Here is a 243,793-nt window from a genome sequence, read left to right as displayed (position 1 = left end):
TGCCCAATCTATATATATATATTGCAATCTAGAGAAATGTTTAACTGCGGATTTAAATAAGAATGCTTGGTCACTGCCCGGCAATAATTGTTTACAGGAGCCGGTCATTTGACCATCTCTGGCTTGATATTACAATATTATGTGGCTGTTTGAATATTCGTTTTGAAATAGTTTCCCTGCGCTTTAGTCAGAATGGGTTATCAATGTGAAATGAGGCGAAGCGTCTGTTGGATGAAACCTGTCAGCGATAGGAACGAATCGGTTAGTTCACCGTTAGTAGATAACTGCTTCAATGTTACACGGCTGAGGTGTTAAAGACCATACAATACTTAGATCAAATTAGCCCAGAAGGCTGAAGAAAATCCATCTACATTATTTAAAGGAGCCCGCCGAATTATGGAATACCAGCCACTTACAGCAATCTCTGGGATTCTCCAAACTTGGTTTTTGTCCAGTCTCAATTTAAACTCCCAATGCTAGATTTTGTTTCATTCTCTTTTAGTTTCATTCTCGTGCCAATGATCTACTCGCACCCGAGTCCAATTCTTCCTTCTCCCTCCTCGGTGATTAGCAGATTGACAGCAAACTTCCCTAACCTGCGCCTCAGCTCATTCTAATACTGCTAATATTAAATAGAGATGTTCGACCTCCTGGGACACTCTGTACCATCTTACCTTTTCCCAGTCCCAGCTCCAGGTAAACGGCTCCTTCCTGCCAGGGTCTGTGTTCCTAATGTGCGGGAGGGCTGGAGTTGGGTGGTTATTTGCATTTGGGCACATTCACATCACGCACTGTAGTCACTATTAGCAACTTGGCTGTAAACATCAACCCTGCTGTAGACATCACCTGGACACATGAACCTCATTCAGGCTCATTGGTGCTTTGATACATCCTCATAGCAGTAGACGGGACAATGGGCCAAATTATACGGTAGGAAAACGACTTTAATATACGTAGTTTCTAAATGAATTGTACTACAATACCCAATGTTATTCTGTCTTTGTTCCCTTGTATGTTTATACTCCTGTTTTACAATTGCCGAATGCCAAGATTGTCCAATTCCTCAGTCGGTAAACTCCCTCTTTTAGTTTCATTCTCGTGCTAATGATATACTCGCACCCTAGTCCAATACTTCCTTCTCCCTCCCCGGTGATTCGCAGATTGACAGCAAACTTCCCTCCCAATCGACTCGCAGTCTCTCCCTTCACCGGCTCATTCCCATTCTGCTCAAGGAGAGCAATATCCGTGCTTGGTTGCACCAGTTCCCCCATATCTATTCACTCACATCATTAATTCAACCAAAGGAACAGCACAATGTGATTCGGTCTGCACAGTGATTTGGGATAATACGCACAGACACTTTGCTAAATGACAGTCTCCAAGGAGTGAGATACTTGGCAAAAGTCGAGCGAAACCAACACGCAAGAGTTGCTAAAGTGAGAGGAGGTGGGAGCTTAAAACCGAATCAATTTGACAATGAAATCAGCTCCCAGCTCCAGCCCATTCCCAGCAAGAGTTTAGTTTCATTTATTGGAATCTCTATTTGAAGACAAACTCGCGTTCCATGCGCAATTTATATCCTCCAATCCCGTTTTGTTTATGACTGAATTGTTACTACTAATAAAATGTGAAAGGATTTTACTCTTAATTCCCAACAATTGCCCCGTTAATGTGCAAAGAATTGTCCCTCGCTCTGGGGCGGAGTCAGTTATTATCAGCTGTTAACAATATCTACAGAATATACAGCCCTTATTTTGCATTGTGCAGACTCAGGCAATACAATAGGAACATAGGAACAGGAGTAGCCCATTCAGCCCCTCGTGCCTGCTCCGCCATTTGATAACATCATGGCTGATCTGTGATCTAGCTCCATATACCTGCCCTTGGCCCATATCCCTTAATACCTTTGGTTGCCAAAAAGCTATCCATCTCACATTTAAATTTAGCAATTGAGCTAATATCAATTGCCGTTTGCGGAAGAGAGTTCCAAACTTCTACCACCCTTTGTGTGTAGAAATGTTTACACACAATCTCACTCCTGAAAGGTCTGGCTCTAATTTTTAGATTGTGCCCCCTACTCCTAAAATCCCCAACCAGTGGAAATAGTTTCTCTCTATCCACCCTATCTGTTCCCCCTAATATCTTATAAACTTTGATCTGATCACCCCTTAACCTTCGAAACTCTAGAGAATACAACCCCAATTTGTGTAATCTCTCCTCGTATCTTAACCCTTGAAGTCCGAGTATCATTCTAGTAAACCTACGCTGCACTCCCTCCAAGGCCAATATGTCCTTCCGAAGGTGCGGTGCCCAGAACTGCTCACAGTACTCCAGGTGCAGTCGAACCAGCGTTTTGTATAACTTCTGCCCCCTTGTACTCTAGTCCTGTAGATATAAAGGCCAGCATTCCATTAGCCTTATTGATTATTTTCTGCACCTGTTCATGACACTTCAATGATCGATGTACCTGAAACCCTAAGTCCCTTTGGACATCCACTGTTTTTAACTTTTTACCATTTAGAAAGTACCCTGTTCTATCCTTTTTTGATCCAAAGTGGATGACCTCACATTTGTCTACATTGAATTCCATTTGCCACAGTTTTGCCCATTCACCTAATCTATCAATATCCCTTTGTAATTTTATGTTTTCATCTACACTGCTTACAATGCCACCAATCTTTGTGTCATCGGCAAACTTAGATATGAGACTTTCTATGCCTTCATCTAAGTCGTTAATAAATATTGTGAATAATTGAGGCCCCAAGACAGATCCCTGCGGGACTCCACTAGTCACATCCTGCCAATATGAGTACTTACCCATCATCCCTACTCTCTGTCGCCTTTCGCTCAGCCAATTTCCCAACCAAGCCCGTACTTTTCCCTCGATACCATGGGCTTCTATCTTAGCTAACAGTCTCTTATGTGGGACCTTATCAAATGCCTTCTGGAAGTCCATATAAATAACATCCATTGACATTCCCCTGACCACTACTTTAGTCACCTCTTCAAAAAATTCAATCAGGTTTGTCAGGCACGACTTACCTTTCACAAATCCATGCTGGCTCTCTCTGATTAACTATAAATTCTCGAGGTGTTCAGTCACCCTATCCTTAATTATAGACTCCAGCAATTTCCCCACAACAGATGTTAGGCTAACTGGCCTATAATTCCCCGGTTTCCCTCTCTCTCCTCTCTTAAAAAGCGGAGTGACATGTGCAATTTTCCAATCTAGAGGGATAGTTCCTGAATCTAGAGAACTTTGAAAGATTATAGTTAGGGCATCTACAATCTGCTCACCTACTTCCTTTAAAACCCTGGGATGGAAACCATCTGGTCCTGGGGATTTGTCACTCTTTAGTGCTATTATTTTCTTCATTACTGTTGCTTTACTTATGTCAATTTTATCGAGCCCTTGTCCCCGATTCAATATTAGTTTTCTTGGGAATTCCAGCATGCTATCCTCTTTTTCTACTGTAAATACTGACGCAAAATAATTATTCAACATGTCCGCCATTTCCCCATTGTCAATGACAATATCCCCACTTTCAGTTTTTAAGGGGCCAACACTGCTCCTCACCACCTTCTTTTTCCCATATAACTATAAAAGTTCTTTGTATTGGTTTTGATATCCCTTGCAAGTTTCTTTTCATACTCTCTTTTTGTAGCTCTTACTATCTGTTTTGTGACCCTTTGTTGATCTTTGTATCTTTCCCATTTGCCAGGATCTGTGCCATTTTTTGCCTTTTTGTATGCCCTTTCCTTATGTCTTATACTGTCCCTTACCTCTTTAGTTGTCCATGGCTGGTTTTTTTGGCAAGTAGAGTTCTCAGGAGTATAAACCGGTTCTGTATCACGTTAAATGTTTCTTTAAACATTTCCCACCGATCATCAGTCGTTTTACCCATTAACAGATTTGCCCAGTTTACTGTGGACAGTCTCTGTTTCATCCCATTGAAGTCGGCCTTACCCAAGTCTAGAATCTTAGCAGCTGATTCACTTTTTTCCCTTTCAAACACCACATTAGTTACATTACATCGTTAACTAAATCTGGTTCATTATTCATTACTAAATCTAGTATGGCTTGCCCCCTTGTTGCCTCTAGGACATAATGCTGTAAAAAACTATCCCGGACACACTCAAGAAATTCACTACCTTTCTGACAGTTGCTAGTCTGCTTTTCCCAATCTATGTGAAGGTTAAAGTCCCCCATTAAGACCACTATGCCTTTGTTACACGCTTGTCTAATCTCTGCATTTATACAACTAGCACTTCAGAGCTGCTGCCGGGGGTCCTATACACAACTCCCACTATAGCCTTAGATCCTTTCCTATTTCTCATTTCAACCCATAAGATCTCTGTTGGCTGCTTACCTCTCATTATATCCTCCTTTACCACTGAAGTGATTTCATCTCTAATCACTAAGGCTACTCCTCCCCCTCTTCCATTTTCTCTATCTCTCCTGTAGACCTTATAACCTGGTAGATATACAATGGCGGTGCTAATATCTGGTTAGCCATTAGAAATAATGCCGCCGATTATTTCGAGCAGTATTATTTGTGACTTGCTGTCCTGTTTAGTCGGTGGTGCTCATGGTAATCTGTTCTGGATGGAAGCAGTGTCGAGGGGAGGGAGTCATACTGCGCACGTGGGTAGCACAGAGAGCAGGACACACCAGCTGTATGCCGATTGTTATCGTTCCACAATAAATGAGGCAGCTAGCATGATAAACTGACACCAAGGATCCCCACAAGCTCCTTTCTCCTGAAGCATTCTTGAATTTGGCTAGAAATTACCCTGAACCGGCGGTTAGTGGGTGACTGTGGAACATGTCTGGGAGTTTGGGAGCCTTTTACTTCCAAACAAAATAGTTCTCATTTTTGGGTCTTTAAGGAGGGTTGCAATTGATGGAATGATACAGGGGCTAAAAGGATTAAATTATGAGGACAGATCGCATAAACTAGGCTTGTACTTCCTTGAGTAAAGAATCACAAGCTTTCGGAGGCTTTCTCCTTCGTCAGGTGAGTGTCGAGATTCATTGAAAATTACCGCATATATAGCCATAGAACAATGCCCGGTGATTACAGATAATCTTTCCAACTGCCCGTTATCAAGAGGCAGTTGGAAAGATTATCTGTAATCACCAGGCATTGTTCTATGACTATATATGCGGTAATTTTCAATGAATCTCGACACTCACCTGACGAAGGAGAAAGCCTCCGAAAGCTTGTGATTTTCAAATAAAACTGTTGGACTATAACCTGGTGTTGTAAGATTCCTTATATTTGTACACCCCAGTCCATCACCGGCATCTCCACATCTTGAGTAAAGAATGTTAAGGGATGATCTAATTGAAATGTTTCAGATGATTAAAGGAGTTGATAGGGTAAATAGAAACTCTTTTCTCTGGTGAGGGAATCCAGAACAAGGGGGCTTGACCTTAAAATTAGAGCTGGGCCGTTCAGGGGTGATATCAGGAAGCGCTTCTTCACACAAAGGGGAGTGGAAATCTGGAACTCTCTCCCCCAAAAGGCTGTGGATAAACTGAAATTTTCAAGTCGGATGGATTTTTATTGGGTAAGGGTATCAAGGGATATGGAGCAAAGGCTCCAAATGGAGTTAAGAAAGAGATCAGCCATGATCTAACTGAATGGCAGAACAGGCTCAAGAGGCTGAATGGCCTCCTCCTGTTTCTATGTTCCTATAATTGGAATGGCTTCACAATTTATGATTTAGAAAGAATAGTCTAACATCCTCTCTCTCCCCACAGGCAGTGCTTTGCTTTAATGATTAAACCTCTGGTTATACAACAACTAAACACATTGGCAGGTCAAAGATAGTAATATTGATAAATCTAGAAAATTACTAGGTTTATTTTTTTCCTTGCTGGAGAATATTCATGTTCCATAATACTAAATTCACACTTAATATATAGGCTTCAGATAGTTTTTTTGCCCATTGTTAATCACATTTTGCACTATAGTTGTTTTCCTGATTGTTGGAGAAAGTTGCATTAAGTTGAAGTAACAGGGTGCAGTTATAGCTGAATTCAGCTGCAGCCTTCAGTAAATTAATAACGAGTGAATCGTTTCCTCCTGGAGTTGGTTCATAGTTGATCTATTTTAAGCACATTTTGTGAACCTTTTACCTATTCATCTCTAGGTTGCACATTATATTCAGATATTATAAATACACTTAAATCATCACCAGAACATGGTAAACTTCACAGCCTATTTCATAGTATCATACAGCACAGAAGGAGGCCATTCAGCCCATTGGGCCTATGCTGGCTCTTTGAAAGAGCTATCCAATTAGTCCCACTCCCCTGCTCTTTTCCCATAACCCTGCAAGTTTCTCCTTTTCAAGTAGATAGCCAATTGTCTTTTTAAAGTTAGTATTTGAGACTGCAATTTAATGTATTTTTAGACGGTTTCAATTCTTTAGATATATTTAAGTAATATATTAATCATTTGTGTGACATTATCAGCATTTAGAGTCATAGAGTCATAGAGTCATAGAGTTATACAGCACGGATAGAGGCCCTTCGGCCCATCGTGTCCGCGCCGGCCATCAGCCCTGTCTACTCTAATCCCATATTCCAGCATTTGGTCCGTAGCCTTGTATGCTATGGCATTTGAAGTGCTCATCCAAATGCTTCTTGAATGTTGTGAGGGTTCCTGCCTCCACAACCCTTTCAGGCAGTGAGTTCCAGACTCCAACCACCCTCTGGGTGAAAAAGTTCTTTCTCAAATCCCCTCTAAACCTCCCGCCTTTTACCTTGAATCTATGTCCCCTTGTTATAGTACCCTCAACGAAGGGAAAAAGCTCCTTAGTATCCATCCTATCTGTGCCCCTCATAATTTTGTACACCTCAATCATGTCCCCCCTCAGCCTCCTCTGCTCCAAGGAAAACAAACCCAATCTTCCCAGTCTCTCTTCATAGCTGAAGCGCTCCAGCCCTGGTAACATCCTGGTGAATCTCCTCTGCACCCTCTCCAAAGCGATCACATCCTTCCTGTAGTGTGGCGACCAGAACTGCACACAGTACTCCAGCTGTGGCCTAACCAGTGTTTTATACAGCTCCATCATAACCTCCTTGCTCTTATATTCTATGCCTCGGCTAATAAAGGCAGGTATCCCATATGCCTTCTTTACCACCTTATCTACCTGTTCCGCCGCCTTCAGGGATCTGTGAACTTGCACACCAAGATCCCTCTGACCCTCTGTCAGACACAGATGTGAAAAATATTAATATTCTGTGATTGTTTCTGGAAAAAAGTGCTTTTTTAAAAGCCAACGCAGTGTGACACACAGCAGAACCCATTAGAGCCATTTCAGTGCTGTGGCAGGGGCAAAATCCTGATTGGAGAGGTTCAAACATGGAGTTGCTAAAAATAAAAACTGGTAAATCAAAATAAAAAGACAACAGGATTCTAATGAACTTTTCCAATTAAGACTGGAAGAGGAAGAATCTACAGCTGGTAACAGGGGAAAGAAGAGAGGGCAACTCCAAAAGTACATGCCCTATACAGCACAGCAAGGGAGAGTCCATTTGGGTCATGTACTTTTATGTATTAAAACCATTTTCCCAATTACTTGCCCTGTTGGAAGCCTGGCTTACTCCAAATGTTCTTTGGACAATTCTGGGATGAGGAAGAATGGTAATTTTTTTTAGGGTACTACTTTTTTTTGAGGTGAAGTGTAGATTTTCTGCTCATCAAGGTTGAGAAATAGGACATATTTTCCACTTTGTATCATGTGCTTGGAGATCAGGTACAGCATGGGTAAAATGTAGTGAAAACTTCTTCTGTAATGGCCCAACAAAGTGCCTTTACCCCTGTACTATAAGAGCTCCCTTATTGTACTTGAGTGATATTTCCATTTCCAACACTAACCTTTCCAGGTGTCAGCCGTTGTTCAGCGGCAGCACTCTCTCCTAAGTCAGAAAGTTATGGGTTCAAGTCTCAGAAAGTTATGGATTCAAGTCCCACTCCAGGGATTCGAGCACATAATCTAGGCTAATACTTCAATACAGTACTGAAGGAGCGCTGTCAGAGGTACCATCTTTCGGATGAGACGTTAAACCTCTCGGGTGGACATAAAAGACCCCAGGGAACTGTTCAAAGAAGAGCGCAGGGAGTTCTCCCCAGTCTCATGGCCAACGTTTATCCCTGAATTATCACATTGCTGTTTGTGGGACCTTAGTGTGTGCAAATTGACTGCTGCGTTTCCTACATTACAACATTGGTTACACTTCAAAATTACTTAACTGGCTGTAAAGTGCTTTGCGACATCCTAAGGCCATGAAAGGCACTATATACAAGCAAGTTATATCTTTCCCTATGAAACAGAATGCAAATTTAGTGCCAAATTATGGGTAAATGAGTTTACTGAATTCCTGCCACTCACAGTTTGGCTCAGACTATCCAAACCAATGTTATGCAGATACATTACAACCTTCAGGAGAGCTTTTAATCAAACAATTCTGGGCTGAAATCACACTGAGGACCCAGAAGGGATTGGGTAGGATTGCAACACACTGCTCTGCCAAATCTCTGCTCATCGGGTTACGGAATTAAGTTGGCAACTAATTTACTTTTGGATGACTAGTACAGACATGTTGGGTCACTAGGGAAATCCGAAACTTTGGAAAATAGATCCAGGAAGACAGCTGCACATTACGGTAATCTTCGCCACTTAAAATATTAGACAATAGGTAACATGTTTAGACGTGTTCCTTTTCCTCATTTCTGATAAGATGTAGATGTCAGTGTCTACAATTATTAATTTATCATAGACTGTTTAAGCAGTTTGATTATAGAGAAGCACCAAATAGAAAGCTGAACAACAGAGCTATCCATCCCTTTCTAAAGAGCCCTGGTCCTTGAAAACATGACTGAAATGTTCCACTTCCCTATTTTTAATAGAGTCATACACTGATGAGTGAAAATGACTTGCTGTCAAATGGATCAGCAAACTGCTGAGAGGTGAACTTGTGGGGGATCTCAAAATAAATTAGAAAGAATTGCTCTGTCGTAGAAACTGCAGCACCTGGGTGAATCTTTATCCCCCTCTCTCCTTACGGGAGCAGTATAACCTTTCAAGGTTCCTCTTTATCACGTCCTAGGATTTACTTTCAGCACCTAGTTTTATTTTCTGACATATTTTACTCCACAGTTCGATGTGTTTTTATATTTTTCATTTAAGCCCTCGTTGCAGGTCTAACACTGCAGAGGTGAATTTCCGTGCCGTTTTCAGTGCATTAATGGTAATATAAACAGCGCGGGGAATTTTTTTTAAAGGCATAAGACAATTCCAATTGATTTCCGCCATCAAAACACTTTTCCTGAGTTCCCTCGGGCTCTTTGAGTCTTCCTGCAATCTGCTCACCGAGTCCCAACTGACCTCATTTGCACGTCAAAGTGAGGGCTAATGGTGCTACAGCTCTAGTTTCCTGGGTTTACATTCCCAATGCAATTTAGACTGAGATTAAGAGGAGCAGTCGTTCCCGGGGTCAGCTGATCAAGGCGGAGGTGAGGCGGTTTCTGAGCCCCAAGAGTATGGGATTTTGAATACAGATCCGCAGCTGGGATACGATTGCTTTCATGATTTGTTTTCTTTGCCATTCCACCTATAGACACTTGGACTTGCTGTTTCTCACGGGGTCAGACCGTCGGCAGATTTCTGCCCCCCACCAAGAGCAGCGAGGGCTTCCCAGGAGCAGGTATGGCACTCCCTATGGGTATATCTTTGGATGCCATTATCAAGGGGAGTAGCAGCTGCAGCAAAGGACAGGATGGACAAAGAAGATTAATGCTGTGTTTAAAGGGGATACTACCCACCAGATAGTACTCTTCCCCCAAAGAATATTCAGGCATCACAGGACCTATTGAGGAGTTGGGCATAAGAAGAGAGCTCTTTACCACAGAGGCAATAGGGCAGTTCAGTCACTCACTGTAGGAAGACCTGCAGACATGGTCATTTGCCTGCACTGTTCTCTCTTTAGTTCTGAAGGTGAACACCACACTCAACTTTTATGGCACAGAGTCATTTCAGGTAGCCACGAGCAATCCGTGCAATATCAGCCAGACATGCATTTGTCAAGTCACTGACACCCTTTGCAGGTGAGCTGAAGAATTCATCACCTGTAGCATTAACAGCAAGGTTGCAATGAAATAGGGCTGTATTCACTTTTACAGGATTGCTGGCTTCCCCAAGGTCCAGGATGCAATCGACAGCGCCCACATTGATTCGTCGAGTTCCCACAGAAAACCCCCTCAATGGGAAGGGCTTCCACTCCCTCAGTGTGCAGGTTGTCTATGACAACAAGCAGAGGATCCAAAATGTCAAACCCCGACATGCTGGCTGTTTTGACGATGCCTTCACGTTGCACAATTTGGCCCTCCCCGACCTCTTCAGGAAAGAAAATCACATCAACGGTGGCATCTAGATGCTAAAGCCCACCCCTCTGATCACGTGGATGATGACTCCCCCCATGCACTGCTCCTTCTTTACCAGTTCTAATGAAAGGTCATTGGCCTGAAACGTTAACTCTGTTTCTCTCTCCACCGATGCTGCCCGACCTGCTGAGCGTTTCCAGCATTTTCTGTTTTTATTTCCTTCCTTACCTTATTGATCCCCAGTCTGCTGCTGAAATGTGCAGGCTGAACTGTCATTTTAAAGGCTGCACTCCAGTTTCCATACACTGCAGCTAATTGCAGCCGGTTTTACATGGGATTTACTGATACAGGAATCTCTTGTGTAACTACCTCTTCAGACCACCAGCAGACCAAAATATTTTTTCAATTCTGCATCAGCAGCATAACTCACAGCGAGAGTGTTCTAGACCTACACGTTTAGTTGAATTACATTAGTGCTGCATCTCTCTTAAAATATGCTTTGGGCTTATTATTGTTACTTTATGTACACAAATTATTTTAGATGTGTATTTGATTTGGGAATATGTTTGTCAGGTGGGAAAAAGATTAATAAACTTTGAAACACAACATTTGATTTTGTACAATCTCTCGTAAATGTTCTAACTTTAAATTTTGCCCAAGAGTAGTTATTCAAGAGCAATGGGAGATGTTCAGAGTATTCACTGATGTATAGTATTCCTTTTGCTTGACAGCTAATTCTGAGGTCATATAATTACAGGCAAGACATCCAACCAGTTTGGAAACGGCACCCAAACTAATTATTTGTGTTTTAATTCTAGCATCAGTATGTTAAATAAATGTGTCTGTATGACTGCAGAAATATAAAACAACAGATAATTATAGCATCCCTTCAAACAATCAGATTCCAAAAGCAAAGACAACTGTGCAGAACTCTTAGAGGTAGTGTAGTGTAAGAGTTATGGCACTGGTCTAGCAACCCAGAGCTTATGAGTTTAAATCGCACTACATGTGCTCGACTTCAATAACTACTCCAAAAACAATCACATCAGAGGCCCACCACCTTACTAGGGATGGGCAAAAAAAGTGTGGCTGATCCCGAGAACAAATTTAAAAATACATCAGATTCCAGTCTCCTCAACCAGGGAACAACCAGCTCCCAGGACCATGTCATTTCTGGTTGATTCAGTCTTAAAATCACATTCTATAGGGTATATTGGCCTCAAGGCGGGGGAACACATTCACCAGATGATACCGGGGCTTAACGGGTTAAATTATGAGGACAGGTCGCATAGACTTGGGTTGCATTCCCTAGAGTTCAGAAGGTTGATAAGTGATCTAATTGAGGTCTGTAAAATGATTAAGGGATTTGAAAGAGTCGACCCAGAGAGCTCCCCCTCTGGTGGGGGGATCCAGAACGAGGGGAGATAATCTTAAAATTAGAACCAGGGCATTCAGGAGTGAAATCAGGAAGTAGTTTTTCACAAAGACTAGTGGAAATCTGGAACTCTCCCCCACAGGGCTGTGGATGCTGGGTCAATTGAAGCTTTCAAGACTGAGATTGATAGATTTTTATTAGGTATTGGTATCATGAGACAAGGAGCAAAGGAGGATAAATGGAGTTGAGGTACATATCAGCCATGATCTGATTGAATGGCTGAATGGGCTCGAGGGGCTGAATGGCTTACTCCTCTTTCTATAATGGGAATTCATGGCATAGAGGTCAGCACACCTGGCAGGATTTTCTGCTGGGAACACAAATTCACAAAATCCAGCCTTATATCTCTATTATATATGATTGGCATTCTGAAAAAGCGGTTTAAAAATCAATCCAGAAATCACAACTCAATCAATCATAAGATCATCGCCGGGCAGGTCACGTGACAGCCTGAGCCACAAGGTATCACGACGAAATACGTGACTGCGTTAAAACTGGAAATACTGACACGGTGGCTTTTTCAAATCAAGTTATTGGCTAACTCGATAAACAACGGTTTGACCATGAGGAAAGCTAGGGAGTGAATTTTGAAACAAGATCCTTTGGCCAACGAAAGTGAGAAAAGTCTGCATTGAACTGATGGGAGCTGTTCCACTCACAGGAAGGAAATAGCCCTGTAATAGGGTGAAGGAGATGAATAAATCAACGTCAGAAACAACAAATCAACATCAAAACTACATCAACACTTGTGAAGATCTGTGAGGAAATGTTGAGAGCTCTGTGTCGCAGCAAACAGTGCTTTTATCACTCAGAGTCATTGTTTTTATCAGACAATCTGTGCAGAACAGATTTTATTCCCACTGTGCTGAATATATAAGGAATTCAAGAACAACAAATCTACTCTGTAGATGAAAAAAGTCTCTGTTTGTTCAGACATTGAATTGAAGAATTTGGAATTACTGTCAAAATGAATTGGTAAGTAAAGAACAGGAATAATCCATTACTGGTTTGCAAGAGAAGTTGAGGAATTAAATCAATAAGAAGCGTGAAAGAGCCTGTGACCCCTGAGCAGACTGTTAATTGTAAACAAACACATTTTGTACCAGTAGTAAGAGAGAAAAGTCTGTTCAAAAACAGCATGGTGTTGTGGTTATGTTACTGGACTAGTAATGTAGAGAATCCCACCATAGCAGTTTGAGACATTGAATTCAGTTTTAAAAAACTGATAGAGCAAATAAGGAGAAACTGTTTCCACTGGCTGGTGTGTTGGTAACCAGAAGACACTGATTTAAGATAATTGGCAAAAGAACCAGGGGGGAGATGAGGAATTTTTTTTTTATGCAGCAAGTTGTGATCTGGAATGCATGGCCTGAAAGGATGGTGCAAGCAAATATAATAGTAACTTTCAAAAGGGAATTCGATATATATTTAAAAAGGAAAAATCTGCAGAGCTATGGGGAAAGAGTAGGGGAGTGGGACAAATTGGATAGCTCTTTCAAACAGCCGGAACAGACACGATGGGCCGAATGGCCTTCTTCTGTGAACATAGGACATAGGAACAGGATTAGGCCATTTAGCCCCTTGAGCCTGTTCTGCCATTCAATGAGATCATGACTGATCTGTGACCTAACTCCATATATCTGCATTAACCCCATATCGCTTAATACCTTTGGTTAACAAAAATCTATCAATCTCTGATTTAAAATTAACAATTGAGCTAGCATCAACTGCCATTTGCGGAAGAGCGTTCCAAACTTCTACCACCTTTTACGTGTACAAGTGTTTCCTAACTTCACTCCTGAAAGTCCTGGCTCTAATTTTTAGGCTATGTCCCCTAGTCCTAGACTCCATAACCAGCGGAAATAGTTTCTCTCTATCTACCCTCTCAGTTCCCTTTAATATCTTGAAAACTTTGATCAAATCACCCCTTAATCTTTTAAATTTCAGGGAACACAACCCTAGTTTGTGTGATCGCTCCTCGTAATTTAACCCTTGGAGCCCAGATATCATTCTAGTAAATCTACGCTGCACTCCCTCCAAGGTCACTATATCCTTCCTAAGGTCCAGTGCTCAGAACTGAACACAGTACTCCAGGTGTGGTCTAACCAGGGCTTTGTATAGCTGTAGTGTAACTTCTACCCCCTTGGGGATAATGGGTAGGTACTCACATTGGCAGGATGTGACTAGTGGAGTCCCGCAGGGATCTGTCTTGGGGCCTCAATTATTCACAATATTTATTAACGACTTAGATGAAGGCATAGAAAGTCTCACATCTAAGTTTGCCGATGACACAAAGATTGGTGGCATTGTAAGCAGTGTAGATGAAAACATAAAATTACAAAGGGATATTGATAGATTAGGTGAATGGGCAAAACTGTGGCAAATGGAATTCAATGTAGACAAATGTGAGGTCATCCACTTTGGATCAAAAAAGGATAGAATAGGGTACTTTCTAAATGGTAAAAAGTTAAAAACAGTGGATGTCCAAAGGGACTTAGGGGTTCAGGTACATCGATCATTGAAGTGTCAGGAACAGGTGCAGAAAATAATCAAGAAGGCTAATGGAATGCTGGCCTTTATATCGAGAGGTCTGGAGTACAAGGGGGCAGAAGTTATGCTGCAGCTATACAAAACCCTGGTTAGACCGCACCTGGAGTACTGTGAGCAGTTCTGGGCACCGCACCTTCGGAAGGACATATTGGCTTTGGAGGGAGTGCAGCGTAGGTTTATTAGAATGGTACCCAGACTTCAAGGGTTAAGTTACGAGGAGATTACACAAATTGGGGTTGTATTCTCTGGAGTTTCGAAGGTTAAGGGGTGATCTGATTGATGTTTATAAGATATTAAGGGGAACAGATAGGGTGGATAGACAGAAACTATTTCCGCTGGTTGGGGATTTTAGGAGTAGGGGGCACAGTCTAAAAATTAGAGCCAGACCTTTCAGGAGCGAGATTAGAAAACATTTCTACACACAAAGGGTTGTAGAAGTTTAGAACTCTCTTCTGCAAACGGCAATTGATACTAGCTCAATTGCTAAATTTAAATCTGAGATAGATAGCTTTTTGGCAACCAAAGGTATTAAGGGATATGGGCCAAAGGCAGGTATATGGAGTTAGATCACAGATCAGCCATGATCTTATCAAATGGCGGAGCAGGCACGAGGGGCTGAATGGCCTACTCCTGTTCCTATGTTCCTATGTTGTATTGTAGTCCTCTAGATATAAAGGCCAGCGTTCCATTAGTCTTTTTGATTATTTTCTGTACCTGTCCACGACATTTTAATAACTTATGTACATGGTCCACTAAGTCTCTTTGGACCTCCACTGTTTCAAGCTTTTCACCATCTAGAAAGTACTCTGATCTATCCTTTTTAGGTCCAAAGTGGATGATCTCACACTTGCATGCACTGAAATCCATTTGCCACCGTTTTGCCCATTCACTTAAATCTAGTAATAGCTCTAATTTTATGCTTCCATCTACACTGCTTACAATGTTGCCTATCTTTGTGTCATCGGCAAATTTGGATATGTGGATATCCCATCATCTAAGTCGTTAATAAATAGTGAATAGTTGAGGCCCCAACACAGATCCCTGTGGGACACCACTAGTCACATCCTGCCAATTTGAGTACCTGCCCATTATCCCTGCAATTCATTCAATTTGTTCCTTATACTCTGTGCGTTTGTATAAAGAACGTTTATTTGTCTCACGAATTTGATTGAGTTTTTTGAAGGGGTAACCAAGAAGATAGATGAGGGCTGTGCAGTAGACGTGGTCTACATGGACTTCAGCAAAGCCTTTGACAAGGTACCGCATGGTAGGTTGTTACATAAGGTTAAATCTCACGGGATCCAAGGTGAGGTAGCCAATTGGATACAAAATTGGCTTCACGACAGAAGACAGAGGGTGGTTGTAGAGGGTTGTTTTTCAAACTGGAGGCCTGTGTCCAGCGGTGTGCCTCAGGGATCGGTGCTGGGTCCGCTGTTATTTGTTATTTATATTAATGATTTGGATGAGAATTTAGGTGGCATGGTTAGTAAGTTTGCAGATGACACCAAGATTGGTGGCATTGTGGACAGTGAAGAAGGTTATCTAGGATTGCAACGGGATCTTGATAAATTGGGCCAGTGGGCCGATGGAGTTTAATTTAGATAAATGTGAGGTGACCTACTCCGTTAATGGTAGGGCGTTGGGGAGAATTATAGAACAAAGAGATCTAGGAGTACAGGTTCATAGCTCCTTGAAAGTGGAGTCACAGGTGGATAGGGTGGTGAAGAAGGCATTCGGCATGCTTGGTTTCATTGGTCAGAACATTGAATACAGGAGTTGGGATGTCTTGTTGAAGTTGTACAAGACATTAGTTAGGCCACACTTGGAATACTGTGTACAGTTCTGGTCACCCTATTATAGAAAGGATATTATTAAACTAGAAAGAGTGCAGAAAAGATTTACTAGGATGCTACCGGGACTTGATGGTTAGACTTATAGGGAGAGGTTAGATAGACTGGGACTTTTTTCCCTGGAGAGTAGGAGGTTAAGGGGTGATCTTATAGAAGTCTATAAAATAATGAGGGGCATAGATAAGGTAGATAGTCAAAATCTTTTCCCAAAGGTAGGGGAGTCTATAACGAGGGGACATAGATTTAAGGTGAGAGGGGAGAGATACAAAAGGGTCCAGAGGGGCAATTTTTTCACTCAAAGGGTGGTGAGTGTCTGGAACGAGCTGCCAGAGGCAGTAGTAGAGGCGGGTACAATATTGCCTTTTAAAAAGCATTTGGACAGTTACATGGGTAAGATGGGTATAGAGGGATATGGGCCAAGTGCAGGCAACTGGGACTAGCTTAGTGGTATAAACTGGGCGACATGGACATGTTGGGCCGAAGGGCCTGTTTCCATGTTGTAACTTCTATGATTCTATGATTCCCTAACCTGTCTTTCTGCTCTAATGTTGTTTCTCACATTTTTTAATTTCTCTTGATTTAATTACTTTACATCTTTTAGTTTTCCCTTTTATCTGTAGTGCCTAAAGCATAATTTCTGACAATTACTCTACTCTCTTCCTTTTCGTTTGATTTAGAATGATTATTTATACTATTTTTTCCACCCAAGCCCTCCCCATTTACTAGTTTAAAGTCCTTGTGACCGCCCTATTTATCCTTTCTGCTAGGACGCTCGGTTCAGGTGGAACCCGTCCCAATGGTACAGTTCCTTCCTGTCCCAGTACTGGTGCTGTATGATTGTATGAACAAAATCTGGAAATAAAAGCTGGTTATCAGTAAAAGTGACCATGAAGCTGTTGGCTTGCCTTAAAAACCCAACTGGTTCACTAATATCCTTTAGGGAAGGAAATCTGCCATCCTTACCCAGTCTGGCCTATATGTAACTCCAGTCCCTCATCAACATGGTTGAATTTAACTTCCCTTTATATTGGCCCAGCAAGCCCCTCAGTTGTATCAAATTGCTACAAAAAATATGAACTACAGTAGTTCAAGAAGGCCGACCATCACCTTCTCAGAGCAATTAAGGATGGACAATAAATCCTGGCTTCGCCAGCGATGCCCACATCCTGAAAATGAATTTTAAAAAAAGGAATTCAACAACAGGAAAGAAGGAAATCAACTAAACAGCTGTAGAAATCCACGGCTTAAACTATATATCTAATGGGCTTTAAAATCCAGGGACCATTAACCTGGCAGTTACGCTGGGATATGGCTGCTCGTGCTCTCTCGCGCTAATCCTGCTGCAGTATGTGGAGTCAGTGGGAGGGCACTATTTACACGGGGCTAGCAGCACTCTCACCACCACAGGTGCATCTCACACGCCTGGCTGCCCTTCACTGCCTACGTGGGCCTGGAGGTGCCTGGGCCCTGCCCCGAAGAAACAATTTTTCAACCTCCTGTCTCGGTTAATTATCTTACTTTCTTTTTTTTTGTTTTGAAGCAGAAAACAGTGACCACATAGGACTACTTGTACTTCCAAAACTAAAATACATCCACAAAGAGCTGATACCCCATCTCAGTAGGTATCCAACATACATGCTAGATACACCCTTTGAGATTTCTGCATTTGTTAGCTATTATAGTGCAAAATAACCTTTCAACAATATTCTTCTTTGAACTCAAGCTAGATAAAATTATCTTAAAACTCCAGTGTGTATTTTATAGCCCTGAAATTGGGAGATTTTTCTCCCTGCACAGCGCCTCGCTCGGTAACAATGCAGATTGTAGAGTCGCTATTGTGGTCATTGGAAAATGGGGATCTCTACAAATTTAGCACAGTCATTGATGGCCAGAGAATTAGGAGTGCCTTGAATCAGGTTCCCGATTTTCTAATTTGTCCTGGGAGTAAAGTTTTGCATTTTTAGTACTTAGATATAGTTTTTTTAAAATTTAGTGTCAACATGTTTACACAAGTTTCACACTATTTGGTTTATATGGTCATATGAACCCATTGATGGTCATTATCTCAAGTTTCTCCTCATAACTATAGATTCCCATCACTATCATCTTGATGAATCGCTCTCTATAGCTTTAATATCCTTTCTACAATGGTTTGTCCAGAACTTCACACAGTATACCAACTGTGGCCTAACCAATGTTTTGTACAGATTTATTACTCTTGTACAGTTCCACAGATCAAGGTTAATTCACCAAAACTGTTTAATTGAAGAGAAAAAATGTACACTACAATTTTGACCAAGTATCAGCATTCCAGGTGTGTGCAGAATCCAAGACAAACTATTGACAGAGGCTCAACCAGAGTTTTGTGGTTATTTATTATTCATATATTAAATGAGCTGCCCAGTTTCTTTTCAGGCAAAAACACTCTAGGATACAGCACTAGTGCACTATTCAAGGCATGTAGAATTAATTTTTCAAACACCATCTTCAGAGATATCCTCAGGGCCCAGCAAGCTTCAAATACCATCCATTACACCTAAATGTAAGCAAAAAAGCCACTGCAATATCTTGAAGCACAGCAGGGAGCCCATGAAGGAACTATTCATGTATTTCTGACAGCAAGACTCTTGAATGTATCAGCTCATTAGAATACCTGGAAAGTGCTCCAAATTCAAACTTCCACTACTTCTTAAAAAGTTCTAGATTATAATACTTACATACTTTTCCACATTTTAAATCAGGATTGCAGCCCCTAGTTTAGAGAAAATCCACATAATGTTGTTTCTATCTCTCCTCCATTTAAATGTTTGCACAGATTGTAGCTATTAGACAGCTATTACAGAAAGGGATTTAAGAAAACCTGTAGGAAAGCTTTTTTCTCAAATTTCACAACTTTTAAAAATGGATTATTAAACAGGAAAGTTTCCCCAGTGTCAAGTTCCCCCCAGATTTCATGCAGTTTCTGGCAACAGATTCCAATCAGATGCCAAAAGGTTAACAATCTCTCCACAGAAATAAGAAAGAACTTGCATTTATATAGCACCTTTCATGACCTCCGGGCATCCCAAAGCACTTCACAACCAATGAATTACTTTTGAAGTGTAATCACTATTGTAATGTAGGAAACGTGGCAGCCAATTTGGAAACAGCAAGGTCTAACAGCAATGAGATAAATGACCAGTTAACCTGTTTGGTGATGTTGGTTGAGTGATAAATATTGGCCAGGATACCAGAATTCCCCTTCTCTTCTTCGAATGAAGCCATGGCATCTTTTACATCCACGAGAGCAGACAGGTCTCATCTAAAAAAATGACACCTCTGACAATACAGCACTCACTCAGCACTGCATTAACCTGCTCAAATCCTAGAATGGGGCTTCTGACTCAAGAGGTGAGAGTGCTGATCATTCAGCCAAACTGATAGCTCAGTGGCTGTTCTTCCCAAAACAAGAATGGATGTAACAAATTCACGGACAACTTGAGGCAAAAAGGCACTCTCCACACACAGGCTTAAAGAAATGTAAACTGGACTGTCAGACAGTAGCAGCTTGACAACTAAAAATTTCCATTCTAATTTTCTAAACTGTTCAGAACACTGATAACTACATGTACAAGATTATACTTCTGATCTTTTGAACAAAAATGACCCAGGATCATTTCACAAGACAATAATCATTTCAAAATAATTTTATTGAAACAAAGATTTCTTAACATACCATGGAAAAGACAGAAGGAGTGAGCAGAAAAGCTGCTTGTGAATCACGTTTAGGAACATAAAAAATAAGACAATAAACGTATCAAAAAAATTGTCACAAAAGCTTGTCACAAAAATAAAACTATGTGCAGCTTCAACTGGGCACAGGTGCCACTCTGACGATTGACTTAATCCATGTTCTGAAACAGCAAAGAAATGGCAATGTAATTTGGTCCTCCCAAACTCAAAGACTGGCATGCTGAGAAAGAAAGGTCCTTATCCTCTGCAAAAGCTCCTTCTTCACACTGTCTGGCACTAGGGCTGAAAGAAAGAAAGACACCAAGAACAGATTCAACGGGATCTTAACACAACCACAAAATGCTGGAAGCATGCAACATATCCGGCAGCATCTGTGGGGAGAACAAATATCGATGTTTCGGGTATAGACCCGTCCTCGGGACTGGAAGATATTACAGATGAACATTTAAAAGAGGAACAGCATAAGCAAAAGGGGGAAGGAGAGGTAAAAATACCGAGCGCACACGCAGGTGTACTGGGCCATCTGTATGGGATTCAAATTGCATTTGCATGAAGACCAGATGCAGGAATAAAAAGCCTCTAAAGCAGCTATGGAAAAAAGTTATACATAAACAGATATGGGAAACTTTGATATATTTCTTTCCTACTCCCCAATATATCAATATTAAACAAATTGAGCATAATGCACTGCAGTCAAAATTCCACCCCAGAATCATTAGTCTGTATTAGAAAAGTACATAAATTTCAAACATCTACATTAAAGATATATGTTGTGACATTTAAATAAAGCAGCAATTCAGATTGCCAGTGCATTACATTTTTCTCAGAGAGACAAACTACACTACTTGAGTGCAAGGCAATTTCCTATAAAATACATTTACTATAAAGCTTATCCCATTTTAAAACTGCAAGCATTTACACATCAGATCAAGGGAACACAAAAAGGGAATGAAAGGAGGTTATAGGGTTTTTTTATACAGACCAGTAGGGAATGGAGCACATGGAGAGGTGAGCAGAGCAGTCATGTGGGGAATGCAGCATATGGCCAAGGAGCAGAGTGAGTGGCTGAAGTATCTGGAGTGTAAATGGAGAGGGCTGTAAGGGCCGAGTTGAAGCAGGGGCTGGAATAGGACCAGCTTCTTCTTACCCGGCAACTGGGAGCAGCCAGTCTGAGGTCTGGGGTGGAGGAGAGCGAGAGCAAGGGCTCTCTTGGAGCTGAGGACCATACCGGAATGGAGGCTTGGGGCTGAGGTTGGGATGGAAGCCGATGAGTGAGGCAGGGTTAATCCACATAATATCTAGGTGTGTAGTATTACTTAAGGAAAGGAGATCCAAAAATAAAACCACCATACTCTGCTTCCACTGCCACTTGTAAATTTACCCCCCGCCCCCCTACCCATTGAGCCTGGCAGACAGAGTTATACCACGGTCATTATTCTCCCTCCCTTCCTCAAATCTATCTGGGAATGGCTAAAATGTTTGGAAATTACAACAGGAGTGCTGGATGGTGAGGTGGGGAAAAATAAAATAAAATCAACAGGAGTTGCCAAAGGTAGAAAGAATCAGACAAGAGTGTAGGCTGAATGAAGACCAACAGTGATTGAAAGAACTTAGGAAAGTATTTTTCTCTAACAGTTGTGCTCAGAGAAAGTGAAGTGTTTGTTTTTTTGCCTATCAGATCTCGCACTGAATCTTAGTACAGCTGTGATTGACATTTTGCTGTCTTGACTAAAAACTATTTATTACATCTTATTCTTGATCAGTTTGTAACATCGAAAGGAAACTTTATCTCTTCTAACCCTCGTAGGCCCACTGTTATAGATGCTAAATGTATTTTGTTTTGTTGAAAAGCATCAACTGCTATCTTCCTACTCTTTTAGTTGTCCTTTGTTCTAGTTCCTTGTCAAAACTGTCTCAAAGTTCTGTGATTACTCCTTTCCACATCTCTGTCCTGATGGTTCAGCTGCTGGCTTTCGGAGGAGAAAGCTCATCATTTGGCACACTTTTCTTCCCGAATTCTAATCTTGACTATCGCTGCAGAGGGCCTTCCCCTTTCAGATTGTTCTGTTCAATCACTATGATCAAAATCATGTTTGTCATCTTCACGTCAGTCAGATCCTTTGCTCTTTTGGACTCCAGTAAGACTTTTGGCTCCCATACCAAACCTTACATTGTCCTTAAGATATGTGCTTCCATATTTGCCTGCCCTCTGACATCTCTTTAGTCTCCTAATCCTACTCCACCATTTTATGCCTTTGGAAATTTGCTTGTGTTCACCCTACTCAAGGAATATGTTCCTCTTACCCTTCTTACTACTGCTTTATTTATATAGTTATATCAAAGTTTATAGTTAACTCTAAAATTATCTTAAAAGCTCTGAACCAATCCTGATCACCTGTATGGTTTCCAGTGCGACTCTGTTGAGCACTGATGGAACTCAGCTCGTGGAACATTATGGCACATAAAAGACATGGTATTAAAGGGCCTGTAGCTGCACAGATAAAGGGATGGCCAAGATAGAAAGCAGAGTAAGGATAAATGAATGTTTTGCAGATTAGCATAGCAATGGTATTCCCCAGGGATTTATTGGGACCTCTATTGTTTCCATTTATATAAATAATTTAGACATAGGCACAAGAGCAATGATGTTGAACTTTACTAGTTTCTACCAAATATGGGGTCATGGCAAACTAAGGAGGATTGTAGGAGGTCACAGGCAGGTTAACAGAGTTGGCAGATAGGTGACAGATGCGGTTCAATCCAGTGAAATATGAAGTTGTACATAGAGGAAAAAAGTGCAATGAAGCATATTCTAAATGGCAGATTCTGAGCAGTCAGCATCAGGCCACAGGCACAAGTTTACGAACTCTAAGGTAGGTGAGGCTATGGACATCATCCATTTTGCAGCTGGAGCTGGGAGGTCTCAGCAATAAGTGTCCAGCAGCATCATTCAACTTGAAGACCAAGACCGTGAGCACAAGGTACTCAAAGATAAATAAAAATAAGCAAGTTTCAGAACAGAAAATGACACACAAAATCATAGAATGGTTACAGCACAGAAGGCGGCCATTCGGTCCATTGAGTCCGTGCCGGCTCTCTGCAAGAGCAATCCAGCTAGTCCCACACCCTCGCCCTATCCCCGTAGACCTGCAAATTTTTTCTTTCAAGCCTTTATCCAATTCCCTTTGGAAAGCCACGATGAAATCTGCCTCCACCACCCTTTCAGGCAGTGCATTCCAGATCATAACAACTCACTGCATAAAAAAAGTTTCTCCTCTTGTCGCCTTTGGTTCTTTTGCCAATCACCCTAAATCAGTGTCCTCTGGTTCTCGACCCTTCCGCCAATGGGAACAGTTTCTCTCTCTCTACTGTGTCTGGACCCCTCATGATTTTGAGCACCTCTATTAAATCTCCTCTCAACCTTCTCTGCTCTAAGAACAACCCCAGCTTCTTCAGTTTATTCACATAACTGAAGTCCCTCAACCCTGGAACCATTCTGGTAAATCTTTTCTGCACCCTCTCCAAGGCCTTCACATCCTTCCTAAAGTGTGGTGCTCATAATTGGACACAATACTCCAGTTGTGGCTGAACCAGTGTTTTATAATAACTGATATATAACCAATATGCAACATTTTGTTTTGATTAGGGTTGTAGAACAAGAATGTATGATTGCACTAGTTTATTTTGTTATTGTAGAGGCTGACTAAAATAATATCCTGCTCGCCCATCACCCCATCCTTGCTGACTTATAGGTTCTCGGGGTCTCAATGCCTCCAATTTAAAATTCTTATCCTCATGTTTAAATCCCTTCATGGCATCACCCGCCCTCTCTTTATTCTCCTCCAACCCTACAACCCCTGCCAGAATGCTGCCTTCCTCGAACTTTGGTCTCTTGTGCATCCTCCGTCCCCCTCAACCCTCCATTGGCAGCTGATCCTTCAGCCATCCCAGCCCTACGCACCGGAACTCTCTCCCTAAACCTCTCCTCCTAAAAACCCACCTCTTTGATGGAGCTTTTGGTCACCCCATCTAATACCTTGTTCTTTGGCTCGGTGTCCATTAAAAAGGTGCTACATAAATGCAAGTTGTTGTTACTGATATATTCCATTCTTTATTCCAAATTGAATTTGCAAAGCTGATGAAAACAATTACATTTGACGCAGAGGGATAACATAGCGAGGAGTGTGAAGTATTAGCCCACCCAATACACGTTACACCCTAGATTTCGCTAGCCTTATAGGAAATGCAGCTGTGCTCATTTTTGCCTCTCATGGAGACCTGCCACTTCAAGTCTCTTCTTACATGTAGGAACTGCACCAGTGATCTAGTTTATGAGTGAATCCCAGAGCAGCTCCACAGACTAAACTAAAAATTGGTGCTGGAGATTGGCACACAAGGTTGATAAATTTACCATCCTCCCGCTGTATACCCCACATGAATTAACACATATACATACCTCTCCCTTTTGGAGTAATTTCTGCCACCAAATCGTCAACTGTAACATGTTCCAATCCTTTTTCCCTGATTACATCTACAAGAAATGTGGAAAGCAAATTCAAAACCAGGACAGAAAACAACCTTCAAACATTTACATCAAAATTAAGATGTAACAAGCTCTCTAAATATTCATTTCAAAACTTCAAATTATGATATTTGAGATTCATTGAGTTAATGGGAATTACTTTACATGATGGACGACATTACATTTTTACTCTATTGTTTTCAGTTTTTAAAACCATCTGAGATTATCCCTTTCTGTATTTTCTTTAAATCACAGAAATTTCAGCATTATTGATTATATACATTAAATGGATACAAAACATCAGAACTTAATACCACAAGCAAACTATAAATTCGTACCCCAATGAATACCTACAATTGGTTCAACAAACATGTCTCCAGAACTTCAACCATAAATGTCCATGCCCACACACATCAGAGAACAATGTGCAGGGGTGGTACTCCAGGGCACTGGATAGCACAGAATTGGAACATCTGGGATTTGGGTTTAAATCTAGCCTAGTCGGATGGAATCATAATCCTGCTCTGCCAACTACAGGGATCTTAACTGAAATGAGTTTGGGCAGTCTCAATCCTGCCCTTAATAGAGATATTCACGGGACAAAATTAGTTAGCACCAAATTAGCGAGTGCTCTCGGAAACCAGAAAGATGGCTTGGTGCAAGAAATTGAAAGCTTCACTCTTCATCTGGCCTATTCAACATTTCATGCCGACTTTGAATACAAATGGTGTTGCATTCTTTAGCAACAATGCCTCTCGCCTGGATAAGCAAAAAGATTATTTGAAAATGGCTAGTGACTAGGTATGAATAACACCGCAAGGTTGAAATCCAATGGCCAGCTTTCTGTCTTCTACAAATTTCTACACCATAACGTTGCAGCATCTTGGGGTTTACTGGTTTTGCCTGAGCCTAATTTTGTAAATTTATTATATTTCTCACATTTAATGCAGCACTTTTTTGACTTAACATTTAAAACCAAGCAATCACGAAATCGAGACTACTGCCACAGCCATTTAGAATGAATGGTCTGTTTGCTTCCCCACCAGGGACCCAGCTATCAGACTATTTACTTCAACGTGTTACATTAGTCAGTGTGCTAGACTAGTTTTCATTCATTGTGCCCAGTAGGGGGCTTGGCTGAACAAGATGCACAGGTGCTGAAAACTCCCACGTCAAGAGGGTGCATTTCATTCAAGGTGATAACATTGATTAACAGCTTGGTGGCCCAGTCCTTGGAACAGAGAGTTTGGGGGTGGGGGGTGGGGGGTGGGTCACAAAACTGTCTTTATTTCTCATGCTCTCCATGGGCAAGTCTGAGAAAGTCTGACACACACATCAGGCTGACATATGAATGGGCACTGCCTGCAGCAGAGGAAGATATGCCCAGTTATTTTAGGGGCAGTTATCTTGAAAGTGAGAGTTTTTCTTGAACAGTGGCACAGTTGCATATTATATGTTCATGCTATGATGAACTTGTTGAATCTGAAAACTATATTCCATACATTCATCTATTTGAAGTAAAATCAGTCAGTTTGCTGGTTCACAATTGTGCCTCATTTCATTACAGTGCTTTTCAGCCTGACTTCTGTAAAGACAGGAGAGTGTACGAAGCAGCACGTGAGAAACTACAGTTTCCAGTACACATGAAAAGGGGTCTTTGTTACAATCCCCAAGGTCACTCCATCGTTTAACACCGTATGCAAGCCGAATCATGAGGGACATGGGTCGCTTACGGGAGTGACCAGTGATTCTGAACCCAAAAGAATATCTAGCACAAACCTGTGAAATTTGCAACAATCGCTTTACATCACACTTTAACGATACCAAAATTGGCAAATTCAAACTGGTTTATATTGAAGGCTTGCTGGAAGAGGCTGCTTCTGCATGTGTATATACATTGTCCTCAGCAGCTATTGAACTCTGCTAACCAAGTTAGAGATCCTCTATAAAGTAACAGATATTTTACTTTGAGATCCTATCAGACAGGTGTCAAACAGCGTGAACTTTCAGATGCAGTTGTTATTCCTGGAAGCAGGTATGAAATAAAACTCCTAGTTAAAAAAACACAGACCCGGGGGGGGGGAAAGGAAAAAAAAAATTCATACTCTGTCTGCCTGGAAGAAACTGATTAAAAACTTGCTCACCTGCCCAGACCAGCTATATCTGAACAGCAGCCCTCAGTTCAGTTCACTCAGATCAACCCCATTTCCCAGTCACTGCAGTGAGCGCAAAGATGTGTGCTTATGTAAGTGCTTGACAGCTATGGCTCCATTTTGTTGGGGTTGTCCTTAGACAGCTTAATTAGGCTAGCTCAATGCCAATGGGACTAAATATCTCCAAGTGTTGCTGCAGGGAGGAGGGCGCCGAGACAACACAGGTAGCCCAATCAACTGAAAATGCATTGAAATATTATATAGTAATTTCATCCTCTGTGTTGATAAACAATGTCCTGTGATGCTCACCGGTTGAAAAAGGCTTCAAATGAGCCAGAGGACACCGCACAATCTCACTCCAAGGTCACCTGGGCGTGCACTAGAGCTCAGAAAAAGGGCAACTAGCCGAAGCAATGGTTCCTGGTGATCCAAGGCATCCTGGTCCTGTGCTCCATCCCTTCCCCAACAATTCTTAAACCCCCTTCAGAGAGACTGCAAGTTAAGAGTTGAAATGTGGGCAGATTTGTGATGTGAAGTGAACCTACACCCACTAGGGAAGGAGTTGAAGCTACCCAAGCTTATTTTACAGAAGTCGAACCCACGTTAGTGGTAAAATGCCAATATTATGGCCCAGGCCATCCTTTTCTTTCAGAAAGAACCTGTTTCTCCATTTCCTCGGTTACCTCATTATTCCACCTAATGTAGATGGATTTTGCATCCATCACTGGCCAATTAAAGTTTATTATCTTTAGCTTCCCAGTATTCCCTTTTCTAAAAAAAACTAGTTAAGTTTAAGGATAATCACTTGGGCTGCACCCAAATTACACGGAAGCTGAACTTTTTTTTTTATTATTCAGACTATCAGAACCCTCTCCCGCACAAAATGATGTGAAACCAGTGAAAGATCCCAATGCTCATCCTTAGTCAGTCAATCAGCCTATAGTTACTTTTGCCCCAGTTGCAGGTGACAATTTGGAACATTTCTCTCCAGTTCATATCTTCCAAGTTGCAATTGAATGGTCTCCATCAACACGTGATCAGCCCTCTTTCCCCAACGAAAGTTTACCTTTACAATGTGCTTTCAACTGATCTTTCCATCCACATTCAGTAAGTTTTGCGCGAAGCAACTCCTTCAGACTGTGAAATAAAGACAAGACCAGAATGAAATAGAATTAGAAATTCCAGTACATTTTTGGTAAAAAGATGGAAACCACCTTACCGTTCTCGCTCGCCGGTTTCTATCAACTTCTGGTTTATAGTTGCTCGTAGTTGTGCGTCTTTATTCATTTCAGAAACCTAGTAACTGAAACAGCATGTAGGTATGAGCATTTATAAATATGAAAAGAGGCCTTTTATTGATAAAACTAGCATTTCCCCCAACACATGTTAAAACAACTCATCAGCTGACCTTTTAGCACATTTGAATGTTTCACATTTGGTTCGCATTTAGGGTGGGAAGGCAGAAACTGATAAACGTGGGAAACCCCAAGTGCACAAAACAAAGGACTTCTGTGAAATGAATAAAGCACAGAACTCTTTGATGTGAAGCCATTTTTCACAAGCGCTTTGGAGATCACCAGCACATTCAGATTTTATACACTACAGTTTCTTGTTTAAACAAAATGAGTATCTTGAATGGGCAGATTGGTACATGGGATAGGAGATAAACATTGATCTAGCAGTGAGTCAATATCAATATATTTTCTCAGTTTGGAAAAATCCCCATTTCCAATCTGTTTCTAGGTCTCAAAGTAATTGTTGGCCTCTCGTTGTCCTTTCAATGTCCTTCTTTCATTATTACTTCATGGCAGCATACTACATCAGGCATGGTGTATCCAGGATACAGTATCTAGCAGAGGGGGAATTTAGAGAGAAGAGAGAGGTTGTGACTGATGGCTGTGCTGCTTTGAAATATTTTGATATAAAATGGAAAGCAATCAAAGAATATAAAAGCTTTTAGCCCCTGACTCCACACCCCCCACCACCCTGGGCTGCTTGCTTAGGCTGGACCAGATGCAATGCAATCGCCGTGCTTGGTCCCACCCAGAGCTGAATTTCAAGTCCCTTATCTCATCAGTCGCCAAGATTGCTTACTTCCACTTCCGTAACATTACTCACCCCAGCTGCCACTGAAAACCTTATCCATGCTTGTTACATCCAGATTCGACTTCTCCAATGTCATCCTCCTGAGTTCCACCTTACACAAACTACAACATGCATCTCTAATAAAAATTACTCTTCAAATAATTGCGTCAATAACTTGATTAGCTGTCTCTAATCTTCCCTATTACATATACATACTGTAGTTAGAAAGACAATTATGTAATGAAAAGGAGCTCCATTTACAGCTACAAGATTTTAAGCAAGGCACTTTCAATTCACTGGATACTGCTGGACACTGTTGTATAAGTGACCCCTAGTGACTATAAGGATATTTTGCAGTAACTTGTACCTAATTAACATTACAGTGAGTGAGATTTAATATCACACTCCCTCACTTGTAAATAAGAACTCACTGAACAGGGCTCCACTTTTATCAAAAGCCTAGAAGGAACTGTACTTCATTCTTTCTCCATACTCTAAACCATTCAGGCAACAACCCTGTAATCAACTTTCATTGCTCCTCCATCACTGCTAAAATCAAATTCTTCTGTTAAATAGTTCTGAAAATCTCAGTGCAGAGGCAGTATTACAATCAAAGCTACCACTGAGAAATTTTGCAGTTACATTAACTGTAGTGTTCTTCCACGTTTGAATGGCACCCCACGACTCTGCCTTGCATCTTGACACTAGGATTTAAACAGCACTCAACGAAAGTGCATCACTGGCTAATCACGACCAGCTAGGGCATCTCTCTACCATACATTTCCTTTGCTAAAAGGAATCAATAGCAGAACAAAGACAGGGAAAAGCCAAAAAGAGACAATTGCTCAAACCAAAAGCAAAATACTGCAGATGCAGGAAATCTGAAATAAACACAGAAAATGCTGGAGAAGTTCAGCAAGTCAGGCAGCATCTGTGAAGAAATAGAGTTAACATTTCAGGTCGAAGACCTTTCGTCAGAACTGGAAGATCCCTCCTTCCTCCTACCCAGGCCGGCCCCTCCCGCCCTCCCTCCTTCCTTCCTCCTACCCAGGCCGGCCGGCCCTTCCTTCCTCCTACCCAGGCCGGCCGGCCCTCCCTCCCTCCTACCCAGGCCGGCCGGCCCTCCCAGGCCCCTCCCCTCCTCCTACCCAGGCCGGCCGGCCCTCCCTCCCTCCTCTCCTCCTACCCAGGCCGGCCGGCCCTCCCTCCCTCCTCTCCTCCTACCCAGGCCGGCCGGCCCTCCCTCCCTCCCTCCTCTCACCCAGGCCGGCCGGCCGGCCGGCCCTCCCTCCCTCCCTCCTCTCCTCTCCCTCCCTCCCTCCCTCCCTCCTCTCCTCCTACCCAGGCCGGCCGGCCCTCCCTCCTCTCCTCCTACCCAGGCCGGCCGGCCGGCCCTCCCTCCCTCCCTCCCTCCTCTCCTCCTACCCAGGCCGGCCGGCCCTCCCTCCCTCCTCTCCTCCTACCCTGGCCGGCCGGCCCTCCCTCCCTCCTCTCCTCCTACCCTGGCCGGCCGGCCCTCCCTCCCTCCTCTCCTCCTACCCAGGCAGGCCGGCCGGCCCTCCCTCCCTCCCTCCTCTCCTCCTACCCAGGCCGGCCGGCACTCCCTCCCTCCCTCCCTCCTCTCCTCTCCTCCTACCCAGGCAGGCCGGCCGGCCCTCCCTCCCTCCCTCCTCTCCTCTCCTCCCCTCCTACCCAGGCCGGCCGGCCCTCCCTCCCTCCCTCCCTCCCTCCTCTCCTCTCCTCTCCTCTCCTCTCCTCTCCTCTCCCCTCCTACCCAGGCCGGCCGCCGGCCCTCCCCTCCTCTCCTCTCCTCTCCTCTCCTCTCCCCTCCTACCAGGCCGGCCGGCCCTCCCTCCCTCCTCTCCTCCTACCCAGGCCGGCCGGGCCTCCCTCCCTCCCTCCTCTCCTCCCCTCCTACCCAGGCCGGCCGGCCCTCCCTCCCTCCTCTCCTCTCCTCTCCTCTCCTCTCCTCTCCTCTCCTCCCCTCCTACCCAGGCCGGCCGGCCCTCCCTCCTCTCCTCTCCTCTCCTCTCCTCCCCTCCTACCCAGGCCGGCCGGCCCTCCCTCCCTCCTCTCCTCTCCTCTCCTCCCCTCCCCTCCTACCCAGGCCGGCCGGCCCTCCCTCCCTCCCTCCTCTCCTCTCCTCTCACCCAGGCCGGCCGGCCCTCCCTCCTCCCTCCTCTCCTCCTCCTCACCCAGGCCGGCCGGCCCTCCCTCCCTCCTCTCCTCTCCTCTCCTCTCCTCTCCTCTCACCAGGCCGGCCGGCCCTCCCTCCCTCCCTTCCCTCCTCCTACCCAGGCCGGCCGGCCCTCCCTCCTCTCCCCCTACCCAGGCCGGCCCTCCTCTCCTCCTACCCAGGCCGGCCCTCCTCTCCTCCTACCCAGGCCGGCCCTCCTCTCCTCCTACCCAGGCCGGCCCTCCTCTCCTCCTACCCAGGCCGGCCCTCCTCTCCTCCTACCCAGGCCGGCCCTCCCTCCTCTCCTCATACCAGTACGGCCCTCCCTCCCTCCCTCCTCTCCTCATACCCAGGCCGGCCCTCCCTCCTCTCCTCCTCTCCTCATACCCAGGCCGGCCCTCCCTCCTCTCCTCCTACCCAGGCAGGCAGGCAGGCCGGCCGGCCGGCCCTCCCTCCCTCCTCTCCTACTACCCAGGCCGGCCGCCCTCCCTCCTCTCCTACTACCCAGGCCGGCCGGCCCTCCCTCCTCTCCTACTACCCAGGCCGGCTGGCCCTCCCTCCTCTCCTACTACCCAGGCCGGCTGGCCCTCCTCTCCAGGCCTGCCCCCCCCCCCCCCCCCCCCTCATACCCAGGCTGGCCGGCCCTCCCTCCCTCCCTCCTTCCTCATACCCAGGCCGGCCCGTCCTCCCTCCCTCCTTCCTCATACCCAGGCGGCCGTCCTCCCTCCCTCCCCATACCCAGGCCGGCCCGCCCTCCTCCCCATACCCAGCCGGCCCGCCCTCCCTCCCCATACCCAGGCCGGCCCGCCCTCCCTCCCCATACCCAGGCCGGCCCGCCCTCCCTCCCTCCTCATACCCAGGCCCTCCCTCCCTCCTCATACCCAGGCCCTCCCTCCCTCCTCATACCCAGGCCCTCCCTCCCTCCTCATACCCAGGCCCTCCCTCCCTCCTCATACCCAGGCCTCCCTCCCTCCTCATACCCAGGCCCTCCCTCCCTCCTCATACCCAGGCCGGCCCGCCCTCCCTCCTCATACCCAGGCCGCCCGCCCTCCCTCCCTCCCTCTTCTCATACCCAGGCCGGCCCGCCCTCCCTCCCTCTTCTCATACCCAGGCCGGCCCGCCCTCCCTCCCTCCCTCTTCTCATACCCAGGCCGGCCCGCCCTCCCTCCCTCCCTCTTCTCATACCCAGGCCGGCCCGCCCTCCCTCCCTCTTCTCATACCCAGGCCGGCCCGCCCTCCCTCTTCTCATACCCAGGCCGGCCCGCCCTCCCTCTTCTCATACCCAGGCCGGCCCGCCCTCCCTCCCTCCCTCCCTCCCTCTTCTCATACCCAGGCCGGCCCGCCCTCCCTCCCTCCCCTCCCTCCCTCCCTCCCTCCCCTCCCTCCCTCCCTCCCTCCCCTCCCTCTTCTCATACCCAGGCCGGCCCGCCCTCCCTCCCTCCCCTCCCCTCCCTCTTCTCATACCCAGGCCGGCCCGCCTCCCTCCCTCCCCTCCCTCTTCTCATACCCAGCCGGCCCGCCCTCCCTCCCCTCCCTCTTCTCATACCCAGGCGGCCCGCCCTCCCTCCCTCCCTCTTCTCATACCCAGGCCGGCCCGCCCTCCCTCTTCTCATACCCAGGCCGGCCCACCCTCCCTCCCTCCCTCCCCTCCCTCTTCTCATACCCAGGCCGGCCCGCCCTCCCTCCCTCCCCTCCCTCTTCTCATACCCAGGCCGGCCCGCCCTCCCTCCCTCCCCTCCCTCTTCTCATACCCAGGCCGGCCCGCCCTCCCCTCCCTCTTCTCATACCCAGGCCGGCCCGCCCTCCCTCTTCTCATACCCAGGCCGGCCCGCCCTCCCTCCCTCCCCTCCCTCTTCTCATACCCAGGCCGGCCCGCCCTCCCTCCTCTCATACCCAGGCCGGCCCGCCCTCCCTCCTCTCATACCCAGGCCGGCCCGCCCTCCCTCCTCTCATACCCAGGCCGGCCCTCTTCCCTTCCCTCCCCTCCCTCTTCTCATACCCAGGCCGGCCCTCTTCCCTCCCCTCCCTCTTCCCTCCCCTCCCTCTTCTCATACCCAGGCCGGCCCTCTTCCCTCCCCTCCCTCTTCTCATACCCAGGCCGGCCCTCTTCCCTCCCCTCCCTCTTCTCATACCCAGGCCGGCCCTCTTCCCTCCCCTCCCTCTCCTCTCTCATACCCAGGCCGGCCCTCTTCCCTCCCCTCCCTCATACCCAGGCCGGCCCTCTTCCCTCCCCTCCCTCATACCCAGGCCGGCCCTCTTCCCTCCCCTCCCTCATACCCAGGCCGGCCCTCTTCCCTTCCCTCCCTCTTCTCATACCCAGGCCGGCCCTCTTCCCTCCCCTCCCTCATACCCAGGCCGGCCCTCTTCCCTCCCCTCCCTCATACCCAGGCCGGCCCTCTTCCCTCCCCTCCCCTCCCTCTTCTCATACCCAGGCCGGCCCTCTTCCCTCCCCTCCCCTCCCTCCCTCATACCCAGGCCGGCCCTCTTCCCTTCCCTTCCCTCCCTCTTCTCATACCCAGGCCGGCCCTCTTCCCTTCCCTCCCCTCCCCTCCCTCTTCTCATACCCAGGCCGGCCCGCCCTCCCTCCCTCCCTCCCCTCCTCCCTCTTCTCATACCCAGGCCGCCCGCCCTCCCTCCCCTCCCTCTTCTCATACCCAGGCCGGCCCGCCCTCCCTCCCTCCCTCTTCTCATACCAGGCCGGCCCGCCCTCCCTCCCTCCCTCTTCTCATACCCAGGCCGGCCCGCCCTCCTCCCTCCCCTCCCTCTTCTCATACCCAGGCCGGCCCGCCCTCCCTCTTCTCATACCCAGGCCGGCCCGCCTCCCCTCCCTCCCCTCCCTCTTCTCATACCCAGGCCGGCCCGCCCTCCCTCTTCTCATACCCAGGCCGGCCCGCCTCCCTTCCTCCCCTCCCTCTTCTCATACCCAGGCCGGCCCGCCCTCCCCTCCTCTTCTCATACCCAGGCCGGCCCGCCCTCCCTCTTCTCATACCCAGGCCGGCCCGCCCTCCCCTCCCTCTTCTCATACCCAGGCGGCCCGCCCTCCCTCTTCTCATACCCAGGCCGGCCCGCCCTCCCTCCCTCCCCTCCCTCTTCTCATACCCAGGCCGGCCCGCCCTCCCTCCTCTCATACCCAGGCCGGCCCGCCCTCCCTCCTCTCATACCCAGGCCGGCCCGCCCTCCCTCCTCTCATACCCAGGCCGGCCCGCCCTCCCTCCTCTCATACCCAGGCCGGCCCGCCCTCCCTCCTCTCATACCCAGGCCGGCCCGCCCTCCCTCCTCTCATACCCAGGCCGGCCCGCCCTCCCTCTTCTCATACCCAGGCCGGCCCGCCCTCCCTCCCTCCCCTCCCTCTTCTCATACCCAGGCCGGCCCTCTTCCCTTCCCTCCCCTCCCTCTTCTCATACCCAGGCCGGCCCTCTTCCCTCCCCTCCCTCCCCTCCCTCTTCTCATACCCAGGCCGGCCCTCTTCCCTCCCCTCCCTCTTCTCATACCCAGGCCGGCCCTCTTCCCTCCCTCCCTCTTCTCATACCCAGGCCGGCTCTCTTCCCTCCCCTCCCTCTTCTCATACCCAGGCCGGCCCTCTTCCCTCCCCTCCCTCTTCTCATACCCAGGCCGGCCCTCTTCCCTCCCCTCCCTCTTCTCATACCCAGGCCGGCCCTCTTCCCTCCCCTCCCTCTTCTCATACCCAGGCCGGCCCTCTTCCCTCCCCTCCCTCTTCTCATACCCAGGCCGGCCCTCTTCCCTCCCCTCCCTCTTCTCATACCCAGGCCGGCCCTCTTCCCTCCCCTCCCTCATACCCAGGCCGGCCCTCTTCCCTCCCCTCCCTCATACCCAGGCCGGCCCTCTTCCCTCCCCTCCTCATACCCAGGCCGGCCCTCTTCCCTTCCCTCCCTCTCTCATACCCAGGCCGGCCCTCTTCCCTCCCCTCCCTCATACCCAGGCCGGCCCTCTTCCCTCCCCTCCCTCATACCCAGGCCGGCCCTCTTCCCTCCCCTCCCCTCCCTCTTCTCATACCCAGGCCGGCCCTCTTCCCTCCCCTCCCCTCCCTCTTCTCATACCCAGGCCGGCCCTCTTCCCTTCCCTTCCCTCCCTCCCTCTCTCATACCCAGGCCGGCCCTCTTCCCTTCCCTCCCCTCCCCTCCCTCTTCTCATACCCAGGCCGGCCCTCTCTTCCCCCCCCGCCCCCCACCAACGACTCCCCGGCGGCTCAGTCCGGGAGCTGGCCTCACGGCCGCCGACCCTCCTCACCTGGGCCTCGCCCCGAACTCTCCTCACAACAAACGGAGCGCTTCAGGCCGGATCCAAGGAGACGGCGCACAGCAACACCCGTCCCCCGACCAGCCGCAGCTCCACAAACTAATCCCCCGGCCCAAACAACCGTTATTTAACCTATTACTGGACTAAAAAAACACATTTAAAACGAGAAAGTGAAAATAAAAAAAAACGGAATTCTTTAAACTTTTGATCAAAAAGTGTCGTGAATTATAAGGGGATTAAAACATGTGCGCTCATCTTAATCTTCCCGGATCACAAACCCAAACTACAACAAATCCATAACTTAAAAACAAAATTAAACCGATGTTAATATCCCAGAAATTATTTTTAAATCAGCACTAATTAGGTGAAATAAACCGTTCGGTTGACCTGCAGCCAATAAATAAACAAATAGGATCCGACCTGATCCAGCCGCCGAACTACAACTCCCGGCAGGCTGTGCCCGCGCCTGCGCGGTAAGTGGCGGCGCGGCGTGGCGGTTGGAGTGACCGGAAGTGCGGCGCCCGTGTTGTGGAACGGAGATGATGGCGGCCGCCAACTGCTCGCTGAGGGTCGACCGGCTCCTCATCGACCCGAAGTTTGACAGCTACAAGCTGTCCCTGGAGACGCTGCCCACTTACAACGTGGAGTTAGATGGCGGTGAGTTAACGGAGCAACTGCTTCCCCCTCCCTCCACAAACATGTCTAAATTCGCCCCTCACTCCCCCCCCCCCCCCCCCCAGTGATGCAAAGAAAGGATTTGCATTTATATAGCGCCTTTCACCACCCCAGGACGTTCCAATGCTCTTTACAGCCAAATAAGTATTTTGAAGTGTAGTCATTGTTGTAATGTATGAAAGTTGGCAAACAATTTGCACACAGCTTGATCCCCCAGACAGCAATGTGATAAATGATCAGATAATCTGTTGGTTGATGGATCAATATTGGCCAGGACACTGGGAAGAACGCCCCTGTTCTTCTTTGGAATAATGCTATGGGATCTTTTATGTTTGCCTAAGAGGGCAGTCAGGGCCTAGGTTTAACTTCTCATCCAAAAGACAGCACCTCTGACATTGCAGCATTGGGAGTGTCAGCCTGGATTATGTGCTCAAGTCTCTGGAGTGGAACTTGAACCTACAACCCTCTGACTCAGAGAGTGCTACCACTGAGCTATGGCTAACACCTGGCATAGCCCAACTTTTCAGCATTTTCTATTTGATTTACCCAGGGCTAAGCTTTGCTGTTTTTTCCACAATAACTTCTAACACACTTTCAAAAATAAATTATCCCAAAACACATGATACACTAAGGTTCAATATACAGCGTTGCCATTTTCAAAATGCATTCAATAAGGTGCCACACAAGAGGTTGTTACACAAGATTATGGGATTGGGGGTAATATATTAGCATGGATTGAGGATTGGTTAGTGAACAGAAAACAGAGTAGGAATAAACGGGTCATTTTCAGGTTGGCAAGTTGTAACTAGTGGGGTGCCGCAAGGATCAGTGTTGAGACCTCAGCTGTTTACTATATATCAGTGACTTAGAAGAAGGGACAGAGTGTAATGTATCCAAGTTTGCTGATAATACAAAGCTAGGTGGGAAAGTAAACTTTGAGGAGGAGGACAGAGGCTGCAAAGGGATAGAGATAGGTTAAGCGAGTGGGCGAGAAGTTGGCAGATGGAATATAATGTGGGGAAATTTGAAATGATCCACTTTTTGGTAGGAAGACTAGAAAAGCAGAATATTTTTTAAAAGATGAGTGACTAAAATGTTGGTATTCAGAGGGATTTTGGTGTCCTTGTACATGAATCACAAAGTTAACATGCAGGTACAGCAAGCAATTAGGAAGACAAATGATATCTTAGCCTTTATTGCAAGGGGGTTGGAGTATAAGAGTAAGGAGGTCATGCTGCAATTAGATAGGGCTCTGATGAGACCATACCTGGAGTACTGTGTGCAGTTTTGGTCTCCTTACCTAAGGAAGGATATACTTGCCTTAGAGGGGGTGCAACTAGATTGATTCCTGGGATGAGAAGGTTGTCCTAATAGGAGAGATTGAGTAGAATGGGCCTATATCTCTGGAGTTTAGAATAATGAGAGGTGATCTCATTGAAGCATATAAAATTCTTAGAGGGTTTGACAGGGTAGATACTGAGAGGCTGTTTCCCCTGGCTGGAGAGTCGAGAACTAGGAGTCATAGTCTCCGGATAAGGGGTTGGCCATTTAGGTCTGAGATGAGGAAAAATTTCTTCACTCGGAGGGTTGTGAATCTTTGGAATTCTACCCCAGAGGGTGGTGGATGTTCAGTCATTATTCAGGTTTGAAATCGCTAGATTTTTGGACACAAGGGAATCAAGGGATGTGGGGATAGGGCGGGAAAGTGGAGTTGAGATAGAAGATCAGACATGATCTTATTGAAGGGCAGAGCAGGCTCGAGGGGCCGTATGGCCTGCTCCTGTTTTGTATGTTCTTAAATGTAATGCCCAATTATTATTGGTAATGCTACAAAGATGGAAATGTCAGTTTGGCTCAGTTAGTAGCACTGTCACCTGAGTCAGAAGGTTGTGGGTTCAAGGATCGTTGTGCAATTTCACAAATAATCCAGGATGACACCTCAGTGCCTTACTGAAGGGCTGCATTGTGAGAGGTGCAGTGTTAAACTGAGGCCCTGTCTACCTGTTCAGGTGGACTTAAAATATCTCGGGGCACCATTTGACAAAGAGGAGTGGATCTCTCTTGGTGTCCTGCCCAACATTAATTCCTTGACCAATGTCACCAAAACAGATTAACTGGCAATTCTAATACTGTTTGTGGGATCTTGCTATGCTGAAATTGGTGGCAGTGTTTGCCTACTTGACAACGACTGCATTTCAAAAGTATTTGACTGGGAAGTGCTTTGGGATGTGATAAGTTGCCTTGTAAATGCAAGGTCATAATGCTGCTTTAAGAATTATTTATTTTTCTTATTTATTCATGTTATTCCTCAGTTGATAAATTCATTGTCCAGTGAGAAACTGAGCCATACAGACCAGGAAAGTACCAGATTCAATCCCTGGTCTATGCTGAGCTAGCTGATTTTACCATGAAAGTTTATAACACTGAAGGGGGCCATTCGGCCTGTCATGTTTGTGCTTACTCTTTGCTGCAGAAATCAAAAACTAATCCCACTGGCCTGCTCTCTCTCCATACCCCTGTGCCTTTTTTTGCTTCAAATTTTTATCTGTCCTTCCCATTAATGATGGAATGTTCTTTGCCTCAACCAATGGTAAAACATTCCAAGCTCTAACAACTCTATAAACAAATTTATCCTAACCCCTCTCCTTCCTCTGACCATTTTAAATTGACCCCTTGTCAATGGTGGATGAATTGAACAGATATTTTGCGTCCGTCTTCACTGTAGAGGATACAAATAACATGCCAGAAATAATTGTGAATCAAGAGGTGAAAGGGAGGGAGGAACTTAAAACATTTACAATCACCAGGGAAAGGGTTTTGAAAAAATTATTAGAACTAAAAGCTGACAAGTCTCCAGGTGCTGACAGACTTCATCCTAGGGTCTTAAAAGAAGTGGCTGCATAGATAGTAAATGCATTGGATTAATTTTCCAAAATTCCCTAGATTCTGGAATTCCCATCAGATTGGAAAATAGTGAATGTAACTCCTCTATTCAAGAAAGGAGGGAGGTGGAAAGCAGGAAACTGCAGGCCAGTTAGCTTAACATCTGTCATAGGGAAAATGGCAGAATCTATTATTAAGGAGGTTATAGCAGGGCACTTAGAAAATCTCAATGCAATCAGGAAGAGTCAACACAGCTTTGTGAAAGGGAAATCATGTTTGACTAATTTACTAGAGTTCTTTGAGGAAGTAAGAAGCAGTGTGGATAAAGGGGATCCTGTGGATGTGGTGTACTTGGATGTCCAGAAGGCTTTTGACAAGGTGCCACATCAAAGACTACGACTCAAAATAAGAACTCATGGTGTAGAGGGTAACATATTAGCATGGATAAAGGATTGGTTAGCTAACAGGAAACAGAGTAGGCATAAATGAGTCATTTTTAGGTTGGCAAGATGTAATGAGTGGAGTGCCACAGGCATCAGTGCTGGGGCCTCAACTATTTTTTTATTCATTCATGGGATGTGGGCATTGCTGGCGAGGCCGGCATTTATTGCCCATCCCTAATTGCCCTTGAGAAGATGGTGGTGAGCCGTCTTCTTGAACCGCTGCAGTCCGTGTGGTAAAGGTTCTCCCACGGTGCTGTTAGGAAGGGAGTTCCAGGATTTTGACCCAGCGACGAAGAAGGAACGGTGATATATTTCCAAGTCGGGATGGTGTGTGACTTGGAGGGGAACGTGCAGGTGGTGGTGTTCCCATGTACCTGCTGCTCTTGTCCTTCTAGGTGGTAGAGGTCGTGGGCTTTGGAGGTACTGTCGAAGAAACCTTGGCGAGTTGCTGCAGTGCATCCTGTGGATGGTACACACTGCAGCCACTGTGTGCTGGTGGTGAAGGGAGTGAATGGTTAGGGTGGTGGATGGGGTGTCAATCAAGTGGGCTGCTTTGTCCTGGATGGTGTCGAGCTTCTTGAGTGTTGTTGGAGCTGCACTCATCCAGGCAAGTGGAGAGTAATCCATCACACTCCTGACTTGTGCCTTGTAGATGGTGGAAAGGCTTTGGGGAGTCAGGAGGTGAGTCACTCGCCGCAGAATACCCAGCCTCTGACCTCCTCTCGTAGCCACAGTATTTATGTGGCTGGTCCAGTTAAGTTTCTGGTCAATGGTGACCCCCAGGATGTTGATGGTGGGGGATTCGGCGATGGTAATGCTGTTGAATGTCATGGGGAGGTGGTTAGATTCTTTTTTTGTTGGAGATGGTCATTGCCTGGCACTTGTCTGGCACGAATGTTACTTGCCACTTATGAGCCCAAGCCTGGATGTTGTCCAGGTCTTGCTGCATGCGGGCTCGGACTGCTTCATTATTTGAGGGGTTGCGAATGGAACTGAACACTGTGCAATCATCAGCAAACATCCCCATTTCTGGCCTTATGATGGAGGGAAGGTCATTGATGAAGCAGCTGAAGGTGGTTGGGCCTAGGACACTGCCCTGAGGAACTCCTGCAGCAATGTCCTGGGGCTGAGATGATTGGCCTCCAACAACCACTACCATCTTCCTTTACAATCTATATCTATGACTTGGATGAAGGGACCAAATGTATGGTTGCTAAATTTGCTGATGACAAAGGTAGGTAGGAAATTAGTTGTGACGAGGACAAAAGGAGTCTGCAAAGGGATATAGATAGGTTAAGTGAGTGGGCAAAAGTTTGGCAGATGGACTATAATGTGGGAAAATGTGAACATGTCCACTTTGGCAGGAGGAATAGAAAAGCAGTATATTAAAGGGAGAGAGATTGCAGAACTCTGAGGTACAGAGGGATCTGGATGTCCTAATACGTGAATTACAAAAAGTTAGTATGCAGGTACAGCAAGTGATTAGGAAGGCAAATGGAATGTTGTCATTTATTGCAAAGGGAATGGAATATAAAAGTAGAGATGTTTTGCTACAGTTATATAGGGCATTGGTGAGATCACATCTAGAATACTGTGTGCAGTTTTGGTCTCCTTATTTAAGAAAGGACATAATTGCTTTAGAGGCGGTTCACTCGACTGATTCCTGGGATGAGGAGGTTATCTTATGAAGAAAGGTTGGACAAGTTGGGCCTATATACATTGGAGTTTAGAAGAATGAGAGGTGATCTTTTTGAAACATAAGATCTTGAGGGGACTAGAAGGGGTAGATGCTGAGGGGATGTTTCCCCTTGTGGAAGAGACTAGAACTAGGGGCCATAGTTTAAAAATAAGGGTTCTCCCATTTAAGACTGAGATGAGGAGAATTTTTTTCTCTCAGGAGGGTCGTGAGTCTGTGGAACTCCCTTCCCAGAGAGCGGTGGAGGCAGGGTCATTGAATATTTTTAAGGCTGAGTTAGGTAGATTTCTGATTAACAAGGGAGTCAAAGGTTATAGTAGATAGACGGCAAAGTAGGGTTGAGGTCACAATCAGATCAGCCATGATCTTATCAAATGGCAGAGCAGGCTCAAGGGGCCGAATGGCCTACTCCTGCTCTTAGTTCATATGTTGTCACTGACTCACAACTAGAAAAATAATTTTTTCCTATTTGCTTTATCAAAACTTATCAGAATTTTAATGATAAATCTCCTCTCAGCTTTCTCTGTGGTATTAGTTGCAGTATCTCAAGTCTAGTGCTGTATTTCGTTGATATTAGAATGCTTACATTTTCTAATTTCAAGGTAGCTGTGAGAAAGACAGTGGCACAGATGCCCGAGAACCAATCATAAAACACTGAATTCAATGTTGGTAGTGATCTTTTAGAAACTCAAAACCGGTGCTGCCGGACCTGAGAGCTGTTCCTCCCCACTCTCCCCTCACCGCCCCCCAGTGATACCCTCTTCCTTCTCCCTGACTCCCTCCCTTTCAGTATCCCTGGAAGGAATTTGAAAGAATTAACCCTATGGTTAGGTTGCAGTTAGTGTACTGTGTCCATTTTTGGACACTTTAAATAGGATTCAAAATCATGCCAAGGATACGGATTCATAGACCAGGGATGAGAGGCGTTAGTTATTTGGAGAGACTTATGAAAAGAGCTCCAATTTCCTTAGAGTAAAGACGTTTAAGAGGAAATCTGATGAGTTCAAAATTGAGGGATTTTGATGAGTTAGATCGGGGAAAACTTATTTCTGCAGGTTAAGGAGCCAGTAACTAAGGGCCATAAATTCATTACCAAAATAAAAGGAGAGATTGGGAGATTTTTTTTAAACTTGGAGGTTTATCGAGACATGGAATGCCCTATGAGAAACAGTGGTTGAAGCAGAATCCATTATAGCTTTTGAAAGGGAAGTGGATAAAAGTTTAAAAAAGAAAAAAAAAATTAAGAAGGATGAGGGAATGGGGAATCTCAGAGCCAGCACAATAGCATCCTATGCTGCCAAAAGTGTGTTTCTATAATTTGAGTACATTCTACAGCTACCACCTTTCCTGTTGTGTGTTATGCTGTATTGTAGGACGTTCACTGTACTTTCTTCTTACTAACCAGGTTATGTGATCTGGAATGCCCTGCCTAAAAGAATGGTGGAAGCAGATTCAGTAGTAACTTTCAAAAAGGAATTGGACAAATACCCAAAAAGGAGAAAGTTTCAGGGCTATGGAGAAAGTCCCACTCCCCTGCTCTAATTGGATAGCTCTCTCAAAGAGTCGTCACAACACGATGGGCCGAATGGCCGTCTTCTGTGCTGTATCATTCTATGAATCCACTGGCCTTGTATGAGAAATGGGAGGACAGCTCTTGTGTTCATGGCACATGCTGGCCCATAGTAGGATAATAGTCTCATGAATTTTATCAGTCATTGCTGCATGTCCTCTTATTGGTATTATAGGACTTTGACCATGTTACTGTTATTTTCTGCCATGAAAAATATGAAGCGCCTTGTAGATGTTTTTGGCAAATAACTTTTTTTGATCCAAATTAGCTTTTAACATTTTGTCCTGCTGTGTAATTAGTACAAGTGTAATCTTAAGCACGGTTGGAATGAATAATGCAGTGATATTTTACAAAAAGAATTTTAGGTTAATTATGTAATTGGGTAGACAAAAAAGTTAATAAGGACAAATGGAAGGTGTCACATTGGGAGAAAGAATGAGAAGGGACTTGGGAGTGGCAATAGACTGATCACTTCTCAATTTTGAGAATTAAAAAGAAAAAGCGTCTGGATACTTAGCTAGAAGAGTGGAGTAGAAGTCTGCAAAGCAATGAACTGGTCAGGCTGCACATGTAGTCCCATCCTCAATTCTGGGAGAGAGTGCTGGGAGGAGCAACAAGAATGATTGCAAGTGTAAAGGGAATGAACTACAAGGAAAGAGTCAAGAAAGAAGTACATGAAGTATTGAATGGCACAGATACAATGATCCCAGAGTATTACTTCAAGGTGGATCAAGCCTATAGAGCAAAGGACATAAATTGAACTTAGTGAAAGGTAAATTTAAAATATATGTTAGAGAAAGTGTCTTTACTCAAAGGGTGTTCAATGTAAACTACTGGGTAAGGTAATGGAATTGAAGTCCATATCTCTGAGGACACAGATTTAAGGTGATTGGCAAAATAACTGAAGGTGACATGAGGAAAACTTTTTTTACGCAGCAAGTAGTTATGATCTGGAATGTGCTGCCTGAAAGGGTGGTGGAAGCAGATTCAGTCGAGGCTTTCAAAAAGGAATTGGATAAATACTTGAAAGGGAAAAAAATTTGCAGGGCTACAGGGAAAGTGCGGGGGAATGGGACTAACTGGATTGCTCTTAAAGAGCCGGCAGTGACTCGATAGGCCGAATGGCCTCCTTCTTTGCTGTAACCATTCTATGATGCTATGATCTCTGTGTAGATTTAAATTTGTCTTTTAAAAGTGTGTATAAGCAATTAACATTTAACTCTAAAAATGATGTATCTGAAAGTATTGCTGGTTTTATGTAGTCTGCATTCCATTCTTATTAAAATCTGGATCAAAGCGCTGCTGAGGTGAATGGAGTGCATGCTGATTTAAGACCTGTTGGCAATTTCCTCCATGCTCAGGCACTTTACATTTGCTGCTGATAAAAATTAAAGTGCTGGTGTGTCTGGGAAAACAATTGCAAATTTAAGGAGGCGAAGTTGTGTTTTGCATAACTGGGCAATTCTTTTTTGCCTGTTTAAGTCTCAGGTGCTGAGAGATATACCATATACATACATTTCCAGTTTTACAGCATGTTAACTATTCCAGATAGTAACAATCCAAATAACTTTTCTTGTCATCCTCTAACAAATGTGACCAAAGTGTGTGATTTTTTTCATTTAAATCAGCCTCACCACTTTTCTTGTGCTGGTTAAAGGACCTTCTCATCAGTCATTCTTGTTTGACTAATTTTCAGCAAATGTCAGTAACACAATTAACACCAATGCCTCCAATTTTACTTCAGTCGTACATTCATGCAGTGCTGTTGACTGAATAACATTTAAGCATTCTATTTCAAATAACTGTTTTGTTCCCGTTACTTCATTTTCTAAAGCCTTCTAAAGTGTCCCATCTCGAGTTTGTGGCAGAATTGATCTTTTTTCCCCTTGGATTTTTGCACATATTTCTCCTGACATAGTGGACCCACAGCCTTAACTCAGAGGCAAGTGTGCTGCCACTGAGCAAAGACTGACGCCATGAAAGGGAGAGGCAGACAGATGGACCGAGAGAGAGATAGCCAGGCAGACAGACAGTGAAATAGGGAGAGGAAGACTAAAATTTACAGCATGGGAGAGAATTTTAAAAAAAAGTTGTAGTGATCCTGTTCTGTTGTCGGGGACTCAGCTTAATTAATTTACAATGTCAGCTGACTACTAAGATTTAAGTAACTAGAACAAATCTGTTTAATTTCTCTACCATACATTAAGTTACTTTCCTTTTTAAAACTTAAAGCTGCTATGTATTGGTGTGAAAGCTGCTTTCCTGATTATGCTTGGAGTCTTACAACACCAGGTTATAGTCCAACAGCTTTATTTGAAATCACAAGCTTTCGGAGCTTTCCTCCTTCGTCAGGTGAGTGATGAAGGAGGAAAGCTCCGAAAGCTTGTGATTTCAAATAAAGCTGTTGGACTATAACCTGGTGTTGTAAGACTCCTTACATTTGTCCACCCCAGTCCATCACCGGCACCTCCACATCACGATTATGCTTGTCAGTAGTGATGTGAGGAAAATGCATATGGTATATTGTCATCAATTGGAACAGTTAACGAGATTATAGAGTGGCATTGCAAAATGTTTTGTATACGTGAACTGAGTTAATTGACTGTATTTCCTATTTTTATAGTTTAGTTGATTGGAAAGTAGTTCTAGTCCTTGTTCTTTAAACAGTTTTATAGATTTACAGTAATGTGTAGCACTGATGTTTCACTCCATAATTTGTTTCTGTGTACTTCATTATAAACTGCTCTTTTTGTAATTGCTGTCAAAATATCTATCGTTTGTTAAATTTGGTACATGTTTCATCAAAAACTTTCATGTGAAGCTCGCTCCTATGGGGAAAAACTCATGACAATGTGTGCATTACCTATTATACAGACAGAAGTATTGAGAAAAAGAATCTTCTACACCAGATATCAGCCATGGCTCAGGGGCAGAAGGTTGTGGGTTCATGTCCCAAGAACACATAATCTAGGCTGACACTATAGTACAGTACTGAGGGAGTGCTGCACTGTCTGAGGTGCTGTCTTTTGAATGAGACGTTAAACCGAGGCCCCATCTGCCCCCTCTGGTGGATGTAAAAGATCCCATGGCACTGCTCAAAGAAGAGCAGGGGAGTTCTCCCCGGTGTCCCTGCCAATATTTATTTCTCAACCAACATCACTAAAAGAGACTATCTGGTCATTATCACTTTGCTATTTGTGGGACCTTGCTGTGTGCAAATTGGCTGCAGCATTTCCTACATCACAACAGTGACTACACTTCAAAAGTACTTAATTGGCAATGATGCACTCTGGGATGTTCTGAGGTCGTTAAAGGCTATATAAATGCAAGTCTTTCGTTTTTCTTTAACATGCCAGTCATTGTCAGGACGTGGAGGTCCAGCCACTTGTGCTTTGTTACCAGATCCTGAGATTACAGTACCATGAATGAACACAATGTGGTGTGCATGATCTTGAAATAAGAGTGCAGCATTTTAGAGGAGCAGTGTGCCTTCACTGGAATTGTTCTTGCTATAGAGTGGCTAATGATGTGATATTGCAACCAGTAATCTTGTTATTTAGAATATAACCAATTTTCTTTTTTAAAAATCGCTGTAGCATTTCTCTAATTCCTTATCAGAGGACACAGATTTAAGGTAATTGGCAAAAGAACCAGAGGGGAGAGGAGGAGAATTTTTTTTTAACGCAGCGAGTTGTTATGATCAGGAATGCATGGCCTGGAAGCAGATTCAGTAATAACTTTCAAAAGGGAATTGGATAAATCCTTGAAATGGGAAACATTTGCAGGGCTATGGGGAAAGGGCAAGGGAGTGGGACTAATTGGATAACTCTTTCAAAGATCAGGCATGATAAGCCGAATGGTCTACTGCTGTGTGTATTATTCCATGATTGTCAAAAAAGTGAGCTGGCTGAGACTGACCTCGTTTCCTGACTGGTGCTCGGTAACTGTAGATATCCTATTGTGACTTGTTGCAACTGAATTTGAGATGCAAATGGATTTAAATGGGGACTGATTCCTTATCTATTTTAATGTGTATTTTCTCATCTGTTCCTTGACAATTTTTCTATGCTATTTTCCTTCCCTTCCCTCCTCCTCCTCTTTTCCTATAAGTGTTGACTCTTTGCTGGTGTACCATTCCATGGGCATTGCCCTCTGATACTTCGCTCAAGTGCCCAATCATTGGGGTGTCATCTTTGGTTGTTTGACTGGGGATATTGTAGCTTCGTTCTCCAAAGCCTCCAGGTCCCAGAATTTTGCTCCCAGCGATCCCAGAACCTGCCCCAGCATTCCAGGGACCCCACCTTAAAGTACTGCTAGACCCAAGATAATGCTACTTTGTAAAATAATCCTGTTATTAAAACACCTCTCATTCTCCATGTGCAATGTCGCAGGAGATCAAGCGTTTTTTTTTACTTTTGTTATATATAAATCTTCCCCCTCATATTTGCTTATCTTAAATTTATGCCTTCCAGTTATTGACTCACTAACTAATGGAATATGTTTTCTTCTCCAAAACTGTTCATAATTGTTTTAATTTTGTGGCCTTAGAGATAGCCTGTTCCCAATGGACACAGACGGCAGAGAAGGTGGAACTGTGTTTAACTAGCCTATCAAGGTATAAACATTTCCCTTGTATAATACATTGTGTGTTACATAGTACAGCACCCTGTGACATCTGACTATTAAGTTTATATAAAACAAGATTTACCTGAAGCTGGTGGATTGTTTTGAGGTGAGGAGTTTTATGCTGGGATTGGGTGTGTTGTAGTACTTGCAGTTAAGTTGACCCTTCTGCTAAATTCCACCCAAAAAAACAAACTTCCTTATATAAGGGTTAATAACACAAGCCTCTATCCACCAAAGTTGTTGCGTTCCTAACTGCTGGGAATTGCTTCAGACTCTTGTATCACAATGAGCAACACCATTTTTACTGACAAATGTTAACCTATCATTAACAAAGCAAGTAGCACATTTTAAGTTAGCAAAATGAGCATAACCTTTTACCTGTGAATGTGAGTTACTGGTATTTAATGTATTTAGATTAGGTTTTACTGGTTTATGGTTTTCATGAAAAAAATGGATGGAATTGCAAAACATGACACCTGAACAGTGCCACCAGTGGCCCTAATTATAAGTGGGCAGTATTGTGGAATGTGATTCCCAAGACACCAGTAAAGAATCTTGGAATTGCAAGTAATAGAAATGGAATTTGACACTCAGTTGCCTACAAAAAAGACAAAACATGTCAGAGTTATACAGCACGGATAGAGGCCCTTCGGCCCATCGTGTCTGCGCCGGCCATCAAGCCCTGTCTAATCTAATCCCATATTCCAGCATTTGGTCCGTAGCCTTGTATGCTATGGCATTTCAAGTGCTCATCCAAATGCTTCTTGAATGTTGTGAGGGTTCCTGCCTTCACAACCCTTTCAGGCAGTGAGTTCCAGACTCCAACCACCCTCTGGGTGAAAAAGTTCTTTCTCAAATCCCCTCTAAACCTCCCGCCTTTTACCTTGAATCTATGTCCCCTTGTTTTCGAAACCTCAACAAAGGGAAAAAGCTCCTTAGTATCCATCCTATCTGTGCCCCTCATAATTTTGTACACCTCAATCATGTCCCCCCTCAGCCTCCTCTGCTCCAAGGAAAACAAACCCAATCTTCCCAGTCTCTCTTCATAGCTGAAGCGCTCCAGCCCTGGTAACATCCTGGTGAATCTCCTCTGCACCCTCTCCAAAGCGATCACATCCTTCCTGTAGTGTGGCGACCAGAACTGCACACAGTACTCCAGCTGTGGCCTAACCAGTGTTTTATACAGCTCCATCATAACCTCCTTGCTCTTATATTCTATGCCTCGGCTAATAAAGGCAAGTATCCCATATGCCTTCTTTACCACCTTATCTACCTGTTCCGCCGCCTTCAGGGATCTGTGAACTTGCACACCAAGATCCCTCTGACCCTCTGTCTTGCCTAGGGTCCTCCCATTCATTGTGTATTCCCTTGCCTTGTTAGTCCCTCCAAAGTGCATCACCTCGCACTTTTCCGGGTTAAATTCCATTTGCCACTGTTCCGCCCATCTGACCAACCCATCTATATCGTCCTGCATGGTTCTCTGACTGGGCTATAACAGCTCCTCACCAAACAGAGTTTTCACCATGGTTCTCTAATGAATTTCCAGTAAGGCAGGAGTGTCCAAACTATGGCCTGTGGCTGTCTATTTTTGCTTAAATTTCTTGCTTGTTAGTTAGTCCTGTTTGTTTTGTGGGCCTGGAAATTTGGAAAGAACCTGTTAGGATTTATCCACCAACAAGGCAACAATACTAATACAGAACACCCAGATCTGTTGGCTTCAGCAGCTTGAGATATCTATACATATTAGTGAGGCTCCATAGTATGCACTTAAGTGACCTGTGAAGACACAGAGCTTCGATACTGCTGCAATAAGGCCTCCCAACATTTCACTGCGACATCAAATAACTCCTAAACATTTGGTATAGCACTTCTAGATGTTGAGAGAAGAAGCACAATAAAAATTCACATTGGAGGAGTAAATTCAACTCCTGCATTCAATTATTACTGCCTAACATATCACAGGATAATGCAAGTTTTAAAAAAATTATTCGTTCATGGGATGTGGGCGCTGCTGGCGAGGCCAGCATTTATTGCCCATCCCTAATTGCCCTTGAGAAGGTGGTGGTGAGCCGTCTTCATGAACCGCTGCAGTCCGTGTGGTTGCCTGCTTATGCCGATTAAGGCACTTTATTAGTCAGCCTTCAGCCCTCCCACTTCAGAATAAAATCTTAATTTTAACCATTTTTTGGAGAGCAGTATTGGCATAACTGAATGTCTTAGGCAAGTAGCAAGCATCTCGAGTCAGAGATCTGAAGTCCTATTACTTAAATAGACCACGCAGCCTTCAAGATCTCTTTCACCCAACAGACCAAGGCCAATCGGCAGCATCTCTGCATCTGATTTAAACTCTGCAGTGGAAGCCTGAGCTGCCAATGGAGGGATTGTTTCCATTTTTAAAAAATCACAGCACTGGAGTCGTAGAATCTTTGAATAATTACAGCACAGAAGGAGACCCATCGAGCCTGTGCCAGCTCTTTATAAGAGTAGTCCAGTTAATCCCATTCCCCTGCTTTTTCCACATAGCCCTGTAAATTTCTTCTCTTCAAATATTTATCCAATTCCTTTTCAAAAGCTATGATTGAATCTTCTTCCACCACCCTTTCAGGCAGTGCATTCCAGTTCATAATTACTTGCTGTGTTTTTTAAAAAAAAGTTTTTCCTCACCTCCTCTCCTCTGGTTCTTTTGCCAATCACCTTATATCTGTGCCCTCTGGTTCTCGACCCTTCCGTCAATGGGAACAGTTTCTCTTTATTTACTTTATCTAAACCAGTCATGGTTTTGAATACTTCTATCAAAGCTCTTCTCAACCGTCTCTGCTCTTAGGAGAACAACCCCAGCTTCTCCAGTTTATCCACGTAACTGAAGTCCCTCATCCCTGGAATCATTCTTTTCTGTACCCTCCTAAGGCCTTCACATCCTTCCTAAAGTGTGGTGCCCAAAATTGGACACACTACTCCCGGTTATGGCCGAACCAGTGTTCTATCAAGGTTCAACATAACTTCCTTGCTTTTGTACTCTATGCCTTTATTTACAAAGCCTAGGATCCCGTATGCTTTTTTAACCACTTTCTCAACCTGTCCTGCCACCTTCAAAGATTTGTGCATATATACCCCTGGTCTTTCTGTTCTTACAATTCTAAAGGGGGTGCATCATTTAATTTATATTGCCTCTCCTTGTTCTTCCTGCCAAAATGTAGCACTTCACACTTCTCTGCACTAAATTTCATCTGCCATGTATCTGCTAATTCCACCAGCCTATATGTCCTCTTGAAGTCCATTACTATCCTCCTCACTGTTTACTACACTTCCAAGTTTTATGTCCTCTGCAAATTTTGAAATTGTGCCCATTTCCCCCTCAAGTCCAAGTCATTAATATATATCAAAAAATGCAGTGATCCTAGTACCAAGCCCTGGGAAACACTACTGTATACTTTCCTCCACTCTGATAAACAACCGTTCATCACCACTCTGTTTCCTGTCACCTAGGAAGGTTGGAGAAGCAGAGCAATAGCTACTGGGTAGGTGCTATGCTCCTTTAGCACTGTGATAATTAAATAGAAACTTTTTCTTTCCTACTGAGCGCAGCCCTACAGGAAAGAGGAAATTTTAGATTAGCAGTTGGAGCAAGGATTCCTCCAGTGCTGTAAATATTTAAATGGCAGTTCTCTCTCCCAACTTCAGTCCTGGCTCCGTTGCTGGTTAAACTCTAGCAGTATCTCTTATGCCTGGCTATTGCCAACCTCTTTGAAATCTCTGCGTTTAGGCTCGTACAAGGAGAGAATGTACATTCTATATCAAGCAAACAAAATCTCTTGTCTGAGTGTATTCCTCGGTATCTTGTTTCGGAGACTGTTCATCATGGTGATGGATTTCTGCTTGTGTCGAGCATCTGGCTGACCAAAAAACATAATTGATCTAAAATTTATGGCCCCGTAGAATAAATCTTATCTGTATATAAAATGACCACGCTTAGGCACAGACATGCATGCACACGTACACACACACTTTTAATCCCAAAGATGGACATCCGTTTCTCATCTTAAGCTCGATCTTTATACGGTGATCCTGGGAAGGTCTGGGTGAGAGTATACTGGCCACGGTTGGAAATGGCAGATCAAGCCCCCTGTGCCAATCAGTAATGTAAGGAATCTTACAACACCAGGTTATAGTCCAACAATTTTATTTTAAAATCACAAGCTTTCAGAGATTATACCCTTCGTCAGGTGAGTGAGTGAACAAGAGGTTCTCAAATCGCATATCTTATATTAGGCTGGGACACCATCACACCAATCAAAAGGTGTCATTGGTGTTCGGACAGGTTAGCCACGGAAAACAGTAGGTCACAGTATGCTGAATACACATTGTGTCAAATTACACAGACAGAGAGAAAGAGACCCAAAAGGCAGAGAGAGAGAATATTAAAAACAGATAACTTTTTTTCCCCCTTGCTGGTGGGGTTACGTGCAGCGTGACATGAACCCAAGATCCCGGTTGTAACCGGTACCACGGTTACAACCACAGGGAAGTCTATCGTCAATTTGTCCGACCACACCCTTCAACCAGACGAAATCGAAGATCTCAGCCGAGGGCTCAATTTCTGCCCCACCACCAAAATGGACCCCATCGGTCTCGCGGCGGACACAGAGGAATTCATCAGGAGAATGAGCCTCCGGGAATTCTTCCACAAATCCCAAGATTTCAGCAGCGAACCCAATGAGACAATCAACAATCCGGAACAGCAGACCGAGGGATCCGCGGTACAGCAACCGAAGAAGAAAGAGTCAAACTGGACTCCTCCGGAGGGTCGCTGCCCTAAGCTTGACATGTATGCTCAAGCTTTCAGGAGATGCGTCAATGCCAGATTCATCAGCCGCATTCACAAGACAGTCCAGAATGTCACCCGAGCACAACGCAACGCCGTCAACGCTCTCAAGACCAACCGCAACATCGTCATCAAACCAGCGGACAAAGGAGGAGCCATTGTCATACAGAACAGACGGACTATTGCAAAGAAGCATACCGACAACTGGACAACCAGGAACACTACAGACAGTTACCCGCAGATCCGACCAAAGAACACACCCACCAGCTCAACAAACTGATCAAGACCTTCGATCCAGACCTTCAAAGCATCCTACGTGCTCTCATCCCACGTACTCCCAGCGTGGGAGACTTCTACTGCCTCCCAAAGATACACAAAGCCAACACACCTGGACGTCCTAGCGTATCAGGCAACGGAACCCTGTGAGAGAACCTCTCTGGATACGTCGAGGGCATCCTGAAACCCATCGTACAGGGAACCCCCAGCTTCTGTCGCGACACTACAGACTTCCTACAAAAACTCAGCACCCACAGACCAGTTGAACCAGGAACACTTCTCACCACGATGGATGTCTCTGCACTCTACACCAGTATCCCCCACGATGACGGCATCGCTGCAACAGCCTCAGTACTCAACACCAACAACAGCCAATCTCCAGACGCCATCCTACAACTCATCCGCTTCATCCTGGATCACAATGTCTTCACCTTCGATAACCAGTTCTTTACCCAAACACACGAAACAGCCGTGGGGACCAAATTCGCACCCCAATACGCCAACATTTTCATGCACAAGTTCGAGCAGGACTTCTTCACTGCACAGGACCTCCAACCAATCAGGTCAGCTATGAATATTTATATACTTTTTGCATTATGGTTTGGGTTTTGTTTCCAGAGGGAGCATAGCAATCTCTTGCAGCTGTTGGGGGTGAAGGGAGAGAAAAATGCATTTACAGCAATGTAGGGTTTGTACAAATCGTCACATTTGCACTTTAAAAAAAAATCTATACACTGAATTCAAACTAATAGTGTGGACGAGCTCTACGTTTTTATTAAAGAAAACATCGTCAAATACCTTGTAGAATTTCCGTGGCGGTTTCCCATATCTACCATCGTAACTAGGGCGGAAGGTCAGTTACATCGAAACTACAGCACAGAAACAGGCCGTTCGGCCCAACTAGTCTGCTGGCATTTGTGCTCCACACAAGCCTCCTGCCTCCTTGCTTCATCTAACCCTGTCAGGATACCCTTCTATTCCTTTTTCCCTCATGTGCTTATCTAGTTTCCCCTTTAATGCATCTATGCTATTTGCCTCAACTACTCCTTGTGGTAGCATGTTCTATATTCTTAACACTCTTTGGGTATAGAAGTTTCTCCTGAATTCCCTATTGGATTTATTAGCGACTATTTTATATTTATGACCTCTAGTTTTGGACTCCCCCATAAGTGGAAACATTTTCTCTTTATCTATCCTATCAAACCCTTTCATTATAAAGACCTCAATCAGGTCATCCCTCAGCCTTCTTTTCTAGAGAGAAGAGCCTCAGCCGGTTCAGCCTTTCCTGATCAGTATATCCTCTCTGTTCTGGTATCATCCTTGTGAATCTTTTTGCACCCTCTCCAATACATTTATATCCTTTCTATAGTGTAGAGACCAGAACTGTGAACAGTACTGCAATTGTGGTCTAACCAAGGTTCTATACAAGTTAAACATAAACCTCGTTTGCATCACTTCATTGCCTGTAAAGAGCTTTGTGACGTCCTGAGGTTGTGAAAGGCATGATACAAATCCAAATTCCTTCTTTCTTTCTCCAAGGTTTTCCGCTGATCTTATGCCAAAGTTAAGGTGGAAACTGCGATAACCCCGGTGGGAATTCTACCCTTCATTAACTGGTTCAAAATTACTTTGGCGGGGGGAAGGATTTCCCCAAAATGGTGATTGCTAGAGGTCATTCAAGATGCAGACCTTAATAGGAAAGTTAAACAATAAAGAGAATAGTATTTTCTCTTGGTTCTGTCATAGAATCATAGAATAATACAGCACAGAAGGAGGCCATTCTACTCATCGTGCCTGTGCAGCTCTATGGAAGAGCTATCCAATTAGTCCCACACCCTGCTCTTTCCCCATAGCCCTGCAAATTCTTCCCCTTCAAGTATTTATCCAGTTAATTCCCTTTTGAAATTTGCTATTGAATCTGCTTCCACCACCCTTTCAGGCAGTGCATTCCAGATCATAACAACTCACAGCGTAAAAATGTTTTTCTTCATGTCGCCTCTGGTTCTTTTGCCAATTACCTTAAATCTGTATCCTCTGGTTACCGATCCTTCTGCCACTGGAAACAGCTTCTCCTTATTTACTCTATCAAAACCCTTCATGATTTTGAACACCTCTATCCAATCTCCTCCTGACCTCTTCTAAGGAGAATAACCCTGGCTTCTCCAGTCTCTCCACGTAACTGAAGTCCCTCATCCCTGGTACCATTCTAATAAATTTCTTGTGTACCACCTCTAAAGCCTTGACATCCTTCCTAAAGTGTGGTGCCCAGAATTGGGCACAATACTCTAGCTTGAGGCCTAACCAGTGTTTTATGAAAATTTAATGTAATTTCTCTGCTTTTCAATTCATCCCTCTAGAAATGAAACCCAGTGCTTGATTTGCTTTTTTTATGGCCTTATTTACCTGCGTCGCTACCTTTAGCGGTTACATTTTCTTACATAGGTATCTTATTTAAGACCCCTAGTTTTGGTCTCCCCCCACAATTGGAAACATTTTTTCTACGTCTACCCTATCAAGTCCTTTCATAATCTTAAGTCCTCTATCAGGTTACCCTTCCGCATTCTCTTTTCTAGAGAAAAGGGGCCCCAGCCTGTTCAGTCTTTCCAGATAGTTAGAACCTCAGTTCTGGTATCATCCCTGTAAATCTTGTTTGCACCTTTTCGAGTGTGCCTCTATCCATTTTATAACATGAAGACCAGAATTGTGTGCAGTCACTCTTTTCACTCTCAGTGACAATTTTAAATCGATGACTCCCTCGACACTGACTCCCAGAGAGGAAATAGTCTTTCCCAATTCGTCCCATCAAAACCCTTCATAATTTTAAATTTTGGTTTACATTCTGTTGCAGGATGTTTATGTTTTACTCTACCTTGCTGACCCTTATTTGGTCCTTTTACTAAAAATCATGCAGTTCAGTTGATACCTTTTTGGTATTTTTAAGTCTTAGCTTTCGAAACTAAGTTGCTTTGCACATAAAATGTCAAACTGCTGCCGATCTACAGAAATGGCGTGACGCAGCATTAATGCCAGGAGCTGGCTCCTGCAGTCTGACTTTTTAAGGATTGCACTGCAATGGGGCCTGTGACAACCATCCCTCGAGGGGTTGCATTTGATAAGTTGCAGATCCACGCGTTTCATTCTTCAGGGGTAATGTGCTTCTCTTCCTTAAACAGCAGTTGATGCTAGCTCAATTGTTAATTTTAAATCTGAGATTGATAGATTTTTGTTCACCAAAGGTATTAAGGGATATGGGGCTAAGGCGGGTATATGGAGTTAGGTCACAGATCAGCCATGATCTCATTGAATGGCGGAACAGGCTCGAGGGGCTAAATGGCCTACTCCTGTTCCTATGTTGAAAGCCAACACACCCGGACGTCCTATCGTATCAGGCAACGGAACCCTGTGTGAGAACCTCTCTGGATACGTCGAGGGCATCCTGAAACCCATCGTACAGGGAACCCCCAGCTTCTGTCGCGACACTACAGACTTCCTACAAAAACTCAGCACCCACGGACCAGTTGAACCAGGAACACTTCTCACCACGATGGACGTCTCGGCACTCTACACCAGTATCCCCCACGATGACGGCATCGCTGCAACAGCCTCAGTACTCAACACCAACAACAGCCAATCTCCAGACGCCATCCTACAACTCATCCGCTTCATCCTGGATCACAATGTCTTCACCTTCGATAACCAGTTCTTTACCCAAACACACGAAACAGCCGTGGGGACCAAATTCGCACCCCAATACGCCAACATTTTCATGCACAAGTTCGAGCAGGACTTCTTCACTGCACAGGACCTCCAACCAACGCTATACACCAGATACATCGACGACATTTTCGTCCTATGGACCCACGGCGAAGAATCACTGAAGAGACTACACGATAACATCAACAAGTTCCATCCCACCATCAAACTCACCATGGACTACTCCTCAGAATCGGTTTCTTTCTTGGACACACAAATCTCCATCAAAGACGGGCACCTCAGCACCTCACTCTACCGCAAGCCCACGGACAACCTCACGATGCTCCACTTTTCCAGCTTCCACCCTAACCACGTCAGAGGCCATCCCCTATGGACAGGCCCTACAAATACACAGGATCTGCTCAGACGAGGAGGAACGCGATGGACACCTACAGACGCTGAAAGACGCCCTCGTAAGAACGGGATATGACGCTCGACTTGTCGATCGACAGTTCCGATGGGCCACAGCGAAGAATCGCATAGACCTCCTCAGAAGACAAACACGGGACGCAACCAACACAGTACCCTTCGTCATCCAGTACTTCCCCGGAGCGGAGAAACTACGCCATGTTCTCCGCAGCCTTCAACATGTCATCGATGACGAACACCTCGCTAAGGCCATCCCCACGCCTCCACTACTTGCCTTCAAACAGCCACCCAACCTCAAACAGACCATCGTTCGCAGCAAATTACCCAGCTTTCAGGAGAACAACGTCCACGACACCACACAACCCTGCCACGGCAACCTCTGCAAGACATGCCAGATCATCGACACGGATACCACCATCACACGAGAGGACACCACCCACCAGGTACATGGTTCATACTCCTGTGACTCGGCCAACGTTGTCTACCTCATACGTTGCAGGAAAGGATGCCCCGGAGCATGGTACATTGGCGAGACCATGCAGACACTGCGACAACGGAAGAACGGACACGGCGCAACAATCGCCAGACAGGAGGGTTCCTTCCCAGCCGGGGAACACTTCAGCAGTCAAGGACATTCAGCCACCGATCTTCGGGTAAGCGTTCTCCAAGGCGGCCTTCGAGACACACGACAACGCGAAATTGATAGCCAAGTTCCGCACCCATGAGGACGGCCTCAACCAGGATCTTGGGTTCATGTCACGCTACACGTAACCCCACCAGCAAGGGGAAAAAAAGTTATCTGTTTTTAATTCTCTCTCTCTCTCTCTCTCTCTCTCTCTTTCTCTCTTTCTCTCTCTGCCTTTTGGGTCTCTTTCTCTCTGTCTGTGTAATTTGACAGTGTATATTCAGCATACTGTGACCTACTGTTTTCTGTGGCTAACCTGTCTGAACACCAACGACACCTTTTGATTGGTGTGATGGTGTCCCAGCCTAATATAAGATATGCGATTTGAGAACCTCTCTTCACTCACTCACCTGACGAAGGGGATAATCTCCGAAAGCTTGTGATTTTAAAATAAAATTGTTGGACTATAACCTGGTGTTGTAAGATTCATTACATTTGTCCACCCCGGTCCATCACCGGCATCTCCACACCAATCAGTAATGGGATTGCTCCTTCTAGCAGACACTGCAGTGTAGTTTGACTCGACATTTTGATTGACGTTTTCTTTCCTGATTCTGATTATTAATAATATAAGCCACTGAATTGAGATGAATAAGTGGGATGTCTGTTTTGGTTTGACAACTTGCTGGGGACTGATTTCCTGCAATATATTTTTTACGGACTGATGCGCTGTTTTAGCAGGATGCTGATTTGCAAACAATCCACTTAGGTTTGATTAGTTGCTTCACCTGTTGTGTTTGTCAGCAAACTGCCTAATCAATCCTATTGGCACGGGTTGTGGGAATTGATAATGAGCTGCAGTACTTACTACTTAATCTTTTCTATTCAGCACACATACTGGTCCTATTCACACTTGCCTGTTTTGTTCAAACCAATAAAATGGCATCAGGTTCCCCCATTGCCACAAAATAACAATCAGTTGCTGATAGTCAACAAGGAAGGCACCACTAAAACAATTGGTTCCCTACTCCTACTGGCAGAGATGTGAAATTAATCACGCAGCAATCTGCCAGGTGGAGTTTGGGTCTCCGTTAACAGCTTGAGTCCTTAGAGACGGGTGAATAGAATGGCAGATTGAAAGACTCAAGATGACTGCACTCCTCTGAGACACCTAGATCTCAGAGCTGATTGAAATGCTGGAAGTTTGAAGTGTTTGAAGATCACAGTCCTTCAAGTTTTGATATTTTTTTCTTTGCAAATAGTTTTTTTTAACCTTTTTTATTTTTCCCTTTACTTCTGTCTCCTCCTTTGTTCAGTTTATTTCATGTTGGTATTTCTTAAAAATTCTTTCCTCCAGCCCTACAACCCTCCGAGATCTATGCACTCCTGTGCACAATTCTGGCCTCTTGAGCATCCTAGATTTTCTTCATCCCACCATTGGTGGCCGTGCCTTCAGCTGCTTCGGTCCTAAGCTCTGGAATTCCCCCCTCCCCCCTCCAACTCCTCTCTCCTTTTTTAAGACACTCCTTAAAACCTACCTCTTCACCTCTCCTAATAAATATCTCCTTATGTGGCTTGGTGTTAAATTTTGTTTGATAACACTCCTGTGAAATGCCTTAGGATGTTTTACCACATTAAAAAGGTGCTATATAAAAGGCAAGTTGATGTCGTTTCCCACACTTATGACTTTTTTCCGCCATTATTCCTGTGTCTTCAGCTTCCGTTCTCCCTCCCCATCTCCCTCCAAGAAAGAGTAGGATAGTTCAGGGTTCAAGGTTGTGATCCTGCCTAGTTATAGAATCCGACAGCACAGAAGGCAGCCATTGGGCCCATCATGCCTGTGCCAGCTCTTTGAAAGAACTATCCAATTAGTCCCACCCCTTGCACTTTCCCCATAGTCCTGCAAATGTTTCCTTTTAAAGTATTTATCCACTTCCCTATTGAAAGCTGCTATCGAATCTGCTTCCACCACCCTTTGAGGCAGCACATTCCAGATCATCATCAACGTGCTGCTTAAAACAAATGTCTCCTTATGTCCCCTCTGGTTCTTTGCCAATTATCTTGTGTCCTTTGGTAGTTGAAGTATTGTTGGCAAGAAACAAACTTGTAATCATTGCCGTAAGGAAGTGAAGAGAAACGAGTGGAGATGAGATCCTCGTATCCAATGTATATAAATGTTTAGCCTCCTTCTATCCTTGTACAAGGGAGGGGAAAATCCATCATGGTTCCCATTGCTGGATTGCTCTCCAGTGACCTTTCTGTAACTTGCATATGTGTGGCTGTCAGGAAAGGACATAATCAGGCTTGATGAGCTTCTACAGTCGAATAGCCTGCCAGTTCTCATGAAGAAAATCCACTTGGGTGAAGTATAGGAGGGCTGTTTGTGTCCATGAAACTGTACGCTAGAAAAGGGGGAAAAAATATACCTTCCTATGCCTCTAGGTTGCTATAGTATCATTGAGTCAAGTCTCACACACTTGGCAGCAGCCTCCCCCGCCGAGTATAAATAATCCAACCTACCTTATTCTGGCCGCAGAAGAGATTGACTCTTTCAAGTGTCCCCACCTGCTGTCAGAACCTGGGCTTGTAAATGTACCGAGCTGGCATCAAAATCAGTAATAGCTGATTGGGAAGCAAGCCATTAAACAAGTTGGGGACATTCATGTAGAAGAGCTGTTTTCTGCATTCAATCAACCTCTAGTGGGCCTGGAGGAGACCAGCAGCAGACCTCAAATCTAAAAATGGGAAAGTGGCACAGGGAAATCATCTGTTTTTCTCTCTCTCTCAGGACCCATAATGTGAAAGGGCCTTCTGATAGATATTTTCATTATACACAGAGGTGCAGTAAAGATTGTAATAGCTTTTCTCCCACCTCCTTTTGAAGCAATATCCAAACCTGTTGCTAGGACAGGTTCTACTGAATTATATTGAAATGTAATGTAGCTACAGTGAATTTTAATTTGTTTCAAAGTGCTTTTTTCATCTTGATATGGGGGTTATTGCAAACCTGATCTGTTTTAAAGCTGCAATGTCGTATTGTCTGTTGTGATCGTGTCAATGTTCCACTTCATTGGTTAAGTTTGTGTTACCTCTGCTTTTCTCTTTTCTAATAGTTTACTTTTATTTTCTCTCTCTCATAAAATCCGTCTGTCTTCCCCCCCGCCCCCCCCCCCCCCAAAAGAAAATCCTCAAAGGTAGATTGCAATAAAATATTCTCCCTAAATCTATTCCAATGCACAAAATATCCGATATACAGCCACTGTGACAGTTCTTCACCCACCTCAATACTCCTTCAAAACATAAGACACAATTGAGAACAAAAATCACATTTACCCATAAATGTAACAGTCCCATCTTTTAATCGTTCCCAACAACTACCTTTTCTCTTTCCATGACTGGCTGTTGACGATTGCACCGAGCCCCACCAATAGCCTCAAGCTTGGGTATACTCCTTAGTTAGCAGAGAGGACCAGGTGTATCTATGCCTCATACTCCATGCTCTGGCCCAGGTGAGGCCCCACATGAGCAGTAAATCAAAGACCCAAGAACTACATTTTCCTGCTCTTTCATTGCCTCAAATCTGGCTCTCTCCTCTCCATCTGCCCAACCTGAGTGCTCCAGTTTTGCTTCGTTCCCTCCCTTCTTTCCATACCTGCTTTGAGTGCTTCCATTCCAGTGCTGCTTTGCTGCACTCTGCTCCCTTCCTCCTAGGTCAATCGGAGATCTCCAGCTCAGGTCTGCTTCCTCCTTCACGGGCATGTCCCGGGTGGTTTGACTCAACTCGACCTCTTCCTATGCAGCTCCACTCTAGGATCTCAGATTTATTCTAGTCCCTCCCTCACAGGTCTATCCTGAGAGCCACAGTTCTGTTCCTGCCCTCCCTTATATGTACATTCTAAGTGCTCTGATCAACTTCACAACTTCACTCCCTCCCTCCTTCCAAAGCCCACTCCATGTCCTCTGTCTTATCATTGAGGGACAAGCCTCTGATGGAAGATGTGTTTAGAGACATTTGGGATGACTTAATTAACCCTGTTCTCCTTGCTATTTATAGGTCATTGGTAATTTTTGATTAGTGGTTTTGGTTTTATTTGGTGATGGATTTTTCTTTACTTCTTGTTCATTGTTACATTTCCTACCCGTTCAGTTCTGATTTGTTGCTGCTGTAGGAATATAAAATTTGAGCCAATGAAGTGCAAATGCGACTGAAATTTGCACGTATAATGTTAGAAGTGTGATGCGCAATCTGTGCTAGATACATATAGGGACATAGATTCTCGACACCCATCCTTGATGTAACGGTCGCTTCTCTTGTCTGTGCTTTTTGGAAGGAAGTAGAATCTCTACAAACTGTAAAGAACAGTGAAGTGTTTTGCATGTTGTACCCAGTAGAATTGCTGTCCCTCTAGTAATTCAATCAGTGTCGGTGAGATTGCAGTAGGCTTTGTTCAGCCAGAAGGGCAAGTGTGACAGATGACAAACTGCTCAGAGCTGGCAGTGTCCAGTATTTCTCCTAAAGACTCACCAAAGCCACTAATAACTCCCAAGCACGAAATTACCTTGAGGCAAACAAGGCATTTAATAGGAAGGACACCCTGATAAACAGTTCACAACAGAACTGCTAAAGCCTAATGACGGAAGCTCTAAAGTAGTGCCCAATAAAATAAAAGTTGCAGTTTGCATTTGAAAAAAATGGTTTCTCTCCTTGTAGGGTTTTAAGTCCACCCAATAAAGATGATTATCTTCAGCAAAAGTTCTTAAATGGGAGGCAGGAGTCGCTTGGTCCATGTGTTATAAAAAATTAAACTTACCAATCAATGCAATTTATGTTTTGCTAATGTTCGACATTAATGAAGAATGCCTTTAAATATCAGTTTCAAGTTTGTGATCTGACTTGAATGTACAAAATGCATGTGACGGCCTATCCTGTATAATGGCAGTTTAGATTATAGAGTCATAGAAATTTATGGCACAGAAGGAGGTCATTCGGCTCATCGTGTCTGTGCCGTCCGAAAAAGAGCCATCCAGCCTTACCCCACTTTCCAGCTCTTAGTCTGTAGCCATGTAGGTTGCGGCACCTTAAGTGCATATCCAGGTACTTTTTAAATGTAATGAGGGTTTCTGCCTCAGGCAGTGAGTTCCAGACCCCCACCATCCTCTGGGTGAAAACATTTCTCCTCAAATCCCCTCTAATCCTTCTACCAATTTTTAAAAATTTATTCATTCATGGGATGTGGGGGTTGCTGGCAAGGCCAGCATTTATTGCCCATCCCGAATTGCCCTTGAGCCACCTTCTTGAACCGCTGCAGTCCGTGTGGTGAAGGTTCTCCCACAGTGCTGTTAGGTAGGGAGTTCCAGGATTTTGACCCAGCGACGATGAAGGAACAGTGATATATTTCCAAGTCGGGATGGTGTGTGACTTGGAGGGGAACGTGCAGGTGGTGTTGTTCCCGTGTGACTGCTGCCCTTGTCCTTCTAGATGGTAGAGGTCACGGGTTTGGGAGGTGCTGTCGAAGAAGCCTTGGCGAGTTGCTGCAGTGCATCCTGTGGATGGTACGCACTGCAGCCACAGTGCGCCGGTGGTGAAGGGAGTGAATGTTTAGGGTGGTGGATGGGGTGCCAATCAAGCGGGCTGCTTTAAATCTATGCCCCCTGGTTTTTGACCTCTCTGCAAAGGGAAATAGGTCCTTCCTATGCATTCTATCTAGGCCCCTCATAATTTTATACACCTCAATTAAATCTCCCCTCAGCCTCCTCTATTCCAAAGAAAGCAACCCCAGCCTATCCGCATCTTATGAATGTTTTATTATTGGATCTCCATGGCATTTCCCGCAGTGATCTCGCAGGCGCTACTGTTTTTAATGTGGGTTACCTTGCCCCGACATCAATCAACCCTTCTCTTCCAGGTAAACCAGGATGGCCAGCCAACAAGAGTTCTTTCCTTTCTTCTTCCCTCCCCACAGTGGTCTTCTGCACTCCGATGAATTTTGTCTCCAACCCAACACGTATGGGCTCGATTTTTAACCCCCCCCCCCCCAGCCCAGTGAGAATGGTGTGTGGGGATGGGGTTAAGATCAAGCCAAGTCCATTTACTGGCCTGAGGTTGCTCTGTTCCCACCTGACGATGACATATCTTCGCCAGCTTTGAAGGTGACCCATACTTCCGCTGCAGGCAAGCAAGGGCCTGATTTAAATTCAAAAGTCAAGGCCCGATGATGTCATTGGTGCCGCAACGTGATCTTAACGACGAGTCAGGGGGTGGCCCGCCTGCCCACATTAAACCCGACAGCCCAACCATGGCAGGAGGTGCTGAGTGGCCAGAGGTGGCCAAGGCAAGTTTTGAAATATAACTTTTGTGCAAAATCCTCGTGGACCAGAAGGAGCAGGAGTGCCACGCCCCCCCCCCCCCGCCCAAGACCTCACAAGGAGTCCTTGAGCCTCCCTAGCCCTGGCCTAGCCTCTCCCTTTCCCTGCTGGCATCGGCTGCTAAAGCCCTTGCCCAGCGCTGAGGTTATGCTGAGGACCGTTCCTTTGGGTCCCTGTCCTGATCTGATTTCCCGCTCCAGCACTGACGTCAGTCCTGCCGGTTTTAGGTGGGAGACAATGCTGGAATATTTAAAATGACCCGGGCCTCACGCTGAGATCCCCGTGGAGCGTTTCCCTCCCGCCTGTCCTGAATGTCAAAGCCTATATTTCACCTTTCCTCACACCTCTAGTCAGTATCTGTTTCCTTTTCTTTCTCTTCACTCTTGCAGTCAGTCAGTCTCTCTCTCTCTCTCTCTCTCTCTCTCTCTCTCTCTCGCTTCCCACCGCTGTTTCACCTTTCATTTTCTTCTTTTTTCCTACTCTGTTTCTCTCCAATGTTTTTTTTCCCTTTCATGCTGCCTGCGAAGGTGATGGGATATGATGAGGAGGCCAGGCAGCTGAAGGAGTTTAAAGTGAAGGAGGGAGTGGGCAGCTGTAGCAGAGAGTGGACGGGGTCAAGTGATATAGCATCAGTCATTGCTGGAAGTGGACCAGTACCTTGGGAGCACTGAGCCGGTGGAAGTGGAACCTGTGCCTCAGGCAGAGACTTTTATATTAAAAGATAAAGTATGTTTCTTTGTGCATACATTGGAGGCCTGTCTGTGATGCTTGTTGGGAATTGAATTCTTTTACATTTGAAATCAGCTTCAATGCAGTGTGCAAGTTACTGAACCATGGGGAGACATCTATACATACATAATAAACACACCAGGTTTTTTACATAACCAGGATACCGTTTTGTTGTGAAACATACTGCCATTTTAGACATAAGCCATCTGTCTTTCAGATGAGATGTTAAATCGAGGCCCCTTCTGCCGTCCCATGGCACTATTTCGAAGAAGAATAGGGGAGTTCTCCTGGTGTCCTGGCCAATATTTATCCCTCAACCAACATCACTGAAACAGATTATCTGGTCATATATTTCATTGCTGTTTGTGGGACCTTGCTGTGTGCAAATTGTCTCCTGCATTTCCTACATTACAACAGTGACCATGCTTCAAAAAGTACTTCATTGGCCGTGAGGTTGTGAAAGGCGCTATATAAATGTGAGTTCTTTCTATATTTAATGTACATATTTCAAAGCATGATATCTCATGAAAGGGATTTGCCACATTAATGGAGATTGCCTCCCCACTTTTAGATTGTCTAGTTTTATTTTTTAAAAGGGTTACTGAGTAAAAATTAGTTGTAAAGGCCTTGATATCTATGCAGTGGACACTTTGTAACATGAAGCTTTAGGCATTTCATTAATATAGCTTTTAAGTTATAGCTTTATGCTGATTAGTGACTTATTGTAGTAGCTATTACTTATCAGCAGATGTATGCAGTAAAGATCAATTGGAAATAGAGCCTGAGGAGTTTTGTCTAAATGTTAATCTGAAATGAATGAAAAGTTCTAAAACTTTTTTTTGGTGGGGGAGGAGGGAGTGGGGAAGAGTGGGCAGATCTTGAAATCTCCTAATATCTTTTGAATTCTCAAGGCTCTCCTTTTCATGTGGCTCAGATGCTGTTTTTTAAACTTGGTGTTACAATCTTGGAAAGTTAATGTGAATTCTACTGAAACAGCAGCTTGAGGGGTTACCTAGTAATACAAAAGGAATCAGTATGTGATTGACTTTATTAAGAGCAAAACCCATTTCAGCTGTGAAGTGTACTTAAAGTTAAGGGGATATTATGAGGTCAGTGTAATCTATTTAGACCTGTTCAATTGAAAACCACAGCCACAGTTCTAACACAGCATGTTGTCTATTAATCATTTAATACTTGTCAGCTGTGGCTCAGTGGTGGCACTCTCGCCTCTGAGTCAGAAGCTTGTAGGTTCAAGTCCCATTCTAGAGGCTTGAGCCCATAATCTAGACTGACACTAGTACAGTAATGAGGGAGTGCTGCATTGTTGGAGGTGCCATTTTTCAAATGAGACATTAAACCGAGGCCACATCTGCCCTCAGGTGGATGCTAAAGATCCCAGGGCCACTATTTTGAAGAAGGACAGGGGTGTTCTCTGCAGTGTTATGGCCAATATTTACCCCTCTACTAACATCACTTTTAAAAAAAAAATTAGGTCATTACCTCATTACTGTTTGAGGGACCTTGCTGTGTACAAATTGGCTGCCGTGTTTCCTACATTACAACGGTAATGTACTTTATTATGCATTTAAAAATAATCAATTAGATAAGACATTATAAAGAACATTAAACATGAATTAAAACTGAGTGAAGTAGTTTTGTTGATTGCTTAGTGAATAAAGGCACCACCCAATCTTATACGTTGCCAAACTATGCAGTCCAGTAGATCCCAGGTTCAATTCCTCGTCTGCGCTGTGTTAACTGCTCAGCAGTGGCAGTAGTTGGGGTTCTACGCTTCCTCCTCAGTCACCCTGGATTGGGGGAGGGAGGGGGTAAAATCTACCAGAATTCTCTAATGATCACCACCCAGTGTCTTATGCAGAAAAGCAATTGCATGACCATTGGGCGAGGGCAGGATCGAACTTGGCTACGCTGTTCTTCACGATCACATAGCCTGGTTTCACTGTCCCTGGTCAGGCATGAGGAATGATCACCTGGGTGAGGTAGCAGAAAATTGGTGGTGTCTATGAAACTGTACTGAAACGTGCATTGACGCCTTCAGGGGAGAGGAAGGGAAGAAAATTGGCACCAAAGAAAAGCCCTGTGGAAGGTAAATTGATCCATTGTCGTTTGGGATCAATCAAATGAAGCTGGCGCTGGAAATGGAATACAGTCTGACCTAGGCTTTAAGGTCAAGGCTAATGCATCTGACTCCACTCTTCTACAAAGGTGGAAGCATGACGCATCTTTTAAATGAAGCTTGAGAGGACTTGAGGTAATGTCTACAAGTGCCTGTGGAAATAAGAGCCTTACTGTTTTTAAAAAAAAATCTCCTGTGGTTGAAATCTTACAAAGTAGTAGATTGTTGCAAAAGATCAATTTAAGATTAACTTTGGGATTCTTGGAAGTCAGTAACTTCATATATAAATAAATAAAACATAGAAGTTTCTTTGCCATGGGCATAATTTTAAATAGTAAATATGCACAGAGAGAGAGAAAATATCAGACCAAAATGTTAAATGTGTTCAAATTGTCTTACTTTCAACACAGTATGCTGGCAATGAGCTTTGCCTTTAGAAGCCAACCTCTAGTTATTTGTCTTAAGAAACCTTGCTGCCTAGGCACAGTGAATACTAATTCAGAAGCAAAGTAATACGGATGCTGGAAACATGAAATAAAAACAGAAATTGCTGGAAATACTCACCAAGTCAGGCAGCATCTGAGGAGAAAGAAACAGTGTTAACGTTTCAAGTTGATGACCCTTCATCAAAACTGGGTGAATACTAATGCCTGCTGTAGGCCACCTCCAATCCTGTGCTGTATTGATTTAAAACCGAATGGTTTGAGAGCTGGCATATGCATTCGGGATTATGGTGTCAACTCTTTGGTTATAGGGCAGCATTTCAAGAGTCCATTAGTGAACTCGAGGTGGCATCCAAAAAAAAGATTCACAGTCCCCAGAAAGGTGTAGGGGAACTGTTTGAGACCTGCGATGGGTAGATGGTTTGCGTTGTATTTTAGTTAGCAGAAGGCAGAGTCTTTGGTAACCATGAATGAACACAAATATTGAAACATCCATGAATTTTTTGTGGGTTAAATTAAATCATGCCTTAAGTTCACACAGTCGTCAGATAGGCCTTTTCTGAATTGGTTTGATGTGAAAGAACTTTATTCTCTGAGCCTCTTTGTTAAAATGTGAACTCCCACAAGTCGGGGTTTCTAAAATCTCTTGAAGAAAGACTGTGGATATAGATGGTATTTTTTGGGGGAAGAATAAGGGGGAATGCTCCTTATCCAATTAGTTTCTACCTGTTAAATTCAAACATGACTAAACATCTACACCATCTATTTTCATACTGGAGTCTCCATACCCTAGACGCTATTAAATAAAATATAGTAAAATAACATTTAAAAAATAGAGATGGTAACACTAGACATTGCACGTAATATAGGGCCTGGTATTGAAATGAGTTAAGATACTTCACACACACAATAGTTGCAGATTCAGGTGGAAGATATCTTATTATAAGATAAGAATAACTGTAGTGATTTTTGTTATGTCTCTCCGACAATGGGGAAGAAATTGCTCAGAGCGTTGAACGTTGTTGAACTGGATGATTCTGATTCAGACTTTGTAGGAATTCAGTTTAGGAGGCAGCTAGAAACAGAGGGGGGAATTTTACCACCGCTGCTTCCCACCCTCAACGACGGTTGGGTGGGGTTTGGGGTTAAATTGGTAAATATGTGAATCCCGACCCCAGCCTTCTGCGAACAGGACTATTTCTGGTTTAACCATGGCGAGTTTGGGGGTGTCTGAGTAACTTGCTCTGGAGAGGCGGGTCCATGATTATAATATTTAAATGAGGCTCCATTCCTTAGATTTTGGGGGCTATTTCAATTTAATGGCTGCAGGCTGGGTTTCGCAGGGCTTGGGAAGCCTGGCAGCTGAAGGAAGGCGAGAGCAGATGGATCCAGCAGCTAAGTGCTGTTTAGAGCGCTGCTCATGGGCCAGGAGGAGCAGGAGTGCTTCCCCCAGCCCCTCAAACAAATCTTCTGCACAATCGTCACGCCCTCTCGCGCAATCGCCATTCCCCCCTTTCTCTTTCCCCCCCCCCCCCCCCCCCCTCCCCCTGGCAATCTGCCAACTGACCAAACAATGGAACAGGAGTGGACCATTTAGCCCCTTGAGCCTGTTCTGCCATTCAGTGAGATCATGGCTGATCTGTGACCTAACTCCATATCCCTGCCTTAGCCTCATATCCCTTAATACCTTTGGTTAACAAAAATCTATCAATTTCAGATTTAAAATTAACAATTGAGTTAGCATCAACAGCTGTTTGTGGAAGAGAGTTCCAAACTTCTACTACCCTTTGCGTGTAGAAGTGTTTCCTAACTTCACTCCTGAAAGTCCTGGTTCTAATTTTTAGGCTATGTCTCCTAATCCTAGACTCCCCAACCAGCGGAAATAGTTTCTCTCTATCTACCCCATCAGTTCCCCTTGCTATCTGGAAAACTTCGATGAAATTGTCCCTTGATCTTCTAAATTCTAGGGAATTGTGTAATCTCTCCTCGTAATTTCAACCTTGGAGTCCAGGTATCATTCAAGTAAATCTACACTGCACCCCCTCCAAGGCCAATATATCCTTCCTAAGGTCTGGGGCCCAGAACTGAACACAATACTCCAGGTGTGATCTAACCAGGGCTTTGTATAGCTGTGGCACAACTTCTACCCCTTTGTATTCTAGTCCTCTAGATATAAAGGCCAGCATTCCATTAGCCTTTTTGATTATATTCTGTAACTGTCCATGGCATTTTAATGATCTATGTATATGGATCTCTAAGTCTCTTTGAACCTCCACTGTTTCGAGCTTTGCACCATTTAGAAAGTACTCTGATCTATCCTTTTTAGGTCCAAAGTGGATGATCTCACACTTGCCTACATTGGGCAAAACTATGGCAAATGGATTTCATTCATTTAATATATTAATATCTCTGTAATTTTATGCTTCGATCTGCACTGCTTACTTTTTTTGTGTCATCGGCAAAGTTGGATATGTGCCTCTCTATCCCCTCATCTAAGTTGTTAACAAATACAGTGAATAGTTGAGGCCCTCCCCGTGTTCTGCCTCCCTCCCACACTCTGAGCCCCCTCATTATGCCCCAATCTTCTCCGGTTACCAGGGCAGATCCCGGCTGTGGCCTCCTACTGCTTGCTTTCCCAACCAGCAGTTGGCCATTCTCTCAATCTGCCGTTAAATTCGGCAGGGCTTCCGTGTTCCCGGCATCTTTGGGTTTCCCAGCCGCAAACACTCGCCTCCGCTCTCGCCCTGCCTTCCTGTAAATAACGGGACCAAAGTCTCTGTTAAGTGCAGGAAGAAATTTGTGTTTGAGTTGTCATTGGTTATTCTGATCATGTCTTATTTATTCTTTAGCTGTAGCTGAGGTGAAACTTCGAGAGGATCAGTACACTCTGGATCATTTGTGTGTCTTTGGCATGTACAATTATCTGCACTGTGATAGGTGGTATCAAGACAGTGTCTATTATATCGATCAGCATGAGAGAATAATGCATCTGGCTATCACTTTGGTAAGTTTGTCTTATTGTATCTGTGTTTAATTCCTTGAAACTACATATACTGTAAGTTTGTGAAGAATTGAGAGATTACACCTTTGTCTTCATAAAGGAAAATGTCAATTCAAATAACTGCTCTTTCTGTGGAAAAAGTAGCCGGAAAGAGATGAGTTTGACTTGATATTGAATCGTTGCAACAGATTTTGGTAACTTTCCATCTTTAAAATCGACTTTTTCTTCATTAAGGAACTGCGAACCTGCAGCACATGTGCACACACTGAAGTAGGTCTTCATTGTTGGTCTAAGGGAAGAATTACTTCGCTAACTTTTTAAATTAAAGTACCACATAATAGGTTCCATTACAGCTGTACTAATTATGCTTGTGACTGGATATTTTCTCCCTTCCATTCTCTGTCGCAGCTAATATGGACAAGTATGACATTCTGGACTTCAGTAATGGATTAGCCTATGGAAAAGTGCGATCAACGCAGAAGTCAGTTAGACGCTTCCCCTCTCACATCCTCTTTTTTCCTTTTGCGGCACAATTTGCATTTTACACAGTCATATGGCTTCTGACCAACAGCTATCAAAAACTCTTGATATTTAATGTCTGAGTGCTGAGCAAAGTGAAGTAAATGAAGTTGAGATGTAGAAATGACATTGGCCAAGTTACCAGGGCATTAACCTGCAGAGATTTTAAAGCAAGTAACATTTGACATTAAGGAACATAAGAAAACAAAAAAGTCTAGAGTTGAGAAAAGACCTATCAAAGTTTATCCCTCAATTACACTAACTGACCTGTCATAATATCCAACTGTATTTTGAACATCCCCAATGTTTTTGCCACTAATTTCCTGCCAGGCAGGTTCAGATCATCTCTCTGAGTAAAGCATTGTTTCCTGATGGGTTTAGGCTTACTTCACTAATTTTTGTTTTATCCTACTTTCCCAGGTTACTTTCAAGCAATGATATGAGTTTGCTTTACCTATAACACTTCATAGAATCATAGAAATTTACAGCACAGAAGGAGGACATTCGGCCCATCGTGTCTGTGCCAGTCAAAAAAGAGCTATCCAGCCTAATCCCGCAATCCAGCTCTTGGTCTGTAGCCTTGTAGGTTACGGCACCTCAAGTGCATATCCAAGTACTCTTTAAATGAGTTGAGGGTTTCTGCCTATATCACCCTTTCAGGCAGTGAGTTGCAGACCCCCACCACCCTCTAGGTGAAAAAATGTCTCCTCTACTCCCCTCTAATCCTTCTGCCAATCACTTTAAACCTATGCCCCCGGGTTATTGACCTCTCTGCTAAGGGAAATAGGTCCTTCCTACCTAAGCCCCTTATAATTTTATATACCGCAATTAAATTTCCCCTCAGCCTCCTCTGTTACAAAGAAAACAACCCCAGCCTATCCAATCTTTCCTCATAGCTAAAATTCTCTAGTCCTGGCAACATCCTTGTAAATCTCCTCTGTACCCTCTCTAGTGCAATCACATCTTTCCTGTAATGTGATGACCTGAATTGTACCCAGGATTCCATCTGTGGCCTAACTAGTGTTTTATACAGTTCCAGCATAACCTCCCTGCTCTTGTATTTTATGCCTTGGCTAATAAAGGAAATTATCCCATATGCCTTCTTATCCACCTTATCTACCTGTCCTGCTACCTTCATGGATCTGTGGACATGCCCTCCAAGGTCCCTCTGTTCCTCTACACTTCTCAGTATCCTACCATTTATTGTGTATACCCTTGCCTTGTTTGCCCTCCCCAAATGCATTACCTCACACTTCTCCGGATTGAATTCCATCTGCCACTTTTCTGCCCACCTGACCAGTCCATTGATATCTTTCTGCAGTCTACAGCTTTCCTCCTCACTATCAACCATAAGGCCAATTTTTGTATCATCTGCAAACTTCTTAATCGTGCCCCCTACATTTAAGTCTAAATCATTCATATATACCACAAAAAGCAAGGGACCTAGTACTAAGCCCTGTGGAACCCCACTGGAAACAGCCTTCTAGTCACCAAAACGCCTGTCGACCATTACCCTTTGCTTCCTGCCACTGAGCCAATTTTGGATCCAACTTGCCACTTTCCCCTTGGATCCCATGTCTGTCATGTAGGACCTTGTCAAAAGCCTTGCTAAAATCTATGTAGACTACATCAAACGTGCTACCCTCATCGACCCTCCTTGTTATCTCCTCAAAAAACTCAGTCAAGTTAGTCAGACACGATCTTCCCGTAACAAATCCATGTTGATTGTCCTTAATTAACCCGTGCCTCTCTAAACACTTGATATTTTATATGCTTTAATTGCCTGCCTTCTCGGCTGTCAGGCTTAAGCATCTCTAATCATAGAGTCATGGAGTTATACAGCACGGATAGAGGCCCTTCGGCCCATCGTGTCCGCGCCGGCCATCAAGCCCTGTCTAATCTAATCCCATATTCCAGCATTTGGTCCGTAGCCTTGTATGCTATGGCATTTCAAGTGCTCATCCAAATGCTTCTTGAATGTTGTGAGGGTTCCTGCCTCCACAACCCTTTCAGGCAGTGAGTTCCAGACTCCAACCACCCTCTGGGTGAAAAAGTTCTTTCTCAAATCCCCTCTAAACCTCCCGCCTTTTACCTTGAATCTATGCCCCCTTGTTATAGAACCCTCAACGAAGGGAAAAAGCTCCTTAGTATCCATCCTATCTATGCCCCTCATAATTTTGTACACCTCAATCATGTCCCCCCTCAGCCTCCTCTGCTCCAAGGAAAACAAACCCAATCTTCCCAGTCTCTCTTCATAGCTGAAGCGCTCCAGCCCTGGTAACATCCTGGTGAATCTCCTCTGCACCCTCTCCAAAGCGATCACATCCTTCCTGTAGTGTGGCGACCAGAACTGCACACAGTACTCCAGCTGTGGCCTAACCAGTGTTTTATACAGCTCCATCATAACCTCCTTGCTCTTATATTCTATGCCTCGGCTAATAAAGGCAAGTATCCCATATACCTTCTTTACCACCTTATCTACCTGTTCCGCCGCCTTCAGGGATCTGTGAACTTGCACACCAAGATCCCTCTGACCCTCTGTCTTGCCTAGGGTCCTCCCATTCATTGTGTATTCCCTTGCCTTGTTAGTCCCTCCAAAGTGCATCACCTCGCACTTTTCCGGGTTAAATTCCATTTGCCACTGTTCCGCCCATCTGACCAACCCATCTATATCGTCCTGCAGACTGAGGCTATCCTCCTCGCTATTTACCACCCTACCAATTTTTGTATCATCAGCGAACTTACTGATCATACCTTTTACATTCATATCCAAGTCGTTAATGTAGACCACAAACAGCAAGGGACCCAGCACCGATCCCTGTGGTACCCCACTGGCCACAGGCTTCCTGTCACAAAAACAACCTTCGACCATCACCCTCTGCCTTCTGCCACTAAGCCAGTTTTGTATCCAAAGTGCCAAGGCACCCTGGATTCCATGGGCTCGTACCTTCTTGACCAGTCTCCTGTGGGGGACTTTATCGAAGGCCTTACTGAAATCCATGTATACCACATCCACTGCGTTACCCTCATCCACACGCCTAGTCACCCCCTCAAAAAATTCAATCAAATTAGTCAGACATGATCTTCCCTTGACAAAGCCATGTTGACTACCCCTGATTAATCCTTGCTTCTCCAAGTGGAGACTAATTTTGTCCTTCAGAATTTTTTCCAATAATTTTCCTACCACTGATGTTAGGCTCACTGGCCTGTAGTTTCCCGGTTTTTCCCTACTCCCCTTCTTGAATAATGGTACTACATTAGCGGTTCTCCAGTCCTCTGGCACATCCCCTGTGGCCAGAGAGGTTCTGAATATATGTGTTAGAGCCCCCGCAATCTCCTCCTTTGCCTCACACAGTAGCCTGGGATACATTTCGTCCGGGCCTGGGGATTTATCCAATTTTAGGCCTGCTAAAACCGCCAATACCTCCTCCCGCTCGATGTTAATATGTTCGAGTATATCACATTCCCCCTGCCGTATTTCTATGTCTACATCGTCCTTCTCCATAGTGAAAACAGATGCAAAAAATTCATTTAGAACCCCTCCTACATCTGCCGGCTCCACACACACATTGCCATTTTTGTCCCTAATGAGCCCTATTTTTTCCCTAGTTATCCTCTTACCCTTAATATACTTATAAAACATCTTAGGATTTTCCTTTATTTTGCTCGCCAGTGTTATTTCATGGCCCCTCCTTGATCTCCTAATTTCTTTTTTAAGTATCCCCCTGCACTTTTTGTACTCCTCTAGGGCTTCCTCCGTCTTTAGCCTTTTGTATCTGCCAAAAGCCCTCCTTTTTTTCCTAATCCATTCTCGTATATCCCCTGACATCCGAGGTTCCCTGGAGTTCTTGGAACCACCCTTGACCTTTACGGGAACATGTTGCCATTGTATGGTCTCAATCTCCCTTCTGAAAGACTCCCATTGCTCCGATGCGGATTTTCCTACAAGCAGCTGATCCCAGTCCATTTTGGCCAGATCCTGCCTTATCCTATTAAAATCGGCCTTCCCCCAATTTAGAACCTTTATTTCCGGCCCCTCCCTGTCCTTTTCCATGACCACCTTAAATCTCACCGAATTATGGTCACTGTCACCAAAGTGCTCACCTACTAGCACTTCTTCCACTTGGCCGGCCACATTCCCTAGAATTAGGTCCAGTAACGCCCCCTCTCTTGTAGGACTTTCTACATGCTGGCTCAAAAAGCTCTCCTGGATGCACGTTAAGAATTTTGTACCCTCTAAGCCTTTTACACTCTGAGTATCCCAGTTAATATTGGGGAAGTTGAAATCCCCCACTATGATTACCCTATTATTTGCACAATTTTCTGAGAATTGTCTACATATCTGTTCCTCTATCTCCCCCTGACTGTTTGGGGGCCTATAGTACACTCCCATCAAAGTGCTTGCCCCCTTTTTGTTTTTAAGCTCCACCCATATGGCCTCATTAGAGGAACCTGCTAATATATCATCCCTCCTTATGGCAGTAATTGATTCTTTAATTAATATTGCGACCCCCCCTCCTCTTATACCTCCCCCTCTGTCTCGCCTGAAGATTCTGTACCCCGGAATATTGAGCTGCCAGTCTTGCCCCTCCCTCAACCATGTCTCTGTGACAGCAACAATATCATACTCCCATGTGTTTATCAACACCTTCAGTTCATCCACCTTATTCGCAAGACTCCTTGCATTAAAATAGATGCCATCCAGCCTTGCCCTTACATATTTGCCCTGTCTTCCAAGCTGACTTGTTTTTTTCTCTATATTTGGCTGCACATCACCCCCTATTGTAGCTCCACTCTGTATCCCATCCCCCTGCCAAGTTAGTTTAAACCCCCCACAACAGTGCTAGCAAACCTCCCCGCAAGGATATTTGTCCTGCTCTGGTTCAGGTGCAACCCGTCCGACTTGTACAAGTCCCACCTTCCCCAGAAGCAGGCCCAGTGATCCAGGAAACTGAAACCCTCCCTCCTGCACCAACTCTTTAGCCACGCATTCATCTGTTCTATCCTCCTATTTCTATACTCACTAGCCCGTGGCACTGGGAGTAATCCAGAGATTACAACCATTGAGGTCCTGCTCTTTAATCTGCTACCTAGCTCCCTAAATTCTTGATGCAGGACCTCATCTCCCTTCCTACCTATGTCGTTGGTCCCAATGTGGACCACGACCTCTGCCTGCTCACCCTCCCCCTTGAGAATGCCCTGTAGCCGCTCAGTGACATCCATGACCCTGGCACCAGGGAGGCAACAAACCATCCTGGAGTCACATTTACGGCCACAGAAACGCCTGTCTGTTCCCCTTGCGATAGAATCCCCTACCACTATAGCTCTTCCACTCTTTTTCCTCCCAGCCTGTGCAGCAGAGCTACCCCTGGTGCCAGGAAGTTGGCTGCTGCTGCCTTCCCCTGATAAGTCATCCCCCTCAACAATATCCAGAGCGGTATATTTGTTTGAGAGGGGGACGGCCACAGGGGACCCCTGCACTGCCTGCCTGCTCCTCTTACTCTGCCTGGTGGTCACCCAATTACTTCCTGCCTGTACAACCTTTACCTGCGGTGTGACCATCTCACTAAATGTGCTATCCACGATGTTCTCAGCATCGCGAATGCTCCATAATGAATCCATCCGCAGCTCCAGTGCCGCAATGCGGCTTGTCAGTAGCTGCAGCTGGATACATTTCCCGCACACATGGTCGTCAGGGACACCGGAAGGGTCCCTGATTTCCCACATAGAGCAGGAAGAGCATAATGCGGGGCTGGGCTGTCCTGACATGACTTACCCTTTAACTAATTAATTCAAATTAAATGAATCCCACCAATTTCACTTCAATTAAAAGGTATACTCAAGGGCCCTTGCTGAACAGCAGTCCCCCACTACACAACAGAGACCCGAGAATCCACAAACTCTAACCTTAGACAAATTCAGCAGGAAAATACTCACCAGCCAATCACTTACCTCTTCCTTGGTGACATCCCACTTGGATTACTTTTTGCTTCTTATTTATCTTAGGTCCAGGAGTTAAGTCCCTGAAAACAAAATATAAAATCGAACCTACCCTTTAAATTCCCTCTACCCCCCAAAAGGTTAGAGGAGGTGGGAGGGTGGGAGTCACTACTAGTGTAGTGTCTCGGGTTTAGCAACCGCTCCACCTATATACGGGTACCAATGAATTGGCCCCGCCCCCTGCCTTTGAAAAAGCCCGCGAAGCTCTTTCCCCGCTGGGGAAAAAGACTCACGCAGTGAGTTTAATTACTCACCTCAGGCCTCCGCTGCTCCTTTTATCGACTCGCCGCCGCTCCAACCAGGTCCGCTCCTCCTTCCCCACTGCCGACCGCTCTGTGGGAGAGAGAAAGAAAGGCTCCTCCTCCGCCGCTGTCGACGCTGGTCTGAGGCCTACTTGAGCCTCGGGGCTCCCTTTATCGACTCGCCGCCGCTCCCGCCGCTCCAACCAGGTCCGCTCCTCCTTCCCCGCTGCCGACCGCTCTGTGGGAGAGAGAAAGAAAGGCTCCTCCTCCGCCGCTGTCGACGCTGGTCTCCTTTCTCATATCTCATCCCCATTACATCTGGGTGAGTCTTGTTGCTCTTCTTTCCACCCTTTGCAATGTACTTATATATTTTTGTGGCATGGTGATCAGAACTGAACACTGCGCTAAGTGTTCTCTGATCGACGTTGAAAGGCTCAACTATAACTTTGGCTCTTGTACTGCCTATATATGCTAGCTTTTTAATTGTTTCAACACATTGGGCTGATGTTGAAAGTGACATGTCTACTCCCCGTCTCTCTTTAAAGTCTCCCTATGCTAATTCAATTGAATTCGATTCATGTACATTTACAACTTTTTTTTTTAACTATACATTACATTACACTGTTAGTTTATTTGTCAGTCCAATTACACGATAGATCTAGAAACACAGGAAATAGGAGCAGGAGTAGGCCATTCGTCCCTTCGAGCCTGCTCCGCCATTCAGTATGATCATGGCTGATCCTCTATCTCAATACTATATTCCCGCTCTCTCCCCATACCCCTTGATGCCTTTTGTGTCTAGAAATCTATCTAGCTCCTTCTTAAATATATTCAATGACTTGGCCTCCACAGCCTTCTGTGGTAGAGAATTCCACAGGTTCACCACCCTCTGAGTGAAGAAATTTCTCCTCATCCCAGTCCTAAATGTCCTATCCCATATCCTGAGACCGTGAACCCTCGTTCTGGACCCCCCCCCCCAGCCAGGGGAAACATCTTCCCTGCATCCAGTCTGTCTAGCCCTGTCAGAATTTTATATGTGTCAACGAGATCCCCTCTCATTCTTCTAAACTCGAGTGAATACAGGCCGAGTCGACCCAATCTCTCCTTGTACGACAGCCCTGGCATCCCAGGGATCAGTCTGGTGAACCTTCGCTGCACTCCCTCTATGGCAAGTATATCCTTTCTTAGGTGAGGAGACCAAAACTGCACACAATACTTCAGGTGTGGTCTCACCAAGGCTCTGTATAACTGCAATAAGACATCCTTGCTCCTATACTCAAATCCTCTTGCAATGAAGGCCAACGTATCATTTGCCTTCCTAACTGCTTGCTGCACCTGCATGTTTGCTTTCAGTGACTGGTGTACAAGGGCACCCAGGTCCCCTTGTACATCAACATTCTCCAATCTATCACCATTTAAATAATACACTGCCTTTCTGTTTTTGCTTCCGGAGTGGATAACTTCACATTTATCCACATTATACTACATCTGCCATGTATTTGCCCACTCACTCAACTTATCTAAATCGCCTTGAAGCCTCTTTGCATCCTCCTCACAACTCACGATCGCACCTGGTTTTGTGTCGTCAGCAAACTTGGAAATATTACATTTGGTTCCCTCATCCAAATCATTGATATATGTTGTGAATCGCTGGGGCCCAAGCACTGATCCCTGTGTTACCCCACTAGTCACTGCCTGCCACCCCAAAAAAGACCCATTTATTCCTACTCTCTGCTTCCTGTCTGTTAACCAATTTTCAATCCATGCCAGAATATTACCACCAATCCCATGTGCTTTAATTTTGCATACTAACCTCTTTTATGTGGGACTTTATCAATGGCCTTCTGAAAATCCAAATAAACCACATCCACTGGTTCTCCCTTATCTATTCTACCAGTTACATCCTCAAAAAACTCCAGTAGGTTTGTCAAACATGATTTCCCTTTCATAAATCCATGTTGACTTTGTCTAATCCCATTGATATTTTCTAAGTATCCTGTTATCACATCTTTTTTAATAGACTAGCATTTTCCCTACTACTGATGTTAGGCTAACTGGTCTGTAGTTCCTTGTTTTATCCCTCCTTTTTTAAATAGTGGGGTTACATTTGCCAACCTCCAAATCTACAGGAACTGTTCCATAATCTATAGAATTTTGGAAGATGATAACTAATGCATCCACTATTTCCATGGCTACCTCTTTTAGTACTCTGGGATACAGATAATCAGGTTCTGGGGATTTATCGGCTTTCAGTCCCATTAATTTCTCTAGCACTTTTTTTACTAATACTAATTTTCCTCAATTCCTCTTTCTCACTAGTCCCTTGGTTCCCTAGCATTTCTGGGAAGTTATTTGTGTTCTCTTCCGTGAAGACAGAACCAAAAGTATTTGTTTAATTGCTCTGCCATTTCCCTGTTCCCCCATTATAAATTCTCCCATTTCTGACTGTAAGGGACCTACATTTGTCTTCACTAATCATTTCTTTTTACATACCTGTAGAAGCTTTTACAGACCACTTATGTTCCTCGCAAGTTTACTCTCATACACTCTTTTTCCCTTCTTAATCAATCTCTTGGTCCTTTTTTGCTGAATTCTAAACTGTTCCCAATCCTCAGGCTTGCTACTTTTTCTGGCAACTTTATATGACTCCTCTTTGGATCTAATACTATCCTTAATTTGTTTTGTTCGCCATGGTCCAAATCCTTTTACAAATTTTTAGCTGCATCCTCTATCTCTGCTGCTTTCCCTGTTTTTATGTTAGAAAATTTGACAAATCATAGTTTGTTTCTGTATCCAGGTGCCTTGCGTGGATTAGAATCAACATGGGTCCAAGCATTTGTCCTTTCATTGCTACATTCAGCACCATCTCTCCCTCAGTCTGACAGTGCAGCCTGATTCATATTCTTTATTTTTTAACTAGTTGCTCATTCAGTCCCATATTCCATCCTGGATTTGTTTGGTTTTTGGCTTAATTAGAAGTCTTTCATGTGCACCTTTTGTGTAACGCATTCACAAAATCCAAATGAACTGTATCATGCGAAGTTTCACCATCCAATTTATCTGTAACATTCTCAAAAAAGGCAGTTATTTGTTGGACAAGATCTTCCCCTTCTAAATCTGTGTAGGCAGTTTCAAGTTCTTGCTATATAGGTGGTACTCCTACCCCTTAAATGTGTCAACCATTTTACTGTGTACAGTTTTGGTTGCTTTGCCTAAGGAAGGATATACTTGCCTTAGAGGGGGTGCAACAAAGGTTCACTAGATTGGTTCCTGGGATGAGAGGGTTGCCCTATGAGGAGAGATTTAGTAGAGTGGGCCTGTATTCTCTGGAGTTTAGAAGAATGAGAGGTGATCTCATTGAAACGTATGAAATTCTTAGAGGGTTTGACATGATGCTGAGAGGCTGTTTCCCTTGGCTGGAAAATCTAGAAGTAGGGGTCACAGGCTCAAGAAAAGGGGTTGGCCATTTAGGACCAAGATGAGAGAAATTTCTTCACTCAGAGGGTTTTGAATCTTTGGAATTCTGTACACCCAGAGGGCTGTGGATGCTCAGTCGTTGAGTATATTCAAGACTGGGATTGATAGATTTTTGGACACTGAGAATCAAGGGATATGGGGATAAGGCAGGAAAGTGGAGTTGAGGTAGAAGATCAGCCATGATCTTATTGAATGACGGAGCAGGCTCATGGATCCATATGGCCTATTCCTGCTCCTATTTCTTATGTTAAGTACACAGAGGAAGATCCTGCAATCGATTCCATCATTTTACTTGTATTGAGATAATGGGCCTGTAGTTGCTTGGGTCAGATTAGTTGCCATTTTTTAAGTATAGGTACTACATTTCCCTGATTCCAGTCCTGTGAAACCTCTCCTGTGCTGATTGAATCCTCATGACAATACCTAGTTACCCCACAAATTTAATCTCCAGTCTCCTTCAGCATTCTAGAATGCTCCAGGAGATTTGTTAAATCTTAAGCTCCTTTTAATTTATCAAGTGCCTCTCTCACACTGACATCAGGATCTTCTAGGATATTGAGTGCAATACAAGACTTGGAAGGCAAGTTAGTGTTTTCCTCTCCTGGTAAGTACTTATAGAAAATATTAATTTAATGCTGTAAATCAGGAAATGTTCACTTTCAAATAAAATTTGTGACATTTGATTACAACCGAATATTGTGAAACTTGGTTGATGAAAATTTCAGATGCCACATTAAGCCAAGACTCATCTGCCTGTTGCAGTTGGTTCAGTTGGATATTAAAAATCCCGTGGCACTTTTAAAAGACGAGCAGGGGGTTCTCCTTGTGGCCTGGCCTGGCCAACATTCCTCCATCAACCAATACAACCTGAAAATGAGCTAGCTGCCCATTCTTCTCCTTGATGTTTTTAGGATCTTGCTGTGCAAAAAATGGTTGCCACATTTACCTTCACAGGTCACTGCACCTTAGAGACAAACGCTGTGGAAACACAAGTCTGTATTTTAGTTACGAGGAAGCTGCAGAAAGTTTTTTTTTCATTCGTTCATGGGATCTGGATGTCGCTGGCAAGGCCAGCAAGATGTTACAAGCATTAAGGATTAATGAGAATATATGAGTGGGTATAAAAGGCATTAAAGTTGAATGGTGCAGCAAATATCAAAGTGTTAATGGTAAAATAATTGGGACACTGCCGTTTGAATAATATACTAAAGACTGTCTGATAGATGCTAGGAAAAAATTAAGTTGGTCATTCTAGATTAACTCTTCTGTATTTGTGAGAAAAGGCTAATTGAATCCCATCTGTCTAGAATTCTTTAAAATTTGTTTCCTTGTTCTTGAATGTACATGGTAAATGCAATTGCAGAATTCTGAGATTAATTTGTATCACTGTCGCTAAACAGCTTGCATCAGGAATCTTAAAACGAAGGATAAAATGCCAAATGCTAGAGTCAAATGACACAAATCATATATAGAGGCAATCTTTAACTGGATTGTGATCCACGCACTTTTCAATGATTGTATAGAATTCCAGTGAAATAAGGCCTTTCACATCTGGCTGATGTGCTGGAACCTCCACTGATGATGTGCTTTACTCCAACCAATTTGTGAGGTCACAATCTTTATCAGTACAAATTGGCAACCGATTTTTCAGTTTTTCTTTCAAAATTGCTAACCATTTTGTGTTGTATACAAGGTCTTGTTTCAGAATCAGCATTAGGAGGTGAAAACTTTGCCAGTACCATAGCTAAATCCTTGATCAGTTCAATCTAAGAAAATGCATATCAAATTTACTGAAAGATGTAAGCAGTTGCTGTAGCTTATCAAAGCATGCAATTGCAAAGCATTTCTGTGCTGTGTACCCTCTTGCTTTTTGGCTTGCTTGTTACAATAATTATTTCTCATCTAATATCTGCTTTGACATTCCCCACATGCTTTAGCATATGTGGAGCACTGAAGCAGAACATTACTGGCTGTTACTGCAATATAGGATTAGATTAAAGGCATGTTGAATACTTTCACTGACTTCTGATGACAGACAATCGCCATTTATTTTGAGGATAAATGTTAAACTGTGGTTCACCACAGAATAAACCTTGGAGTAATGTTGAACTACCATAGACGGTAGAATAATGGCATCTGCCCTTACAAGTTGACTTATTTTGTGGTTAAAAGCTGCTTTTCGTGATTGTATAAAGTAATTTGAATTTTTTTTGTGAAATGTATAAAATCTGAACTTATTTCCTTTGGTTGTACAAAGTATATTGAGAAGGAAGGTGAGAGCAGATTAATTCCAGCCTGAGATCTGGATGTGGTTCTGCATTCAATGTCACTTCTGTTATTGACAGCAGAGGAAAACTGTAGGCTTTAACGAGGGAGAGTAGTGCTTCAATAGCTGAAGATAGGAGACAAGAAATATTGAGAGTAATAGAATGTATTTTGCCTCTTCATGTCGAATTTAACAAAGAAGGATCAAGAGAAAGCTGAGTTTGATAGTATGAAAGGAGATGATGAATTGGAGTAAAAATGAAATGGTGATTTATGAAAAAGAAGACAGACATTGAATGAAAGAATAACTTAGTGAGGAAAAGGCAATTGAGTGGAGGGGCTCAGAGATAATGTATGTGGTTGACTGGACTTTCATCCTCTGGCTCAAACTGGTACCATGGCTCAATACGGTAGATCAATGGAGAAATGGCTTCAGGTATTTACTCCTGTCCTATAAATTACACTAAGCCGACATATATAGCCAACGTAATGTCCATACGGTTGCTGTAATTATTCTTTTGTAAGTTCTTTTGCTCACTGCTTGTTCTTTCATTGGATTCCCTTGGGGGATTTGGCAATGCTGTACTGCCACAATTGATTTTTTTTGAAGAGTAGGGCGCAGCTATTCAATTTGTTTTGCTCAAGATGTTTTGGTGCGTTTCTGTTCTGGGAGCAACAAACCAGTAACTAGAATCTAAATGCAAGCAACACAAAGCCCAAAGCAGCAACTGCTTTACTAGATCTAAGGATGATGCTATCACAATCCATCCATGTTGATAGTTGAATATATCAGCTGAGCTGGGCTTAGAGGTCTTCAGCTAGAACTTTTGCAGTTGCAGTGCCAACACAGTGCTGACACTGTTTGCAGTTTTTTTTTATTCGTTCATGGGATGTGGACGTCGCTGGTGATGCAGGCATTTATTGCCCATCCCTAATTGCCCTTGAGAAGTTGGTGGTGAGCCGCCTTCTTGAACCGCTGCAGTCCGTGTGGTGAAGGTTCTCCCACATTGCTGTTAGGAAGGTAGTTCCAGGATTTTGACCCAGCGACGATGAAGGAACGGCGATACATTTTCAACATGGGATGGTGTGTGACTTGGAGGGGAACGTGCAGGTGGTGGTGTTCCCATGAACCTGCTGCTCTTGTCCTTCTAGGTGGTAGAGGTCGCGGGTTTGGGAGGTGCTGTCGAAGAAACCTTGGCGAGTTGCTGCGGTGCATCCTGCGGATGGTACACACTGCAGCCACTGTGTGCCGGTGGTGAAGGGAGTGAATGTTTAGGGTGGTGGATGGAGTGCCAATCAAGCGGGCTGCTTTGTCCTGGATGGTGTCGAGCTTCTTGAGTGTTGTTGGAGCTGCACTCATATAGGCAAGTGGAGAGTATTCCATCATACTCCTGACTTGTGCCTTGTAGATGGTGGAAAGGCTTTGGGGAGACAGGAGGCGAGTCAATCGCCGCAGAATACCCAGCCTCTGACCTGCTCTCGTAGCCACAGTATTTATATGGCTGGTCCAGTTAAGTTTCTGGTCAATGGTGACTCCCCAGGATGTTGATGGTGGGGGGTTCGGCGATGGTAATGCCGTTGAATGTCAAGGGGAGGTGGTTAGACTCTCTCTTGTTGGAGATGGTCATTGCCTGGCACTTGTCTGACGCGAATGTTACTTGCCACTTATGAGCCCAAGCCTGGATGTTGTCCAGGTCTTGCTGCATGCGGGCTCGGACTGCTTCATTATTTGAGGGGTTGCAAATGGAACTGAACACTGTGCAATCATCAGCGAACATCCCCATTTCTGACCTTATGATGGAGGGAAGGTCATTGATGAAGCAGCTGAAGATGGTTGGGCCTAGGACACTGCCCTGAGGAACTCCTGCAGCAATGTCCTGGGGCTGAGATGATTGGCCTCCAACAACCACTACCATCTTCCTTTGTGCAAGGTATGACTCCAGCCACTGGAAAGTTTTCCCCCTAATTCCCCTTTACTTCAATTTTACTAGGGTTCCTTGGTGCCACACTCGGTCAAATGTTGCCTTGATGTCAAGGGCAGTCACTCTCCCGTCACCTCTGGAATTCAGCTCTTTTGTCCATGTTTGGACCAAGGCTATAATGAGGTCTGGAGCCGAGTGATCCTGGCGGAACCCAAACTGAGCATCGGTGAGCAGGTTATTGGTGAGCAAGTGTCGCTTGATAGCACTGTCGATGACACCTTCCATCACTTTGCTGATGATTGAGAGATGACTGATGGGGCAGTAATTGGCCGGATTGGATTTGTCCTGCTTTTTGTGGACAGGACATACCTGGGCAATTTTCCACATTGTCGGGTAGATGCCAGTGTTGTAGCTGTACTGGAACAGTTTGGCTAGAGGCGCAGCTAGTTCTGGAGCACAAGACTTCAGCACTACAGCCGGGATGTTGTCGGGGCCCATAGCCTTTGCTGTATCCAGTGCACTCAGCCGTTTCTTGATATCACGTAGAGTGAATCGAATTGGCTGAAGACAAGGGGGCAAGCAACCTTGGACCTGGTCCTGTGTAATGAGCCAGGATTAATTAATAATGTCCTAGTTAAGGATCCCCTTGGAATGAGTGACCATAACATGGTTAAATTCCATATCCAATTAGAGGGTGAGAAGATTGGTTCTCAAACAAGCGTACTGAGCTTGAATAAAGGAGACTATGATGGTATGAGAGCGGAATTGATTAAAGTGGACTGGGAAAATAGATTAAAGGGTAAGATGGTACATGAACAGTGGTGTTCATTTAAGGAGTTATTTTACAACTTTCAAAATATATATATTCCACTGAGGAAAAAAGGGTGTAAAAGAAATGACAGCCATCCGTGGCTAAGTAAAGAAATTAAGGACAGTATCCGACTAAAAACAAGGACATATAAGGTAGCCAAACTTAGTGGGAGGATAGAAGATTGGGAAGTCTTCAAAAGACAGCAAAAAGTAACTAAAGGATTGATTAAGAAAGGGAAGATAGATTATGAAAATAAATTAGCAAAAAATATAAAAACAGATAGCAAGAGTTTCTACAGTTATATAAAAAGAAAAAGGGTGGCTAAGGCAAACGTAGGTCCCTTGGAGGATGAGACCGGGAAATTAATGGTGGGAAACATGGAGATGGCAAAAATGCTGAACAGATGTTTTGTTTCAGTCTTTACGGTAGAGGACACTAAGAATATCCCAACACTGGACAAACAGGGGGCTCTAGTGGGGGAGGAGCTAAATACGATTAAAATCACTAAGGAATTGGTACTCAGTAAATTAATGGGACTCAAGGCGGATAAATCCCCTGGACCTGATGGCTTACATCCTAGGGTCTTGAGGGAAGTGGCAGTAGGGATTGTGGATGCATTGGTAATAATTTTCCAAAATTCTCTGGACTCAGCAAAGGTCCCGGCAGATTGGAAAACTGCTAATGTAACACCGTTATTTAAAAAGGGTAGTAGGCAGAAGGCTGGAAATTATAGACCAGTTAGCCTAACATCTGTGGTGGGTAAAATTTTGGAGTCTATTATTAAGGAGACAGTAATGGAACATTTGGATAAACATAATTTAATAGGACAAAGTCAGCATGGCTTTACGAAGGGGAAGTCATGTCTGACAAATTTGCTTGAGTTCTTTGAGGACATAACGTACAGGGTGGATAAAGGGGAACCAGTGGACGTAGTGTATTTAGACTTCCAGAAGGCATTCGACAAGGTGCCACATAAAAGATTATTGCTCAAGATAAAGAATTACTGGATTGGGGGTAATATTCTGGCATGGGTGGAGGATTGGTTATCTAACAGGAAGCAGAGAGTTGGGATAAATGGTTCATTCTCGGACTGGCAACCAGTAGCCAGTGGTGTTCCGCAGGGGTCGGTGCTGGTGATCAAGAAGGCCAATGGAATGTTGGCTTTTATTGCTAGGGGGATTGAATATAAAAACAGGGAGGTATTGCTGCAGTTATACAAGGTATTGGTGAGACCGCACCTGGAATACTACATACAGTTTTGGTGTCCATACTTAAGAAAAGACATACTTGCTCTTGAGGCAGTACAAAGAAGGTTCACTCGGTTAATCCCGGGGATGAGGGGGTGGGCATATGAGGAGAGGTTGAGTAGATTGGGACTCTACTCATTGGAGTTCAGAAGAATGAGAGGCGATCTTATTGAAACATATAAGATTGTGAAGGGGCTTGATCGGGTGGATGCGGTAAGGATGTTCCCAAGGATGGGTGAAACTAGAACTAGGGGGCATAATCTTAGAATAAGGGGCTGCTCCTTCAAAACTGAGATGAGGAGAAACTTCTTCACTCAGAGGGTAGTAGGTCTGTGGAATTTGCTGCCCCAGGAAGCTGTGGAAGCTACATCATTAAATAAATTTAAAACAGAAATAGACATTTTCCTAGAAGTAAAGGGAATTAGGGGTTACGGGGAGCGGGCAGGAAATTGGACATGAATTTAGATTTGAGGTTAGGATCAGATCAGCCATGATCTTATTGAATGGCGGAGCAGGCTCGAGGGGCCGATTGGCCTACTCCTGCTCCTATTTCTTATGTTCTTATAAGACTGGCTTCTGTGATGGTGGGGATATCGGGAGGAGGCTGAGATGGATCATCCACTCTGCACTTCTGGCCGAAGACGGTTACAAACATCAGCCTTGTCTTTTGCACTCACGTGCTGGACTCCGCCATCGTTGAGGATGGGGATGTTTGCAGAGCCTCCTTCTCCAGTTAGTTGTTTAATTTTCCACCACCATTCATGACTGGATGTGGCAGGACTGCAGAGCTTTGATCTGATCCGTTGGTTGTGGAATCGCTTAGCTCTGTCTATAGCATGTTGCTTCTGCTGTTTAGCATGCATGTTGTACTGAGTTGTAGCTTCACCAGGTTGGCACCTCATTTTTCAGTACGCCTGGTGCTGCTCCTGGCATGCTCTTCTACACTCCTCATTGAACCAGGGTTGATCCCCTGGCTTGTTGGTAATGGTAGAGTGAGGAATATGCCGGGCCATGAGGTTACAGATTGTGCTGGAATACAATTCTGCTGCTGCTGATGGCCCACGGCGCCTCGTGGTTGCCCAGTTTTGAGCTGCTAGATCTGTTCTGAATCTATCCCATTTAGCATGGTGGTAGTGCCACACAACACGTGCGAAGATGGGACTTCGTCTCCACGAGGACTGTGCGGTGGTCACTCCTACCAATACTGTCATGGACAGATGCATTTGCGACCGGTAGATTGGGGAGGACGAGGTCAAGTAAGTTTTTCCCTTGTGTTGGTTCGCTCACCACCTGCTGCAAGCCCAGTCTGGCAGCTATGTCCTTCAGGACTCTGCCAGCTCGGTCAGTAGTGGTGCATAATGGTGCAGATGGGGAATATGGATTTAAACTGGCCACTGGGACCACAGTTGAGAGGAGAGTGGAAGAACCCTGTGTACTCAAACACGTGCGTGGATTCTATCTGTTCACCACCTGTCCAGCCGGTGAATTTTCTATTGATTTGGAATGAGTTGAAGGGACAGTGGCCTCCTGTCCTTCCACTTGAGGTCTCTTCCATAGCAGTGCATACAAGCTGACGAGCTCAGCAGGTGGAGGAACTGCAGTGGAAGCCCATGTAGCAATTCCTATGTGATTTCATGCTGTTTGTCAATCCTGTTGTTAAATTGATAGCTATACATCAACAACAACTTGCATTTATGTAGCACCATTAATGTAGTAAAAACGTTCCAAGGTGCTTTTCAGGAGGGTTATCAGACATAATTTAACACCGAGCCACTTAAGGAGATATTAGGCCAGGTGACCAAAAGGTAGGTTTTAAGGAACAACTTAAAGGAGGAGAGAGGTAGAGAGGAAGAGACATTTAGGGAGGGAATTCCAGAGCTTAGGGCCTAGGCAGCTGTTGCACTTATAATTTTAGTGACTGTTCCTAATGCCTGTTTAGGGCGTAAATATGATGCAGGAACTTAATGTGCACTCTTCAGTGTCTTTTCCAAGTATATACACTTTCTAAACAATTTTTTTAAAATGTTACTTTTTGGTTGGCTAAATCTTCACTGATCTGTTGACTTTAAAAATATGCATTTTTAATTCAAAGGATACTGCAATAAGCAAACCCAAGGAGGTATTCCGGCTATCAGCACAGATTAAATCTTGTGACACCTTGGTCTGTGCTTCTATGCATTTTACGTCACCTACATGGACAGCCTTGTCAGATGGAACAGGAAAGTTGTACCTCCTCAGAACGAGCAAACGTGGAGCAAATAATATTGAAAAGTGGGAGGTGAGTTAAGTTTTTTTTAAAATCAGGTCAGCTATGAATATTTATATACTTTTTGCATTATGGTTTGGGTTTTGTTTCCAGAGGGAGCATAGCAATCTCTTGCAGCTGTTGGGGGTGAAGGGAGAGAAAAATGCATTTACAGCAATGTAGGGTTTGTACAAATCGTCACATTTGCACTTTAAAAAAAAATCTATACACTGAATTCAAACTAATAGTGTGGACGAGCTCTACGTTTTTATTAAAGAAAACATCGTCAAATACCTTGTAGAATTTCCGTGGCGGTTTCCCATATCTACCATCGTAACTAGGGCGGAAGGTCAGTTACATCGAAACTACAGCACAGAAACAGGCCGTTCGGCCCAACTAGTCTGCTGGCATTTGTGCTCCACACAAGCCTCCTGCCTCCTTGCTTCATCTAACCCTGTCAGGATACCCTTCTATTCCTTTTTCCCTCATGTGCTTATCTAGTTTCCCCTTTAATGCATCTATGCTATTTGCCTCAACTACTCCTTGTGGTAGCATGTTCTATATTCTTAACACTCTTTGGGTATAGAAGTTTCTCCTGAATTCCCTATTGGATTTATTAGCGACTATTTTATATTTATGACCTCTAGTTTTGGACTCCCCCATAAGTGGAAACATTTTCTCTTTATCTATCCTATCAAACCCTTTCATTATAAAGACCTCAATCAGGTCATCCCTCAGCCTTCTTTTCTAGAGAGAAGAGCCTCAGCCGGTTCAGCCTTTCCTGATCAGTATATCCTCTCTGTTCTGGTATCATCCTTGTGAATCTTTTTGCACCCTCTCCAATACATTTATATCCTTTCTATAGTGTAGAGACCAGAACTGTGAACAGTACTGCAATTGTGGTCTAACCAAGGTTCTATACAAGTTAAACATAAACCTCGTTTGCATCACTTCATTGCCTGTAAAGAGCTTTGTGACGTCCTGAGGTTGTGAAAGGCATGATACAAATCCAAATTCCTTCTTTCTTTCTCCAAGGTTTTCCGCTGATCTTATGCCAAAGTTAAGGTGGAAACTGCGATAACCCCGGTGGGAATTCTACCCTTCATTAACTGGTTCAAAATTACTTTGGCGGGGGGAAGGATTTCCCCAAAATGGTGATTGCTAGAGGTCATTCAAGATGCAGACCTTAATAGGAAAGTTAAACAATAAAGAGAATAGTATTTTCTCTTGGTTCTGTCATAGAATCATAGAATAATACAGCACAGAAGGAGGCCATTCTACTCATCGTGCCTGTGCAGCTCTATGGAAGAGCTATCCAATTAGTCCCACACCCTGCTCTTTCCCCATAGCCCTGCAAATTCTTCCCCTTCAAGTATTTATCCAGTTAATTCCCTTTTGAAATTTGCTATTGAATCTGCTTCCACCACCCTTTCAGGCAGTGCATTCCAGATCATAACAACTCACAGCGTAAAAATGTTTTTCTTCATGTCGCCTCTGGTTCTTTTGCCAATTACCTTAAATCTGTATCCTCTGGTTACCGATCCTTCTGCCACTGGAAACAGCTTCTCCTTATTTACTCTATCAAAACCCTTCATGATTTTGAACACCTCTATCCAATCTCCTCCTGACCTCTTCTAAGGAGAATAACCCTGGCTTCTCCAGTCTCTCCACGTAACTGAAGTCCCTCATCCCTGGTACCATTCTAATAAATTTCTTGTGTACCACCTCTAAAGCCTTGACATCCTTCCTAAAGTGTGGTGCCCAGAATTGGGCACAATACTCTAGCTTGAGGCCTAACCAGTGTTTTATGAAAATTTAATGTAATTTCTCTGCTTTTCAATTCATCCCTCTAGAAATGAAACCCAGTGCTTGATTTGCTTTTTTTATGGCCTTATTTACCTGCGTCGCTACCTTTAGCGGTTACATTTTCTTACATAGGTATCTTATTTAAGACCCCTAGTTTTGGTCTCCCCCCACAATTGGAAACATTTTTTCTACGTCTACCCTATCAAGTCCTTTCATAATCTTAAGTCCTCTATCAGGTTACCCTTCCGCATTCTCTTTTCTAGAGAAAAGGGGCCCCAGCCTGTTCAGTCTTTCCAGATAGTTAGAACCTCAGTTCTGGTATCATCCCTGTAAATCTTGTTTGCACCTTTTCGAGTGTGCCTCTATCCATTTTATAACATGAAGACCAGAATTGTGTGCAGTCACTCTTTTCACTCTCAGTGACAATTTTAAATCGATGACTCCCTCGACACTGACTCCCAGAGAGGAAATAGTCTTTCCCAATTCGTCCCATCAAAACCCTTCATAATTTTAAATTTTGGTTTACATTCTGTTGCAGGATGTTTATGTTTTACTCTACCTTGCTGACCCTTATTTGGTCCTTTTACTAAAAATCATGCAGTTCAGTTGATACCTTTTTGGTATTTTTAAGTCTTAGCTTTCGAAACTAAGTTGCTTTGCACATAAAATGTCAAACTGCTGCCGATCTACAGAAATGGCGTGACGCAGCATTAATGCCAGGAGCTGGCTCCTGCAGTCTGACTTTTTAAGGATTGCACTGCAATGGGGCCTGTGACAACCATCCCTCGAGGGGTTGCATTTGATAAGTTGCAGATCCACGCGTTTCATTCTTCAGGGGTAATGTGCTTCTCTTCCTTAAACAGCAGTTGATGCTAGCTCAATTGTTAATTTTAAATCTGAGATTGATAGATTTTTGTTCACCAAAGGTATTAAGGGATATGGGGCTAAGGCGGGTATATGGAGTTAGGTCACAGATCAGCCATGATCTCATTGAATGGCGGAACAGGCTCGAGGGGCTAAATGGCCTACTCCTGTTCCTATGTTGAAAGCCAACACACCCGGACGTCCTATCGTATCAGGCAACGGAACCCTGTGTGAGAACCTCTCTGGATACGTCGAGGGCATCCTGAAACCCATCGTACAGGGAACCCCCAGCTTCTGTCGCGACACTACAGACTTCCTACAAAAACTCAGCACCCACGGACCAGTTGAACCAGGAACACTTCTCACCACGATGGACGTCTCGGCACTCTACACCAGTATCCCCCACGATGACGGCATCGCTGCAACAGCCTCAGTACTCAACACCAACAACAGCCAATCTCCAGACGCCATCCTACAACTCATCCGCTTCATCCTGGATCACAATGTCTTCACCTTCGATAACCAGTTCTTTACCCAAACACACGAAACAGCCGTGGGGACCAAATTCGCACCCCAATACGCCAACATTTTCATGCACAAGTTCGAGCAGGACTTCTTCACTGCACAGGACCTCCAACCAACGCTATACACCAGATACATCGACGACATTTTCGTCCTATGGACCCACGGCGAAGAATCACTGAAGAGACTACACGATAACATCAACAAGTTCCATCCCACCATCAAACTCACCATGGACTACTCCTCAGAATCGGTTTCTTTCTTGGACACACAAATCTCCATCAAAGACGGGCACCTCAGCACCTCACTCTACCGCAAGCCCACGGACAACCTCACGATGCTCCACTTTTCCAGCTTCCACCCTAACCACGTCAGAGGCCATCCCCTATGGACAGGCCCTACAAATACACAGGATCTGCTCAGACGAGGAGGAACGCGATGGACACCTACAGACGCTGAAAGACGCCCTCGTAAGAACGGGATATGACGCTCGACTTGTCGATCGACAGTTCCGATGGGCCACAGCGAAGAATCGCATAGACCTCCTCAGAAGACAAACACGGGACGCAACCAACACAGTACCCTTCGTCATCCAGTACTTCCCCGGAGCGGAGAAACTACGCCATGTTCTCCGCAGCCTTCAACGTGTCATCGATGACGATGAACACCTCGCTAAGGCCATCCCCACGCCTCCACTACTCGCCTTTAAACAGCCACCCAACCTCAAACAGACCATCGTTCGCAGCAAGTTACCCAGTTTTCAGGAGAACAGCGTCCACGACGCCACACAACCCTGCCACGGCAACCTCTGCAAGACATGCCGGATCATCAACACAGATACCACCATCACACGAGAGGACACCACCCACCAGGTACATGGTTCATACTCCTGTGACTCGGCCAACTTTGTCTACCTCATACGTTGCAGGAAAGGATGCCCCGGAGCATGGTACATTGGCGAGACCATGCAGACACTGCGACAACGGATGAACGGACACCACGCAACAATCGCCAGACAGGAGGGTTCCCTCCCAGTCGCGGAACACTTTAGCAGTCAAGGACATTCAGCCACCGATCTTCGGGTAAGCATTCTCCAAGGCGGCCTTCGAGACACACGACAACGCAAAATCGTCGAGCAGAAGTTGATAGCCAAGTTCCGCACCCATGAGGACGGCCTCAACCGGGATCTTGGGTTCATGTCACGCTACACATAACCCCACCAGCAAAAAAAGGGGAAAAAAATTATGTTTTTAATATTCTCTCTCTCTCTCTCTCTCTCTCTCTCTCTCTGCCATTTGGGTTTGTTTCTGTCTGTCTGTGTAATTGACACAATGTATATCCAGTGTACTGGGACGTGCTGTTCTCCGTGACTGGCCTGTTTGAATAACAACGACACCTTTTGATTGGTGTGATGCTGTCCCAGCCTAGTATAAGATATGCGACGAAGGGGATAATCTCCGAAAGCTTGTGATTTTAATAAATTTGTTGGACTATAACCTGGTGTTGTAAGATTCCTTACATTTGTCCACCCCAGTCCATCACCGGCATCTCCACATTATGTTGAAAGGGACACAGGTCAGTGGCTGAAAAATCCTTAAATGAGATTTTGCCTGTAAGAGGGAAAAAAAAACTTTTTAGGATTTGTGCGATTAAAAATTATGAATGATTTCACTCTGAGATGGGGTACAATGTGAAATTATTGCAAATTGTTTAAAAGGTGCAGTAAAACCTGTATAAGTTCCACCTTCAGGCAACTTTTTGTGTCTTGCAAATCTGGGGCTGTCTTGTGTTCGATTGTGAGTCATCTTTTGCTGCCTTACATCCAATGTAAACGTTACGTCATGTCGACAGCACAAACAGGCCATTCGGCCCAACTGGTCTATGCTGGCGTTTATGCTCCACACGAGCCTCTTCCCACCCCTTCATTTAATCCTATCACCATACCCTTCTATTCCTTTCTCCCTCATGTGCTTATCTAGCTTCCCCCTAAATGCATCAATGCTATCTGCCTCAACTACTCCTTGTGGTAGCACGTTCTACATTCTCACCACACTTTGGGTAAAGAAGTTTCTCCTGAATTCCCTATTGGATTTATTAGTGACTATCTTATATTTATAGTTATGGAATTCCTCACACATGGAAACATTTTCTCTACGTTTACCCTATCAAACCTGTTCAAAATCTTAAAGACCTCTATCAGGTCACCCCTCAGCCTTCTCTTTTCTAGAGAAAAGAGTCCCAGCCTGTTCAGCCTTTCCTGATAAGTATATTCTCAGTTCTGGTAATATCCTTGTGAATCTTTTTTGCACCTTCTCCAGTGCCTCGATATCCTTTTTATAATATGGAGACCAGAACTGTTCACAGTACTCCAAGTGTGGCCTAACCAAGATTCTATACAAGTTTAACATAACTTCTCTGCTTTTCAAGTCTATCCCTCTAGAAATGAACCCTAGTGCTTGGTTCACCTTTTTTAATGGCCTTATTAACCTCTGTCGCTATTCTTAGTGATTTTGTATATCTGTACCCCTAGATCCCTTTGCTCCTCTACCCCGTTTAGACTTTTATTATCCAAGCAATAAGTGGCCTCCTTATTCTTCCTACCAAAATGCACCACCTCACACTTATCTATATTGAAATTCATTTGCCAATTACATGCCCATTCTGCAAGTTTATTAACGTCTTGCATTTTGACGCATTCTTCCTTTATATTAACTACTCCCCCCAATTTGGTGTCATCCGCAAATTTTGAAATTGTACTTCCGATTCCCGAGTCCAGTTCGTTAACGTAAATTGTGAACAATAGTAGTCCCAGCACCAATCCCTGTGGAACACCACTTCCTACCTTTTGCAAGTCTGAGTAGCTACCCTTAACCCCTACTCTTTGTTTTCTGTTTTGTAGCCAGCTTGTTATTCATTCTGCTACCTGTCCCCTGACTCCCCATGCTCTGATCTTAGTCATGAGTCTACAATGCGGTACCTTATCGAAGGCCTTTTGAAAATCCAAATTTATTACATCGACTGCATTACCGTTGTCTACTCTTCAATAAAGTTGGTCAAGCATGACTTTCCCTTCTGAAATCCGTGCTGACTATTCTTTATATTTTTGTTTTCTAGATGTTTTTCTATCATACCCTGAGTAATGATTCCATTATCTTTCCTACCACCAACGTTAAGCTAACTGGTCTATAGTTCTCCGGACTTGTTCTATCTCCCTTTTTAATATATTGGATTCAATCCATCTGCATCAGGGGTTTTACCCTCTCTAAGTTTGATAAGTTTATCAATTATCTCCCCCCTTTCTATCTTAAATGTCTTTATATCTTTTTTGATCTCCTCTTCTAATGTCAAGCCCACCTTGTTAGTCTCCCTGGTAAATATTGAGGCAAAGTAACTATTCAATATTTCTGCCATTTCGCTGTCATTACCTGTGTCACTTTTACATTGGAGCAACTTTTATACTAGATTATTCTCATATTTCACTATGAAAAATTTGCTATTTTCACTCGGTTTAATGTTTCATATCAAAATAGAGGAATTAATAAAAGTCAATTTTTTTAAAAAAAACTGAAAACTGCTATGGAATAACTTGGTTTTAAACTCCAAATTAGGATTTTTGCACATTTGGTGTTGCACCTTTTAATTCTTGAGAATGTTCAAATCTAATGTTCTGATCTTCTGACCATTTTATTTTCCTCTTGCAGATAATGTTCCAACAAGAGCTCGGGGAGCCCTTTGTGATAATCCATAGCCATTCTTATCTGAAAGAAAGCGCTCACTCAATAGATGTCGTTTTACTCAAGGTGGAGAAGGATGAATCTAACATCAGAGGAAGTGGGTTCCGATCGGCCGTAGATTGGCTGACTATCACTAGTGTGAACAATGGTAAGTTATAACCAGTATACTTCTAATAATAATTGTGGAAATCACCTTGGAAGATGTCACTGAGTACAAATTAAAAACAATTCTTGTCCGGAGTGACGACATGCGTAAAGCACAATGAGGCAATGCTATAATATGCATTCATGTCTAGAAGCTCACTGGCACTGGTGTGAAAAAATATCTGGTTCAGTAATGTTTCTGGCAAAACGCCCAAGGATCAAATAATACAATTCACATTTATGATGTTGTATACATTATTCATATTTCCATATGCAGTTCGTACCGAATTTTAGAAATTGGAATTCCTGCTGCTCGCTATTGTTGGTCAAGTTTAGTCTCTCCTTATTTGTGATTCACAAAAGGATTTATTGAGAATAATAGATATCTGCAATTGATTTCAGGTCAGCAGGTCCAGTATTAGCGTGCAGATGTGTTAAGCTCCAAGGCCAAAACATGAGTGGTTTACAGCAGTCATCTCAATCCCATGATTAGATCAGTATCTTGGAATGACTCCAGGGTATTTGTCCTTTTTATAAACATAGAGACTTTATGGGTTGGATTTATTTTGTTTTCAGATGTTTTTATGCCACCAACATCTGTTGGTACAGATGTTAAGTGTCAGTGTGCTGGATGACAGTCAAGCTGAAGGATCAACAATTGTATAAGGTCGAGAAATAATTTGCAGCTGGTTCCTAGCAAATTATACAGCTAGTATGCTGTCTACTCCTATTAATTCAAAGTAATTTTCATCCTTCAAAAAAATTCAAATTAGCCAGTAGTGTGAGCTCAAAGATTTGAAAGCAGCAGCACACCAAAGCACTGTGTGAAAAATAGAAAGGTTAGTGGGAGGGATGTTAAATTTCTGTGGCACAATTTTCTTCATTTTCCACGGTGCACTTCCATACATTTGGTCATGTATTTTTCCCTCAGTGACCAGGGTTATGTACTCCTGGTATGTTCTGATACTGCTCTGTCACCACTTGCGAATGCACTGCACTCAGGTAGGGGAGGGCTGTCCTACATAGCTACCAGATGTTGATGAAGGAGTAGAATTTGAATTAAGCAGTGGATTTCACTGGTCAGGGCTCATTTGTGATGGGAATTTTAAATTAAGCAATAATTTGAATTAAGAGGTATGAATTAAGCAATGGACTTTCAATGGGCGGCATTTTTGCATGATTTCAATTTAAATTAACAGACAATTTGAATAAAGTAATTTCAAAATTAAGAGTGAACTGCATATCAATATTAATAATCTATGTGCTGCATTGCGGCAATATCATCTGTGAATAACTGGACCAGGAGCCAGTGTAGGTCAGCAAGCACAGGTGTGATGGGGGTGGTGGACTTGATGCGAGTTAGGCTACGGGCAGAAGAGCTTGGGATGAGTTTATAAAAGGTAGGAGGTCGGCCACGCGTGCATTGGAATAGATGAGTCTGGAGGTAACAAAAGCATGGATGGGGGTTTCAGCAACAAATGGGCGGAAGCAGGGGTGGAGTTGGATGATGTTTCCGAGGTGGAAGTAGGCATGCTTTGTTGCCCTTGGGAGAGGGTGGGGGGAAAACGGGAAAGGAAATAATTTCTTTATGCTACTATTTGTGAACTTCTGGGAATGATGCTGCTCATTTTGCTTGTGTTGCAGCAACTTCATGGGGAAAAATGCGATGGATTCTTCTGCGTTCTATCTGCTGTAAAGTAATTATATTGAGCAACCTGCGTGCTTTGACTAAGTCTTGCTGTCGGATATATTAAATCTAGATGACAAATGGTTTTGTGCTTCTGTGCTTTAATCGAGTTACTTTGTAAAGAGGGACATGTTGAGTGATGAATATTCCATTGGAATGGTCACAATAGTGCACTTTGAGCAAATTTCCCCAATAGCTCAGTAGGCCCACATGGTGTATGGCTGAACCAACCCAACTAGGAAGTTCCCAGTTGAGTAGCTGATCTCAGTCTAGGCAGTTGGTTCCTGTGTCCAAGAATTAGGGAGGGAAAGAAATGAAGCAGGGCTCCCCTCTTCTGATTGAAGTAAAGTGACCCCTGAACATATGTGAACGTTAAATGAGGATAAAATGGGGTTGGCAGTGGCAGTCCCAATGATTTAAATAGCTTGCCAGTGCTAATTTTTTGGGATTACAAGAGAAGAATGACCCCAGAGGGCTGTTGGTGCCTGAGCTAACAACCTCCAGCATGAGTTATTGTGTGGAGGAGAGAAGGGAAGGAAAGTTCTTGGAGAAGAGGGAACTGCTCACATGTGCCCTGTAAAAAGCAGAGAGTGAAACTTTTTGTTTTGTGTGCTTGCAGAGAGCAACAAATATGAAATTTCAACGCACAGAACTCTGCATGGAAGACTAGCTCCTCACTATGCAGCTGTAGAGGAGAATGGCACTGGCCTGATGATAGCTTCTGACCAACCGTTCAGGTTTATGCAGAAAGACGGGAAACCTGTGGAGGAGCAGAAGTTGGAGAAAATGGATACCAGCGAGAGAAAAGGTCAGCTTTCACGCCAGTGGGGCCGTTTATTTTTTCTCTTACTGTTTGAGGCCCGATACGTTTTTTAAAAATCAAAGCAAAAAATGCTGGAATTGCACAGAAGGTCAGTCTGTGTTTGTGAAGAGATGAGATTCCCTTCCCTTTACAGTTGCTGGCTGACCTGCAGTGTGTTTGTTCCCAGCAGTTTCTGTTTTTTTACATTTCTGAATTATAGCATAGAATTACATTGAATGTATAGCACAGAAACAGGCCATTTAGCCCAACTAGTCTATACCGGTGTTTATGCTCCACATGAGCCTCCTCCCACCCCTTGTTATCTAACCCTATCAACACATCCTTCTATTCCTTTCTCCCTCATGCTTATCTTGCTTCTCCTAACTGCATCTATGCTATTTGCCTCAACTACTCCTTGTGTTAGCGAGTTCCACATTCTAACCACTCTTTGGGTAAAGAAGTTTTTCCTGAATTCCCTATTGGATTTATTAGTGACTATCTTAAGATTTATGGCCCCTAGTTTTGCAGTTTTTAAAAAAAAATTTACAATTTTTAAAAGTTTACTAAGAAACTCTGATGCCACTAGGCTTTTAACTACTTTGGGCACTGCCAATGTGAATTTTTTTTTTTTATTCGTTCACGGGATGTGGGCGTCGCTGGCGAGGCCAGCATTTATTGCCCATCCCTAATTGCCCTCGAGAAGGTGGTGGTGAGCCGCCTTCTTGAACCGCTGCAGTCCGTGTGGTGACGGTTCTCCCACAGTGCTGTTAGGAAGGGAGTTCCAGGATTTTAACCCAGCGACAATGAAGGAACGGCGATATATTTCCAAGTCGGGATGGTGTGTGACTTGGAGGGGAACGTGCAGGTGGTGTTCCCATGTGCCTGCTGCTCTTGTCCTTCTAGGTGGTAGAGGTCGCGGGTTTGGGAGGTGCTGTCGAAGAAGCCTTGGCGAGTTGCTGCAGTGCATCCTGTGGATGGTGCACACTGCAGCCACAGTGCGCCAGTGGTGAAGGGAGTGAATGTTTAGGGTGGTGGATGGGGTGCCAATCAAGCGGGCTGCTTTATCTTGGATGGTGTCGAGCTTCTTGAGTGTTGTTGGAGCTGCACTCATCCAGGCAAGTGGAGAGTATTCCATCACATTCCTGACTTGTGCCTTGTAGATGGTGGAAAGGCTTTGGGGAGTCAGGAGGTGAGTCACTCGCCGCAGAATACCCAGCCTCTGACCTGAATCAAAACAACCTCTGGCAAATGAGATTGCCAGGTAGTACTTCTAAACAGAGATTGCCACGATCAGGACTACTTCAAGTGAGCAGTTCAATGCGCTATGTTTACTGTGACTAGGTTGAGGAAATATTTTTGCACCAGAATCTCTCAATGGATTTCTGTTGCATGAAATTAGTTTCCTCGCAAAAATATACTCGCAATGCTGATTTGTGTTGCTTCCCTCTGTTTCTCATGAGGCTGAAGGCTAAGAAGTATAAATTAATGTTGATGGGAGGAATCATATGAAATACCGGAGATGTATGTGCCCTGGGCACAAAATATCAGATTGGAATTTCACACTTCAGAGCACCAGCTCATTGTCTAAGCTCACATAGGAAGAATGCCCAGTTCAAGCGCCTGTGGGACTCTATTTCAGCGAGGAACGTGCTTCTCTCTGTGGCAGCAGCCTTCCACCTTACCTTAAATGCTTTTCCTGCAATTTAATTCTCCCTGTTGCATACCTGAGCTTATCTTCACTGTGCATGGAGAATGCAGACCTTGCAAGGTAAGTAATTTAACTAATAGCGTTGCTGACCCTTGAATCCATTTGCTGTAATCAATAAACTGGCACCAATGACCTGTTATTATTTGGTTCCCCAAATCATTATTGATGGCTGGTTCTAAATTACATGAGCTTCCTTCAGGATTGCCACTACAGTTGTTCCTGCACTGATCTCGACATGAAACATGTGCAGTGACGAGATAATGGGAACCATTGACAGCAAGAATGGAGTGTTCCTTCCTTTGTATGTTGAAAGAACACTTAAGACTAAATTTCAAACTTTTTATATCAACAGGATATGATTCTACCCCAGGATTTGCAATTTTAGCTGAACTATTTGACATGGAGTACTGAATGATAAATACTGTAGCTTGTGCAAAGTAATTCTGGCAGATAAATTACACACTGGTGAGATGTTTGGATACCAATCATTTAATGTTGCGAAGCTGAATTTAAACAGGTACAGGGATGATTCTACTGGCTGTCCAAATTAAACATCAAGTTCTGTGCAGTATTCTCAATCAACCATTGCAAAAAGAATCTATTAAAATTGCAGACTGATTGTGGTTTGACTCGTATACATTAATTGTCTGTTTGCCCCAGGGTAGAAGAACTGTTTGGTGGTGTTAGTGGTTCTGCGTGGACAGAATGCCAATATTTTTGCTATCTTGACTTGGAAATTAATTCTGTGCTCACTTAACATCTTAACAATAACATTATAGAAGTGCTCAGTTAGAAGTGATTGAAATCGCTTTGTGCCGGTGGTTTTTTCTTTGGTGGCTTGTTGTTGATCTCAGCTGCTCTGTTATTTAGAAATGTCGAGTTTGGGTCCAGGTGTTTTACAGCAGAAGGAATGGAACAAAAAACTACGGGAGAGTCACTGCCAGACTGCTGTGTGCAGCTTCTCCTGCATTGACCTAAAAGCCATTGGATAACTGACAGCAGGTCCCCACCTACCTTGACTGCAGAAAGTGTTGACCAGAGAGGAGGAAAAGATGGAGGCAGTCGGACCATCACACTTTTAAAAAAAATATATATATATATAAATAAATAAATCACCTAATGTCCTTGTGTCTTTAAAAAAAAATGTTGCCTAACATCCAAGCAGTCTGTCCCTTTTTAGAAGCCTTTCAAAGTTAAACGATTAGGACTTTTATCCTTTGCTGGATTGAAGCAGCATAGTGCACTGATTCCATTACTTTTCCTCTGTCTATCACCATGTTACATTGTGTTTACTGTGTCATAAAAGATACTCTTCTTTAGTCCAAGTATATTTTTTTTGTTTTGTTTTCTAATCAGTTTTCTACACACATTTATGTCCCATTTCCAATTTTACTTTGAAGGAAACTGTGCTCACTTTGAACATTGATCAGAAAGTCTGTTGAGTTGAATCTCCTCAATCGTTTGCTTGATCGGCAGCCCATCCACCACCTTAAACATTCACTCCCTCCACCACCGGCGCACATCGCTGCAGTGTGTACCACCTAAAGGATGCACTGCAGCAACTCGCCAAGGCTTCTTCGACAGCACCTCCCAAACCAGTGACCTCCACCACCAGAAGGACAAGGGCAGCAAGTGCAAGGGAACACCATCAGCAACAAGTTCTCCTCCAAGTCACACACCATCCCGACTTGGCATTACTTCATCGTCGCTGGGTCAAAATCCTGGAGCTCCTGATCTAACAGCATTGTGGGAGCACTTTCACCGCACTGACTGCAGCGGTTCAGGAAGAAGGCCCACCACCACCTTCTCGAGGGCAGCTAGGGAAGGGCAATAAATGCTGGCTTTGTCAACGATGCTTGCATCCTGAGAATGAATTTAAAAAATCGTGTTACCTCATGAAATATTTCTGCAGGGTTCAAATGGAACTTAAAAAGAAAAATAGGTTTCTAAATCCACTGAAATCAGTGCGTGTTAATTCGTTCTTGGGTTTATTTTTTTTCCCTCTCTCCCATGACTTAATTACAGGATGCATCACCCATTCTGCAGATTAAGATAAAACAAATAGGCGTCCGTCAGTATGCTGGTTACCAAAGCGTTTCAAAAAAGCGTGTTAGAGAAATAATTATTAGTGCCTAAACAGTGAGACTGAGCTGCAGGAGGAACCGCTAATGGTTGGCTTGAAGGCAGCCATACATCAATGCCAGAAATCCTAAAAATAAATTGAAGTTTGGGAGAACATATGCTAAAGCCTATAACTTTAGGTGCAGTTCTAATTATTTCTGGAACTGATCTGTGTCATATGGTTTTCCTCTGAAGGATTTTGCACTTTTCAATATGGACTTTTAATATCTGCATTTAAGGAAGAATGGACTTGGTAAAAGAGCAGAACTTAATTAAAAGAAAAGGCAAGAGCACAGAACAATCAGCTTGGCCAAAATCAGAGAGCACAATGGTCTTTGTTTACTGTTCACGGTGCCTTGGGAAAGACTGTCTATAGGCAAGGACAAGGGACAGATAAGCAGAGGAATAACAAATGACAGCTGCTTTGCTGAGCTGTGAGAAACTGTTGTAAACACCAGCCTGTTCTGTGTAACAAGAAGTTCTTGGACTGTTAGAAAGGAAAACATGGCCAAATATGGCATTAGCCAACCTGAAGGAGAGAAAGATATAAAAACAGCTATTCTACAAAGATTTTCAGGAGAACGACGTGCGACATTGGAACAAGACGGCATAGGAGAGGAACCTTCTAATCTCCCAAGAAATGGGACTTGATGAGTCCTTTGTTCTTGAGTTGCCCGCTAGAAAGGTTGTAACGGGAGCTATACTTTCTGGTAAAAGTTTTTGTGTCTGAAGGTCAAATAAAATTCTTTAGATTTAGAAAATAATTAGTGTCTCGCTTGATCCTTGATTTTTCATATCCTGAACTAGAGAGAGAGATATCCCTACACCTCTGACGCTTTCCTGTAGGCCCAGGTGCAAAGCAGCAGGTCATAGATCTCAGACCAGTAAAAATTTTCAGCCCGTGAAATATACGTCAAGCAGTTAGTGCTGGTAGCAATGCATTTCTTTTTCTCTTTTCTCCAGAAGCTACTGACTCATGCTGGAGAATGGTTTCCATCCGCTTGCCCAAGTAATCTGTGTGAGCCTAAACTGTGAATTCCTCTTTCTCAAGTAGCAATCTGACGTTTTGCTGCCAAGGTTATACAAAGTGTCCGTGTTGACCGGTTACTCAACTAAGGGTGGGGGGGACATCAAAACTTAGCCCAATTGTGTCTATCCAACATCCCACATGCACTTTTCGGTCAGAGTCACTGGATGATGGTCATTTGCACTGCAGCAGCTCACCAAGACTTCTTCGGCAGCACCACCCAAACCCGTGACCTCCACCGCCTAGAAGGACAAGGGCAACAGGTGCTTAGGAACACAATCACCTCCAAAACACACATGACCCCGACTTGGACATATACCGGCCGTTCCTTCAATATTGCTGGGTCAAAATCCTGGAACTCCCAATCTAACAACTCTGAGAGCACCTTCACACAGATTGCAGAAATTCAAGAAGAAGGCCTACCACCACCTTGTCAGGGCAACTAGGGATGGGCAATAGCTACACCCATATCCCAAGAATGAATTTGAAAAAAAAAAATTGACCCGCTCTAGTAGTCACTGCATTTATGTGGCTGGTTCAGTGCGTTTCTGATCAATGGTGACCCCCAGGTTGTTGATGGTGGGGGACTCAGTGATGGTAATGCCATTGAATGTCAAAGGGAGGTGGTTAGACTCACTCTCTTGGAGATTGTCATTGCCATGCTCTTGTGTAGCGCAAATGTTACTTACCACTTATCAGCCCAAACCTGGATGTTGTCCAGGTCTTGCTGCAGGCTGAAATGGATGGCTTTATTATCTGAGGAATTGCGAGTGGAACTGTGTAATCATGAGTATATAGACCCACTTCTGACCTTATGATGGAGGGAAGGTGATTGAGGAAGCAGCTGAAGATAGTTGGGTCTAGGACGCTGCTCTAAGGAACTCCTGCAGCGATGTCCTGGGGCTGAGATGATTGACCTCCAACAACCAAAACCATCTCCTTTTGTTTCAGCTATGACTCCAGCCATTGGAGAGTTTTTCCCTGATCCCCATTGACTTCAGTTTTACTTGGGCTCCTTGGTGCCACACTCGGTCAAATGCTGCCTTGATGTCAAGGATGCAATTTCAGCGGGGATTTCTGAATAGTGATTAGAATGAGAACTTTGATTTTTCACTTTTCTTAACCCCTTAACTTGGGAGCGTTGGAGCCATTTATGGCATCTTTACCGCTGACATGAGCTAACTCAACACACATCTTGGCTCAAACCTACAACATTCCTGGTTTGTACGGTTGAGCTAATCACTGTCTGAACCTTTTGGGGGAAGTAAGTTGTACTTGTTTTAAATATGTTTGTATTTCATAATCTTAATGCTATTTTTTAAACAAAAATGTATAATTAACAGTTTCAACATATTAATGATGACCATTTCAATAATAATGTTTGAATTGTAAAGAATTTATTTTTAAAGATGCAAAATTTGACAGTTTATTTCACCGTTATCAAAGTCTGCAATAGAGGTATTCAAAATTGAGGGCTTTTGATAGAGCAAGTAGGGAGAAACTGTTTCCACTGGCAAGTGTGTCGGTAACCAGAGGTCACAGATTTAAAATAAAAGAACTAGAGGGGAAATGAGGAGAATTTTTTTCTCAGAGGATTAAGATCTGGAACACACTACCTGAAAGGGTGTTGGAAGCAGATTCCACAGGAACATTCAAAAGGCAATTGGATATATACTTGAAGAGGACTAATTTACAGGGTTATGGGGGGAAAAGCTGGGGTGTTGGACTAAATTGGACAGCTTTCAAAGAGCAGGCATAATGGGCCAAATGGCCTCTTTCTGTGCAGTAAGATTCTAGGATTCTATAATATATTTACAAAAAGCAAAACACTGCAGATGCTGGAAATCTGAAACAAAAACATGTGATGCTGGAAACATTCAGCAGGTCAGGCAGCATCTGTGGAGAGAGGAAGGTAGGGTCTGTGTTTCAGGTCAATCCCCTTTCGTAAGATTCCACAAGATATTTGATGGGTCCATGTGAATGGGGTCAGGAGAGAAAGAAATCAGACCAGTCAGTACATTTTGTAATATGGTTTCTAATTTATTTGGGTGTGGGCTTTGTCATAATCCACTATCTCACCAAAACTATTGCAAATAATGACTCAGAAATAGTATCTTACAATAATTTGGCTCTGTGGTACTGTTTCCTTTCTGTAAATGACCTTGTAAGTGTGGTTGTAGTTCAGGAAGTAATGAAACAGGGAGTGTTCCCATGTGATTGGTGCTAACTATGCTTGTTCAATGTATTCTCGGTATTACCTAGAGTCCCAAAAATTCAGCGAGTAGATTGCTTACACTAGCTCCATAGCAAGTTGCTAAGATGTACCGAGATTGGAAATTACCTGTCCATTTTTTAAAAATGTGATCCCTGCTAGTTTATATTTTAAAATGGACAGAATCTTTTGGAAAACTTGATCGCGAGAAAAGATTTCATGTAAAGATTCGCTTGATATTAAAGCATCTTGTACTTTTGCAATAGGTCAGACTAAAATAAAATTGATATAATGAATAAAACTAGTGTTGCAAAGAGAATACTCAGTGTTATGGCCTCGAATTTATTTCAGTCATAATTTGGGCCGACACCGCGTATGAATTCAAAATTCAGCAACTTCCCCTCGAGTATCCTCTATAATTGGAGAAAAGCTCCGATTAAATGCATGTAAACTGTGCGTGCAGTGTTTAGGATCCTTCGTGTGGAGCACTGCACAGCAGACTGGCACTTTGATATTTTGAAATATTTCATTCATGAAGCACTTGCTACTTTGTTTCCCCCAACAGTGGTCTAGGAAATAAAATAAAAAATTGGGGCGGGTAGAGGAGTTAGGGGGATAGCTGTTGGTGCTTTGTCTTGTTTAGTAATGATGAAAAATTGGATTTTAATTTCACAGAACCAGTATATTATTGGCAGCAGACGGATGAAGATCTGACAGTAAACATGCAACTACCAGATAACACTACAAAACAGAGCATAGACTTCCAGTTGTCACCAGATCACTTGCAAGTTGGAGTGAATGGACAAGCTGCTTTCGTAGAGGGTCAGTTGTACTCTTCAGTTGACCATGGGCTCAGCACTTGGACAATTAATGACAATAGGCAAGTACTCTCCTTTAATAATTACAACATAATGAGACACAAACTGTAACAAGTGGAGCATGGGGCTTTTGATAGAATAGATAGGGAGAAACTGTTTCCACTGGCAGGGGGGGATCAGCAACCAGAGGACACAGATTTAAGATAATTGGCAAAAAAGCCAGGGGGGAGATGAGAATTTTTTTTACGCAGCAAGTTTTTATGATCTGGAATGCACTGCCTGAAAGGATGGTGGAAGCAGATTCAATAGTAACTTTCAAAAGGAAATTGGATATATACTACGAGAAAAAATTTGCAGGGCTATGGGGAAAGAGTAGGGGAGTGGGACTAATTAGATAGCTCTTTCAGAGAGCCGGCAGATGATGGGCCGAATGGCCGCCTTCTGTGATGTATGATTCTATCTGGTTACATCATTTTAGATTTAGCTATCAAGCAATAAAAATGAAAAGTCCAGTTATCTGACTGGAGCAGAGCATTTTTCACAGGATGTCGGTTACAGTATGTAATTACAAGTAGGTTCCCATGCACCATGTGCTTCCACAGAAGGAACTAAGGGCATTAAAATTAAGGCCCTGTAGATGCAGTTGAAGGTGAGGAATCTCTCCATGGATTAACACTGGCCAACACCCTCAACCTGCCTCAGATACAACTCCATCAAAGAAGTTCCTCTCAAAAGCCTGGCCTCTCGTTTCCCACCTAGAATAGTAATTCCTTGAGTGTTGGGAAGCCTCAGATCAGACTGTTTCTTTCCTAGGAACTGATCTGCGTTCTTGCTCTTATGGAAAAAGCCATGGGATTTTTCCCTTATTAATTGTGCCCGCTCCTGGTGACACCTGGACCCATCACATTTCAAATAGGATTGTCCCAGGAATGTGACAGATTATGACGCCAGATTACTTTAAGAACTGCAGTTCCATGTTCTGGCCACTGGGTGACACGTACTAAAGTCGGGCCCGAGTTGCTGCCATTTTCGATTCCTGCCATCTGAGGTGAGTAAACAGGTGAGATTTTTAGTTTCTTAATTTAATTCTTAATGTTTCATTCTAATTTTTATTCAGTATTTTCAATATTAGTATTTCAATACCTTTTTAATAAAATATATTTAAAGTTGTTATTTTAATTCCTGTGCCCTTTTCTCGGCCACTTTTGGTCCTTGTCCTCCACTAGTTGGCACTTCATTGGCCCATTTCCTGGCTGCCACTGTTAATCCCAGCCCTCTCCACGGCTGGATATCCCCCCCCCAATGTTTAGAGCGACTTTGGAGTCCATTTCTCAGTCCCAAATACCCCTAACCATGGGTTATTAGTTGCTCGGTAGCCTATCTTTTCAACTTCCAACACCCACCTTTGGCCACAACGACTCTCCTTTCCTGACCAATTAGCCGTTTGATGTCCTGTTTCTCTCAGATTGTGAAAACCGTAAGCACTAGAAAGATGGGGTAATTCTGTAATGCATGGAGTAGAATTCATTACTGGCTTTAGACCTGAGGTAATTCTCTGACATAATATCGATAATAATTCATTACTTTGGTTAGAGAGCTGAGGTAGTTATAATATATAATAGAGTTCAATTCATTACTGGGTCAACGAGGTAAGGTAATTGTCCAATATTATATAATCCATACAGGGCTCAGTGCAGAGAGGTAATTATCTAAAATCTGTAATGTAATGCAACACCAGAAAGGTTAAGTAATTATCTAATACCTCTATCTTATTAAAAAATCTTGGGTCTGCACACCCGGCACTAATATCCCCGGCTCTCGAATCTTGCTTCACCTGAGGACTAAAATTTGTATTCTCTTCCTGCACACACTGCCACGGAAGATGGACTAGTACATCTAAAAAGGAAAAACTTATGTAGAAAATATCACTCTACAGGTTGTGTCAAGGCGATAGATGACAGATAATGGGTTTTGCTAAGCCATATATTTCACAGTGTAGCAAACAGTAATTTCACAGCTTCAGGGTATTTAACAGCCAAGATTAGTTTGGAATTTAACTTCTGATTTTGCTATACCCAGTTGAATATTCTCCATACAAATTCTGTTACTGCAAGGAGGAGGAGGAGGAGGACGGGGGGGGAAATGCAGAAATTTATTTTAAAACATCTTGAACTTTAATTTTTAGTTTGGTGTGGGAGGTTGCATATGAATAGGTCATAAAGCCTACTAAGTATATGGAATAAGTTAAAGAAGGAATTAACAAAAACCTTTTGTTCAGATATTAAGACATTTACCTTTTGGTGAATTTTCTTTTAAAACTCATTAATTTATCATAGAGTCATAGAGTTATACAGCACGGATAGAGGCCCTTCGGCCCATCGTGTCCGCGCCGTAAAAAAAAATCACCTTACTTCGATTTTTTTTTTGCATTAGACTTATATTTATAAATATATCCAGAAAACTTGGTAGTTCTAAATGGTAACGGTTCTCTCTTTACTTTGCTTACAAGATCATTCGGCACAAGATAATGAACAAGCTAACATGCATTGGGATGAGGTTGTAAATCATTATACAGTTGTTTAGCTAGTAATTTTTTTTTAAAAATCTGTTAACTAAGAAATTGGGTGTTAATACACAATAAAATTGCTAGACGGAGCTCAATTGCCGTAGTTCAGCTGGTGTGTTACTCTGCATCTAAAAATGGTTGCCAGGAGATCATCCATTTGTAGTATTTCGGAGGATACGGGTGTGATGTTTGGCGTTTTCAAGTAAATCCTTAAATTTTGTTAGAACATATAAGAAATTCTGGAGCGAGGTCATCCAGCCTATCAAGGCCACTCCATCTAGAATCCATGTGACTGTTCTCGCATGGATTACCCTAACTCATCGCCAGCTGTTGATCCCATACTTTAAGGAATGTCAAAGGGGAGATTTTCCACTTAGTGTCTCGTATCGGGAAATTACCCCTCAGCCTGTGATTTCTGTCTGTTAAGTTTAAGCAACGGGAAATCACAGGCTGCGTGCATTTGTGCGCCTGGTATAAAGTGGGAACGCCAAAGCAGAAAATGCCCCCTTTAGTTCCTTCCCCTGCCTGCTCTGGAACAAAAAATAATGCAGTGCTGTTTATCGCTTTGTCCGCCATTCCCTTTCAGAAGTGCTGCTTATATCTCAACAACCTGCAGAAATAATTCTCCAGTCTTCAGCTATCTTTTTTTTTCCGCGACTTTTGTTTTGACGTTTAAACAAGTAGCAGAAACCTAGAATGCACCAGTCATGCTCTCTGCATGTCATGCTGTTAGACTACAACTCCAGAATGCACCTGTGTGAACATGATGGTCTGAACAGAATAAATTAAGATGCTCTCCTCCATCTGTACTCAACAGGGAAAGAGGGGGTTGCAATGTGAATGGCCACTGCTGCTGTCAATCATAAAAAGCTGTCTGATTATCATAAAAACCCAACTGGTTCACTAATGTCCCTTAGGGAAGGAAACCTGCCGTCCTCACTCAATCTGGGCCTATATGTGACTCCAATCCCACACCAATTTAGTTGACTTTTAACTGCCCTCTGTATTGGCCCAGCATGCCACTCGTTGCACCAAACCTTTCCAGGGCAACTAGGGATGGGCAATAAATGCTGCCCTTGTCAGTGACGCCCTCATCCCAAGAATCATTTTTTTAAAAAACAAGGTCATGCTTAAAAACAACACAATTCAAAAATATTAACTGCTTCCTGAATGTTCCCGTAACTCCTATGGAGCCTTTTATCCGCAGAGGACTAGACTGTGGACCCATTATTGGTTCATTCAGGATACAGGAAATTCTGTCACATACAATTGATGCAAGCATTCACAATTTAAGTCTGTGACCAGTGACTGAACTTTATTTTAAACTGGCACAAGCAGAATCCACACAATTGCAATAATTATATCTCACTACTGGTATAGTCTATCTTTACTACATCTTTAAAAATGATTTCTTGCCATAAACATGGCAATGTTATAAGATTTCCACAGTTCCCAGACCACAGAAATAATATAAAATGCATTTAATAGTAAAAATGGACTATGATCACAACAATGACTGACTTGGTATGATTTTTTTTTTGTTATAGTATAGCTACTTAAAAATTATAGCTGCGAGGCACTGCGAACACAATTTAAATGTATATGAATTAGGGACACGTGTAAGTTAATCTTCAATTATAAATTATATGGTGCTTGATTCCTTGGCTTCCGATGCACTTTTCCTGGCATGAATCCACTTGTGGGGAGTCCAAAATTAAAGGTCATAAATATAAAATAGTCGCTAATATATCCAAAGGGAGTTCAGGAGAAACTTCTTTACCCAAAGAATGGTAAGAATGTGGAACGCACGACCACAAGGAGCAGTTGAGGCAAATAACATAGATGCATTTAAGGGGAAGCTAGATAAACACATGAGGGAGAAAGGAATAGAAGGATATGCTGATGGGATTAGATGAAGAGGGGTTGGAGGAGGCTCCCTCCCTTCTTCAACTAACCCCACCAGGATACCCGGCTTAGACCAGTTGGGCCGAAAGGCCTGTTTCTGTGCTGTAGCTTCAATGTAACTTGATGAATCGCACTAGGGTTGACGATGATGTGCTGAGGAGAGTCACAAACTTCGTGTCTGAACATTCATTCTTTCCTCTCCACTTTGCGAGAAGTTCAGTCTGAATACAGTCATTATCTTGTGGGAGCCTGCAATCTGTGTATGAGTTCATTTTCTCCAACATTTCATTGTTTAGAATTTATGTTTTTTTAGTGAGGGTTGAACAAATCGGTAGGGAAATAAAATGAAAATATCAGTCTTCTCTGAATGCATTTTAGCTTGAGATTTTATATTAAAATGTTTTGAAATTCTTCATTTGGCACCACTGTAAAAGAAAAGAGATTGTCCGATTAGCTGTTGTGCCTCTTCACTCCTCCTCCTCCTCCTCCTCTTCTGAAAGCGCGGGATCCTCCTGGGGTATTTAAGGGGTGAAGGCAGCCCTCTAGCCCATTCTTGTGTCATTCGTAGAACATTTTGTTCGCTCTATTAAAATGTTAATAACTTTGTGCATTTTCAACTATTCTATTTTTACATATTTTAATGCTTGAACTCTGAATATATTAATAACACAAAATATAATTGCATTTTAGCACACACATCCTGCCCATCACACTGTATATCCTCTGTGTCGCACTTCAGGCACCACACTATCTTGTCACACTGCACTTCTTTTCCCATTCAGTGAATCATGATTCAAAAGCTTTGCAACTAACTAATCAAAAATCAAAACTAAAAGAGACAATTATGAACTAAGCATTTTACGTAAGAACAAATCAACAATCATGAATTTGCAAAGTCCACCAATAAGAACAGTAGCACAGACAAATCACTGAAAATTATTTTTATCCAATATTTTTACCCTCAGCCTATAAACTAAGGGGTCTTTGTAACATAAAAACATTTTTAAATTACATATTTCACAACTAAATTCTCCTATAAAATTCTTTTTTGTCTTTGATTACCTTGATTGCATTTATGTTTTACTCAAAGGCATCAGTTTCTGTCTAGAGCCCGGGGCTTAAAGTTCATATTTTTTCCGAAGATATCAGCTGAAGAGAGATGCAAAATAAGAATAGTAAGCACAATTTTCGAGCATCTATCAGTAGAATTCTCTCAGTCCAAGTGCCGGGCTGTGTTTCCTCCTTGTGTAACGGGATTTCTGCGTTCTGGGGCCTGATATTACCAGGGCGGCGGGGTTGGGGGGCGATTGGGTGCGTGGGTAATGCGCCCGATGAAATAAGTCTGCCCTGAACGCAATCGCAGGCTAATTGGATCCACTTACCTCTTGTTCCGGGTTCCCCGCTGCTGAGCTGCGCGGCGGGCGGACTGCGCATGCGCAGTAAAGTCTGTCAGCTGGAGGAGCTCTATTTAAAGGGGCAGTCCTCCACTGACGCTGCAAGAAATAGGAAAAATTACAGCATTGAGTAGCCTAGGGGGAAGGCTGCTCCCAGGTTTAATAATGCCTCACTCCAGCTCTTACTGGATGGGGTGAGGAGGAGGGGGAGGACAGAGATCTTCCCGGCGGGCGGGAGGAAGCGACCTGCCTCTGCCATCAAGAAGGCCTGGCTCGAGATGGCAGAGGAGGTCACCTGCACCAACAACATATCGCCCACCTGCATACAGTGCAGGAGGCGCTGCAATGACCTAAGTAGGTCAGCCAAAGTGAGTACACTTACTCATTCCCCTACACTCCGTCTGCCACATCACCGCCCCCATCCCACATCTCCTTCTGCACTGCCAACACTACTGTCACATCACCCCTCGCACCCAGTCAAACCTCATCCTCATCTTACCTGCACTTACTCACCTCGCCAGTACTCATCCCGCCACTACCACTCAACCCAATCCTCATACAATCTCATACTCACCCTCTCATGCATCTCTTTCACAGTCAGCCTCACTCAACCTGCCACTACCTGTGCTGCAGCCACAGGGCATGCATCACATATGTGCAGTAGGCAGCGTAAGGCAAACGTGTCGTGAGCATGAAGGGGATGCACAAGGGTGTTTGAGGGTTTGTCATGGTTTTTACTTATATTTCATTTCTGAGCAACTCACATCACATATTATATTGTCACCACTACTGCCACGTCTTTGCGAATCTTGTCTGGTTTGTGCAATAATGCCCTTTCCTGAGGATCACAATGAAGACCCACAACTGATGCCACCCATTGTGTCACTGCAGAGTGGGTGTAGGTGTATTTGCAGGGCTCTTTTGTGCAGACGACTGAGAGACGTCGGCGATGTCCCCGGTGGCACCCTGGAAGGTTGTGGAGGAGTTGTTGTTGAGGGCAGTGGTGACTTTGACAGCGACAGGTAAGAAGATGGTGCTCGGGCCTGCCGGGAGCAGCTTGGCATGAAGGAGGCTGCAGATGTTCACGGCTACATGTCGAGTGACTCTGAGCCTCCATGTGCACTGCTGCTCAGAGAAGTCCAGGAAGCTGAGCCTCAGTCTGTGGACCCTGTGGCGAGGGTAGTGCCCTCTGCGACGCATCTCTCTCTGCCGTTGCCCTCCCTCCTGCTGTGCAGGTGGGATGTGTCACAGCACTGTGTTGTGGAGCTCCATGTGTCGGAGGTAGACGGCGTGGCCGGCGAGGCTGGTGATGCTGTTCCCCCTCCGAGGAGGTCATGACTGCAGCCACGGCGGCCCCCATCCGGAAGATGTCCATCTGAGGGTGTCCGCAAGGTAGGTACATGTGCAAGTTGGTGAATTTTATTGTTAGGAGGAGGGTGGTGGAGGCCAAACTTTGTCCAAAGTGATACAGTGGCCTCCTGCAATAAGTGAGGGTCCCCCCCGCCCCCCCCCCCCACCTGTCAAATGGACCTTTGCAGCTGCCACAGGCTGATAGCTGCAACACGTCCATTTGAACTGGGAGTGTTTCCCCCAGTACGGGAAACAGTCCCAGTTGTTTGTAAAATCCCAACCCTCCTGAAATACCTCCTTAATCATGTCTGTAAACGACCTGAAATACCTAAATAAATACTTTTAAGTGGCACCCTGCCGGCTTTAATTGCCGGCGGGAGTCCCACATGCGTGGGCTGCGCACGCATGTCAGCGCGTCTGTGGGAAACCTGGAAGTGGGCGGGTTGGAGCCGGGCTCCCACCCCGCCCCGGGAATCTCCGATTTTCGGAGCCCCCCCCCCGCCAGGAACGCACCTGATCGCGGATGCTAAAATAGAGCCCCTGGTGTCTTTCCAAATGATCTGGAGAACAAATTTTCAAAACTTTACGTTTGGGTAAGTTTAAACTATTATTAAATGCTTTTACATTAAGAGTCAACCACTATTTCCTTCAGTGTTAACGAATGCAAACATTTGGTCACATTTTAATTGCCACTTGCTGGTATCAGTTGACATCTCTGATAAACCAGTAGAACTAAAATGTAATTTGATTTTTAAATTCCCTTGGAAAATATCACTTACAGGGAAATTAAAATCTTGCCCAGAAAATTAAAATTGAGGTTTTGTTGCAAAAGGCTTCTATGCCCAAAGCTGTTTAAGTAATACAAACTGACACTGATACATACAGTAAATACAGGAATTATTCTATGACATCCAGGTTCAGAGAAAGTACAACTGACAGTCTGCAAGAGTTTGCTAACACCGGTCACAACTTTTCTTCCAGTTTAACGATAAGCAATTCTGTTAATAGAGGATGCTAAGAATGCAATTCAAATGAATTCTGGCCATCTTGATTCAGTTTTTATTGATCGAGATTTTCCTGAATGGATGTGAGTTGCAATGTAAGTTTGCGATGGTGCAGAATATGAAAGATTGTGCTGCTACATTAAGGGATAGATTCTGATTCGGGTGCCTTCATTAGAACCGCATTGGAGATAGGAATGTGGTTTAGACCAAATGTCTCATCCTTGTTTTCAAATCCCTCCAGGGCTTCGCCCCTCCCTATCTCTATAATCTCCTCCAGCCCTACATCCCTGCGAGATCTCTGCACTCCTCCAATTCTGGCCTCTTGAGCATCCCCAATTTCCATCGCCGCACACCATTGGCGGCCGTGCCTTCAGCTGCCTAGACCTAAGCTCTGGAATTCCCTTGCTTAAACCTCTTCACCTCTCCTCCTTTTAAGACACTCCTTAAAACCTACCTCTTTGACCAAGCTTTTGGTCACCTATTCTAATATCTCCTTATGTGGCTTGGTGTCAAATTTTGTCTGATAATGCTTCTACGAAGCGCCGTGGGACATTTTACTACGATAAATGTAAGTGGTTGAGGATGCTAAGAATGCAATTTAAATGAGTTTCAATTTTTATTAATCATGCAGCATGAGACCTTTCTGAATGGATATCATTTGCATTGTTATTTTGAGGTGCTGCATATAAAGATTGTGCTGGTACATTAAGGGATAGATTCTGATTCAGGTGTGTTCATTAGAATTGCATTGGAGGTAGGAATGTGGTTTATAGCAAATGTCTAATGCACAATGGATGATACTTTGGAACAATGGTAGTTATCTAGTGGGCCCTGCTGGAAGAGTCGACATGTGGATATCACAACGACGAACAAACTTGCATTTACATAGCGCCTTTCACAACCTCAGGATGTCCCAAAGCGCTTTATAGCCAACGAAGTACTTCTGAAGCATAGTCACTGTTTTAATCCGGTGACGATATAACAGGTTTGGTTCTAATGCATCTCCATCCCTCTAGTCAAATAGCCTGGCTGTACTTGTTTTGCAGGCATGGGTGAAATACCAGACCGCAGTGTGAATCACTGTCTTCAGGAGGGAAACCTGGGTTGGGGCGAAATCAGAGGCTGACGTTTTATATCACCTAAAAATTGTCTTTTAATCTGTTAACTCACCAACAAGGTGAATAGCTTTTCTACACCCCAAACATCTGTAGGTTGTTTTCCCAAGCAAGTCTTTGGAAAAACTTATCTGTATTTTTTTGGCCTGAATGACACACATACAACTACTAAAATTGCTTCTACGGATTACAGCCACCTTTTTGAAATATGTGGAAAACCATCTCCAAACTGAGAATTATCTGTTGTTGAATACATGATTCTGTTCAAAGGAAGGCTGTCTTTGAAGCCTTCCTCAAGATTGAAACATCAGAGATGGGGCTTGAAAGTGTACGCACTCTGAATCTGACAATGGATAAATTTATTGCTTTGATTTACTTGCTGTTGGGAGTCAACAATCTGAGGAGGCCAGGAACATTGTAATACAGCACATTGGGTAAGGGTGAAAAGCAATCAATCAGTATTCAGCAGCAATATCACATTTTATATTGAAGTGCTTTTTAAAAATGTTTGCAATAAATTGTTCAGTTCCAAGCAAACTAGTGGTAATATATATGTCAAAAGGTCCAGCACCCTCTGTTCTCCACTTGATTACACCTTAATTTGTTTTCCTTAATCTGCATTTTAAGAACATCCTAAAGCTGTTAACTGTTTTAGTGCACAGTTTTTGTAAAATGAGCCGCAGACTCTTGCATCAAAAATTAAAGATTGTTGCATGTGACAGCTTTTCCTACTCATGCACACAAATTAATATCTGGTTATGTTGAGTTGAGACAAAAAAATAATTGTATTTTGAATCAGTTTTATTTTATTGTACACCAACGACAACAGCTTGCATTTATATAGCACCTTTAATGTAATAAAATGTCCCTAGGCGCTTCACAGGAGCGGTGTCAGACACCGAGGTACATAAGGAGATGTTAGGACAGGTGACTCAAAGCTTGGTCAAAAAGTTAGGTTTTAGGGACTGTCTTGAAGGAGCAGAGAGGTGGAGAAGTTTAGGGAGGGAATTATAAATATCTTCATTGTTTAGCTAAAAAAGATCCTGTCCTTTTAAAAATAATGTTGGCTCTTGATAATATTTGAAATTAAGTATCACTCTTTATTCAGTAACATATACAGTTATAAATACAAATATTTGGCATGTTGTACATTGTGTGATGTCCTGTTTTAGCAGCAGCTCATGATGTTGGTTACCCGATGGCATTAATTGCTGAAGAGTTTTGGTGCTTTTGGCTTTGGGATAACAACGCTTCATGAAATCATGAGTTAAATTATGAAGTAACATTTGAAAGCATGGTCTCTTGTCATTGAAATGCTTCTGTTCAGTTGTTCCATATATTTTTTCCAGCTTCAAATCCTTCATGACAACATAAACCATCTGAATCTTTTGGCAAGTTTTGTGTAAATTGATCATCTGATCAAATCTCTTTATGTTCTCGCTGAAATCTCTTGACAGCTTTAATACAAGTGATTTCCTATTCATTCTTTTCTGTTTCAACAGCGGAATGTAATTTCATTGAATTCTGGTGAGAAAGAGATAGTTTTCGTGTCTTGGCATATGACTATCAATGCTCGGCCAACACAATCCAAGCAGCTACGAGTTTTTTTTTTAGTCCCATGAGGAGTTGCCTTTATGTATGAATTCTGTTGCATTTTGTACTGGAGCATATTTCAAAGCTGTGCTGAACTTCTGTAACATTGTCTGTGTATACACACTAGACCCCCGGATTATGAAGGAGAATTATAACCATATAATGCACATTAAATGGTGAACATTTTCAGAGAATATAAACCATAATAAATAGCAAAATTCATAGACTATTTTGGACTCAACTACTGAAAATAGTCCACTGTAAGTCACTGCACAAATAACATTAAATATTAATTCTGTAATATTTCAATTTCTAATACCAAAAAATATATATGGTACGTAACTCTCGAAATATGAAGGTCGAGCTAAACTGAGCTCTATGTTTAAGAGGGTTAACTAGTTGTTAAGAGATAAGCTAAGTATTGAGAGAAGTACACAAATATAGAGGATACGACTTGGTAGGATGATTATATCGTTACCTTTTTCCTCTCCCAGCGACCCTGTAGTTCAGGTCTTTACATACAGCTGGGAGGTGCTACATTGACCAAAGCTGTTGGAACTGCAAGCAAATAGTTTCACCGTATATCATTTAGATCAGCACAATGGTGTTGTATACTGATTGTGCTGGCCAGAGTACTCTTGGGTACTGGACCAGTACTGAATTTCGACAGCTGGTCAAGACTGGCACCAGTTTCAGGGTTTCTGGTGAAGCCACTTGCTGTTGCGTATCATCTCTGACTTACCAACTGTGCATGGAGATCTTAAATGAGAAGCCTCTGCAAAGAGAGAAACAAATCAGACATACAATCAAAAGCAAAATACTGCGGATGCTGGAAATCTGAAATAAAAACAGAAAATGCTGGAAAAGCTCAGCAAGTGAGGCAGCATCTGTGGAGAAAGAAACAGTTAATGTTAACTCTTTAACATCTTCCAGTTCTGACGAAAGGTCTTCGACCTGAAATGTTAACTCTGTTTCTTTCTCCACAGATGCTGCTCAACTTGCAGAGCTTTTCCAGCATTTTCTGTTTTTAAATCAAACATACAACTAGTTCCAAATTTATTTTTGTTAACAAAACACCATTGAATGCTGACATGATCTTTGGTCTTTATTTATGGCTTTCAGCATTTAATGCAGATTATTGAACTTAAACTACGATTTGAGAACCAGCGAACATGAAGTAAAAAAAAATTCAGGTGAGATTAAACTATTTTCTTTTCTACAAAGTAGTAAATCCAAGAATATTTTGTTAAGGCGAAGGGGGGTTCTAAGGATATTCAAATACTTCATGGAATGTGATGGTTGAAGTACTGATGGGACATGTAACTGATTGGCTTGAATAATCTAGATTTTGATGTTAGATTGATGATCTGGAGTTGCATTAGATTGCTGGGGGTAGATCAAGGAGAAATTTCACAGAACATCAATATGTTGGAAGTTTTGCCAGGGGTTAGTTTCCTCCCTCAGGGTTAATAAGTTGGCTGGAGTCCATTATAGTGCAGATTGTCTGTGATCAGGGCAAGCAACGGTTTTGATGAATTGGAAGTGCTTTTCTCAAAAATTGTATTTTCATGTTTACCACGCAGGGGAATGTTACACTTCAGGCTTTCTGACACCACTTTTCAATTTGTGCTCACAGCAGGCAACTTTCCACAAGCAAACCAAAATGTACATCTTCAACACATGGTGTAAGTGGGATAGCATGCCATAGGACTAACAATTATAACTCACCTGAGATTATGTGAGATGACCACCATGTTCTCCTATCTTTGAAATGTGTTAAAAGCACATTATGGGGCCATCACATTTAGTCTGAAACACAGTTAGGTTTACTTGTAAGATAATACATAGGAGCAGTAACACACAGCAAGAAACTAGTAGTGTAGTACAATATTTAAAACAAAAATAAAATGAGTTCAAAGTGGCTTCATTTGTCTTTAGGATGCATTTTTCTCTCAGTCTGAATCTCTAGAAGAATTTTGAATGAAAAAGGGCAGTGTACATCCTGCAGGCTCAATCTGCAGCAAGATTACTTTGACAGCACCTCCCTACTCCTGCAGCCTCGATCATGAGAAGGACAAGAGCAGCAATGTTGTGGGAACACAGTCAGCACAAGGACTTTTGCAGTTTGAGGAGAAAGCGCACCACCACCCTGCTCAAGACAGCTAGGGATGAACAATAAATGTGGCCTTGTCAGCGTCGCCCGTAACCCGAGAATAAATAAAATACATACATATAACCACGTCGATGCCCCATACACTTGCTAATTGCTGAAATGATCAGATTATTGGAACAATCTATTCTGTGGGTGAGAGGAAGAAGCCAACTTGTCCTCTTTCAATAGGACCGCATAGGATTATTGGTAGCATAGTGGTTATGTTACTAGACTAGTAATCCAGAGGCCTGGATTAATAAACCAGTGTCATGAGTTCAAATCCTGCCATGGCAGCTGGGGAATTTAAATTCAATTAATTAAATAAAATCTGGAATTAAAATACTAGTATCAGTAATGGTGGCCATGAAACTACCGGATTGTCGTAAAAACCCATCTGGTTCACTAATTTCCTTTAGGGAAGGAAACCTGCAGTCCTTACCTGGTCTGGCCTATATGTGACTCCAGACCCACAGCAATGTGGTTGATTCTTAATTGCCCTCTGAAATGGCCTAGCAAGCCACTCAGTTGTAAAATCTCGCTACAAAAAGTCATAAGAATAAAACCGGACGGACCACCCGGCATCGGACCACTAGGCACCAGACACGACGAAGGCAAACCAAGTCCAGTCGACCCTGCAAAGTCGTCCTCACTAATGTCTAGGGACTTGTGCCAAAATTGGGAGAGCTGTCCCACAGACGAGTCAAGCAACAGCCTGACAAAGCCATACTCACAGAATCATATTTTTCAGCCAATATCCCAGACTCTTCCATCACCATCCCTGGGTATGTCCTGTCCCACCGGCAGGACAGACCGACCAGAGGTGGCAGTACAGTGATATACAGTCAGGAGGGAGTGGCTCCATGAAATCTCATAGCATCAGGTCAAACATGGGCAAGGAAACCTTCTGCTGATTACCACCTACCACCCTCCCTTAGCTGAGGAATCAATCCTCCTCCATGTTGAACACCACTTGGAGGAAGCACTGAGGGTAGCAACGGCACAGAATATACTCTGGGTGGGGGACTTCAATGTCCATCACCAAGAGTGGCTCGGTAGCACCACGACTGACTGAGCTGGCCGAGTCCTGAAGGATATAGCTGCCAGACTGGGCCTGCGGCAGGTGGTGAGCGAACCAACACGAGGGAAAAACTTACTTGACCTTGTCCTCACCAATCTACCTGTCGCAGATGTATCTGTCCATGACAGTATTGGTAGGAGTGACCACCGCACAGTCCTCGTGGAGACGAAGTCCCGTCTTCGCACCGAGGACACCATACAACATGTCGTGTGGTACTACCACCGTGCTAAATGGGATAGATTCAGAACAGATCTCGCAGCTCAAAACTGGGCATCCATGAGGCGCTGTGGGCCATCAGCAGCAGCAGAATTGTATTCCAGCACAATCTGCAACCTCATGGCCCGGCATATTCCTTACTCTACCGTTACTAACAAGCCAGGGGATCGACCCTAGTTCAATTAGGAGTGTAGAAGCGCATGCCAGGAGCAGCACCAGGCGAACCAAAAAATGAGGTGCGAACCTGGTGAAGCTACAACTCAGGACTACATGCATGCTAAACAGCAGAAGCAACATGCTATAGACAGAGCTAAGCAATTCCACAACCAACGGATCAAATCAAAGCTCTGCAGTCCTGCCACATACAATCGTGAATGTTGGTGGACAATTAAACAGCTAACAGGAGGAGGAGGCTCTGTAAACATCCCCATCCTCAATGATGGTAGAGTCCAGCACGTGAGTGCAAAAGACAAGGCTGAAGTGTTTGCAACCATCTTCATTCAGAAGTGCCAAGCGGATGATCCATCTCAGCCTCCTCCCGATATCCCCACCATCACAGAAGCCAGCCTTCAGCCAATTCGATTCACTCCATGTGATATCAAGAAACGGCTGAGTGCACTGGATACAGCAAAAGCTATGGGCCCCGACAACATCCTGGCTGTACTGCTGAAGACTTGTGCTCCAGAACTAGCTGCGCCTCTAGCCAAACTGTTCCAGTACAGCTACAACACTGGCATCTACCCAACAGCGTGGAAAATTGCCCAGGTATGTCCTGTCCACAAAAAGCAGGACAAATCCAATCCGGCCAATTACCACCCCATCAGTCATCTCTCAATCATCAGCAAAGTGATGGAAGGTGTCATCGACAGTGCTATCAAGCAGCACTTACTCACCAATAACCTGCTCACCAATGCTCAGTTTGGGTTCCGCCAGGACCACTCGGCTCCAGGCCTCATTACAGCCTTGGTCCAAACATGAACAAAGGAGCTGAATTCCAGAGGTGAGGTGAGACTGACTGTCCTCGACATCAAGGCAGCATTTGACAGAGTGTGGCACCAAGGAGCCCCAGTAAAATTGAAGTCAGTGGGAATCAGGGGGAAAGCTCTCCAGTGGCTGGAGTCATACCTTGCACAAAGGAAGATGGTAGTGGTTGTTGGAGGCCAATCATCTCAGCCTCAGGACATTGCTGCAGGAGTTCCTCAGGGCAGTGTCCTAGGCCCAACCATCTTCAGCAGCTTCATCAATGACCTTCCCTCCATCATAAAGTCAGAAATGGGGATGTTCGCTGATGATTGCACAGTGTTCAGTTCCATTCGCAACCCCTCAAATAATGAAGCAGTCCGAGCCCGCATGCAGCAAGACCTGGACAACATCCAGGCTTGGGCTCATAAGTGGCAAGTAACATTCGCGCCAGACAAGTGCCAGGCAATGACCATCTCCAACAAGAGAGAGTCTGACCACTTCCCCTTGACATTCAACGGCATTACCATCGCCGAATCCTCCACCATCAACATCCTGGGGGTCACCATTGACCATAAACTTAACTGGACCAGCCATATAAATACTGTGGCTACGAGAGCAGGTCAGAGGCTGGGTATTCTGCGGCGATTGACTCACCTCCTGACTCCCCAAAGCCTTTCCACCATCTACAAGGCACAAGTCAGGAGTGTGATGGAATACTCTCCACTTGCCTGGATGAGTGCAGCTCCAACAACACTCAAGAAGCTCGACACCATCCAGGACAAAGCAGCCTGCTTGATTGGCACCCCATCCACCACCCTAAACATTCACTCCCTTCACCACCGGCGCACCATGGCTGCAGTGTGTACCATCCACAGGATGCACTGCAGCAACTCGCCAAGGCTTCTTCGACAGCACCTCCCAAACCCGCAACCTCTACCACCTAGAAGGACAAGAGCAGCATGGTCATGGGAACAACACCACCTGCACGTTCCCCTCCAAGTCACACACCGACTTGGAAATACATCGCCGTTCCTTCATGGTCATTGGGTCAAAATCCTGAAACTCCTTTCCTAACAGCACTGTGGGAGAACCTTCACCACACGGACTGCAGCGGTTCAAGAAGGCGGCTCACCACCACCTTCTCGAGGGCAATTAGGGATGGCAATAAATGCCCTCCTTGACAGCGACGCCCACATCCTATGAACGAATTAAAAAAAGATGTTAGCAGAGGTGTTTCAGTAGTCTCTTATCCCATTGCATTTGATCTAACCTAGCAGAGAACAATGAAGGCTCCTTCTGAGCTTTTAAATTGATTTTTTTAATGTTAAATTAAAAGTGTAATTTTATACGTTAATAATTGTTAAAGCACTTTTGCAGGTAATCAACTTGTTCGAAAAGCTCATTTTGAGACCAGTCATTGTCCCTGTAAAATCCTACACGCTGCCTTCCTGATCTACACAGCTCCATACCATACCGGGCAGTGTACATACCCACTTGGCTAGCCGGGGCACCTGTCCTCAGATTCAGTGTGGAATTTGATGTGCAGTTGGACTTGCCAATGGATAATGCTTTTGAAATTCATATCGACCATGATATCTGACTGATGGGCTGTGCAACACCGTTGATGTGGAGTTGTATAAGTGTGTTCCGTTCCATGCCTATTAATATGACTGTTCGTTTGGAAGCCAGCTCCCAAATTCGCTTTGGTTTTGGAAGGCCAACTCATACCTAATGCAATTGGGATTCATTTGATTGGTGATATCAAGATACATGCATACACAGCAGCTTTGTTAATTCTGGAACCATTAAAAATAATTTTAATGTTATCCCCAGGAAGGACAACCAATTAGGCAATGATTTTGGATATGATTACAATTTTTTCCCCTCTTGTCCTGCTCAACTTTGCCCTTTAGGACCTGTACCGCAGAATATTGTGTTTACGTTGCAATCTGTATATCTGATCTACAGTTTGAGTCATGAACCCCCAGGTGCAGGGAGTTTAGCTTTCTGGTCTGCAGTTCAGTTTCACCTGACATTGACCCTGTTTACACACTATCTTTAGCATCGCAACAAAGTGGGAACAGCTTAGCTGTGACGCTGAAGATGGTGTGTGAATGCTACACGGGTGGTGCTGAAAACTTAAGAGTACATGCTTATTGCTGCAGGAGAAAATAATGTGACTGCACCTATATGAAGAAACACGGCTAACTACTGCAGTGCAACAGGCTGAATTAAAATTTCAGCCTATGTACATCTTTAGTGCGCATTTTAGCTAATATCTTCAAGAAACCAAATGTTCTGGTAGCAAAACACTAGCTGTTTGGGTGAGTGGAGCTGTTAATCACTTAAAAAGCACTCAAAAAAAAAGTTAGAAGTGGAGCTGCTCACTGCTGTGGCAAAATTGAAGCAAATTTCTGCAGAGAATTTCAATTAAATTCTAAGGTTATTGCAGTGAACAATGGTCACTGTACTTATTAGTGTACAGATATGAAATGTTTAGAAATCTTTCCCTCGGGAGTAAGCTTAAATCTGAGAAACTAAGTTAAGAAATCTGCAAAAAAACACTTGTTCGACACGCTTATTACCTTATCTACTCTCTGTGCTGTAAAGTGATTTGTGTACCAAATCTTTTATATAATTCCTGTTGCATTTATACTTTTACTGTCAATAATTCAGCCTTTGGTTCAAAGTTTAACTGCTATAAATTTATTTTGCATTTTGGCTTGCATGTACTTGTTTTGATTTTGCTTGCTAATCACTATTCCTGATTTACCATGAACAGTATAGTTCATTTATTTTGCTGCCACCAAGAACTTCAAACATACATTGTGCATTCTATAATTAATTTTTGTCTCATATGCTGGTGCTTACTCTGTTCTGATTAATGACTTAATTCCAATATACCCTTTCTGAAATGAAATAGTTCTTTTTATATATATTTAATCCCTCTAGCTTGGAGATTTTCTTATTAAAGAAAGATAAAGGAGTGATGTGGCCAGAACTCGTCATTGGTGACAAGAGAGGTGAATTCATCATGGACCCTGATCAGGCTTCTCAAATAAATGAGCGTTTGCTAAACCTAGCCTCTGAAGAACTGGTAAGTAAATCTCTTCCAAAAAGATTTTGTAATTTTCCCCTGTGCATGGTCAAGTTAATATAATAAAATGATGTGACTCTGTCTCTTTTTGGGAGGTGGGCAGGATACTCCTGGTTTTGAACAGTGCTTTTAAAGTAAAATCTCAGCTGCCTTTAATTTTGACTGCCATTTATGCATTTACAGTTGTTTTTAAACATTGGCTTTACACATTTTTGATCTACTAATGAAGGGAAGTGAAAGGAAAGGTCAGCTTATTTATTATGAATTCAAATCATGTAGGACAAATGGAACTATCATAACTAACAGACCATTAATTACGTTGCATGAATTCATGGAGATGCCGTAGAACTCTTTGGACCTGAAACAAATTGTTTGATTATGTTCTGGCCAATATTTAACCCTCAACCAACACCACCATAAAAATCACGTGAAAGGCACTATGTCAATGCAAGCTCATTTATCCATTCTTATTGTTGGAGTAAGACACTCTTCTGTTGTTTCCAAAAGTAAGAGAATTGTGTCCCCTTAACAATCACCACATTCTGGACTATGGCCTTAGAAGCATTGTATTTTCAGTCTATTCTGTGTTTTGATTCTAAATTTGTCCTACAATGCATGCTAAACTTTGGCTTCAAGGTCTGTATCATCTGTAAGGTGGTCTTTCCTGAAAGAATTCATGCTCACTGTCTCCAGTACATCATGACTTATGACTTCTCCAAAAAAAAATTACAAGATGATTTCCAGTGTTTGAAGAATTGATCAAGTTATGAAGGGTTGAGGTTTTACTTTGCACTAACACTCCAGTTATAGTGCAAATGCAGACTAAATCCAGAGTTGGGGCCTGACCTGACTCCTGAGTGAAGTGAAGTGGAGTGAGACTCCCCAGAGCTTGGCCCCTAACTCTGCTCATTAAATAAACATGCATTCGAATTGCTTGACTCGAGCAACTTGCTAGCAAAAGAAACTTAAGTAACACTTAAGTTTTGTGTCTGTATGAACAAAGCCTTCTTATTTGCTTTCTGATTGCTCTTTGCTAACCATGTGGTTAGCAGGAACTAATGAGATGCAAGAATCACATTCTACAACAAACACAAAGCCTAGCCACTGCAGTTCCACACCAAAACCTGGTTTCTCCCCCCCACCTCCCCTCTCAAGCCTGGAACTCAATTTATGGGCAGGCTGTGTCAGGGATGTTATCAAAATCAGCGAATGTGTAATTTATCTTGCTTCAGCTATCAATGATTAAAAGTTCTCTGAGATTGGCTCTTACTAGATCCTACTGGAACAACATCTAGAAACCGAAAATATGATAAAGAATAGTCAGCACAGATTTCAAAAGGGAAGGTCGTGCTTGACCAACCTTATTGAATTCTTTGAAGAAGTAACAGAAAGAGTAGACACGGATAATGAGGTAGATGTAATATACTTGGATTTTCAAAAAGTCTTCGATAAGATACCGCATAGTAGACTCCTGACTAAGGTCAGAGCATGTGGTGTCTGGACAAGTAGCAGAATGGATAGCAAGCTGGCTACAAAATAGAAAACAAAGAGTAGGGGTTAAGGGTAGTTACTCAGACTAGCGGGAAGTGGTGTTTCACAGGGATCGATGCTGGGACCACTGTTGTTCACCATTTACATAAATGATTTGGTCTCAGGAATCGGAAGTACAATTTCAAAATTTACCCAACCCTAAGTTCTTCATTGTGGCCTAATTCAATTCCTTTTTTATTAAACTGCAAAATAATGTCAACATTCAAAAAATATTTTATAATTACAGAATGTATAAGGTTCACCAGATTGATTCCTGGGATGAGAGGGTTGTCCTATGAGGAGAGATTGAGTAGAATGGGCCTATATTCTCTGGAGTTTAGAAGAATGAGAGGTGATCTCATTGAAACATATAAAATTCTGAGAGGGCTTGACAGGGTAGATGCTGTGAGACCGTTTCCCCTGGCTGGAGAGTTAGAACTAAGGGGCATAGTCTCCGGATAAGGGATGGGCAATTTAGGACTGAGATGGTGAACAACAGTGGTCCCAGCATCGATCCCTGTGAAACACCACTTCCCACTAGTCTGAGTAACTACCCTTAACCCCTACTCTTTGTTTTCTATTTTGTAGCCAGCTTGCTATCCATTCTGCTACTTGTGAGGACTGCCCAGAATGGTACTGAGCCATTCAGACCTGGAAGGTCCCAGGTCTAATCTCTGGTCTGAACTGAGTCTAACTGATTTAAACCAGGATGGATTTGGGAACAGAACACTTGGGCTCTATCTCCCTGGATTAGAGAGAAAAAAATAGGCTGTGGTTCTAGCCCCTGATCACTGTCCAGTTATCCCTGCTGGAAGGTGCATTTGTAAGGACCTTTGTTGAGGGTAAGGTGGGGCTGTGATGCCTCCCATGGTTGAATATTCCCCTAATACTCACTGCGCAGGTTCACCCATGAAGAATAGCTTCACTACTTGTGGAATTGTACCCAGTGTGAGTCAGCACCATCAGGAGAGGGAGAAAATTTTAAAAAGTATGGGATTATGTGGTCGCACAAAATGGCCCTGATGCCTAAAAGCGTTGCATTGTTTTCTCCCACGTCATTCGCAGAACGCAGACCCTGAAAAAGACAAGCCACCCTGCAATGCTCAAGAGTTGGAAGAGTGTGATCGCTTCCCCGAGGATACTTCCAGTTTAACTCGATTCGATGGCAACACGTTGAAAGCTACTCATGTGGTAAGAGGCACTTCTCGGTTAAACAAACGGTACAATAACTTCAAAGTGTTGTAACCGTTTTGTTACTGCTGATAGAAACCGCAGCAGGCCACTCAGCCCATCGAGCCTGTTCTGCCATTCAATTAGATCATGGTTGACCTGTATCTTAACTCCATCTAATTGCCTTGGTTCCGAATCCTTTAATACCATTACCTAACAAAAATCTATCAATCTCAGTTTAGAAAGTTTCAATTGATGCCCAACCTCAACAGGGGAAGAGAGTTCCAGATTTCTACTCCCCTTTGTGTGAAGAAGTGATTCCTGACATCACACCTGAACAACCTAGCTCTAATTTTAAGGTTTATGCCCCCTTGTTCTGCACTACCCCACCAAAGGAAATAGTTTCTATCTACCCTATCAACTCCTTGAATTAACTTAAACACCTCAATTAGGTCACCCCTTAATCTTTTATAGCTTTGTTTCACACTAATCACTGACTCAATGGCAGCAGTTGTTGAGATGTCATATGTATTTTACAAATAAACACCTGTTTCATGGGGATGCCTATGTTTTGGTCCGTGGAATTATCATTTATAAGTCATATATGCCACAGAATTCTTTTCAATTTCCCCCCTCAAAAAAAAAACGGGTTCAAGTAAATGAAACACAAACAGAACCCATAATGATCAGAAATTTCGAAAAATAAGGAGGCCCTTCAGATCGTGTGCTAGGCCCAGCTCTAATATCATTCCCTGCTCCTTCACCAAAACCCTTTGAGATTCTCCTTCAGGTCTTCACAGGGGTCCTGGCCGGAGACAGAATGAAAGCAGGTGCGATTTTGTTCTAAACTGATCAGAAATGTTACAGTAAAAATTAAACATATTACAGGTAAAGAAAAATATATATAAAATAGAAGTGAGAGAAGAGGGAAAGGGCTAGAGAAAAATGAGTGGGGCAGAACAGAAATAACATTTTGATCACAATTTTTTTTATGTATATATGTGTAAGAATGTTTTAGTTATAAACTTTGTAAAAAAAATTAGGGTGAGGAAAGGGCCAGTTGGTTGACTGAAACTCATCCCTCTGCTCCTTTAACTGTCTAGTCACAGCATCCAACTGTATCCTCAACAACTTCCTTGTTTCTGCCTCCCCTACCCTGCCTTGCAAATTATTCCAAACATTTATCACTGTTTGAGTAAAGGAATTATTCCTGCTAACTAGTCAATTTCCAGATATGTCCTATATTCCTACTTTCTTAGCTTACTTTGAAGTAATGATCTGAGATTACTTTATCTGTACTGTTTAATATTGTATGTACTTTGATGTCCTTCCTTACCCATCGCCTTTCTAGACTGTAAAGCTTAAACTTCTTTATACTTGGGTTTATTCTTGTTGCCCTTTTGAGTGATTGATCAAATCGCGATCACTGATGTTGCAGTTTTTTAGTCCCTCAGAAATCTGCTGCAGATGAACATCTTGCTTTGTTCCTGTTCCCAGACTTACACTGACTCCTGCTGGGTACGTTGCTTGACTCAAGCAGCTTGCTAGCAAAAGAAACTTAAGTAACACTGACAAAAGCAACACTTAAGTTTTGTGTCTCTATGAACGTAGCCTTCTTATTTGCTGCTGGAGTCAGTTTGCAGCCGCGTTCAATCAATTACTCTCCCAATATGCAACCTAATAATAGCTTTAGAAATCAATGGGGTTGATTTTTTCCCCCGAGCTGACTTTGGGCAGCTGATCTGCATTAAATGATACGTGCTGCCCATTTGTTAACCTGTGTCCTGCTGAAACCTTTTACTTTCCTCCTCTTTTGTATTAGTAGCGAATTTCAACGTAGTGCCTCTCCTACTGCAGCCATTGTCAGGAGCTAGAGCTACTACTGACACTCAAAATACTCTCCTGCACCTTTAGGTAATAGAAACATAGAATGATACCACACAGAAGGAGGCCATTCGGCCCATTGTACCTGTACCGGCTCTTTGAAAGAGCTATCCAATTAGTCCCACTCCCCTGCTCTTTCCCCATAGCCCTGCAAATTTTTCCACTTCAAGTATTTATCCAATTCCCTTTTGAAATTTATTATTGAATCTGCTTCCACCACCCTTTCAAGTAGTACATTGCAGATCATAACTCGCTGCGTAAAAAATGTTTTCCTCATGTCACCTCTGGTTCTTTTGCCAATTACCTTAAATCTGATTACTGACCCTTCTACCACTGGAAACAGTTTATCCTTATTTACTCTATCAAAACCTGTCAAGATTTTGAACACCTCTATCAAATCTCCCCTTATCCTTCTCTGCTCTAAGGAGAACAATCCCAGTTTCTCCAATCTCTCCACATAACTGAAATCTTTCATCCCTGGTACCATTCTGGTAAATCTCTTTTGTGCCCTCTCTAAGGCCTTGACATCCTCCCTAATGTTCTTTGGGATCTCACACCCTATTTAGTTTGTGTTTTGCTTCGGATTGCAAGAGCCGTGCCAGAGGCAGCCCTGCAACTTAAACAAAACCAAAGGGCTTCCTGAGGCGCCCAGGAATCCCTTAGGAAGAGGTTTGAATGTCTCCAGCCCGTGGGTTCCGCTGAAGTAAGCAGCTGCAGTAGACAGCAAGCGCGTAGATGCGGTCTACCACTTTCAGTCTTGCTGCAGGTGGGCTGACCTCTCACACTGCCCATTCAGGGTAGCAATGTCCATCAGCAAGAGTCCCAGCCAGATTGGTAATATTGCAAGCATTAACCTGACAAGTGATTGATTTTCTCATTCACTGTTGCTTTGATGTTGGTTCAGTATTCTGGAACGATTGTAGATGCAGGAATCTCCTGTACGCGCAGTTACTTTTTATTGCTGGACCTGTCCCGCGGTATAAACTGGGCAGTTGTGGTAAGAATGGTTATATTAGCAGTTTTGTAATATAAATAAGATATCAGATGTTATGGTAGTGATTCACATTGCCTTTGGAGGCTACATTATTTGTAACTGTGTAGTCAGAAGAGGCTCTGTGATATGCTTATTTTCCATTCTGAAACAGTTTTGTAATTTGGGAACTGATGAAATCTTTTTAAGTAGAGCCAATGTTATGAAATCCCCTGACTGTAGGATTAGGGAAGTGTGTTTGTAATAACCAATATTGCATTTTTAAATCCTATATGGCCTTGAGCATATTAGAAATGTTTTGCTAACCAGATTTAGAAGAAAAATATATTCTAACTAATTTGTGCGAGAAATACTTGATCTAATGTTGGCACCAGCACATTAAGCAGCACTTTCAATAATACTGTGTGTTTAGACTGTTGAAATGGCCTCTCTTTAATGAGGTGAACCTGCACTTAGTGCACTGCACTGGTGAGAACATGCATTTGTAGCCAACATGTAGCTAACTGAAGTATGCCTTAGAACACCTAACTGTCAATGTGCTGGAAATAATGAAGGTTGAAAACTAAACTTTATTTTGTTCTATTTGCCTTGAGATGTCAAATGCCATTATTTATCATCCTGTTACGATTGGCATGGCATATAGCAGTTCTCGGGAGCTAATCGATATGTGCACGCAGTAGCATTATGTTGCATGGAAGCTAATCACTTTTGTTGGCAGTTTTGAAGGTTCGTATGATGGAGCACAGTGAAGCCACATTTCATAGAAATATCAACACACAGCAATTGAAAAATGATCATATCATGCATATTAAGAATGCCTGATGGAAACAGTGCGACAAAACTATTAATGCCTTGTCTTGCAGAGGAAAAACTGATCCTAGAATAAGCAGAATGGAATATTTATATGTTGGAGAAATGTAGTGATTCAGTTGTTCAACTAGATTCCTTTCTGCTTCATTAAAATTGTGCTACTTCAGTGAAGTGCCTCTGGATGTCTGTGATATCAAAATGGTACAGCAGCCGAAACTTTTCAGAATTCTCATGAATTAAAGTGGTTTATTTGAATATTCCTACCTTGTTGGACACAAATCAATTGCATAAGTGATACTGTTCATAATTTAGTTCATCTGAGTTTAAAGTGCCATTTATTTTGTTTTATAATAACTGTCACATCCAATCGTAAATGGTGGTGGACAATTAAACAACTAAAGGGAGGAGGAGGCTCTGTAAACATCCCCATCCTCAAAGATGGCAGAGTCCAGCACGTGAGCGCTTCAGCCTTGTCTTTTGCATTTGCAACCATCTTTAGCCAGAAGTGCCAAGTAGATGATCCATCTCGGCCTCCTCCCGATATCCCCACCATCACAGAAGCCAGTCTTCAGCCAATTCGATTCATTCCATGTGATATCAAGAAACGGCGGAGTGCACTGGATACAACAAAGGCTATGGTCCCCGACAACATCCCAACTGTAGTGCTGAAGACTCGTGCTCCAGAACTAGCTGCGCCTCTAGCCAAACTGTTCCAGTACAGCTACAACACTGGCATCTTCCTGACAATGTGGAAAATTGCCCAGGTATGTCCTGTCCACAAAAAGCAGGACAAATCCAATCCGGCCAATTACCGCCCCATCAGTCTACTCTCAATCGTCAGCAAAGTAGTGATGGAAGGTGTTGTTGACAGTGCTATCAAGCGGCACTTACTCACCAATAACCTGCTCACCGATGCTCAGTTTGGGTTCCGCCAGGACCACTCGGCTCCAGACCTCATTACAGCATTGGTCCAAAGATGGAGAAAAGAGCTGAATTCCAGAGGTGAGGTGAGAATGTCTGCCCTTGACATGAAGGCAGCATTTGACCGAGTGTGGCACCAAGGAGCCCTAGTAAAATTGAAGTCAATGGGAATCAGGGGGAAAACTCTCCAGTGGCTGGAGTCATACCTAGCACAAAGGAAGATGTTAGTGGTTGTTGGAGGCCAATCATCTCAGCCCCAGGACATTGCTGCAGGAGTTCCTCAGGGCAGTGTCCTAGGCCCAACCATCTTCAGCTGCTTCATCAATGACCTTCCCTCCATCATAAGGTCAGAAATGGGGATGTTCACTGATGATTGCAGTGTTCAGTTCCATTCGCAACCTCTCAGATAATGAAGTCCGTGCTCGCATGCAGCAAGACCTGGACAACATCCAGGCTTGGGCTGATAAGTGGCAAGTAACATTTGCACCAGACAAGTGCCAGGCAATGACCATCTCCAACAAGAGAGAGTCTAACCACCTCCCCTTGACATTCAACAGCATTACTATTGCCGAAACACCCCCCCCCACAACTATCAACATCCTGAGGGTCACCATTGACCAGAAACTTAACTGGACCTGCTACATAAATACTGTGGCTACAAGAGCAGGTCAGAGGCTGGATATTCTGTGGTGAGTGATTCACCTCCTGACTCCCCAAAGCCTTTCCACCATCTACAAGGCACAAGTCAGGAGTGTGATGGAATACTGTCCACTTGCCTGAATGAGTACAGCTCCAAGAACACTCAAAAAGCTTGACACCATCCAGGAAAAAGCAGCCCGCTTGATTGGCAACCTATCCACCACCCTAAACATTCACTCCCTTCATCACCGGCGCACTGTGGCTGCAGTGTGTACCATCCACAGGATGCACTGCAGCAACTCCCAAATCCGCAGTCTCTCTCATCTAGAAGGATGAGGGCAGCAGCCGCATGGGAACAACACCACTGCATGTTCCCCTCCAAGTCACACACCATCCCGACTTGGAAATATATCGCCGTTCCTTCATCGTCGCTGGGTCAAAATCCTGGAGCTCCCTACCTAACAGCACTGTGAGAGAACCTTCACCTCACGGACTGCAGTGGTTCAAGGCGGCGGCTCACCACAACCTTCTCGAGGGCAATTAGGGATGGGCAATAAATGCTGGCCTTGCCAGAGATGCCCACATCCCACGAACGAATAAAAAAAACTTAGTGCTATTTGAAAATTGACTAGTTTTAAGGAGGAGCATTGTGAAATCCACTATAATCTAGTCCTGCATTGCCATTTGGAGAACATTCTTGGATCCAAATTCAGTTATTCTTTGCAATAAATAGGCTTTAATGTAATTATCCCCCCAAAAATATGCAGCAATATCTATTTATATTACATTTTGCTATAGCATGCACCGTACCTTAAATGTGAACATTGATCCTTAGATCTGCACCTTACACTTTAATGTTTGGTTTAAATAAGAGTCTGTTCAGTTTGTGCTGATATGTTCATTTCTAAGCAGCTAGTGAAAGATAAAACTACTAATCAGGTACAAAGATCCTGCACAGAACTACCCAGTTAAATCAGACAGCTATTTTTCAAGCTGAACATTGGAATCAGATTAATTCTAAATTTATCCTAAAATTAATTATCAAATTACTCTCTTTTTCAGATTGCATTCATTTGCCATTTTTCTTTCTTGTTCACGCACCATATACAACTAACCGTAACATTTGATGGTAATCCTTCATACTTGATGACCCTTGTTGGGAAGAGCCCCAGTCTTGATGAGAGCTCCAACGACTATTTAAGGCCAATGTGAGAGGCGAGGTCTCCTGCATGTTTCATAAACTCATGCAGTCTGTCTGAGATGGACGGGCTGCAGCTGTTCACACTACTTCCGTTGCTGTTTCTCCTTCAGGAGATCTGCGTGCTTCTTGGACTAGCTAACCCACCACATATCATTGCTTAACAGATCGTGCAATCAGCTGGAAGATTAGCCCAGATATAGAGATTAATGTTATATAGATTGAGGTTGTGCTTGAGCATGTCTTTGTATTTCTTCTGCTGCTCACCTTTCTCTGTTCCAGTTTCTATACAGGTGCATTCTGAAAGCTGTGATCTGTGCCCTCATCAGCCTGGTCTTGCTTTGCTCATAGATCTTGCAGTTAGTAATGCAGTTCTGCTACTTTATGTTCATAGTCGACCTCGGGTGTCAGAGGTAGAACTTCTCAAGTTGCCAAATGCGATGGCACCAACACATCTGGGACTTGCATCCATTCGGGAGAGTAGTGATGGCATTAGTGCTTGCACACTTTCAGATTTGTTGAGTTTGGGCTGATATTGGTTCCAGTCACGCATTTCAAGTCTGTCAAATGCCGAGCTGGATTTTCTGATATAAGAGGGCATTTTATCATCTATTAGTGCATCATTTGGCAACGTGCTACCCAGATAAGTAAACTGGTTGACGACATTTAGTTTAGTTATTCAGTTTGGTAGGAAGAATGAGGAGAGACAATATAAACTAAATGGTACAATTTTCAAGGGGGTGCAGGAACAAAGTGACCTGGGGGTGTATGTACACAAGTCTTTGAAGGTGGCGTGACAAGTTGAGAAGGCTGTTAAAAAGGCAGAGGTGATCCTGGGCTTTATAAATAGAGGCATAGAGTACAAAAGCAAGGAAGTTATGCTAATCCTTTATAAAACCTCAACTGGAGTATTGTGTTCAGTTCTGGGCACCACACTTTAGGAAGGATGTCAAGGCATCAGAGGGGATGCAGAGGAGATTTACTAGAATGGTACCAGGGATGAAGGACTTCAGTTACATGGAGAGACTAGAGAAGCTGGGTTTGTTCCCAGAGCAGAGGTGGTTAAGGGGAAATTTGTTAGAGGTGTTCAAAATCATGAAGGCTTTTGATAGAGTAGATAGGGATAAACTGTTTCCAGTGGCAGAAGGGTCAGTAACCAGAGGACACAGATTTAAGGTAATTGGCAAAAGAACCAGAGGTGACATGAGGAAAACAAAATTTATGCAGCAAGTTGTGATCTGGAATACACTGCCTGATAGGGTGGTGGAAGCAGATTCAATCGTAACTTTCAAAAGGGAATTGGGTGAATACTTGAAGGGAGGAAATTTGCAGGACTATGGGGAAGAGCAGGGGAATGGGACGAATTGGATAACTCTTTCAAAGAGCTGGTACACGCACGATGGGCCGAATGGCCTCCTTCTGTGCTATATCATTCTATTACCATTAGTGATGGCTAGTTTAGTGTACTGCTTCTCTTGGGCTGGTAAATACATAGGCTCTTTTTTTTTTCAGGGACATGACAGGGTCAGAGTTGTTTGCTGCTGTGGCAAACCCATCAGTAATGAACTGCAGATCCTTCTGAGTGTTCATCTCTAGAGCGCAGACATCTACAAACAAAAGCTTACAAATGATCTTTTCTGGGCTCCTTTGTCAAGCCTCCTAATAAGTCAGGATACAGAATCATAGAAAATAGGAGTAAGAGTAGGCCATTCGGCCCTTCGGGCCTGCTCTGCCATTCAAAATGATCATGGCTGATTGTCTAACTCAGTACCCTGTTCCCGCTTTTTCCCCCATATCCCTTGATCCCTTTAGCATTAAGAAATATATCTATCTCCTTCTTGAATATATTCATGACTTGGCCTCCACTGCCTTCTGTGGTAGAGAATTCCACAGGTTCACCACCCTCTGAGCGAAGAAATTTCTTCTCATCTCGGTTCTAAATGGCATACCCCGTATCCTGAGACTGTGACCCCTGGTTATGGATTCCCCATCCATCGGGAACATCCTCCCTGCATGTAGTCTGTCTAGTCCTGTTAGAATTTATGTTTCGATGAGATCACCTCTCATTCTTCTAAACTCTAGTGAATATAGGCCTAGTCAACCCAATCTCTCCTCATACGTCAGTCCTGCCATCCCAGGAATCAGTCTGGTAAACCTTCGTTGCACTCCCTCCATGGCAAGGACATCCTTCCTCAGATAAAGAGACCAAAACTGCACACAATACTCCAGATGTGGCCTCACCAAGGCCCTGTACAACTGCAGTAAGACATCCCTGTTCCTGTTGCAATGAACGCCAACATACCATTCGCCTTCCTAACTGCTTGCTCGCTTTCAGCGACTGGTGTACAAGGACACTCAAGTCTCATTGCACCTCCCCTTTTCCCAATCTATCACCATTCAGATAATAATCTGCCTTTCTGTTTTTACAACCAAAGTGGATAACCTCACATTTATCCACGTTATACTGCATCTGCCATGTCCTTGCCCACTCACCCAACTTGTCTAAATCACAATGGAGCCTCTTTGCATCCTCCTCACAGCTCACAGCTCACATTCCACACCCCAGCTTTGTGTTGTCTGCAAACTTGGAAATGTGACATTCAGTTCCCTCATCCAAATCATTGATATATATTGTGAATAGCTGGGGCCCAAGCACTGATCCCTGCGGTACCCCACTAGTCACTGCCTGCCACCCAGAAAAAGACCCGTTTATTCCTACTGTCTGTTTCCTGTCTGTCAACCAATTCTTAATCCATGCCAGTATATTCCCCCCACTCCCATGTGCTTTAATTTTGCACACTAACCTCTTGTGTGGGACCTTATCTAAAGCCTTCTGAAAATCCAAGTACACCACATCCACTGGTTCTCCCCTATCTATTCTACTAGTTACCTCCTCAAAAAAACTCCAGTAGATTTGTTAAGCATGATTTCCGTTTCATAAACCCATACTGATTTTGTCCAATCCCGTTAATGCCTTCCAAGTGTTCTGTTATCACATCCTTTATAATAGACTCTAGCATTTTCCCCACTACTGATGTTAGGCTAACTTGTCTAATTCCCTGTTTTTTCTGTCCCTCCTTTTTTAAATAGTGAGGTTACATTTGCCACCCTCCAATCTGTAGGAACTGTTCCAGAGTCTATAGAATTTTGGAAGATGACCACCAATGCATCCACTATTTCCAGGGCCACTTCCTTTAGTACTCTGGGATGTAGATTATCAGGCCCTGAGGATTTGTCAGCCTTTAGCCCCATTAATTTCCCTAGCACTTTTTTTTACTAATACTGATTTCCTTCAGTTCCTCCCTCTCACTATACCCTTGGTTCCCTAACATTTCCGGGAGGTTATTTGTGTCCTCCTTTGTGAAGGCAGAACCAAAGTATGTGTTTAATTTTTCTGCTATTTCTATTTCCCCCATTTCTGACTGTAAGGGACCTACGTTTGTCTTCACTAATCTTTTTCTCTAAACATATTTATAGAAGCTTTTACAGTCAGTTTTTAATGTTCCCTGCTAGTTTACACTCATACTCTATTTTTCCCCTCTTAATCAATCTCTTTGTTCTCCTTTGCTGAATTCTAAACTGCTCCCAATCCTCAGGCTTGCCGCTTTTTCTGGCAATTTTATATGTCTCCTCTTTGGATCTAATATTACCCCTAATTTCTTTTGTAAGCCATGATTGAGCCACCTTTCCTGTTTTATTTTTGCGCCAGACAGGAATGAATAATTGTTGTAATTCCTGCACACGTTCTTTAAATATTAGCCATTGCCTATCCACTATCATCCCTTTTAGTAAAGTTCCCCAATCTATCCTAGCCAACTCGCACCTCATACTTTCGTAATTTCCTTTATTTAGATTCAGGACCCTAGTTTCGGATTCAACTCCTTCACTCTCCATCTTAATGAGGAATTCTATCATGTTATGGTCGCTCTTCCCAAAGGGACCCCGCACAAGAAGATTGTTAATTAATCCTTTCTCATTGCACAATACCCAGTCTAGGATCGCCTGTTCTCTAGTTGCTTCCTCAACATATTGGTCTAGACATCCATCATGTACACACTCCAGGAATTCCTCCCCCACAGTATTATTGCTAATTTGGTTTGACCAATCTATATGTAAATTAAAGTCACCCATGATTATAGTTGTACCCTTCTTGCATGCGTCTCTAATTTCATGTTTAATGCCCTCCTCTACATCTCCACTACTGTTTGGGGGCCTATAGACTAACCCCACCAAAGTTTTCTGCTCCTTGGTGTTTCTTAGCTCCACCCATACAGATTCCACATCGTGATTTTCCGAGCCAATATCCTTCCTCACTATTGCATTGATTTCCTCCTTTACTAACAACGCTACCCCACCTCCTTTCCTTTTTTGCCTGTCCTTCCTAAATATTGACTACCCCTGGATGTTCAGTTCCCATCCTTGGTCACCCTGCAGCCATGTCTCCACAATCGCAACTATATCGTAACCGTTCATATCTATCTGCGCTGTTAATTCATCTATCTTATTGCGAATGCTCCGTGCATTACGACACAATGACTTTAGACTTTTTTTAAGATTGCTAGTCATCTTAGTATTATTTTGCACTATGGCCCTATTTGTTTTTTGCCCTTGTTTTCTCTGCCTTCCACTATTGCTTCTTCCCTTTCTGTCTTTTGTTTCTATCCTTGTTTCCCCCTCCTCTGTCTCCCTGCTCAGGTTCCCATGCCCCTGCCATTGTAGTTTAAACCTTCCCCAACAGCACTAGCAAATACCCCCGCGAGGACATTGGTCCCGGTCCTGCTCGGGTGTAACCCGTCTCGCTTGTACAGGTCCCACCTTCCCCAGAACCGGTCCCAATGCCCCAGAAATCTAAATCCCACCCTCCTACACCATCCTTGCAGCCACACATTCATCTGGTCTGTTCTCCAGCTCCTATACTCACTAGCACGTGGCACTGGTAGTAATCCTAAGATCACTACCTTTGAGGTCCTGCTTTTTAATTTATCTCCTAACATCTTAAATTCATCTTGCAGGACCTCATCCCTTTTTTTAACCTATGTCGTTGGTACCGATATGAACCACGACTACTGGCTGTTCACCCTCCCCCTGCTCCGTGACATCCTTGACCTGATCACCAGGGAGGCAACATACCATCCTGGAGTCACGTTTGCGGCCGCAGAAATGCCTATCTGTTCCCCTTATAATTGAATCCCCTATCATTATAGCCCTGCCACTCTTATTCCTCCCCTCCTGTGCAGCAGAGCCACCCGTGGTGCCCCGAACTTGGCTCTTGCTGCTTTCCCCAGATAAGCCATCTCCCGCAACAGTATCCAAAGCGGTATATCCGTTTGAGAGGGAGATAGCCCCAGGGGACTCCTGCTCTACCTGCCTAGTCCTTTTACTCTGTCTGGCGGTCACCCATTTCCTTTCTGCCTGCGTAATCTTTACCTGCGGTGTGACCACCTCACTGAACGTGCTATCCACGATGGTCTCAGCATCGCGGATGCTCCACAGTGAATTCACCCGCAGCTCCAGCTCCGAAATACGGTTAGCCAGTAGCTGCAGCTGGACGCACTTCCTGCACACATGGTTGCCAGGGACACTGGTAGTGTCCATGACTTCCCACGTACTACAGGAGGAGCATATCACGGGTGCGAGCTGTGCTGCCATGACTTGCCTTAGATTTACACTGTGTTCACCTCTCAGACTCTCCTCCCGCTCTCGGACTCTCCTTTTACACTGTGCTCACCTCTCGGACTCTCCTACCTCACCTGTGACGTCGCACAGTAGCTTTCTCTTGTTGCAGATCTGCTGCTGTTTTTATCCCCACTCGCCGTCTTCTGCTGCTCAGGTCCGCTGCCGCCAACTGTGTGGAAGCTTACGCAAATACCCGGGCCTAGGCCTCGTGTTGCGTCGTCCAGCATTGCCGTGAGGAAGAATTCAAAGATCAACGCGCAGTCTCTTTCTGTTTGCAAGCTGAACTTACCACTCCATATTCTCTCCATCACAAAGATGCCCCTAACTTTGCCCATCTCCGCCCCGCCTCAGCCATCAGTTGCTGAAAGGCTGCCTAAAGAAAAGGCCCGACGAATTTGGCAGTGGGACCAATGCCTGCGCACATTGGTCACAGGCAGTCCCACTACTAAATTGGTATTCTTCGAACCCGCTTTATGCCCGGAAAACTGGTACAACGCGTACCAATTTCTACCCCATTAATTTGAATGGGTAATCATCCACTCCTAGTTCATAAAGCTCTACGCCCAGAGTGCTAATGACAGAAATTTACCCCAGTGAGTAACGGTAACTGAGACACTAGGTGAGTGTACAGAAATCTCTTACAACATTAGTGTTTTATGATCATTCGGTAGTGTGCACATTGCATTAAATCTAGACTTTTCTGAAAAATGGCAGTACTTTATCTGTTTTTAAGTTCACAGAAGAGTTTAGATTGATTTTCCTTGTACCAGTGAGTTAATAAACCTGTCACGTTAACACTCATCTGATTTTCCTTTCTGGAAGCACCCATATGTCTTATTTTGAAAATTTATAGTTTGTCGACTATTGCTGGGAAGCAGAATTAAATTTAAGTTGAATTTCATTTTGAGTTTCAAATCGGGCACAATCTGCTGCTGACGTGTGCAGAGGGCAATGTATAATTTAATCTGTGAAAGACAGATGATGGACTGTACTCTGTGAAGAATGAATAAAGTAGCATTGTGCCTATATGGAGTGCGCTTTTTTTTAATAGCACATGAAGTTGTGTTCTGCGGCTGTTCCCCATACATTGCATTTTCCGTCCACAAACTGAATTAACTTTTGTGTTGAAGGAGAATCTAAAATGTTAGAGATATATCTAGTTACTGATGTTTGTCCTAACTTCCATCTCCCACGTTTCATGCTGTAAAACTGCTGCTCAGAAACTATTAGCGGACATCCGTTTTGGAAGGAAAGGTATTTAGGTTTCTTCGATCAGACGAAATAGTAGTCTGTTCGTTAAGAGTCAGTACCTAGTAAATTGAGAGCTTATTCCCCATATTATTATTATGTTCCTCTTTTTTTTGTCATACACACAGTTTATCCTGAAGCGTCTTGGGGGCATCTCGCCACAATGAAGTTTCTATATAAATGCAAGCTGTTGACGCAGTTTGTTGCTTTCCTTCCAGCTGCAGTGATCCTATCCCCACGACTCCCAGTAGGTGTCACTCGCATGGCATTTTTTTGTCTTCTGCTTGCATTTGCTTTGTATCTGAAATATCTCGTTCTGGATTATGATCTGTCTGCACGTGCATTGGACCCTTTAGCTTAACCTGTGCACCCCCTGTCCCCCAGCAAATTTTATAGGATCACAGCACAGCAGGAGGGCATTCAGCCCATTTTGCCTGTGCCGGCTCTTTGAATGGGCTATTCAACTATCCTCAGCCTTGTAGGACAGATAAATGTTCCACTGGAGAGTATTACACAGATGGAGAAAAAAAACATTTAAACCTGGGGTAAAGCACAAATAAAGAACGCTCCAACCAAGAATCAAAACATTGTGCTGCCCTATACTTTGTCTATTAAATCATTATTTGCTTCATTTTGTGTATAAAAACTATATTGTGATGTATTTAGTCTTAAATTTAAAAAAAACATAAAACTGTCACTGGAGATGAAAATGCTTTATACTGCCTCATACTGAAAGATATCTTACAAAGTTTGATTGGTGGTGCTTCAGAAACCACTGCTATTTGATCTTTGTTTGGCTGTTTTCAGATTCCCTTTGTTCAGTCATGTAATTTGTCTCAAAACCTTAGTTGTGTTTCTAAAATCTGTCTCATCTTCAACAATAAATGATGAATGAGCTTTAACGGTACAAAACCCACATATCCTTCATTCATTTGTTACTTAATGGAAGGAATGTTTCCAAATTACTTGAGTCATAACCCACTTTGTTTTACTCTGCTTGTGAATTACTTCCCTGTCAATAAATGCTTTCCTGAATCGCGTGTAGAATAGTAGATAATAAGGTGGCTGTGTCTTAATAGAAGGTTTAAGCAGAACCTTATGGTAACGTTCAGTACAGTTGCCTAAATATTTAGTAGAGAAGGAAGATGCAAATTGGTTCAACGTAAGGTGTTAGCCGTGGCTCAGTGGGTAACACTCTCACAGCTGAGTCAGAAGGTTTGGGTTCAAGTCCCACTCCAGAGACTTGAGCAAAAAATTTAGGCTGACACTCCATGCACCGAGGGAATGCTGCACTGTTGGAGGTGCCGTCTTTCAGATGAGATGTTAAACAGAGGCCCCGTCTGCCCTTTCAGGTGGACGTAAAAGATCCCATGACACCTATAGGAAGAAGAGCAGGGGAGTTCTCCCCAGTGTCCTGGCCAATGTTTGTCCTTCAACCAACATCACTAAAACAGATTATCTGGTCATTTATCTCATTGCTGTTTGTGGGACCTTGCTGTGTACACTACAACAATGACTACACTTCAAAAGTACTTAACTGACTAAAGGGCTTTGGGATATCCTGAGGTCGTGAAAGGTGCTATATAAGTGAAAGTCTTCCTTTCTAGATTTTGTGCTCAATTCTCTGGAGTGGGACTTGAATAGCTTATACGTTAGCAGCAGAATAATACACTGTTTTACAAAGCATATTGCTGTCCTTATAAAACAACACTGACTTAGCGTGAGCAGCACTGTAGGAGACACATTTCCCATCCATAATGCTTCCTGCTTCATACTTTGATGTGGCACTTAATTATATTAGTGATCCCAGGCACCTTTCTGTCACACATCTACTGATTGCAAATTTATTTCAGTTGATTGCTCATTCAAATTTCATAATTGATTCACATGCAATTACTTTAATTTTCATATTTGTTTTCTCAGTAACTGAAACACATTGTGCTGAAAATTCTATATCTGAATGCTTTCATTAATGTTTTTACTCAGATGCTTGTGCGTGATTGAGAAGCCTGAGTCCACCTTCCATGCTGTACTATAACTGACTTACGTGGGCTCATTTTTTTGCTTTCTGCTGTGGTCTAATGTGTATATGCAACTATCAATCCCTTGGCCCGCATGCTCACTATCTAACTGCTTCTCCCAATCCTAGGCTTCCCCTGCCTACTGTTCCTGACCCCATTGTTCCCCTCCACAATCTCCCAGTAAGACCATCCCTCTTCCACCCCCACGCCCCTCCCTTTCCTGCCCCTGCCCCTCCCTTTCCTGCCCCTGCCCCAAATCCCCAGCCAGGTCCAGCTCACCAATGCTACCACCAGACAGCTCAAGAAGTTACTGTGCTGTGCTCCCTCTTCGCCCTCCACCAATTCCCAAAGCGATCTTTCCCCAATCCTGTGAGGCCGACCTCACTGGCACCTTCTTGTGACAAGAGCTCACCATGGCCCCCACAGTCATGACAGCAGACATCGCTGGGGCTGGTAGACCTATCAGACTTAAACAGCTCCTGGACCAATTTAATCTAGCTCTGTTGAATTTTTTTAATTGATTTGTAATTGAGTTCAATGTGTTAGGCGCAGGTATTTGTCAGTGAGTACATTGATTTTATTGGTTTTTCTGAGCTATAGATTGTGGCAGTTTATTAAGGATTTTCTTTCTAATTCACACCAGATTTATAAATCAGAGATTACAGTTAACAGTGTTAAAAGCATTAAGTGCTATAAGGCAGCTTGAAGTTTTAAACAGCCAATTTGTGGAGTATAAATAGTGAACCTTTTAAAAGTGCATTCCTCCACTTGTGGTTAAACAAAGCGGCTGGAACCTGACCGTCATCCTGACAACAGAAGCCAGCGAGTCACCTGGCCGTGGTTGTTTCTGCTTGATAATCTGCTAAGTAATATGCTGGAAGCCTGACACTAACCCTGACAGCAGAATGAGACATCCAGCGCTGAGCTCCCACAGTGGCACATGATGGTTCAGTATTCAGCAGTTTCAGTGTTTTTCCTTAAGATTTAAGATAATTGGCAAAAGAACCAGAGGGGAGTTGAGAATTTTTTTAATGTAGTGAGCTGTTGTGATCTGGAATGCACTGCCTGAAAGGGTGGTGGAAGCAGATTCAATAGTAACTTTCAAAAGGGAATTGGATAAATACTTGAAGGGAAGAAAGTTCCAGGGCTATGGGGAAAGAGCAGGGTAGTGGGACAAATCAGATAGCTCCTTCAAAAGATAGCTCCTTCAAAGAGCCGGCACAGGCACGATGGGCCGAATGGCCTCCTTCCGTGCTGTAAGATTCCATGTTCAAATGAAGGTCATAGTTCTCAATTATTTTCACAAGGGATGCCATTCAGCCCATCTTAACTCATCTATCCAGAATAAAAGACCAACAATCCCTCTGTCACATCATCTGATACTTGAATGAATCCAAGGCTCTTGCCTCCAGTGTCCTACCTGGAAGGCCATTCCAGTCTTGATTCCTCATTGCATAAAAAAGTTCTTCCTCTCTCCACTTTTAAACTATGTCCCCTTGTTCTGGTATCCTCACATATCTTGCAGTAGTGTTCCGGATTAACCACATCTGTGACATTTAATATATTGTACAATGTCTGCTCTCAGTCACTTCCTTTCAAGACAGTTTCTCAAGTTCCTTTGATGCTGGAGAGCAGTCTCTTGGCCGTCTTCTGCACCAACTCCGTTGCTTGAAAGGTCTTTGCAACCAAAACTGAACGCACTACTCAGGTGCGATCTGACCAGGTCACTGTACGGTACTAGTATGACAACCTCCAACTTATACACTAACTGATCTAGCAGTATAATTAAGCATTCTAATCACTGTGCATATTACTGCTGCACAACAATTTAACGTCTTCATCACCAAATTGTACCTGCCCTGATTCCTTTCTGCTTCACCCACATCATCCATACTATACTTGTGACATTCCTTTTTCCTGCCAGTGTCTAGCATCTTGCACTTACCTGTATTGAATTTCATCTACTGTTGATTTATTTCATTGCACATTTCATTTAACTCCTTTAAATGGCTGCCTTGTTTGGCGTCCCTAGTTTAATATCATCTGTGAGCTTCACCAGTATGTATTGGATTTCTGTACCTAAATCATTAATGTAGGTTAGGAACACTCAAGATACAGGCAATGTATTGCCAGCTATGGAAGCTGATGCATAGAGGAGCCTTGGATTTAAAGATAATTTGCAGTAATTAGTAAGTCCCTAAGTCCATAAGAATTTATTAAAGTGCCTGTTGAGAAGTGAAGGCTATTCCAATACCAATATGGATATCTGAATACGAATATCAGTGTAAAATATATGCACTTTTTTCCAAGATCAATGAGGTGACAGACAGGTATTATGTAAGATATGGATACTTGTATGTCTTACCATACAAATCTTTTAAACGCGATTACTGGAGATTTTGGCTACTGCAGCACCTCCCTTCCTACTCATAATGTCTAAATGTTTGTGTGTCTTTTAATTTTTGGTTTCAGGTTAATCTGGGCAGTCACCAGTATCTGTTCACAGCTGTGGTAAATCCGGCTGAGATGCCGTGCTTGTGTCTACGCCATGATGTTGATGCACTTCTGTGGCAACCACACTCAAAACAGGAGAACATGTGGCAGCACATTGGGACATTCAATGCTTTAGGTAGGAAAAGAACGATCAATGTGCTGCATGAGCTGTTTTACGATCAGTTTGTTAGACAATCTCTGTTCCATGAATATTTCACATGCTTTCATTTTACAGTAAGTTGTGATTAACAACTCTTTTTTGTTTCTTTAGGCCTTCTCTGTTGAGTTAAGTTATTTTTTGCATGTTCAATGTTGCCATCAGGGCAAATATAGTAAATTTAGTAAGGCTGTGTTTGGGAGCCATCCACATAACATGTATAATGGGGTATTTCAGATTGGTTAGCTATCAGTGAGGGAGTCAATTCAATGGTGCGTCACATCTGAAATCACATTATATTGGAAAAACTTAAAAAAGGGAGGGTGATTGTGCTAGCTAATATATCGGTTTAGCATTGACTCTTGGATTTATAACCAGTCCACTGAAAATGATTTCTCCCTGGACCAGTGCTTTTGTCTGTTTTCAACACTTTGACACTGAAATAAATGAAACTATTACAGCTTCAATGCCAGGAGTAGTTTTATTACTATAATATCAAGCTTACACAGCTAAAACATACACTCTAAACAATTTTAATGTAAAAATAAAATAAAAATGTGAACACATTAATTCTGTTCACCATGCCATTTCTATTTCCAAGATGTTACCTTCTTTCTCATTCTTCCCTGTCCTATTTTTAAATTTTAGGTTGTTTTTTCTACCTGGTCTAACCATCCTATTGTTTTACTCTCCTAAAATTAGTTTTAAACCTTTTACTTGCTTCTTCTTTCTCCTGGTTCCCACCATGCATTCTTTCCTTAGCTGAAAACTGGTTTTAAAAGTCTGTTTTCCAGCCAGTCGAAAGCCCAGGCTTGAAAGATTGACATGGGCACATCATAGGTACTTCTTTGAATCACCTGACTTTGATTTCCTGTGGTTGCAAATCTCTCTGCTTCACCTCAGCAAATTCCACTGCTATTTTGATCACTACCCTAAGCTCAACAACTCTCTAGAACTTTTAATTTTTTTTTATCATAACAAATCTTAGCTCTAACTTCCCCCTCAGCTGAAATCTCCTTTGGAGATCTCAGTGTTCGAACAATGCCTGCACTTTTCTTCGCCTCATCAGGCTGGCAGCAGTATTTGGTCCTTTGCTATCCTGAATAACCTCAAACCTATTTGTATCCTTGACTGGCCCAATAATTCAGCTAAGTGTCAGCCTTGGTTCAATGGGTAGCACTGTTGCCTCTGAGCCAGAAAGTCATGGACCAGAAGGTCAAGTCCCACTCCAGAGACTTGAGCCCATAATCTAGGCCGACACTCCCAGTGCAGTGCTGAGGCAGTTTTGCACTGTCAGAGGTGCTCTCTTTTGGATGAGACATTAAACCGAGGCCCCATCTGCCCTCAGGTGGAGGTAAAAGATCCCATGGCATTATTTTGAAGAAGAGCGGGGGAATTCTCCCTGGTGTGCTGGCCAATATTTATCCCTCAACTAACATCATTAAAACAGATTATCTGGCCACTATCACATTGCTGTTTGTGGGACCTTGCTGTGTGCAAATTGGCTGCCACATTTCCTGTATCACAACAGTGACTACACTTTAAAAGTACTTAATTGGCTGTAAAGCAATTTGGGATGACCCGAGGTCATTAAAGGCGCTGTATAAATGTAAATGTTTTTCTTTTTAATCTTTTAGACCTTTTGCACACCTCTGGTACTAACTCTTGCATTGTATCTGTTTTCTTACTGCTGTGTTCTTGTGATCACTATCTCATATTTGCCTTTTGTAGACTCCCCTTCCACCAAACCACACTTTAAACCAGTTCCCTATGGTTTGGCAGTACAAATCTTCCTCTGATCATTTTGTCTGTTGGTGAAGTCAGTCTTGTTCTAGCTGCCGTGGAAGTTTTCATACCTCACTGCTCCCTTCCATCAGATCTGATGCTCCGTGGTTGAATCATACGTGCCAATCTGCTGTCTCATGTACAAAACTCTGCCTGTCACATCCGCCGGCCTGATTAATTTGAAACATCCCAAGACAGATTTATTCTTGCACAGAACATCTGGAAATCCAAGCTAGAGCTGCCAAGTGCAATTTCATGATAAGTGTCAACTGCTTTCTTCCTGCCCCTCTGGCAGCTCTTTCTTCTGCTTGCTTGCCCAAGCTGCCTCTCATAACTTTTGTGAATCCTCCTTCCGACTCCTCTTCTACCCTGACTTCACAGTTGCTAGCCCTTCTGAAAAGAAAGTCGAGCTTTTTATCTCTCCCACCTCAAACTGTAATTTGGTGATTTATTGGTAAAGATTGCACAATCTGCACTCCCATCACCGAGATGGCTGAATCACTACACCTCCTCCAAGTCCTCTGGTAATGTAATAGGAAACTTTTAGTTCTTAAACAAATTCCTTCCCGTCTCTCTCAAGTCCAACCAGCGTCTATTAGCATTTGCCTTTGATGGTTACACCTTTCAACTGTTGACATTCCTGGTTCCATTATCCTTCTGCCTTCAATGGAATGCCCACATCTCAATTGCCAAAGTTGCCACCAAAAGGCTGGGTTTCCTCTTTCGTGCCAAACATTTCTTTATCGCACAACAATGCCTAACTCTAAAGCAGATGTTTGGCTAAGAAGTACATACTGCTGCACTCTGCAGTGTAACTGGCTAAACTATGGGTAATGAGGACATATCTTGCTGTGCTGTGCTGATTTCAGCCACAGACAATAGCCAGTTGCTCATTTTTTTAACCACATTTAAAGTGATCCAAATAAGGAATATTCTAATTGAAACTGGAGGGAAAAGGGCACAAGGACAGATGTGCATGAACATTCAGTGAGATAAGCTAAGTAGAAACCCAGTGTAATTTTTGTCTTCTCCACTCGAAACCCAGTCAAACCAAAGGGTTAAAATGGCATTAGTGTAAAGTTGAACTGAAATAGTTATTTTTGTTTTGATTTCTGCATTAAACAATACAGTAATTCCATGGTGTTCGCCATGGCTCAGTGGGTAGCACTCTTGTCTCTGAGTCGGAAGGACGTGGGTTCAAGTCCCTCTCTAGAGACTTGAGCATAAAATCTAGGCTGACACTTCAGTGTAACGCTGCACTGTCGGAGGTGCTGTCTTTCAGATGAGACGTTAAACCGAGACCCTGTCTGCCTTCTCAGGTGGACATAAAAGATCCCGTGGAGCTATTTGAAGAAAGGCAGGGGAGTTCTCCCTGGTGTCCTGGCTGATATTTATCTCTCAACCAACATCACTAAAAACAGATGATCTGGTCATTTATCACATTGCTCTTTGTGGGACCTTGCTGTGTGCAAATTGGCTGTGATGTTTCCTACATTACAACAGTGACTACACTTCAAATGTACTTCATTGGCTGTAAAGTACTTTGGAACGTCCTGAAGACGTAAAAGGCGCTATATAAATGCAAGTCTTTCTTTTCAGTATAGTCTAATGATTAACTTAAACCCTTTTTTTGCTCCAGGCTATGTTCAAGCATCTAAACGAGAGAAGAAGTTTTCGACATGTGCTCCAAACTACTCCTACGCTGCTCTGTGCGAATGCTTCCGTCGAGTCTTCATTTACCGCCAGCCCACGCCTGTACAGACCGTACTTTACAACCGAAAGGAGGCGAGGCATGTAGGACAGGTCGCCAAGCAACAGGTTGCCAGCTTGGAAACCAATGATCCCGTGTTAGGCTTTCAAGCTACAAATGAGAGGCTATTTGTTTTAACAACAAAGAACTTGTTCGTAATTAAAGTGAATGCAAACAACTCTCAGTAAAATCAATGTGATAGTTTGGAGGGTTTCAGGATGCCATGTAAAGTAGTTTGTTACCATTCTAGTTTAGATTAATTTTCCATAATAAGAGATACAAAACACATGATACCTGTTCATATAGCTCTTGATATCCTAGAATTATTACAGATTCTTATTTCATTGAGCAGATCTATGTACAGATGTGGAAGATTGTACTACTTAAATGACGCACATTGTCGATGCATAATTAAAAATGGCTTCACACTTTAGAATCCAAGCATAATGTTTCAGTTTGTGCATCAAAAACTCTCTGTGCGTCCCTGCTGTGTCAAAGTACAGCTTTCTCCCATCAATGAACATGGGTAAGGCACCTGTGGAGTAGGTGCCTATCTGGGCATGGAATGTGCAGCCTCTGTCTGGACCAGGAGACTTAGCAGGCTTCTTCCTGGAGCTCCTCGCCATGTGACACACATCATGGGGACCTCGATTTCACACACAAGGGGATTAGGAGCATCAAGAAAGTACAGCTAAATGCTCCCAGCCCTGGGATGGACAGTGATACCAAACCCAGGATGCTGTCACCTCACTTCTCCCGCCCGCCCCCCCCCCCCCCCCCCCCACGATCGTCTCGGCCCCGGGCTAATGCTGCAGCAGTTCCATGGGGCAGTGTCCTGGGCCCAACCATCTTCAGCTGCTTCATCAATGACCTTCCCTCCATCATGAGGTCGGAAATGGGGATGTTTGCTGATGATTGCACAGTGTTCGGTTCCATTCGCAACCCCTCAGACGGTGAGGCATTCCGTGCCCGCATGCAGCAAGACCTGGACAACATCCAGGCTCGGGCTGCCTCTCATAACTTTTGTGAATCCTCCTTCCGACCAGAAAAGTGCCAGAAAAGTGCCAGGCAATGATCATCTCCAACGGGAGAGAATCTAACCACCTCCCCTTGACATTCAATGGCATTACCATCACTGAATCCCTACCATCAACATCCTGGGGGTCACCATTGACCAGGGGCTTAACTGGACCAGCCATATAAATACTTTGGCTACATGAGCAGGTCAGAGGCTGGGTATTCTGTGTCGAGTGACTCATCTCCTGACTCCCCAAAGCCTTTCCACCATCTACAAGGCACAAGTCAGGAGTGTGATGGAATACTCTCCACTTGCCTGGATGAGTGCAGTTCCAACAACACTCAAGAAGCTCGACACCATCCAGGACAAAGCAGCCCGCTTGATTGGCACCACATCCACCACCCTAAACATTCACTCCCTCCACCACCGGCGCACAGTGGCTGCAGTGTGTATCATAGGATGCACTGCGGTAACTCGCCAAGGCTTCTTCGACAGCACCTCCCAAACCCACGACCTCTACCACCTAGAAGGATGAGGGCAGCAGGTACATGGGAACAGCACCACCTGCACGTTCCCCTCTGGGTCGCACGCCATCCCGACTTGGAAATATATCGCTGTTCCTTCATCGTTGCTGTGTCAAAGTCCTGGGGCTCCCTTCCTAACAGCAATGTGGGAGAACCGTCACCACATGGACTGCAGCGGTTCAAGAAGGCGGCTCACCACCACCTTCTCAAGGGCAATTAGGGATGGGCAATTAATGCTGGCCTTGCCAGTGACGCCCACATCCCATGAATGAATAATAAAAAAAAGTCACCTACAATACTACCCCCCCCCTCCCCCCTGCAATGCAGAGTGCTGCTTACATATGTGCAAATACAGTCCCCATCACTTATAGCGAGCGCATTAGTGTGAAAATGATTTGCCCGCTATATGTGATGGCCGGATAACGAGGTAGCACTGTTACAGTACTCTTCTATGTAACGAGAATGAATAAACTAAACAAGACTGTTTGAATGCAGCTTTATTTATACTGCAGTCAATACTTAGTACAACTGCAGCCCCACATCACTTAGAGGGGATTAGAAGGACCTAGGTACACAAAGTAATTGAATGTTAAGAAGGTGTTATTTACTTATGTTTGTTCTTAATTCAGTGCACCTTAACGAAGTGCAAACTAGTGAGTAAGTGCCGCTGTTTCTGCCCAAAATAAACGGACCATTTAAGATGCTATAACTGGCAACTTTGAAATTGAGCAATTGACTAATGGTTACCACTTCTTGGCCGATATAAGCGACTGCTTGTTTTAACCGTACATGTTTTAAATGGTGGGGACTCTACCTCAACAAACTCAACAGATCATCACATATGTATGCAAATATCACGTGAACAGAATGTAGCACAACATAACACGATATGAAAGTGTCTAGATCTTTTCTGGAACAGATAAGCCAGTGTTTCAATTACTCGCGCATTGAATTTCTGGTTTCAGCAACCTCAGCTCAGTTGTTACCTTGAAGCCAAAGGTTGTGGGTTGTAAGGTTTAAGCTCATAGTCTAGGTTTATTCTTTAGTGCAGTACTGAGGGAGTGCTGCATGGTTGGAAGTATTAGCCTTCGGATGGGATATTAAACCAAAGTCCTTATCCACCTGTTTCAGTGACTTGAATGGATAGTCAAAATCCCAGGGCACTATTTGAAGAATAGCAGAGTTCTCTGGTGTCCTGGCCAAAATTCCTCCCTCAACCAACATCCCCAAAAACAGATTAACTGGTTTTCCATCTCATTGCTAACTATATCCCAGTATGAATCACCAGCGGGGTGGAAACATAAACTCTGTGCTTAAAGCCAGAGTCAGATGCATATAGTAATGACACTTTCTGATTTTTAACATGATCAGTTTAGCCTCAGTAGATTTTGTATTTTTATAAATTACCATCTGGCTGAGTACGGTAGTGTAGTGGTTATGTTACTAGACTAGTAATCCAGTAGTGTGAGTTCAAATCCCACCATAGGCAGTTAGAGAATTTGAATTCCGTTTTAAAAATCCGCAAGTAAAAAGCAGGTGTCAGTAAATGTGACCATGAAGCTGTCGAATTGTTGTAATGTGGGCAATATTCATGCTCTTGTGTTTTCAAAGAAAAATCGATGCCGCAGAGACGTTCTTGACCTCCAGTCATGCAAGCCAGCTGCATCCATGCTCAGGTGAAAAATCAATGCCAAGTTCTTAGTTTTGAGATCACATGGTCCTCTCCGTGGGCCAGAAACACCCAGAGGTTATTGGAATGATTCGGCACAGATGAGCCAGATGTGCAATCCATCATCATTCTCCTGGTTTGTGTTGCGGTCCACCTGCTCAAAAGTTTGCAGCAGGCCTCTACAAGCCGCTAATCATTAGCATTCATCACGTTTTTGTGAGTCTCTTTTAATCTGTGGAAAACACCTCCGTGTCAGTCAGACCCATCCTTCAGAAAGCTTTCCTTCACACCACAACCAATTTGGTCACATCTGTGTTCGCAAACATTCAACATAATCATGGACAATGCGGCTTGATAAAGCTAGAGCACTGACAGTCTTTTAAATGACAGGATCCAGGCTGCTACCATGGTGATAATCGAATATACTACTGGGCATACAATTGTGGAAATTACATTACTCTTTGGAAAACAAGAGTCTAAATGGGGTAGAGATGGAAAGGGATCTAGGGGTACAGATTCACAAATCACACTCGTGGGGGAGTCCAAAACTAGGGGCCATAAATATAAGATAGTCATTAATAAATCTAGTAAGGAATTCAGGAGAAACAACTTTACCCAAAATGATGGGAATGAGGAACTCGCTGCCACATGGAGTAGTTGAGGCGAATAGCATAGATGCATTTAAGGGGAAGCTAGATAAACACATGAGGGAGAAAGGAATAGAAGGATATGTTGATAGGGTTAGATGAAGTCTAATGTAATACAGAGGGAGACCGTTTGACCGATCACACCAGTGCTGTTGCTAGTTCCAATCTAATGTAATCTAAACCTATTTATCTGTACCCTTCCTTTTCAAGTACATGCCTAATTGTCTTTAAATCACATTCTCCTAACCCTATATCTGAAAACATTTCTTCTGACTTTCCCCTTTCCTATTGCCGGTTACTTTTGACTGCAGATATGCTACCATTTTAGCCTTGATGCAAAGTGGTTTTGAGTACACATCAATATGACCGTGGCAGTTTAACTTGGAATTCAGGCCAACAATCAAATTCTCAAGCACACTGAAGCCAGGAGTTGTAAGACCACCATTAGTAGGTAGTCTCACACCACTTGGACTTTGCACCAGGTATATAATTCCAGCCTGGCAACAAGCCGCATCTTAAGAAATGCCAAACTGGTCGGTCGCATCTTCTGGGAACTTTATAAAGCTCGTTTTGACTCGCAGATCATTTTTTAAAAAATGGCTATCATGGGAATGTAGACTTGTAAATGCTCGCTCGTGCGTCCTCATTACTAAGCTCATCATAACCCGCAGCAATGCGCAGCCAGTACTATACACTGGGTCTGCCAACCGCACATCATACTGTACACGTAGCAGTCTGGGACTCGTAGGAACAGGAGTAGGCCATTCAGCCCCTTGAGCCTATTCCGCCATTTAATTAGATTGTGGCTGATCTGTATCTTAACTACATCTACCTGCCTTGCATAACCGTAATATCCTTACGTAACAAAAATCTATCAATCTCAGTTTTCAAAGTTTGTACTGACCCCTAGCCTCAATAGCTTTTTGGGGGAGAGAGTTCCAGATTTCCACTACCCTTAGTGTGAAGAAGTGCTTCCTGACATCACCCCTGAATATCCGAGCTCTAATTTTAAGGTTCTGCCCCCTTGTTCTGGACTCCCCCACCAAAGAAAATAGTTTCTCTCTACCCTATAAAGTACCCTGTGTACTTATAATATAACTGCTGCTGTAAAAACAAACCACAGCCATGACATCTGGCTTTCTCACTTCAAATTATATTTAGATTTTAATTTATTTTCTACTCTTTCTTTCTCTTCCCCTCCTCCCCCTCCCCCCGCCCCCACCCTGCCGTATATTTTAAAATTCATTTTCGGGATGTGGGCCTCGCTAGCAAGGCCGGCATTTATTGACCTGAGAAGGTGATGGTACACCATCTTGAACTGCTGCAGTCCTCATTCTATGTAGCGATTCGATAAACTAAGTGACTTGCTAGGTCACTTCAGAGAGCATTTAAGAGTCAATCTCATTGGTGTGGGGCTGGAGTCACATATAAGCCCAGACCGGGTAAGGATGGCAGGTTTCCTTCCCTAAAGGACATTAGTGAATCACCAGTTGTAGCCAAAACCGAAAACATTGGAAATACATGATAGAGCAATCGGCATTTGGAAATCGAAAAAGTTGGTTAATGCATCAGGGAGAGAACCTTCATTAATTTTGACAAAGAGTTTCTACCCAAAACATTGGCCTGAACTTTGTCTTTTCAAATGCTGATAATAGTCATAGAATCATAGAAAGGTTACAACACGGAAGGAGGCCATTCGGCCATCAAGACCATGCCAGCTCTCTGCAAGAGCAATCCAGCTAGTCCCACTCCCCTGCCCTATCCCCGTAGCCCTGCAATTTTTTTCCCTTCAAGTACTTATCCAGTTCTATTTTGAAGGCCATGATTGAATCTGCCTCCACCACCCCCTCGGGCAGTGCATTCCAGATCCTAACCACTCGTGTGTAAAAACGTTTTTCCCCATGTCACCTTTGGTTCTTTTGCCAATCACCTTAAATCTATGTCCTCTGGTTCTTGACCCTTCCACCAATGGGAAAAGTTTCTCTCTATCTACTCTGTCTAGACCTTCATGATTTTGAATACCTCTATCAAATCTCCTCTCAACCTTCTCTGTTCCAAGGAGAAGGACCCCAGCTTCTCCAGTCTATCCACATAACTAAAGTCCCTCATCCTTGGAATCATTCCAGTAAATCTTTTCTGCACCCTCTGTAAGGCCTTCACATCTTTCCTAAAGTGCAGTGCCCAGAACTGGTCACAATACTTCAATTGTGGTCGAACTAGTGTTTTATGAAGGCTCATCATGACTTCCTTGCTTTTGTACTCTATGCCTCTACTTATAAAACCCAGGATCCCGTATGCTTTTTTAACCACTTTCTCAACCTGCCCTGCCACCTTCAACGATTTGTGCACATATACCCCCAGATCTCTCTGTTCCTGTACCCCTCTAGTTTATATGGCCTCTCCTCGTTCTTCCTACTGAAATGTAACACTTCGCATTTTTCTGCGTCAAATTTCATCTGTCACGTATCCGCCGATTTCACCAGCCTGTCTATATCCTCTTGAAGTCTATCACTATCCTCCTCAGTGTTCACTACACTTCCAAGTTTTGTATCATCTGCAAATTTGGAAATTGTTCTCTGTACACCCAAGTCCAAGTCATTAATATATATCACGAAAAGCAGTGGTCCTAGTGCCGAAACCTGGGGAACACTGCTGTACACCTCCCTCCAGTCCGAAAATCAACCGTTCACCACTACTCTCTGCTTCCTGTTACTTAGCCAATTTTGTATCCATGCTGCTACTGCCCCCTTTATTGCATAGGCTTCAATCTTGATGACAAGCCTATTATGTGGCACTTTATCAAATGCCTTTTGAAAGTCCATATACACCACATTAACCGCATTGCCCTCATCTACCCTCTCTGTTACCGCATCAAAAAACTCTATTAAGTTAGTTAAACACGATTTGCCTCCAAGAAATCCATGCTGGCTTTCCCTAATCAATCCACACTTGTCCAAGTGACCGCTAATTCTGACCTGGATTATCGTTTCTAAAAGTTTCCCCACCACTGAGGTTAAACCGACTGGCCTATAGTTATCCTTACATCCTCTTTTGAACAAGGGTGTAACATTTGCAATTCTCCAGTCCTCTGGCACCACCCCTGTATCTAAGGGTGTTAGGAAGATTATGGCCAGTACCTCTGCAATTTCCACCCTTACTTCCCTCAGCAACCTAGGGTGCATCCCATCCAGACTGGGTGACTTATATATTTTAACCACAGCTTGCCTTTCTAGTACCTCCTCTTTATCAATTTTTAGCCCATCCAGTATCTTAATTACATCTTCCTTTACTGAGGCTCTGGCAGCATCTTCTTCCTTGGTAAAAACAGATGCAAAGTGCTCATTTAGTACCTCGGCCATCTCCTCTGGCTCCATGAGTAGATCTCCTTTTTGGTCCCTGATTAGCCCCTCCCCTCCTCTTACTACCCGTTTACTGTTTACATGCCTATAGAAGACTTCTGGATTCCCTTTTATGTTTGCTGCCAGTCTATTCTCATATTCCCTCTTTGCCCCTCTTATTTCCTTTTTCACTTCTCTGAACTTTCTATATTCAGCCTGGTTCTCACTTGTATTGTCAACCTGACATCTGTCATACGCCCCTTTTTTCTGCTTCATCTTACTCTCTACCTCTTTCGTCATCCAGGGAGCAATGGCTTTAGTTGGCCTACCTTTCTCCCTCGTGAGAATGTACCTAGACTGTACCCAAACCATCTTCTCCTTAAAGGCCGCCACACTGTTCAATTACAGTTTTCCCTGACAATCTGTGATTCCAATTTACCCGGGCCAGATCTGTTCTCATCCCACTGAAATTGACCCTCCTCCAATTGAGTATTTTTACATTAGAGTGGTCCATGTCGTTTTCCATAGCTAATCTAAATCTTATGATACTGTGATCGCTGTTCCATAAATGTTCCCCCACTGACACTTGTTCCACTTGGCCCACCTCACTGCCCAGAACCAAGTTCAGCAGTGCCTCCTTCCTCGTTGGGCCGGAAAGGTACCGGTCAAGAAAGTTATCCTGCACACATTTCAAAAATTCCTCTACCTCTTTGCCCCTTATATTATTATTGTTATCCCAGTCTATATTAGGATAGTTGAAGTCATCCATTATCACAACTCTATGGCTTTTGCACCTCTCTGTAATTTCCCTGCAAATTTGCTCCTCTATTGCTTCCCACTAATTGGTGACCTATAGAACACACCCAGTAGTGTAATGGCACCTCTATTGTTTCTTAACTCTAACCAAATAGATTCTGTTCTTGACCCCCCCAGGACATCCTCTCTCTCCAGCACTGCAATATTCTCCTTAATCAATACTGCCACCCTCCCTTCCCTATCTTTCCTGAACACCTTGTATCCAGGAATATTTAGTACCCAATCCTGCCCTTTTTTGAGCCAGGTCTCCGTAATCGCCACAACATCATATTGCCACGTGGCTATTTGTGCCTGCAGCTCACCAACCTTGTTTAACATGCTTTGTGTGTTTACACACATGTACTGTAAACCTATCTTAGACTTTCTTGTACTCCCTCTTAGTCTGGTCCCGTCTACTACTGTACTATTACTTGCTCTAGTGCTATCTTTCTCTCCCAATCCTTTGTGCCCCTTGTTTCTCCTTTCCAAAGCTACATCCTGGTGTCCATCCCCCTGCCAAATTAGTTTAAATCCAACCCCCTCACCCACCGCACTAGTGAACCTCCCGGCGAGGACATTGACCCCAGCTCTGTTGAGGTGCAACCCGTCCGGCCTGTACAGGTTCAACCTCCCCCAGAACTGGTCCCAGTGCCCCAGGAATCTAAAGCCCTCCCTCCTGCACCATCTCTCATCTGTTCTGTCCTCCTATTTCTATATTCACTAGCGCGTAGCACTGGGAGTAATCTGGAGATTACTACCTTGGAGGTCCTGCTTCTTAATCTCTTTCCTAACTCCTTAAACTCTTCCTGCAGGACCTCATCCCTCTTTCTACCTATGTTGTTGGTAACGATGTGGACCATGACCTCTGGCTGTTCACCTTCCCCCTCCAGAATGTCCTGCAGCCGCTCAGTGACATCCTTCACCCTGGCACAGGGAGACAACAAACCATCCTGGACTCACATCTGCGGCCGCAGAAACACCTGTCTGTTCCCCTAATTATAGAATCCCCTATCACTATCGCTCTCCTGACCTTTCTCCTCACCCCCACCCCTGTACAGTTGAGCCACCCATGGTGCTGTGGACTTGGCTCTGGCTGCACTCCCCAGAGGAACCCTCTCCCCCACTAGTATTCAGAATTGAATACTGGTTAGAGAATGAGATGCCCTCAGGGATTCCTGCACTACCTGCCTGCTCCTCCTTGTCTGTCTGGCGGTCACCCAGTCCCTCTCTGCCTGCACTCTCTTAAGCTGTGGGGTGACCACCTCCTGAAACATGCTATCCATGAAACTCTCAGCCTCGCGGATACACTGCAGTGACACCAGCCGCTGCTCAAGGTCTGAAACCCCGAGTTCGAGCTCCTCCAGGTGACAACACTTCCTGAACCAGTGGTTGTCCAGGACACAGGAAGCGTCCTGGAGTTCCCACATCACACAGGATGTGTATTCGATGGGACCGAGTTGCCCTGTCGTGCCTCGATTTATTATATTATTAACTAAACTGAACAAAAATAAATTTAAAGACTTAAAAAATACTCACCGGAGAAAAAAACACTCACCAGCTACTCACCAATCAGCTCCTCCCTTTGTGCTGAAGTCACTTTAATTGTTTTTTCACCTCTCTCCCCATCCGCGCTCCGCTCTCTCTCTCTCTCTCTCTCATCTCTCTCTCTCTCTCTCACTCCTTTTATCGCTGATCCCACGCTCCACTCTCTCTCTCTCCTCTCTCTCTCTCTCCTCTCTCCTCATTTTATCGCTGATCCCCCGCTCTCCTCTCTCTCTCTCGTCCTTTTATCGCTGATCCCGTGCTCTCCTCTCTCTCTCCTCTCTCTCTCGTCCTTTTATTGCTGATCCCGCGCTCTCCTCTCTCTCTCCTCTCTCTCTCTCTCCTCTCTCTCTCGTCCTTTTATCGCTGATCCCGCCCTCTCCTCTCTCTCTCCTCTCTCTCTCGTCCTTTTATCGCTGATCCCCCGCTCTCCTCTCTCTCTCCTCTCTCTCTCGTCCTTTTATCGCTGATCCCCCGCTCTCCTCTCTCTCTCCTCTCTCTCTCGTCCTTTTATTGCTGATCACGCGCTCTCCTCTCTCTCTCCTCTCTCTCTCGTCCTTTTATTGCTGATCCCGCGCTCTCCTCTCTCTCTCCTCTCTCTCTCCTCATTTTATCGCTGATCCCGCGCTCTCCTCTCTCTCTCTCTCCTCTCTCTCTCGTCCTTTTATTGCTGATCCCGTGCTCTCCTCTCTCTCTCCTCTCTCTCTCGTCCTTTTACTGCTGATCCCGCGCTCTCCTCTCTCTCTCCTCCCACACTCCTTTTATCGCTGATCCCCCGCTCTCCTCTCTCTCTCCTCTCTCTCTCGTCCTTTTATTGCTGATCCCGCGCTCTCCTCTCTCTCTCCTCTCTCTCTCGTCCTTTTATCGCTGATCCCGCGCTCTCCTCTCTCTCTCCTCTCTCTCTCGTCCTTTTATCGCTGATCCCGCGCTCTCCTCTCTCTCTCCTCTCTCTCTCTCTCCTCCCACACTCCTTTTATCGCTGATCCCGCGCTCTCCTCTCTCTCTCCTCTCTCTCTCGTCCTTTTATTGCTGATCCCGCGCTCTCCTCTCTCTCTCGTCCTTTTATCGCTGATCCCGCGCTCTCCTCTCTCTCTCCTCTCTCTCTCTCTCCTCCCACACTCCTTTTATCGCTGATCCCCCGCTCTCCTCTCTCTCTCCTCTCTCTCTCGTCCTTTTATTGCTGATCCCGCACTCTCCTCTCTCTCTCCTCCCACACTCCTTTTATCGCTGATCCCGCGCTCTCCTCTCTCTCTCCTCTCTCTCTCTCTCCTCTCTCTCTCGTCCTTTTATCGCTGATCCCGCGCTCTCCTCTCTCTCTCCTCTCTCTCTCGTCCTTTTATCGCTGATCCCGCGCTCTCCTCTCTCTCTCCTCTCTCTCTCTCTCCTCCCACACTCCTTTTATTGCTGATCCCGTGCTCTCCTCTCTCTCTCCTCTCTCTCTCGTCCTTTTATCGCTGATCCCGCGCTCTCCTCTCTCTCTCTCTCTCTCCTCTCTCGTCCTTTTATCGCTGATCCCGCGCTCTCCTCTCTCTCTCTCTCCTCTCTCTCTCATCCTTTTATTGCTGATCCCGTGCTCTCCTCTCTCTCTCCTCTCTCTCTCGTCCTTTTATTGCTGATCCCGTGCTCTCCTCTCTCTCTCCTCTCTCTCTCGTCCTTTTATTGCTGATCCCGCGCTCTCCTCTCTCTCTCCTCTCTCTCTCTCTCCTCCCACACTCCTTTTATTGCTGATCCCGTGCTCTCCTCTCTCTCTCCTCTCTCTCTCGTCCTTTTATCGCTGATCCCGCGCTCTCCTCTCTCTCTCTCTCTCTCCTCTCTCGTCCTTTTATCGCTGATCCCGCGCTCTCCTCTCTCTCTCTCTCCTCTCTCTCTCGTCCTTTTATCGCTGATCCCGCGCTCTCCTCTCTCTCTCCTCTCTCTCTCGTCCTTTTATTGCTGATCCCGCGCTCTCCTCTCTCTCTCCTCTCTCTCTCGTCCTTTTATTGCTGATCCCGCGCTCTCCTCTCTCTCTCCTCTCTCTCTCGTCCTTTTATCGCTGATCCCGTGCTCTCCTCTCTCTCTCCTCTCTCTCTCGTCCTTTTATCGCTGATCCCGTGCTCTCCTCTCTCTCTCCTCTCTCTCTCGTCCTTTTATCGCTGCTCCCCCGCTCTCCTCTCTCTCTCCTCTCTCTCTCGTCCTTTTACTGCTGATCCCGCGCTCTCCTCTCTCTCTCCTCTCTCTCTCGTCCTTTTATCGCTGATCCCGTGCTCTCCTCTCTCTCTCCTCTCTCTCTCGTCCTTTTATCGCTGATCCCGTGCTCTCCTCTCTCTCTCCTCTCTCTCTCGTCCTTTTATCGCTGCTCCCCCGCTCTCCTCTCTCTCTCCTCTCTCTCTCGTCCTTTTACTGCTGATCCCGCGCTCTCCTCTCTCTCTCCTCCCACACTCCTTTTATCGCTGCTCCCCCGCTCTCCTCTCTCTCTCCTCTCTCTCTCGTCCTTTTACTGCTGATCCCGCGCTCTCCTCTCTCTCTCTCTCCTCCCACACTCCTTTTATCGCTGATCCCCCGCTCTCCTCTCTCTTCTCTCTTTCTCGTCCTTTTACTGCTGATCCCGCGCTCTCCTCTCTCTCTCTCTCCTCCCACACTCCTTTTATCGCTGATCCCCCGCTCTCCTCTCTCTTCTCTCTTTCTCGTCCTTTTATCGCTGATCCCGCGCTCCGCTCGCTCTCTCCTTTCTCGTTCCTCCCTTTATCGCCGATCCTGCACTCCACTCCAATGCTGTGTTATTCTGAAACTTCCTGCTTTTATTTCAGATTTCGAGTATTTGCAGTTTGTTTTTCTTTTTATCTCAGAAGACTGACTTACTTAACATCGAAAGAGCTGGTGGTGATTCAGGTTCCCTACATGGGACCATCATAACCTAGTCTGACTGATGACTGTGTCCATCATAGAAAATAAGAAAAATCTGAATAAGGAGTTGAGACATCACAGCTTCAGCTGGTAGGGGATACACTGAATGCAGCCACTGGAAAATAACCAACACACTTTCTGTTGACAGATTACAATTATAGAGTATACTGATGGACCCCCTTTACCAAAATGTAAGCTCTAATGATACCACAAACATTTATTTCTCTCATTCTCCTGAGTCAGAAGGTTGTGGGTTCAAGTCCCATTCCAGAGACTTGAGCACAAAATCTAGGCTGACACTCCCTGTGTGGTACTGAGGGAGTGCTGCACTCTCGGAAGTGCTGTCTTTCAGATGAAATGTTAAACTGAGGTCCTGTCTGCCCTCTCAGGTGGATGTTATAGATCCCACGGCAATATTTTGAAGTAGAGCAGGGCTGTTCTCCTCAGTGTCCTGACCAATCCTCAACCAACATCACTAAAACAGATTATCTCGAAATGATCACATTGCTGTTTGTGGGACCTTGCTGTGTGCAAATTGGCTGCCACATTTCCTACATTATAACAGTAACTACACTTCAAAAGTACTTCATTGGCTGTAAAGTGCTTTGTGATGTCCTGAAGTTGTGGCCAGCTTTCTTCATTCATTCTTTCATGGATGCATGGCAAAGGTTATCAACAGATGTAGGGTTGCGTTTTCTAATAGAGTTATGCACTGTCCACCCAGTGTCCTTTAACTATCAAGGTGCTGGATCTCCCCAAACCCCCTCCCCACGCCCACCCCGCCCCCATTCCCAAAAGGTACTTACAGAAGAACACATTTTCTTTCTGGTAAACTGGTTACATCCCTGCCCCATGGGGTGAGTGGAACTAATTGGAAAGTAGTTACGCAGTCTTTGTTGTATTTATGCTGTAGTTACAAGTTTGACACCAACAGCTGCTTATTGAGGCTGTGTGAATGGATAGCACAGTGTTATACAGCACCATTTTTCAGTCTACATATCAGTGCAAACGTAAAATGCTCAAAACATACACCTCCATCGGCATCTAAAAAACAGAAGAGATGGTTTAACCCTTCAAGTTGAGACCCTGTTTCAATTTTATGAAGGGGTTCAACCCAAAAAGCGTAATGTTTCCGAATACTGGTTCCCAGAGCAGAGCCTTGTCCCCAGGGAGCATGTTTCTGGAAATCTCAGGCCTGCTCTTGCATTAAAATGAATGGATGTAAAATCATGGGGAGTGCGCCCACGATATCCCGATAGGAGCTCCTGCCACGGGAGGCTGCACCGGGAACAAGCATTCGGAAAATCTACCCTAAAACGTTATCTGTATTTCCAACATGATATTTATTTCAGATTTCCATCTGGTTTTCCTGTTGATCCCAGAGCTATGCTTGTGCTATTCACTGGCCACTGCTGGTGAAGCTTTAACGGGACAGTCGACATTGGAAGACAGCCTCTATTTAATCTGAAGTTTTTTTTCTCTCTGCAATTTTCTCCCCTTCCTTCCCTTCTGACGTAAGTATAGTGAAAAACCTCAGGTATAATCATCCTTAATGTTCCCAGATTACCACTGAAGTATTGAAAGGATGTGTGCTCAATATGGGTACCTAGAAAACTGACTCCCTGCTCTGTTGCTTCATGACATTTGGACTCCAGTGTCCTATTTGTGCTTTATGACTGAGGAAACTCATTACTTTTCCTGCTGCTTATTACTTTCTTGGTGCTATTACATCAAATAAGATTGCTTCCTGCTATGATATGTTGCTGTTTCAGGCATAGAGAAATCATATGTGCCGGCTGAAGTAACCTGGATTCTCATCATATGCTGCCATTAAGCAACTAATAATAATCCTTGAATCCCAGTATGTAACCTGCTACATTACAAGTAACTAATCCCACTAACAAAGCCAATCCTTTCAGTAAATTACCCCTCGCTTTGAAATTATTGAAAATATATCTCAGCGGTTTCTTATTCCTTTGGTCCAAGGACTCTGTGCTTACTTATTAACAAAAGTAATTTACATTTCTACAGCACCCCTCAACGTACAAAAAAAGACATCTTAAAGAGCTTCACAGAGTGGAGAAAAAAGATGAGACACGGAACAGGATGAAGCAGAAAAGGGGGGAAAAGGATGGAGCCGGAAGCATGGCTGGAAGGGAAGGTTCATAGTAAGATCTCGAAAGGAGGGCGGAAGTGGCAGGGTGAAGGGAGTACCAGAGGGCAGGGGCAAAATTGCCATGTCAGCATTGTGTTCCCAGCGCAGATTGAGCATTGCATAGGGAGTGTCTCGCAGAGACAGATATCCATTGAAAGCTGCTTCTGAGCCTTAAAGGGCATTGACCAGTTTTTAACTGGAGGAAGAATGGCTAGAAACATTTCACGTTCAACGCTGAAGGAAGTGTCAATGTTCAGGGGCAGAGGGAGGACTGCCCTTCTCACAGAGAGAGCCCTGAAGGTGATGTTAAGGGAGATTCAGTAAAGGAGGGTTGTTGTTATTTTTAGATCTGAGGAGCACCTTTTTTAAAAGGATGCTGTAAAACCTGCTTGGGACAGATCTGCAAATTTTCTACATTTAGGAAGTTTGCCATGGTAAGAGTTCTCTGCATTTATGAACAGACGAAATTGATGGGCAGGAAAAGACCAGCTGGTCCATCAAGCCTGCCCCACACACCATGATGGCAGGACCATCTTGACTAAACACTTCGTAACTCACCCAGTATCTCTTAACCCCTGAATTTGCTGTCTGATTTACGCATTAATAACAGGGTGCATCGTTAACATGTCATTATTGTTCCACCAAGATTCGGCACTTAGTCTTTTACAATTAAACGTATCAGAAAGGTTGTAGGTCCACTCTAGCACCAGTAATGGGCAGTGATGTAAACAGACTGACCACATGGACTATAATTGGCTGCTTTCTTTCCTGAGCATTAATATTCTTCTTCCTACACCTGCCCACTCGCCTGAAACACAGCCTTCTCCAGCTGAGCTTTTCTCTGTTGAAGTGCAATTGGCACCGACTGCTTCTGTTCACACGCAACATGCAGCAGTTATTAATACAGCTGGGGTTGCAAAAAATAAAGAACACGAACAATCTCGTTGTAAACCTAAACTGATTTTTGCTGTTCAGAAAATGACATTTCCACTTCACTGAAAGCAAAATGGCCCATTATATAAACCACGGGAACAAAGATCAGCCAACACTTTCTGAAAAATATTCCTGGGATTCGTACTCTCTGAGGAAGACTGGCTGGAGACATTGGGGTTGGCACTCGCAACTAGACAGAATGGGAGAGAGCCGACTCAGAATGCTGCAGCAGATACCGCACTCAAACAGAAATGACACCTAAGAAAGAAAGATTTGCATTTATATAGTGCCTTTCATGACCTCAGAACATCCCAAGGCACTTCACAGCCAATGAAGTACATTTGAAGTGTAGTCACTGTTGAAACGTAGGAAGCACAGTAGCAAGGTCCCACAAACAGCAAGTGTGAGAATGACCAGATAATGTTTTTTTAGTGAAGTTGGTTGAGGTACGAATTTTGGCCAGGACACCGGGGAAAACTCCCCTGCTCTTTTTCGAATAATGACCCTGGGATCTTTTACGATCACCTGAGAGGGCAGACGGGGCCTCGGTTTAACATCTCATCCGAAAGACGGATGGAGTTCTTCACTGTAACACTGATATCCACTGACCTCTGATGTACCATTTTATCTTTATAGCTCACTCTCAATAAACTAATCAAAGTGACACTGACTATTTTGTTCAGGGAGATAGAAAAATTGGAAGAGCTGTACACCATTTAATCACAATGACATTTCCACATGAACTAGTCATTCATCTGATTGCTGCTTGTGGGATATTACTGGTAGAGAGGGAATGTTTCTCTTTGTGAAGTGTTTCCAGATGCTTCGAGAACATGATAATCTGTTATAGAATTGCATTTTTTTAACTCCTTGCTGCATTTGGTGTCCTGGCCAATATTTATCCCTCAACCAACATCAATAAAACGTTATCTGGTCATTTATCTCATTGCTGTTTGTGGGACCTTGCTGTGCACAATTTGGCTGCCGTGTTTTTTACACTACAATGGTGACTACACTTAAGAAGTACTTCATTGGCTGTAAAGCGCTTTGGGACGTCCTGAGGTCGTGAAAAATGCTATAGAAATGCAAATCTTTTTTCTTTCATTTCAGTGGGGTTTAGGGGTGCATTTACACTGCAAGTTTAGCATTGGTGCAAAGCGATCTTGGCAACATAAACCAAAATCAGCATCAGACCTGATTCCAGAGTGATGATGAGGTCTCCCTGGCAGGAGCAGTCTCACCCTGGATTAGTTTGAGATTGCACAGAGTGTAAATTCAGTGGGGTATCAAACCTGGTTTGCAAGGTGCTTGAGGCATCTGTTGGACACCTGACCTTAGTGGGAGGGGGGGGGGGGAGGGGAGTTAACTTTCCCTACTGGACGGGAATGGGGCACACGAGCAGTTCAAATGGAGCAGCTCCATTTCCCACTCCCTTTCCGAAGGTGCATGATGATGGGTACAGAGAGTCTGGCTCTGGTGCTGACAAATCTTCCTGTCATGTCTTCGTTCATCTTGTGTCCCTTCAGGCATTGACTACTGCGATTGGGGTGCTTTAAAACAAAACCCCATCACTAATGTTAAATTATTTTACCAAAAGATGACTCTGTCCCTTAAGAGTTACAGTTGTACATTTTTACAAACGAACCAAGTGCCAAATCCTAAAAAAAATGTTGGTATCCGATAAAGCTAGTTATTAACAGTGAAGAAGAAAGGGAAAATATATACTGATTAGGTTAGGAAACATTGGGGGTGAATTTCCTCGGGACTTCTCCCACTTCACCACCGTAACTTTGGCGGAAACCCAATTGATGCACGTAAGCATGGTTACTGATGAAGTTACGGCAGTGGAGCAGAAGAATCTCTGGGTGGATTCCTGGTGATTATCATTGCCATGTTACTACTTCCAGTGGAATCAGTATTAACCAGACCACAGAGGGTTAACACAACTGGGTTGGAGTTGGCTGAAGTGATGTTGCTATGGTAGCAGTTTATTTTGTTCTGATGCAGATCTGCACATTTTCATTTCTTCAATAATTTAATCTGGGACTAAATTAGGAGGCTGCAGGCTAATTGCTTTTAAATAATGTTAAACCACGAAGGATAGCTGAAATAGTTCATGTGTATTCTGAACCCTGGTATCAGATTGTAGTCTTTAATTTACCCCAAAGTAACAATTGCTTTGTAACGAAGACATACTTTTCATTCCAATGATGAAAGAAAATACCATGAGTTTAAAATGCAGTTTCACTCAGTGTTCGTGCAGTGCACTGAGCAGTTTACTCAGATTATACACATACACCAATCTCACACTGCCATTAACACATACACCAATCTCACACTGCCATTAACACATACTCCGAGTTCACACTGCCATTAACACACTCCAAACTCACACTGCCATTAACATCCCCCAACTCACACTGCCATTAACACATACTCCGAGCTCACACTGCCATTAACACACACTCCAAACTCACACTGCCATTAACACACACTCCAAATTCACACTGCCATTAACACACACTCCAAACTCACACTGCCATTAACACACACTCCAAACTCACACTGCCATTAACACACACTCCAAACTCACACTGCCATTAACACACACTCCAAACTCACACTGCCATTAACACACACTCCAAACTCACACTGCCATTAACACACACTCCAAACTCACACTGCCATTAACACACACTCCAAACTCACACTGCCATTAACACACACTCCAAACTCACACTGCCATTAACACACACTCCAAACTCACACTGCCATTAACACACACTCCAAACTCACACTGCCATTAACACACACTCCAAATTCACACTGCCATTAACACACACTCCAAACTCACACTGCCATTAACACACACTCCAAACTCACACTGCCATTAACACACACTCCAAACTCACACTGCCATTAACACACACTCCAACTCACACTGCCATTAACACACACTCCAAACTCACACTGCCATTAACACACACTCCAAACTCACACTGCCATTAACACACACTCCAAACTCACACTGCCATTAACACACACTCCAAACTCACACTGCCATTAACACACACTCCAAACTCACACTGCCATTAACACACACTCCAAACTCACACTGCCATTAACACACACTCCAAATTCACACTGCCATTAACACACACTCCAAATTCACACTGCCATTAACACACACTCCAAACTCACACTGCCATTAACACACACTCCAAACTCACACTGCCATTAACACACACTCCAAATTCACACTGCCATTAACACACACTCCAAACTCACACTGCCATTAACACACACTCCAAACTCACACTGCCATTAACACGCACTCCAACTCACACTGCCATTAACACACACTCCAACTCACACTGCCATTAACACACACTCCAACTCACACTGCCATTAACACACACTCCAATCTCACACTGCCATTAACACACACTCCAACTCACACTGCCATTAACACACACTCCAACTCACACTGCCATTAACACACACTCCAATCTCACACTGCCATTAACACACACTCCAACTCACACTGCCATTAACACACACTCCAACTCACACTGCCATTAACACACACTCCAAACTCACACTGCCATTAACACACACTCCAAACTCACACTGCCATTAACACACACTCCAAACTCACACTGCCATTAACACACACTCCAAACTCACACTGCCATTAACACACACTCCAATCTCACACTGCCATTAACACACACTCCAACTCACACTGCCATTAACACACACTCCAATCTCACACTGCCATTAACACACACTCCAAACTCACACTGCCATTAACACACACTCCGAGCTCACACTGCCATTAACACACACTCCAATCTCACACTGCCATTAACACACACTCCAAACTCACACTGCCATTAACACCACCCATCTCACACTGCCATTAACACACACTCCAAACTCACACTGCCATTAACACACACTCCAAACTCACACTGCCATTAACACACACTCCAAACTCACACTGCCATTAACACACACTCCAATCTCACACTGCCATGAACACACACTCCAAACTCACACTGCCATTAACACACACTCCAAACTCACACTGCCATTAACACACACTCCAAACTCACACTGCCATTAACACACACTCCAAACTCACACTGCCATTAACACACACTCCAAACTCACACTGCCATTAACACACACTCCAAATTCACACTGCCATTAACACCACCCATCTCACACTGCCATTAACACACACTCCAAACTCACACTGCCATTAACACACACTCCAAACTCACACTGCCATTAACACACACTCCAAACTCACACTGCCATTAACACACACTCCAAACTCACACTGCCATTAACACACACTCCAAACTCACACTGCCATTAACACACACTCCAAACTCACACTGCCATTAACACACACTCCAAACTCACACTGCCATTAACACACACTCCAAACTCACACTGCCATTAACAAACACTCCGAGCTCACACTGCCATTAACACACACTCCAAACTCACACTGCCATTAACAAACACTCCAAACTTCACACTGCCATTAGCATACGTGGTCACCAGGGGTGTGTATAGTGACAGAACCAAGTAATGTTTTTGTAAATAGTTGCAATCAATCCCTGGAATATTTGATGTGAGGACTGCTTGATGTTCGGTATTCTTATATGACAATGTGGAACAGTTAATGTGTTGATGTTGAGGCCTAGGATTAGGATATGATGGATGGTTGTGAGCAGCAAGGATTTTGCTCTGTTCATCTGTGAAGGTGTCCCGAATGCATTGGCTCTCAGCTGTGTACCAGCTGTTAAAATTGCACCTGCATTTCGCTCTTCATGGGCTGGGTCAGTAGTGACATTATCAGACTCTCTGGCCTCCTCTGGGACAGGTACCACCAGTCCTTTCCTGATCACAAAATTGTGAAACAATGAACATGCAATCGCAACTTGTGAGATGGTGCTGGGTGTGTACTGCAAGACACCCCCAAATACATACAGACACTGGAACCTTCCTTTAAGCATCCCAATGACTTGCTCAATTCTTATCCTTTCCTACATTACAACATTGACTACACTTTGAAAAAATACTTCATTGGGATGTCCTGAGGTTATGAAAGGCGCTATATAAATGCAAGTTCTTTCTTTTTTTCTTTTGTGGTCTTCATGTGTGCTTCATTGTAGCGCTCATGAGCCATGGGATTAGTTGGTATCCCTTGTCCAACTAGGACCAGCACCATCTTGCCCCTTGCCCCCTGCTGTTGAAATAGTGCTGAAACACTGGACTGGCAAAGTACAAAAGCATCATGACAGCTCCCATGTATGTTGTGAATTCACGTACAAGAAAGTGTGCCGGTTGTCACAAGCAAGCTACATATTTAGGGCATGGAAGTTTGTGCGGTTGATATAAATATGGGGGTTTACATTTGGAACATGCAATGCCACATGGGTAAAATCGATAGACCCCCACAACAACAACTTGCATTTATATAGTGCGTTTAACATAGTAAAATGTCCCAAGGCACCTCACAGGAGCGTTATCAGACAAAATTTGCCACCGAGCCACATAAGAAGATATTAGGATAGGTGACCAAAAGTTTGGTCAAAGAGGCAGGTTTTAAGGAGCGTCGTAAAGGAGGAGAGAAAGGTGGAGAGGTTTAGGGAGGGAATTCCAGATCTTAGGGCCTAGGCAGCTGAAGGCATGACCGCCAATGGTGGAGTGATAAAAATCAGGGATGTGCAAGAGGCCAGAATTGGAGGAGCGCAGAGATCTCAGTGGGTTGTAGGGCTGGAGGAGGTTACAGAGATAGGGAGGGGTGAGGCCATGGAGGGATTTGAAAAAAAGGATGAGAATTTTAAAATTGAGGCGTTGCTGGACCGGGAGCCAATGTAGGTCAGCGAGCACACGGGTGATGTGTGAATAGGACTTGGTGCGAGTTAGGACACGGGCAGCAGAGTTTTGGATGAGCTCAAGTTTATGGAGGGTGAAAGGTGGGAGAATTGGTAATTCCCACAACCTGGGGGAATCCGGTAATTCTTTAAAATTTGATGGCCGTCTCAGTCGTTGTGTGGGAGCACTGTCTAACTGCATAAAATGGAATGCTGTGGCAAAAGAGCTTTGGTGAGTTGTTTTATAGAGGAATGCAGAGCAAATTGCCTGTTCTGGCAAAATTCGCCTGTGCATCCCTGCAATAAATCTGTGGCACTGAAGTTGAGAGCTCCGATCAATTTTGCTGCCACAGTTCGAACAGTCCATGCTGTGGACCTTGGTTTCAGATCTGGCTGCAGCGATGAACAGGGCTCCTCTAAATCATCATGACTGAAGCTCAGCCCCCAGAGACACAGCTCCTGGGGGAAAGGTTTCAGAAACTCCTTCTGCATCAATAGATCCTGCTGAACGGATAGTGCTGGGCTGGTCTGGCTCTCCTCTGGTTAATCTGGCTTCCCTAACAGCCTCCTGCGCCTCTTCTTCCTCCATCAAGTTGGATTCCCATTGGGAAGCCCATTATGCAGGCCTCAACCTAGCCCAGTAATTGTGTTGAAATCGGTGGCGTTTCACGGTAATGTAGGGAAGGCTTCCTGAGTATAAGAATGAGAAATCTTTTCCAGTACTTGCAGTGAGTCCCACGATATGGGTTAACGTCTCCTCAAGCAATTGCAGTTAAGCAGTGTCCCTTTAACCAAGTACTTCTGCCTTGATGTGCAGGTCCAGTGGCGCATATTGGCCAATGCTAATGGAATTTAGGGCGGGTGACATCATTTGGAGGGCAGGTACTCCTGAAACTGGAAGGTGGTGGTGAACCTTCACCTTGAACTGTTATTCTTTTTAGCGGAATTATCTAACTGAAGGGTTTGCTAGGTCACTTCAGAAGGCAGTTAAAAATCAACCACGTTGGTGTGGGACTGGAGTCTCAAGTAAGCCCAGACCAGGTAAGGTTTCCTTCCCTAAAGGACATTAGTGAACCAGTTGGCTTTTTACGATAATCCGACAGCTTCGTGGTCACTTTTACTGATTGCAGCTTTTTAATTCCAGATTTTTCTAACTGAATTCAAATTCTCAAACTGCCTATGGTGGGATTTGAACTCACGTTCCACTTGATGATTAGCCCAAGCCTCTGGATTATGAATAACATAACCCACCGTAACCCTTATCAAATCTGGGGAGGTGAAGAAAGTATTAGCTACATCAGATCAAAGACCCAGCTGTTAAACTTTCCACAAAGGATATCGCAAACAGCTCAGTATGAATATTGGAATGGACGGGGAAGAGGCGTGTGTGGAGTGCAAACTGTTAGTAAAACAACATGCAGTGTTGTGCTGATGAGAGGCTGTCAGCCTAGGTGCTGGGAGCTGGAATGTTCTTTTTGTAATTTATTGCCAAGGCACAGTTCCTGTAATGTATTCTGTACACACCACAGGAGTTGTACAAATTCATCACTTGATACTGCGTGACAGCAATGTTAGCACTAGTGAAAATCAGTAACCAGAAAACTATAAACAAAAAGTGTTGCTTATAAAAATATCTTTATTACCTAGGGACAGATTTTTGCTGTGCATTCGGTGAGCCAAATTCATAAATCATCAAAAGAATGATTTTGTTCTCCTAGCTCACTGAGGGAATCTTCCCCCAAAGTTAATATTAATCTCCGAACACATTCAGCTATTACCTATCAATACCTAGCTTTATCAGATATTTTTATGATCCCATTAAAGCCTAGAGCAGTGTCTTGTTTGTGATTAAGCATGAAACTTGGAGGCCTTGCCTGGTGCCCTTTAAGAATGAACGTCCCTGAAACAGTGAGACCCTGGCCCCAATTTTAACTCCCCCCCGCCTGGCGGAAATTGGCTGGGGGGGAATGACTTACCCTCCTCCGATCCCGCTGCCTTCCCTACGGGTCAGAATATTAACCTCCTCTTCTGAGCAGGCAAGTGGGGCACCCAGCCCCAGCCGGCGGTGTCCCCTTTAAAAATACAGAGCGGGGCACGATGATGTCAGGCAGACTTGTCGGGAGGGGGGATCATGCGCCAGAAGAAGCCCAGTAAGGTAAGTTTTTAATTTATTTTAGGTTTCCTTGTGAGCCAGGAGGAGTAGGAGTCTTTGGCCTCACAAGGGGACTTGGGCCTCCCATGCCCTGGGCTTCCCTCTCTCCCCCGATCACCCCCCCCCCCCCCCCACCCCCCCCTGCCACTTACCTGAATGCTGGAGTCCGATCCCCTGGTCCCCAGCTGCAGCCTCCTGCCTGCGATTGTCTGCTCCCGCCCACTGCCCAGGTAATGCATCTGGCCGACGTTCGGGTGCATTCCAATGGAAGTTAAGATCGGCCGGGCCTCCTTGTACCCTGGACGCCCTGGGTGCACAGGCCGTTTTGGGGCTCACTTGCACCATAACCCCCCTTTACATTCAGGGCCTCTGCTCCTGGTGCAGACTGTCATGTATGTTGGAGAATCAGGCGCAGAGGTTCGTTGGCCTGGTTTTTCAATCGCTGATTTTGATGGCTGGAAACTTGGGAGGGCTTTGAATGGGCGGTCCTGAAAACCGTGCCCAATTCTCTGACCTACGCTTCCTTTCAGGCAAGACTTTGTGCCGGGATAGGGCTGCCAACTCTAGTTGGACGTGTTCCAGGAGGTTTTATTAAATGATGCATTGGCTTTAATGACTGCAGTACCCAAAACTCGTTGACTGTGGAGCGAGCAGTTTGCCCATGGTTTGCCGAAAGTGGAAAACACATGTTTTAAAAACTGTTATTGTTGGATCAACGAGGAGCAGGAATGCAGGTCAATTTATTAAAAAAAACATTGTTTGAAACCATCTAACAAAGCCCTTTGTGTGTAAAAAATAATCTAGCATTCAGTAACATTCTGTAATCTGGGACACATTAATAAGTCGTGCTGGAGATACAGTAACTTTTCAACAAGTGGTTGGACCTGTGGCTTAGTGGGCAGCACTCTTGCCTCTGAATTTGAAGGTTCTGGGCTCAAGTCCCACTCCGCAGACTTAACTATGTAATCTAGGCTCACACTTCACTGCAGTACGGAGGGAGTGCTGCACTGTCGGAGGTGCTGTCTTTTGGATGAGATGTTAAACCAAGGCTCTGTCTGCCCTCTCAGGTGGACGTAAAAGATCTCATGGCACTATTTTAAAGAAGAGCAGGAGAGTTCTCCCCGGTGTCCTGGCCAATATTTATCCCTCAACCAACATCAATAAAATAGATTATCTGGTCATTATCACATTGCTGTTTGTGGGACCTTGCTGTGCACAAATTGGCTGCCGCGTTTCCTACTTTACAACAGTGACTACACTTCAAAAAGTACTTCATTGGCTGTAAAGCAAACAGGAGGCGGCCATTCGGCCCATCGGGTCTGCTCTACCATTTCCTTCCATGTCTCAGACCTCACGCTCAGTGCATTTCACATTATTGCAACCCTCTGAAGATATTTGTTTTGAATTTCAACGTGCGGATGGGCTTTTTCACTTTCCGTCGCACGTTTCCTTTTGGGGAAATAAAGTGATGCTGGAAATGATTTAAATGAAAAAAGAGAGACTTTTGATCATTTTAGGAGAACGCTTAAGTGGCAGTTTCACTTCAGAAAGCAAATTGCGGGAGCGTGCAGCCGTAACAGATAAAATCGGCTGTGATGTAGAAATGAATAGTGTTGAATTCTTATCTGTTGAGGCACCAAATCAGATCAATTAAGACAGTTGAACCTGTGGCCATTCATCTCAATTGCCCCAGGGACCATTGTATGGAATATGCCTATAGAAGATTAAGAGGTGATCTAATTGAGGTGTTTAAGATGATTAAAGGAGTTGATAGGGTAGATAGAGAGAAACTATTTCCTCTGGTGGGGGAATCCAGATCAAGGGGGCATAGCCTTAAAATTAGAGCTAGGCCGTTCAGGGGTGATGTCAGGAAGCACTTCTTCACACAAAATGTAGTGGAAATCTGGAACTCTCTCCCCCAAAAAGCTGTCAAGGCTGGGGGTCGATTGAAAATTTCAAAACTGAGATTGATAGATTTTTGTCAGGCAAGGGTATTAAGGGACCAAGGCGGGTAGATGGAGTTGAGGTACAGATCAGCCATGTGTATGGATACCAGCTCCGCTGCCTGCACATGAGATCGATGCGCCCTGATCATTGTTCTCTTGAACACTGGGCCCCTGAGACCTCGGACCCCAGACTGCTCAGTTGAGGCCTTTCATTCCTCCACCCTCTGTGGAGGAATGGAACTCTTCACCTCCTCCACTCCCAGCTCCTCATGCTCATTAGTGCTTGACGCTCCTGATGCCAGTACTGAGGGAGTGCTGCACTGTCAGAGGTGCTGTCTTTCGGATGAGATGTTAAACCGAGGCCCCGTCTGCCCTCTCAGGTGGGCCTAAAAAATCCCACGGCCACTATTCGAAGAACAGGGGAGTTCTCCCCAGTGCCTGGCCAATATTTATCCCTCAACCAACATCACTAAAATAGATTATGTAGTCATTTATCACATTGCTCTGCTCAAATTGGCTGTGGGTTTCCTACATTACAACAGTGATTACACTTCAAAAGTACTTCATTGGCTGTAAAGCACTTTGGGACATCCTGAGGTTGTGAAAGGTGCGATATGAATACAACAGCTGAGAGGAGCCGAGCCGAGCGGAGGGAGCGTCCGATAAAAGGCGGGATTTCAGAGCGCTGAGAGGAGCCGAGCCGAGCGGAGGGAGCGTCCGATAAAAGGCGGGATTTCAGAGCGCTGAGAACAGCTGAGAGGAGCCGAGCCGAGCGGAGGGAGCGTCCGATAAAAGGCGGGATTTCAGAGCGCTGAGAACAGCTGAGAGGAGCCGAGCCGAGCGGATGGAGCGTCCGATAAAAGGCGGGATTTCAGAGCGCTGAGAACAGCTGAGAGGAGCCGAGCCGAGCGGAGGGAGCGTCCGATAAAAGGCGGGATTTCAGAGCGCTGAGAACAGCTGAGAGGAGCCGAGCGGAGCGGAGGGAGCGTCCGATAAAAGGCGGGATTTCAGAGCGCTGAGAACAGCTGAGAGGAGCCGAGCCGAGCGGAGGGAGCGTCCGATAAAAGGCGGGATTTCAGAGCGCTGAGAACAGCTGAGAGGAGCCGAGCGGAGCGGAGGGAGCGTCCGATAAAAGGCGGGATTTCAGAGCGCTGAGAACAGCTGAGAGGAGCCGAGCCGAGCGGAGGGAGCGTCCGATAAAAGGCGGGATTTCAGAGCGCTGAGAGGAGCCGAGCCGAGCCGAGCTGCGACCGAGTTCGAAGTGACGTCAGGAATCAGATCGGGACGCGACACAGGGGAGGCACCTGATTGGTGAGTAGGTTCAGGTGAGTATTTCTCCTTATCTACAGTAACTGAAGTAAAAGGAAAGGGAAGGTCTGCAGGTCTTATAGGAAGTAGCGTTTATTTTTTAGTGAATCAAGGTCCCTAGTGTAGTTAACATTCTCTAAATTGAGAACAATTTAAAGGAGTAAACTCCTTAAAGGGAGTGGTAAGTAGTTTTTCTTTCCTTTTTTTTTCTCTTGACATTGTAGTTGTTCTTAAGCTAATTTAAGGGTTAAGTCATGGCAGGAGATCCCAGCGCCGTGTCATGTTCCTCTTGTGGGATGTGGGAATTCAGGGCTCCTTCCTGTATCCCTGATTCCTTCACCTGCGGGAAGTGTGTCCAGCTGCAGCTATTGTTTGACCGCTTGACGGCTCTGGAGCTGCGGATGGACTCACTTTGGAGCATCCGCGATGCTGAGAAAGTCGTGGATAGCACGTTCAGTGAGTTGGTCACACCGCAGATAAAAATTACTGAGGGAGATAGTGAATGGGTGACCAACAGACAGAGGAAGAGTAGGAAGGCAGTGCAGGGGTCCCCTGCGGTCATCTCCCTCCAAAACAGGTATACCGTTTTGGATACTGTTGGCGGAGATGGCTCACCAGGGGAAGGTGGCAGTGGCCAGGTTCATGGCACCGTGGCTGGCTCTGCTGCACAGGAGGGCAGGAAAAAGAGTGGCAGAGCTATAGTGATAGGGGACTCGATTGTAAGGGGAATAGACAGGCGTTTCTGCGGACGCAACCGAGAATCCAGGATGGTATGTTGCCTCCCTGGTGCAAGGGTCAAGGATGTCTCGGAGCGGCTGCAGGACATTCTGGAGGGGGAGGGTGAACAGCCAGTTGTCGTGGTGCATATAGGCACCAACGATATAGGTAAAAAACAGGATGAGGTCCTACAAGCTGAATTTAGGGAGTTAGGAGTTAAACTAAAGAGTAGGACCTCAAAGGTAGTAATCTCAGGATTGCTACCAGTGCCACGGGTTAGTCAGAGTAGGAATGACAGGATAGCTAAGATGAATACGTGGCTTGAGAGATGGTGCAAGCTGGAGGGATTCAAATTCCTGGGCCATTGGAACCGGTTCTGGGGGAGGTGGGACCAGTACAAATTGGACGGTCTGCATCTGGGCAGGACTGGAACCAATGTCCTAGGGGGAGTGTTTGCCAGTGCTGTTGGGGAGGGTTTAAACTAATGTGGCAGGGGGATGGGAACCGATGCAGGAAGTCAGTGGGAAATAAAGTGGTGACAGAAACAAAAGGCAGTAAGGGAGAGTGTACAGAACATGACCGGACAGATGGTCTGAGAAAGCAGGGCAAAGACCAAGGGAAGTCTAGATTAAACTGCATTTATTTCAATGCAAGAAGTCTGATGGGCAAGGCAGATGAACTCAGGGCATGGATGGGTACATGGGACTGGGATGTTATAGCTATTACTGAAACATGGCTAAGGGAGGGGCAGGACTGGCAGCTCAATGTTCCAGGGTACAGATGCTATAGGAAAGATAGAGCAGGAGGTAAGAGAGGAGGGGGAGTTGCGTTCTTGATTAGGGAGAACATCACGGCAGTAGTGAGAGGGGATATATCCGAGGGTTCGCCCACTGAGTCCATATGGGTAGAACTGAAAAATAAGAAGGGAGAGATCACTTTGATAGGATTGTACTACAGACCCCCAAATAGTCAACGGGAAATTGAGGAGCAAATATGTAAGGAGATTACAGACAGCTGCAAGAAAAATAGGGTGGTAATAGTAGGGGACTTTAACTTTCCCAACATTGACTGGGACAGCCATAGCATTAGGGGCTTGGATGGAGAGAAATTTGTTGAGTGTATTCAGGAGGAATTTCTCATTCAGTATGTGGATGGCCCGACTAGAGAGGGGGCAAAACTTGACCTCCTCTTGGGAAATAAGGAAGGGCAGGTGACAGAAGTGTTAGTGAGGGATCACTTTGGGACCAGTGATCATAATTCCATTAGTTTTAAGATAGCTATGGAGAAGGATAGGTCTGGCCCAAAAGTTAAAATTCTAAATTGGGGAAAGGCCAATTTTGATGGTATTAGACAGGAACTTTCAGAAGTTGATTGGGAGAGTCTGTTGGCAGGCAAAGGGACGTCTGGTAAGTGGGAGGCTTTCAAAAGTGTGTTAACCAGGGTTCAGGGTAAGCACATTCCTTATAAAGTGAAGGGCAAGGCTGGTAGAAGTAGGGAACCTTGGATGACTCGGGAGATTGAGGCACTAGTCAAAAATAAGAAGGAGGCATATGACATGCATAGGCAGCTGGGATCAAGTGGATCCCTTGAAGAGTATAGAGATTGCCGGAGTAGAGTTAAGAGAGAAATCAGGAGGGCAAAAAGGGGATATGAGATTGCTTTGGCAGATCAGGCAAAGGTGAATCCAAAGAGCTTCTACAAATACATAAAGGGCAAAAGGGTAACTAGGGAGAGAGTAGGGCCTCTTAAGGATCAACAAGGTCATCTATGTGCGGAACCACAAGAGATGGGTGAGATCCTGAATGAATATTTCACATCGGTATTTACGGTTGAGAAAGGCATGGATGTTAGGGAACTTGGGGAAATAAATAGTGATGTCTTGAGGAGTGTACATATTACAGAGAGGGAGGTGCTGGAAGTCTTAACGCGCATCAAGGTAGATAAATCTCCGGGACCTGATGAAATGTATCCCAGGACGTTATGGGAGGTTAGGGAGGAAATTGCGGGTCCCCTAGCAGAGATATTTGAATCATCCACCGCTACAGGTGAGGTGCCTGAAGATTGGAGGGTAGCAAATGTTGTGCCTTTGTTTAAGAAGGGCGGCAGGGAAAAGCCTGGGAACTACAGACCAGTGAGCCTGACATCTGTAGTGGGTAAGTTGTTAGAGGGTATTCTGAGGGACAGAATCTACAGGCATTTGGAGAGGCAGGGACTAATTAGGAACAGTCAGCATGGTTTTGTGAGAGGAAAATCATGTCTCACGAATTTGATTGAGTTTTTTGAAGGGGTAACCAAGAAGATAGATGAGGGCTGTGCAGTAGACGTGGTCTACATGGACTTCAGCAAAGCATTTGACAAGGTACCGCATGGTAGGTTGTTACATAAGGTTAAATCTCATGGGATCCAAGGTGAGGTAGCCAATTGGATACAAAATTGGCTTGACGACAGAAGACAGAGGGTGGTTGTCGAGGGTTGTTTTTCAAACTGGATGCCTGTGTCCAGCGGTGTGCCTCAGGGATCGGTGCTGGGTCCGCTGTTATTTGTTATTTATATTAATGATTTGGATGAGAATTTAGGAGGCATGGTTAGTAAGTTTGCAGATGACACCAAGATTGGTGGCATTGTGGACAGTGAAGAAGGTTATCTAGGATTGCAACGGGATCTTGATAAATTGGGCCAGTGGGCCGATGAATGGCAGATGGAGTTTAATTTAGATAAATGTGAGGTGATGCATTTTGGTAGATCGAATCGGGCCAGGACCTACTCCGTTAATGGTAGGGCGTTGGGGAGAGTTATAGAACAAAGAGATCTAGGAGTACAGATTCATAGCTCCTTGAAAGTGGAGTCACAGGTGGATAGGGTGGTGAAGAAGGCATTCAGCATGCTTGGTTTCATTGGTCAGAACATTGAATGCAGGAGTTGGGATGTCTTGTTGAAGTTGTACAGGGCATTGGTGAGGCCACACTTGGAGTACTGTGTACAGTTCTGGTCACCCTATTATAGAAAGGATATTATTAAACTAGAAAGAGTGCAGAAAAGATTTACTAGGATGCTACCGGGACTTGATGGTTTGACTTACAGGGAGAGGTTAGTCAGACTGGGACTTTATTCCCTGGAGAGTAGGAGGTTAAGGGGTGATCTTATAGAAGTCTATAAAATAATGAGGGGCATAGATAAGGTCGATAGTCAAAATCTTTTCCCAAAGGTAGGGGAGTCTATAACGAGGGGGCACAGATTTAAGGTGAGAGGGGAGAGATACAAAAGGATCCAGAGGGGCAATTTTTTCACTCAAAGGGTGGTGAGTGTCTGGAACGAGCTGCCAGAGGCAGTAGTAGAGGCGGGTACAATTTTGTCTTTTAAAAAGCATTTGGACAGTTACATGGGGAAGATGGGTATCGAGGGATATGGGCCAAGTGCAGGCAATTGGGACTAGCTTAGTGGTATAAACTGGGCGACATGGACATGTTGGGCCGAAGGGCCTGTTTCCATGTTGTAACTTCTATGATTCTATAAGTTCTTTCTTTCTTTCTTTGGTACTTCTGACTCACTAACTACTTCCTCCCAAATGGGTGCTCTGGGCTGGTGCTGGAATTGGGAAAATGTCATGGCGGAGTTGGTGAGGACCTGGCAGGAGCTGTGGATCTGGAAGTTCCCAGGTGGTCATCGGAGTGGCCAGCCTCTTCCTGCAAGGCTCCCTCTATGGTCCGAGATATAGAAAAGTGTCCAGATACTGCAGCAGAGTGTAAGGGTGTTGTGATACTTTGAGAAAGCGCATCAAACCGATACTACCTAAGGTGAGGGCTAAATGTTGGCCAGGCCACCTCTCCTTCAAATGGTGTGGTGGGATCTTTTATGTCCACCTGAGAGGGCAGAAGGGGCCTTTATTTTAATGTCGCATCCAGAGGATGAATCCCAATAATGCAGCGCTCCCTCAGTACTGCATTGGGAGTGCCGGCTTAAATTTTGTGCTCAAGTTTCTGGAGTGGAATTTAAACCCACAAACCTTCTAACCTCAAATAGGTAAGAGTGGTACCATTAACCATGGCTGAAACGTCACCTGACTAGACATCTGTGAACTAGTGTTATATTAACAGTATCCCTGATATAAGAATATTCTCTCTATAAGAAAATAATGAATGGGTGGAAACCAGGTACTCTTGTAAAAGAGTTTCACACTTTTAGGAAAATAACACCATCTTATGAGGAAGACTGAAATGAAGTCAATCAGAATGAACAACAAATATTGTATTTAAGTGATAAAGTTCATTAGCTTGCTGGTGCCAGGTTTAATAACCAGCAGCTGTGCATTAAATAAATGCTGAGACTGCAGTTCGAGTAGTTTAATCAGCGGGCTAAAGATATTTATTCCTGAGGACACACAGCATGTAAGTTATGACTTGGTGCTATATTAAAAATGAAAATGTTCGATTTCCCAAACTATCAGGTCTCCAGTGGAAGTATATCATGCTTTTGGCCTGTTATTTGATTGCAGAGCGAGGACATTAAGAGCACTTAAAGAAATAGAGTGGAGCACAGCAGAGAAAAAATATCAAAGTACTCAGCCACGTCTCAGTCTAAATAAAGGCTGAACTAATAGAAAGAAAGAAAGAACAAACTTGCATTTATATCACGCCTTTCATGACCACAGGACGTCCCAAAGTGCTTTACAATCAATTAAGTACATTTGAAGTGTAGTCACTGTTGTAATGTAGGAAATGCAGCAGCCAACTTGCACACAGCAAGGTCCCACAAACAGCAATGTAATAATGACCAGATAATCTGTTTTAGTGATGTTGGTTGAGGGATAAATATTGGCCAGGACACCGGGGAGAACTCACCTGCTCTTCTTCAAAATAGTTCCATGGGATCTTTTGCATCTTTTGCATCTCCCTGAGAGGGCAGACGGGTCCTTAGTTTAACGTCTCATCCGAAAGACTCTGACAGTGCAACACTCCTTCAGTAGTGCACTGGGAGTGTCAGCCTAGATTTTGTGTTTAAGTCTTGAAAGTAGGGCTTGAACCCATGGCCTTCTGACTCAGGCAAGAGTGCTATCCACTGAGTCACAGCTGACACGGCCGTGTATTTTTCCTCGTTCTTTTCCTTCTAGCACACATTATGGGGGTCAATTTCCATAGAGATTCTCCTGCTCCTCCACCACTTTCCTGGGGTTTCCACAGCTTTTCCACCAAAGTCACGGCAGATGATTAGGAGAACCCCCATCCTCGGCCCTTCATTAACTTCAAATTGTTCAAAACTCACCCATCACCCCTTTCTCACTGGCCACTGGCCACTGGCTCCTGGTTCTCCCCCTCCCCCAATTTATCACATTTAACCTCCCTGTGCATGTTTATAAATCTTCCATGGCCTCGCCCCACCATATCGCTGAAATCTCCAGCTGTACATCTTCTTCCGATGCTCTGATCCTCTGCTTCCTACATTCTGTGCATCCTCCCTCTTACCATCAATGGTAAAGCCTTTAGCCACCTAGCTCCTACTATTTGTAACTCCCTACCTTAATCTCTGTAGCTCTCTTTCCATCCTTAAAGGCCTCCTCAAGACCCATCCCTTTGACCAAGCCACTTCCGGGCTAGTGTCCGATCATCTTACCCCTATTGGTGAAGCGCTTTGGGATGTTTTGCTACATTAAAGGTACTATATAAATGCACGTTGTTGCAGAAAGGGTGAAACATCCAGCCTCACAAGGAAGCTGCCCATACTTTTCTGTTTGTGTTAATATCTGTGTGTAAAGGTGGCAGCTGTGGCTCAGTGGGGAGCACGCTCGCCTCTGAGTTAGAAGGCTTTGAGTTCAAGTCCCACTCCACAAGACTTGAGCACATAATGGGTACAGTAGCATAGTGGTTATGTTACTGAACTAGTAAACCAAAGGTCTGGACTAATAAGCTGGCGTTATGAGTTCAAATCCTGCCATGGCAGCTGGGGAATTTAAATTCAATTAATTAAATAAAAGCTGGAATAAAAAAACTAGTATCAGTAATGGTGGTCATGAAACTACCAGATTGTCGTAAAAACCCATCTGGTTCACTAATGCCCTTTCGGGAGGGAAACCCGCTGTCCTTACCTGGTCTGGCCTATATGTGACTCCAGACCCACAGCAATGTAGTTGATTCTTAATTGCCCTCTGAAATGGTCTAGCAAGCCACTTAGTTGTACAATCTCACAAAAAAAAGTCACAATAAGGATAAAACCGGACGGACCACCCAGTATTGGACCACCAGGCACCGGACACGACAAAGGCAAACCAAGCCCAGTCGACCCTGCAAGGTCCTCCTCACTAACATCTGGGGACTTGTGCCAAAATTGGGAGAGCTGTCCCACAGACTAGTCAAGCAACAGCCTGACATACCCATACTCACAGAATCATACCTTTCAGCCAACGTCCCAGACTCTTCCATCACCGTCCCTGGGTATGTCCTGTCCCACCGGCAGGACAGACCCACCAGAGTGACGGTAAAGTGATATACAGTCAGGAGGGAGTGGCCCTGGGAGTCCTCAACATTGACTCCGGACCCCATGAAATCTCATGGCATCAGGTCAAACATGGGCAAGGTAACCTCCTGCTGATTACCACCTACCGCCCTCCCTCAGCTGATGAATTAGTCCTCCTCTTTTTGAGCACCACTTGGAGGAAGCACTGAGGGTAGCAAGGGCACAGAATGTACTCTGGGTGGGGGTCTTCAATGTCCAGCACCAAGAATGGCTCGGTAGCACCACTACTGACCGAGCCCTGAAGGACATAACTGCCAGACTGGGCCTGCAGCAGGTGGTGAGCGAACCAACATGAGGGAAAAACCAACTTGACCTCGTCCTCACCAATCTACCTGTCGCAGATGCATCTGTCCATGACAGTATTGGTAGGAGTGACCACCACACTGTCCTCGTGGAGCCAAAGTCCTGTCTTCACACTGAGGACATCATCCAACGTGTTGTGTGGCACTACCACCGTGCTAAATGGGACAGATTCAGAACAGATCTAGCGGCTCAAAACTGGGCATCCACGAGGCACTGTGGGCCATCAGCAGCAGCAGAATTGTATTCCAGCACAATCTGTAACCTCATGGCCTGGCATATTCCTCACTCTACCATTACCAAAAAGCTAGGGGAACAACCCTGGTTCAATGAGGAGTGTAGAAGTGCATGCCAGGAGCAGCACCAATTATACCTAAACATGAGGTGCCAACCTGGTGAAGCTACAACACAGGACTACCTGCATGCTAAACAGCAGAAGCAACATGCTATAGACAGAGCTAAGCGATTCCACAACCAACAGATCAGATCAAAGCTCTGTAGTCCTGCCACATCCAGTTGTGAATGGTGGTGGACAATTAAACAACTAACGGGAGGAGGAGGCTCTGTAAACATCCCCATCCTCAGTGATGGTGGAGTCCAGCACATGAGTGCAAAAGACAAGGCTGATGCGTTTGCAACCATCTACAGCCAGAAGTGCCGAGTGGATGATCCATCTCGGCCTCCTCCCGATATCGCCACCATCACAGAAGCCAGTCGTCAGCCAATTCGATTCACTCCACGTGATATCAAGTAATGACTGAGTGCACTGGATACAGCAAAGGCGATGGGCCCTGACAACATCCCGGCTGTAGTGCTGAAGACTTGTGCTCCAGAACTAGCCGCGCCTCCAGCCAAACTGTTCCAGTACAGCTACAACACGGGCATCTACCCAACAATGTGGAAAGTTGCCCAGGTATGTCCTGTCCACAAAAAGCAGGACAAATCCAATCCGGCCAATTACCGCCCCATCAGTCTACTCTCAATCATCAGCAAAGTGATGGACGTTCTATCAAGCGGCACTTACTCACCAATAACCTGCTCACCGATGCTCAGTTTGGGTTCCGCCAGGATCACTCGGCTCCAGACCTCATTACAGCCTTGGTCCAAACATGGACAAAAGAGCTGAATTCCAGAGGTGAGGTGAGAGTGACTGCCCTTGACATCAAGGCAGCATTTGACCGAGTGTGGCACCAAGGATCCTTACTAAAATTGAAGTCAATGGGAATCAGGGGGAAATCTCTCCAGTGGCTGGAGTCATACCTAGCACAAAGGAAGATGGTAGTGGTTGTTGGAGGCCAATCATCTCAGCCCCAGGACATTGCTGCAGGCGTTCCTCGGGGCAGTGTTCTAGGCCCAATCATCTTCAGCTGCTTCATCAATGACCTTCCCTCCATCATAAGGTCAGAAGTGGGAATGTTTGCTGATGATTGCACAGTGTTCAGTTCCATTCGAAACCCCTCAGATAATGAAGCAGTCCGTGCCCGCATGCAGAAAGACCTGGATAACATCCAGGATTGGGCTGATAAGTGGCAAGTAACATTCGTGCCAGACAAGTGCCAGGCAATGACCATCTCCAACAAGAGAGAGTCTAACCACCTCCCCTTGAACAATCAACGGCATTACCATTGCTGAATCCCCCACCATCAACATCCTGGGGGTCACCATTGACCAGAAACTTAACTGGACCAGCCACATAAATACTGTGGCTGCAAGAGCAGGTCAGAGGCTGGGTATTCTGCAGCGAGTGACTCACCTCCTGACTCCCCAAAGCCTTTCCACCATCTACAAGGCACAAGTGTGATGAAATACTCTCCACTTGCCTGGATGAGTGCAGCTCCAACAACATTCAAGAAACTCGACACCATCCAGGACAAAGCAGCCCACTTGATTGGCACCCCATCCACCACCCTAAACATTCACTCCCTTCACCGTACCATCCACAGGATGCACTGCAGCAACTCGCCAAGGCTTCTTCGACAGCACCTTGCAAACCTGCGACCTCTACCACCTAGAAGGACAAGGGCAGCAAGCACATGGGAACAACACCACCTGCATGTTCCCCTCCATGTCACACACCATCCCGACTTGGTAATATATCGCCGTTCCTTCATCGTCGCTGGGTCAAAATCCAGGAGCTCCCTACCTAATAGCACTGTGGGAGAACCTTCACCACACGGACTGCAGCGGTTCAAGAAGGCAGCTCACTACCATCTTCTCAAGGGCAATTAGGGTTGGGCAATAAATGCTGGCCTTGCCAGCGATGCCCACATCCCATGAATGAATAATAATATAAAATAATCTAGGCTGACACTCCCAGTGCAGTACAGAAGGAGTGCTGCACTGTCAGAGGTGCCATCTTTTGGATGAGACGTTAAACCGAGGCCCTGTCTGCCCTCTCAGGAGGACATAAAAGATCCTACAGCATTATTCGAAGAAGAGTAGGGGTGTTCTCCCCTGGTATCCTGGCCAATATTTCTCCCTCAACCAATATCACTACAAAACAGCTAAAATCCGGTCATTATCTCATTGCTGATTAAGGGATCCTGCTGTGCGCAAATTGGCTTCTGCGTTTCCTACATTATAACAATGAGTGCACTTCACAAGTAATTCATTGGATGTAAAGCGCTTTGGGATGTCCTGAGGTCATGGAAGGCGCTATATAAATGCAAGTCATTCTTCCTTTAAAGAGGGGATCAAGAGTAGTAGAAAGTGGTAACAGACTTTTGTCCATTTGCACCATTACTCTGAGTCTCAGTCCCATCCTAAAATGTGTTAACAGAAATTAGGAAGAACATTTCCTTGTTAAAGGCCAATTCATTGCAAAATTACACAAGCATGGGGTGGAACTAAAGGAGAGTCCTCCATACAGGTTAAAACTGGCATTATACAGCCGAATGAAAGGGAATAGTTGGAAGTACCAGTACTGCAGTGACTGACGTGAATCGTACGGAGGAGTTTCCGGCCTCACAGCTTGGGTGTGCAGCAGGAGTAGATGATTCATTTGTTTCTATAAAACGTGTGAGGAAATAGTTTGCCACGCAGCAGAACTGTTGCACCAATGCCAGATTTCCCACAGCGCTCACTATACTCATAGATAAATAGGTGTAAACGTCGTCAATGGGGAGGGGGAGAAATGAGGAGTATAGTTTGTGCGCTGTGAAAAAAAAAAGGTGAGGATAAGCGATCACCTTCATTGCTCCAGGAGCTTTACATGTAGGGAATCTGGGCGTGTGCTGAAATTTCTCTGATATGCTCTCTCCATCTGCAAACATTTACCTCATGCTCCTGGGGTCTATGACGGTATGATGGAAATAAAGTGGAAACCCACATCTAAGAGCAGGATGCGTTCTGTTGACAAGGGCGACTGTGATTATCCATTGTTTCAGCATCAGGTAGAGTTTGCTGTCAAATAAATGGCAGATATGTCCATCTTAATGGTATTAGTTCTCCATCACATACTGTTTTTATGCAGTGTGTGCTACTAGGCATTATTAATAATACAACTGACTGCACCACTAGCACGTTGATTTATGACTTGACAGATGACAATTTGCGAATGTTATTAGTTTTTATCATGTAATAAATAAGACAATTCACAGACAAAAACAACACATTGACTGAATCTTGAAAGTATTAGCTTTCTTTCACTGTATGCGAGCCACATTGGTAGAAACAGTGTGTGCAAATGTAAACTATCACCGGAATGGATATTTCCGCCTTTGCATTGGTTGCTTGGGTAACGTAAGTTTCAGGCAAAAACAAATGGCTGGTACAATCAACATGGAGGCAGGAGAACAGGCCTGTCATGAAGTGATGGAGCGTCGTTATGGTCCAACTCCGTGTGATCGCTGATGAAGTGCAGATCGTGCAGAAGGAAGAGGTGGTAGGACTTGAGGCGAGAGTGCTGCCACTGAGCCAAGGCTGACGCCCAAAGCACTCGAAAGTGGAAAGAAATGGAATAAAATTGATGTTAAATAGAGTCTACAGCACAGAAATAGGTCATTCGGCCCAACTAGTCTCTTCCGGTGTTTATGCTCCACACGAGCCTCCTCCCTACCATACTTCATCTAATCACATCAAAATATCCTTCTATTCCCTTCTCCCTCATGTGTTTACCTAGCTTCCCCTTAAATGCATCTATGCCAGTTGCCTCAACTACTCTTTGTGGTAGTGAGTTCCACATTCTAACTACTCTCTGGGTAAAGAAGTTTCTCCTGAATTCCCTATTGGATTAATTAGTGACTATCATAGGAACATAGGAACAGGAGTGGGCCATTTAGCCCCTCCAGCCTGTTCCGACATTCAATGAGATCTTGGCTGATCTGTGAACTAACTCCATATACCCGCCTTAGCCCCATATCCCTTAATACCTTTGGTTAACAAAAATCTATCAATCTCAGATTTAAAATTAACAATTGAGCTAGCATCAACTGCCGTTTGCGGAAGAGAGTTCCAAACTTCTACCACCCTTTTTGTGTAGAAGTGTTTCCTAACTTCACTCCTGAAAGTCCTAAACTAGAAAAGAGCCATTGGCTGGGCACTCGAGGTAGATGTGACCATTTTTTCCATGTTGTCTCCCTTTTCTCCAGCTGGGTAGAGCTCCACATGTTCCAAAACAATGACGGCTTCCTACAAATAAGACCAAGGTCCATCTAATTAGCCTTCCACTATCCTCGTAGTCACATGATATAACGATAATGGAGTTGTTGACTAATCATAGCAATCAATCTCTATCAATTAGTCTACAATAGACCCAGACATGAGGTGAGGAAAACCCCCAGAGGTGGAGAGCTTTGGGAACCATAGGTCCAAAGTCACCTTTTTCCTCTCAGTGACCGAGAGAGGTGGTGGTGAGGTAGGGCTGGGTGTCTTCAGTGTACATATGGAACCTGATGTGTTTTCGGATGATGTTGGCAAGGGGCAGACCGTCTGATCCCCCGGCACTATTCAAAGAAAAGCAGGCGCATTTTCTCAGTGTCCTGGCCAACATTTATCTTTCAACCAGCAGCACTAAAAATTACTGGTTCTTTATCTCGTTGCTGTTTGTTGGACCTTGCTGTGCACAAATCAACAGTGACGACACTTCAAAAGTAATTCTTGTGTTGGACATGCATGGAATTGACCAGAAAGTGACAGGAAATGGATACCAAAGCTTTCTTTCTATTGTAAATTGGATATTGATGCTTTGCTGAAGGTTGTGTAGTGTGTGTTGAGTACATGTGAATGTGTGTTATCGGTTTGGTGGTTTGCTGAAGAAAAAGGCCACTTTGCTCTTCAAATCTTCCGTCCTTCACTGAAAAAGGGGTGACTTGGAAACCCAGGATACAGAGGTTGTGCATCATCCCGAGGGAACTTTTAACACTTTGCCTCTGAAGGATCAACACGGTCATCTATGTGCGGAACCACAAGAGATGGGTGAGATCCTAAATGAATATTTCGCATCGGTATTTACGGTTGAGAAAGGCATGGATGTTAGGGAACTTGGGGAAATAAATAGTGATGTCTTGAGGAGTGTACATATTACAGAGAGGGAGGTGCTGGAAGTCTTAACGCGCATCAAGGTAGATAAATCTCCGGGACCTGATGAAATGTATCCCAGGACGTTATGGGAGGTTAGGGAGGAAATTACGGGTCCCCTAGCAGAGATATTTGAATCATCCACCGCTACAGGTGAGGTGCCTGAAGATTGGAGGGTAGCAAATGTTGTGCCTTTGTTTAAGAAGGGCGGCAGGGAAAAGCCTGGGAACTACAGACCGGTGAGCCTGACATCTGTAGTGGGTAAGTTGTTAGAGGGTATTCTGAGAGACAGGATCTACGGGCATTTGGAGAGGCAGGGACTGATTAGGAACAGTCAGCATGGTTTTGTGAGAGGAAAATCATGTCTCACGAATTTGATTGAGTTTTTTGAAGGGGTAACCAAGAAGATAGATGAGGGCTGTGCAGTAGACGTGGTCTACATGGACTTTAGCAAAGCCTTTGACAAGGTACCGCATGGTAGGTTGTTACATAAGGTTAAATCTCACGGGATCCAAGGTGAGGTAGCCAATTGGATACAACATTGGCTTGACGACAGAAGACAGAGGGTGGTTGTAGAGGGTTGTTTTTCAAATTGGAGGCCTGTGACCAGCGGTGTGCCTCAGGGATCGGTGCTGGGTCCGCTGTTATTTGTTATTTATATTAATGATTTGGATGAGAATTTAGGAGGCATGGTTAGTAAGTTTGCAGATGACACCAAGATTGGTGGCATCGTGGACAGTGAAGAAGGTTATCTAGGATTGCAACGAGATCTTGATAAATTGGGCCAGTGGGCCGATGAATGGCAGATGGAGTTTAATTTAGATAAATGTGAGGTGATGCATTTTGGGAGATCGAATCGGGCCAGGACCTACTCCGTTAATGGTAGGGCGTTGAGGAGAGTTATAGAACAAAGAGATCTAGGAGTACAGGTTCATAGCTCCTTGAAAGTGGAGTCACAGGTGGATAGGGTGGTGAAGAAGGCATTCAGCTTGCTTGGTTTCATTGGTCAGAACATTGAATACAGGAGTTGGGATGTCTTGTTGAAGTTGTACAAGACATTAGTTAGGCCACACTTGGAATACTGTGTACAGTTCTGGTCACCCTATTATAGAAAGGATATTATTAAACTAGAAAGAGTGCAGAAAAGATTTACTAGGATGCTGCTGGGACTTGATGGTTAGACTTATAGGGAGAGGTTAGATAGACTGGGACTGTTTTCCCCTGGAGAGTAGGAGGTTGAGGGATGATCTTATAGAAGTCTATAAAATAATGAGGGGCATAGATAAGGTAGATAGTCAAAATCTTTTCCCAAAGGTAGGGGAGTCTATAACGAGGGGACATAGATTTAAGGTGAGAGGGGAGAGATACAAAAGGGTCCAGAGGGGCAATTTTTTCACTCAAAGGGTGGTGAGTGTCTGGAACGAGCTGCCAGAGGCAATAGTAGAGGCGGGTACAATTTTGTCTTTTAAAAAGCATTTGGACAGTTACATGGGTAAGGTGGGTATAGAGGGATATGGGCCAAGTGCAGGCAATTGGGACTAGCTTAGTGGTATAAACTGGGCGACATGGACATGTTGGGCCAAAGGGCCTGTTTCCATGTTGTAAACTTCTATGATTCTATGATTCTATAATTGGGAACTTTTCAGTCAAATTTTAAGTAGGATTGAAGATGCTCTCAACAAGGAACAGCTTATCTGAATCATGTCCAACCCGTTCTCACACCAAACCCCTCGCATCTGTAACAATAACATTCCTATTCAGGTGGGGAGTGTTTTTACATAGAGCATTTCCAGCTCAAACACCTGAGGTTATTCATTTCATCACTTACCTCAAGAGTGTCAGACGGATGAAATAATAAGTGGAAAATAAATTAGAATAATTAAAGAAAAGCTTATTAATACAAAGGTGCTAAACAAAAATGGTCTGCACTAGATAACCTTTGTCAGTGAACAGTGCCAGACGTCACTCTGGAATTCCTTGCCCATCCTGATAGCTCTGTCACTGCCATCAATGTTATTAATCACAGAAGACAATGTAGCCTTAAAATAAGTCCATGAAATTCATGACCTAGAAATTCGAATGGCAGTGCCCATTTTTCCTGGCACTAAACGTCCTCCTCAGCTTCCAATATGGCAGGCAGGAAGCTCATTACGAGTCGGAGTGATCTCCCAGAACCACATTAAAACCATGCACCTCTACCCTCCCCCCTTCCACCGTTCCCATCCTCTGCCGTCCCCGATCACTGCCGGCTGCTGCCCACCCTCCCTGATAACCGCTACCCTCCTGGCCTGATTGCCACCCTTCCCGGTCGCCCCACTTCCTGTCCCTTTAATGATTTACTTGAGGCCACTGCTGGTGTCACAGTGACCCGATCTTCGAGTCCTCTTCGCCAGCGAGCTGCCCGGGTGATGCTGATTAGGTGTCTGCAGCTCGCTGGCTCGATAATATTGAGGCCTAAGGCCTAACATCATGTGCCTATCCATTCAGGCACGGGATCGTTCCCTGCGCCTCCTGGGCGCGCTCTAAGTTCTAGGCCCAAGTCTTCTATTTTCATGAGCTCAGCTATGCAGCCCAGGGTAGAAAACTGCACCTCTTAATGTACAGATACACTTGGAGTAGTTTGCAGAGTAGGTAATGGGACCCCTGTCCACCGGTGGGGTGGGAGGGGGGCATGTAATAAGGAAATGACCTCCCGTGAGCCCAAAATTCTCACCCGGCCCTGGGAAGAACTGGGGAGAATCGTCTCACAGGAACACCAGAACTCGGTTCTGTCACGATTCTGCCCCATTCCATTTTCTAGTGGGAAGGGATCGTCTGCTCACCCTTCCCCAGGCCAAGGGGGTGAGTCTGATGGAGTTCCCAGGGTACCTTTATTCCCTCTCTAGGCCTGAGTACAGGTCTCGCCAGCTTACAGCTGGTCTGAGTCCTGCTGAGGGGGTGAAGCAGCCCCAGATCTTTAGTAGGGAAAAGTATTGGATCCTGAAGGGGATCGATGGCCTTTCCCAAGCGGCCCACTCACTCCATTGGGAGCAGATGATGAGAAGAGGACATTTTACTTTGGGGCATCGCCTGGCCTCCTCTCTGCTGTTGGATTGGCATGGCGGTGTTCTGACATTCCACCGCCGGTTATAGGTGGGCACCACTGATGAACCTACCCCAGCCATTGAGATAACCTTGTCCTTGGCATTTAGGTTGGACTCTCCGACCTGGAGCTAGGCCAGGTGGGATTCCACCTTCACTACACTTGCACCAACAGAGTGGATCCCCAGGAGGGATCCAAAACTCTGCTGCCTGTATCCTAACTCATACCGAGTCCCATTCATCCATCACCCCTGTGCTCGTCGACCTACATTGGCTCCCAGTCCAGCAAGGCCTCAAATTTAAGGTTCTCATCCTTGTGTTCCTTCTGTAACCTCCTCCAGCCCTAGAAAAACTCTGTGTTCCTCCAATTCTGGCCTCTTGCACATCCCCGATTTTCATCGCTCCACCATTGATGGCCGTGACTTCAGCCCTCTAGGCCCTCAGCTCTAGAATTCCCTCTCTAAACCTTTCCATCTCTCCACCTCTCTCTCCTCCATTAAGACGCTCCTTAAAACCTACTTCTTTGACCAAAGCTTTTGGTCACCTGTCCTAATATCTCCTTATGTGACTCGGTGTCAGATTTTATTTGATTGCCCTCCAGTGAAGCGTCTTGGGACATTTTACGCTATATAAATGCGGGTTGTTGTTGTTGAGGTGCTGGCCTCATGTCTTTGGCTCTGTAACTTTTCTGAGGATACACTTCCACTATCATTGACAAATCCTAATGTGGAGGTCAATGTTTGTCTCCTTTATTAATTTCCTTTGTTTTAAATCCATCAAGTGTGGCAACAGTTGCCTTATGTCGCGTTTTGTAATCCAGCCACTATGAAGAGCTTGGTGTGAGTATTACCCATTAAAAATGAACTGGGAAAAAGGAACAGTCAGTGGGAGGTTAATATTAAGCAGCATGTTGCGATAATGCAAACTACACAGGAGACTGAGAAATTCAGCGGCTTAAAGAAAACTGGCAACATGATGAGAGCTGAGTTGTGATTTCTGATTAGGGCAGTTTCACTGAGACTGCTCAGTTTTATTGTAGCGTAACATCTAAAACAAGGACAGGGTTCAATAATATGCTGTCATCTTTACATTTTAACTGTCAACTTAAATTGCACTTCATTGATCTGCACTCCAGCATACCCGCACTCTGGAGCGAGATTTGATGGACATCTTTTAATATTAGAAGCTGCAGAAAGGGATGTTCTACACCAGATGTTGACACATGTGCGAGATACAAACCAAATCTCTGCAGTGCTTTTTGCATAAGAAGTCATCACATCTACATGGGTGTTCAGAGTGCTAGACTGGGTCTGCTATCATCTCAAGGAAAGACTATCACATATTCTCTTACAAATTACAGTTAAGCACCCACTCACGCATTCCTAATTCTGTTGTCTGCACTTGTCATCATACATGAGTTCACTTCAATTGTTAATGGAGTTTGAAAATCAATATTTTCACTGTCCTGTTGAACTAATCTAATCCATTGTTATTGTTAATGGGATAACCAATCATTTCTTACATTATTTTATTATTGCCTGGTTTTCTTTAATTTCCTCAACAAAATGTTTGCCCTAATCAATTGACTGATCTCTCTATATATTTTTTATTCCTTCTTGGGATGTGGGCATCACTGGCAAGGCTGGCATTCATTGCCCAGTTGACCTGATGACTGAATTTTTTTGTTGGGCCAGTTCAGAGAGCAGTTAAGAGTCAACCATGTTGGTGTAGGATTGGAGTCACCTATAGGCCTAGACCAGGTAAGGACGGCAGGTTTCCTTGCCTAAAGGACATCAGTGAACCAGTTGGGTTTTTACGACAATCCAACAGCTTCATGGTCACTGTTACTGAGACCAGATTTTTATTTCCAGACTTTTCAAATTCTGGTGGAATTTAGAACTCATGTTGTTCTGGATTATTAGTCCAGGCCTTTGGGTTACTAGTCCAGTTACATAACCACTACACTACTGTACCCAATATCAGTCACTGTGGATAGTAAAACCCAAGGCAATAATTGGCCTCCAACTGCTACTTAGTCTGATTTAGACATCAAACTAAGGGGAACAATTTTTGATGGCGGCGTTATCTGCATCATAATATTTTTTTGCTTGTTGTTGGGATACAGGTAATATTAAGCATCAACCGCACAGTGTGAGACTGGAGTCACATATAAGTGAGACCAGGCAGGGGGTAGCCAGTTGGTGTTCCTGGAGAATGGAGAACTGTTTGGATTTTTTCCAGCAGCTTTTGTGGTCAAGTGAAGAGCTCGGAAGATCTGAGACATGAGACATGAGACCCCCCACCCACCCACCCATGGCTCCCTGCTGCTGGTAACTGCGATTGTTATCCTGACCATGTGTAGCTTGCAGCTGATCTCCAGCCGAGCTCTCCTCTCCGTAAATCCATGTACTTCTGCAGCCAGGAGCGGACCGGTTCCCCCGAAAGGATTCTCACGGGAAAAAAAATGGGTGGGGGCACAATACAGCGCGATGGAACCATTCGCAGGGGGCACTCCTAACATCCCGATTTCCCATATGGCCAGTCCGACCCCCTTGTAGCTGTGAAGCGGCTCCACGGCCACTGAGAAAAGACAGATTAAATGACTGGGTGTAATGGAGACAGGTGATGACATTTCGGCCTTGGAAGGAAGACCCTCCCAAACCATGACATGGAAGCAACAAGCGCAGTAGAAGCAATAGGGTAAGTTCAGCCATCCCAGATCCCCAGCAGAGTGTAGGACAAGCATTAAGTGTAGGTTCTGCTTCTTCTTCATAAACTCTTCCAGATAAATTACAACAGGCAGTGCAACTGTTAACATAATTAGTTTGAAAGAACGAATGTGCATGAATTTAAATAAGCTCCTTTCTAATCATATTGCTGGCAGTCAAACAGAAAGCTTTGGAAATATTTATGTATTCATCCAAGCGTACCAATATCTCATTCCCTCTCACTTCTGCACAACCCCAAGAGCAAAACATTATTTGCGGTTTAAATCTGAATTCTACAGTGGTGTTAGCATTCTGTGTAGGAAGCACCTGGCAACACCTTAACTCAGGGATAGGTCTGTGAGTATCGGGGGGCCATTTCCTCCTCTTGTGTATAACAGCAGGGTGAACGGAAGTGAGCACCATTCGCCCGGTCAGCATTTTAATGACATCCAGTTGTTGCATTGTTCTGCCCATTGATTCCTGGATAATTGATGCTCAAGGAACCAGCCCAGCCAACTCCACTAGTCTCACATCACACGTGTGATATGCACCTACTGCCCATATAAACAGGTCTCCACCCATCGGAGTTCTGAATGAAACTGCAAGTGTCGCTCAGTTCCTGCTATCAGGAAGTTCACTACAATAATTTTCACATCGTTCACCTGACGAAGGAGGAAGCCTCCGAAAGCTTGTGAATTTAAAATAAAATTGCTGGACTATAACTTGGTGTTGTAAAATTGTTTACAATAAAGCAAAGGAAGGCACAGGACTATTGGGAAAGAGTAAGTAGGGCAGTGGGATTAGTTTGGGATTGATACGGGACTAGTGGGAGAGAGTGGGGCAGTGGGATTAGTTTGTGATTGATATGGGACTATTGGGAGAGAGTGGGGCAGTGGGATTAGTTTGGGATTGATAGGGGCTATTGGGAAAGAGTGGGGCAGTAGGATGAGTTTGGAATTGATACAGGACTGGGGGGAGAGTGGGGTAGTAGGAGTAGTTTGGGATTGATACAGGGCTATGGGGTGAGAGCAGGGTAGTGGGATTAGTTTGGGATTGATACAGGACTATGGGGGGAGAGAGTGGGGTAGTGGGATTAGTTTGGGATTGATACAGGACTATGGGGGGAGAGAGTGGGGTAGTGGGATTAGTTTGGGATTGATACAGGACTATGGGGGGGAGAGAGTGGGGTAGTGGGATTAGTTTGGGATTGATACAGGACTATGGGGGGAGAGAGTGGGGTAGTGGGATTAGTTTGGGATTGATACAGGACTATGGGGGGAGAGAGTGGGGCAGTGGGATTAGTTTGGGATTGATACAGGACTATGGGGGGAGAGAGTGTGGTAGTGGGATTAGTTTGGGATTGATACAGGACTATGGGGGGAGAGAGTGGGGTAGTGGGATTAGTTTGGGATTGATACAGGACTATGGGGGGAGAGAGTGGGGCAGTGGGATTAGTTTGGGATTGATACAGGACTATGGGGGGAGAGAGTGGGGTAGTGGGATTAGTTTGGGATTGATACAGGACTATGGGGGGAGAGAGTGGGGTAGTGGGATTAGTTTGGGATTGATACAGGACTATGGGGGGAGAGAGTGGGGTAGTGGGATTAGTTTGGGATTGATACAGGACTATGGGGGGAGAGAGTGGGGTAGTGGGATTAGTTTGGGATTGATACAGGACTATGGGGGGAGAGAGTGTGGTAGTGGGATTAGTTTGGGATTGATACAGGACTATGGGGGGAGAGAGTGGGGCAGTAGGATTAGTTTGGGATTGATACAGGACTATGGGGGGAGAGAGTGTGGTAGTGGGATTAGTTTGGCTGCAATATCAGGGCAGGGTAAAATACTCCCAGAAACCTTCAGTATCCAACAATAAGGCACTAACAACAAGTTCTAAATTAATATATATTTTGCTCTCATGTTCTTTGAAGTAACATTGATTTCCTGAATAAGAGTGGTGAGTTCTAACTGCTGCTAAAGACTTGCATGCACAAAGAATTATTTTTCTATTAGATCCCACTGTGACCTTGAATCGATTTTATCAACTGAGTTAGATAAGATCTCAATCCACATGTTCAATCTTTAATGGCCTTTCCTTTCTGCTTTTATAGAAATCATGTATTGAAAGGTTTTTTTATAGGTTGAATTTAAGAAGATAGCTCTTTCTCAGAAACAAAAATCCAGAAAATGAACAGCTATTCAAAATTCAGCCTGGCTATATTCGCAAGTTTAATAATTGCAGTTGATGATATGCTCATTGAAATTAATCCTTCAGTTTGTATATCATTGCCAGTCAGGGATTTTTTTTTCCAATGCTAACCCACAAGTATATTACTAACCACATGCAATTCAAGGTTAGCCTTTGAGACAGGCTAATTGAATTTTTAAAGACCTATCTAAGCTTTGCATGTAATTTAGTCAATTCTCGCATTGCTAGCTTTCTCATTGCTCCATTATTCAACATCTTTGTCCAGTAGCTCATTCAGTATCCCTGCTGCTATACACTCATCTCCGCAGATATCATTTCTCTCAAAGCGTACCTCCTGGAGTTCGATAGCTATTGCATTTAAAGTCAACTACTGTACACCGCTCTATGCTCCTTCAGATGCAACGGGAGAAAAATATTTTTAAAATCTTGACCGTTATTTGGGAAGAAGCAATCTCCAAGAGGCCAAAGCTTGGAAAATTGCTCTGTACGATTCTATCATGCAAGCGCTTGTGTTTACTGTTTTAACAGAAGCGTCGGCTTGTTTAAAATGAGTGGGTTGATGCCTCTGTTAACATAACGGATAGGAGGAAGGTGACACCACATCGAGCCTCCTTTAGTTTCCTTTGCAGCTGGGAGGGAGAATGAGTTCCTCATTAACGTCATTTAAGAGGGCCTTTGATGAGCTAAATTACCCTTGTCTTTCCTCCTTATCGCTTCCCTTTATCTTTTGGAGAATAGGGATTTTCCGAACTGCACGCAACCTGGACAAATTATCTGTTGGTACTTTCCCCTAATATTACTCTAATCCCACCTACTTTTTATTTGCTAAGTTGAATGAACGCAGAAATGTCGGTGTTACAAATTCCACAGGTCTGCACTTGGGTTCAGCATCAGTTGCCACTCTCGTAGGTGGACCTCGCATCGCCAACGATCTGGAGTACACCGTTGTTACACAATATCTAGTTAAAGGGTAGCGTAACCCAGGAGTCATAACAGAACCCTTATTGTCAGTACTGGGCACTGTGATCCCACCCATGCTCCACCTGCCTTGACGGAAGGCGGACTCAAAAGCACTCGAGCAAGATGAGGGGCAATTGTAAACAACAAATTGGTTTATTTTACATAAAATATATGAATAAACAGAATTGAGTGTTCATAGCTAGATTCATGGAATTCCTACCACTTATTCATACAGTTAAAACAACAGAGACAACCTTGCTGCTGTTCTAGGCAAACACATATTTTTGAGCTAGCTGTCCCTATGCTAACTCGTCATATTTTCCTGTGTTACAGGCTGCATTCACCAGTACTTTGATCTGGAGTCTCTCTGCATGTATCTCTGAATGACTAGAAAAAGATATCTTGCTCTTGAATAGGAATGTGTGTGAACAAGAAGTCTTTTTTTGATTTAAATAACCTAAAAATTAGAGCTGGGCCATTCAGGGGTGATGTCAGGAAGCACTTCTTCACACAAAAGGGAGCGGAAATCTGGAACTCTCTTCCCCCCCCCCCCCCAAAAAAAAGCTGTTGAGGCTGGGGGTCAATTGAAAATTTCAAAACTGAGGTTGATAGATTTTTGTTAGGTAAGGGTATTAAGGGTTATGGAACTAAGGCAGAAAAAAATAGCTTAAAAATGACTATTCTCGCCGTTTCTGTATGGACTCTGTTGATCTCCCACCAACGAGACAGCAGGACATCGAGAGAACCCTATGGAAATTCAACGAGTCGCAGTATAATTTTAACCGAATGCCCGGTGGGAAACTAATGTGATCAGATCGGCCGCCCGATTTTATTTTCCATTATCACGCAAGAGAACAACCAATAAAGAATAGTCACAGTGGATATTTCTCGATAACAACAGGCTCCCAAGTTGTCAAAGACATTGTAGTACAATAACACTCGGGTTTAATAATATATTATATACATTAACAGTTAAATCGGCACTGATTCCAAGATGTAACATTCTCCAGCTATTATTCCATACAAATCAATATTGTTGATGTGTTATTAATACAATTCACGTCATCTATATTATTTTCAGTCATTCCCCAGTTAATTTATTAACAATTATATAAGATTGTGACACATCACTTCATAAAACAGACTTTGAACACTGGACGTGACCATATAAATAAAATTCTCAACCAAAATAAAAAGAACACAATCACCATTTTCTAGTATTCTCTCCATTTCTAAACAGTAAATTGAAAACACATTTACAGCACCAACAAAGTCACATTTAAATATTACGATATTTCCAGATGATTAACTGTCCCCTTACCCAAGGTGTTACTCAATCTAAAAAGTGCAGCAGGAACATACCTGATGCTATTTTATGATCTGATGTATTTTCACAGAAATATTTTGCATGGTTTCCTTGAAATTGTTTAAAAATGAGCGGGTTCCACCCAGAGCGTTAACTTTCCTTTTCATGTGCTGATTGGCTCCCTGCCCCTCCCAGCATTTTCTGTTTTGATTTCAAAATCCTGATATTTGCAGTTTTCCTTTTTATCGATTACTAAACAGTGCTCTTCCCTGTAAAATATAATCATAGAACGTATTTCTACAAGTAACATTGCAACTTTTGGAATTCAAGACTGAACTAGACTACTGAAACGTGGCAACAAAATTGAATTTAATCTCTCTTACATTTATTTACATTTTGTTAATGTCGAATGTCTAAACCATTAAACTAAACCTACTGGGTTCAAATCCTTAGAGAATGAGGAATCACTCACCTCCCCCCCCCCCCCTTTGTAAGATGGATGAAGACTTGCACGTTAATTAAATGTCTTGGGTTATCTCAACCATTCCATTGAGGTCCCAGGTTTGTTCACTGCTTTTATGTTTTAGAAAAGAAGCCAACATTCACTTCTAGTCCTGCCCTGTGATTTTTAAAGTATATGGCATTTAGAAAGAACTTGCATTAAAATAGCACCTTTCACAACCTCAGGACATCCCAAAGCACCAATGAAGTGTAGTCACTGTTGTAATGTAGGAAACATAGCAGCCAATTTGTGCACAGCAAGACCCCACAAACAGCAATGACCAGATAATTTGTTTTAGTGACATGGGTTGAGCAATAATTGTTGGCCAGGACATACATTTTACATACACCTGAGAGGGCAGATCGGGGCCTCAGTTTAACATCTTATCTGAAAGGTCAGCACCTGTGACAGTGCAGCATTCCCTCAGTACTGCATTAGGAATGTCAGTCTGGATTATGTGCTTAATTCTCTAGAGTGGGATTTGAACCCATGACCTTCTGATTCAGCAGTGAGAGTGCTACCCACTGAGCTATGGCTGACACCTTTTTACATATGGTCCCAGTATATCACAGCACAGAGAAACTCCAGTGTCACTACATAGAACAAGCTTTTCATATTGAGTTCCAAGCACAAGCTCATTTAAAAAAAATGTAATATTCGGCATTTTAAAGTCAAGATCTCAATTAAAGATTTCCTCCTTACCTGATAACAACCCTTGACCTGTTTGAGAATATTAGTACACTTTTTGTCACTGCTCATTATTACCAGATATATCGTGTTACATTCTGAGTTCTAATAATCCTCTGGTGAAAATAGAAATCTTTTATTTCCTCCTTCATTCTTTTACTGATAATTCTCAGTTTGTGCCCTCGTGTTACCAATTCTTCAACCAATGGAAACAGTTTTTTGTGATTCACCCTTACAAAGCCTTTCATAACTTTGAAAATCTCTATTAGATCTCCCCTCAACCTTCCCCAATAGCAACCACAAGGACCCAATGTTTCAAACCTTTCTTCGTACCTATAGCTATCTCATTCCTGGTCCAATTCTGTGAATCTTCACTGCCCCCATTCCATTGCTCTGATATAATGGGGTGCCCAGAACTCTAACCTTCCATTCCTGGTCCCATTCTATGAATCTTCACTGCCCCCATTACATAATTATGATAAAAAAATGTACAAAGAAGCTTTGCAAAATGACGCACTGCAATTTGGGGTAGGTATCATGGTGAGGTTCAATGAGCTTTATGACCGTTGTACCTGATACTGTGATCAGTCTGGAAGGGCATTAATGAACCTTGATTGCTTTTTCTAAGGTACATTAAAACTTTCCAAGTTGTGTAAAACATAAAAGAATAAAATCTGCAATAAGAGCTGGAGTTGACGCTGATGCTCTACCTATAATTGTAAGTAACTTTGAAGACTTGTTTAGTATTGATGTTTTTTCAAAGTTCTGTCGGTAAAACTTTCAAATTTATATACAAATTGGAGGCTAAATTTCATGATGCCAAGCTCCCAATGCTCAAAGGGGGTACAACAACAACTTGCATTTATATAGCGCCTTTAACGTAGTAAAAACGTCCCAAGGCACTTCACAGGAGGAGTTTTATCGGACAAAATTTGACATCGAGCCACATGAGGTATTAGGACAGGTGATCAAAAGCTTGGTCAAAGAGGTAGGTTTTAAGGAGCAACTTAAAGGAGGAGAGAGAGGTGGAGAGGTTTAGGGAAGGAATTCCAGCGCTTAGGGCCGAGGCAGCTGAAAGCACGGCCGCCAATGGTGGAGCGATGGAAATCGGGGATGTGCAAGAGGCCACAATTGGATGAATGCAGACATCTTGTAGGGTTGTAGGGCTGGAGGAGGTAGGGAGGGGGCAAGACCACGGAGGGATTTGAACACAAGGATGAGAATTTTAAAATTGAGGCGTTGCTGGACCGAGAGCCAACGTAGGTCAGCGAGCACAGGGGTGATGGGGTGGTCAAAGACAGGGCTACAATACTGTACCCCGATTCTCATGCCCATGCTCCCTATGAGTATGACTCCCTACTGGATTATGGAATTTACCCTTAAATCATCAACATTGTTCGATAACGTCACTAACAGTTTCAATAAATACATTTCTTGTGTCGGCAAAACACAACTGTGATGCACGGATCGTTTCTGAAAAAGTTATACATGGAATGAATCAAAGGATCAGTTTGCAATGTCAAGGCCCCATACCCATCCATATCTGGGTATCATTGGACTGTCTGAACTTAAGGAAGGTCAAACAAAATCTCTCCCCCAAAAAGCTGTTGAGGCTGGGAGTCAAGTGAAAAAGAGATTGATAGATTTTTGTTAGGTAAGGGTATGAAGGGTTATGAAGCCAAGGTAGGTAAATGGAGTTAAGAGACAGATCAGCCATGATTTAATTGAATGGCGGAACAGGCTCAAGGGGCTGAATGGCCTTCTCCTGTTCCTATGTTCAAAGATGCGAAAACCCCATTTAGCTCACCTACTTTGACCAAACCCAATCTTTTTGGTTTTAGTGTATAAATATCAAGCTATTGTGTAACAATAAAATAAACCCTTATATTTGGGGTAAAATGATATCGTTTGAAAGCAGTTTGAGGCTGCAATACAATCTGGAGCTTCAGGTGAGTCTCTTTTCTGTGAAGTTTTATTCTCATCAAGATAAAGGATACCCAGTGCTAGGAATGGACCATTAATCACTGTTGTATTTGGTGTCAGGTAAGATATGGCACAGGTTAGATGCCAGAATGGAGCTCCCTCATTTCCATTCCACAGACCCCAAATTCCAGGGGGTTGCCATTGGTTTCCAAGTGTAACTCCGGCAGGAGATGGGCAGAATCCCCCCTCCCCCCCCATGGACAACCATAACACCCCAGTCGCGCCGGGGGTCTGCTGCTTTTAGTAGTTTCCGACATGCCTTGCAAAGGTGGAAGCCATGCTTGTCATGGGCAAGGCACAGTGGGCCCCCAGTAGTGGGGGTCAAGGCCGTGGATGTGGTCTGGCCTCCCGACCAAAGGGAGAATAGCTGGGGTCAGGTGGGGGGAGGGGAGACTTGGGCAATCCCCCCTCCCCCCACAATGATGAGCAGATGCCAGATGGGGCAGGTGGGCACCGGAGAAGCTCCTGCTGCGGTCCTTGTGCCTGCCACGCAAGGTTGGAGCCCCCCACTGATCCCGCAAACTTCAGTGGGGTGGAGATCGCGGGTTTGGGAGGTGCTGTCGAAGAAGCCTTGGCGAGTTGCTGCAGTGCACCCTGTGGACTGTACACACTGCAGCCACGGTGCACTGGTGGTGGAGGGAGTGGATGTTTGAATTGGTGGATTGGGTGCCAATTTGTCCTGGGGAAGCTGTGCACATTCAAAACTGGTTGTAAGTGTGATGTGGGGACCATTCTAGCTGAATTCAAACTTCAGTCTGTGAAGTGATTGAATAGTGTTCTAATGCACTGCACCCACCCCAGTATCCTGAGGACCAGGTTAATTAGCAGTGTCCTTCCCCCAGTTTGAGTATTTTAGCCTCGGGCTGCCTCTCAGATGTTGGTTATTCTATACTACTAACCATTATAGGCAAAACACAATCACAATACACATCGATAAGACCAAGTTAAGCTGGTACAAGTAGGTATGAAGTAACACACCACAGTCCATAGTCACGTTGACTATAAATTGCTAAATATCTGTACAGGATTCACAATGAAAATGGTGATACAAAAGGAATCTTTTTGTACTTGTGAGGAAGACACCTCTTCATGAATCAGGCCATTCTCGGCCATTGCACACCACTGTTTCCTGCATTGCATGTATTGATTTCCTTCGGTATGTCTTTGTCAGGATATTATTCATCTACAATTAATAAAATGTCAATTTGTGACAAGCCTAACTCATTTTGAAAAGTCACATCTCACCCAGATGTCAGGCTTGGCTGGACACCATCTTTGGGGATACACCGGTGGCATCAAAGGAGACTTTCTTGGTGGAGAGGAACTGCTCCGCGATGTCTTCCAGCTCAGTGTTGAAGTGATCTGGGCTTCCATTGAAAGACTCCTTGATGACACTGTAATTGAGGACCACGCTGTAAGCGGCCGCTTTCTCTGGCCGTTTCTCCTCGCATTTACACAACTTCCTGAAGGCTGCTCTGAACTTCTGAGACATCAGGTTGTAAATGACGGGGTTGACGGCGCTGTTCAGGTAGATGCAGACTCGGCAGAAGAGCAGGACCCAGGGATTGGTGATGGGCTGGTTCAGGAAGGAGTTGATGACCACAAGTGTCCTGTACGGCATCCACAGTAGAGCAAAGAGGATGACCACCACGGCCAACATCTTGGTCACCTAAACAGCCAAACAGGAGAAAGGATTCTGTAGGCATTAATACTGACCTCAAGACCGCAAACTTTTACCAGTTTTCATTTCCCTTTGATTTTTGCTATTTACTGTCGTCCAAAAGTCATCCTAATACATTAAAGCTGAACCATTTTTTCAAGAGGTAGAATGTTATTGAGAAACCTACTTGCATTCTTTATATAGCCAGAATAACAGCAATCAGGGCAAATCAGCGTTTGTATATTTTACAACTATAGTTTCAAGACTGGGCCACCTTTATTCTTCTAATATATGTGAGCTGTGTACTGTATTGTTAGCTCTGCACCACCATTAGTAGGCCTGGCATTCAGACACCAGTTAGCAGAGGTTCACACATATATTTAGCTTAAGCACACAAACGCAGAGTTTTGCTTTTCCCCTGACAAAAGAGAGATGTGGAGTAGGTAGTATAACTTGGTTCTGCCAGCTGACACCACTATAAAAGTCGATATCAGTAAAAGTGACCATGAAGCTGTCGGATTGTCGTAAAAACCCAACTGGTTCACTGATGCCCTTTAGGGAAGGAAACCTGCCGTCCTTTTCCGGGCAGGGCCTATATGTGACTTCAGTACCACATCAACACAGTTGACTCTTAACTGCCCTCTGAAGTGGCCTAGCAAAGCCCTTATACCAGCAGTTCAAGAAGAAGGCCCACCACCACCTTCTCAGGGCAATTAGGGATTTCTTCACCAGCGATGCCCACATCCTGAGAATGAATAAAGAAATAAAAAGTAAGCAGTGAGGTTGAAGCTGAACAATATTGGAATGCTGGGTACCTTATTTTGGAAAAGAGAAACGGTACTGGCCATAGGGTAATTTTAACCTAACTCACTGGACGGGAATGCCATGGGATTGGGTGGAAGGCCAGTTTATTTAAGGAAGGATATACTTGCATTGGATGTGGTTCAGACAAGGTTCACTAGGTTGATTCCGGGTATGGAAGGGTTTTCTTATGAGGAAAGATTGAGCAGGTTGGGCCTATACTCACTGGAGTTTAGAAGAATGAGAGGAGATCTTATTGAAACATATAAGATTCTGAGGGGGCTTGACAGGGTAAATGCTGAGAGGATGTTTCCCTTCATAGGGGAATCTAGAACTAGGGGACATAGTCTCAGAATAAGGGGTCGCCCATTTAAAATGCAGATGAGGGTTGTGAACCTTTGGAATTCTTTGCTTCAAAGAACGGTGGAGGCTGAGTCATTGAATATATTCAAGGCTGAGTTAGACAAATTTTTGATCAGCAAGGGAGTCAAAGGATATGGGGAACAGGTGGGAAAGTGGAGTTGAGGCCAGAATCAGATCAGCCATGATCTCATTGAATGGCGGAGCAGGCTCGAAGGGACAAATGGCCTACTCCTGCTCCTATCACTTATGTTCTTTTACACCCCACCCAATATTACCCTCTGCTAACTTCAACGGAGAGTAAAACCAGGCAGGGTGTAAAACCAGCATTGCACCCGATCCTGTCAGTTTCAAGACGGGCGGGTTAGGTTAAAATTGCCCTCTGCAGCTCTCTGGATGAATATTCCTTTTAATTTATTATAGCAGATCTCTAATAGTGTCCCTCACAGTAGTCAGAAAATATGGTTTACCCTGAAACTTGAATTTGTTTTTTTGTGGTAAAAATCTGAACTATCCAGTACTTCGAATTAAGTCGTGTAAAAAACACGATGGCTTTCAAATTAATAGGAGTGAACGATATACTTTTTTAAAATCACAATGGAGGTTTATCAGCAAAGTATGATGGGAAAGTGTGACAGGAAGGACGTAAGACACAGCAAGTGTGCACTATAAGAAAGGATTTTAATGAGATGGTCTGAGATTCAAAGAAGCAACTTAGTTGATTGAAATCCAAAATTACAGTTAAAAGAGTTGCCTATGATATATTGTAAGAACAAACATGGATTGAAAAATATTAATTAATGGGACATGTCTTGTGCTGTAAATAAGCCTTATAGAACATAGAAAATGTGACGTACTTTTGTATATAATTGAGTTCAATTGTACAGTGAGTTTTAGTTGTATATGCTGCGGAAAATTATACGTGTATCAGTTCAGAGTTTACCGAACTTAACTTGACCCCCTTTCCTTAGCACTTCCATACTCAGGCACTGAAGATCAAGTCTGATGGATGAGTGGATGAACAAAAAAAAATGGAAAATCACAAATCACTGAAAGTAGCAACACAGGTTACCAAGGCCATAAAAAAAGCAAATGAAGCACTAGGGTTCATTTCTAGAGGAACAGAATTGAAAATCAGAGAAGTTATGTTAAACTTGGTTAGACCACACTTAGACTACTGTGCACAGTTGTGGTCTCAATATTATAAAAAAGATATAGAAGCACTGGAGAAGGCACAAAAAAGATTTACTAGGATGATATCAGACCTGAAAGATTATAACTATCAGGAAAGACTGAACAGGCTGGGACTGTTTTCTCTAGAAAAGAGAAGGCTGAGGGGTGATCTGATAGAGGTCTTTAAAATTATTGAGGGGTTCAATAGGGTAAACGTAGAGAAGATGTTTCAACTTTTGTGGGGGAGACCAGAACTAGAGGACACAAATATAAGATAGTCACTAATAAATCCAATAAAGAATTCAGGAGAAACTTCTTTACCCAGAGAGTGGTTAGAATGTGGAACTCACTACCACGAGGAGTAGTTGAGGTGAAAAGATGCATTGAAGAGGAAGTTAGATAAGTACATGAGGGAGAAAGGAATAGAAGGTTATGCTGATAGGGTGAGATGAAGTAGGGTGGGAGGAGGCTTGTATGGAGCGTAAACACCAGCATAGACCAGTTGGGCTGAATGGCCTGTTTTTGTGCTGTAAATTCTATGTATCTCTATGTAATATTCTGGTGTCCATGTCGACTGCTAAGTGGAAATTTTACTTCTCGCCTTATACATGACATTAGCAAACCATGCAGTTGGGAAAGTAAAGATCCTAGTACAATAATTGGTAATAACTGGCTGTACTTGCCTGTCTTCTAGAAGTAGCTGTGCTGCTGGATATTTTGGAATCGGCTGTTTTCAAAGTGAGTTCAGGGTGAGCAGACACACTTCTCCTTCGTTTGCTGCTCTCTGTCGGGTCAATGGGAATGGGATTCAGAAACAAAATTCTGCCAATCAGCCAGTACAGCACAGTGGCCAGAACCAGAGGTGCGACATAGAACAGAAAGAAATCTAGAAAATAAATGGGCAGGTAGAACTTTCTGGGGACCCTGTAGTCACATGCCACCACCGTCATGTCCTTGTAGATGTTCTGCTTGATGTCTAGTAGGAAGAACCACATCACACAATAGACAGAAGTGAAAACCCAGACTAGCAGGATGATCTTTTTGGCTCTGGAGGTAGTGCAGATAAATTGGGCTTTGATAGGGTGGCAGATAGCAATGTATCTCTCAATGGTGAAGGCAGTTATTGAACAAGAGGACACATTGATCCCCAGATACTGGAGATAGGTGATGCCGAGGCAGCCAGTGTAGCCATAAATCCAGGATCCATAGATGGTGTTGGTGACGTTGGGGAGACCTGCCACGACCAATACCACCAAGTCAGCTATTGCCAGGCTCACCAGGTAGCAGTTGGTGGGGGTTCTCATGTGCTTTGTGGTGAGGACCACCAATACAACCATGACATTGCCCATTATACCGGCTCCACAGATCAGCAGGATGAGGAAGATGCTCGCCACCTCGTACTCAAGGCTGTGCTCTGTCCTGTTCCCGTACGCCTTCTTCAGCTGGTCTTCATCGTAGTAGGTCAGGTTGTCCATTGTCAGATGATTTGGTTCACTTCTGGCCCGTGTTAATGACACAGTGCTGCTGCCGAGGAGGATCAGTGCACTGTGCACACTCCTGGTCCCTCCTGAACCACGATGAAGAGAAGGAGCAACAGTTAGGGGGGAAACAAGCTTCAGTAAGATTCATAAACTGCAAGGCTGTGTCAGTGTCATTCTCCTAACTGTTTTCCAAATCTATCTTATACAGAACAACATAAATTAAAGTGTCTATTTAAAGAAGCCTCTAACTTATATGCACTAATAAAATGATACTGTGTACAATATACCCCTAATGATACTGTGTACAATATACCACATACACAGGACAGGGCATCTAACTGAATTTAGTTGTACAGTAATCCTTTGTTTATTTATAACCAGACAAGCTTGAATGATGTGTGACAGAATAATTGACATACACGGGGAACTTTAACAGTCAGGATTGTTGTGATACCATTTGGGTGACCAGTGATAGTGGTGAATGACTAAACATCATCCAGGGTAGGATACAATATGATAGGGTCCTACCAGGATCTCCAGGGTGGGATAAGGTCTGTAGGATATGATAGGGTCCTATCAGGATCTCCAGAGTGGGATAGGGTTTCTAGGATATGATAGGGTCTCTAGGATATGATTGGGTTCTATCATGATCTCCAGGGTAGGATAGAGCCTGATCTTTTATAAACATCACTTCACAACCCACAATAGTGAGGTAAAGTGTAACACCAAAGAACAGGTTAAATATTTATCTGCATGTTAATCGTGTTGATTTAGTTAAAAAAATCTCACTCCTAACCTAGAGTAAATCGCGTTTAGAAAGTTGTATCTAGATATATAATTCAGACTGAGATCTCCTCTCTCAGCCCAGTTTGTAGATACCAGCCAGTGATGTTTTGGGGACTTTGTTGTCCTTAATTCCAGATCCGGATGATCTCCAACGATGAGCTCTTTTTTTCCGTCACCCCCATTTATTCCCCTTCTATCACCCGGTTTAACCTCCCATTAATCTCCTGACTTGACCATTTCAACATCATATCTCTTTACTCCTGATCTGATCACACTCCACCACCGCCTGTTTCTACCGATGTATAAATAAGAAATGAGCTAGTTCATGTGTACACACATAGACCCAGTTAGATCCCCGCAGCCCTACAAAATGTATAGATTGCATAGGTGAGTTTCCTCCTACCTTCCTGCTCCTCGCTGTAAGATATCGCTCTCCTCTTTGCATTTGTTTTTCGTTGAGTTTGCACTATTGGCTGCAGCAACGTTAGGAGACGGGCTGAGCTCGCTATCTTCTTCCTCCCTCCTTGTGGACTTGCTACCAGCTTCTCTTTTAGATCTTACTGCTGCGCCGAAGTGAGAACTGAATAAGGACTTGTTTCCACGCCTCCACATCCATTCAGTAAGAACTGTCCAACCGTTGCACAACACCAGCCGTTTATAAATGCAAGCCCCTTCTCACTGCTCTTGTGTCTGTGCACTTACACCGTCTCGGCCGAGCAAGTGACCAACTGGTAGATGCAACATTTCTAAACGCTCCATGTCCATTAGAAGTGTCACCTTGCACAATAGTTCCAAAAATATCGGGCAGAGGAATCACGATTGGAGTGAGAGAGTTGGTCGCAAACACAGTAACTGGCGTGTTTCTATTCCCACATCTTCTTGTTTACATTTAATCTGTTTATATAGAGTTTTTGCGCCATATTTTCCACTATTCAAGAAAAAAAAACACACCATACCACTCTCCAGGACCACAGCACATAATCCAGGCTCACACTTGAGTGTAGCACTGAGGTTGGTGCTACATTAACCTGAGGTTAGGGCTGCTTGTTCAAAAATAAAATCCCATAGTATCGTTGGAGGAAGAGCAAGGGAGTTCTCCCAATGACCTGACCAACATTCAACCCTCGACCAACATCATCAAAGATCCAGATTATCTGGTCATTTATCGTATTGCTGTTTGTGGGATCTTGCTGTGCACAAATTGGCTGCCACGTTTCCTACATTACAACAGTGACTACACTTCAAAAGTACTTCATTGGCTGTAAAGTATTTTGGGATGTCCTGAGGGTATGAAAGGTGCTAGAGAAATGCAAGTTCTTTATTCAAGGAAAATATTTGTTAGAGAATTAAAAAATTCTCATCATCGTGTTCAATTCCCTGTGCGATCTTGCCCCTCCCTATCTCTGTAACCTCCTTTAGCCCTCCAACCCTCCGAAAACTCTGCATTCCTCCAATTCTGGCATTTTGTGCATCACCCACTTCCTTCTCCCCACCATTGGCAGCAGTGCCTTCAGCCGTTTAAGTCCTAAACCTCTCCTCCTCTCAATCTCTCTTTCCTCCTTTACGACACTCCTTTAAACCTACCCCTTTGACCAAGCTTTTGGTCATCTGTCCTACTACCTCCTTCTTTGACTTGGTGCCCGATTACACAAATGTGAAGCCCTTTGGGATATTTTACTATGTTAAAGTTGCTATATAAATGCAAGTTATTGTACATTTCCATAATTTACAGCCACTAATAAAACTGTGAGAACATGCATTTTTGAAACCTGCCTGAGGATTCCATACCACTTGCGGTAACAGTTACAGTTTTAGGTTCTTTTGCACTCTAAGATGGCTCAACAACCTGTTAACAGTTTCTATAACCTACCCTTATGATCTGAAATCCCCCTCTTTCAATTTCTGCCCTCCCAGATTGCATGGACCTTGGGATTAACAATCATCCCCTATGTGATACAGCTATTAGATTAAGCATTGTCTCACACTGTGCTACCAGGTTTATTTTACATGGGTGGAAAATATTTCAAATATAGTTCAGTAATTCGACAGGCTAAGACCATTAGTGAAATTTATTTGGAGAATAAGATAGAGTTATAAAATAAGGTCAATTTGACTAATAATAAAGTATGAGACAAGCAGAATTTATAACATACAGGTCATCAGCTACACAGTCTGACATGAAATATGTGAATCTTTTTCCTGGAACATCCTTCCAAATCCAGCAAGAGTTAAAGAACCTTGTAGATAGGTCTTGCTTTTACCTACCTAATTAAAAGAAAAAGAAATGCAGACAAATTTTAAAGATATTGTCAAACAAAAATACAATAGACTAACACTTTGTGGCTTTAGAGAATTCCATGACCACTCTCTAGAATTCTCACTCTAAAACTCTCTACCTCTCCTTCTCCCTCTTCTTCCTTAAGACCCTCCTTAAAACTCAACTCTGACTAAGCTTGAGCAGTGCCATCTTTTACCTCAATGAGCACGTAAACATCAAAAATCCTAAACGTTTGAATAATTTTCATTCTTTTTCAAGAGACCAAAATAAACCACTTTGGATTATATCAATCCACAATTTGGTCAATGAAAAATGGCTGAGACTGGGACAACATGTATATGGAACATGGAATAATTGTTGGGATGATGTTGATGTATCTAAAGCTGAAAAGGTTGCTCATGAAAATGAAGAAGGATGAAAGTTTTAGTCAGTTTAGCCCTGGTTATGAATGATATTTTCAGCTTGGTAAATTATTGATCAAGAAATAACAGTACCATGGAATAATGCCACGAAGCAATCAATCAACTATAGAAAATGTTTCAAAACATACCCAACTGATTGCAAACAGGCTGTGTCACCCACTAAAAAGAAAAGAGCAACGGAGTCTATAGTGGAACAGTTGTCCTTTCCAAAATTTGGAGCTTGTTACGGAGTATGGGACATTGGAGGGAGTAAACCATAATCTTCCTTACACGGTGGATGGTGGTTCACTATTTTTCTCTGCTGCTGAACATAAACATTGTTGGTGAGTTGTAGTGGAAGTCACACTCACTGTGACACTCAGAGTGAAGCTCCCATGGCCTTGCTTACTGGATCAGAGGAAAGGGTAACTCTCGACACAGCACCATCAGTGGTGGGAGGACTGAAAGTACCAGTGTTAGCCATAAAAAGTAATAAAAGCAAACATTACTGTTACACTCTAGATGTTGACTCTAGATAATGTCACAAAAGCAGTACTAAATCATGGCAACAGGAAACAGGTGTGACAAACAAGAATTCTGAATAATTATATAACTAGTAAATTGCCGGTGACATTGCCCAATGGTCAGTTGATTAATTAACTTTTCCATTTACACAAGATGGTGACCTAGTTGGAAAAAAGACCTCAGAAACTCACTCCACAGCACCACCTCCTGGCCAGAGCATGCCACAATATCATTTCAGGCAACTGTTTACAGGATTTCCATTCTAAATGTTTACATAGGCAGTTTCAATGTTAAATGTTGACATAAAGATTTGACCAAAAATCAGGACAACAGGAAGTTGGACAGGAAATGCTCACATGCATGGAATTGTGAAAGATATACTAATCGGTCTCCTGTGACGTTGTACATGGGGTGTCAGGACCAAGTGTAGCTTTCAGGAGTAGCAAGGTTAGAAGGCAGGGGAATAATTGGACCAGGATGTAAAAGCATAATTCAGTTCCCACTTTAAAGTCATATAATCTATCCTTATTTTTGCAACAATTTAATTTTATATTATTGTTTATAATTAAATAGCAAAGTATACGACAATTTGGGGAGTAGAGTTGTTTGAAGCATCCGGGTTCCTCTGCAGTACAGGGTTATGCAAAACTGAGGTGCTGGTGAGAGGGTGTAATTACAGCGTGACCAGTTTACATAGGTAGCTTCCTTTATAAATGTGGGCACAGGAATTTATAATGGTAAAAAGTTGACACAATTTGTGACAAATAGATTAGGCAACTTTGCTCTTTGTTATGGATTAAAGTCACTTTAAAGTCAGCAGTCCATGAACTGACTGGCACTAACCTAGGAAAATGAGACCTCGCTGTCTCACTATGACTATTGCAGGCACAGGCCTTTCCACAGAGAGATGGCAAGACATAAGCTGACTGCTGTCCCCCCTAACAGCTCTCTGCGTTAATGATTGGCTCACTCGGCCGCCAATTAATGTTATCACCTTGAATGAGAATCCCTAGGTGTGCAGCACACAGCAACTACATTCTCCATTTAGCTAAGTCCCCTGTTGGGCACCAAGAATGAAAACCCTCCTTGCATTAAAAGTGCAAAACATTCTGGGTGTGTTCATTAGCTTCCCATTGTGTCAAAGATAATGGGGGAAATTTTAATCCCTCAGGACAGGTGGGAGAGGGGCAGAGGGGCTCAAAATTTCAAAAATTGGAAACCCGACCCCAATGCGCCCACTTCCGGTTTTAATGGAGGCGGGTAGGGGGCAGGTGATTAACCAGCTCTCCAGAAGTGGGTCTGTCATTTAAATATTTTAACGAGGCTGTGCGCCTCAAATTTTTACAGACTTTCAGGTTTAATGGCTGCGAGCTGGATTTCCCAGGGCCCGGGAAACCCGGCAGCTGAAGGGAGGTGGGAGCTGCCGGATCCAGCAGGTAAGTGGCCTTTCCAGCACTGCTTGTGGGCCAGGAGGAGCAGGAGCGCTTCCCCCCGGCCCACCAAGCAAACCTGCTTCCCTCCCTGTTATTGGACCCCCGCAATTGGCCGACCCCCGCGATCAGATCCCCCCACGATCGGACCCCCCCCGAACTATTCATGGCTCGCAATCTTCTCTGGCCCTCTCCCCCCCCCCCCCCCCCCTCACTCCACCCCCCAGCTGTGGCCTGGTGCCCCAGGCCTTCCCATCCAACAGCCGGCCAGCTTCTCAATCTGGCTGGCTGCTGGCTGGGAGACAGAGTAAAAAGATCTAAATGAAGTCCTGCCATTAAATTCAGCAGGACCTCCAAGAAATGTATTTCCGGGTTTCAGGGTTGCTACATCTCCCCCTCCTCCTGCTCCCTCCTCATCTCTCCGTAAATATTGGGGCCATATGTGTCTAACAGTTTTAACGACTAACTTATTTCTCCTCAGGAGAACACATTACAATTCCTAACCATCCTTTGTTCCGATCTACGAGCTTTTTACTATCAAGTCAGAAAAGTAGGCTGGAACTCTGGGAATTAACCATTTGTAACTTGAAATTAACTTTAAATCAGAAACTTAACTTAAATTCAAGTGAAAAATCCTTTCCAGGCTCGGTAGCTTAAGCTGGCTATTTTCTACATCATTATTCACTAATTATATCATGCAAACCTTTCTCCTCAATTTCAATTACTTCCCCAATGGCATTGCACCAAGAAATTCTCCAAGATACAGCTGCCATGGCAGTTCTTCACCCAACCCACTATATGCCCCCAAAGTAAGCTTCATCGCCCGGCAAAATATATAAAACATTCAGAAAGAAAAATTCACAAACTTATCCATAAATTTGATTCCAACAACTTTGCCTGCCATTCCACAAATAGCATGATGCCCCCTATCAGGCACTTTTGTGCGTTTACCCTTGCCCCATACTTCATTAACCGCTGGAAAATCCAGAGCACTGTGAATGGGGTGCGGAGGTGAGTATGGGGGGATTCTCCTTGCTCTGCTCCCGTGGGGCCAACACTCCATGCTGGCAGTTGAATCTTGAGATAAATGGATTTAGCTACGCAGCACAGAAGAGACATATGTTTTGTTTATAAAAAGAGCCTCCCAGCAGACCTGTCTCCTTGGGAGCTGTGCTCTTCAACACTTTTATGCTCCTTTTCAGACCTCAAGACATGTTCCTGCCACCATGTAAGCACATGCACTGCAGTATCTCTCAAAGGACAGAATGCTGAGTGGATCTGAATAAACTGTAACCTTTCGGTTATGAGCCGAGCGTTCTACTAGCAAAAATATCACCCAAATCTGTCACAGTAAATGGCAACTGCTTTATCTAATCAAAATGTAACGGTTGTACAATACATTTTTATACAAGAGGGCACACTCCAGTCTGCTCACAGCAACCTTTGATTAATGTCCACCTGCTCTGTCTCCAGTGCCCTGTTGACTGCAAAAGAAAGTGTATGATTCTTCCAATCATATATAAATGATACAAGTCTTTAAAATTACGAAGGGGTTTGATAGGGTGGACATAGAGAGGATGTTTCCACTTGTGGGGAGACCAGAACTAGGGGCCATAAATATAAGATATTTATGAATTTCAATGTATGCAAGTGTGAGGTCATCCACTTCGGACCTAAAAGGGACAGATCAAAGTACTTTGTAAATGGTGAAAAGCTCGAAACAGTGGAGGCCCAAAGAGACTTAGGGGTACATGGACATAAATTATTAAAATGTCATGGACAAGTACAGAAAATAATCAAAAAGGCTAATGGAATGCTGACCTTTATATCTAGAGGACTAGAATACAAGGGGGTAGAAATTATGCTACAGCTATACAAAGCCCTGGTTAGACCACACCTGGAGTACTGAGAGCAGTTTTGGGCACCGCACCGTAGAAAGAATATATTGGCCTTGGAGGGAGTGCAGCGTAGATTTACTAGAATGATACCTGGGCTCCAAGGGTTAAATTACGAGGAGAGATTACACGAACTAGGGTTGTGTTCCCTGGAATTTAGAAGATTAAGGGGTGATTTGATCGAAGTTTTCAAGATATTAAGGGGAACTGATAGAATAGATAGAGAGAAACGATTTACACTGGCTGGGGAGACTAGGACTAGGGGGCATAGCCTAAAAATTAGAGCCAGGACTTTCAGAAGTGAAGTTAGGAAACACTTCTACACACAAAGGGTGGTAGAAGTTTGAAACTCTCTTCCATAAACAGCAGTTGATGCTAGCTCAATTGTTAATTTTAAATCAGAGATCGATAGATTTTTGTTAACCAAAGGTATTAAGGGATATGGGGTTAAGGCAGGTATATGGAGTTAGGTCACAGATCAACCATGATCTCATTGAATGTCGGAATAGGCTCGAGGGGCTAAATGGCCCACTCCTGTTCCTATGTTCCTATGATAGTCACTAATTAATCCAATAGGGAATTCAGGAGAAACTTCTTTACCCAGAGAGTGGTTAGAATGTGGAACTCACTACCACAAAGAGTAGTTGAGGCAACTGGCATAGATGCATTTAAGGGGAAGCTAGATAAACACATGAGGGAGAAGGGAATAGAAGGATATTTTGATGTGATTAGATGAAGTAGGGTAGGGAGGAGGCTCGTGTGGAGCATTATCGCTGGTATAGACCAGTTCGGCCAAAAGGCCTATTTCTGTGCTGTAGACTCTATATAATTCTATGTAACATCAATTTTCTTCCCTTTCTTTCTGCTTTCGAGTGCTTTGGGCGTCAGCCTTGGCTCAGTGGCAGCACTCTCGCCTCAAGTCCTACCACCTCTTCCTTCTGCACGATCTGCACTTCATCAGCGATCACACGGAGTTGGGCCATAACGACGCTCCATCACTTCATGACAGGCCTGTTCTCCTGCCTCCATGTTGATTGTACCAGCCATTTGTTTTTGCCTGGAACTTACGTTACCCAAGCAACCAATGCAAAGGCGGAAATATCCATTCCGGTGATAGTTTACATTTGCACACACTTCCTGGTGGCACTGCTGTATCTCCACTGGCGGGAAGGAGTAATTACAGCATGACAAGTTTACATAGGCAACTTCCATTATAAATGTGGACATAGGAATTTATTATAGAAACAATAAGGACAAAATGTATGATTTTAAAATGGGGGTTGAATTACATCAGTCTCCCTGGTCCAATTATCCCTCAGCCTCTTCACCTGAAGACTACACATGGTCTTGACTCCTTGGGGGATAATTGTAACTTGTATCACTGGGAAAGAAACAGGCGATAGTGAATCGGCCACCCGTTTTGCAGCTCGACTGATTTTCTTTTCTATTGAATTGGATGGAAAAGAAAATCGGGGCGAGGTTGAACACGAGCTGCCAATTCGTTATCGTCTGATTTTCACCCAGTGATCAAAGTTAACATTGCCCCCTTTGTGTGTGTTTGAAAGAGAACACACAAAAATAAACTCGTAGCATATAAGCAAAGTAACACTAAATATTATTACAGAGATATTTGGCAAAGAAATGGTGTAAGTTAGTCTAATCTTTGCTTAAGCTTTGGGTTTTTGATTTTCACTATAAAACCCCACCTCCTAGTCCAATGGAATAGTCTACTTATTCAGTCTTTGTAGGCAAGCCTTCTGAATTCAATTTTTTTTCCCATAAGCATTGAAAGTGTTAGCCTGGCCTTGATCAGACCACTTCTGTTGCAAATAACAGTTGTTCCTTTTAAATACATTGAACTCAAAAGCCTAAGTGAAAGATAAAAAGAGAGAAAGAGAGAGCGAGAGAGAAGTGCTGGTGGCCTGAAAAGGAAGGTAATAAAATAACTGTAGAAACACAATGTTGAATATCGTAAGGAAATGGCCATTGGATGTGCCTTGTCCCAATGTGAAGGGGGAATCTTAACTCCCAAGTCATTAGATGTTTTCAAGAAGGAGATAGATATATTTCTTAATGCTAAAGGGATCAAGGGATATGGGGAAAAAGTGGGAACAGGGTACTGAGTTAGATGATCAGCCATGATCATTTTGAATGGCGGAGCAGGCCCGAAGGGCCGAATGGCCTACTCTTGCTCCTATTTTCTATGTTTCTGTGTTTCTCCGCTCATCAGAAATCGGGCAGAATGGGAGTTATAACCCAAGTGATGGACTTACTGCTCTGCGGCCATTTTAAGGCCGCAGTTTCCTTGGGCCTTTTGAGGTGCCTTCCTGACTCAGGGGGAAGCCTCATGAATAAATGTAAATCGGGGACCTATAATGTCATTAGGATTCCGATGCAATTATAACAAATACTGAGTGGAGCGTCTATAATTGATGTCTCAATAAAACCTGGCGGCACCCAGCGGAGGCTTTGTAAAGTAATTGTAGAACTTATCTTAGTGCAGAGTGTCTATTCGCACCACTGTATCAGCCAATGAGTTGGTGGTTGGGCCAGGACTTACAGCAGTTTATTTACTCAGCAAACAGAGTCTATTTAAAAAGAGTCTCTACAGTAAACAGGAAGCATGACCGAAACTAAACAACTTCTCCCAATAAAAGCAGGGTGATTTCTCCAGCAAAATGCAATGAGTGGAGGATAGTTACATAATACAAATTGATCATTTCTCCAGCAAAATGCAGAGTGGAGGATAGTTACATAATACAAATTGATCATTTCTCCAGCAAAATGCAGAGTGGAGGATAGTTACAAAATAAAAATTGATCATTTCTCCAGCAAAATGCAGAGTGAAGGATAGTTACATAATACAAATTGATCATTTCTCCAGCAAAATGCAGAGTGGAGGATAGTTACATAATACAAATTGATCATTTCTCCAGCAAAATGCAATGAGTGGAGGATAGTTACATAATAAAATTCTGTGCTTAAAATCAATCCCAGTCACTTACAGCTGTGCAGTCTCCTGGCGTGATTGATGGGGGAATTACCTGATCATCTTCATCTGGCCGGGAATAGTGGTGTCACTATATGCAGCCATCTTTGTGGGAAGCAGGAAGAACACGGGTTGACCGGAGGTAAATGGGAGGGAAACCTGAGCCTCCTCACCAGGGTTTGCGTACGGCGGCGGGGGGGGGGGGGGGGGCAGTCGGCGGCGTTCCCGGCAGGATGGGGAGGCGATGGCAGGGGCGCACTGGCCATACGGGAAATCGGGACATCTCCCGAGCGCCCCCAAGAATGGTTCCATTATCGGCAACCTTTTTATCCATGAACTCCATAAAATCATGTGCCCGTTCGGGGGGAGGCTGGCCTCCCTGGCCAGCTGGATTCTTTGCTGTCTGATTTTGCCCCATTTTCTGCTGATAACACACCCCTCCCCTTAATTTGAAGTATGATCATGGAGGACAATGTAGAACCTTGTGTCATCAAGCTTGTCACAACAGAAGCAAAGTCTACAATCGCTAGATTTTGCGGAGAAAGTCAGGGAAATGATTTAACGCTCATTTATTCGTGATTCCTTTCCCTTGAAATGCTAAGACAATTATTCCATCTCCAGATCTCTTCTTATGAATGAAATCTATGATTAAAGAATAGTTAAACACTATAATTTCCACAGTCCCACCCACTGTTACATTGGTCATTAAATAAATGAATGTTCATGATAAACATAGCTGCTTATTTAAAAAAAAATGCATCCAGAAAAATAGCAGTGATAGAACAATGAGGATAATTTAATTGGATAGTGAAGATGTGATGAATTCCTATCTCATCAATCACCAAAACACTTCATCTTGAAACTTGAAATGTCAGTTGAAAAATGCATCTGAAAATTATAGCACAAACATCCAAGCTTAGTCATAAATGTTGGTTACTCGTCAAAAGCATAAAATAACAGTCATTATAGGTTGACGGGTTGGGAAACTGAAAAATATTGAGGTAATATCCAGCCAGAGAAACAGGTCTATTGTAAAATGTTTAAAAACAATCTCCCACCGCTGCTAAGGGTAACATCTCTGTTCAAAGCCAAGGCACTTTGTGCCAAGACAGATTAGATGGTGGCAGGATTAATCTTTGATCCCCTGCAGCCAGCATTAGAAGCTGGTGATGATTATCTATTGCTCGGACAAATAGAAACACAAGTTTCTTAAAGTGGAAATGAAGATGGAGCAATAACACACCATATTGGAGCACTAATGTACTGGGCCGTACACTGACAGGATGCAGGCTGTCTCCTAAAACTCCTTTATGTGGTAATCTCAATTTGGCCAAATAATACAAGGGTTTCTGCAGGTGAAAAGACTTCTAGTAGCTGATTTGAAGAACTGTAACCAGTCCCTGGGAACAAGAGCCCTTGTATGTGTATAGTGCCTGAAGACTAGGATAATAGACGTTTTCAGCTAAACAGATCAGGGAAGTGAATGTGTGGCTGTAAGACTGGTGTGGGAAGAAGGGTTTCCATTTCATGGGACAGGAAGGAGCTGTACCTCTGGGACAGGCTGCACCTGGACCGGGCTGGGACCCAGGTCCTAGTGGAAAGAATAAATAGGGATCTTTAATAACTGGTGCAATATGTTTGGGGGGGGGGGGTGGGTTCATAGTATCATAGTTCCTTAGTAGATATAGCAAAGGAGGAGGCCATTTGGTCCATCCTGCCTGTGCCGGCACTTCAAAAGAGCTATCCAATTAGTCCCATTCCCCTGCTCTTTCTCAATAGCCCTGTAAATTTTTTCCCTTCAAGTATTTGTCTAATTCCCTTTTGAAAGTTCCTATTGAATCTGCTTCCACCACCCTATCAGGCAGTGCATTCCAGATCATTACAACTCGCTGCGCGAAAAAATGTTTCCTCACGTCGCCTCTGGCTCTTTTGCCGATCACCTTAAATCTGTGTCGTCTGGTTACCAACCCTTCTGCCACTGGAAACAGATTATTTACTCTATCAAAACCATTCATGATCTGAACACCTTTGTCAAATCTCCCCTTAATCTTCTCTGTTCTAAGGAGAACAATCCCAGCTTCTCCAGTCTCTCCACATAACTGAAGTCCCTCATCCCTGGTACCATTCAGGTAAATCTCTTCTGCACCCTTTCTAAGGCCTTGGCATCTTTCCTAAAATGTGGTGTCCAGAATTGGACACAATACTCCAGCTGAGGCCTAACCAATGTTTCATAAAGGTTTAGCATAACTTCCTTGCTTTTGCACTCTACGCCTCTATTAATAAAGCCCAGGATCCCATATGCTTTATTAACAGCAATCTCAACTTGTCCTGCCATCTTCAAAAATTTCTGTATGTGAACCCCCAGGTCTCTCTGTTCCTGCACCCCCTTTAAAATTGTATAGTTTAGTTTATATTACCTCTCCGACCAAAATGTATCACTTCACACTTCTCTGCATTAAATTTCATCTGCCGTGTGTCTGCCCATTTCACCAGTCTGTCTATGTCCTCCTGAAGTCTGTTACTATCCTCCACATTGTTTACTACACTTCCGAGTTTTGTGTCATCTGCAAACTTAGAAATTATACCCTCTATACCCAAGTCCAGGTCATTAATATATATCAAAAAGAGCAGTAGTCCTAATACTGACCCCTGGGGAATATCACTGTATACTCCTCTCCAGTCTGAAAAACAACCGTTCACCATGGCTCTCTGCTTCCTGTCCCTTAGCCAATTTTGTATTCATGATGCCACTGTCCCTTTAATCCCATGGGCTTTAATTTTTCTAACAAGTCTATTATGTGGTACTTTATCAAATGCCTTTTGAAAGTGCATATACACTTCAACCGCACTATACTCATCAACCCTCTCCGTTACTTCATTAAAGAACTCAATCAAGTTAGTCAAACACGATTTTGATTTAGCAAATCCATGCTGACTTTCCTTTATTAGCCCATACTTTTCCAAGTGCCAATTAATTTTGTTCCAGATTATTGTCTCTAAAAGTTTCCCCGTCACTGATGTTAGGTTGACTGGCCTGTAATTGCCAGGTTTATCCCTCTCCCCTTTTTTGAACAGGGGTGTAACATTTGCAATCCTCCAGTCCTCCAGCACCATCCCCATATCTAAGGAGGATTGGAAGATTGTGGCCAGAGCCTCTGCAATTTCCACCCTTACTTCCCTCAGTAACCTAGGATACATCCCATCAGGACTGGGTGACTTTTCTACTTTGAGTACTGCCAATCTTTTAAGTACCTTCTCTTTCTCTATTTTTATCCCATCCAATATCGCTACTACCTCCTCCTTTACTGCTACAATGGCAGCATCCTCTTCTCTAGTGAAGACGGATGCGAAGTATTCATTTAGTGCCTCAACCATGTCCTCTGCCTCCACAAGATGATCTTTTTTGTCCCAAATCGGTCTCACCCTTCTTTTGACTACCCTTTTACTATTGATATGTTTATTAAAGACTTTTGGGTTCCCTTGAATGTTAGTCGCTAATCTATTCTCATACTCTCTCTTTTCCCCTCTTATTCCCTTTATTAGATCGCCTCTGTACTTTCTGTATTCAGCCTGGTTGTCCACTGTATTATGAACCTTACATTTGTCATAAGCCTCCTTTTTCTGATTCATTTTAATCTCTATATCTTTAGTCATCCAGGGAGATCTAGCTTTGGATGCCCTTCCTTCCTCCCACCCCCCCCCCCACCCCTGCCGTAGGGATGTGTCTACTCTATACCCGAACCATCTCCTCCTTATTCAATTACTGTTTTGCCTGCTAATTTTTGATTCAAATCCACTTGGGCAAGATCTCTTTTTAACTGAAATTTGCCCTCCTCCAGTTAACTATTTTCACATTTGATTGTTCCTTGTCCCTTTTCTATAATTATTCTAAATCTAATGATATTATGATTACTGTTCCCCAAATGCTCCCCCACTGAAACATGCTCCATTTCATTTCCTAGAACTAGATCCAGTACCTGGATACATACTGTTCCAGAAGGTTCTCTTGTACACAGTTCAGGAATTCCTTTCCCTCTTCCCCCTTTACATTGTTACTATCCCAGTCTATATTGGGATAATTGAAGGCCCCCATTATCACTACTCTATAGTTCTTGAATCTTTCTATAATTTGCCTGCAAATTTGCAACTCCATCTCCTTCCCACTATTTGGTAGCGTAATAGCTCCTTTATTGTTCCTTAATTCTAACCAAACAGATTCTGTCTTTGATCCCAAAACTACATCAATCCCTTTCCAGTGCTATAATAGTTTCTTTGCTCAATACTGCCACCCTTCCCTATCTTTCCTGAATACCTTGTAGCCAGGAATACTAAATACCCAATCCTCCCCTTCTTTGAGTCAGGTCTCTTATTGCCACTATATCATAGTCCCATGTGACGACTTGAGCCTGCAGCTCACCAACCTTATTTACCATGCTATGTGCATTTACGCACATGCACTCCAATCTCATCTCAGACTGCCTCACAATTGCCCCCTGTCTGATCCCTCCTCTTTCTGTCCCTCCAGTCCTCTGTGCACCTTGATTCTCCTCTCTAATGTTTCATCCTGGTGCCCATCCCCCTGCCACATTAGTTTAAATCCTCCCCCATAGCACTCGTTAACCTCCCCGTGAGGACATTGGTTCCAGCTCTGTTGAGGTGCAACCCATCCATCTTGAACAGATCCCTCCTGCCCCAGAACTGGTCCCAATGCCCCAGGAATCTGAAGCCCTCCCTCCTGCACCATTGCTCCAGTCACACATTAACCTGTCTTCTCCTACTATTCCTATACTCAATAGCACGTGGTACTGGGAGCAATCCGGAGATTGCTACTTTTCAGCAAACCTTCTCCCTAGCTCCTGAAACTCTGACTGCAGGACCTCAACCCTTTTCCTTCCTATGTCATTGGTTCCCACATGGACCATGACTTCTGGCTGTTCCCCTTCCCCCCTCAAAATGTTCTGCACCCTCTCAGTGTTGTCCTTTACCCTGGCACCAGGGAAGCAACACACTATGCGGGACTCACATCGGCAGTTGCAGAAATGCCTGTCTATCCCCCTAACTATCGAATCCCCTATAAAAACTGCATTTCTTTTGCCCCCCTGTGCAGCCGAGTCTCCCACGGTGCAGTGGATTTGCTCCTGACTGCACTCCCTCGAGGTGACAACACCCTCACTGGTATTCAACACTGAGTTTGTGAGTGCCACACTCCCAGGGGACTCCTGCACTGCCTGCCTGTTCCTCCTAGTCTGTCTGGTGATCACCCACTCACTGTCCAACTGAACTCTCTGTAGCTGCGGGGTGACCACCTCCTGAAACATGTTATCCACGAAACTCTCAACTTCCCGTATGCTCTGTAGTGACACCAGCCGCCCCTCATGCTCAGAAACTCTGAGCTCGAGCTCGAACAGTTGGCGGCACTTCTTGCACATCTGGTTCTCCAGGACTCGCAAAGTGTTCTGGAGTTCCCACGTGGCACAGAATGTGCATGCGACAGGCCCCAGCTGTCCTGCCATGTTAGCTGCAGTTATTTAAACTGTTTGTTTAGCTTTAAGGCAATTTACCGCTTATCTAATGCTAAAACACTAACCACTAAAAAAACAATAACCAACCACTGACTGCATATTTCCGGCGGGTAATCGCTCAGGTCAAGGTTCAAATTGTGGTTGTGTCAGACAGATGATCTATGTCAGACGTGGCTCAGTGGTAGCACTCTTGCCTTCTGAGTCAGAAGGTCGTAGTCCCACTCTAGAGACTTGAGCCTATAATCTAGGCTGACACTTCCAGTACATTACTGAGGGAGTGCTGTGCGGTCTTTCAGATGAGATGTTAAACCAAGGGCACTGTCTGCACTCTCAGGTAGATGTAAAATATCCCATGGCATCGTTTGAAGAAGAGCAGGGGAGTTCCCTAGTTTCTTGGTCAATATTTATCTCATCACCAAAACAGATTATCTGGTCATTTAACTCATTTCTGTTTGTGGGACCTTGCTGTGCACAAATTGGCTGCCGTGTTTCCTACATTACAACAGTGACTACACTTGAAAAGTACTTTATTGGCTGTAAAGTGCTTTGGGACGTCCTGAGGCTGTGAAAGGTGATATATAAATATAAGTTTTTTTCTTATTATTATTTAAATTAAAAGAAAGAAATCCTAACACTTTAATAAAAATCAAATGAGCCTCAATAGCAACAAATAGTTTGATTGTCCAGTTGCCACATGTGGTTCAGACTTCTCCCTTTGATTATATTAATTATTGGCACTTGCTTTCTTCTGTGGGGCTTTCAAAGATGTCGTGAGAAACCGTGAACCATGTCATCGTAAGGTGGTCGGAATTAAGACTTATTTTTCAGATGTAAGAACAGCAAACACTATAAATGTACAGCAGGTTGGTCAGCACCTGAAAGGGAAAGATGGGTTAACATTCCTCATGTTGTTTCGTTCATTCAGAACTTTTTTGCAGTATCTTAAATGACAGAACACACAAAACAGTCGGGTGATTGTGTAAAACGGGTGGTGTCTGAATGAAAGCCCGTACGGAATGGGCTGTGCTAGATCCCAGGTAACTACCATAAGGGTGGAGACAGATGAGAATTTCCAGTGCATTCAGTCTTATTAGAGAAAGAAATCTTAAAGGGACCAATAGAGGCCTCTCACAAAATGGCCCAGGAAACCTAAAAACATTTTTGTTTTGGTGGCTGCAATAATGGTCACCGGGGGAAACCACTTAAATTCATTCTCAGGACGTGGACGTCACTGGCAAGGCCAGCATTTCTTGCCCATCCCTAGTTGCCCTGAGAAGGCGGAGATGGGCCTTCTTCTTGAACCGCTGGTAGCAGTTTGATACGACTGAGTAACTTGCTCGATCACTTCAGAGGGCACATAAGAGTCACAAATAGGCCCAGACCAGGTAAGGCCGGCCGGCTTCCTTCCCTAAAGGACATTGGTGAACCAGTTGGGTTTTTATAACTGTTCGGCAGTTTCATGGTCACTTTTCCTGATACCAGATTTTTATTTCCAGAATTTTAAAACTGCCCATGGTGGGATTTGAACTCATATTTTGCTAGATTACTGGTCCAGTAACATGATTGCTACACCACCGTATCCTCCCCCTGGGTCCACAAAAATAACTGACCCCTGTCGACCTGTTCAAAGTTCCTCTCAAGACCCGACCAGCCAGCGGGTTCAGAGCGGTACCTGGGCCAATTCCCCTCCCTCCCACCACCAGCAAGCTGTAGCGAGGGAGGGGGCCTCACGCTGGCAACAACGGGCAAATCAGCACTCCCAGTCTCACTGCCTCCACTCCCGATCCCACTCCCAGTCCCACACCAGGTCTCACCCTCTGCACTCCCGGTCCCACTCCCAGTCCACTCCCGGTCTCACCAACTCCACTCCCGGTCCCACCGTCTCCACTCCCATTCCCATTCCCAGTCCAACTCCCAGTCCTACCATCTCCACTCCTGGTCCCACTCCCAGTCTCACCAACTCCACTCCCAGTCCCACCATCTCCACTCCCGGTCCCACTCCCAGTGTCATCGACTCCACTCCAGGTCCCACTCCCAGTCTCACCGTCTCCACTCCTAGTCTCACTGACTCCACTCCCAGTCTCACCAACTCCACTCCCAGTCTCACTGACTCCACTCCAGGTCCCACTCCCAGTCTCACCGTCTCCACTCCCAGTCTCACCGTCTCCACTCCCAGTCTCACCGTCTCCACTCCCAGTCTCACCGTCTCCACTCCCAGTCTCACCGTCTCCACTCCCAATCTCACCGTCTCCACTCCCAGTCTCACCGTCTCCACTCCCAGTCTCACCGTCTCCACTCCCAGTCTCACTGTCTCCACTCCCAGTCTCACCGACTCCACTCCCAGTCTCACCGTCTCCACTCCCAGTCTCACCGTCTCCACTCCCAGTCTCACCGACTCCACTCCCAGTCTCACCGTCTCCACTCTACTCCCAGTCTCACCGACTCCACTCCCAGTCTCACTGTCTCCACTCCCAGTCTCACCGTCTCCACTCCACTCCCAGTCTCACCGTCTCCACTCCCAGTCTCACCGACTCCACTCCCAGTCTCACCGTCTCCACTCCCAGTCTCACCGTCTCCACTCCCAGTCTCACCGACTCCACTCCCAGTCTCACCGTCTCCACTCCCAGTCTCACTGTCTCCAGTCTCAGTTTCACCGACTCCACTCCCAGTCTCACCGTCTCCACTCCCAGTCTCACCGACTCCACTCCCAGTCTCACCGTCTCCACTCCCAGTCTCACTGTCTCCAGTCTCAGTTTCACCGACTCCACTCCCAGTCTCACCGTCTCCACTCCCAGTCTCACCGACTCCACTCCCAGTCTCACCGTCTCCACTCCCAGTCTCACTGTCTCCAGTCTCAGTTTCACCGACTCCACTCCCAGTCTTACCGACTCGACTACTGGTCTCACCGTCTCCACTCCCAGTCTCACCGTCTCCACTCCCAGTCTCACCGACTCGACTACCAGTCTCACCGACTCGACTACCAGTCTCACCGACTCCACTCCCGGTCCCAAACCCGGTCTCACCATCCCCACTCCCGATTTCACTGACTGCTCGCTTGATATGGGCAGATGTCGAAGATGACCTCCGTTGTGTTTCACTTCGATTAACTGCATGAGGCGTTTGCGAGCGTAGTAAGTCTATAGCATTGTCGGAGCGGCAATATCCTTCATCTTACGTAACTGCGAATCAGATTGCTTAGCTCTCAGTCACAATAATATCTCTGTAACCTCCTCCAGTCCTACAACCCTCCGAGATCTCTGCGCTCCTCCAATTCTGGCCTCTTGCACAGCCCCGATTTCCATCGCTCCATCATTGGCGGCCGTGCCTTCAGCTGTCTAGGCCCTAAGCTCTGGAATTGCCTTCCTAAACCTCTCCACCTCTCTACCTCTCTCTCCTCCTTTACGATGATCCTTAAAACCTTCCTCTTTGACCAAGCTTTTGGTCACCTGTCCTAATATCTCTTTATGTGCCTCGGTGTCAAATTTTGTCTGATTAATGCTCCTGTGTGACATTTTACTACATCAAAGGCGCTATGTAAATGCAAGTTGTTGTTGTTATAATCTTTTCAGAAATTCCAACCCTCATCCAAAACTATTCATTAATGTGAAAGGAGAAAAACTGTTAGCAGCTCAAAGATATGCACAGTATTCTCGACAGATGACTGTTTCCAAGGTAACGGGACCCACAATGATGTTTTGTGCTGTCCAGTTCAGTCTAATGACGCCTATTAATATCTTGCTAGATTTGCATAATGCTGTTTTGTGATAATGAATTACTTGAAATCATTGCATTTGACCTCTTTGAAATTCTTGTCATGTTATTGTTTTAATCATTTTTCAAATAGCAGATTAAATTAGGAGTAATTAGCTTGTCATTTAACACTGACTGTAGTTCCTATAAGGAATGAACTTGTATTTCCATACCACCTTTTCACGTCTTCTGGACATCCCAGATAATGAAGTACTTTTGAAGTGTAGTCACTGTTGTAATGTAGGAAACGCGGCAGCCAATTTACACACAGCAAGATCCCACAAACATAAATGACCAGTTAATTTGTTTTTGGTGGTGTTGGTTAAGGGATAAATATTGGCCAGGACACCTCCCCTGCTCTTTTTCATCTTTTACATCCACCCAAACATCTCAACATCTCAATTGCAATACAGAACCCTCTTAGTACTGAGCTGAAGTGTCTGCCTAGATTATGTGCTCTCGTACTAGAGAGAGGTTTGAACCCACAACCTACTAACTCAAGAGGTGAGAGTTCTGTCAGTTTGGTTAAGTTGGTAGTCCTTTGACCTCTGTGTTGGCCAGCTGTGGGGCCAAGGCCCACATCACAACTTGAGCTAATACTCCGGTGAAGTACTGAGAGAGTACTGTATAGCTAGAGGTATTACCCTTTGACTGAGACATTAGTCTATCTGTTTAGGTGGATGATAAAAGTCCCATGTCACTATTTGAAATAGAAGCAGGAAGTTCCCCTAGGGTGTGAAGTATTCTGAAATATGTGGAGGATAGCAGCAGACTTCAGGAGGACATAGGCCGACTGGCGAAATGGGCAGACACATGGCAGATGAAATTCAACGCAGAGAAGTGTGAAGTGATACATTTTGGAAGGAAGAATGAGGAGAGGCAATATAAACTAAATGGTACAATTTTAAAGAGGTTGCAGGAACAGATTTTGTACATGCATGTGTATAAATTAATTTTAAGTTTCAACTAGATTTCCAATTTTAAAGAGGTTGCAGGAACAGGGAGACCTGGGGGTGTACGTATACAAATCTCTGAAGGTGGAAGGACAAGTTGAGAAGGCTATTAAAAAAGCATATGGGATCCTGGGCTTTATACATAGAGGCAGAGTACAAAAGCAAGGAAGTTACACCTTTATAAAATACTAGTTAGGCCTCAGCTGAAGTATTGTGTCCAATTCTGGACACCACAATTTAGGAAAGATGTCAAGGCCTTGGAGAGGGTGCAGAGGAGATTTACTAGAATGGTGCCAGGGATGAGGGAATTCAGTTATGTGCAGAGAATGGAGAAGCTGGGGTTGTTCTCCTTAGAGCAGAGAAGATTAAGGGGAGATTTTATAGAAATGTTCAAAATTATGAAGAGAATTGACAGAGTAAATATGGAGAAACTGTTTCCACTGGCAGGAGGGTCAGTAACCAGAGGACACAGATTTAAGGTAATTGGCAAAAGAACCAGAGGGGAAATGAGGAGAAATTTTTTATGCAGTGAGTTGTTATGACCTGGAATGCTTTGCCTGAAAGGATGGTGGAAGCAGATTCAATAATAACTTTCAAAAGTGAATTGGATAAATATTTGAAAAGGAAAAATTTGCAGGGCTATGGGAAAAGGGTAGGAGAGTGGAACTAATTGGATAGCTGTTTCAAAGAGCCGGCACAGTCACAATGGGCCAAATGGCCTCCTTCTGTGCTTTTTGATCCTATGATGAGATGCTATTTTTCTTTTCTTTAATGTAAGTGGTCTATTAGTTACTGTTTTAATTTTTTTTGTTTCTGCCCACAAGTATGACAGAAATCAAATGTAACTGCACCAGTCACTCTTTCTGTCCCATTATCTCCCAGGGAAAGCTTTTTTTCAATCACCTTTTGTTAACTATTGCTAACTTTAAAGCTAGCTAGCTAATTTGCCAACGGTTCCATCAGTTTTAATTTCTGTAAAAGCTTCATGTGCAGAACTTTATCAAATGCCTTCTGAGAATTGAAATAAATTATTTCCATTGAATAAAATTCAACCAGCAAATTTAGATACCTCCTCTAAAAAAGAAATCCACTAATTGTTGAGACATGAGACATTGCTTCTAAATCCCTTCTGATTACTGCTGATGTTCTATCTGTTCCTTGTGGACATGCCCTCCAAGGTCCCTCACTTCCTCTACACCTCTCAATATCCTCCCATTTATTGTGTATTCCCTTGCCTTGTTTACTCTCCCCAAATGCATTACCTCACACTTCTCCGGATTGAACTCCATTTGCCACTTTTCTGCCCATCTGACCAGTCCATTGGTATCTTCCTGCAGTCTACAGCTTTCCTCCTCACTATCAACCACACGGCCTATCTTTGTGTCATCCGCAAATTTCTTAATCATGCCCCCTACGTTTAAGTTCAAATCGTTAATGTGTACCACAAAAAGCAAAGGATCTAGTACCGAGCCCTGTGGCACCCCACTGGAAACAGCCTTCCAGTCGCAAAAACAACTATCGACCATTTACCCTTTGCTTCCTGCCACTGAGCCAATTTTGGATCCATTTTGCCACATTCCCTTGGATCCCATGGGCCTTTACTTTTTTGACCAATCTGCCATGTGGGACCTTGTCAAAAGCCTTGCTAAAATCCATGTAGACTACATCAATTGCGCTACCCTCATCGATCCTCCTTGTCACCTCCTCGAAAAATTCAATCAAGTTAGTCAGACACAACCTCCCCTTAACAAATCCGTGTTGACTGTCCTTGATTACTCCGTGCCTTTCTAAGTGACAGTTTATCCTGTCCCTCAGAATTGATTCCAATAACTTGCCCACCACCGAGGTTAGACTGATTGGCCTGTAATTACTCAGTCTATCCTTCGCTCCCTTTTTAAACAACGGTACAACGTTAGCAGTCCTCCAATCCTCCGGCACTATGCCTGTATCCAGTGAAGTTTGGAAAATGATTGTTAAAGCCTCCACTATTTCCTCCCTGGCTTCTTTTAACAGCCTGGGATACATTTCATCCGGCCCTGGTGATTTATCCACTTTCAAAGATGCTAATCCCCTTAATACTTCCTCTCTCACAATGTTTATCCTATCCAATATTTCACACTCCTCCTCCTTAACGTCAATCCCTGCATCATCCCTCTCCTTTGTGAAGACAGATGCAAAGTATTCATTAAGAACCATACCCACATCTTCCACCTCCACACATAGTTTACCTTTTTGGTCTCTAATAGGCCCTATTCTTTCCTTAGTTATCGTCTTGCTCTTAATGTATTTATAAAACATCTTTGGGCTTTCTTTGATTTTACCTGCTAATATTTTTTCATGCCCTCTCTTTGCTTCCCTAATTTCCTTTTTAACTTCACCCCTGCACTTTGTAAACTCCTCTAACCGTTCCATAGTATTGAGTTCCTGGTGTCTATCATAGGCTTTCTTTTTCTGCCTTATTTTACCCTGAATGCTTTTTGACATCCAGGGGGCTCTAGATTTGGCAGCCCCTCCCTTTTTCTTTGTGGGAACATGTTTACTCTGAACCCCTTGAATCACCCTTTTGAATGTCTCCCACTGCTCTGACACTGATTTACCTTCAAGTAGCTGGTTCCAGTTTACTTCTGGTAAATCACTTCTCAGTTTAGTAAAATTGGCCTTTCCCCAATTGAAAACTTTAACTTCTGCTCTATCTTTGTCCTTTTCTATAACTATGCTAAAACTAACTGTATTGTGATCGCTACCACCAAAATGCTCTCCCACTGCTACTTATTCCACCTGCCCCTCTTCATTTCCTAGAACTAAATCCAGAACTGCCCCCCACCTCTCGTTGGGCTTGCTATATACTGGCTATAAAAATTCTCCTGTATGCAATTTAAGAATTCTATACCATTCACACTGTTTGTATCCCAGTTAATATTAAGGTAGTTGAAATCCCCTACTATTACTGCCCTATTGTTTTTGCACTTCTCAGAAATTTGCCTACATATTTGCTCCTCTATCTCCCTCTGACTGTTTGCGGGTCTATAGTGCACTCCCAGCAGTGTGACTGCCCCTTTTTTGTTCTTTAGCTCAACCCATAAGGCCTCATTTGATGCTCCTTCTAAAATATCATCCCTCCTGAAAACTGTAATTGTTTCCTTAAACAAAATTGCCACCCTCCCTCCTTTTTTATCCCCCTTTCTATCACGTCTGGAAACCCTGTAACCAGGGACGTTGAGCTGCCAGTCCTGCCCCTCTTTAAACCATGTTTCTGTAATAGTTAAGATATCATACTGCCACGTGTCTATCTGTGCCCTCAGCTCATACACCTTATTTCCTATACTCCTTGCATTGAGGTAAATACATTTAAGGATTGCCAAACTCCTCTGTTGTTTATTTTCTAACCTTTGTTCCCTCTGCCTCCCAGACTCACTCACTAATTTTCTGCCTTCCATTTCCAGTTCTGACTTTATCCTATCTGAATCCACACTCAGGTTCCCATCCCCCTGCCAAGCTAGTTTAAACCCTCCCCGACAGCACTAGCAAACCTGCCCGCAAGGATATTGGTCCTGGTCCTGTTGAGGTGCAACGCGTCCGGCTTGTACAGGTCCCACCTCCCCCACATCCAGTCCCAATGCCTCAGGAATCTAAAGCCCTCCCCCTTGCACCACCTCCCCCTTTACAGCCACGCATTCATCTGCTTTATCCTACTATTTCTATTCGGGAAGGGCCCGATCCACATATGATTTTTTTTTCCTCAGGGAGCTATCGGGGCTTCTGGTTAAAGTGATCGATTCCCCCCTTTGGCTCCTGATGATTTGGTGTCTTGAGGCCTCATCGGGACTCACACCAGCTCTCAGCTGACCTGAGTTCCCCTGAGGCCTTATATGGGTGTACTGTGCTAAATTCTTGGGGTACTCCAGCAGTTCCCTCACCCTTGATGTGAGGTGCGCGGGTGAAAGATTAGCCCATAGCCCCCATCCACTGGATAATGGCTCACCATAAAATATGGGGTGGAATCCTGGTGCTATCCAGGAGTTCCACCTGGTTTCTGCCTAGGCCTCGATCAGAATTTTGAAGCCATGATTTTCAGACCTCAATCTATTTTCTAGATTCTTAGGTTAAGTTCACTTGGGTCAGGAGTTTGTTGCTCACAGGAACGTAGGAACAGGAGAAGACCATTCAGCCCCTCGTGTCTGCTCCACCATTCAATTAGATCATGGCTGATCTGTATCTTAACTCCATTTACCCACCTTGGTTTTGAAACCTATAATAGCTTTGCCTAATAAAAATCTATCAATCTCAGTTTTGAAATTTTCAAATTGACCCCCAGCCTCAACAGCTTTTTGGGGGATAGAGTTCCAGATTTCCACTCCCCTTTGTGTGAAGAAGTGCTTCCTGACATCACCCCTGAACGGCCTGACTCTAATTTTAAAATTATGCCCCTTTGTTCTGGACTCCCTCACCAGAGGAAATAGTTTCTCTCTATCTACTCTATCAACTCCTTTGATCACCTTAAACACCTTATTCAGATCATCTCTTAATCTTCTACACTTAAGGGAAATACAAGCCTAGTCTATGCAACCTGTCCTCATAACTTAACCCTTCTAGCTGCGTTATTACTTAACATATCTTCCAATTCTTGATTTTCCCAATATCATTTCTACCCAGCTTATCCATTACCATACCTAACATCTGAAAGGACATCAAACTGATTTTGTGGCCTAGCAGAGATTTATCTGAGGTTGCAGTTCACAATCAAACATGTATAAAGTATCCTTTCCAAACCCATTCATCTCAGGTTGCTTAATTTTAACAAACGACATAGAAACCACTTATCACAAACACCGCTGTGACAGGCAAAGTGTTCCATTTTGACAGCCATTCCTATTAAGCAAATACAGTAATGTACATTCTATGGGGAATTAATTAGTGCCAAAGCAAATGTTCCTTTTAAATATATTTTCCATGAAGCAGAGCAATGTTTCTGTTGTACAATTTCAAGCAAGAATTAACTGAGACATCTTTAATATCTGTGGCATTCTCATTTAATGCTTTTTTTTTTAAATCACCTCTCCAATTTATAACTTGATGTTTGATGCCCATCACATGGGCACTGGCACTCTTTATATCAGATATCGAGACCCGCTCAACACTCGTTGTGCATGACCCTTCATAATGCAACTCTGAGGCAGCTATTATGTCACTGGGAGCTTCACATCTGTTGCACGCTAAGCTCATTAAAAAAGCCCTGAGCAAAATGCTAATGAGTCATAGCCTCGTAATGTGGTCGGGGGAGGGGACCTATTTCAACCTATTTACCATCGCTGCACCCACACGCCACCCCATGTAAACACCTCATGGTCACGGCAAAATGCTTCCAATGGCCAACTGAAAAAGAAATTTAACAGACAACAGCAGTGGGAAATGTTTAATAGAATTCAGATGAAATACACCCACCCAAAGCAAGAACAATCTAGCCAGTGATGAAACACCATGGATGAATAAAGAGATAAAGGGAAAATTGAAACTAAAGAAGAAGGCATACTCTAAGTACACAGACAATAAAGGAGAGGATGACAAAAGGGAATACGAGGAGGTTAGGAAAGAAGTCAATATAACAATTAGGAAAGCAAAGGTGGTGGCGGTACAGTGATATACAGTCAGGAGGGAGTGGCCCTGGGAGTCCTCAACATTGACTCCGGACCCCATGAAATCTCATGGCATCAGGTCAAACACGGGCAAGGAAACCTCCTGCTGATTACCACCTACCGCCCTCCCTCAGCTGATGAATCAGTCCTCCTCCATGTTGAACACCACTTGGAGGAAGCACTGAGGGTAGCAAGGGCACAGAATGTACTCTGGGTGGGGGACTTCAATGTCCATCACCAAGAGTAGCTCGCTAGCACCACTACTGACCGAGCCGGCCGTGTCCTGAAGGACATAAATGCCAGACTGGGCCTGCGGCAAGTGGTGAGCATGAGGGAAAAATTTACTTGACCTTGTCCTCACCAATCTACCTGTCGCAAATGCATCTGTCCATGACAGTATTGGTAGGAGTGACCACCGCACAGTCCTCATGGAGACGATGTCCCGTCTTCGCACTGAGGACACCATCCAACGTGTTGTGTGGCACTACCACCGTACTAAATGGGATAGATTCAGAACAGATCTAGCAGCTCAAAACTGGGCATCCATGAGGCGCTGTGGGCCATCAGCAGCAGCAGAATTGTATTCCAGCACAATCTGTAACCTCATGGCCCGGCATATTCCTCACTCTACCATTACCAACAAGCCAGGGGATCAACCCTGGTTCAATGAGGAGTGTAGAAGAGCATGCCAGGAGCAGCACCAGGCGTACCGAAAAATGAGGTGCCAACCTGGTGAAGCTACAACTCAGGACTACATGCATGCTAAACAGGGGAAGCAACATGCTATAGACAGAGCTAAGCGATTCCACAACCAATGGATCAGATCAAAGCTCTGCAGTCCTGCCACATCCAGTCGTGAATGGTGGTGGATAATTAAACAACTAATGGGAGGAGGAGGCTCTGTAAACATCCCCATCTTCAATGATGGCGGAGTCCAGCACGTGAGTGCAAAAGACAAGGCTGAAGCGTTTGCAACCATCTTCAGCCAGAAGTGCCGAGTGGATGATCCATCTTGGCCTCCTCCCGATATTGCCACCATCACAGAAGCCAGTCTTCAGCCAATTCAATTCACTCCACGTGATATCAAGAAACGGCTGAGTGCACTGGATACAGCAAAGGCTATGGGCCCCGACAACATCCCGGCTGTAGTGCTGAAGATTTGTGCTCCAGAACTAGCCGCGCCTCTAGCCAATCTGTTCCAGTACAGCTACAACACTGGCATCTACTTGACAATGTGGAAAATTGCCCAGGTATGTCCTATCCACAAAAAGCAGGACAAATCCAATCCGGCCAATTACCGCCCCATCAGTCTACTCCCAATCATCAGCAAAGTGATGGAAGGTGTCGTCAACAGTGCTATCAAGCGGCACTTACTCATCAATAACCTGATCACCGATGCTCTGTTTGGGTTCCGCCAGGACCACTCGGCTCCAGACCTGAATTCCAGAGGTGAGGTGAGAGTGACTGCCCTTGACATCAAGGCAGCACTTGACCGAGTGTGGTACCAAGGAGCCCTCGTCAAATTGAAGTCAATGGGAATCAGGGGGAAAACTCTCCAGTGGCTGGAGTCATACCTAGCACAAAGGAAGATGGTAGTGGTTGTTGGAGGCCAATCATCTCAGCCCCAGGCGTTGCTGCAGGAGTTCCTCAGGGCAGTGTCCTAGGCCCAACCTAGGCTGCTTCATCAATGACCTTCCCTCCATCATATGGGGATGTTCACTGATGATTGCACAGTGTTCAGTTCTATTCGCAACCCCTCAACTAATGAAGCAATCCGAGCCTGCATGCAGCAAGACCTGGACAACATCCAGGCTTGGGCTGATAAGTGGCAAGTAACATTTGCGCCAGACAAGTGCCAGGCAATGACCATCTCCAACAAGAGTCTAACCACCTCCCCTTGACATTCAACGGCATTACCATCATCGAATCCCCCCCCCATCAACATCCTGGCGGTCACCATTGACCAGAAACTTAACTGGACCAGCCATATAAATACTGTGGCTACAAGAGCAAGTCAGAGGCTGTGTATTCTGCAGCGAGTGACTCATCTCCCCAAAGCCTTTCCACCATCTACAAGGCACAAGTCAGGAGTGTGATGGAATACTCTCCAATTGCCTGGATGAGTGCAGCTCCAACAACACTCAAGAAGCTCGACACCATCCAGGACAAAGCAGCCCACTTGATTGGCACCCCATCCACCACCCTAAACATTCACTTCCTTCACCACCGGTGCACAATGGCTGCAGTGTGTACCATCCACAGGATGCACTGCAGCAACTCACCAAGGCTTCTTCGACAGCACCTCCCAAACCCGCAACCTCTATCACCTAGAAGGACAAGAGTAGCAGGCACATGGGAACGACACCACCTGCACGTTCCCCTCCAAGTCACACACCATCCCGACTTGGAAATATATCGCCGTTCCTTCATCGTCGCTGGGTCAAAATCCTGGAACTCCCTTCCTAACAGCACTGTGGGAGAACCTTCACCACACGGACTGCAGCGTTTCAAGAAGGTGGCTCACCACCACCACCTTCTCAAAGGCAGTTGTGGATGGGCAATAAATTCTGGCCTCGCCAGCAATGCCCACATTCCATGAACGAATTTAAAAAAAGAGGAACTGCAAAATTAAATTATCAATGAATATAAAAAGAAATAGTAAAGTTTTCTCCAGGCACATAAATAACAAAAGAAAAATCAGGATAGCGGTAGGGCCATTAAGGGAGGCACATCACAAACTCACAGGTAACAACAGCGAAATGGCAGAAATATTGAATAGTTACTTTGCCTTCGTATTAACCACGGACACTAACAAGGTGGGCAGGACATTAGAAGAAGAGATCAAAAAAATAATAACATTTAAGTTAGAAAGGGGGGAGATAATTGATAAACTAATCAAACTTAGAGAGGGTAAAACTCCTGGTTCAGATGGATTGCATCTGCAAATATTGAAAGAAGTTAAGAAAGAGATAGCGGAGGCACTATTACATAAATTCATCAGAAAAGGGAATAGTGCCAGAGGACTGGTGGACGGCTAATGTTATTCCTATATTTAAAAAGGGAGATAGAACAAGTCCAGGGAACTATAGACCAATTAGCTTCACGTTGGTGGTAGGAAAGATAATGGAATCTTTACTCAAAGATGTAACAGAAAAACATCTAGAAAATGAAAATATAATCGAGAATAGTCAGCATGGATTACAGAAGGGAAAGTCATGCTTGACCAACTTTATTGAATTCTTTAGATATAATGGGCTCGATTTTCGCACCCCCGAGTGGGTGCGCTCGTGACGGTGGGGCTGCGAAAATCGGGGATTCCCGGCTCCAACCCGCCCACTTCTGGGTTCCCCAGTGACGCGCTGACATGTGTGCGCAGCCCCCGCAAGTGGGACTCCCGCCGGCAATTAAAGCCGGTGGGGTGCCACTTAAAGTATTTATTTAGGTATTTCAGTTCGTCTACAGACCTGATTAACATGATATTTTAGGAGGGGTGGGATTTTGCAAACAACTGGGACTGTTTCCCGTACTGGGGGAAACACTCCCAGTTCAAATGGACGTGTTGCAGCCATCAGCCTGTGGCAGCTGCAAAGGTCCATTTGACAGGTGGTGGGGGGAGACCCTCACTCATTGCAGGAGGCCACTGTATCACTTTGGACAAAGTTTGGCCTCCACCACCCTCCTCCTAACAATAAAATTCACAAACTTGCACACTTACCCCGGTGTCCAGACACATTCACCTACCTTGCAGACCCCCTCAAATGTACATCTTCCGGATGGGGGCCGCCGTAGCTGCAGTCATGACCTCCTCGGAGGACGAACAGCATCACCAGCCTCGCCGGCCACGCCGTCCACCTCTGACATGTGGAGCCCCACAACACTTTGCTGTGACACATCCACCTGCACAGCAGGAGGGAGGGCAACGGCAGAGAGCGATGCGTCGCAGAGGGCACTACCCTCGCCACAGGGTCTACAGACCGAGGCTCAGCTTCCTGGACCTCTCTGAGCAGCAGTGCACACGGAGGCTCAGAGTAACTCGACATGTAGCCGTGGACATCTGCAGCCTCCTTCATGCCGAGCTGCTCCCGGCTGGCCCAAGCACCATCTTCTTATCTGTCGCTGTCAAAGTCACCACTGCCCTCAACAACTTCTCCTCCGCATCCTTCCAGGGTGCCACCGGGGACATCGCCGACGTCTCTCAGTCGTCTGCACAAAAGAGCCCTGCAAATACACCTACACCCACTCTGCAGTGACACAATGGGTGGCATCAGTTGTGGGTCTTCATAGTGATCCTCAGGAAAGGGCATTATTGCACAAACCAGACATGATTCGCAAAGACGTGGCAGTAGTGGTGACAATATAATATGTAATGTGAGTTGATCAGAAATTAAATAAAGGTAAAAACCATGACAAACCCTCAAACACCCTTGTGCATCCCCTTCATGCTCATGACACGTTTGCCTTATGCTTCCTACTGCACATATGTGATGCATGCCCTGTGGCTGCAGCACAGGTAGTGGCAGGTTGAGTGAGGCTGACCGTGAAAGAGATGCATGAGAGGGTGAGTGTGAGATAGAGCCATGAGATTGTATGAGGATTGGGTTGAGTGGTAGTTGCTGGATGAGTACTGGCGAGGTGAGTAAGTGCAGGTAAGATGAGGATGAGCTTTGAGTGGGTGTAAGGAGTGATGTGATAGAGTAGTGTTGGCAGTGCAGAAGGAGATGTGGGATGGGGGCGGTGATGTGGCAGACGGAGTGTAGGGGAATGAGTAAGTGTACTCACTTTGGCTGACCTACTTAGGTGATTGCAGCACCTCCTGCACTGTATGCAGGTGCGCAATATGTTGGTGGTGCAGGTGACCTCCTCTGGCACCTCGAGCCAGGCCTTCTTGGTAGCAGAGGCAGGTCGCTTCCTCCCGCCCGCCGGGGGGGGGGGGGGTGGGGGGAGATCTCTGTCCTCCCCCTCCTCTTCACCCCATCCAATGATACCTGGAATGAGACATCATTAAACCTGGGAGCAGCCTTCCCCCGGGGCTGCAATTTTGCCTATTTTCTGCAGCAACAGTCAGTGGAGGACTGCCCCTTTAAATAGGGCTCCTCCAGCTGACAGCCTATGCTGCGCATGCGCAGTCCGCCCGCTGCGCAGCTTTCCAGCGGGAAACCCGGAAGCACAGGTAAGTGGATCCAATTAGCCTGTGATTCCGTGCGGAGCACCCCGATTTCACCGGGCGCGTTACCCATGCGCCCAGTCGACCCCCCGCCACTGTGAACCAGCCGACCTCCTAATATTGGGCCCAATATATTTGGATTTTCAAAAGGTCTTCGATAAGGTACCGCATTGTAGACTCATGGCTAAGGTCAAGGGGGCAGGCAGCAGAATGGATAGCAAGCTGGCTGCAAACAGAAAACAGAAAGTAGAGGTTAAAGGTCAGTACTCAGACTGTCAAAAGGTGGGAAGTGATGTTCCACAGGGATTGGTGCTGGGACCACTGTTGTTCAAAATTTACTTTAATGATTTGGACTCTGGAATCGGAAGTACAATTACAAAATTTGTGGTCGACACCAAATTGGGGGGTATAGTTAATACAAAGGAAGAATGCGTCAAAATGCAAGAACGCAATAATAAACTGGCAGAATGGGTGTGTAATTGGCAAATGAATTTAAATATAGATAAGTAGGTGGTGCATTTTGGTAGGAAGAATCAGGAGGCCATATAATAAGAATCTAAACTGTGATAGAGACTGAAGGGATCTAGGGGTACAGATACACAAATCACTAAAAAAATAACGCAGGTTAATAAGGCCATAAAAAAGCCAAACCAAGTACTAGGGTTCATTTCTAGAGGGATAGAATTGAAAAGCAGATGAGTTATATTAAAATGTATAGAACCATGGTTAGACCACACTTGGAGTACTGGTCTCCACATTACAGAAAGGATATAGAGGCATTGGAGAAGGTGCAAAAAGATTCACAAGGATAATACTAGAACTGAGAGGATATACTTATCAGGAAAGGCTCAACAGGCTGGGACTCTTTTCTCTAGAAAAGAGAAGGCTGAGGGGTGACCTGATAGAGGTCTTTAAGATAATGAAAGGGTTTGATAGGGTAGACATAGAGAAAATGTTTTCACTTGTGGGGGAGTCCAAAACTAAAGGTCGTAAATATAAGATACTAATAAATCCATTAGGGAATTCAGAAGAAACTTCTTTACCCAAAGAGTGGTTAGAATGTGGAACCTCGTGGCACCATAAGGAGTAGTTGAGGCAAATAGCATAGATGCATTTAAGGAGAAGCTAGATAAACACATGAGGGAGAAAGGAGAAGAAGGGTATGCTGATAGGGTGAGGTGAAGTAGGGTGGGAGGAGGCTCGTGTGGGGCATAAATGCCAGTATTGACCTTTTGGGCCGAATGGCCTGTTTCAGTGCTATAGATTCGATGTAACTCAATGTAACTAGGTGTTATTTAGATCCATTAGTATTACATGTTGTGTCACTGCTCATATTTCAAAATGTGACTTAAAATGTGACTGCACATCCCTGAAATTATTGTATGAGCAGGATATTTCACAACTGAATTGTCAATATTTATTTCCTCTGAAAATACCAACAATTGCCAGGAAGAAAAAAAACGAATGAGATTTAAGAGAGTGTGGATTTCCTGACACCTTGTGGTGAATATTCACTGTAGCACGTTCAGTCACTGCATGTCGTGGATGACCGACCGGCTTTGAACAGCTGTATGTTCAGGGATCTAGGCCAAGATTCCTCCCTGATGATAGTCAATACTCCTCAAAGTGATGTGCACGGGATACAGATGTTTCTGAGACTATGACAAGATGCTGCATAAATGCAAGTCTTTCTTTGTTGGCCCCTTAATAGTGGTAGAACAAAAATTACCCGTACCTGTAAATCAGTTCAATTGTTCAGTTAGAGTGCGGGATTCACTAAAACAGATATTTGGCTTGTGTTTTTTGACCAATTGCCCCCTTCATCCAACATCACAGCTCAATATGCCAGTTGCTTTGAGTCAGGATTTTCTATGGATATTGTTGAAACTGATGGTTGGTCAGGGAGAGACACTTGAACAGTACAAGAGGAATCCTCCCCTGGCTTCTCCCTCCTCTCCCCCTACCACCACACTTCCTCAAAGTGGTACAGGCAGAACTGAGGACCCATACTCTAGGGAAGTCAAATCACCGTCTCAGGCAAGACTGATATTGGAACAGAAGCAGAACATTCTGGAGACATACATCAACAACTGTAAAGAGAAAAGATGGGTTAATGTCATGGGAGTAACCCTTTGTCAGAACAGGTTGATGTTTGCTCTTGTAGTTGGTACACTAAGGTATGGATAAGACATTAACCGAAGGCCCCGTCTGCCCTCTCAGGTGGACATAAAAGATCACACGGCCACTATTTCGAAGAAGAACAGGGGAGTTCTCTCCGGTGTCCTGGCCAATATTTATCCTTCAATCAACCCCTAAAACAGATGATCTGATCATTACCTCATTGCTGTTTGCAGGATCTTGCTGTGAGCAAATTGACTGTTGCATTTCCTACATTACAATAGTGACAAAAGTACTTCATTGGCTGTGAAGCTCTTTGGGTTGTCCTGAGGATGTGAAAGGCGCTATAGCAATGTAAGTCTTTCTTTCTTTTTACAAAGATGCATTATTTATAAATTAATATGTACAGAAAATAATTTAATATACTAGGTACATAAGTAATTTATTTTGCGCTGGTTTAATGAAATAAAGAGACTCATGTTTATCTCAAAGGGATTTGCCTACAATGAGTTACTTGGAAGAACAGTGGCTGTTATGTAGGCATTTGTTTTGCAGGCAGCAACATCTCACAAATAGCAATGAGACGAATGGCCATTTAATCTGTTTCTGGTTGAAGGAGAAATGCTGGTCAGAGAAAGTCCATGTTCTTCCTTGAATGGTACCGTGGGATCTTTAACATCCTCCCGACCGGGCAGTCACGGTCTCGGTTTAACGTCTTATACAAAAGATGGCACCTCCGACAGCGCCACACTCACTCAGTACTGCCCCTCTGACAGAGCAGTGCTCCCCATCCAACAATGCCACATTCCCTCAGTACTGCCCCTCCGACAGTGTAGCACTCCCACAGCACTGCCCATCTGACAGTGCAGCACTCCCTCAGTACTGCCCCTCCGACAGTGTAGCACTCCCATAGCACTGCCCCTCCGACAGTGCAGCACTCCCTCAGTACTGCCCCTCCGACAGTGCAGCACTCCCTCAGTACTGCCCCTCTGACAGTGCAGTGCTCCCTCAGTACTGCCCCTCTGACAGTGCAGTGCTCCCTCAGTACTGGCCCTCCGACAGTGCAGCACTCCCTCAGTACTGCCCCTCTGACAGTGCAGCGCTCCCTCAGTACTGCCCCTCCGACAGTGCAGCGCTCCCTCAGTACTGCCCCTCTGACAGTGCAGCACTCCCTCAGTACTGCCCCTCTGACAGTGCAGCACTCCCTCAGTACTGCCCCTCCGACAGTGCCACACTCCCTCAGTACTGCCCCTCCTACAGTGCAGCTCTCCCTCTGTACTGCCCCTCCGACAGTGCAGCTCTCCCTCAGTACTGCCCCTCCGACAGTGCAGCTCTCCTTCTGTACTGCCCCTCTGACAGTGCAGCACTCCCCATCCAACAGTGCCACACTCCCTCAGTACTGCCCACCCGACAGTGCAGCTCTCCCTCAGTACTGACCCTGCGACAGTGCAGCTCTCCCTCAGTACTGCCCCTCTGACAGTGCAGCACTCCCCATCCAACAGTGCCACACTTTCTCAGTACTGCCCACCTGACAGTGCAGCACTCCCTCAGTACTCTCCATCCGACAGTGCCACACTTTCTCAGTACTGCCCCTCCGACAGTGCAGCACTCCCTCTGTACTGCCCCTCCGACAGTGCAGCTCTCCCTCAGTACTGCCCCTCTGACAGTGCAGCTCTCCCTCAGTACTGCCCCTCCGACAGTGCAGCACTCCCTCTGTACTGCCCCTCCGACAGTGCAGCTCTCCCTCAGTACTGCCCCTCCGACAGTGCAGCACTCCCTCAGTACTGCCCCTCTGACAGTGCAGCACTCCCTCAGTACTGCCCCTCCGACAGTGCCACACTCCCTCAGTACTGCCCCTCCTACAGTGCAGCTCTCCCTCTGTACTGCCCCTCCGACAGTGCAGCTCTCCCTCAGTACTGCCCCTCCGACAGTGCAGCTCTCCTTCTGTACTGCCCCTCTGACAGTGCAGCACTCCCCATCCAACAGTGCCACACTCCCTCAGTACTGCCCACCCGACAGTGCAGCACTCCCTCAGTACTGACCCTGCGACAGTGCAGCTCTCCCTCAGTACTGCCCCTCTGACAGTGCAGCACTCCCCATCCAACAGTGCCACACTTTCTCAGTACTGCCCACCCGACAGTGCAGCACTCCCTCAGTACTGCCCACCCGACAGTGCAGCTCTCCCTCAGTACTGCCCCTCCGACAGTGCAGCTCTCCCTCAGTACTGACCCTGCGACAGTGCAGCTCTCCCTCAGTACTGCCCCTCTGACAGTGCAGCGTTCCCTCAGTACTGCCCCCTGACAGTGCAGCGCTCCCTCAGTACTGACCCTCTGACAGTGCAGCTCTCCCTCAGTACTGCTCCTCCGACAGTGCAGCGCTCCCTCAGTACTGCCCCTCTGACAGTGCAGCACTCCCTCAGTACTGCCCCTCTGACAGTGCAGCACTCCCTCAGTACTGCCCCTCCGACAGTGCCACACTCCCTCAGTACTGCCCCTCTGACAGTGCAGCTCTCCCTCAGTACTGCTCCTCCGACAGTGCAGCGCTCCCTCAGTACTGCCCCTCTGACAGTGCAGCACTCCCTCAGTACTGCCCCTCTGACAGTGCAGCACTCCCTCAGTACTGCCCCTCTGACAGTGCAGCACTCCCTCAGTACTGCCCCTCCGACAGTGCCACACTCCCTCAGTACTGCCCCTCTGACAGTGCAGCTCTCCCTCAGTACTGCCCCTCCGACAGTGCAGCTCTCCTTCTGTACTGCCCCTCTGACAGTGCAGCTCTCCCTCAGTACTGCCCCTCCGACAGTGCAGCACTCCCCATCCAACAGTGCCACACTCCCTCAGTACTGCCCACCCGACAGTGCAGCACTCCCTCAGTACTGCCCCCTGACAGTGCAGCGCTCCCTCAGTACTGCCCCCTGACAGTGCAGCTCTCCTTCAGTACTGCCCACCCGACAGTGCAGCTCTCCTTCAGTACTGCCCCCATGACAGTGCCACACTCCCTCAGTACTGCCCCCTGACAGTGCAGCTCTCCTTCTGTACTCCCCCTCTGATAGTGCAGCGCTCCCTCAGTGCTGCCCCCATGACAGTGCCACACTCCCTCAGTACTGCCCCTCTGACAGTGCAGCTCTCCTTCTGTACTCCTCCTCT

At 44.4% G+C, this 243,793-nt stretch overlaps 3 protein-coding genes across 7 annotated transcripts; 1 reads left to right on the top strand and 2 right to left on the bottom strand.

The window, feature by feature from the left end:
• Nucleotides 1-19,902: 19,902 nt before the first annotated feature.
• On the bottom strand, nucleotides 19,903-35,601 carry eny2 (ENY2 transcription and export complex 2 subunit). 3 transcript variants are annotated; one of them, XM_067981806.1, is made up of 5 exons: nucleotides 35,578-35,601; nucleotides 27,859-27,942; nucleotides 27,706-27,776; nucleotides 24,421-24,495; nucleotides 19,903-20,246 (listed from the first exon to the last, which is right to left on the bottom strand). In XM_067981806.1, the coding sequence occupies exons 2-5, from the start codon at nucleotides 27,924-27,926 to the stop codon at nucleotides 20,170-20,172; spliced, it is 291 nt and encodes a 96-aa protein (XP_067837907.1). In that variant the 5' UTR covers nucleotides 27,927-27,942; nucleotides 35,578-35,601; the 3' UTR covers nucleotides 19,903-20,169. The 3 variants fall into 3 exon arrangements, with proteins under 3 accessions (XP_067837907.1, XP_067837893.1, XP_067837899.1); XM_067981792.1 differs by lacking the exon at nucleotides 35,578-35,601 and adding an exon at nucleotides 35,149-35,274; XM_067981798.1 differs by lacking the exon at nucleotides 35,578-35,601 and adding an exon at nucleotides 28,758-28,865.
• Nucleotides 35,602-35,645: 44 nt separating this feature from the next.
• On the top strand, nucleotides 35,646-148,886 carry nudcd1 (NudC domain containing 1). Of its 3 annotated transcripts, XM_067981784.1 has the most exons (11): nucleotides 35,747-35,814; nucleotides 46,973-47,039; nucleotides 69,420-69,574; nucleotides 88,147-88,332; nucleotides 95,193-95,373; nucleotides 97,676-97,864; nucleotides 105,602-105,806; nucleotides 124,033-124,177; nucleotides 126,773-126,898; nucleotides 144,738-144,894; nucleotides 148,340-148,886. In XM_067981784.1, the coding sequence occupies exons 3-11, from the start codon at nucleotides 69,482-69,484 to the stop codon at nucleotides 148,636-148,638; spliced, it is 1,581 nt and encodes a 526-aa protein (XP_067837885.1). In that variant the 5' UTR covers nucleotides 35,747-35,814; nucleotides 46,973-47,039; nucleotides 69,420-69,481; the 3' UTR covers nucleotides 148,639-148,886. The 3 variants fall into 3 exon arrangements, with proteins under 3 accessions (XP_067837878.1, XP_067837885.1, XP_067837886.1); XM_067981777.1 differs by lacking the exon at nucleotides 46,973-47,039 and having other exon boundaries at nucleotides 35,646-35,814; XM_067981785.1 differs by lacking the exons at nucleotides 46,973-47,039; nucleotides 69,420-69,574 and having other exon boundaries at nucleotides 35,794-35,814.
• Nucleotides 148,887-202,983: 54,097 nt separating this feature from the next.
• Nucleotides 202,984-207,200, bottom strand: trhra (thyrotropin-releasing hormone receptor a). The gene is made up of 2 exons (XM_067976562.1): nucleotides 206,409-207,200; nucleotides 202,984-203,400 (listed from the first exon to the last, which is right to left on the bottom strand). The coding sequence occupies exons 1-2, from the start codon at nucleotides 207,198-207,200 to the stop codon at nucleotides 202,984-202,986; spliced, it is 1,209 nt and encodes a 402-aa protein (XP_067832663.1).
• Nucleotides 207,201-243,793: the final 36,593 nt, after the last annotated feature.

Source organism: Heptranchias perlo, chromosome 3 (genome assembly GCF_035084215.1).
Source record: "Heptranchias perlo isolate sHepPer1 chromosome 3, sHepPer1.hap1, whole genome shotgun sequence".
In the NCBI taxonomy this organism is placed as follows: domain Eukaryota; kingdom Metazoa; phylum Chordata; class Chondrichthyes; order Hexanchiformes; family Hexanchidae; genus Heptranchias; species Heptranchias perlo.
The sequence above is the reverse complement of the archived record's forward strand: the minus strand, read 5'-3'. Positions and strand labels throughout refer to the sequence as shown.

What these genes read in the sequence shown, in the direction of transcription:
- eny2 (XM_067981806.1), bottom strand. Translation starts at nt 27,926, where the DNA reads ATGAATAAAGACGCACAACTACGAGCAACTATAAACCAGAAGTTGATA. An exon ending in GTTGAAAGCACATTGTAAAG is followed by an intron (nt 24,496 to 27,705) that starts GTAAACTTTCGT and finishes CATTTCTTGTAG; the next exon opens with ATGTAATCAGGGAAAAAGGA. An exon ending in AATTACTCCAAAAGGGAGAG is followed by an intron (nt 20,247 to 24,420) that starts GTATGTATATGT and finishes TCTTTCTTTCAG; the next exon opens with CCCTAGTGCCAGACAGTGTG.
- nudcd1 (XM_067981777.1), top strand. Translation starts at nt 35,697, where the DNA reads ATGATGGCGGCCGCCAACTGCTCGCTGAGGGTCGACCGGCTCCTCATC. An exon ending in ATAATATTGAAAAGTGGGAG is followed by an intron (nt 88,333 to 95,192) that starts GTGAGTTAAGTT and finishes TTCCTCTTGCAG; the next exon opens with ATAATGTTCCAACAAGAGCT. An exon ending in TGGACAATTAATGACAATAG is followed by an intron (nt 105,807 to 124,032) that starts GCAAGTACTCTC and finishes TAATCCCTCTAG; the next exon opens with CTTGGAGATTTTCTTATTAA.
- trhra (XM_067976562.1), bottom strand. Translation starts at nt 207,200, where the DNA reads ATGGACAACCTGACCTACTACGATGAAGACCAGCTGAAGAAGGCGTAC. An exon ending in CAGCTACTTCTAGAAGACAG is followed by an intron (nt 203,401 to 206,408) that starts GCAAGTACAGCC and finishes TTGGCTGTTTAG; the next exon opens with GTGACCAAGATGTTGGCCGT.